This window comes from Xiphophorus maculatus, chromosome 19, assembly GCF_002775205.1.
Source record: "Xiphophorus maculatus strain JP 163 A chromosome 19, X_maculatus-5.0-male, whole genome shotgun sequence".
Taxonomy (NCBI): domain Eukaryota; kingdom Metazoa; phylum Chordata; class Actinopteri; order Cyprinodontiformes; family Poeciliidae; genus Xiphophorus; species Xiphophorus maculatus.
The window spans coordinates 186,771-435,735 of record NC_036461.1 but is presented as its reverse complement, the minus strand read 5'-3'; the positions used below and the strand labels follow the sequence as shown (position 1 = coordinate 435,735).

Here is a 248,965-nt window from a genome sequence, read left to right as displayed (position 1 = left end):
AAAATCAAAACAAGGTGTAGAACCTCTGCATTTACAGCAGGATTTATGATGTTTAACAAGTGTAACACAGTAGAGAAGGGTAGTATATATATATTAGATAAATGGCCCAATAGGTTCGGCTATCGGAGCACAGTGGAGTGTTTAAATGACACACAAAGGCAGTTGGATGTATCTAAAGAACTGGCTTTAGTGACATAAAACATACAATTGACAGTTGCACAAAACACACAATTATGAAAATAAAATTACACACAATAAAATACATAAAATAATGACAATATAACTTGGCCAAGTGCTATCTCTTAGATTCAAATATTTTGGGTCCACCCTAGTAATCTGCACTCTAAATTATATTAGTCAACAGATTAATTAAATTCAATTCCAAATTGAGTTAACTCGACATCGTTCACAGAGGAGAATTTCCACCACAGCAGTTTGTTATAATGTATGAAATAAAATTGGTCCAAAATGTATTGTCCAAAATAAAAAAAAAAACAATAAGAATGGAGAATGTCAGTCGGTGGTCTCACACATAACCAACTGTGTGTGAAGATGTGTGTTACACGCCTACCACACCGCAGGGTGCAGCAGGACTCCAAATGGGACAGACGAAATCTGGTTCTTTCTTTAGGTCCAGGTGGGAAGGCTCGCCATCAAGGTCAAAGGAGGATCCACTTCAGGAACAATCCAGCATAAATAAAAAAACCTGACCTGTCAACAGACAGGACCAGCAGAAATATAGGATTTTTACTAAGCTGTTCTAGCTTTAATCCTTTTTTCCAATACAATAATAAAACATTTCTTAATTACTCAAATAAAGGATATTTTTAACAACAATGTGACAAACAACAAAAACCCAAATGAAAGGCTCAGAATATGCTCACCGATCTCAATGCGACACGCCTCAGACAACTGTATAGCGTCTCTCAGTCCGGCTGCGTGGGGCACTAGACGGTGTAACAAGGCATATTTGACCTAAATAATATAAACTTAATAAAGTAAAAATAGGTTATAGCCTAAATTTTACCTTTAACTGAACGGAGAACAAGATGAACCAACTGCCAGAAAGAGCTAACGGTTCCTAACGGCTCTAACAGCAGAAAACTGAAGTTTAGTCTTTATACTTAATAAATCATTTCCAGCCCAGAAGCTGGACGATCAACAGAAAATCTATTTACAAAAGGGTTAGTTTATAATACAGTTTGTAAATAATACAGTTCGTACGAAATACTTTAACTGTCACAATATATACGCTGGCGCTGCACAGCTCAGCTGTCTCATTACGTCGGAACTCTAGGGCAAACCAACAGTACTGCAGACCCGGGGGAGAAGGGCGGGACCCACAACGGCAGTCTGCATTCTGATTGGTTCAGACGCTCTGGAAACTAAACTTCCTATTGGCCAGGTAGACCACCCAGCCTCCTTAACCTCTGTCTCTTAAAGAGGCATACCCACTTTATGTGGGTTACACAAGCAAGAAGACAATATTTTCCATGTCAGATATTTGACTATCAAGGCCATCAACATAGTATAATATGTGGGTGATGGTTATCTCTGGGATGGCTTCAGTTTTAAGGGACAACCAGTTTTTAATGTCTCTCCATAGTTTAAAAGAAAAAGGACAGAAAAAAAGAGATGATTAATGATTAATGATTCTTCTGGACATTCACTAAAGGCACAACATGTTGAATCAAATTTAAATCTTTTGTGCAAAAATTCAGCCACTGGGTAAAAATTGTGAGATTTTGAAGTGAGTTTCTTTAACCGTTGGTGAAATCGGCCATTTTACATACTGGGAGAACAAATTCTTTATAATAGACAGATTGGTTGTTATCAAGATATTATTATTGTAATCATTAAATAATTTACATTTGAAGGCCGTCACAAGCAGAACATTATTGCACTTTCTGTCAGTCTCACTATATTCTCCAGTTTTCAGTTTGGGTAAAGATGAAATAACATTTGAATATCTGAAGGTGTTTTGGATGAGATGGATCAGAGCTACAGGAATAGATTTACATACTTTTACATATTCATTACAAGAACAGCTCAGATCAAATTTATTGGTAAAATCTCTATAATTGAACAAAACACCATTAAGTACTATCCATACTATCCAATAAGTCAGTTAGAAATAAAATACCTTTTTCATACCAGTCAGTTTTAAAAATAGATTTTCTATGTATTAATATTGATCTGTTATTCCACACTATGGATCCTTGTGGGGCAAAATTGTGGGTAAATATCATTTTCCTAAAATGTTTGTGAAAATTAGACAGTGCAATATTAATCCTGGTGAATTCAAAATCACATTTAAGCAAGAAATCCAAGCCACCGAGTTTATTAAATATAGATTTAGGGATATGAAACCACACTGAGTTGGAATGAGACAAATAGTTTTTCAGCCAATTTATTCTAAATGAACCAATCAGAGCCTCAAAATTCCTCCTTTATCATAATCTTTTTCAATCTGGAGAGACTCACACAGAGAAGAAAATAGCAGTTAAAAAGATTTAATGGTACAATTTCTTTGGCGCTCGGACCCGGCAGAAGACCGTGAGCCGAGGATCGCCGTGAGCAGGCGTTCTGCTCGGCGAGCTCGGGATAGTCTTCCCCCCAAAAGAGGGAGCCGGGCCGAGGCCTGGCTGGCCTGCAGTAGGATGACTGATAGGCGCACCACGTCGGTCGGGCCTGCAATCTGACGAGACTGATAGGCGATGGGGCCTGCACGCTGGCGGGACTGATGGCGAAGCAGCGTGATGGACTTCGAGGCCAAGCCGGCAGGGCTGAGGGCCTGTTGGGCCCTGCTAGCTTCCCTAGGTGTGAAATAAATTTTAGAGGTGACTGTAGCAGCCTCTTGGAATGGACAGCCAGACGCAGAGAGTTCCGAATGGGTGCAGTTTAATCTTGACCTTTCTTGTCAGACACCGTGAAAACTGTACCATAAATAAAGGATACATAATGTATAAATAAACATAAATGTTCACAAAACACGATTGCGCGCATTCCTACCTCATTCTGCTTTCCAAGAGCACTATTTTACAAATATTCTTTTCTTTTTCTTCAGGCTCTAACGCTGACTCTGCGTGGTTAGCGAAACAGGAAGTGCCTAACACAAAATACGCAAAGAAGAAATCTACCGCTCTTCAAAATAAAACACAAATCAACCACTAAGTGTCACTGTGGGACCAATGAACAAAAAGAAGAATTTCACCATTTAGTAGCTATTTACGGTGACTAGGGCTCCACCACCAGTTATTTGGAGAGATGCTCACCTGCAGACATTGCATGTGGAGCTTCGAGCACAGCTGAAAGATTTGGTAGGATATAGGATGAGAAGGCCGGGGATGACCAGCGGCCGAGCTGAAGGAGAGAAGCTGAAGGGACGCCTGACGATGGCGATGTGGCAACGCCTATTCTAAAAGAATGGCCCGAGAAGTGGCAAGGGGGAAGATCTCAGCTGAGATCAGTCTGAGGTGGCAGATGAACCAGGCAGCGGTTGTAGTGGTCAGGGAAGAATTTAGTATTGGAGTTAGATAGTCTCTAACAGATTGAATACTTTAGATGCAGATGTGAACTCACTCCGTATCTGAAATCCATAGAAGGCTAGGAGGAAAGCGCATGAGTGGAGCTCTGATGTAGGGGACGAAGGCACCGGATTGGTGTGCAGTGATGACATTCCCAAGTGACGGGAATGAGATGGGTTTCCAGCTATCAGGATTAGAGGAGCTATGCTTAGAAATCCCTTGAGAAGGAATTCACAGCGGGGTTCGACTAGACTAGATGACCAGACTAGACTAGATGATGTGGTAGGTTGCTAAAGCTTAGCGTGAAAGTTGCTTCCAGCGAGCAGACTGCGGATGTAGGAAAGTACTGAAGAAGGGAAGCTGTAGGAATGCTTTGCACGGAGGCAGATGCGGGAGTTATAACTGGACCTGGAGGGGCAGACTGGCTGCCTGTGATCTGCTGAAATATGATTAAGTTGTACGGATATACGAATCCTGCTTAACTAATTAATTAATTAATGCAACTACAGATGAATGCATGGATGTAATTCTCGAAATCCTGGAGTGTTTTTATCTTATGCCGGGGGCAATGAGACGAAGTTGGATCGCTAAATAATAGGGGCCTGTAAATCCCCCAAAAGCTCTTTAGAGAACGCAAGGAAAAGGGTAGAATAAGTCAGGATTCCTACTGCGCGGTAGACTACAGCACGGACACGAGACCGAGAGTCGACGTCGGGCCGGAGTTTAGTTTCCTGCCAATGAGGATCGCCATACGTCCTGCTCCAACGGCTGGTAGCGACCGACAGAAGGGGATTACCGAAACGCTTTTAGGTAATCGGCCACATAACAGGGAAGTTAGATCTTCGTAAGCCGTATTGCCAGCAACGGTCCGGCTTGGTGGTAAGCAGTCGGATTATCGGGGAACGGGAGGCTTGTTTTATACGAGCGAGCTTTGTGGTCGGCTACGACTAGCTCCAGCGGTAATTACTGACCATCCATTTACCAGAAGAACGTTGGCTGGTTTTATCCCGTCGCGTGTATCGAACTGACGGCTGTACAGATGACGCTGACCACCTAGCGCGCATGTCTGCGTACTAACTGTGTGTATGCCTCCTTGATATGGGTCGGAACCAATGGATGACGAGGAAAGAAAGCTGTCAGAGCGAGCGGCGTTGTGAACTATGAATCACTTGAAAAAGGACTCGTGAAGTTCGGATCGCTGTGCAGGTGAAGCTGACTGTTCGAGGGTGGAGGTTAAGATTGACGACTGGAAAGTACGCAGATGAGATCCGGTCTGCTGGCTGCAATGAAGCTGCAAAATTAGAGAGCCTACGAGCGGCTTCTGATGATCAGACTACTCGGGGTGCGACATTGGCCCGACTGAGGGGGAAGGAGAACCATCCTCCCCGCTTTGTGCACCAGGAGCGGCCCCGTGATTGATGGAGCTGCTAAGGTGTGTGTGCGTGACTGTTTCTCCCCGTGAATGTCGGCTGCCTGAGTGGCTTGTGTAGCAGTGTGATGTTATTACACTAGATTGTAAAGTGAGAAGCTATTCCGGAAGGAAATTATATGAGCACCGACAGCTTTTATTTTGAAAAGACGACCAATCCATTTCAAAACAGTGGGTAACTTCCTGTCCCAAAATTATTATCTTTATTCAAATTTAATATGTTGTGAATAAAACTGTGAATTATTACCTTTAATGTTTAACATATTGAGTTCATAGATTGTTGTTTAAAGTATCAGTTTGAAATTTAAAAAGAAAAGTTATCGGGTCATACCATTATAACCTGTGAAAGGTTTTCCCACGCTCTCCGTCGCGCTCTTTCTGTTCGGATCCCGTGGGAGAAGGTATGAAGTTTTGCTTTCTGTGTTTAATAAGTGTATTTTAAGTGTAATAAGTGTTAGTTTTACTACTGTTTTTGTAAAACAATGGGTGTTGAAGCACTTAACCTGCAGTTAGCAGTTATCTAGCTGCTCTTCTGATACATGAAACATTGCTTCATCCATGTGCTGAAAATAGTATTGTTCATGATTAAACAGGCGCTGTGGAACACTGTGAAAAGAAAAGCCTGTTCTTGATCACTATTTTCTGCCATTTGAATGCAGGATCATTAAAAGTGCTTTCCAATCAGCTGTGGTTACTCTTCTACAAGACACAACGCAGGATCAGCTACGCTACACTTGTGTTCCTGATTGCTCAACTGAGATCGTCAAGCCATCTACGGTCAATGGCTGGGATTGCGGTTGTTGTGGATGCTGGACCTACTAATGAAGCCATTCGTGTGTTCCTGCAGCGTTGTTACGCTTCCACCTGGTACACCAGATGATACGCACCGATCTAGGTAGGCTGCGTCTCTGCTCTCGGGTAATCTACCTGCTGGGTCCATAGTTAAGGTATTTTCTCTTTCAGACACCTGATGACTGCACCATTTTTGAGCTGCAGCGCTCGGACGCTCTGCTGTCTGTGTGGATGGGCTGCTTGCATGGATCTGGAGTAGAAGGGGCAGTTGGGTGGGCAGCACGGCTTTTTTTTTTTTTTTACCAGAAAAGAGGAATTGTAAATAAAAGATTGCCCATAACTCCGTTTGTTTTCAGGTGCGTTTTATATGGAACTTTAGGCGGATCCCCTCTACTAGTCATGAAAAGCTTTAAGAAAATGGTGCTGCGATTAGGAGACCAGCGGCAGCTGGGGCGGAGGCCAGAATGAGCTGAAATGCAAACTGGAACTACTGACAGAATTTGGAGCGATCTTAGCAACAGAGGGAAGAGAGGGCTACGGCGGCCTGAGCGGGAACTAACGGAACGAGCTAGTCGCGACCCTGGAAATGCCAAGACTGACCGGCGATAGGAGGCGTGGTAAACGTGAGTTAAAGGCACTGGTGCGCTGACAGAGACGTAAAGCGAAGGGAGAATGAACGAGTCAGGAGCAGGTACGTCTTACCTAGACGACGCCCAATGGGCGCAGATGAAGCTGTGGGTTGATGAGGCTGACAAGCCAGCTGCGAGCCGAGATAGGTGGAGGTGGGCGTAGCGGTCTGATGCGACGTCCTCTCGGAGGTGAACTGGGAGAGACGATCGGGCAACGGATCGAGTCCATGGTGGGACGAGCAGGAAGAGCCGACGTGCGTCGGTGCAGCCACGGCGGATCGTGGAGACAACCAGCGCTTGCTGCGGGGGACAGCGCCAATGAGCCGCAGCAGCCTGTGGTGAGCCGGAGCGGGGAACCGGGCAGATAGCGGAGGACTGCGACGTCAACGAGGGGAGGACGGAAAATTCCGGCTCGTCGTCGCCGATGGAGGCCGAAGGAAGGCGTGATGAGGGCGGTTAGATTGGTGAGGAGTGGCGGGGAGTCGACAGGAGCGCAGCCGGTCGGTGAGGGATACTCCCTGGATCTGGGCGGACGGAAGGCAGCTGAAACTTGTTGACTGAATGTCGGAGAGGTAGGAGAAGCCTTCACGTAGGATGGAAGCACGGCTGACGAGCAGGAAGACCCCAGGGTAGCTTGGACTTTTGAAGGTGTCTTTGGACGATGATTGGCTGGAGCGGCGTGAAGCTCCGGTCCGGATTGGCTGCGGTCGGGCGTAGTGATTAGATGATGTGGTGAAGCTGGTCGAGTCTCCCAGTTTGAATTTTCGCCAAGGCTCCATAATAAGATGAGGTCGTCTTAAATAGTGAGTTTTGTTCCTCCAGATAAATTGAAAGATTATTGAATTGGTTTTCTTAATATTCTTGTCAGAGACAAAAGCAGAAGGGCATGGATACATTAACTTGGACACTCCTTCAGCTTTGGACAGAAGAGTTGGTCCAGAACCAGTCAGATCTCTAGTGAACCAAAGACTCAAGGATCTCTTCATGCCATCCAAGCATCTTCCAATGTTTTCCTCCTCTCTTCTAATAGTATTTTTTGAAATCAGTATTCCCAGATATTTAACTTCAGACTTAACTGTAATGGAGGCAGCAGCCCCTCAGAGCTGGAATGGATCGGCAGAAGTTCACATTTATCAATATTGAGACAAACCAGATTAAAATCGATTTTAGCTCAATGTCTACCTTAGTTTTATCTCTTGAAAAAATTGTTGTATCATCAGCAAATTGACTTATCTTGAATTCCTTATCAAAAATTTTGATACCGTGCAAATTAGAATTGTTCATAATTAGTAAGGTAGCATTTGAGTAGTTAATATAAATAATGTAGGTGAAACTGGGCAGCCCTGCCTGATTCCTCTTCACACTGAGAAACTAGGGGTCAAACTCGTTCCCAGGGAAACTGAGCTACTTATGTCACTATAAAATAATCTGATTATATTACAACATTGTTCCCCAAAGCCAAAATATTTTAGTGTTTTTATTATAAAGCAGTGTTCCAGTGAGTCAAAAGCCTTGAAGAAATCCAGGAATAAAATAAAACTGTCACCATCAATAAAGCTACGATAATCAATCATATCAAAAATCAGTCTAGTGTGATGATGGATATTTCTTCCCTTTAAAAAAGCTGATTGGCATTCATTAATAATCATAATAATCCACTGTTTAAGCGATTGGCATAAACAAGAGCTAAAATTTTATAATCCATACATAACAGAGTGATGGGTCTCCACTTGTCTAGTGATAAAGGATCTTTGTTTTGGGGATCAGAGTAATCAGACCTCGTTTCATGGTGGGAGAGAGATTATTGTTTGAAATGCATCCAGCAGGGCCTCAATAATAGTTTTGGTAAATCTTTCCAAAAGAAAGTATAAATTCAGAGGTTAACCGTCCAGACCTGGAGATTTACTGTTTGTTGCTTCATCAAGTTCTTCCATTCTTTATTCATCTTCCATAAGGTCTTAAAATCAAGATTAATTGTTTCAACAGATTCTTGAGTTTCATCAGAAAAATACTGGCAATTGGATTCTGAATACTTAGAACAATAAAGATTACTATAAAAATGTCTCATGTATTAAATCCAGGTCTTCAGTGATGCTGCCATTAATAATTAGTTTCTGAATCTTTTTGGACTGTCTCTGCTTCTCAAGATTCAATAAATATGAAGATTTCTTTTCACCGTCCTGGAGCCAATGAAAGCCCCGTTTGATTCATCTAGAAAAACTTGATCTAGTTCAGATTTAAAACATTAGGCTGACTGTCATGGAAAAAATACTATTTCCAAGCACTGTTCAGGTAAAATCACTCAATCAGGTTAATTCATGAATTGTGCACAACTCAGAGAGTTTGTAGGACAATCAGTAATGAAGCAGGTCTGAAACGGAAAGCTCCGCCAGGCAGAGACACACATGAGTTTTGTACAAAGGATCCAAAGCCTTAGAATCAGACTGGTTCCCAGGCAGCTGGGAAAAACAACGTCCAACCTTGTGCATGAAACCCAAACAGCTTTAACTTGGTGGGAAAATACAGAACTTAGAATAAACATATAGCGATACAACTAGCAGGTGTGACCTAACTGTAACTTTTCCACATCACTGACTCAGCTTTCAGATGATAAAACTGATTTTAAACAGAGAGAATTAATAAGTTGGGATTGTTCTGTCTCCTCAGCTTTGAAGCAAGTTTGCCTCTTTATTGTTGTCCTAACATTAAATTGAAACGTATTTAAAGGAGACAGATCCGTTCCTGAAATATCTTCACTGAGGTCCAGGACTTCTGGACAGAAAGTTTATTATTCAGCAGATTACTATTAAACTTCCAAGCTACGTTTGAAGGTGGGTTAGATTTATTCAGAGAGAGAAACAAGGTAACTGAACAATGATCTGTTAGAGGAGCTGCTGAGATTTCACAGCTTGAAATATTATTGACCAGATTATGAGGGATTAACCAGTAATCCAGCCCAGAGCTCTGGCCGTTTACAGAAGGGTTGAACCAGGAGTATTATCTGATATTAGGATTTATAATTCTCCAGCAGTTTGTCAAATTTGTAGTAGAGATTAAATTTACAAAAATACCATGATAAATATGGTGCTGCCCCCTAGAGGGCAGGCGATCAATGGATCCATCTGGAGTTACATTAAAATCTCCTAAGATAACCTGATCAGTGAATATTTTATTTTCCATTGTTTTATCTTCACTCCGAGGTCAGTAAAAAATATATTATTCATGGCTTTATTATTATATCCATATAAACCAAAATGATCTTATTTCCATCAATCTCCACTATTCGTTACCCAGCAGCCATTGGATTCACTGATTTGCTCCAACAAAGAACCTGGGAATTTATAAAACATAATCATAACCCAGCTGAATGCGACGAACCATGACTAAAATTAATCTGATCACCCATTGAAGTTTCCAGAATTTGGCCTCCTCACTTGAGTGAGTTTCCTGCAGAAAAAACTATTAGCCTTTTGCTCCTTGCAATAAAGAAAAGTAGCCTTACGTTTGACAATATTTTTTAAACCCCTAGTATTAAGTGAAAGTAAAGATAACATGAAATAAACACAGTAGTTGTGCAAAAACTAAACTCAGGACCGATGAGCAGGAAGGAGAGAACGTAGCCAGTAACAGTTATATGAAATATTAAACAAATAAAACAATAATACACCATCAGTGGGACTAAAGGAACATGGCGTGTAATTAGTCAGGGTCCACTCTTCGATTATCGATCAGGGCAAAACCTTCCTTCAGGTCTGCTGTTTGCCTCTCTCTGCTCCTGGCTCCCTGAACCAGGGGCCACAGTTTGGCCCTGGGATCCTGGCTCCCTGAACCAGGGGCCACAGTTTGGCCCTGGGATCCTGGCTCCCTGAACCAGGGGCCACAGTTTGGCCCTGGGAGCCTGGCTCCCTGAACCAGGGGCCACAGTTTGGCCCTGGGATCCTGGCTCCCTGAACCAGGGGCCACAGTTTGGCCCTGGGAGCCTGTCCTCCCTAGAAAAGTCCTCCTTGAAGCTGATGTGCATTTCTTTACAGCCTTTAGCCTCCTTGGGTTTCCTCCAGACCTCATCCTGCAGGGTTCGCATCCCGAACTGAATGATGAGGCTCTGGGTCGGTTGTTGGCCGAAGCGGCTCCAGCTTTGTTCCCCAATCTATGAACGGCGTGGACCGAGTCACGAAGCCGATCCACAGAGACAGGAATGATCCCAGTGAGGATCCCAATGGATCCCAGAAGGGTTAGTCCATCTTTCTCGGGCGGTCCGGTCCGGTCCGGTCTCCCTCCGGGTCCAGCGTCTCTGGTAACGAGCCTGGACCAACTCAGTGTCTTCAATAATATCTTCGTCTCAAGCCTCTTGAAGGGCTGACCGTTTGTAGTCTGACATGCTGACCTCTGTAGATAAACTCCTAGACGGCAAAAAAGGATAAGAAGGCTGCAATGGTTTCAAAAAGTTGTTCAACTAAGAACAAAAAACCTAAGACGTTTTAAAACAGGGGCTAAAACACAAAATTTGGATGAAATCCAGGCTAAACAATAACTGTATACTAGAGCCTGCAAAAACAACAGCTCTCACTCCGCCATCTTGGGACTTCTCCATCCGCCTGGTTGTGCAGTGAGACTCACAGTAGGTCCTTTCCGCCCCTTTCTGTTTGCTGCAGCGAGGAGGACTTGAAAACTTTAACCAGAACTGAGGTGAAGCATTTCCCATCCAGCAGGGGGCGCTATAAATTTTCTTATCTTTATGACAGTGAAGTGTGGGATTGAAAAAATTGAAAAAAACTTGTGGATTATGTAGAGCTGTGAATACTTTTGTAAGGAACTACTCATTGTTCATTAAAGGTCCATAAAATCTACCAAAAAAGACCCTAAAATGCATCAATTACAAAACTTAAACAGATTCATACAGAAACTCATCCTGACGATTATTGGACTGTACAGTGTTAGAAGCATGAGAGAAAACTGGAACACATGTTCTCATCATTCTATTTATTTATTCTGCCAAAAGATAAAAACATTGATAATGTACCAGCAGGATCCTGGAGAAACCCAGAGGAACCAACATGATCCTTCAGGAACCAGGTGGCTCCAACAGGGACCTGGAGGAACTTGGATGTGAGGGTTAAGGTTAGATGATGATTGGTTGGGCGATCAGGGTCTGAGTAGAGTCGGCCATTCGCTGAAGGACTTCCAGAGGAACGGAAGAGGAACTTCTACATCCAGCTTCTCCTTCCCCACCCGGATGTACGGCGCAGCGCTCTGAGACGCCGTCTTCATCACGTTCAGACTCTCACTAACTGTCTGAGAGAGATTAGACTGCAACGTGCTGATGAAACCCTTGGTGGCGCTGTTCACGTTCTCCATGCTGAAGTCACTGTAAGCCTCATGGACCTTGAGTTGGACAAGGTCTTTGTACGCAGAGACAAATGTCTGTGCTTGGTCCGTCTGCTGTCTAGAGAAGGTTCTGATGTTCCTGTGAACTAATTGGACCAGTGGGGAAACCTTCAGGTTCTGATCTTCTACGTAAACACGGAGATGCTCTGCTTTCTCAGCCAGGAGCTGCAACACATCTTTAAGGGTCCTCTGAAGAAACTCCATGGCATGATGGAGCATAGCTGCTACGTCTCTCTTCACAGTCTCCATGATCTTGTTTCCATCAAGAACAATGTCAGTCCCAGGAACAGCGAATGCCATCCTCCTGATCTGCTCAGAAATCCCCTTCATGACACTGGAAAACATCTCCATGATGGACATCTTCTCCCCTGATCCAGGAACAGAGAAGTTTTTATTTTCGAGGAAGTCTCTGACCGGGCATAGCAGAACTTCTGTGCTGTGCCAGGTGTGCTTGAGGCCACCTCTGACCTCATCCATCAGGATGTCTGTAAGGTTCACCATATCAGTGAACCTTAGGATGTCAGAAGCTTCCAAATAGGCGTTCTTTCCTCGATCAGCAGCGGTTTGGACTGAGTCCTGCATCATGCTGACGAAAGCCTGAAGCTCCCGGTGAATCTTCTCTACCAGATTCAGCACAGCATTTCTCAGCTTCACAGAACCTCGGTTCAGGTCGAAGCCAAAGTGTAAGGTGTGGTACTTGTTGAGGAACTTGATCAAAGCATTGGTCATTAGAGGGATCCGGTCCTTGAAAACCCTGATCATATTGTTGACAGAGTCCCAACTCCACGACGTCTGCAGGACCAGCTTGTCTGAGTTCCTCAGCGATGCTTTGGCAGTGAGAATGTTGGTGTCCTGCTCAGGAGTGGACTGAAGACGAGAGGAGAAACAGCCTCAGCAACGTCAAAGTGTGGTTGGAAAGGAAGTGTGAGCATCAGAGAGGCTTACCAGATATCTGCTGAACACTTTTCCCTGCAGCTGTGACGAAGACCTTCGCTGAAGGTGAATACCCAGGAACCCGGCAGACGGAGACCACACGGATGCTGTGATGCTGTCCTTACGGGAGGCACAACGGACACTTGCATCTGTGAACATCTGGCTGGTGATGTCGACATCTAGGGTGTGACGAGACTCCCTGTGAAACAACCACAGTTAGAGCGGGTCCAGCAGGGAGAATAACCGCTGCTCAGGTGAGTCATCTGTAATTATAGACTGTTGACCTGAGGTTCCCTACACACGTCAGGAACCACAGAGCCATCAATGAGGTCACAGAGCTGCCCCACGCTGCCTGGACCTCATTAAATGATGCTCACCAATAGCAGTGCTTTAATTAGTCACATGACCTCCAGGAAGTAATACAACTGTTACATTATTTCCTGCTCTTTTTTATCTGTGAGCAATACATTCTCAGCAACATGTGAGCAAAGCTAAGGTTTGATCATTTATTCATGAAACGGTGGAAACATTTTAAAATGCAGCTCTTGCTGTGAGTGGGGTCTTCACAGAGGGGATTAGAAATCAGATTGAACCTGAAGATAACAGTGTGTCAGACTGATGAGGGTGAGAATGAAGCTGCAGGCATCTGCAGAACATAACAGTCTCGATGTGCAGAGTTCTCCTTCCTTAAAGGGTCAGAACCAGGCAGGCTTTATTCTGTGAATGGAGTAAAACGTGTAGAATGAAACACAATCAGGATTGTAATGCTTAATTCCTCGTCTACACAGATCAGGGCGGTTTGGTAAGGGGGAATGCAGTTCAAGTACAGGTTGATGCGACTTGGTTAGGGGTCGGTGCGGTCAGTAGCTCCACCCTAAACAGACTGTAACATTGTCCTATGGACCTATGAATGAAGGGGGCCCAGGAATGGTGTGGTATGAGTCTTTTGCAAAAGTCGTCTTTACAATGGAAACAGACAAAATAGCATTCTGAACCACTCAGTGGAAATAAGGCGTAAGAGAAAAACAGGGAATCCTTTATCCAAACAGGTGGATTCTTGTCTCATCTGATCAGACTAGGAGCAGTTGGAACACTGTTGCCTTGATCTGGGTTCAAATCCTGACCTGTCTCTGCATGCAGTCATTCTCCCTGTGTATGAGTGGGTTTTCTCTGGGTACTCTTGCTTCCTCCCACAGGCCATGAACACAACTGCCTGGCTCTCCAAATTGCCCTTAGCTCCGAGTGTGTCCATAGTTGTTAGTCCTTTGTGTCTCCGTGTTGCCCTGTGATGCACCGAGATGATCTGAAATCCTACTGGGAGCAACTGGTCATGGCCAGATTATGGTACAGAGGTGTGCACTCCTCTTTTGGACAGTGGAACACAACGATGCTAACAGTATCCTTCAGCAGCTTACCAGTTCTCCTCCCATCAGCTTGTTGGTTTGTCATAATATGCTCCCTGAGTGACCTCGTGTTAGGTAAATTGTATATATTATTATCAAATATTTGTTGGTTCATGCGCCTTTATAATGTTCTTGTCTTATATGCCTTTATTTGTTTCATCTTAGCATAAAGAAAGTTTCTGTGTTGTTGAATTACTTAGATTCCTTTCTCAGAAGGCCTCTGAGGAAGAGCAGAGAACCGTTTCCAACAGGTTATCGCTCAGCAGAAACTCTGCATCCTGACCTGCTAGATATAAAACCGTCGCTGTGAAGACGTACAACTTGCTCTGTGTTATCCTGTGTCTGGAACAGAATAATCTAGTGTGTAGATACCATGTGTTTTGTTAGTGACTAGCATTTGCGTTGCAATCGTGTGACTGAAGTGTTTTCCCCGCCCCTGTGAGACGCTCTCTGTAACAGGGATCCTAACAGCAATAGAAAGGGAGAACGGACACAGATGTTTTCAGAACGAAGAGATGTGAGACTGAAAACATCTCTGGCTGTTCTCCTCGCGAGGACAAAAGAATCTAACTCTCTTGTCTTTCTTCTGTTTGTTTAATCTGTCTCAATAGGTGTTTAAACCTGACACCTCGCTATAGTCTGTCATTTGGATCAGAACCAGTTACTTCCCACCAAGTGTCAGGATCGCTTCTTAGTTACTGATCGACCTCAAGTAGTGTGGTGATTTTACAAGCCTTTACTTTATGTGTTCAATCCTTTTTCCCTTCCATTTGATCATATATTAGTTAATTTATGGACATCTATGGTTGGGTGGCCTGCAAGGGTTCTTACTACTAGGTGAGGTGATGACCTCTGACCTGACCCCTGGGTTCCACAGTGGGCCTTCTAGCAGCTGCAGAACATTTCCAGAACCAGAGACTAAAGTCTCGGATCAGAGAAACTCATCCAGGCTTTAGTTTCTCTTTAGTGGCTTTGATTCCTGCAGCAGCGTCTTCACAGGTCTGATTGACAACCCAGCGGTCCAGAACGCTGCTGCTGGAGTTTTGACTGGAACCAGGAAGATAGAGACACCATCCGGTTCTACATGTGATGTGGAAAAACGGCCCTTAACAAAATGTAATGTTTCAGTTGACTGTGTTTCTATGACTTTGTATTTTTGTTGCTGAAATGTGTTGTACAAAGTCTACAAATAAACTTGACCTGACTGAGATATTCATACCAATTCCACTTTTGTCATGTACTTCATGTGTGATGTGTTAAATACTTATTTCCCCAGCAGTTCAATGTGAAATCCAGAGCTGCTCTTTTTGGAGACTCACCGGTTCACAGAATCTCCTCGAGAGAGTTCACGTTTTATCCTGAAAGATCAAAGAGTGCAGGAATTTAACTCTTTAGTTAGCATCTACAAAAGTGATTTAGTGGGTTTTTTTTAAATATCAAATGTTAATATAAACTTAGAACAAGAGGAAAAAAATGAAATGTGTGACTGATTGCAATAATCCTTCCTGGAAGTAAATCTGATGGCACTGAGAAGCTTGTCTCCCTCCACATCTGTAGGGAAACGAACATCAGGCACGTACAGAGGGGGGCGAAGGGGGCTTGAGCCCCTGCCCCTCCAGAGGTCTCTGCACGGCCCTGACGAACATGTTGGTTTAGCAGGTTTTTAGTAGCTTTTGGTGGAGGAATTATGATGCTGTGGGACTGCCTCTCTCACTGCAAAAACAGACTTGGGGGTGATTTCAGTGCAGAGAGATTTTGAGAGGAAATTCAGCAACCAGAGCGGCTTGAATCGCCACAGGGACCAAACTATCGATAGCATCAGTAAGGCAAGGCAAGCCAAGTTTATTTATATAGCACTTTAAAACAGTACCACTGACCAAAGTGCTGTACAATCACAAGATTAAACAAATAAAAATCAAAATTAAAACACATAAAAACCAACAATGCAGTGACATAAAACACTCTATATAATACATAAACATACGCAGATAAATACAGAAAAGCAGCATCTCAAACTGAATCAAAGGCCAACTGAAAAAGGTAAGTCTTAAGAGCAGATTTAAAAATTGCTAAAGAGGGGCAGTAGGGCAGACCTTCACAATAAAAGCTTCATTAAGATATACAGAGCACTGAAATCTAATTAACATAAATGTAATTAACTGGGTCAGTAATTCATCCATGGCAGAGATGATTTAGTGAGAGAGACCTGAGCTGCTGCTGCATCAACATTAATGATGGCAACACTGAGGCTCCTTCATCAACCAATTTGTTCTCTGCTGTATTTTTATGACGTTGCCTGAGTGTTGTTTATTTTGAAGCTTGGGGTTGGATGGACACTTTGAGACTCATTTTATGTTTTAAAACTGGGAAAATATCTCCTACACACCCATTCTTTATTAGCTCCACTTTATGTGAGGAAACTGATCAAATCTGGAACTACAACAAACAACCGAGATGGAAAACTAAAGGAAGTTTAGCCAAGTTTCACTGAAAATGTAGAGCCAACATTTATAACATCAACCAATTAGTTAAAGGGAGTCTGAAGTTAGCCAATTACAAGGCTTCTTTCTATGTGACATCAGAGCAGATCGGCATCGTTCGACTAGATGAAGGACATTAGTCGTAATGAGGATAGTCTGAATTATTCTCCTCAAAGAGATACAGAATATGTTGGGTAAAAATTATTATTGTTAGGAGAGATTATCCCAATTCGTTCCTCTGCAGCTAACAGCAGAGCAGGGAGTCATGATGCCAAACACCAACCTGAGTGGACGGTCCAACACATACTGCCAGTTCATGTTTCCGTCCCTGTGGATCAACCTGCCGTTCCCATTCAGCCGAAGCATCTCATCGTCATATCTAACAACTGCAGAGGCTGAAGAAACAATCAGAGATAAGAACATATGAGAACATGCTTCAAGGACTATGGAGGAATCATGTCTGTCCTACCAGTGAGATCATACTCCATGAAGACCAAGGTGGACGTGCAGCTGGAGCTGACCGAACCTTCGAGGTCGGGGTCCTTGTTGCTCACAGAGACAGTAGTTGACACTTTGTAGATAGGAGAGGAAATATTTAAAGTGGCACTTAGGGCACCAAGGGATGGGATGAAGATGCTGGAAGGCAGATATAAGACAACTTCTGGGATCACCACTCTTTGTTCTGGAATGACCATCGTAGGCATTTTGAAGTTTGAGATGTGACTTGTGATATCGTCCAGACTGATGGTGAAGTCTCCGATGGTGATGGATTTGGGTAAGGTGAAAGAAGACACTCTGATGTCAAACTGTGGAACCTTGAAGGACAGGAAGGACATCTTGTCCTGGAGATACTCAGTGTTAACATCATAACTGGGCACTGATATGACAGGCAGGCTGGGGAGCTTGATGTCGAAAGCTTTGGTGATGATCAGTTTAGGGATGTTCAGGTTCTTTGGGTCCACTGTGAAGGACTCTATGTCCAAGCTGGTAAACGGGACATTAAAGGCAGGGACGAGGACTGCAGGAGGAAGACTGACCTGATCCGGGACCACCACATCGTCTAATCTCATGTCGATATTCCTGATGGAGTGAGGGATTTCTTTCAGCCAGGAAGGCAGAGTGATGCTAAATGCCGGAAGCTGGAACATGATGCTGTCTTCCAGGAGATGAGCTGGTATTTGGTAGGCATAGCCATCCGTGTTTTTTGTGTAGACAACAGCAGAAGAGAAATTCAAAAACTGATCATCACCGATGTTTGACACTTCATCAAATCCGAGCACATCCCACAGCGTCCTCTGATAAACAGGAAGTCTGATGGACATCAGGAAGGCCAGGTCCCCCCCCACCGACCCAGAAAAAGCCATGCCTGCTTCAGATCCTTTGTTGAAGATATTCCAGTCAGAACCATGACTGACTGATCCCAGACGTTCCTCCACACTCCAGGAGAAGGATTGCTTCTCAGAGCTGATAACGAAGTTTATCTCCTGACTGAGACCGGCATTGGCCAAACTGCTCGACTGATCAGCTTCACACTTCACTTTAGTCTTGAAGGTTTTTAAAGGAACTAAATCCAGCTCTGCCCCAACAACATGTGTTCCACTCATGGATAAATGTCTAATCTGAACATTGTTCTTGCTTTTACACTGAACTGTTGTGAAAACCCGGCGTAGGGAAACATCAGAGGTGACTGCGTTCTCCAAATCAACTAAGAATAGGTTGCTGCTCAGGCTTCGTTTCCTCTTCTCCTGTTGGTTCATCTTTAAGCTCAGGGAAGTCTGGCTGGTGGTACGCAGACCATTAGCACTGATGTAGAAGGTTTTCCCATTTTCCAGATTGCCTGCAATATTAAACATGTTCATTGTCATCATGTCTGACTTTCCTTGAGCAGAAGATTCCAGTAATACATGAGAGGACAGAGCTTCGAAGTTCCAGGTCATGTCAACACTTCCTTTGCCTGCAGATGCAATCTGGGGAACATTAAACATGTAGCTCAGCTTTTTCTTGGACACAAGGCTCAGCTTGGTTCTTGTGTTCCCACTGAGATCCTGACTCATTTCCATTTGGAGGAAGGGAAGTTGAATCTTTACAGAGTTGGCTGCAGAAGCTTCCATGCTCCTCTTGGTGAGACTAACAGAACATTCGTGGTTGGCCTGAACATTGTTGTGCTCTAAGGTAGCAGTAGAAGCCAGTTTTAATCCCCTCATCCTTGTCAGACTGGTGGTCCCATCCAGTTTTCCATTCAGAACATCAAACACAGACACAGACACTGCACCGAAGCGAGCAATGATGTCCGACTCGTTGTAAAGGCCTGCGTTAGCATTCAAGGTGATAACGGTGGATTTAAAGGAGAAGTCGTAGGTTATGTTGCCCATTGCTGGGATCACTACGCTGTCCTGCACAGCTGGCAGGGTGAAACTGGGCAGCCTGATTTCACCCAAAGTTTCTGGAACATAGATAATAGGAAGCCTGAGAGATGGGAGCACAAAGGTGTAGGACGGTACGGAGAATCCCAGAGCAGGGACTCTGAAGCTCGCTGTGCTGACCTCCTTTGGAACAAAGTAACTGAATGCTGGCATCTCTGCTCTGAAAGCAGAAACCTGGATGTCCAGAAAGGGAATTTTGTATCCAGGGACCCTGAAGATCTTTGGAGGAAGACTGGATGTGTTGATTTTGTGTTTGATGTACTGTGCTCTTGCTTCATGGTAGGAATCTTTCAGAAGTGTGACCACTTTGTCTCTGCAAGCTTCAAATCGACCCTGGACGATTTCAAAGTTGTCCTTGATTGCACTGTAGATTGGTTCAAGGTGCAACTCAAAGCAGTGCGAGTCTGGGTTCTTGTAGTACTGGAACTTCAGGTCCAGGTCAAATAACTGTTGAGGGTTGATAAGCCAGGATTTCAAGTCACCATCTTCCCACAGAGAAAAGTCTCTAAGCTCAGGGGTCTGGATTTGGAAATAAGGTAAAGTTATTTCTGGGATAGAGAGAGGAATGGTCAGAAACTCCAAATTAGCCTCTCCCTCTGCTCTGGACTGGATGTGGATGTTCTTCTCATTGTTTTCTGCTGTAAGGTTGTGGCTGTATTTGTACTGATTGAATCTCACTAAAGCAAACCAACATGCGCTCTGCCTCTCGGAGTTTATCACGACACCATAATCATTCTCAAGGTCCACCTTACCGGTGAGTTTTAGGGGGAGCAAAATTTTGGAGTTCACCTTGTTCTTAACATCAACATTAATCTCAAATGGCCGGGCTCTGAATTCCCAGGAGTTGGACATGGTTCCTGCCAGACCTCCAGTGAGTTCAGCCGCATGGGAGACTATCAGTGCAGCATTCAGGTCTGCAACGTCAGCTTCTCCTTTTAAAAACAGAACGCTGTTTTTCACAAACGGGGTTTTGGAATCACATTGAGCTTTTACAGCAATATGGCTTAAGAGGGCCGATTCAACAGTCAGTGTGTGCTTTGACTTGAAAGCCTGGTAGTCTATGTCTCCTACACATGTAAGCTTTGCTGTGTTAAAGTCAACTTTCAATTCTACATTAGTTCTGTGGGTACCTTCATCAAAGAAGTCTTGAATGGACCACTTCCCAGTACCGCTAGTTTCACCAGTCACAGTAACCCCAATGGGGTCCATTTTTGCCATCATGCTTTGCTTCAGGGATGCTTGACTGGAAACTTCTAGTGTTGGGATGTCCAGATTGTGATTGTAAGATGTTTCTATTACTGCAGATACTCCACTCTCCAGTGATAAAGCTACACTACCAAGCAGGTCAGCTGTGTAAAACTGAGTGGTGACTTTTGTGGTAGACTTGGCCAGACTATCTGCAGGAGAACCAGGAAGTGCCAGAGAGCCTTCATGGTCAACTGAGAAGGCAACGTGTGTAGCCTTCAAGGACTGTGTGAATTGGAGGCTCTCCATTCTTGGAGCCTCCAGCTGAGTCTCGGCTTCAAAGGTGTGCTCCAAGACTTTGACTGGTGATTTAGCATGAGAAGTAAATATGGCTGTAAACTTTGGGTTTGACAAATCTGTAGTAGAATTCTCAATTTTGAATTTGTTAATAAGAACATACTTTGGAAAAGAAAGACTAAATTCTCCATGGAGTTTTCCAAACACTGGGAAGCAAATGTCAGTGGGAATCTCTGGAAATGTCACATCAGGAATTGTAAGCCTTTGCATCCCTGAGTCCTGCAGATTTAGTTTGGGAATGCTAATAGCTGGAAATTTTATTTCAGTAAGAACGATGTCTGGGAAGGTCATGTCTGGCAGCTCAGACAGGTAAAGAACTTTTAAGTTGCCAAAGATGTCTTCCAGGTTAGGCATTTGGATCTGAAACCTCCGGATGTCATCAATGATTGCCACTATCTTGGTTTTGATCTCATTGAAGTCTATGATGAAAGCAGGGATGGTACATGAACTGAGGATGGTGAATTCAGGTACTGATATGTGGGCTGGAATTGTGATTTCCTGCAGTTTATTGAGGTTGATGGTGAATCCTGGTATTTCCAGGTCTGTAAGAGGGATGGTAAAAGTGGAGACTTCAATGTCAGCTCTTTTGATTTGATCCAGAACTCCTTCTACCACCTGCTTCATCTGGTCAACAACCTTATCACTAGCCAGTGTCTTCATCCACTCCACGAGTTCATCAAAGTGGTCAGAAAAGAAGGTAACTATGTTTCTGTAGGATTCACTAGCTCTCTGGAGGTAGACCTGAATTTCATCTCTAATGTCCATGTCTAGAATCCGTTGCCTCATGTCCTCCAGAATGTCCTGAACTTTCAGTTTGACGTCATTGTAAAACGCAGTGTCAATCATATCCTTCAGCTTCTTCAAGGCATCGGCCACTTTGGTGTTTTTCAGTTCATCCAGATAGGTATAGACAGAATTTTGAATTTCTCTAAAAAACTTCCTAACAGCCTCAGTCTTCTTAACAATCTCATACTTATTGATTTCATTGTTCAGGTAATCTGTCAGCTCAACAATCTTAATATTTGACTCATCAACAAATGAGCTGTAGTCAAAATCCTTCATTGATTTAACTGTTGAGGATATGCATTCATTAAGGTTATCAATGCTGTTTTTAAAGTCAATTTCTCTAATCTTGTGTATTATACTGTGTAGACAGTCCAACATTATATTGTAAATCATCTCAAGTTTGATGGATTTTAGAGCTGTAACGATTGACTGCACAGTTTCTTCAATCTTCCATTCTCTAATAAGAACCACTGCTTGATCCATTAGGTCCTTGAAAATATCATCAATTTCATATTTTAAAAGAATATCTTTGCCGTAGGAGTACACTGTATTTAGCTTGTTGGGGACTTCATATTCATCTATCCAGTTGATGATTACCTCATTCATCGATTCCATCACTCTTGCTATCTCTGACGCTGGGATTTGATAGGAAAGCAGCTCCACATACGAAGCCCAGTCAAATGCCAACAGGAAGTTCTTCACAACTTCCACAAACTGGGAAAGGTTGAAATCCTCCAGGTTATTTTTCAGCTCAGACAGCTTTTCCCTGATTGTCTCCAGGATGTCGTATTTTGTATCAAGATCATGCAGGAATGCTGCACTGCGTTCCCTGAGCTTCTGTAAGTCCATTTGTCTGATGACATCCTCCATGAAATCAAGTGTTCTCACAAGCCACAGCTTAATTTGGTATTTTGCATCAAAGGCCTGAAGCTGATCTTCAATATATGAAAATACAGTTGTTATTTTATCAGTCAGATGCCCAGCATTGATGTACTCTTCAGATGCAGAGATGAAGTCATGTACCTTTGTAACTATGTCCACAATGTTTTTTTCTAAGATCTGTCTTATATTGCTAACACCAAGCTCCAAGTCATCCATTGTTACAGTGAACTCATTGATCAAGTAATCAAGTCTTTCTTTTATTTGATCAACTTTGTTCTCCAAGTCAAGATTTCTCATGAATCTCTTCACTCGTACTGGCAGCTGATCTAAGTTGGCTCTGAAGTCGGTGATGATCTGATTGATGTTTACATTTTCTATTAACTGTCGGAGGGATTCTAAAGCTCGGATGAACGTCATCTTAAAGTGCTCAAAAGCAGCAGGAAAGCTCTCAATGAACGGGATCTCAATGATATGACAGTCACTGTTTTTGTCATACTTTAGGAAGCCAGCCGTACTAAATGTTTGCGGTTCTGGTTTAGACTTCTCGTATCTGCTGAGAAGGTCTGTTAGGGCCACTCCTGATAACTCAAGTCCAACCTTCTCAGGATTATTATAAGCACTGATGCTCTGCTCATAGGCATGGTTGTTCACTTTGGAATTCACTTTCCAGTCCAAAGATTGGTCTTTTGGAGTTAACAGACCTTCAAACTTGTTGCTGAAGCTAGTTGAAGACTCTCTAGCAGGAAGTCTGTGAGTGGTCGATACCCGGCAGTCATGTGACCATCCAAGAGCTAGTGGGGTGGTTTTAACCAACAACATGCTGAAAAGCTGTCCGCTGTGCTTCCCATGGAGATTTAGTTCTCCAGCACTGTCCACAGATGAATCAATAGCCAGACTAAAAGGCAATGCCTGGATGTGAAGGTGTCCACTGAAACGTAAAGGTTCAGAACTTAACTTCGCTTCACACTTTGAGTTGGAGGAAAGTCCAGCAAATTCAAGTTCACAGCTATGACTTAAATGTGCATCCATTATGTTTCCAGATGTACTGTACTTCATTGAACCTGACCAATCTTTGTAGGTGAGTTCATAGGTATGTTTGATATTTTCTTCTTCTCTGAAAGCTCCATTCAGTGTTCCCCTGAGATCTGCCTTAAGGGGCTCAAGCTTCATGTGGCCTTCCTTGTCCAAATTGAGGTCGTAAAATCTGAGTCTGTTGTTGATGTCAACTCCCAGAATGAATGGTTTCACATCAACCTTGAGGTTTTGCCTGTAGTAAAGATCTTCACAGATGAAGTTATCCATCTTGGAGCGCAGGGATAAAGTCCAGAGTGTGAGGGTCAATTTATGGCTGTTTTCTGTCGACATCTGCCCCAGGGTTCCCTTCGTGTTACCAGAGAAAGTCAGGGCCCTTCTGTTCAGCACAACATTCATGCTGTTCGCTGTGGCTGCATCGTAAGCATGACCCTTAAGGTCACCATACAAAGAAGCCTCTGAAGGAGTGATTTTACCTCCAAATCCAAGTTCTCCTCTGCCTTCCTCAGCCATCACTTTGGTAGTTGAGGAACAGGATGCTCCATTGACATCAATTGCACCATCAAAGATGTTCTCCATTGTGACAGGGCTGCACTGAATGTTGTTGATTCCACTGAAGCTTAGACCATCTCTTCCAGCTCTTACAGATGCTTTATGCAAAGCCCGACCGACTTCAAAGGTGAGGGAGCCTTCAGAGTTAACCTCCACCCCGTTTGAACCCAGGGATCCAGTTATGAGTGAGTATACCCGACTGTTGTCATCGTCTGCCTGAGACTCAATTCTGATGATCAACATCCGGCTTGATACACCAAGCTCAACGATGTTATTTAGGGATTTCCCCAATGCCAACCCAACAGCCTTGCACTTCAGGGACAGTTGTGCATCTTTGTACTTGAGCTCTGCAATATGCTTAAAGACATCTCCATGGGTACTGGTTTTGGATACAACATTCAACTCAGAGTTTTCATAAAGTCCTTGGATCACATTTTGAAACTGGATGAAGGGGGAGTCAAAACGGAAGATGGACTCTCCTCTTCCTTCCCGAGCCAGAGGACGCAGATTGTAGCTGTGGCTATAAGAGGTGTTAGTGTGGAAAGAAGCTATTTTGAGTAGTCCAGTAAGATCACCATCTCCTGAAACTTCATCTGAATTGAGAGTAGACGTGGACTGAGCAGAGTAGTGGAGAGAGGTTTCAAGGCCTAACGGACTGGAGGCCTCTAACTTGTAATTGGCTCGAGCGTTCAGTTTCTCCGTCACTCTTAAGGTTTCCGTGATGCTGACGCTGCTGTCAAGGAAGATGTGGCTGAAAGAACAGTTGAGAAGATACTTGAGATTGTCTTCAGCTCTTCCTGATATCATCCCGACCCCTGGAAGCAGGCAGAGAGAAAATATACAGAAACCTGGTATTTAATATTCTCAGGAAAACACCTCAACAACACAGGACACTGTTTCAAAAAGAGAGTTTACCTTCAAGTTCATACGAAAGTAAGCGTATTGGGGACTGAGCCATGGCCTTGTACTGTGCTATGTAGCTAGGAATATCTACAGTGCTGTTGCCTCCAGAGATCGATCCTTCCCAGCTGTACAAGTTACTGTGGATCTTGGTCGATGCTTCAGCCAGTCCGAGAAGAGGAATGGGGAGATCCAAAGAGGTTGGTACACTGAATGATGGGAGTACAAACGTTTTAGCTGGTATATGTAACCCAATCAGTGGTAACTCTATGACTGGAAAGGACAAAGTCTTTGGAAGATTCAGCTCCTCTGACGTTTTGCCCCCAAGTGGAAGAGGGAGACTGATGATTGCCTTTTCTTTGTTGAACTGGTATCGAAACAAACTGTCACTGTTCAAATCAAATCAGGTACAAATTATGAGATGGAATGAAAGTCTTATTGATATTTAAGACACTTCAAATTTCTGTTTGAAATACTTACGACTGCAGAAACAGTTTCTCAGGCAGGGGTGGCAACATGAGGTCTGAGATGCTCCTCTTACTTCGAAGATTTGCAAGAGAAGGGAACTGAGCCGTCAGTTTGTCCAGCCAGTTGTTGCCTGCCTTCAGAGACAAATGAATGATAATTTATGATATGAAAGAAAGCAATCAACTCTATAATTTTATTGAACTTTTCCTGTGTAAAGAGAGCAGGATGGAGTTTGTCTATAAATAAACATTCAGAAACTGAGTGTGATATGCTTTATTTTTATTTCTTTTACCACTGTAGGCTGTAGTGTAGATGTTTGGAGTTGCCCTAACTGGATTTCTTGTTTTAATAACTACAGTATTCACTCAATTATTAGTAGGCTAACTGATAAATACTGCTGCATAAATGATGTAGCGCTTTCACGCGCTCCCCCAGTGTCTCATAAACATCCTGCTGCAGTATAATGGAAAACATTTGAAAATATATCATAAAGAAATGTCCATAATAAGGTCTTAGCTGTGGACACAGCGCCGTGAGGGTCCGTGCCGTCACTCAGGTCCGTTTAGAGCTGGACGCTTGAAACCCGATAACCTGATGCTGAACAGACTTGTAATATCAGAACTTGTTATATTGAGGTTTTTGTTCACTATAGTATTGGTGGCTTGTATAATTGGAACATTATAGATGTGGATTAAACCAGTAAACCCACTGAAGGACCAGGTACCAAATGCATGGCCCGCCACACTTGAGAGTTTTCTGGACTAAAAACAACAAAATATTTGCTGACGTGAATAAACATTTGCACCTCAATCCCTTTGGTGACTATATGACGCAACTTCATGTCAGTCTTTGCCACTTTCTGCTCCAACATATCATCGATGAGCTTCTGGAGCTGCATGTGACGATCTTCCGCATGTGGAATCATCTTTTTTATCTCTGCAGTCAGGTCTGTTTTCAGTTCCAGCTGGACTTTATCTTCATCTGAGGAAGGAAAAACCAAAGAATAGTCCACTATGCAGATAATTTAAGGTTTTAAAACCAGAATAATTCAGACACCAGCAAAAAATACCATATTTTAGAGAAGCTTTCTGTTGGTATGAAGCTGCAGGGAGGTGAAGGACTGATTCCAAGTCCATCAGCACATTCTCCTCATTTTTCAGGGTTGCAGTGATGGATGCAGCCGTTTCCAGAGATGGGATGTCCATCTGGAGCTGCATCATGACCTCCTTCATCATTTCATGTCTGCATTTAAAATAAGAGCATGGACTCTTGCAGCAGGGCACCGTGAACTGCTGAGCATTGATTTCCTCCAGAGTTTTCAGGGACTGACCTGGCACGTCCTGCTAGAGAGAACTGTGTGACGTTCCTGTTGGTCACGTCGATGCTGAAGCCTCTTGTCTTCCGTCCGTCTCCATCCGTCCGGGTTACAGCCAGGCTGACGGTCGCCTCCACGTCACAGTCAGGAATGAGCAGCTCAGCGGAAAAGGTGTTTTTATTCTGGTTGTACTTGACAGATGCGGTAGCCTCTGTTGGCTCTTCACCTAAATGCAGAACAACTTTAACTCATCACTTGGGTTTCATCAGAACTATAGAAACAAGCAGTTTCAAAATAAAATGCATCGACTCCGAGATGTCTGTCAGAAAACAGCTCCGAGCTTTCTGCTAGGTTTTAGGCCACAGCTTCACTGCTGTGGATATTTATAAATTGAGAGTCCATGTGGTTTGTAGACTCTGACTCCAGTTAAATGTGACAGGAGACTCAATGTTAATATTCAGAAATGACCTCAGCGCAGCCTGAAGGAGTTCCTCCCATCCAGTTAAAGAACAACTGCTGTAATACCAGTGTAGCACCAGCAGGTGGCGATCATGATGACATAACCCAGTGACTCCCATCCCTGGTCCTCCACACATTGCCCTTCACGTTTCAGGTGTTCCTTTGCTTCAGCCAGGTGATTTCAGTTGACAGGCGTTTGTTGAACTGCAATCAGCTGAATCAGGCAAATTACAGCAGGGAAACATTTAGAACATGCAGAGCAGACCAGGGATAGAAAACACTGCCCTAAGGGACCACAGAGTCCAGACCAATGTCCTCATACTTATTATTATTATTATTGCAACTGGGACTAATGGATAGTCTTCTAACTGGACTGTTGTGCAGTTGCAGCAACGGCCCATTAACTCCATCAGAACCCAGAGGATGGCCCGCATTGCAGCCGTCAGTCCTGGAAGTTTCAAATCCTGGATCCAGGATGTAATGAGCCCGTCTGAACGGTTTCATCGGTGGGTGGACCGGTACCTTCTGCCCTCAGGGTGAGCTTTAGGGATTGAGCTTTGTGTCGGCCCTTTCTGCCCTCCTTCAGGGTCTCGTCGCTGATGGAGGCCGTGTATTCAGAAACTTTTCTTGTGGGCTGGAGTTCAACTGCAAACCTTCAACGAGTGACAACAGTTTGACGTTCTTAGTTTATCTGGGTAAAATTTAATAGAAGGTAAAATGAAATAAATCGGTGTCTCTTGAAGCCATTGTGACTGGAGCAGACGTTCATCTTACGTAGCGTCTCCAGTCAAAGGGAAGGAAGGCGCCTCTTCCACAGAGGAAGCATTGGTGTAGCTGACCACTGTGCAGAGGTTGAGTCCTTTAAGCAGAAGCTGGCAGTCGGTGTGGTCAACCCGGTCCTCCACCAGAGATGGCACCGGCTTAGTTTGTCCGGATGAGATGGACAGCAGCTTGTTGCTTCATCCAGACACCAAGAGAAGAGAGAATGAACACCAGAACAGCAACCAGAGGAAGAGCTTCATTTGCTTCATCAGAGATGCTGCTGACCTGATGCTGAGCAGCGGACGGTTGGACTTTGGAGCTGGGATGGACACTTCAACCTGGTTCTTCTTCACAGTCACTTTGGCCTGAAATGAGCTCTCGTGGTAGAAATTAGTGAGCATCTCAGTTCCTGCATCCACGTAGTCTGGAAGGTGAACGCCCATATGGGTAATGAACTCCAGCCCTCCTGAAGGCATAAAGGACACGCCAGTCTGCAGAAAGGAAAAAAGGGAGCAGGTGAAGAATGTAGAGGCAGGAAATCCTGATGATGATGAAGAAAAAGGGATCTACCACTGTGGAGGGGGTCAGGCCTCCTCTGGCGCCGGCAGCAAACACTCCAGACAAGGAGAACTTGAGAGGAAAACCAGAGGCAGTGGGGAGAGAGAAGGAAGTCTCCATGAAGACATAGTGGAGAAACATCTCATTTTCGGTGCTGGAGGTCAGCTTGGAGAATACCTGACGGTGACGTAACACAAAGTGGATGAAAGGCAGAGAAACGTTCTAGTTTCATTCTGGTCTCTGAAAGGGGTAAGTACTTTCAAAAGTTCTGTAAATCATGTAACTATGACCATCAACATTCAGAAATGTAGCCTGACTATTTTCATCCTGGACTGATAAATTAAGACAGTCCCTAAAATAGAAGCATATCATCCCAATAAATACTGAAGTATTTCTACAACTTTCTGGAAGTCTGTCTCGGAGGAGGAAAGTGTAAGGTCATCCAGGTGAGTAAAGAGTGGCATCATCTGCATAAAGGTGCACTTCAGCTGTAAGGAGTCTTAAAATCTTATGAAAATTAAATATTTATCTTCAAAAACACACTGTCAGGCCCCATCAACCAAACCAGCTGCTTCGTATCCAAACCATGACAAATTAACGTCATGGAATAAAAGATCAAAGCATGAAACATCGCATAGTTAATCACAGCAGAAGTTATGGATTGAGGTCAAGAACGCGTCGAAGGCATGTCCGCCTTTCAACCATCGGAGAAGAAAGGCGGCATTTCAGTCAGGTTTTCCCACCTAGTGTGGAACCGCAGCGATCCTTTCTGGCATTACTCAGCTTTAACGAGACGTTTGTACATGCAGGTGATCTGTGTGAGAATAGTCGGTTTGTTGAGACAATCGGTTGCCTGGATCATTTTGGCAAAGAGTCAGCAAAGCCAGTCTGACCTGTGCAGGTAGTTCTCTGATGAAGACATGGAAGTACATGAACAGAGTCTCAAACATTTTTCTCATTTCACTCGTCTTCATATATCCGATTTCATCGCCCAGCAGCCGGAGGAAGGCAGTAGCTTCAGGAGCTGCAGAGACCTGAACGTCATGAAGGAGCTGCTGGAAGCCGTCTTTGATTGCCTTCAGATGAATGTCTGGAACCTGAGGAGACATCAGCAACACTCATTTCATTGAAACCCTCCTGTAGAAGCCTTAAAGAGGTCATGATCCCAACAGTTGCTGCCACCTGTCTCCTCTTTCTGCCTGGACCAGGGGAAATCCGGTCCAGAACTCCTTGGAGCATCGGAGCTCTGTCGCCTACAAACCTCATCAGCCTGGAGAAAGATTCGAGTAGGAAACCCTTCTCTCCAAAAAGAGCCTCGACTGTCGGCTCAAATCCTGCTCCTTCAAGCCCAACCTGGAAGGACACTTCCTGGTGAACCATCTTTCTCTTTCTGGGTTTTTTCATCATGAAGAACTGATCTGCTGTCACCAACCTGAAACATATCAAAGCTGCGATCGTAGGCCTTCAGAGACGCCTCCAGCTTCATCTCCTTGGGCAGCGTGTTCCCGCTGTCAAAGATGACGTTGCTCTGGACTGAGCCCAGCGGGGAGCTGAGCACGTAGTTCTTGGACAAACCATTAAACACGGAGTCGGTGGATGACGGTTTGTCCTGCAGAACTGCCCCAATAAGCTGTCTGAGTCTGGAGACGGAGACAGCATGTTCAGAAACCATCCCACCGCCTGGACCATCAGTTCCTCCCAGTTAAAAACACACATTACAATTTATTTAGCGTAAAAAAAGAAAAACAGAACTGGACTCAAAGGATTGGAAGAAGCAGCAGAAGTGATTGTTGCCCTCAATGATTCAATTCAATTATAATCTGCCTGTTTACTGCCAAGTCTGAACAGGTTCTAAAAGACTCGGAGGTCCCACCAACATCCTGGGTTCAAAGCAGAACAACCGGACCTGCAGAGAATCAACCGGACCGCTGACGATCAACCGGGTTAAATTTAAAAAATTTAAACATTCATTTAGTGAAGATTGGAGGAATATCTAGAGCAGGAAAAGAGCAGGGTTGTTCTGGTTAAATCTAAGGTCCAGCATTTTGAAGGGAAGCAGTTAGAGTAGGTCAAAGGTCATATTTCAGGTGTTCTGTGCTCTACTCCAGACAGTCTAGCTTTAGCATTTATTGATGATCTCCTACCAAAACCAGAAGATCCTCAGACAGGATCCTGATAAATATGAATCCGGCCATGTTTGGAGATGTAATCTGATTACTCACTCAGGTTTCTCATCATCAGAGTTCTGGATGTTTTTTAGGTGGGAGAGCACGAAGCTCTTTAGCTGCTCATCCTTCTCGCCCAGCAGGCCGCTGCAGATCTCCCTGATGAGGGCGGAGTCTGGGTCCTTCATCAGCACCAGGTACGCTACCAGGCGTTTGTCAGCGGGACTCCGGGGGTCCTGGTACGCTTCCAGCAGGGAGCGCCGAATCTGTGCCCGACCAAATATTCAGAGCTCTTGTAACAACAGCAACATTTTCTGCTAAAAAGCCAAATAACCCAGAACGTGTTTGATTCATGAGGAGTCCCACCTCAGCAGTAATGTCCATCAGCCTGAAGGCCTGGATAGCTGCCTTCTGATTGGATAAGGCAACATCTGGTTTCTTCATGCATCGCAAAATCGAGGAGATGAGTGATGGGCTGACGTCTTGCATGGCCCGACCCATAACACCAACAACCTGCAGGAGAGGAAGAATCACACTCCACCAGCTGGTGCGGCACTGCTTCAAATGCTAGTGGAACCTCACTCACCCTGAGGACCAGGAAGGCCTCCTCTGTGGGATCTGGAGCGGGGTCCCGGTCAGGGTCCCGTACTTCCTCTGAGCAGTTGTTTAGGATTGTCTCCATGAACTTTGACACCTCAGTGATCTCTGGAGTAACCTGTCCCTGATAGAACCTGTAAGCAAACATTTACAGCTTTCAAATCCCCAGCTCCGTGTTACAGCTGGGGCGTTAGCATTAGCATCAAACGTTAATGTTGCTTTCGTAGCATTTTGATAAAAATGTCCTCTAAAGTTATTCAACTCAAACTGACAACCTAGGACCATCAGAGTGAATGTTAACATGAACATAAACATTAGCATGTGCGTTAGCTTTAACATTAGCATGAACCTATTTGAATTAATGGTTGACACTACCAAGACAACCTTACTTGATGCTACCAGGACAACTTAACCCACTTTACTCAGTGGGTTAAGTTGTCCTGGTAACTGGAGGCCCTTAGATCATCATCCATCCATCCAACATCCAACCATCATCCATCCATCATCCAACCATCAATCATCCATCCATCATCATCCATCTGTCATCCATCCAATCTATCCGTCATCCATCCATCATCCATCCATCCAACATCCAACCATCATCCATCCGTCATCCATCAATCAATCATCCAGCATCATCATTCATCTGTCATCCATCTGTCATCCATCCATCTTTGGCCCGTCTCTATTTTAGTTTCTATTGTTCTTTAACTCCATCCGCTTTACTTAGTCAAGTTTAGTTTATTTAAGGGTTCCTCTTTGTCTCATCATGGGAATCTTAACAACAAGTATTTCTCTGTCCAATCCTGACCCTGACTGCTCACACAAACACATTAGCGAAGACCTCACTGTCCCTGTAAGACATTTGGACTCCCTGTTGCTGAAGCCCTGACTCACTTTCTCACAGTTTTTGCCAGAGCGAACATGATGGCCTTGCTTTGTTTGTGCTGAGCCATGCTGAGCATGTCTCTCACACGTGCTGCATCCGGATTGGCCTGCAGAGCTAGCGCGTACACCAGAGCATCCACCTCCAGGGAGACCCTGTCAATGGTCCAGATGACCTGCATGATGGCACTAGTGCACTCTGAGGTTCCACACTGGAACAAGGCCTGGAAGGTCAGCCAGTTGGACACTTGGACCATCTCAGCAACCGTCTGGCTGAGGGTCTCGTTCCTCAGGACTCTCAGGTTGGAAACCAGCTTGTGGAAAAGGCTGGTCCGTTTCTGACCCTGATCTGTGCTTGTTAGCACCACCAGTTCCTGCAGGGTGTCCAGAACGGCATCCTTCATCTGGACTGGAGTTTTGTCTTCTGGTTTATCAAAGTGGAGAGGCTTTGCCTGCAGGGGGTCTGCATCTGTGAGCAACAAGTTGGTGTTTTAGGTACCAAGTTTTAAAAAAGAAAATCCACAGCATTTTTAGAAATAACAGCTCACCAAATCTTCTGCTACTGGTTCTTTTTACACTTTGAAGGCTCAGATCCTGGGTCACCGCCGATGAGATCCCGTTCTTGCTGAGATGCAGACGACAGTGTGGATAAAAACCTTCAATACTCTCCAGAAATGCAGCTCAGCTCTGAGTCAAACTCACCCGCTGGAGAACGGCAGGTATATGTGCTTTTCGGTGCATTTGGCTGTGGTGATGTGTGTTCCTCTGTTATCAAACTGGTATCTGCAGCTCTGAGTGCTGCTGATGAGTTTTGAGATGGGGTTGTGCTGAAAACCAATCAGTGAGCAGTTATTTCTGCTCAGTAGAACCAAAAGCAGCAGGAGGAGGAGCTTCTCCCAGCTGTTACATGCTAGCATGGTGAAGTGGTTTAAGTTGGTCCTGGCAAGTTTATCTAGTCTAGACTGGATAAACTTGAGGACAGTTTCTCTCCAGGTTATCCATGATGTGAGGCTGGAGGGTCAGAAAGTTCCTGAGACTTTGAATGTTCCTTTACAGCCTCTGTGCTGCGGGTGAAGCTGCACCCTGCAGGCAGGTTACACTTTCCAGAAGTCAACAATCTGCGACATAAAGCAAAGAGTGTTTTCTCACCAGCTGCTGCAGCAGAGCAACTGGGCTGCTGGTGACAGTCCTGCCGTAGAACTGGTCACACTGGGACAGATCTCTGGAAACACTGGCGTCTGTGGCAACATCCTGCCTGGAATGAACCGTGACTGTGGTGAGACAGCGACCGTGGACCGTACTCTGAGGGAAAACACAAACACCAGCTCAGAGACCAGAGATCACTGTTATTCTTGAAGCGTGTGAAGATGGTCCTGCTGTCTCCGACCAGTTGGACACTAACCAATAGACCAGTCCGTCCATCCTCCATGATGGGAACCAGGAATGCAGAAATGATGCCTCTCTTGACGTTGAGGATGTTGATGGACTCGTCCGCCTTGGGGTAAACCTCCACACGGCCGTTTGAGTGGACGCTGACCTTCAGTGGACTCCTGGAATAAGACACTTGTGTTTCAGCACAAAGTAACATTAATTAGGAGAGAAATACAATTTTCTGAAACGAGTAATTAACACAGATTTAGCAGAGATTTCGCTGATGCTCTTCAGGAGATAATTTGGTGTCAGACCAGGAATCCGTCTCATCTCTGTTCTTCTCTTTAGTATCTTTTGATTGTCACCGGATCTCAGAAATGTCACTGCTTGTGATGCCTGGATCACAAAAGGCAGGTATAGTAAGAACTTCTCCACACAGTTCTTCATAACGAACAAGGAATGACTTTTATCATCTTAGGAACTTCACTAAAATTACACATCCATTTCTCTGTTGACCAGTCCGCTTATATTTGAACCAAAACAAGGAAACATGAGCACATTGCTTCAGTACTGGCGCCTGTTCACTGACCAGGTTGAAGCTCTAATGGACTGCTGCCTTCCTATCTGTGTGTCTGCAGCTGAAACCTCAGGTTCTCCGATCTCAGGGTCTGCGGCTTAAAGCCAGAAAAGACCTGTTGGAGCGGGCTTTTTCCTTTCTGGACCAGTTTCTCTGCAGACTGCAGCTCGACACATTCTGTTTAGGTTTTAAAAGCCTCTCAGGTTTATGCATCTTAGTTTTATTGCTTTTCTTGACGTCATTTTGGTTTGATCAGTTTTTTATCCATACTGTTATGGTTTTTATTCCAACAGAGCGCTGTGCAGGCTGTTGTGTCATTGGTCAGAGGTTTATGGGATTGTTTAATGCACTCAGACAGAAATGTTCATCTGGTTTATGTATCTGCAAGAAACATGAATACTTTTGAGAAATGTTTAGTGAGGAATTATCTACATTTTGTATGATTCTTCACTAAATTACTCCAACGCCTCTCAGATGGCTAAAAACTCCTGAGTGGAAGTTGCAACATTGTCGTCCACAGAGGAGTCTGTCTGCAGAAAGGTGGCGCTCTTTCTGTGATGCTTGGTTAAAAGAAACTGGAGGTTGCAGAGAAGGAGGGGAAGCCTGGCGGTTGAAGCAGGAAGTGAGTCCCCAAGCGGTCTGCGTCGCCGTGTGTGAATACGAGCGTCCCGAAACTCGGCGCGCAGTCACCTCATGTGACATCAGAAGTGGAAACTTTCCTCAAAAACCAATCGAGTGAAGCTGTTAAAGTTTGCAGCTTGAAGTGTCCTGCTGTTTTTCTGGGATGGATCTAAACTCATCCAGGCCTAAAAATGCTGAAGTCAGTTCGCTCTGCTCAGGTTTTACCGATATGCGCTCTGACCTCTCCATGACGGCTTTGAAGGTGTCGGAGTCGGGTGCCGGGCCGTAGGCCGCCTCAGCCCGAGTGTCCGTGGCGAACGCTTCGCTGACGGTGCAGTCTCTGGTGTGCATGATGAACCTGCACATCTGGGGGACTTCAATCTCTACCTGCAGACGTGGGACGAGTCAGTGAGGGGACCTCAGATAAGAGCTGTTATCAGTTCAACTGTTTTTACCTCACAAGTGACTTTAGGTCCATTTTGGAGGCTAGCAGAACCCGGCACTACGTTCCGGCCCTCTGCGCTGTACCGGTACACATACTTCCTCTGGACCTTAAATCTGGAAGCCACTGAAAAGAAGCATCTGCATCTTTATGCTGAAGGCATCACTTCAGTCAATGTCATATTTCTACATCCTCCTGTACGTCAGACAACCCCTCCAATACTGGACCAGCTGACCTTTGAACCCTTTCTGGCAGAGCTCCTGCTGCTATTTCCAACAAACAGGCCATAAGCTCAGAGAGCAGCATTGATCCATCAGCAGCTCTGTGTCTGTTTGCTCTGGATCGACCCCTGACCCCACATGTGTTTGTGTTAGATAACTTACTCTGACATGAAGCTGGTTCCTCCACATCCTCTGGAAAACAAACAGCAGAGTTAGAACGAAGCAGCTGATGATCATCAACAGAAGATCCTAATTAAACCCAGATCAGATATTCTAAAGGTAGAAATCTGGAGAAGGATCCAGAAACATTTCTGCTGTTCCAAAAGAGTTCAGTGACCACCGTCATTGATCAGTAGAAGAAGAAAAGAACCAGCAGGAGACCAACGATCAGGATGGATGGATGATGGATGAATGATGGTTGGATGGATGGATGATGGATGGATGGATGAATGATGGTTGGATGGATGGATGATGGATGGATGATGGTTAGATGGATGGATGATGGTTGGATGATGGATGGATGATGGTTGGATGGATGAATGATGGTTGGATGGATGGATGATGGTTGGATGATGGTTGGATGATGGATGGATGATGGTTGGATGATGGATGGATGATGGTTGGATGGATGAATGATGGTTGGATGGATGGATGATGGTTGGATGATGGTTGATGATGATGGATGATGGTTGGATGGATGGATGATGGATGGATGGATGAATGATGGTTGGATGGATGGATGATGGATGGATGATGGTTAGATGGATGGATGATGGTTGGATGATGGTTGGATGGTTGGCTGATGGATGGATGATGTTGGATGGATGAATGGTTGGATGGATGGATGATGGTTGGATGATGGATGGATGATGGTTGGATGGATGGATGATGGTTGGATGGATGGATGATGGTTGGATGGATGATGATGTGTTGGATGTCATCATAGATTAAGAATCATTGCAGAGATGTGAGCTGTCTTGGTGGTTGCTATGGTGATTCCCAGTGTTTCTGGAGCCCACAGCACCACAGACAGATCAGGCCTCCGCTGTGTATTAAAGGGTTAGTCGCGTCATCAGCAGAGTTTCCTCCATCAATCAGCTTTTTATAAAGTATTAAAGTATTGATCTGGGAAAAGTTAATAATCATTAATCAATAATATCATATAATAATTAATGACCTGAAAATATTTAGCTCTACAAACTCTGGAGCCGCTGGACGCTGCCAGAGTCACCATGGCAACCTTTACTGGTTGATTCTGAATAGCAGAACCAGAACCAAGACGTTACCGCTACAGATACGAATCAGCAGATCCTGCAGCCAGCTCACAGAACCGGGTCGGTGATTACAGGTCCAGATGTTCTGAAGTTCTACAGGAAGGTCCAGACTTACGTGCCAGAGCGACGCTCAGCAGCAGGAGCAGACACAGCGGGCCAGAACCCATTCTGGGCCCAATAACCGGGTTGATCTCTTGGGTTTTGCAACCGGGCCAAACAGACGAGTTCTGCTGGTGTACCTGGAGTGTCCAGCATCGACTGTAGCGGCTCCAGTCCGATCGGATCTTTTATCTGCTGCGGTATCAGCCGGGTCAAAGTCCAGACTGTGACCCGGTCAGCTGGTTCTGATTCCAGTTCCCTGCAGCTCCTCCTAAAATCTTCTGGACATAGTTCTGGTTCTGGTCCGGTGGTCGAATTCAAGGTCTTCCCAGACTCCAGCAGGACGGATCCGCTGGACCTCAGAACCAGAACGATTTAGAATGGGTCCAGAAATATTCACACCCTGCTAGAGTTCAGGAGCCAGCTCCCATCCATCCAGCGCTGTAGCAGTTCTGCTTGGGTCCACCAGGAGGCGCTTTTCATAAAGAACCAGGCTTTTATGTGAACCAGGAGCTGAAATCATTTTTAGAGGAAATAATTTTCAGAGATCTGACCTTGAGACGGACTCGACTGTTTGAGAGTAGTTTTATTTTGAAAGCTGACCTACAGCGACGGTATTAAGGAGCAAATGAAGGAAATACTTTAGTATTTTATCTTAGTAGTTGTTTTCGTCCTGGTGACTTCCTATCAATACTTCAGTCCAGTAGGTGGCGGTAGCGCTCCTTCATGGTTGATCCGCCAACCGCCATAAAACACGAGAAGAAGAAGGACGCGGAAGTTGATGCGGAAGGTAAGAAACGGAAACGGCGATGATCCAGAACGACTTGCTGATATCAGAAAATAACCTGATTTTTAACTATTTGAACATGTTTACTCTAAAATGTGGCTTCCGGTTCTGGACGATTCTTCTTTTTTAATAAACTTGATTATTTGAAATTTGATCCCGACAGACAGAATGAGCTGCTGTTTTTATTTCCTCTTTGGTTCTGATTTAAAGGTTCTTTTGGACCAGGAGCCTCATAGCTGGAGGAAAATATTCAAACCCTTTCAGCTGTTTCGGTCCGAGTCCAGCCTCAAGTCTGCAGACCGAACCGAGTCTCCATCGCCTGAACCCCAGCTCTGCAAACCCGAGTTACCGCATGAAATTTAATAGTTATCCTAAATGTAGTTGTTTTTCAATCATTTAGGCATAAGCTGATTTATACTATTCTAAAAATTTATCAAACGTAATTTAAATAGAATAACTAAATGTTGCTGTTTTAACTCCGTCAAGCCGAAGGGCAATAAAACAACCAGAATGAAGTTAATTAACAATATTTATTGTTAGATAAAAGGGTTTCCCGCTAACTTTATCCATTCGGTGTCAACCAGATAATGTTCAACCCGAATTTAAAAACCACTTCAACCCGCATAAACCACTGAAAACGGAAGATTCACTGCAGAATGACCACATGCAATCAAACTCAAGATCTCAGATAATTCAGATCAACAGCCACATGAAACCTGAGTATTCAGGAAGTGACGCATGTTAGGTTGTCAGTCTGACGTCACAAACACTGAGGAGACAAACAACCTAAACTGGACGCACTAACAAGAACATCAAACTCTAGAAGGAAGCAGTGATAAAACAAAAAGACAAAAATTACTAAATGCTTATTAAATCATTTTAATCAAGTCGATCTAAAACATTAAAACACTGAATACCTGCATCGCATTAACCAGACCTCTAAAGTTAAACTAGATGTAATAAATCTGCTGCAGCCCTACCAAAAAAAAACACTATATAAAAACAAAACCATCCAATTCATTCTGGTTAATAGAGACTAATGTATCAACGCGGCGTCATTAATAAAGCAGCTTTGAATAAAAACACACATCAGCACAAAGTCATTAAGAGAATCGATTTAAAACAGTTTTCCTCCAAACACACAGCCAGCAAACAGCGTGGGCCCGACACACACCTGGTCTCACACACAGGAAATGAACACCTGGCCTCCAGCTTCCAGCTTCCCTTTTATGGAGGCTCAGGCTGCGGAGGGAGCGCCACCTGGTGGTGCCGCCTGCTACGTTCCTTTTCTCAGTGGCGACGAGCAGCTGGTCCTTTTGGCTCTAAGATGTTGGAAAATTATTCCTAATTAAGCCTTTAATCTCTTTCACACATGTTCAGATTTAAGGAATAGTGGAGGAGAAAGTTAACATTGACCAGTCTGGCTGGCCGGTCGTCCACCGGACTGAGTCCAGAACCAGGGAAACATGGTGGTGGCAGCATCAGGCTGTGGGAGAACAGATGGAGATAAATCCAGGAATAAAACCTGAAACTGGATTAGACCAGACGTTCTGCGCATGCTCATAATGTCCCCCCATGTCTCCATGGCAACTGCCCCGGAGGTGGACATGATCTCTGGTTTCTCTGGTTTCCCTGCAGGCCAGACATGCTGTCTGCCATGAGGACAGGCTGCCGCCGGACCTGGAGCGGTCTCAGGAGACACTCATCTTCATCTCAAGGTGACGACCTCCATGACCTTGGGAACCTGGAGCTTCCTCTGCAGGGTTAGGGTTCTGGTCTGGAGAGACAGAACGGCTCTGAGATGGATCAGAACCAGATCCTGGAACCACAAAATGAAACGAGCTGAAAGTTCTGGAGGAAGAGCTGAGACTGGAAAGACTGGTTTATACTGGAAATGTCGGAGATCAGAGCTGCAGGCTGAGCGAACCAGAACCTCTACTGGTTCTGGATGCATGTTGGATGGATGGATGTTCAGACAGTGTTGGGTGGCGGTGGTAGTGCAGGTCCTGTCAGGACGGCGCCCCCTGCCTGTTAATGTTTGCAGGGCTTTGCTGCTCATTAACGGAGCGCTTCCTGCTGTCCGGTTCTTCAGCCGGCAGGCTCCAGGAATCGCTGCAGATTATAATCCGTATCTGAATATGCATCAGATCCAGAATGTAAGCCGTCTTGGTCCAGGAGAACTCAGGCTGTTAATCAGACAGAACCATCCCAAAATAAGAACCACGACTGGCCTGGCTCACGGTAAGATGGCTTTATGACCTGCGGCGTTTGGACTTTACTCCTGCAGGAGCTGGGACCAGATACAGGGAGTAAATGTGTTACATGAACGAAGCCTGAAAACTAGAGCTAGAGCAGGGTAACTAGAACCGCTCCTGTAGATGTCTAGAAAGTAAACGGGTCATCTGCCTCGGTCTAAAGTTCTGTGTCTGCAGGCTGTTGGATTCTTCAGGGTTTATGAACAGAAATAGCTGAGTATCATCAGCATGCTCTGAGTTCTGTGGAACTCCACCAGTAACTCTGGAGTGTGAAGATTTGTGGCCCTGTGGACCCCGGCCCGGCCCGGCCCTGTGGACCAGAACCAGAGAGGCTGCAGCGTTAACCATAATGATTCTGATCGGGTCCGTTCAGCATCTTTCTGACCGCAGTGTGTCTTCACCAGGATACCAGCAGGCCAACGTGGTGGTCCTGCCGCGCCGCATGGCCGACGACTTTGAGGACTTCTGTCGCAGTAACCCCGCCCCCCTTCCTCTGCTGTACCGCAGCCAATCAGGAGAGACTTCCTGTGAACCTCTGGCTAAACATGCTGACATCAGGTTGGTGAGAATGAAAGATCCGCTGCTGCTGCTTTACATCCAGCAGAGGTTCTAGAACCTCCCGGGAGGTTCTGGGCTCCTGGGCCATGGCGGCACCACCAGAACCCGGTTCCCTCATGGTGTCCTGTCTTCAGGACGGATGTCTCCGAGTTCTGCGTCTATCAGGACGGCCGTCTGGTCAAGACCGTCTCCAGCCTGCAGAGCTACAGCGATCCGGCCAGGTGGGTCAGAACCGGGCTAGCCCATCTAGGGTCTCCTGCTGCTAACTGCTGGTTCTGTCTGTCTAGAACCGGGTTGCCACTGGCAGACATGGTGACCTTCTACCTGGGCTGCAGTTTCGGCTTCGAGGGCCGGCTGGAGGAGGCCGGGGTTCCAGTCCGGAACGTGGAGGAGGGCCGGAACGTCAGCATGTTCCGGGTAGGACCAGGATTATTCTGGACAGCAGCGGTTCTGTTCAGTTCTGAACTCGACCAGAACCTGACTGGAACAGTCTGGTAAAGCCAGACAGAACTACCGCTGAGGGTTCTGCAGGTACCGTACGGTGTCCTTCCTCTGCTGACCCCTAGTGGCGGTGTCTTGCAGACGGCGGTGCGCTGCGTTCACAAAGGGGAGTTCCGCTGCCCCCTGGTGGTCACCATGCGCCCGGTGCCGGCCGGGCTGCTGGACGCAGCGGTGGAGGTGACCCATCAGAACCCGCGGGCCCATGGCGCTCCGGTTCACGTCGGAGACCCAGGTGCTGAGCGGTCCGGACCGGCTGGGAGCCAGAACCACCTGCTGAGGCTCATCGGTGTTGCTTTCTCTGCAGCTCTGCTGGGCATTCTGGACCTGACCCGACCGGACTATGGCGACCCGGTGGAGCTCCGACCCGGTGACGTTCCCGTCTTCTGGGCCTGCGGAGTGACGTCTATAGAAGCCATCCTCAGCAGCAGTGAGGGACCGGAACTGAGCGGAACCGACCGGATCCGACCAGCAGTTATGTTCACATGACCATCACTGCTGTCTGTTTGGACCTTTCAGAACCGCCTCTGGCGTTCAGCCACTCTCCGGGCTGCATGTTCCTGACCGACGTCCCGGACGCCCCGTCAACCGGCACCGACCCACAGCTGGCCCCGCTCTGCTTCCTGGTTTCCCACAATCCCCTGCTCTACAGCCTGGTCTCCAAGGCGACGGCCGGGAAGATCCGGCAGCTGGAGCGGATCATCGGGGACGACCCGGGTAAAGGTCCAATTCTGATGAGAGGGACCACCACCTCAGAAGGTTCTGGTCGGGTTCTAAAGGTTCCGGTTCTGGTTCTGTGGTTCTGCAGGCCAGCGGGGAATCGCAGCCCTGTTTGTCCAGGATGAACTCCTCCGCTGCTGCCTGGCGCTGTCCCACTCCTCCTCTGTTGCCATAGTAACCGGTTTCCCCACACATCACCAGCACAGGTAAGCTGCACACCTAGTTCTTCCCGAACAGAACCCACAACAGAACCGGTCCGATGTGTCCTGACTTCTTAGATGAAGCTTTAGATTATTATGCAGAGAGATTCCTATTACTGCAACCTGGAACAGGAGTTAAACCAGAGGAAACTAACTTACTGACTAACTAACCAACAGGAGCATCTAGTTTATTTACTTTGGATCAACATTCTATTATTTTCCTTCTTCTGCTCTTTCCTTTGTTTGTATTTCTTTTATTTCCTGTAAAGCTCTTTGTATTGCCTTGTTGCTGAACATGTGCTATAGAAATAAAATGACCTTTACCTGACTCCTGGGTGTACTTACTTCCTAACTGACCTCGGGTATCTTGCTGTTTCTTGCTAGTCCTCCGGATGAGACGGACGGTCCGCCCGGAGCTATCGCCATGGCAACCATGTTGCTGTCTCTAGGGAAACGGGTGACGCTGCTGACGGACCGCAGGGCAGCGGACATGAACCGAGCTCTGGTGGACGAAGCGGTGAGGACAGGTGAGGCTTTGGGCGGAGCGCTCATCGGATTTAAAGAGACAGACCCTGATTGGACGTCTCCTCCATTAGGAGTCCTCAAAGCTGCCATCCCATTGGTCACCTTCGAGGATCGCGGTCCTGACTCTGCAATGCACTTCCTGTGTCACCATGGAGACCCCACCAAGCCCAGGTCAGATGACCTGAACACTGTCGGTCGTCACTCAGGTCCCTCTAAGTAGAGCAGGTCCAGGAGCTCCAGCCCACACCATCACCCTCCACCACCGTGCTTCTCAGTATGATGTGTTGGGTCTGCAGGCCTCAAACCTCCTGGTCAAAGAATGATTGGTGACGAAGACCAGCAGTGGACCCACTAGCTAAGACGCTAACTGTGTTAACCAGAGGGCGCTACTTATGAACATTAGGTCCCCTAAGTACCAAAATAGTACTTAGCAGAAGCTAATACTAAGGCTTGATACCAGGCTAGTGTTTAGCAGAAGCTAATGCTAAGGCTCGATACCAGGCTAGTGTTTAGCAGAAGCTAATACTAAGGCTCGATACCAGGCTAGTGTTTAACAGAAGCTAATGCTAAGGCTCGATACCAGGCTAGTGTTTAGCAGAAGCTAATGCTAAGGCTCGATACCAGGCTAGTGTTTAGCATAAGCTAATACTAAGGCTCGATACCAGGCTAGTGTTTAACAGAAGCTAATGCTAAGGCTCGATACCAGGCTAGTGTTTAGCAGAAGCTAATACTAAGGCTCGATACCAGGCTAGTGTTTAACAGAAGCTAATGCTAAGGCTCGATACCAGGCTAGTGTTTAGCAGAAGCTAATGCTAAGGCTCGATACCAGGCTAGTGTTTAGCATAAGCTAATGCTAAGGCTCGATACCAGGCTAGTGTTTAACAGAAGCTAATGCTAAGGCTCGATACCAGGCTAGTGTTTGGCAGAAGCTAATACTAAGGCTCGATACCAGGCTAGTGTTTAGCAGAAGCTAATGCTAAGGCTCGATACCAGGCTAGTGTTTAGCAGAAGTTAATACTAAGGCTCGATACCAGGCTAGTGTTTAGCAGAAGCTAATGCTAAGGCTCGATACCAGGCTAGTGTTTAACAGAAGCTAATGCTAAGGCTCGATACCAGGCTAGTGTTTAGCAGAAGCTAATGCTAAGGCTCGATACCAGGCTAGTGTTTAGCATAAGCTAATACTAAGGCTCGATACCAGGCTAGTGTTTAGCAGAAGCTAATGCTAAGGCTCGATACCAGGCTAGTGTTTAGCAGAAGCTAATGCTAAGGCTCGATACCAGGCTAGTGTTTAGCAGAAGCTAATGCTAAGGCTCGATACCAGGCTAGTGTTTAGCAGAAGCTAATGCTAAGGCGCCCACAGCAGGGTTTACAACATAGCATGGTCTTTGTGGTTGTGCCGCCTCTGACCAGGTTCGACCACCTGGTGGCGATAGAGCGCAGCGGCCGGGCTCAGGACGGCAACTATTACAACATGAGAGGACAAAACGTCAAACACCTGGTGGATCCCATAGACGACCTGTTCCTCACCGCTCAGAACATTCCTGGAGTCATGACCACAGGTGAGTCCGGCTCCGTCCCGGCCGGCGCAGGAAGCCCGACGCTGTGGAGCCGGCCCGGTTTCTCGGAGTGACCGGTCAGGTGACCCGTGTTCCCACAGGGATCGGAGACGGAGGCAACGAGTTGGGGATGGGCAAGGTGAAGGAGAAGGTGAAGCAGCTGATGCCCAAAGGAGACCTGGTGGCCTGCGACGTGGCGGCCGACTGCGCCGTGACTGCAGGTAGCATCCAACCGTTCATCCAATCGCTCATTTCATCCATCGATTGTGCGACATGCTGATGGTTCTGGTTCTGACCCGCTGCAGGCGTCTCTAACTGGGCCGGCTACGCCGTGGCCTGTGGGCTCTACCTGCTCCACACCTGTCCTGCTCACCAGCGCTACCTGAGGAGAGGACTGGGACTGGAGCCGGTGACCTCTGACCTGCAGCTGCAGGACTGGAGGAGGAACCTGCCGTCGGTCCAGAAGGTACCGTAAGGTTCTGATGGTACCAGAACCATAAAGCGACGTCCTAACGGTGGCTCTGCGTCCACCAGGAGGAGCTGTTCCTGGGAACGCTGGTGCGTTTCGGAATACGAAGTGGGAAAACTGGGAACCTGGCCATGGAGGTGGACGGCTTGACCTTTCACCCCACACACTCCCAGATGATCAGCCGACTCCTGGAGGTCACGCTAGGCTCCCCGGGTCAGAACCGACCCGTCGGCCACGATTAGGTCCTCGCCACGGAGCGGCAGCCAGTTGCCATGGTTACCGCTCTGAGAGGAGGCGCCGGCTCAGGAGCGATATCATCAATCCTTTATGATTTCGCTGTAATAAAGATGTAAATCATGACTAATTCAGTTCACCAGAACCGGGTCCAGAACTCTCCTGGCAGAATTCTGGACCCGGTTCTGGATCCGTTTAAATTCAAGAATTTTCACTTTTCAGGAAAACAAATGAAGTTTTTCAGCTGAAACCATCAGGACATTTCTAAACGGATCAGAACCTCCTGTGGTTTCTCGGTTCAGAAAATATTATTTCTATATTCATAATTAATGTGAGAGAAATTTAACGCTGAACCGATTTGGATCAGTATCAATGTTTCTGTCCTTTACGAACCTTCGATTCATCTTGAAATGAGTTTTATTTTATTTTATCTGCCGTTTATATTTAATGATTGTTTCCAATTTGCTGTGATGCAAATAAAGTCAAAAGCATCTTTCTATAAATATTCAATAAATTATAAAACTGTCAGAATGAAAACAACCTTTAAGCAGGTTTTAAATATTTCTTTGCATTTTGACAGAATTGTGAGAGAAGATAGACAAAGGGCAAAGGTCAACAGGCCGGACTCTTACAGAGGCCTTCGTTTGTTTTAAAAATATTGTTTTTATTGGTCTGATGTGACATTTGAAAAGTTTTCCTTCAATCATCATGATTAAGAGAAGAAATGTTCAAACAAACGGAGCCAGAAAAAGTGTTTGAGGAGCTGCAGATCAGGCGACCGCTTCCTGGTTCCGGACGTTGGGTTCCTGGTTCCGGACGTTGGGTTCCTGGTTCTGGACGTTGGGTTCCTGGTTCTGGGTTCCGGATGGTTCCTGGTTCCGGACGGTGGGTTCCTGGCAGTCTGACCGGCTGCGGCCGTCATGTTTCAGCTGCACTTCCTGTCCCCGGTCCTTCCTCCCATGTCCCCGCTGTCCTCTGCCCGGGACTTGTCTGGGACAGTCGAGGGGTCAGAGGTCGCATTTCCGCTGCCTGTCGTGTAGCTGTGGGTCAGCAGCGTCACACTCCGCCCGCCGTTCCCGTCCGTCGCCACCTCGTGGGAGTCGCCGGCTGGACCGACAGGGCTCGCGTTGCCTCGGCGACGGCAGCAGCAGACGACCCTGGCGACGGGCCTGACGACGGCGCGGTGCAGCCCGCGGCGGGCGCTCTCGCTGACGAAGCAGTAGAGCGCCGGGTCGGCGACGCAGTTCAGGCTGGTGAGCAGCAGCGACACGTGGTAGTAGTTAAAGATTCCTGCAAGAATGAGAAACGGAGGTGAAAACAGTGCAGGGGTCACCTGTTCCCGACAGGAAAGTCACCTGATCTCACAAGAAACTCACCTGCGATGAAGCTGCAGTCACGCTCGAACAGCGTCCGCAGCAGCAGGAAGACGTGATACGGAGAGAAGCAGACCAGGAAGATGAGGATGGTGCTGCTGACCAGCTGCCGGATCCGGGTCTTCTGGTCCGGTTGGGTCCCCGCGCTGCGGCCAACAGCGCGAAGAACGCTCAGGTAGCTCACCTGCATCAGGGGCCATAGGCATAATAAAGACCGGTCCCGCTTCGGCTGCTCAAGCGGAGGAAATACGGCGGCCATCTTGGAGCGGTCGTCGCTCCTACTTCGCTAAGCTAACAGCAGAAGATACCTGAGCACTGTGGGATATTTTTGTTCAAATCGACGGACTATTGACGTGATGGCTCGTGGGATAACGTAAGTAAGATATTGTTTATATTTTGTCGATAGAATATTGCTATACTGTATTTATGTCCACCAGCTAAGATTAGCCACAGAGCCCGAGGTGTAACCGGTGTTACAGCCCCGCTAGGAAGGCCCACCCAGAGTAAATCTTTTAAAGTTTTCATTGTTCCCCAACACTGACTTAGATTATCTGACACAAGAGCCTACCTTAGAAATAAAACAACGTTATTGTTATAAATATAATATTTTATAACATTCACCAGTTTACACGGGTGGAAAAGACCATTATTTATGGCATCTCATTTCACTCAGTCAAAAGTAAAATAGCTCCCAAAACTCCCGATTTTGTTCTGAATGTTAGAAGTGAGAAACGGATTCACTGCACACGATGAATCTGCTGAATCACTCTGAAGCTAAAACTCCTCGGCTGGGTGTATATATATATATATTTATATATATATACACCGTCTGATTACTGGCAGGGCATAGCTGTTCATCGCACGGACTAAACACCAGAGCAATAGAGGCCCAGATATACCACACCAGACAAGACCCAAGGTGTAGGTTGTGCAAGGAGGCCCCTGAGACAGTCCAGCACATAACAGCAGGGTGCAAGATACTGGCAGGGAAAGCGTACATGGAACGAAATAACCAAGTTGCAGGCATAGTGTACAGAAACATCTGTGCAGAATATGGACTGGAAACCCCGAGATCAAAGTGGGAAACACCCCCAAAGGTGGCGGAGAACGCCAGAGCTAAGATCCTGTGGGACTTCCAGATCCAGACAGACAAAATGGTAATGGCGAACCAACCAGACATTGTCGTAGTGGATAAACAACAGAGGAAAGCCGTTGTGGTAGATGTAGCAATACCAAGCGACTGCAACATCAGGAAAAAGGAGCACGAGAAACTAGAGAAATACCAGGGCCTCAGGGAGGAACTGGAGAGGGCCTGGAAGGTGAAGACCACAGTGGTGCCTGTGGTCATCGGGGCCCTCGGGGCAGTCACCCCCAAACTGGACCAATGGCTACAACAGATCCCAGGAACAACATCAGACATCTCAGTCCAGAAATGTGCAGTCCTTGGCACAGCCAAGATACTGCGCAGAACCCTCAAGCTCCCAGGCCTCTGGTAGAGGACCCGAGCTCAGAGGATAAGAACCACCCGCGGTGGGTGATGTTAAGGAAAAATGATTAATTTTAGTGCTTAATACAGTTAATCTACGACATGTGTAACAGTTATATTCAATACTCTTATTTGGAACAGGTCTCGTCTGAGATGCGGTAAGCAGACAGAGCAGGGCCCTTTGCCTCCCCCACACCAGAGCAATAAATTTGCATTCCAATGGGAGTGGGGACTACGGAGGTGTCTGTGAAATCTCATCTTAGGACGTTTGGCGCCAGGGATCTTCCGTATCAGGCAGCGATGGGCACGAAGTGGTCCGCCCTCTTACTTAGATAAAAAACAGACACCTTTGCCACAATGAGGGGAGTTTTTTCAAGTTCTCTGAGGGCTGAGGGAGTTTCTAATTGGTCAAAGAACGGAGCGCCTTGACTGCATATATTAAATTGAAGGAACACCCACTGACTATAAAATTTGGGTCAATGCTGAGATAGAGAGAGAGAGCAGCCGCTATTTTTTGCCTTCTTGTATTTGTTTTGTGTTTGTCTGTCTTCCCCCTTGTGTGTTTTTTATTTTCATGAGAAAATGCATATCTCTGTTCCTCTGCAGCTTTGTTGTTCATTGCTTTGTATGAGATTAAACTCTGTGATCTGTGACGTCAACACGCTTTGTTGTTGTTTCGTTTTAGCAGCACGCGGTCGCTGCAGGTCGCTCACGGAGAACGTCACTCACCGATCCCGGGCAAGATTAAAGAGGAAAAGAGCCAAACGTTTTGTCCAAAGCTAGCATTAAATGATCCTCTTTTTTAATAATTGGGGGCTTCGTCCGGTTCTGGAATCTTGGCGGGTGGCGGTCTCTCCCCGATCGATCCGTCCGGCTCGTGCGGTAAGACGTTTTTTAATTACTCTTTTGTTGTGTGCGGCCACGCAGAGTTTCGAAGCTGCAGGGGAGGATAGATTTGTTTTTTAAAAGAGTCTGTTGTTTAGAAATTGGATTAAAAGGCTGGAATGTTTGTCTGTGGTAGACTTTGACGAATAGTGTGTGGGACACTTTATGGAAATACGCAGGACAGGGGACCGTGGCGGGTTCAGACAGAGGATTTTGCGCTCCCTCTGCCGTAAAAAGGCTGGGTTTATTAATTATGTTCTTTGCCCTGGGAATCAATGACTGGGTCCCTAAAAAATGAATTTTCGTGCGTACAATAGTCTGGGGTAGACTTTGGAAATAGCCTGGGGTAGGCTTTAGATTTTGAGGAATAATCTGAGGTAGATTTTGAAAATAGTCTGGGGTAGACTTTAATATGGTGTATCTTTTATTTTTTTAGCCGGCATTTTATTTTTATTTTTTCCCCGTCTGTCTTTTACGTTCGTCTGAAACCGTGTTTGTGTTCCCTGTATTTCTTTGTGCGTGGTGATGTGTGAGCCGGCTGCTGTGGAAACGTGAAGTGTGAATTTGCAGAGCTGTGAAGCTGCGGAGCCGTGTGTGTCTGTGCGTGTGTATGCGTTAATTGCTTTGTGCGGAACGCTGTGTTGTCAAAGCGCTGTTTGCGTGAATGTGCGTTACTTTTGCTGCGTTTTATTGTAAAGTTATTATGGACACTGAGTTGCGACACGTGCTATACGCTATTTTATGGTCGGGGTTCGTCTTAACGGGGACAGTAGAACGATGGCGAAAACGTGGTCGTTTAGTTTAAAAAATAAATAAATAAAATAGGAGTTAAGTACATAAAACTGGTACCAGAAAACTAAATTATTGGTTGTGGTTTGATTTTAACATAACTTTGAGATCTCTCTTTTTAAACGTGCACGGGGAATTAAAAGGTTCCTGACGATTGGAGTTTAAAATTAATTAAATTGACACATGAAAATATGTTAATAAAACATTGGACAATTCCTGAAGCTTCAGTAAATTTGATATAAATTACAGAAAATTTGATAAAAATTACAGTTAAATTTGATAGAATAATGACCACAGACTGACACTTGGGGACTGATGAAATTTTGACTGACTATAAAACTTGGCCAGGTGTGTTGTGTTTTGTGTTTTTGTAATGTGCTCTGTGTTTTTGTGTTGTGTTGCAATTCATTTTGGTGTGAGAGAGTGTGTGATTGGAGATAAAATATCACTGGGTATTTCATGTCTTATAAATACAGAGAAATTTTTTAGTGCGGTTACGTGGTGCAAAATTTCCAGTTTTTACAAACATCCTCTGTGTTAAATTGAACTAAATTATAAAAATTAAGCAATAACAGCAGTAAGTGTGACCTGCAGTGTAAAGTTTGGAAGGTGATTAAAGGATAGAATCTTGATTAAATAAATCATCTGAACCACTTGAAAATAAATTATGGGTTCTAAGGTTTAATAAATAAATAAAGTAAGAAAGAATAAGCCAAGAAAATTAGGTCACAGAGGATTGTGGAAATGATGTATTGGCAAATCAATAGATAAATACATGAATAACGTGAATGAATAAATAGCTCAATACATGACTGGATGAAAATAAAGTAACTCACTGAATAGATAAATACATAACTGATTAGGTACAGCAATGAAATAAATTAAATAAAAATTTATATAGACTTGAGAACTAAATAGTGGATATAATGTTAATTATTCCTTCTAAGGCTGTGAAGGTAGTAGGAAAATGGAATAACATACAATGAGTTACAATAGGACCTTTTTAAATGGGTGGAGGATACTGAAAAAACGAAGATTTTTGGGAAACAGGCTCTAACTCTAAGAGGAATTGCTCAGATAACAAACTATAGCATGCAACCGATTTTAGATAGTTTCACAATCAGTCTTTTTAAAACTGACCAAAACTTTAAGATAGATAAAATATTGTTAAAAATAAATACATAGAACAAAACAAGAAAAAGCGACGAGTATGTTTATTTAGATATGAGAATAATGTAGCCCAAGGAGGAGTTTCAACCCCCACTTACAGACGTTCAGCACGGGAAAACAAGCAACAGCTGTGCTGTAACTTCTACCCCCACTAGATTCAACTAATTAACATGTGAAGCCTCTTTGCTATCCACTATTTTTTTTTTTAAGTACAAAGCAACCCCATTCACAGAAGTTCAGCAAGGGAGCACCAGCAGCTGTAAGGCAAATTATTTTCTCTCCCATCATTTAAAGTACCTCCTTACGAAATATCGGTATATAAGTTACAATTTTAGTAGTGGAACGACAAAAAGGTTTTTAAGTTCAAATTTTAAAATTAGAAGTAACTAAAACATATCTGATGATTCCAGTGCCAAAGCCTAATAAAGAATTAGGAGTTCCTCCTGAAATCCCTATCGGCTCTCTTCCTGCCATAAAATCAGCCCCTCCAAGAGGTGAGGGAGGGGTTTTATGGTGGGGTTATAGATTTGCTTTGTGCTCTGGCAGAAGACGTTGCTCGGATAAGTGTAGTGACTTTAAAAATACAACTTGTAAAATTTAAAAATACAAAAGGATTTAATTTTTCTTTTTTCCTAAGGAACATAGAGATTGGCTGTTTAAATTTTAGGGTATTGTTTCACATTATAGATTATAGGAAGTTGTAGAGAGTCTTTTCTCATCACATAAGACAGGATTTTGATGCAGTTTGGTTTCCTAGCTTTAGTGAAACATTTTCTCTTTAAAGTAGATAGTTTAAACAAGCAAATACATAGTGAGCAAGGAATAATGTGGAAAATGTTAAATATAAGTTTTTAGCATCACAACACTGAGTCTGTGACGGCTGTCCTGACTGTCACACGCAGATACTCTTGGTAATGATTTTCTGTTTTCCTCTCATATTACTTTATATATTGAGTAGTGAGTGGTTTAGATTTTATCTTTAAATTTGTTTTCATTAGTCTGACTTTTTATTTAGCTATTTGTGTCAGTTCTTTGTCTATTTGTTAAATATTACAAATTACTTTCTTTCTTTTGAGTCACCAGTTTCCTCTTGACCCGTTCGAAAGGGGGAGGGGGAAATTTGGTCTTTAGTTTAATTTCTTTCATTTGTAGATTTAGTGATATACTGACCAGTATTTGTTAGGGTTTTGTGTGTTTAATTGCCCCTTAGTGTGTGTTAATGGTCTGATCAGCCGTTATCTAAGTTCCCCTCATGTCTTGTTAGGTCAGTTTGTGCTTACGTCGTTCTGTTACTACCTGTGTTGTTTTTTTTTGTTTTTTGTTATGTTGATTTCAGCATGGGCCCAATTTGTTATTTTTGGATTATTTTTTCTTTTTCAACGTCTCTCTGGCTAGTTTATGCATAACCTTCACTGAGTTTTTAATTGGTAAACACGTTTTGTCAAACACTGCTGAAAATTTTTGAGAAGTTTCTACAACGAATTATTTGATAATCATGAGAGTAAAATTGAATACTGAGTTTTAAAACTGTAATGTGAAATGTTTTTTGAAAATAGTAATCTTGAAGGTTTACAGCATGCTATAATAAATTGTTCTGTTTGTTTTGACAGTTTGCCTGTTAGGACGGGGCAGTATTGGGTAGAATTTCTCAGTAAAATAATGACCCTGTTTCATCAACATCGTTACTTAACATATTAGGTAATGATGATACATTTGCCAGTAATGTATCATACAGAGGGAGAATATGTTATGGGTTATTTTTATATTACTTGATTACATTACTGTAACACTTATATTACTTAAACAAAACTTTTGAAGAATATGTCTGATATGTGCTTATTTTGAATGGATTTGAGTTGTTCTCCATTAAAAGATGTTCTGATAATGGGCTAACACATTTTGAGAAAATAGATAAATTTATAGTGATAATGAAGCATATTTTGGTTAATTAACTTGGGAAAATAATTATAGAAATTAAAAATATTATTGTGTTAGCCATTTTCAGAGCATTAATTTAATGGAGCATGAATGTTTTAAGTAATGTTTTGAAGAATCTGTCATTGATAAAGTTATCACTAATCAGTAAAAGTACACAGGCGGGATTATAATGATTTTTCTAAACTTGATTTTTGTTTTGATTTACATCCATTTAAAACGATTTTGAATAAAACTTTAAATTCGACGACGAGTAGAAGCCGAGGTAAAAATTGGTATATTTTGAAAATGTTTGGATTTGTTAAGGCATACATTGACATTATAATTTGTCCAGGTCTAACTCTTTTGAATTTTGTTTAAGGAACGCATGTAAAATGATTTAGACAAATAACCAGTAGGATCTAGTTTGTTCTATAAAAGTAATTTAAACTGGACAGTTTAATTCACAGTGATTTTCATTTTTTGATGGTAAATGTAAGCTTTACAACTACAATTTTAAGTTTTTGTGTTTGTTTTGTTTCGTTTGTTTGATCCTATTTTTACAAGATTGGTTTAAGAAAAGATCTGCATTTGTTTGATATTCTGGCAAAACGTTACTTTGGAAACATGTCTTTTGAGGCAAATGATTACAGGGTTTTGGGGTTTTCCATCGGTTAGGAGCTATAGTATATTATAATAGAAACGTACATTGAAGGGATCACATCCACCACTTGATGAGCAGAACTGGACAAAGTAGGAGATAAGGCTTCACGGGATGAGTTGCTCATGGTTTTACACACAGACTGGCCTGGAGTTCCGAGCTCCAGGTGGGACTCTGGACTCTGCCACACGAGCTGTTGTCATTCGAGGCGGGGTGGGGCTGCTTGGAGCAGCGGCTTCACACGTATTTCGAGGATAGCAGTCACAGAGCCACGAGCGTTGCTGGATTCACTCGAACACACAGTGAATTGAAGATGTTTGTGATGATTACACGAATGAATGATGCCTTTGGACAAATCTGATCTCTGTTTTGTCTTTCAGTTTTCCTGGTGCCCTGTGGATGTGGTCTCATTCAAAATCTGCGTTCTTTGATAAAAGGATTAAAATAATTTCCCGGATGGAAAATAACAAAGCAAATTTATTTTTTAGGTGAAACCATCGTTTGATTATACTGACATTAATGAAGATGATAATAAAGAATGTTGTAATTGTGTTTCTGATGCTAATGAAATTCATGTTGAAAACAAAATGTCTGTTTAATAACCTGTGACAGGTCGTTTCCTAAAGATCTAATTTCCTCACGAGGAGATTTCACTTTCTTTTTGAAACTCACGGTTATATTGGCATAATAATCCAATTTTCAGTGAGCAACAGACGCTAAGGTGGAAACTTGAGGTTTCCAACCGAGGAGTTCAGGCTGCAAGAGGATCGACATTAATTTTTATTGCGTGTTTTTTCGTTCGTTGTGAACTCTGGCAAGGACTGTCGTTTTGTTTTTTGCGCGCATTTTTTGAACATTTCCTGACGAAGACTTCATATTTTTTTGAGAGACTGTCGATGGACATTTAAAAAAAAAAAAAAAAAAAAAAACAGAAAAAGACGAGCAACAGATTGTAATTTTGTGTCTTTCTCATTTGACAGACTGTAATTTTGCGGTGAATGTTGTCTTTCTGTTGCAGAGCATTTCTTACTAATTTTTCTATGTATGTCCCTGTCTTATTTTTCGTTTTATACTTTGGGTTTTGGTTTGTCCTGTGTTTTGGTTGTATTGTGATAATTTTGTTTTATGATTTTATTTTTGTCAGGATAAGTTTTTCTACACCTTGGGTTTTGTTTAAAAAGGGGGACTGTATATAATTAGGGTACGTCACTCTTTTGTTTTCTATTTTTTCGTTTTTTTTATTAGTTTAATACATAGTTTTGGTTCTGTATTAGAAGGCTTAATCAATTTTTTGTGAGATCTTTGGTGAAGATCTCAAAAGGGGGACTGTTAAGGAAAAATGATTAATTTTAGTGCTTAATACAGTTAATCTACGACATGTGTAACAGTTATATTCAATACTCTTATTTGGAACAGGTCTCGTCTGAGATGCGGTAAGCAGACAGAGCAGGGCCCTTTGCCTCCCCCACACCAGAGCAATAAATTTGCATTCCAATGGGAGTGGGGACTACGGAGGTGTCTGTGAAATCTCATCTTAGGACGTTTGGCGCCAGGGATCTTCCGTATCAGGCAGCGATGGGCACGAAGTGGTCCGCCCTCTTACTTAGATAAAAAACAGACACCTTTGCCACAATGAGGGGAGTTTTTTCAAGTTCTCTGAGGGCTGAGGGAGTTTCTAATTGGTCAAAGAACGGAGCGCCTTGACTGCATATATTAAATTGAAGGAACACCCACTGACTATAAAATTTGGGTCAATGCTGAGATAGAGAGAGAGAGCGGCCGCTATTTTTTGCCTTTTTGTATTTGTTTTGTGTTTGTCTGTCTTCCCCCTTGTGTGTTTTTTATTTTCATGAGAAAATGCATATCTCTGTTCCTCTGCAGCTTTGTTGTTCATTGCTTTGTATGAGATTAAACTCTGTGATCTGTGACGTCAACATGCTTTGTTGTTGTTTCGTTTTAGCAGCACGCGGTCGCTGCAGGTCGCTCACGGAGAACGTCACTCACCGATCCCGGGCAAGATTAAAGAGGAAAAGAGCCAAACGTTTTGTCCAAAGCTAGCATTAAATGATCCTCTTTTTTAATAGTGAGAAGGGATTTTTAATTTTAATTATATATATATATATGTATGTACTTGTATAAGTCTTGTGACAATGTATATATTTCACACCAAAATGTATGCTTTTATTGTGAAGGGGAGAAGGTGAGGTGAGAAGACACCAACGGTTTTACTTCATTCTACTTTTGGTTTGGATTGGAAGACATTGAGAATAAAACAAGACTCAAATTTTATTTTCGTCTTTTTCTGCTGACTTCCACACTGGTGACCTCGAACATCTGCAAACATCTGAACATGTTTTTTAACCAGAACTCACCAGATGCTGCTGCCGCTTCTCCTCCAGCTGTGGTTTGGACCCAGTTTCTTGCCAGGCGGCCATTACTCCAACCACGGCTTCAGTTTTTGCTGCCGTTATCAAGCTTCCAGAGTTCTGGCAGCACGATCCAGAACCATGGTTCCAGTATGTGGAAACCCAGTTCCGTCTCCATGGGATAACCACAGAGGAGACCAAGTACTTCCATGTAGTTGCTGAGTTGGATTCCGTCTCCACCCGCCGTCTGATGGTCTGCTGAGGAACCCACCAAGCGCTAACAAGTACAACCGCTCAAGGAGAATCTGCTTTGGCTCTACCAACTGTCAGACATGGAACATGGATCGCTTGCTCTCTCTGAATGGCTTGGAGGATCGCGAGCCCTCCGAGCTGGTGGAGAACATGCTGGCATTACTTGGCTCTGGAGATGTTTTCTTCCTTTATACGCATCTGTTACTGCGCCAGCTTCCTCCACCTGTTTGCACCGCGCTGGCCAGCTCTCCGCTGATCCAGATAAACGATTATTGCTCGTGCCTATCAATAGGCACTACAGTGTGAATGCACTTCTACCAGGTGTGACTCAAGGAGAGTCGGGCCTGTTGGCGACGGAAGGATGACCTTCTCTGCTGAGTCTTGTTTTATTCTTAATGTCTTCCAATAGAAACCAAAAGTAGAATGAAGTAAAACCGTTGGTGTCTTCTAACCTTACCTTCTCCCCTTCACAATAAAAGTATACATTCGGGGGTGTGCCGTGGTGGCGTAGCGGTTAGCGCGACCCATATTTGGAGGCCTTGAGTCCTCGACACAGCCGTCGCGGGTTCGACTCCCAGACCCGACGACATTTGCTGCATGTCTTCCCCCGTTTCCTGTCAGCCTGCTGTCATATAAGGGGCACTAGAGCCACAAAAGACCCTAGAGGGGTAAAAAAAAAAAAGTATACATTCGGGTGTGAAATATATACATTTATTGCACCATAAGACCTCCTGCTTGTTATTGTTCACATATGGAAATTTGGCGCATGCGAAAAAGACTAAACTTTCACATGCCATCCATAGCCGCGCTGCCAGGTACAATTATTCCGTTAACTCAATGAAACATGGAAATATAGATATTATTATTTAGTGCTATGCTGCACAGCAAAGGGGAAGTACAACTCAAACCACCTTTTTCTCTCTGTATCGGCCAGGCTACACGTAGACTTGTTGCATGTAGCTTCACTTATTTACTGTATGCTAGCTCCATAGACATGAATACGGCTAGCTCGCTGTTTGTGTCTCTTGCTCTGCAGTTGTGGAGTCTCAATGTCTGGATCATGAGCGCCCCCTGCCATGAGGCCAGAGAACTGCCTGCCTCACCTCCAGTCTGTTCTCTGGTTTCTGATCGCTGCTCAGCACAGAAACACGTTACACACAAAAACACTGAACGTTATATACATAAGCTAAATGATGGAAAATCAGTTCATACATTAAATGTTTTTAACCATTTTATTGGTGACGTACAGACAGAAGGAGCAGGATCCCATAGAATAGCAGCCAGTGCAGTTAGTGAGAGGTTGATCAGTCCAGGTGAGGCTCAGCTGCTGCTGCCTCACCTGCTGCACTTCTGAGCATTTGAATGGGAAAATGTGAAACTTCTGCGATTTTGAAGAAAAAATAATCAAAATTGGTAAAGCTAAATAAAAAATAAATAATTTATAGTACAAACCACAGGGTGAAAAAAGCAATATATATTATTGCCATTAATAATATATAATTATTAATATATATTAATAATTAGATATCATATTAATAATTATATATCATTGATATTTTATAATGATAAAATATCATTATAAAATATAATGATATTTTATCATATTTTTCCATTATGGCAGGTGAAGGCTCTGCCTCATTTGCCTCCCCTGATATCACTGATATGTATATCCATCCATTTTCTAACACCCTGGTCCCCAGTGGGGTCAGGAGGAGCTGCTGCCTCTCCAGCTAAGCTTCCGGCCGAGAGGCGGGGTCACCTGGACAGGTCGCCAGTCTGTCGCAGGGCAATGCAGAGACATACAGGACAAACAACCATGCAACTCACACCTAGGGAGAATTTAGAGAGACCAATTAACCCGACAGTCATGTTTCTGGACTGTGGGAGGAAGCCGGAGTACCCGGAGAGAACCCACCATGCACAGGGAAAACATGCAAACTCCATGCAGAAAGACCCCGTGCCGGGAATCGAACCCAGGACCTTCTTGCTGCAAGGAAACAGTGCTACCAACTGCACCATTGTGCAGCCCTGATATGTATATACATCGCCTAATATATATTATTTGGTAATAATTATTTAATTATCTTTGTTTCTCTATAATATATTTGATTATTTTGCTTGCATATTTATATAAACATGTATATTCCTAAATAATTTATATAAAACAATTATGAATGGCTGTGTGCTTTGTAAAATGCTCATCATACATTGAATCAGAATATTCTATTCTATTCTCTTTCCCCCACTAACAATATTCAGATATGCTGTGTAAATACTAAATGGTCAAATTCTCCTTCTTGTTCATTGGTCCAACAGTGACACCTAGTGGTTAATTTATGCCCTTATTTTGAAGAACGGTAGATTTCTTCTTCGTGTGTTTTGTGATATGCGGCACTTCCTGTTCTTACTAAGTACGATGAGTCAGCAGTAGATCCAGAAGGAAACCAAAGAAAATCATTAAAATGCCCTTTGAAAGCAGAATGAGGTATGAATATTGTGTTTATTATTATTATTATTATTATTATGTTTATTTAAGAAGCAACAGAACTTTATTGTTTAAAACCGAAACCGTGTATGCTGACGAGCTAAAGACACAACGTATTCTTTTTTGTATATGTGAACATTAATATGTTAATTTTATACAAGAGTTAAGCATGTCCAACAATTCTGTATCCTTTTATTTCATGCTACAGTTTTCACGGTGTCTATGACCAGAAAAGTCCAGATTAAACGGTTTGGAACTTCCTGCCTCTGGCTGTTTATTCCAAGTGGCCGCTACATGCTGAGTCATGTATCAATCCAGTTCAAAAAGACTTCAAATAAATGTCCTTGTACATGAAGCTATGATAGCTGTTTGATTTAAGTCTACAGCAAAAACGCGTGAAAATCGGATTAGTATTTAGTGAGTTATTATTAATCAAAAAAGCATATAACGCTCAAGGGAGCCGTCGACCTGTCCAAGATGGCGGCCAGTCAGCAACAATAGACAAGAGCGATCTGTGAGCGGTCTATTCTTTATGTCTATGGGTGGAGGTGCGATTGGCGCCCTCTAGTGGTGGAGCCAATCGCACTGGCTACGACCCAAATCCAGACTTTTCAGCTGAAAGACCCAATTCTGATCTTTTGTGCAAATAAAAGTCCAATCGGTTCCACTTCCATATATGGGACTAAATGACAGCCGTCAGTCTGAACGTCGCATTTATCCTATGTTGATGTGAGACATGCGCCATAATTCAGCAGAAGAAGAAGACGGACGGTAAATCTAAACAATGTCTAAAATGATAATGAAGCGATGAAATCAGCCTGAGTCCAATCCGACTCCAAACAGAACCGGGTCAGAACCGAAGGCCGTTGCTGTTAGCTGTTAGTTTTTTATCAGCTTCCTGACCGTGTCGCTCTGCAACATTACAATCCATCAGAGACGGCGGCCATCTTTACCGCCATTAACAGACCGCGTTAGGGTAACGCTGTTCACTTTGAGGTCTGACTGCTCGCATTAATTTAGATCCATAATCGAAATAATCCATAATGCGGAAAAATTCAGATTTCATGAAAAAGTTGGAGTTGAGCATCGAGACGTGCTGTGACGACGCAGCTAACGGCTAGTTAGCGCACAGCCATGAACCTGGCTGGAGGTCAACTGTGACGACCTTACGGCGCTGTGAGGCTCCTGGTCCGGGGTCAATCGGTACCTGGAGCCTTCCTGAAGACATTGATCTGGATCGGAGCAGATCAGTTTGTCACAGCGGACGGCGGCGGTTTCTTACGGACAGGATGGCCAGCGGGAACAGGAAGCCGACGCTGAAGCGGTAGTAGTTGATGGAGTATTCCCACGGCATCATGGGGTAATGTTCGAAGCACACCGACTGGTTGGTCTGGTCTCTGCTCACCTCCTTATGGCGAAAGAAAACCACACCCACTGCTACCTCTTTAAGCCAGACGGTGGCGCTGGCGATCCATGCTGCAGTCATAGAGCGGAAAGAGGTAAACCTGGAGACGGGAAGGCAGAAACGTTTTCCGTGTGGCTTGAAGCTGCCGGTGTGAAACGGTTCCAGCGGATCTACCTGAGAGGATGGACCACGGCCAGGTAGCGGTCCACGCTGATGCAGCACAGGAAGCCGATGCTGATGTAGATGTTTTCATAGAGCAGGAAACCACAAAGCTGACACAACCACTCTCTGTGCTGCCAGTCGTCATTCTGAAAGAAGACAAACAAAAACAACCAGGCTGTCATAAAACTTTATCAATCCTTCAGAGGTCTTCTCTTCAGCAGAACCCGTTACCCGAAAGATGTACTGCAGCCAGAGGGGCAGAGACGCCTGGTAGAGCAGGTCGGACACGGTCAGGTTGAGCAGGTAGACCCCCAGCTCGTTCCTCTGCCTCAGCTGGACCGCAGCGTGGTACAGGGAGTACAGGTTGGAGGGAACGCCCACCTGCAATCAACCACCAATGTTTGACTTCATGTGTTGGGATTATATCGGACTGCCGGTGTTTGGTACCAGCTTCCTGTCACTCACTGACTGTGAGCCTGGATATGCTAATGCTAACAGTTTCTTAATTTCTTTAAAATCTGTCCATGTCTACTGATGTTTGGGGAAATCAATTAAGTTTGGACCACAGGTAGAAATCACAAATACTTCAGAACTTTGCTTGTTTTGATAGTTCAGATACTGAATATGCCTCAATATGCATGAAGACAGTTTTAGCACTACAGCACATCTACTGTCTTCCTAATTGCTGCTTTTGGGGCTCAGCCAATCAGCACTTTTTATTTTCCTTGGCGCTGATTGGCTGAGCCCCAAATACAGTTGCAAACACCAGCTAATCATGTATCACATAACACTGAGGCTAAGCTAGGTTGCTGCGTTTTCTTCCAATAATATAGAAAACGTCAACAAAAAACTCAGCGAATGGTTTGGAGTGACGTTAACGCTGAGAGGTCGGCGAGACGTCGCTGTGCTACGATTGGGCAACAGGACAGAATACTGTGGTGTTAGCATGCTAGCATTAGCAGGCTAACGTTAGCTGAAGAACTTCATGGTCTATTGCTGTGGTGCTGAAGCTTTGAGCCATCAGAGGTTTCTGGTCGGTTGAAGGGTTCAGTTCTTCTCCAGAACATCTGGGTCCATTTTCTGAAGACTTTGTTCAGACATAAAGTTAAAAGCCTAACAGTTTTACACCCCATAATAATCTTTATAGTTTTCTAGAAGTCTTTAAATGGTGTGAGCCAGACTGGACCAGAACCAGGCAGAAGCAGCTTCAACAACAGATCTAACAGAACATCTAGAGCAGTGGAGCCCAAAGTGGGTCCTGGAGGCCCGGCATCCTGCATGTTCTAGTTCCCTCCCTGCTGGTACCAACAACCTTTTCAGGAAGTCAATGTTCTTCTTAGGCCTCTAATGATCATCATTGGATGCAGCTGTGTGAAACCATGAAGAGACTAAAACACGCAGGATGCCGGGCCTCAGGGACCCGCTTTGTGCTCCCCTGGTCTAGAGGCTTCAAATCAATATCAAGGAACTCTCCAAACCGACCGCATTGATATAGCAACCATCTGCTGATTGGTCACTGCAGCAGCACTTCCTCTATACCGCAGCAACCGCTTCAGGCAGGAAGCTGCATTTCCGCCGCCCTCTCAGTCTGAAGCGTTGCTCGGCGGGTGGAGAGCCTCTCACCAGCAGCACCAGGATGTAGACGCAGGAGAAGACGTACTGGTGGACTTCATGGCTGATGGTGCAGTTGATCACGCTCTCTTCAGACATGGCCGACTCACCCTCGCGTCCCAGCCAGAACAGAACCGCTCTGCTGATGCAGGACGGAGACGTGCAGCTGGTCCTGGTCTCTGTGGAGAACATGAGAGTCTGGCTCAGAGCAGATCCACAGTTTCTTAGCTGGTGATCCACAGATCCCTCCTAGCAACAGCAAGCTAGCTAACACTGGTTAAAGCTAGCTAACACTGGTCACAGCTAGCTAACACTGGTCACAGCTAGCTAACACTGGTCACAGCTAGCTAACACTGGTCACAGCTAGCTAACGCTGGTCACAACGAGCTAACGCTGGTCACAGCGAGCTAACGCTGGTCACAGCGAGCTAACAGTGGTCACAGCGAGCTAACAGTGGTCACAGCTAGCTAACGCTGGTCACAGCTAGCTAACACTGGTCACAGCTAGCTAACACTGGTCACAGCTAGCTAACGCTGGTCACAACGAGCTAACACTGGTCACAACGAGCTAACACTGGTCACAACGAGCTAACACTGGTCACAGCGAGCTAACAGTGGTCACAGCTAGCTAACACTGGTGAAAGCTAGCTAACACTGGTCACAGCTAGCTAACACTGGTCACAGCGAGCTAACACTGGTCACAACGAGCTAACGCTGGTCACAGCGAGCTAACGCTGGTCACAGCTAGCTAACAGTGGTCACAGCTAGCTAACACTGGTGAAAGCTAGCTAACACTGGTCACACCTAGCTAACACTGGTCACAGCGAGCTAACACTGGTCACAACGAGCTAACGCTGGTCACAGCGAGCTAACGCTGGTCACAGCGAGCTAACGCTGGTCACAGCTAGCTAAGAGTGGTCACAGCTAGCTAACACTGGTGAAAGCTAGCTAACACTGGTCACAGCTAGCTAACGCTGGTCACAGCGAGCTAACGCTGGTCACAACGAGCTAACACTGGTCACAACGAGCTAACGCTGGTCACAGCGAGCTAACGGTGGTCTCAGCGAGCTAACGCTGGTCTCAGCTAACGCTGGTCACAGCTAGCTAACACTGGTCACAGCGAGCTAACACTGGTCACAGCTAGCTAACACTGGTCTCAGCCACAGTGAGCTAACAGTGGTCACAGCTAGCTAACACTGGTCACAGCTAGCTAACACTTGTGAAAGCTAGCTAACACTGGTCACAGCGAGCTAACACTGGTCACAGCGAGCTAACACTGGTCACAGCTAGCTAACACAGGTCTCAGCCACAGTGAGCTAACAGTGGTCACAGCTAGCTAACACTGGTCACAGCTAGCTAAGACTGGTCACAGTGAGCTAACAATGGTCACAGCTAGCTAACACTGGTCACAGCTAGCTAACACAGGTCTCAGCCACAGTGAGCTAACAGTGGTCACAGCTAGCTAACACTGGTCTCAGCCACAGTGAGCTAACAGTGGTCACAGCTAGCTAACACTGGTCTCAGCCACAGTGAGCTAACACTGGTCACAGCTAGCTAACACTGGTCACAGCAAGCTAACACTGGTCACAGCGAGCTAACACTGGTCACAACGAGCTAACACTGGTCACAGCTAGCTAACACTGGTCACAGCGAGCTAACACTGGTCACAACGAGCTAACGCTGATCACAGCGAGCTAACGCTGGTCACAGCTAGCTAACAGTGGTCACAGCTAGCTAACACTGGTGAAAGCTAGCTAACACTGGTCACACCTAGCTAACACTGGTCACAGCGAGCTAACACTGGTCACAACGAGCTAACGCTGGTCACAGCGAGCTAACGCTGGTCACAGCGAGCTAACGCTGGTCACAGCTAGCTAACAGTGGTCACAGCTAGCTAACACTGGTGAAAGCTAGCTAACACTGGTCACAGCTAGCTAACGCTGGTCACAGCGAGCTAACGCTGGTCTCAGCGAGCTAACACTGGTCACAACGAGCTAACACTGGTCACAGCAAGCTAACACTGGTCACAGCTAGCTAACACTGGTCACAGCGAGCTAACACTGGTCACAGCTAGCTAACACTGGTCTCAGCCACAGTGAGCTAACAGTGGTCACAGCTAGCTAACACTGGTCACAGCTAGCTAACACTTGTGAAAGCTAGCTAACACTGGTCACAGCGAGCTAACACTGGTCACAGCGAGCTAACACTGGTCACAGCTAGCTAACACAGGTCTCAGCCACAGTGAGCTAACAGTGGTCACAGCTAGCTAACACTGGTCACAGTGAGCTAACAATGGTCACAGCTAGCTAACACTGGTCACAGCTAGCTAACACAGGTCTCAGCCACAGTGAGCTAACAGTGGTCACAGCTAGCTAACACTGGTCTCAGCCACAGTGAGCTAACAGTGGTCACAGCTAGCTAACACTGGTCTCAGCCACAGTGAGCTAACACTGGTCACAGCTAGCTAACACTGGTCACAGCAAGCTAACACTGGTCACAGCGAGCTAACACTGGTCACAACGAGCTAACACTGGTCACAGCGAGCTAACACTGGTCACAGCTAGCTAACACTGGTCACAGCTAGCTAACACTGGTCACAGCGAGCTAACACTGGTCACAGCGAGCTAACACTGGTCACAGCTAGCTAACACTGGTCACAGCATTATCATTAATCAACAGTGATGTGTTACGATGTCACTTGACAAAATGTTTCCATTGACTGTGTGTTTTTGTGGTTTTGGTTTTATGATGTAAAGCTCTTTGAAATGTTTTGCTGCTGAATTATGTTACTAATAAACTGGACAGATTGATCAGAACCTCCAGACCCGGTCCTGCTTGGTCCAGACTGAATCAGGTCAGTTTGCATAAAGAGCCTCTCCACCGGACCGACCCAAGGTGCCCCAGAGCAGAATTAAGATGGCTGCCAGGACACCAAACAGATACATTTTCTCTCTTCTGTCCCATATGGGGCCCACCTGGCCTGCTGGGTCATCACGGCAGAAATTTTGAAAAGATAATCCAGTGCTCACGTTCCCGATCTGAAACAGCGCAGCTGCTGGCCCCGCCCATAAATATGTAAATCAGTGTCAATACCCGAAGGCTGCCGTCACTTGTCCCAGTTACCATGGCAACGTCCCCTCTTGGCGAGGATGGGCGGTTTTAATGATAAGGCGCCTTTCAGGAATGATGTAATGATTATTGACGTTAATCACAGATTCTCAATAATTTCCAAGAAGAGATGTTTGATCAGCTTATTCCAAATAGAGGAAACACATGGGTCCCTCTGCCAGGCTGGGACCAGTTCAGATCAACCGGGATCATCAGGCTGCTAATCTAAACCACGGAACCAGAACTTTTAGCATCTCCTTGATCACCTGGAGGATCCATCCTGTCTGTTCGAGTGAATCTGATGATCCGTTTCAATCCAGCGAGATTAAAATTACAGAGAGACAGACAGACAAAGAGAGAGAGACGGACAGAGAGAGAGATGGACAGACAGTTTGTATAAATAATGTCCAGTTTTCCTTTTTCTCTCTTATTTTCATGAATCCCTGATTTGTGTGTAAAATTTGATGTCACAGTTTCTCTGCGAAAGCCTCATACACCAGAACCAGAACCAGAACCAGAACAGATCAGATCCTGGATGATTCTGCTTAAAGAAGTTCTGCTCTGCTTCTGTTCAGAACCAAAGTTCTGCTGGATCCAGCTGCTGATTGGACCTTCTGGACCAGAAGAACTCAGAACCACCATGACAGGTTCTGGTCGGTTTGATTCATGTAGGAGGTTCTGTCCGTGATGGACCGGGATGAACAGAACCAGAACCAGAACCTGAAGCGGGATGTTTGGAACTGGATACCTCAGTGAAGCACGGTGACGGAGGAGTGATGGTCCGAAACCAGAACCTCCATCTGTTCAGCAGCTGAAGCTCAGTCAGAACCGGGTCATCAACAGAACCAGGGTCCCAACGCAGCAGAGCGTCCTAGTCAAATTCCAACCCGCCATCTGACTGAAGGAGAAGGTCCTGGATCGGTAACTCACAGAACCAGCTGGACCCATCAGAATCAACTGAACCCATCAGAACCAACTGGACCTTCGGAGCTGAAATGTTTCTTTCGTCTCAGGCCAAAAAAATTAGGAACTTTAGTTTCAGAGTTTTTATATCCGGTTCTGGATTTCTAACTGGACTTTGCTCTTGGCGGAACCGGGAGATCAGGACCCAACGAACCGTGCCAGAACCCCCTACCCCCACCACCCCTCATCTCCATGGCAACATTCCCGCGCGTTCCTACCATCAGCTGCAGGTCCAGCGGGAGAACCGTCCTGGTTCCGGAGAGGCTCCGCTTCTTTTCAGGGAGAGCTGCGCCGCGGATCCGAACTTCTGCCAGAAGTTCGGTTTCGAAAGGGCCGGAGAGCAGGAAAGGCTTCTTACCGGCTGCTTCCGCTCCGACGGTCTGCGGCAAACTGCGCCGCACCGCGCCGCGCCGCGCCGCACCGCGCCGCGCGCTCACGCTTTAAAACACACGCGGCTCCTCTGCTGAGCGCGCATGCGCATCTGGAGTCAGGACGGCAGGAAGCTGCGGGAAGTTTTAGTCCCTCCGATCAGGACCAGAACCTCCAATAGGTCCAACTGGATCAGCAGAACTATCAGTCCAGGCCATGTGGAGAAATTCTGACCAGAACCAAGGTCCAGAACCTTCTTTATGGTACCAGCAGAACTCTGGAAGGAGTGAATATTGTTCTACAGGTTCAAGTTCTGTTGGGTTTTGACCCAGCCCAGGAACCAGGAGGTTGTCCTGGTGCATTCTGGGAAATAAAACCTTAAAGTTTGAATCATTTCAGTGAAACCTGATCAGCAGATCAATAATCCTAATAATTTAATTCAGTCAATATTTAACATTCATCAAAACATGAACTCAGTTCCATCAGCGCTGCATCATCATCATATTATTGATAATAATGATCACTATTAGTCATATTATCAATAATTATTATTTAATGTGTTTGGAGGAACCGGACGTTTTTAGCAGCAGCCTGAAGGTTGTGGGTTCAATTCCCGTCTCACTCCGGAAACACGATCAGAACCTTCTGGTTGGTCGTTTGTCTTTCTGTGGTGACCTCCAGGTGACCCTGCCTCTCACCTGTTGACCTCTGGAGCCCCTCATGACCCCTCGAGGGATCAGCATGTTGGAGTCTAATCTGTTTATCTGATGAATTCAATTTATAGAAAATCAGTGACCCACCATTAAAATACCTAAACGCTAGTAACTAGTTAATTACTACTTTATTACTAGTAGTTACTAGTTAATTACTAGTAAATAGTTAATTACTAGTAGTTACTAGTTAATTACTAGTAAATAGTTAATTACTAGTAGTTACTAGTTAATTACTAGTTTAGTGGGATAATAAACAGTTTACATAAACTTTTGCTTTTTGTGTTGAAATATTTCTGCAGGTTCTAAACATTCGGTTCGATAACCTGGTTTGGTTCAGGAGGTTCTGTAGGGATTCTGACGGTTCTGGTGATCCAGAGGACATGGTTCTGCTGCGACCCGCCAGAACCGCCCAGAGAATCCAAACCCAGTTTGGAAATGAGCAGCACACGCCGTTTCGGTTTAGGAATCTTTATTCTACCGAGTCCAGCAGAACCAGAACCACAGGTCCGTTTTCAGCAGTCATCACGTCACAGCAGACAGCGACACAACAAAGTGCAGCCAGAACCGGACCGGTTCTACCAGAACCACAGCATAACTTCTGGACCCGGCCAGGTTCTGGCTCCAATAGTTACAACTAAAAATGTACAAAAGTTACAGAACAATTTACATAAAACGATCCAGAACCGGCAGAACCGGTCCGATTCAGTGTTTCTTCATCATCATCATCATCATCATCTGTTAAAGGAAAACCAGCTGGTCAGAACCAGAACATTTCTGGTTCTGGACTTTCCTCCAGAAACAATGAACTTCAAAATACAGAAGTTCTGTTCAGGAGACCTGGAGAGAAAATATGGACCAGAACCGGAACCAGACTTACTGGATCCTGGGCTCAACAAGTTCACCACATTGACTCTGAGCTGGTTCTGTTGGGTTCTGTACCGGATCTTTAAGACGTATTTCTCTGTATTCCTGGTCCAGACGCTGGACCGGGTCAGAACCACTCTGAATGGAACCTTCTGGGGTTAGGCCGACTGGTGGTTCTGGAGGTTCTGATATGGAGTGGATTTCTTGCTGCTGTCCATGTGGAAACTGTTCTGTTTCTCTGGGTTCTAATGGAATCAGAACCAGAGGTCCAGTTCCTGACCGAACTGGTTCTGAGGTTCTGTTAACTCAGGTCAGGTTTCTGCAGCCGGGCCTAGAGGCCCAGCAGAACCGCAGCCGTCTGGGCCGGGCCTCAGCCCACACTCAGTGGTTTTGGGTCGGGCCCAGAGGTTCTGCTTCCCGGAACGTACCAGAGTGATGCATTCTGGGACGGCGGCTAAACATGGAGGAAGGCTGTAATTACTGGGCGGTTCTGTTTACCCGGGCCGGAATGTTCTGGGCCGCTTCCCAGCATTCAACCTGCTGGCTGCTCAGAACCAGCAGAACCCAGCAGAACCAGTTTTGTTCCAGGATGTGTTCTGACCCGGTCTGGTTCAGACGCAGCCGTACTCGTACCAGACGGTCTGCGGATCGTTGTTGGGGTCTGGAGACGCCGGCGTGCTTTTGGGTCGCTCCGAGGAGCCGCTGAGGACGCCATCTTTGTTGGGGTGGGCGGAGTCAGAGGGCCGTCCCTCCGTCGGGGCGCCGCCTCCCTCGGGGTCAGGGTCAGGCTGCGCAGCCCTGACGGGGGTCACCATGGCGACCTCTCCGCGGTGGCTCCGCCCCCGCTCCGTCTGCAGGTTGAGGGACGGCGAATGGCGGACGGCGGGACTCTGGAGGTCCGTGGTGGCAAAGCGAGCCGACAGGGGTCGCTCGCGCTGGGCCCCGCCTCCGCCTTGGCGCCGCGGCGCACCGTCTGCCTCGTTTCCACGGTAACCGTCAGGTCCCTGGGAGCGCAACAGGTCGGCGGAGGCCAGGCTGAAGGTCCTGCTCAGCGATTGGCCGGCCGGCTGTCGAGGGGAGGGCTTCACGCTCTGACCCGGCCTCTGATTGGCCGAGTGGACGGTGGGAGAGACGTAGCTGGTGGGCGTGGCCTGATCCCTGGCAGACGCAGCGGAGGGGGCGGGGCTTCGGCTGAAGTAGTCCGCCATCAACTCATCAGCGCCTCCGGTGGACAGCTGGAGAACAACAAGCCAATCAGGAAGGAAACTGATAATCGCTGCATTGCTCTATTGACCTATGATTGCCTGGGGGCGGGGCTTCTCACCATGGGCGGAGACAACAGGTTGCTCTCCTCCAGGAACTCCTCCAGTGTCACCATCTCACTTCCTGGAGAACCGGGGCGGGGCTTAGTCCGGGCCCCGCCTCCTCGCTGCGGTTGGGCCCTCTGGGGGGCGTGGTCATAAGGGAGGGTGGAACTCCGCGACAGGCTGTGCTGTGATTGGCTGAGGAACATGACATCATCACTGGACAGGCTGGTTGAGTGCCGAGGGCGATCGAAGGCTTCTGAGACCAGGAGAGAGATTTGGTTCTGTTACAGACCCGGTTCAGGTTCTGGACCATGTCTCGGCTGGCGGTTCTGGTTCTGGGTCAGCATACCTCTACAGGTGACGGGGGAACTGGACCCGGACGTGTTGTGGCTGAAGTCTCCAGAACCGGGTCGACCCCCAAAGACCAGGTCTTCGTCAAAGAATCCTGGAACGACGCTTTCCGGGTCAGGAACGCAGCGTGTTCTGGTTCTGCGGGTCGCTGCCGTGTCGGTTCCAGAGGCCCGGTTCGGAGTGGAACTCGGGTGGCTCCTGTGAATCGGACCTGAGGGGAGAACCCGCAGCAGTTAGCTTCCGGAGCCGACCGAGAGTGTTCCCATGGAAACAAAAATGTTCTGCCGCGCCGCCTAGAGGAGTTCTTGGTGCTGAACCAGACCAACCGGTCCAGAACCGATTCCGGTCTACAGCGCAGGGCGCAGCGCTGCTCACTCCCTGGTCACATCGCATGCAGCACTGCAACCTCCACCTGCATGTCTGCAGCCTGAAGTGACGAAGCCTTAGAGTCTAAGGCTTCGTCACAATGCAGCCTGAAGTGACCCAATTCTGATCTTTTTGATGTAATGCGACCCGTTTCCGATCTTTTCATGACAGTCTGAGCAGCACAGGTCGAATTCTTTTCAAATGCGACCCGGGCCACTTGGGTATCTGATACGTATCCAATTCAAACGCGACCGAACGTCCAGGTCGCATTTATCCGACCTGAACGTCACTGATACTCAACAAACGTCACCATTCTGCATCCTGATACGCGCAAGCAGGAAAATTAACAAAAACCATGGCGGACTATATGAGGATTAAGTTGTTAATATGCTGCTCTGATCAGACAACCACTTCAACTGTGTAAGCTATGCTCCACTGTTAGCATCCATGTTTACTTCCCCAAACACTGAGCACTTCTTCTTTTCATAGCGGTTGGCAGAAGACTGAGAACACTGACGTTATTGCGCCCTCTAGTGCGCATGCTGGACACTTCCAGGTCGTTTGCCCGTTCAGACTGCAGAACACATACAGGTCGCATTTATTCTGTCTGTTTATTGCATTTATTGTGTTTATTGTATCAGAATTGGGTCACTTCAGGCTGCAGTGTGAACGCAGCCCAATAGTGACAGGTTCAGGTCGGGTCCGGTTGGTGATGTCATGGCAATGCGGCGGCTGCTCACCGTTAGCTTCGTCTCCGTTGATGCTGTCGCTGCTGCTGCGATGGCCGCCGCGCTCGGCCGGGCCTGTGGGCCAATCAGAGAGCATTAAAAATGGCCCGCACCAATCGGGCCAAAGCGGCCGTCGTCCTTCTGGCCCACGGTGGACAGTGGACCCGACCAGGACCGTGTAAACAGTTCAGGCAACATGTCCTGCTGAGGTTCTGCTCAGGTCCAATTCCAGGAACCGGACCAGAACCCCTGCAGACGGAGCAGCAGCCAAACAGCGCTGAGCGTGGCGGGAAGAGGCGGAGCTTGGGCAGGAAGGAGGCGGAGCAACAGGTGAACACAGAACTACTCACTATTAACTCGTCCATCAGCATGCAGAGAGAGAGAGCGAGAGAGAGAGAGGGGGGAGATGATGATGATGATGATGATGAAGAAGGGGGGAGGGGCCTAGAAAACTCCTGTGGCTGGGGTTGGAGGACTACTGATGATGTCATCTGTGATGTCAGAGGACGACCAAAACCGCAGGCGTCTGGAGAGAGAGAGGGCGGGGCGAGACGAGGAAGAGGAGGAAGAGGAAGAGGGGGGGAGGAGCTTGTCCTGACTTCTGCTGCGCAGGAAATGGAAACATCTGGGGGGAGGGGCTAATAGGAGGAAGATGAATAAAAGAAAAGTCATTGATCAGATATTGATGATTGTTTCCCAGCAGAACTAGGGATGCACCAATCTGATATCAATATCTGTATCGGTTTGATATTGAAGGAAATTGTAGATCAGGTGTCCAGAGTTTCCTCCAGCCAGGCTCAGTTTACCAAATGGACCTGTAGTTTACTAAGATTAAACTGAGAGCAGCAGATTGTTGCTATGGTAACAAAACTTTTACAAAGTAAACTTGCCAGCGCATTAAAATCTTCCATTTAAATATTCAATATTTTAAAATCTTTTAATTTATCTAGGGGAAACCCAAGGTGTCAGTGACAACAAGGTGGATCTATTCAGTCTAACTCTATGCTGGCGCACCGCCACAATAAAAGCCCCACAACTTAAGAATTAAGGTTTTTAACTTCATGTTAAAACTATGTAAAGCGTATGGTGTATGTATATATATGTGACCCATATTTGTTCTAACCCTACTCAGAGTTTGAAATGAATTTAGGTATCAATAAACGTAAAATTTTACTTTATTTTGAAAAACCAACACCGCCAATGCATTTTCCTTCAGAGCTTCCTGCTGCGTAACGGCGCCGTTTCTGGGTCCGAAACGAAAACCAGCCAATCAGACTGGACCGACCTCAGCTTGTTTTGGTTCTGCTCATGAAGCTGAAAGTTAGCATGGCTATCCTGATAGCTCATTAGCATCAGCATGTCGCTCAGTGGAAGGCCTCTGGAAACAGGAAGTTTTAGCGGAAGAATGTTTTTCAGTTTGTTGGGAGTTTCAGAGCCTGTACTGTCTTAGACGACGTAGCATCGCTAACACCTAAAATAAAATACTTATTTGTGTCTGGCTTAAGGAAAACATCTTTTAACTTGTTTATTTTTCTGTTGATGTGATGATTTACGCTTCGGTTCATTCAGGTTCAGGATGCAGACGATTCATAAACTCAGCGGCTGCAAAGCGACTTAACCTGATTGTTTTTTTCTTTACAATTATTTTATTAGCAATTAATACATTTAATAGAAATAATATTTGATGATGAAGATAAGGATTTGCATTTCGCAGCGTTTGAACAAATATTAAATCTTTCTATTATGTAATTTACATTACAAACACAAATATGTTAAATCGATACATAAATGGTGAATTTCTTTTTTTTTTTTTTTTTAAACTTTATTTTTATTCAATTTTTAAACATACAATTACATACCATCGAACATGAGGGCAAGGGCAGGTGGTATGTATTCACACTGATGGGCATTACAATGTTACAGACATTTCACTGTTTAAAATCACAAATGGAAAGTAACAAGGAAAACTCCCAGGTGTCTGTCCGAGTGATGTGGAGTCACAGACATCATCTGTTACACACCTTTGGCAATAAAATGATCCCATTTTTCCCAGAGTTTCTCTCCTTTCTCCTTCTTGAGCCATATTGTAAAAGTCAACATTTCCATATCGTGGATCAGGTTTATAATATTCACAAGAAGCTTCAGAGTTGGAGGTCTGGGTTGGAGCCAACATTTAGTAATCGCTTTCTTGCTCGCAATCAAAAGTATCTTCAGCGAGTATGCTTCCCCATTACTGAGTCCCTCAGGAAGTATTCCGAGGTACATAACGGAAAACGAAAAGGCTAAAGTTATACCCAGGATTTCATAGATTACTCGATTAACATCCTTCCAGAAAGTCTTCAACAGAGGACAGTCCCAAAAAATATGAAAGCAGCCCGCAGAAACCACACCGCACTCCCTCCAGCAACAGAGCTGTGAACCACCCAGCTTTGATCTCTGCTTTGGTGTAATAAAAAATCTGATTAGGTTCTTCCAGCCGAAATCGCGCCATGTTAAGGAATTTGTGGTAGACAGAGTGTTTCTCCAAATATGCATCCAAGCCTCAGGTAAAATTATTACGTCTGCTTCCTTTTCCCATCGTTGTCTAATATAATTAGTTGAGTTCTTATTCATAGATGTTAAGTTTCTGTAACATTTGCCGATGGTGCCTTTTGTATTTTTGCCAGCATATGAATCTATAAATCTTTGTAATATTCCTGGCTCTGTATCCAGGTCAGGGGTTTTGATTTCCTTCCTAAAGAAACTTCGGACCTGCAAATAACGGTAGAAATCTTCTCTGGCCATCTCATAAGTCCGGCACAAATCCTCAAATTTTACCAACTCCCCATTTTTAATTATCTTACATAATGCAGTGACTCCCTGTTTCGCCCATCTTCTATATTTGTGGTCTATCGATGCTGGGAGGAAACGCAGGTGGTACGCAGGCCAACTCAATACTCCTATCTGTTTGTGGAGATTAAACTTTTTAACCACCTCTGCCCACTTTTTCAACGAGACATTCAAACATAAATTTTGTAGTTGGTATACCTGGGGCAGCCCATCCAGGCATCCCAGAACAGACTGTATGGGAAAGTTCAACAAAGAAAGCTCAATGTCTTTCCATTTAGCCTCATAGGCTGGATTACACCAGTACACCAGAGGTTTAATCTGGGCAGACATGTAATAATCCACCAGGCAAGGCAGGCCCATCCCGCCCTGATCCCCAGGCAGCTGCAGTGTCGAGTATCTTACTCTTGGCCTTTTATTGCTCCATATAAACCTTGAAAAATGTTTATCCCACTCCCTAAATTGTTTTGCTGGAACCTCTACTGGAAGTGCTGCAAATATGTACAATAGTCTCGGAAGAACATTTATCTTTATTGTTCGGATTCTGCTGCCGAAGTCAAGGGGAAGCAGGCTCCACCTGTCCAGGTCCTCATATATTTTCTTATTTATTCGTTTATAATTAATTTCATATAATTGAGCCAAATTTTTTGTTAGTATAACACCCAAATACTCTATTTGTAGTTGATGCCAATTGAATTGATAACTATTTATTAACTGTTTTGATGGGACAAAATGGAAGGTCAAAATTTGAGTCTTTTGTATGTTGAGTTTATAACCTGAGAGTTTATAACCTGAGAGTTTATAACCTGCCATATGTTTCCAGAATGTTCATAAGTGATGGAATACCAGATTCAGGGTTTTTAATTACTACTAGAACATCATCCGCATACAAGCATATTTTGTTTTTCCACATTCCCTATTGTCACCCCCTCCAACCCAGACTCCTCTCTAATAACCTGAGCCAGTGGTTCGATAAAAAGATTAAAGAGTAGTGGGCTTAATGGGCAGCCCTGCCTACATCCTCGTTGTAATGTTATTTGATTCGAAAGGCTTCCATTAATTTTAATTCTTGCTTTTGGCGAAGTATACATATTTTTTATACATTGAATAAATTTATCACAAAACCCAAATCTTTTCATTACTTCAAACAAAAACTCCCACCCTACCGTATCATATGCCTTCTCGGCGTCTAAGCTGAGAAGGACTGCACTTGATTTTTCTTTAACTATATGATCAATAACATGAACGGCTCTTCTTATACTGTCATGCGTTTGTCTATTACCAATGAAGCCCGTCTGATCCTCATCTATCAGGAAAGGCATCAGGATTCTTAATCTCTTAGCTAATATTGCAGCATATAGTTTGTAGTCTATATTTAAAACACTAATTGGTCTATACCCTTTAGGATCCGTTTTGTCTTTCCCCGCCTTTGGTATGACCGATATAAACGCTTCTCGCCATGATGGCGGGAGAGCGCCCCCTGCCAGGGTGTAATTGAAGGAAGCCTTTAATAGTGGGAGAACAGATTCCTTCATGGCCTTATACCAGTCAGGAGGGAACCCATCACAGCCCGGTGATTTGCTGGCCTTAAGATTTGATGTCCCACGGTCAACTTCCTCAGCTGATATTTCTGCCATTAACTTGTCATTCTGGTTTTTTCCCAGAGATGGAAGATCCAAGGAGTTAAGAAATATTTGAATTGTTTGATTATCCATTTTGTCCGGCTGTGTGTACAGAGCTGCATAATACCCTTCGAATGATCTGTGAATTTCGTCAAGTTTATTAGTTATTTTGTTAGTTTTTGGGTTCCGAACTTTATAAATTGTGTTTTCCAACTGTTGTTTCCTAAGCCTCCACTAGAGCACCTTCGCAGCTTTAGGCCCTGCCTCATAGTACCTTTGCCTCATATATTTAAGTTTTTTTTCAATATCCTCACTTAAAATTTTGTGAATCTCCTGCTTAATAGGCCTCATTTGTTCTAGTAAGGAGGAGCATTTGTTAATCGAATGCAGTTGCTCCAGTCTTTTTAAATTTTCCTGCAAGTCTGTTAGTTTTTTCTCTCTAATCTTCTTCAAATTAGCACATTTTGCAATTATTTTACCCCTAATATAGGCTTTAGCTGCATCCCACAGAATTGTAGGGCTAACTGTCCCATTATCATTAAATTCTAAGTAACTTTTAAGCTCCTCTTTCATTTCTGTTTTGAATGCAGTACTATTTAATAAACTTGTGTTGAGCCTCCATAAAGTGTTTTTAGGATTTCTAGTTAAATTAATTTTCATATTTAACCCAGAGTGATCAGAAATGTCTCTTTGGCCTATTATACAATCTTTCACTCTGTGAAGGTCCCTATTAAACATAAAAAAATAATCAATTCTAGTATGTACTGTATGTTATGCCTATTAGAGTAAAAAGTAAATCCACGGTCATGTTTATGGAAGTATCTCCATATATCTGTGAGTCCCAATTCCTGAAGGATTTTATTGAGTTGTTTTTCTAAGTGAGTCTTTCTTCTCTCTCTGCTAGTTGTATCCATTTTTGGGTTTAGGAGTAAATTAAAATCGCCTGAACATATACATGTGCCGTCTGCTTCTGCGGCCACAAGACTAAATACCTCCTTAAAGAAATCTATACTACTACCGGGGGGAGCATATATATTACACAGGGTGATCTTTTCCTGTTCCAACTTCCCCTTTAACAACACAAATCTGCCTTCTTTATCTTTATGTTCTGAAATAAAATCAAATCTGATGTTGTTTGATATAAGAATGGCTACCCCTCTTTTTTTCCCCAATCTGTGAGAAGCAAAATATGTTTTTCTATACCCCATTTTCTTTATTTTCTCATGTTCTTCATTTGACAAATGTGTTTCCTGTAAGAAACCAATGCCAACCTGCTCTCGTTTAAGCTTTGAAATGATCTTGCTTCTTTTAATGGGATTTTTTATACCATTCACATTCAGCGTCTGTATATTATAACACTGCATATTCTCTAGACACCAATATGTTTTTTTCCACCTGCATGACAACACTCCTAGCCCTCAGAACACACAAAGAACAGAAATACATAATAACAGAACTTGTCATAACAATGAACAGGTCTTCCAAATAGGAGGGTCCCTTATTCCTCTTAATGTAGGGGGAAGTGCCACTAAGTGGGGCCCCTGCCTAGTTGCCTACTTAAAGGAAGGAAACTGAAAAAACTAATTTAAGAGTCACCTGCATCGGTTCTTCATTACTCCAATTATGAAGGGGGGGGGTCACAGTCCTCACCATACTCCTGCGCAGAGACAGCCACCCCGTGACACACTGGTACTAATCAGATGGTCTGCTTCTCTCGCTGCAAGATGATCGATTGTTTCTTCGGTGGGGGTAAGGAAGATTATTCCACCATAGCAACGTCCTCTCCGCCTGGCCGCTGAAACACCTTCAGCTTTTCACGCGCTCTCTCGCAGGCCAGGCGCGCTCCCAACGCGTCGCGGTCCCACTATATCCGTTGACAGAAGATTGTTGATCGCCTCCGCTGTGATGACTTTGGACCTGTTTGCAGACACCGGTCCCACTGTGAATCCACATCTTCTTAGGTCCAGCGCAGCCTCCTCCGCGCTGCTGTAGATGACCATGCCGGAGTCAAAGTGCACACGCATTTTAGCCATCGGGGTTTGGAACCGGATAGCGTTTTCTTTGAGTGCTTTCTTAACCGGAGCATACTCTCTCCTCTTCAGTTGTATGTTTTCAGCATAATCGTGGTCGAAGAATATGCGTTTTTCTTGTATATATATAGGCTTCTTCCACGCCGCGCGGAGAATTTGTTCTTTAATGTTAAATTTCAGGAAGCGCACCACCGTGGACCGAGGTGGAGCCCCCGCTGGAGGCTGCGCACCCAGCGCTCTGTGGGCTCTCTCTATCCCCAGATTCTTCTCACTGCCTAGATCCAAACTGTCCCCGAGTTCAGTTCGAAGCATGTTTTCCACGAACCTCTGCATTGAGGTACCTTCTGCATTTTCAGGGATGCCATATACCCGCAAATTATTCCGGCGTGAGCGTCCTTCCAAATCCGTGATCTTCTCCCGAAGTAATTTCTGGTCATTTAGCAGCTGGACGATAGCATCTCTCACTCCAATGTCCCATCTCTCTTTCTCTGCCATGCTCTTCTCCATTTCTCCAAGACGCTTACCCATCTCCTCGGTCTTGTTGATAGCGGCGCTAACCCGTTGATTTATTTCGTTTGTCAGTTCGTTCAATAGGACTTTAATTTCCTCCTTTAAGCTCGTTCTCACTTGCGCTAACTCCTTCTTCATTTCTGATTTGAGGTCCCGCATGCCCTCCGCCATTACTTCACTCACCACCTTTCTTAGTGAACTAATTGTAGCAGGCAAGGCCTCATCCGCCATCTTATCTCCTTCCTCGACCGCGTGTGCTCCGCAGGCTTTGCTTTCGTGTCGCATTTCAGAGTTCCGAGACTGGACTCGTCCCTTCTTGTTTTTATCCCCACTCATTCTTCTTGAGAGAGAGTAACTTTTAACACGCTAAACCTTGGATTAGGGGGGTTTTTATATCTAGCGACGCAGGACCTCTTTTCTATGCTGCCACACTGTTCGCCATGACACCGGAAGCCATAAATGGTGAATTTCTGAACCATTGAAAGGTTTGTTGCAGTTTGACTTTACCACAGTTAGACTTATCGATCAGTTTCTTCATTATTGATTCTCTATTGGCTATCAGACTGTTTCTGCATGTCTGACCAGCTGGAGGCGCTGCTGCGTCAGAGCTGCTCAGTCACTCAACAAAAGCACTGTTTAATAGCAGGGCTGGAAGAGAAAAACTGGATTGGTGCATCCCTCCCCAGAACTAACAGAACCCAACAGAACCACCAGAACCCAGGGTTTCCCCCAGTGTATTATAAGCCTGGCAGCCCGCCATGCTTTTTTTAGCATCAATGCTAAGCTTAGCTAAATAGTAGTCAATAGCCTGTGGAGAGTCACAAGCATGTTGACTAACATGTACTTGCACCATTCAGTATGTTAAAATTAGTGTATAAGCTGAAATTAGCCAAATGCTAATGTAAGTCTAAATGCTGTCAGTAGCATGTGGGGCATCATTAGAATGTAGTCGTACATTCTGTGTCCTAAAAGATGGCTAATAAGTAAGATAAATAGCTAAAAGCTTATTTTAGGGAAAAGGCTAATAAATGCAATGCCTTGTTCAGCAAGGCAGTGCATTGCCCCCAGAAATTTTCAGTAAGCTCCATATTAAATGGCCAAACTAATCCCATGTGTAGCAGTGATGGGGTTAAATCAGTTATATAATGCCCAAAACATCCCGCCATGTCTGAGGTTCTAACATTCTGCTCAGCCTTGTAGTATCTCAGAAATCCACCATCATTGTAGTTCTAAAGGCCAGCTCAGTCCTCCTGTTTTAACTGAGTCTTCCGCCATAGTCAGAACTACAGTGATGCGTATTTGTAGTCCTAAGCAGCAGCTCTCCCTGATCTGTGTTCCGTTGCTATGGTAATTAACCCTCTGCCAGCTGTGTGAGAGACAGAGAGGTGGAGAAAGAATTCTATCTTTGTGAGACACGAAGTCAGTTTGACTAAAAAAAGCAGTCCGAACAACTCCTTCCCGTTCGGGAATCGTAATATTCGGTATTCGAAAACCGTGTGAAGCGTATGAGAGGGCTATTTGTCGTCTCCGATAGTACCGCGATTCATATCTGCAGCTCTCTCACAGTAATGGCAGTGATGAGAGAAAGATGGTGTACGCGGAGCTCTGAAAGTTTTCAGAAATATATGGAAGTCAATGGGTGAGAGCGTGAGCTTGTCCTGTCGCATCACTTTGCTCTGAAGCACCTTGACAGAAAACCGGAAGCAATAGGTAAATTTCGAAAACATTTTATGGGAGCATGACCAACTTTCATACCAATAGAGCAATTTTTGTAGGCATGAAGTTGATTTCAGGTTAGGGTTATCTGCAAGCAAACAGCAGAAATCCTGTTATCTTGAATAAATCCAGGGTGAATCCCGCTGGGTGTGTCCCCGCAGGACAAGAGGGATCTCCTGTGCCCAGTCTTCTCGTCGAGAAAATTTGATCAATCGCATTAAGAGACCGGTTGACCAGATCCATAATTTGTAGATTTGGAGGATGTGCAAAGAAAGGCTCCAAAGATATAGAAAAAGACCAAAACAGAGCAAGCAGGGCAGGGAGGGAGCAGAGGAAAAAACTCTGTCTGCCCTGTAAAGTTCATGTCTGTGTTCCGGTTGGTCGGAGCGTTAGCAGTTAACGAACCAGCGCTAACCTCATCATGCACGTCTCGTAGTCACGCATCACGCTGGTTTTATTTTATTTTATCATTATTTTTCCAGTTACATGATGCATCAAATCATATCAAATGCTTTGTCCACTTAGAGTTAATGAGCGCTGAGATCTGAGAAACTGGAGCAACCAAAACAGTTTCTGTCTCTTATTAAAACTCAGAAATGTTAGAGCTGCTAAAGCCACATTAGCAGCACTGAATTAAATCTCAGCTTGTTGCTCATCTCTGCTCAGTGCAGCAGATTGAACTCATCCTGCAGGGCCGGTCCAAGGCTGCATGAGGCCTGGGGCAGAATCTGACCTAGGGGCCCCTCTTGCTGCTAAAACCATCAGCACCTCTAACAGCTTCTGGGTTGGATTTAATCTGGGAGAGAGAGAGTAGATTAACTGGCCAACATAAAAAACAATAAGTTATTAATTGTATTTGTGAACAAACAACTCAAACTCACAGCATCAGATTGTTGCTATGGTAACAAAATAATCTGAGTATGAAGATTGGTCTTTGAACTTTTACAAAGTAAACTTGCCAGCTCTTTAAAATCTGACATTTAAATGTTAAACAATTTAAAATCTTTTAATTTATGCTGAAACAAATTAAATCAAATTTAGCAGCATTGATAATCTCAATAAATAAATGTTACATTTATATATCTGTGTTAAAATATCAGCCTTTATGGCCCCTGAAGCCCTGGGGGCCCGATGGAGCCGCTGACTTCATTTGGATTAAACAGAAGTGCAAATAATTGAGGTGACACTTTATGACGGGGTCTGCTTAAGGCTGTCATAAACATGACATAACACCTGTTATGAACATGAAGGAGTTTTTATGAATGTCTATGACTGCTGTCACTAAGTGTCACTTGGTAAATAAAGTTGCATTAAAAGTGTCATTAAGGCTGTTTGGTTTCCAACAGACTGCAGATCCTCCTCATCCTCGTCTGACCGCTCAGCACCAGACGGCCACGTCGGCTCGTCCGTCTGAGGATCGGCTCAGACCAGCGACACTCAGCTGATGAGACTATTGGTCTGAACAACAGACGCATCAAACCTCAGACTGTCTGTAACCGCCTACAGGAAGCCAACTGGGTCAGAACCAGATTCCTCATCCTGACCCCGATCAGGACTGTAGGTCCACTACCAACGTCCGAACCACGATGTCGTCGATGGCGACGTGAAGATCAGTAATTACTGAAATATAGTTTGAGTTTCTCTATATATTGCGTAACCCAAACTGGGTCTTTATATTTTTGTTTCCTGTCAACTTAACATCTGGTTCTGTTGGGTTCAGAACCACCAGAACCCAACAGAAACCCATAACCATTTCCAAGGCAACAATAACCTGCTGTTTGGACCAGCAGGGGGCAGACTGCAGGTTCCGGTTCTGGTGGAGCGGGCTCACCTCGGCTGGGGGGGGCGGTCCGGCCCGGGCTGCTGCTACGGTTGCTATGGTTACTGAGCGAGTCGCTTCCTGTGCGGCGGGGTACGGGTGGCTGGGCCTCCGGAGGGAGCGGGGGGGGCGTGGCCGGCAGGGGGATGTCCGGAGCGCTCCTGGCCCGCTCCCGGTTCTGGTTCTGGTCCCGGCCATTCTCCTTCCTGGGTTTGATGAGCTTAACCAGAGCTCTGGCTCCGGACCACTGGCTCCTCCTGAAACACACAGACCCGACATCAGAACCAGGCTGGACCAGAACCCTCCAGAACCAGCAGCGCCGCTACTTTTTGGGTGTCGGGTCGTAGAACTTGTACTGGTCCATGATCTTCTCCTCCAGCTTCTCTTTCTGCCGCCGCAGCGCGTTCAGCTTGTCTCTAAGGACACAGAGGTCAGACAGAGGTCAGACAGAGGACCCGGTTCCGGGCCGTGCCGGTCCCGGTCCGACTCACATGTAGAGCTTGTGCTCCTGGTGGAACTGCTCTTTGCTCTCCAGGCTGCGCTCCAGCAGCGTCTGGTTCTGCTGACCCAGCAGGTGGATCTGGCTCAGCAGGTGGTGGTTCTCCTCCTCCAGGTTCCCCTTCAGGCGGCTCAGCAGCTGCACAACCAGAACCAGAACCAGGACCAGGACCACCGTTACTGTCTGTAGTTCCTCTGCAGATTAACCCTGGGTGGGTTCTGGTCCGGGTTCTGACCCGACCCAGCTCGTAACTGGTACCTCACCTCACAGTGGTTGTCCAGTTTGGTCATGGAGAGGTCCAGGTTCTGGTTCTGGTCCACCAGCGAGTCGTACCGGGCCGTCCACTGACTCACTTCCTGCTGAGCCGAGCTTAACGAGTTCTTCAGCTCGTTAAGCCGCTGCTGGAGGTTCTGGTTCTGCTCGGCATGCTGGGTCTGGTTCTGGGTCAGTCTGGGCAGACGGGGAGAAACACTTGAAGAGAAACGACCCGGATCAGAACCAGGCTGGCTCTGATGCTGGTCAGCAGATAAAACCATGAATCGTTTTCCTTCCTCCTCTCGGTTCTGACCCGGTTCTGACCCTACTCACTAAAACCTCTGGTTGTTCAGCTCCTTGTTTCACCTGTCTGTGCCTGTCCTCTGTCGCCCCCTGCTGGTGCAGTTCCTCTTTCCTCATCTAGAAACTTTTTAAGCTAACTGGAAAAATGACAGCCTCTGTGTTCTGGACCGGTCCAGAACCGGGCGGCGAGGCCCGGCTTCTGGCAGATTCAGCACAGCGTCCAGAACCAGCAGGTTCTGTTCTGGTTCTCTTACCGGTCCACTTCAGACTTCAGCTGCAGGTTCTCCTGCTGGAGGAGTCGGTTCTTCTGGACCTCCTGCTTCAGCTGCTGCGCCTCCTGCTGCTCCTCCCACCGGTCCTTCAGCTGCAGCAGAGCCTGGTACCTGCAGAAACACCTGGATCAGTGAAGCGGGTCGGGTCAGGTTCTGTTCACAAGAACCAGCCCCCATGCTGTAGCTGCGGATGGCCCTACAGACCAACTCCGGCCACCAGGGGGCGACAAGCTGCCCCTGGTGGGAAGAAGTAAAATCTAAGATTGAAATATTTTATCATCTGCTGACGGAGAGGCGTCCGGTCCTGGATTGGACCGGTGGCCGAGACGGGAAAGATCGACTTCCTTCCTGTTGGACTCGAAGCTGACGGATCGTTTCCTCTTCTAGTCGTCAGAAATAATCAGAAAAAACATCGACAAGCAGCCCAGCTCTTCCTCCTGCGCAATTTGGAGGCGTGTGACGCCAGGAGGACTCACTTGCAGTGCAGAGCGCGGTGCTCGCCCTCCAGCGCCCTCTGCTGGCCCTTCAGCACTGCGTGCTGGCCGATCAGCTGCTCGTACTCGCGCGCCTGCCTCTCGTGCACGCTCAGCAGGCGCTCATGGTCGGCGAGCGCGCTTTCGCGGGCGCGCCATGCCTCATCGCGCTGCCGCTGCCACGACTCGGCCTCGGCCTCCAGGGCGCCCACCTGGCCCTGCAGCACAGCATTCTGGGCCATGAGGGAGGCGCTCTGAGAGGACACGGCTGAAATGTCCACCTGAGACACAGGAGGACAGAGGGTGAGACGGGGCGGCGCCCCCTGGGGGACGTGCGGCGGCGCAGCAGCACCTGCAGCTTGGCGGTCTGGGTGTGCAGGCCGGCGTTGTGCTCCTGCAGGGTGGAGGCGTGGCGTTGCAGCGCCGCCATCTGGCTGTTGAGGGAACTGTTCTGGCCCTCCAGCTGCTTCAGCTGCTCCTTCAGCAAGCTGCTCTCCGTCTGCAGGGAGGCGTTCTGCAGGAAACCACCAATCAGAACCGGCACCAGAACCAGAACCGGCAGATGGAGGAATCAGGAGGCTTACGCTCTTCTCCACGGCGATCAGATGATCCTGGAAGCGCAGCAGCTCAGGAGCGGCGCCACGCACCGAGGCATGCTGGGAGCTGTCCTTCTGCTGCTGAAACACAGGAACCGGCAGGACCGGGTCAGAACCATCTGATCCGGGTCAGAACCATCTGATCCGGGTCAGAACTTTGTGTGGGCCTACGGCAGTCAGTTGGCGTCGCAGGGACTCGTTCAGGGCGTTGCTCTCCTCCAGCTTCCTCTCCAGGCCGCCGATTTCCTCCTTCAGGGTCCGACGGACGTTCAGGTCCGGCGACCTGTTGGAAGATAGCAACAGAGAGGGAACGCTGACGGATCGCTGCGGTAACAACAGGGAACAGTGTAGACTGACAAAGTGAAAGTTGAGGGAACCTTGAGAAAAGGAGAGGGAACGTCAGAGTAAAGATGCTGGTCAGAATTACAGTCAGCCTTCAGCACACAGATGCTGCTGCAGCAGGTTGCTGGGTTGATGGTCCAGACCCATCAACCCAGCAACCTGCTGTCCTCTTCCTGTCCTCCCCGTTCTCCTCGTTCTACCTGTCCTCCTCGTCCTCCAATGTCTGCTCCTGCTGCAGCAGCTTCTCCTGGCTCAGTTCAATCCTCTCCAGCTCCTTGTCGAGTCTCTCCAGCTCCAGGTTCTGCTGCTGGGCCTTCAGCTTCTCAGACACCAGCTCCTGCAGAGAGAAGGTCAGAGGTCAGAGCGCCTCCTCCTGGCCGCTGCTTCCAGAGGAATCCTGCGTCTCCTCCTGACCTCCCTCAGGGTGTCCAGGGTCTTCTTGTCGATGGTAGCCTCCTTCTGCAGCTCCTTGTTCTCCCGCTCTAGCTCCTTGGCTTTAGCCGACGCCTCCTCCAGCCTCTCCAGCTCCCTCTTCAGGGTGGCGGCCTCCTTCAGAGAGGCGGAGGCCAGGCTGGCTGTCTCCTCCAGCTCCAGCTCCTTGGCCTCCTGCAGCGTTCGGACCCTCAGGTTCTCTTTCTCCAGCTGCTTGCGGCTCCTCTCTGCCTGTTCCAGATCTAACTGAAGCTTCCTCCTCTCCTCTTCGGCCTCCTCTCTCCTTCTGCGCTCCTGCTTCAGGTCCTCCACCTCCCGGCTCAGTTCCTCCTCCCTTCGCCGGTTCTCCCTGGCCCTCCCGTCCGCCTCCAGCTTCTCCTCCCTGCTCCTCTCCAGCTGCTCCTGCAGTTGTTGTTTCTCCTGGTTCAGAGCCAACAGGTTCAGCTCCAGCCTTTCCGCCCTTTTCCTCTCTCCCTGCGCCTTCTCCCTGGCCTCCTCCACACTCCTCTGGGCCTCCTGGGTCTCCCTCTGTGCCTCCTGCAGCTCTTCCTGCAGTGTGGGCAGGCGGGCAGAGGAGGAGCGCAGGTTCTCCATGGAGCGGCGGAGCTCCAGGTTCTCCATGGACAGCAGGCTGTTCTGCGCCTCCTGCTGGGCCAGTCGCTGCAGCTCCTTCTGGGCCTCCTCGGCCTCCCGCCTCAGGCGGAGCGCCTCCTGCTGCAGGGAGGTCACCTGCCTCTCCAGGGCCTCGGCGTGCTGGCTGCAGGAGCGCAGCGTCGCCACCTGGAGGCAGAGCGGGGATGAGCCGATTGTATCCGGACCAGGAACCAGCACAGATCCTGGTGCCTACCTCTCGGGTCAGAGCCTCCCTGCTCCGCTCCAGACGGGCCGCCTCCCTCTGCACCTCCTCGCAGCGCCCCGCCCGCTCCCTCAGACACTCCGCCTCCTCGCTCACCACCTTCAGCTGCGCCTCCAGGCTGGCCAGCCGTGAGCCGGCGTCCGTGACGCTCTGGTGCAGCAAGCGGTTCTTGGCCTCCGCCTCCCGGACTCGGGCCTCGCTGCTGGACTGAGCGCGCTCCTGGAGGGCCTTCACCGCCTCCGACAGGTGCTGCTGCTCGCTCTGCAGCTCTGAGATCTGATTGGACGAGACGGTGAGGGGGTTGGGGGGGTTAAATGATGGGACAAAGCGGAGAGGCAGACGTACCTGGCGGTCCTTGTCGGCCCGCAGAGCGTGCATCTCTCGCTCCAGATTCTGCTTCTCCTTCAGGAGCTCCTCCCCCAGAGACTCCATGTCCTGATTGGTCAGTTTCTCCTGGTCCAGCAGAACCTGGAGACGGTTCAGCTGGGAAAAACACGTCAGGGTTAACCAGCAGGAATCTGTCCATGGTGGCGTACGGAAAAAAACACTGCGAAGATTTACACACGATGGACGATGTATGAAAGTTTGCAAAATATACGCAAACATTTCTATGGTGACTCGTCTGATGTACGGAGACTTTTCCATCTGAACTGCTGCAGATTTTCGCTGCAGTGCAAACTTTCAGTATGAAAGCCGAGGCCTCTTCCTGGGCGAGGCCGCTGCCGTTTCTCCTGAGGAAACCAGTCAGGAGTCTGGCTCCTGATCCCAAACCGGAGGATCCACCTGAGGATCCGGAGGACTGGGATCCTCCGGATCCTCTGCTCCTGGTTCCTGACCTCAGCAGGAGAGCTCCTGCGGTTGTCCTCCACTTGCCAGTCCAGCTCCTGCTCACCTTGTTGCTCAGGCTTTGGTTCTCCCGGTCCAGCTCCTGCGTGTGCAGCTGCTGCTCCTGCAGGAGCTGGTTCTCCTCCTTCAGTCTCTCTACGGAGGCCTGCAGCTCCCGGTTCTCCTTCTCCAGCTTCAGAACCCGGCTGGAGACGCCCTCGTTGAGCTCGTGGACCAGAGACTTGCGACCTGGGGAGCAGAGAGGTCAGAGAGGTCAGCCGGTTCAGGGAGCTGACCCGGTAGCGGCCGATCAGAACCGTACTCTCTGAGGCGGGGCCGTCGTGGTTCTTGGAGAGCTGCTCCAGCTCCCAGCCCAGATGGGCCGACTCGTTCATGCTCTGCTTCTGGCCCAGCTCCAGCAGCAGGTTCTCCTCCAGCAGCTCCTCCAGCCGCCGCCGCTCGCCCTCGCGCTCCTGCAGGACAACCGGGACCGTCAGGTTCTGGTTCTGGAGGGAACCCAGGCCCAGAGAGGACTATCAGGTTCTGGTAGCGTACCATCTCCAGGTCGTGGATCTTGGCACGCAGCAGCAGGTTGTCCTTCTCCAGTGTGTGCAGCTTGTCGCAGCGCCCCCTGGCGGCCGCCAGCTGTTCCTCCAGCAGCACCTTGGTCTCCAGCAGCGTCGTGTTGTCGTCTCGCAGCTCCTGTGGGAATGAAGCGCAGTCAGGAGGCCGGACCCGACCGACGCCACACAGAACCTGTGCTCAAAGTATTGAGGCCCACCTCCATCCGGGTCTTATAGAAGTGAACGTCGTTGAGCCGCTCCTTGCAGCGGCTAAGCTCCGCCTCCAGCCTGTCCACCCGCGCTGCTCGCTCCCTCAGGGCGTCCACCTCGTCGCGGTACGCTCGGACCGAACGGGCCTCGCAGGACAGCGACTGGTTCTGATCCACAAACACATGATAAGTGTAACCGGGCCGGACGAAGGTTCTGGCTCTGAACGGAGCGAGATCGGACCTCTTGCTTGAGTTTCTGCAGCTCCTGATCCAGACGCTCCGCCTCGTGTTTTGAATCCATCAGCTGTTCTGTTTTCTCTTCCCTGCAAACAGAACCAAAACCATCGGACCCGAACTGTCACAGAACCAGTTCGGCAGCTTACATTTTTCCCATCAGCCTTTTAAAGCAGTTATTGCCATAAAATGTTGCCCATTTTTATAACTTTATGTCTCATCAGATGTTTCCCACTGTGGTCAACCTGTTCATGCAACTTCAGAGTAAAAAACTGACCACGCTTCTGCTAATGCGTCTTCATGGTTAGCTTTAGCGTCTGCTAATCTTTTATGAGTTTAGCAGTTTAGCATTAGCTTAGTGCAGCTACCCGCACACCGACAGTCGGTTCTGATGGAAAGGTTCTATTGCTGTTACCATGGAGATGCCGAGCCACAGCGACACACTGAGCAGCTTTCAGCAGCAGAAGGTCAGATATCTTGGGCAGAGCGGCTATGGATGGCATGTAGAAGAAAATCTTTTTGCCCTCCAGCGTGGAAACAACCACATGCAGGGCGTCGATATTTATAAATCTGGCCACGATTAAACGGTCGGGGTGAGTAGCGCTATGGCGGCGGAGGACTCACAGCTCCTGCCGGTAGCGGCGCAGCTTGGCCTTGGCGTCGGCCAGCTCCACAGCCAGGTGCTGCTTCTCCTCCTGTGTCGGCTCGGTTCCGGCCGGCCCGCCGTTCTTCGGGGCTCGGCCCGGCTTCCCGCCTCCCTCCGGGGGCCGCTGGTCAGACAGGTAGTCCCTCTCCAGGGTGAGGTCCAGGATGGCCTGGGGGACGGGGCAGAGGTTCTTTTGGACCCGCGGCTCAGATAGAACCCGGCCGGACGGGTCGGGCAAATCCGTACCTCCGTGGCTTTGTCTCGCTGGTCGATGAGTTGCTGTAGCGACGCAGCCATGTTGCGGGACAGCGGCTCCAGCTCCCCGGGGACCAGCTCAGCTCCTTCCTCCATCCAGGACAGATCCAGGACGTTCAGCGGGTTCTGAGTGACCTGAAGCAAAAACAGTTTCACTCCCTGGTGGAGCTAAGCCCCGCCCTCTATAAGCCCCTCCCCCTCTGAGAACCTCCAGAACCCAGGCCCGGTTCTGACCTCCTGGATGTGAGAGACGATGGCGGCCTGCGTCTGGATGTCCAGCAGCTTGATCTTGTCGATCATCTCCTCCTTACGCTCGCTCTGAGGACAGACAGGAAACATCAGCAGGTTCTGGCGCCGTGCTGGCGCCTCATGGCGGTTGCTATGGTGATTCAGGGAGGAGGGGACGTTTAAACCTCAAACAGCATGACGGCTCAGAACCGCCTGCTGGTCCCACACGGAAATTCACTGGGTCTGCAGTGGTTCTGATGGATTCATCAGAACCTGCAGGTCCAATCAGAGCTGGGAGTCAGTGGCACTGCTCTGGGCTGTGATTGGACAAGATGGTTCTAATGGAGGTCCAAACAGGCCCGGTTCATTTCTTAGCTGAAGTTCTGAGCTTTTCTGGCCAGTGTTTCCAGTGTTCCCAGCTGGGCTCTTCCTGTTCCGGGCAGGAAACGTTTCACAGGTTTGTTTAACAAATTCCTGCCGGTCCAAACAAAGACCGATTCACACGTGTTGCCATGGTAACCATCCACTTCCTGGAACAAGTCGGAACAGCATGGGAAACAAAGAAAGAAACAGGAAACTCCCACCTGATGCTCAGGTTACAGCCAGAACGCTCACACCACACCTCCACTGGAGCCCCGCCCACACGGCCAAACTCACCTGCACGGCACAGCCCAGCAGCAGGAGCAGCAGGCGCTTCAGCTCCTCCATGCTCCCCACTGAGGAGACAAAGCAGACAGTTAGTGGGAGCAGCAGGAGGAGCAGCAGGAGGAGCAACAGGAGCTCTGCCTGGTGCTTCAGACGGCACTGGGAAGACTGGGAGCAGATCTCCATGTGTTACCTGACATGGGGTCGTTGGCGATGAGCAGGATGTTGGGAGGAGGCATCACTACCAGCTGCTGCAGCGTTTCCTGCAGGAGAACCAGGAGGAGGGTCAGCCATCATCATCACCTTCATCATCATCGTCACTTTCATCATCATCATCACCTTCATCATCATCATCACATTCATCATCATCATCACCTTCACCATCATCATCACCTTCATCATCATTGTCACCTTCATCATCATCATCACCTTCATCATCATTGTCACCTTCATCATCATCATCACCTTCATCATCATCGTCACCTTCATCATCATTGTCACATTCATCACCACCTTCATCATCATCATCGTCACCTTCATCATCATCATTGTCACCTTCATCATCATCACCTTTATCATCATTGTCACCTTCATCATCATCATCACCTTCATACTCCTCCAAGTGCCATGATTAATTTTATTTAAGGGTAACTGAAAACAATTGATGGCTCAGGGGGTCAAAGGTCAGTGGGGCTTCAACAAACCGTTGGATCCGACCGGTTCTGGACCAGTTCATACCGGACCACCTTCCTTATTTACTCTTATTCTGTCCAGGAGGCACATGAAGAAAGTGATCTACAGACTGCAGAACCAGAACCGGGTCTGGACTCGGAACCAAACAGTGACAGAGTGGAACCAAGCAAACCGGTTCTGACCCGGCCAGCAGGAAACAGCTGCAGTCTGGGTCAGGAAGTAGCAGGGAGGGAACGCTCCCCATTCCTCAACATCCGGCCCCGGTACCAACACCTGCACGCCTGGAGCCGGAGGGAGGGCCGGGTCACAGGTTCTGTTCAGAACCAGCGCTGTGCGGTCATGGAGGATCAGTTGACTGCAGGCGGTCCGGTTTCACCAGAACCACCCAGACTGAATAAAACATGGCAGCTGGCGGCCAGGCGGCCCACATTGAGGCCCCGCCCACATCGAGGCCCCGCCCACCAGGCCAGCTGGTGAAAGCAGCAGAGGCTCTGGGAGTCCAGCTCACTGAGGTATCAGGTTCCTCTGCTGGTGGTTGCCCTCCGTTACTGGGGAGACTGGGAGACAACCAGTCAGAGCATCTGCTGGGACTTCATCTAATTAGGAGCAAACCAACACCCTGCATGAGGGGGGAGGGGCGTGTGTGAGAGTGTGTGTGTGAGAGTGTGTGTGTGAGCTGATCTGCACCCTGACAGCCTCTACAACTCATTAACTGCTGGTTAAAAAACGAGACAGAGATTAACAGCAACCTGACCCACTTCACACAACACACACTAACACCCCAACACACACACACTAACACACACACTAACACCCCAACACACACACACTAACACACACACTAACACAGAAGTGAATCTCTCCAGTATGAAACCAGCCCCTTTGATCTTCTGGTTAAAATGACCTTAATGTTCGGAACCAGAACCTCCTGACCCAGCCAGAACCAGAACCAGAACCAAGCCACTGTGAAGCTTTATTCAAATGTTTTCACATGACTGGTCCGATCGGTCCGGTTCTGCTGCAATGAGTGCGGTTCTGTACCTGGTAGTAGGTTCTGATGTGCCGGGTCAAAACCGTGAGGTTGTAGAGGCGCAGCGACACGTCGTTGTTCACATTCTTGTTCAGCCTCTGATTGGTGGGGTTGGGGTCGCTATGGAAACAGAGACAGAGAGATCAGACACCACCCAGACTACGCCCCGGAGAACAATGGCCTGACTGTCCTCATGCTGCCAGCAGGGGGAGCTGCAGCAGCAACCTGACTCAGATCAACATGCTAACACTGCCATTGCCATGCTAACTGTAATGTTAGCATGCTCGTGCTGACTCTAGCATGCTAATACTTAATGCATAGTGCCAATTGTGGCTTTAGCATGCTAATGCTTACACTATTGTTCTGATTCCGATGCCTGTCAGAGTTAAATGTTTGCAAACATGGGAATATAACCGACCCGGCTTGTTAGCGTCCCTGTATTGCTGCTAACGGCTCCGGTTCTGATTTGTGTTGCTTCATGATGAACATCTGAAGAACCGGATCGGTACCTGGCGCAGGTCATTCAACTTGCTCTGCCTCTTTTAGAAAAACTGTGTGCTCCTAACTTTTTTACTTTCAGATAGTTGTTATGGTGCGTAACCATGGCAACAACAACCTGCTTTACAACAGAGCGGCTAGTTAGCATCTCATCCGAACTCTGACCCCAAATCCAAAAGGAGCTGTAAAGGAGGAACCATGGATGCAGAGAGGAGGAGGACGTTCTGACTGTTCTGCTCCCCTACAGAGAGCAAAAGCAAAGGACCTGGATTAGCAGAGCTAGCTAACAGCTGATAGAGCCATCCTGGACATGTTGCTGTTAGTGTTAGCATGAGACTGCCATTCAGTCAGAGGCCTCATCAGATTTGTTGTGAGACTGACTGTTGCTGGAGATCCTGGCAGCCCACAGCATCACCTCCCACAACTGATTGGAGAAACGTGGATGATCTCAGTTACAACGTTAATTTGATCAATTAAAGATTTCTAAATTGAACTGAAAACCAAAGTCCAATTCTTTGTGGCCAAACAGACCAATGCCATTTCTGGTTCTGATGGTGGATTCTCAGATTAGAGGTGATAATCCAGCTTCATCTCAACCTCAGATTGATGATTATTATTAGCAGGAAAACAATGAGCAGAGAAACATCTGGTGCGACGCCTGAGGCAGGATGTGGTCGCTCTGTCACGCTCTCTCACACACACACATACACACACACACACAGAGAGAGAGAGAGACACTTACCTGTCAAGCACAGGAAATCCTGAACTGTCTGATGAACTCAGAGCAATGAGACCAGGCTCCACCCCTATTGGCTCCACCCCTTTATCCTCCCTCCCATTTAGGCTCCACCCATTCCCATGAGGTACTCACATGTGGGTCATGACCTTATGCAGGAAGACGCCGTCCACCAGCTCCATGAACATGGCGACCCGCTCCTCGGAGCCCAGGGGACCCAGCATGCGCACCTGGAGACACACAGGATAGATGAAGGTTGGCTCCTCCCCTTCCTGTCCGCCTTCAGCCTGACAGCAAACCTGGTGGGTAGACTGGACCCAATCGGCCGCCCCAGAACTTCATCTGAACGTGCAGAAAAACTGCTGGAGCGCTGCCTTCAAACCCAGCAAGGGGCCCCTCTTGCTGCTAAGAACATCAGCTCAGTTTACCTGGCTGAGCAGCAAATGGAACTGCAGTTTACTAAGATGCATTAATGAACAGCTAAAACTCAAAGATTAAACTGAGAGCATCAGATTGTTGCTATGGTAACAAAACAGTCTAACTATGAATATTGTTCTTTGAACTTTTACAAAGTAAACTTGCCAGCTCATTAAAATCTTACATTGAAATATTAAATATTTTAAAATCTTTTATCTATGCTGAAACCATTAAATCAAATTTGACTGCATTGATAATCTCCTAGTTTGTTTATGCCTTGGGCCGGCTCTAAATGTGATCACCATCGCATGGTGTTTTTACATCCACTGACTGAGGACTTAATTTGGATTTGAGACAAGTGCAAATAATTGATATTTATTTGAATTGTATTGTTTTTGAGATTCTATAATTGTGGGTTTAAGTCGCAATGTCTTCCAGTAACATAATTACCCAGCAATGTTTCCTGTCAACTTATCAAACCCGGCCGAAGGCCTGAGCCAGTTTTCTGGGGCAAACCGTGACAGACATGACGGTTCTGGTCCAGAAGGAGCAAATTGAGCCCAGATCAGAGACCTGGGTCCTGAACGGCCACTCGGTAACAGAACTCCAGCTGTGAAGGGAACCGGTGCTGGTTCTGGGTCGGGCCAGATTAAAGTGCTGGAGATCAGGACGAATATTTACTGGCTGGACTAGTTAACCCAGACTAGTTAGTAAGTAGTTAATCAGTATTATTTAGCAAATGGTTAACTCGGACTAGTTAGTGGCAGGTTAACCTTCACTAGTTGGTTCCTGGTTAACCCAGGCACCTGACGCAGCAGGTAGACTCACCCACAGCACCAGCGGAGACTCCATGAAGGAGGCCAGCAGCTCGGACAGGGTCACGTCCATGCTTGGTCATCAATAACTCATCAATCCACCGATCGATCCGGATCAAAGCATCGGCCCCCCTTCTCCCTCCTCTACCCCCTCCCCTGCGCACGAGCTCCGCAGTAGCTACTATTGTCTGTCCGGGTTCCCACGGTAAGTCCGAAAAGTGGAGGAAAGGCGGGTAAAAACCAGCTGGACCGGGTCGGAACCTCCCTCGCGGAGGTTTTTCTAAAGTTCTGGAGTCGGTTCCGTTAGTTTCGCCGCTAAATTAAAGCGGATTGTAAGCAAACACTTGATCCAAACTTCGCTCAGATAGTTGATTGTGTTGCCAAGGAAACACAAGTCGGACCGTAAAGAGAGAAAAAGCGCTAGAAAGTTAGAAAATACAAAAAATCCAATGAGAAAAGAGTGAAAGTCTTCAGCAGAACCGGGTCAAAGTACTTTCCCCCGTCGTCTCCATCCGGACCAACTCCTCACCGCTCCAACTGTCTCCATCAACCTGTGAGACCCGAGAACACAGGGAAGGCAGACCGACGGTACGAACAGCCAACCAGCGGCCGGCCGCCGCGCCAACTCCCGCCTTTTCTCTGAACCCACCAATGAAGAAGAGGGTGTTCACGCTGAGGCTGACGTCACCATCGGGCAGAGTGACGCCAAAGAGCTCGGAGGGAGCAAGATGGTGACCAGCCCGCGCAGGAAGCGGCGCTTATTTTAACCTCCCATCGGTTTTACTGATGGTTCTTATATTTCCTGTTTTTATGATTCTTTTAATGTTTTTTGTGAATTTTTACACTTCCTCCTTTTAGTCTACATTTTGTGATTTTTTAAAATAGTATGTATCAAATATGCACACCGAAAAACAAACAGTCAGACTGATATGTTTTAGTTATTTTATATGCATTAATATTTTCTGTGTATATATTTTTATATCTCAAGTGTATTTGTGCACGTTGTCAGCACATTCATTCGACTCAATGCACACCTGCAAGTTAGCCATTGAGGGACGAGAACATCCCATAATGACAGATCAGGTGAGGAACAAAGTGTTTTCCAGGGTTTTTCCTCCAGACAGAACATAAATCAACTCTGTCCAGTCCGTCGGCTCACCACAGTGGCAGGTACTTCTCTTGTTCTTCACTCTGATTCGTCTGAACGGTTTGAAAAGGAAACCAAAGATCAGCTCAGATCAAAGGTCAGATGCAAATGTGCAGAAATGAAGGCCGGCAGTGAGAGCAGCAGGGTGTGTGCGACAAGCACTGGGTCTACTTTCTCTCCCAGACTCCGACCCGGAATTGTAGAACCGATTCCCGGCTCCGGAGCCGGAATCTGGTTCAGTCTGAATGAGTTTGATCAGCAGACAGGAAGCCTACATCACTGACATCCTGTGACACAAACTCAACTCAAAGTTCATTGATGCAGCGAGGAAAACCACTGATCACACGTGGCGCCAGTAAATGGGATGACAGCGCCACCCCCTGGTGAATGTGGAGTATTACAAAATCAACTCTTGAAGCGGCATAAAATCTACTGTAGTTTGTTCCAGACAGACCCGACATTCAGCGAGTCTGTGGAGACTCCTGGTCCGACGGTACCGCTGGTCCAGTACCGCTGCCGGTCCACCTGGGACAAATGTTCTGGACTCAGAAATCAGAGGATGGCAGTAGCAGGTCCAAAACGGCGTCTCCATAACAATAAGCTTTCAGCACTCTGGGGCGAACACTATCTGGACCTGCAGCCTGGTTCCGGTCCAGTCTGTCCAGACGCCTCTTCACCTGTGAACTGAACTGGTTCAGTGAACTGGTTCCTGTACCTCCCGTTTCTAATCTGGACTACAAGATGCTTCTGTAAACTCAATAAAAATAAACTGCGTTTCATTGTTAATGAATTTTGTTCAGGCATTGATGAGGTCATCTGAGGGGTTAAGTCATCAGGACCCCAGGAAATGTTGGAGTAGGGGATTCAGATCGGTTGACCCCTGGTTGGAGCAAAGCCATCTCGTTGCTACGGTTATCTAGAGTAACTGCCATCCATAGGGAAGGTGAACAGGATGATAATCTGCCAGATTTAATCCCTGATGTCACTCAGGTCAGGTCCTTCAGGTGTAGAAGTTGCTCAGGTGAGGTCATGTGACCTGCAAAGGACTCACATGACCCACTGAGGTAAAAACAGAAACCAGCAGCCAATCAGATTCTAGCAATTCTCTATTTATTCCTTCATTGTGAATATCAAAACAGGAAACAGTTTAAGAGGTGATTTCAGAAGAAAACGATTTACATTCAATGTGCTCCACTTAGCCCCGCCCCCACAGTCCTCCTGGACCAATAGCGGAGCAGGTCATGGTGGAAACCTTCCATCTTATTGGTGCTTTGTGAACTTCATAAGTCTATAACAACATTACAAATATATAAAGACTCTAGAGCGCAGCAGACACAGTTACTGCAGTCAGGTTCTACTGTAGTCAGGATAATACTGCACTGTCCACACACACACACACACGCACGCACACACACACACACACACACACACCTGTGGCTTTCCTTCAAGCCTCAGTGGGACCAGGAAGACCCAGAGGAAGAACCAGTCCGTCTCCAGTCTGGCCAGTATGAAGTCGGCCTCTCTGTGTCACAAAGTAACTACCGACTGGATGAAACCAGGACCTCCCAGTTCAGCGGTTCTGGTTCTGGATGTTAAGCCTCAAAGACAGAACCTGAAGCTCCGTCCACTGGGACCTGCAGTACCTGGAATAGCCAGCAGGGGCTTAGAAACCCCCTGGCGGCCATGTTTGTTTTCTAGAGGTGAAACCGACTGGACTCGGACCGGTTCTGGTCCAGCTTCTGATGGGAGGTCCATGGCGTGGCCACAGCTTTGCCTCTGCGTGAACTGTTCACAGGTTGCTATGGGACCATCAGAAGAGTAGGGAATCACCATAGCAACCGGTGACTCAGAAGTTTCCCTGACCAATAGAATCAGTTCGTGATTACATGGTGGGGGCGCTAGAGAGCAGAGAAGCTGAGGAAGTGATGTTTACACAGAACAGTAGGGGGCGCTGCTGAGAAGGTTCCAGAGTTCAAACAGGAAATAGAACTGGGTCTCAGACCGGGTCGGCTGCATGAAGGAAAATATCAACTTCCTGTTACAGTAGAGTCAGGTTCGCAGGAAGTGGGAAAGATATTTAAATAAACTTAAATACATTTATGACAAATCAAGGATGGGTCTGAGAAGAATTTACACAAAAAAATAAAAAGGTTTTTGAAAGAAAAATCATTTTCTAGAACAATTTCTCAGGAAATTTGGGTTTAGAGAGTTTTGTTTACATTTTCCTTTGTTGATTGAGTTGTGTTTTCTGTGCTTTCTGGTTTTGAATAAAGAGCTTTGGGTCGTTCAGGAAAACCTGGAGAAAACATTTCCTGCTCTGAACGTCAAATTTCACAACTTTCAGCTTCAAAAATTTGCTCAGATTTTTCTGTGATTTTGTGTAGAAATATAATTGCTAATGCTGTGAAGGTTCGATTTCAGGACCGGGTGGTGCAGCGTTTACTGTGTGACCTGTGATATTATCAGCGCAGCCAGGAGCAGGGCACCCACTGCGGCTCCGTGTCCAGCTTGTTGATGAGACGCAGCAGCTCGCCGTACGCCCGGTCCGGGTCCGTGTTCACGATGACCGCGTCGAAAAGATGGCCGCAGCTCTGCTCCATCTCACGCGCCTTCTCGATGATGTCACGCAGCTCCTCAGGCTGCAAACACACAAGGGTCAGGGTTCAGGGAGCGGGACCAGAACCAAAACCGGAACCGGAACCAGAACCAGAATAACCTTGGGGCTCTTGCCGTCCTTCAGCAGCAGCGCTCTCAGTCGCTCCTGGGACGGTGGGGCGATAAAGATGATGTAGGGCTTCAGGTCGGAGCTGCGCAGCACCTTCAGGGCCTGAGGGTGGGGGCAGAGGGTCAGAGGTCACCTGGGCACGGAGCGGCGGCAGAGCACCACCTACCTGTGTGTGCAGACACAGCAGGCAGATCTTCCCGGCGTTGATGACCTGCCGCACAGAGTCGCTGCTCGTCCCGTACAGGTTTCTCTCAAACTCGCCCGACTCGATCAGCTTCCCTGGAGAGAGAGAGAGACCCAAGGACCCGTTAGAGGTCCTTGTGCTGGACCCAGCGTTGTGCTGGGTGCGTTTGTTTCCTTCTAGCTGGTCAGCCTGTGTGGCTGCTATGGATTGTAGCAGAAACCTCGGCACCGCCGGATATTTTTATTCATATCAACAGCCTATTGACATGAGATCTCGGGGGATAACATTTCACAAGTAAGATGGACATATTACCATTTATATTTTATGAATAGAATATTACTAAACTGTATTTATGTCCACCGGCAAAAGCCAGCTAATATTAGCTATAGTGCTAATTGTGCAAAGTCGAGTTTAACCCCAGCTATGAAGGCTAACTGAGATTTTGTAAATCTTAAGTTTTAATTATTCCCTGACATTGATTTAGATCATGCGACACAAAGTGGCAAAGACTGTTATTAATGTGTAATTCTTTCACTTTGTCTAAAGTAAGGTAGCTCCTGTTTTAGTTTTGAAGGTTTTATAAAGACGATGTGAGGAAGAAGAGAGAAATGTGTTTAAGGAGAGACGGATTCACTGCTGATGAATCTCTGAAGCTGCAACTCCTCCACTGGAAAACATGAATAAAACCTATATAGATATTATGTATATAAGCATGTTCATCATTATTTAATCATCTTTGTTTCTCTATGATTGTATTATTTTGTTTGTATATTTATATACATATGTATTAATATTACTAAATAATATATTTTTAAAATTATGACTGGTTGTGTGCTTTGTAAAATTCTATTCATGCATCAGATATTATATTCCAAATCTATTCTGTTTCCCCAATAAGAATATTTAAATATGCTGAACCATGCATCAGTAAAATTAAAAAATACTTAAAATAAATATTTTCCTTGTAAATGTAGCTATGACAGCTGTTTAAGGTTAACGACAAAATAAACTGAAAATCTGGGGCGTGCTGCGGTGGCGCAGCGGGTTAGCACGCCCCACGTTTGGAGGCCTTAGTCCTCAACGCGGACGTCGCGGGTTCGATTTCCGGTCCCGACGACCTTTACCGCATGTCTCCCCCCCTCCTCACCCTCCTTCCTGTCTGCCTACTGTCAAAAAAATACGAGCCGCTATTGCCGCAAAAACTCTTCGGAGAAAAAGAATGGACAAAAACCCTGAAAATCTGTTCGGTATTTAGCGAGTTATGATCGATTAAATGCGCCGATGCGTCATTGCGCCAGTCAGCCTTTTTTTTTTTTTTACTTTATTTCAAACAAATAACATTAACATACATAGAGGATCTTCAACACAAATATAAATATCACAAAATAAACAGACATTGACTGTGTTGTTTTTAAGGTTTTTCAATCTTCAACGTAGAATGAATAAAGTAAAAAAACAACAGTTACATAAATATATACACAAAATCCTGCTTTAGACTGAACATGTGTGCTCTTGGATTTGGCAGGAAAGTTCCCCCATAGAAGTTTCAGGGCGCTGGAGATGGAAATATTTTCACTTTAAATAAGTCTTCAGTATCGTCTGTTGTAGCCTAGCAGCTGGCTACTTCTTCTGCTTATTAGAGCTTGTTAAACAACTAACTTTTTTTTTTTGCCAGTTGTTTGTTGATTCTTACATGATGTGTGAATTGTGAGACAGTTATTTTTTGTTTTTGGGCATGTGCACCAACTGATGGCTACGGTGGCCGACAGGTGCAAATGCGCAGCAAAAGAGAAAACATGCAAACAAAAAAGAAGACACCCCCGAATGAAATGCAGCAAACAAAAAGAGAGACGCAAACACCCCCGAATGAAATGCAGCAAACAAAAAGAGAGACGCAAACACCCCCGAATGAAATGCAGCAAATAAAAAGAGAGACGCAAACACCCCCGAATGAAATGCAGCAAATAAAAAGTGTTGAAAACGGAAGTGCTCCAGACCACTAGGGGGAGTCAAAGAAAATAGTATTCATTTTTATGGGACCAGATGCAAGATTCAGAGAAAGAAATTTGAAAGAAAGTAAAGGTATCTCTCTGAATCTTGCATCTGGAAAGTGTGATTATTGTGAGAAGTCTGAAACAATAGAGCATGTTATTTTAGAGTGTTGTAAGTATGAAGAAGAGAGAAGATGCATGCTGAGAGAGTGTGTAGGTATTAAAGAAAGGTTTAATTTAATAGAATTTTTGAGGAGAGATTTCGGGAGTAGACATATTCAAATAATTATTCGGTATCTTAAAAAAACAAAGCTATTTCATAGGATATGAGTAGAGCAAGTTGGGTGTGAATGTGTAAAGAATATCAAAGAGGGGTATATAAAGTTATAAGCAAGTTGGATAATATAAGCAGGTGTGTATGTGTGGGGGTATGTTTAATCAGGAGTTAATGGAGGGAAAAGGTAGAAAGTGAAAGTTTATAGACCATCTCGAACCACACTCCATACTGGTAAGTGGCGGTAATGCTACTGTAAGTTTGTTGCCAACCGCCAATAAATACCAAGAAGAAGAAGAAGAAGAATCTTGCATCTGGTCCCATAGAAATGAATACTATTTTCTTTGACTCCCCCTAGTGGTCTGGAGCACTTCCGTTTTCAACACTTTTTATTTGCTGCATTTCATTCGGGGGTGTCTTCTTTTTTGTTTGCATGTTTTCTCTTTTGCTGCGCATTTGCACCTGTCGGCCACCGTAGATGGCACCCCTTGAATTTCGTTGTCCTTGTGACAATGACAATAAAGATTTATCTTATCTTATCTAACTGGCGCATCACTGCCACCAAGTGGTGGCAACATGTATTGCAACTGAGCCCCTGAACATCTCCAGTTTCTGGAAACTTTGCTACACTGCATGCAGTTTCTTGAGGACCTCTAGGTGGCGCTGGAGGCCCAAATGTGTGCCGCAGCCCTATGGTTAAAGACTGGCTGTGTTAGAGGAATCCTCCCCCTTCCCCCACAGGAAATAAATGAGCTAGAACAGGAAGTAGAAAGAGGTACAGGAAGTCTCACCAGCCGCCAGCTCTGCTTCAAACGCCTGTCGGGACACAAAGTGGTAATCTCTACCGCTGACCTCCGCTTCCCGACGGCTGCGCGTGGTGTCTGCTCACAACACACACACACACACACACACACACACACACACACACACACACACACACACACACACACACACACACACACACACACACACACACACACAGGCAGATGAGCGAGACGAACAGTAAGGCAGAACAATACCTGCATTAATAGATAAATTATTTCATAATAAAGCTACAGAAATTATTAATATCGTACATGAATAAAAAATTTTAATAAAAAATATTAGAAATTTTTAAATGTTATTGAAAATATTAACAGAAATAAAATAAATGAAAAGAATTATATGAAATTAAAATGTAAAAATTGGAAAAGTATTTTTTTAAAAACTACTGAAAAATTTTCAAGAAAACAAAAGAAAAAACATAGAAACTAAAAAAACAAGCCTATATTTTAATAAACAAATAAGTTTATTAAGCAATGATCAGATCCAAACTAAACATCCATTAGACATAAATAAATGTTTATTCTTGATCCGGACCATTTGGGTCCAACAGAACCACAGAGCCTTACGAGGCACGGCGCCAGCGAAGCGTTCCGGTTGGCTGCTGAGGAGCCTCTGCCTTAGCTCCGCCTGCCCACAGCTGTTTGGACCAATCAGAGCAATCGGACGCTTCCTATTGGATGGCTGGTGGTACAGCGCCATCTCCTCATAGGTCAGAATCTCCTCATCGAGATCTGGACCAGAGCAGAGATACAATTATTATCATTATTATTCAGATGAGAGAGAAGGAACAGATGATCTGCAGAACCAGACTCCTGGTTAGAACCTTTATTCAGTGAGTGCAGCTCAAAATAAAACTATTTTTTAAAATAAGAGCCCCTCCGTCAGTTTAAGGCTGGTAGGTCCAAGTTCTGCTGGTTTTGGAACTTTGATCTCGAACAGAACCGTGACAGGGTCGGGTCGGGCCGTACCGTCGTTCCTGTGGGAGTACAGCAGCTTCTTCCTTTTCCTCTTGTTCTTCTTGGCGCACCAAAGCTTCCCTGTAAACAAACAACAAGCTATTAGTCGGTTCTGGAGTCACTACATGTCATCGGGTCGCACCGCACCAAGACAGAGAAGAAAAAAGGAACAGGGAGAGAAAAATGTCGGATTTCTGGACTCTACTAAATGTTACATTGGTTAGCTCATCTCATCGTCTCTAGCTTACTGCAGCTCTGTTAGCCTTAGCCAAGGGTCTTCTTTAAGCAGTTTGAGTTCATTGTAGCTTCAGTGACTCACCAGGTTTCTCAGACTCCTTGTCTTCTTCTATGGTTTGCTTCATGGCCTCCCGTTGTTGCTGGAAGCTCTTCCCTGTGATGTAAACAAAGCTAGCTGAACACCAGGCGTACCGTATCCAAAGCGGACAGAACCGGCGGCTCGGCAGCGCACCTGGGACGAGTCCGGCCAGCGGCTGGTTGTCCTCGTCGCCGTCTCTGTACGCCTGCCACCAGTTGGGGTCGGCCTGGCTGATGATGTGGAGGATGTCTCCTTTCTGGAAGGACAGGCCCAACTCTCGGCACGGCACGTACGGGTCATCGGACGGGTCGTAGTCAAAGTGGGCCTTCACGTGGACCTGGAACGATGAAGATCAGGAGGCAGATGAGGGTCTGGAAGCTGTGAGGGGGAGCCTCGCAGGGCGGAACCTACCACGCTCTCCTTGACCGGCGGCGGTTTGGTCTGAGTGCTGGGGATCAACACGAAGGTCAGGAGGCCATGCATGTCGGCCTGGTGGACACAGAGCAGCAGAAGGTCAGAGAGCAACGTGTCTTCAGAGGACCAGGTGAGGCCAAACACCTGGCTGACGAGCGAAGAACTCACCAGGATGTCAAACACCTGGTTGACGTCCTTCCCCCTGATCTCCACGCCGTTGATCTCCAGGATCTCGTCTCCCTCAGACAGGAGGCCGCTGCGTTCGGCTGCTCCTCCCCGGACGATGCGACTGATGATCACGCTGTCCATCTCATTTCGAACAGTCGCCCCCTGCGGGACAGAGCGAGAAACGCGTGAGGCAGTGAGCGGGAGTCCGGCCAAGCGTAGATGTTCCTCGGCCTCACCAGGGGAACGTCTCGAGCCTTCTCGATGCGGACGATCTTCACGGTCTCTCCGCCCCACTGCGTCACAGTTTCTCCTTCCAGCGGGTCGGACTCCGGCTCCATCTCTCTTTCTGCCACGCCGTCATGAGCCTGCAGCAGCGCCTGCAGAGGAAGCATCGTGCTGAGGACCGCCGGGAGTCGGCAGGCGACGCCCCCCGCCGGTCGGGGCCTTACCTGCAGCTGGGTGTCGGACAGCAGGCCGAGCAGCTCCAGGCCGTCTTTGCTCTGGCTGGCCTGCACCAGGCTCCTCACCTGGAAACACAGAGAGGCGAGGTGGAACTGGAGCAGCGATCGGGGAACGGTCAGCGGTCAGAGGTCGTCCAGCAGAGTTACCTCCAGGGCCAGCGGCAGCGCCTGCTGGGTCAGCGGGAACGGTGGAGTCGGCTGCTGCATGCTGGACGCCACGGCGTTGTGGATCCTCAGCGCCGACTGGAAGTCCGACTGCAGGGAACCAGAACACAACAATTAAGCCCAGCAAGGCCTGATCCGGTTTGGCCCGGTCCAGACAGGTTGAACAGAAGCGTCTCAGGTCCTGAACTATCTAGACCAGTTAGCTCTACTGGAGAACATCCATCCTGGTCCGCACAGCCAGAACCCGGACAGCAAAGACGTTCCATCCAGTAATTACCTTGCTGAGCAGAGCCAGAACCAGCTCCACGTCGTTCTGGCTCTGCTGGTCGGACAGGCAGCTCCGGACCTGCTTCAGGGACAGCAGCAGCTCCTCCAGCTCTGAGGGACAAGAGGACAAGACACTCAGGGGGCAGAATGGGGCAGAGGGAGGCAGAATGGGGCAGAGGGATACAACATGGGGCAGAATGGGGCAGAGGGAGGCAGAATGGGGCAGAGGGAGGCAGCATAGGGCAGAGAGAGGCAGAGTGGGGGAGAATGGGGCAGAGGTACTCAGCGTGGGGCAGCATAGGGCAGAGGGAGGCAGAATGGGGTAGAGGGAAGCAGAATGGGGCAGAGGGAGGCAGAGAGTGGCAGCGTGGGGCAGAGGGAGTCAGCGTGGGGCAGAAGGAGGCAGAGTGGGGCAGAGAGAGGCAGTAGGGACTGATTTGACCCTTCATTTCTTCACCTTCCCAGTGTTCCTGATGGTGGGACTACGTCTAACTTTTATGGTCACTTAGAAAAGAAGCTCAAAGAAAGGTAAGCTCTGTGAGGTGATGCTATCAAAGCTACAGACATCAGATATGTTCAATTTGTGATGAAAAACGCCATCATTCACTGCGCTGCATTATAGTGAGAAGGTGTTGACTGACATGTCGCATGTACGGGACAACGCTGTGACCAAAAGTCTGCAATACAGTGATGTTACATTCATGAACGATCTGATTTTACTAAACGGGTCTTTACTAAGAACGATGGGACTGGAGCCTCACCGAGAGCCGCTCTTTGTTCTTGTGATGCTCTGGTATTCTGCAGTAGCTATGATCATTTTATTTAATTATATACATTGATATTTATTAGTAAATAAATAAAACCCAAGAACTTAAGAGCAGCAGAGCATGCTCATTGCTCTCTGACTGTTTCCGTCTCCTGTCAGATGTTACAGCTCTGAGCTGCTGGGCTTCATGCAGCAGGAGAGAAAGTCGGTCGCCTTGTGCTTGGTTCCTTCTGGCTTGTTGCGCCTTGCACGGTGTTCATAGATGAACGCCATTTACCGTCGGGGAACGGCGTTCATCCTCCGTTTAATGTGCAGACAGTGGTGGTTTCTGACATGGGCCATATGGGCAACCGCCCAGGGCGCCGTCTTTTTGGGACGGCAAAGGAACAGAGATGGAAGCAAGGCAGAATGAAGAAGAGTTTTTATTGATAATGATACAGGTTAAATTTATTTCAGCTCTAAGTATTTAATATCTAGGTGTTTTTATGGGAATGTGAATCTTTCAGATCAATTGGAGAAGCAATTTTGATCATATTTCACATTTCATTGGGTCGTGTAGCGCGGGGCGCTGGTCTTGGTCTCGGGTCAGGTGGTCCTGACTACAACACTGCCCACATCTAAGTGCACGTTGGTCTGTGTGTGTTTGTAATACCTTGTGGGGACCATTTTCCTGACATATACTACACTGTGGGGACCCGCTGCTTTTGGGTCAGGGGTCAGATTTAGGACTAAGGTGTGAATTGAGTTTTGGTTAGAGTTAGGCTGTAGAAATGAATGGAAGTCAATGGAAAGTCCCCACAAAGACAGCCACGCAAACATATGTGTGTGTGTGAACAAACAAAGCTTTAATTAAGTCGGTGTCTCTTGTGCCGCTCTCCCTCCCTGAGGAATTCCCTCCCAGACAGGAACACGTTCCCTCCTCCTCCTCCTGTTCTCAGCACCCCCAGCCCCCTCCTCTTACCCAGCAGCGCCTGGCTCTGGGCGCCGCAGAGCGCCTGTGGCTGCGGCGCGTCCTGCAGGAAGGTGGGGTTGTCGATGCCGACGGCGTGCGGGTTCTGGGCCAGTTTCCTGAGTCGCAGCGAGGCGTTCAGGTCCAGCTGCCGGCCCTCCTCCTCTCGCCGCCGCCGAAGATCCTCCTGGAAGACGAGCAGGATGAAGCTGGGTCACCACCAGCCAGGTGTTGGCTGTGGATCCTGTTCATGTCCGCCTTATGAGCTGCAGTCCAGAGGCTACACTAAGCTGTGCCAGGTTACGCTAGGCTAGGCCAGCGTGATAAACGCCGCGGACGCAGTCCCGATCCCCGTCTAACAGGCTGAAGCAGAAGCTGCTCTTCGTTCTTTCAGAAATCTGCTAATTCTGTGAAATTCCACGTTTCATCCCGGATTCTGTTTTATTCTGTTTTCTGCGTTACCCTAACAACGCTCCAACACGCAGAACTTTCTTCCTGTCAAAGACGAGTAAAGTTTGATTTGATACACAACTTTAAATACTGAAAGACATTTTAAATATTCAAAATAAAACGCGACTAAAAACAATAAATAAATAGGAAATATGAATAAAATTACTTTCTGTTCCTGCAAAAAAACGGAAATTATGGTGATTAATTAACAAATTAACAGGCTGAGCTCCAGTTCCGAGCTAGACAAGGCTCTCCGGACCAGACCGGGCCCGGTACGGGTGGTACCTGGTGCTGCCGGATCCTCTCCAGCTGGGCGGAGCTGCGCAGCGGCAGCGTGCGGGCCCCCAGCTCTGAGGGACAGTCCACGGCCATCTCCCGGGGCGGCTGGCCTCCCCGCAGCTCTTCGTCCGCTCCCCGCCCTCCTCCGCCCTCCCCAACATGGCCGTTCAGCTGGGAGGTCGTCATGCCGCGCTCTCTGGGCTTTATGAGTGGATTGGGTCACGGGTCGGGTCGGGAAGCAGGCGGGGTCTAGGAGGGAAGCTCAGCAAGCACAGCAGCCATGATACCTGAGGACAGAAGAAGAAGATCATCAGCACTGGGAACACTGGGAACACTGGGAATCTATGGTTCTGGAGGTCAGTCCAGTCAAAGGTCCTGGTTCAGGCTCAATAAAAACATTCTGCTTCTCAGTAACAATAATAATAATAAATCAATAAATGTGGTAAAACACAACCGGACCTCCAGGTTCTGGTCAGGACCGGGTCAGAACCCGTCCTCATCAGCCAGGCGTTCTCACACTTCTTCCTTCCACCTAACTTTCCAGGATGTGAACCCTGGACGGTTCCTGACCGTCTGCTGGACTGGACCGCCTCCAGAACCTCACTCAAGTTCTGGTTGAGTCCAGTTTGACAGCAGTATGGGTCCCAGTACCGAGGGACAACATTTACATGCACAGACTGGACCCAGATTTAATCAGGTCAGCGCCAGGTCCTGCGCTGTCCTCAGAACCTCGCCTCTGACCCCGTTGTCATGGTAACTCAGTCTTGCCCACATAAACTGGGCCTGGTCCCGTTCAGGTTGGTTCTGAGTGCAGTTCCAGCACCAAGGCGAACCTGCAAAACCGCGTCAGAGGGAAAACGCTGAAGTCAGCACTGCAATCTGAAACCCAAACATAGCCGGCACCGCTCAGAACCAGAACCTTCCCTTCACCCAGTCGGGCTGCGGCGAGGCGTTCACGTCCGGCTCCGAAAGGCCACGCTGGACGTTCTGCAGCTGGTTCTGGTTCATGTTGAGGACGGGTCGGCCCGAGGTTCTGCCAGGCCCCGCCCCCTGACGCCAGGCTCAGCAGGGGGCGGGGCCTGGTTCCCAGTAGCACTATTGGAAAGATAAAACCAGTAGTTCAACTGGGAACCAGTAACTAAACTAAAAACCAGCAGCTAAGCTGGGAACCAGTAGCAATTTCAGGGCGGAGGGACTGACACCGAGCTAACCTGAAGCTAACTGAAACTAGTTCCGTTTAAACCAGTTTTAGTAGAAACCGGCGGAACTGTTGGGATAATTCAGTCTGCTTCAGTCAGACTGAGCTGCGATTCTCCAGTTGGAAAAAAAACCCAAACCTCACCTGAACGACCGGAACCGAACTTTTCTGGGTTTTATTGGGCTAAAGGTAGAAGCTAGCTGCTAGCAGCGCCTTCCTGGGGCACCTGTTGATAACAAAGCCGCTCGCAAACACTCACCTCCGGGTCAGAGCGGTCCACAAACTCCGTCAGTCCCGCTACATTCAGCTCCGAAAGTCCAGATTAAATATTCCCAAACGTCCACTTTTTTTTGCTTTACAATCCCAGTTTCACTCCGACACACTTGTTGCTGCTTCATCGGTGAAGCAGAGTCCTCCTCCTCTCCGTCTGTCACTTCCAAATCCACTCAGGGCGGGCTCCGCTGATAAAACACGGGTGCTGATTGGACGTCACGGTCAAAGGAATCCAGTCTGAGCCAATCAGAAGCGCTGCTTTGGGGAATGCAGAATGTAGCAAAGTGGAGCTATGCTGCGTTAGATGACACCCAGAAACTGGAATGTTCATCTATAAGGAACGGAAATAATGCCAGAAACATAGAAATTAACTGAATGGAAATCTGTTCTTTGTGTTGAGCAGGATTCTCCTGAATATTATACGAGTCAATCGGATAGCTAGGCTACACAGTCTCCACGCTCAAAACCATTCACAAATAAAGGTAAAATTAACAATATTTAAATAAAGGAGATTATTATTATGCCTGTGTGAATTTTAACAATTGATCCAAATTACAAGATATCCAACGTTCTTAGATAGATGCACTTTTTAATGTTTTATTCATACTGGAAAAACTTGCTTTCGTTTCTTTCTTTTTACCCACTTAGACTTATTAAAGATTAATAAAGGTTCTTTAATTTTCAGTCAGTAAAAATCAGGAGAGCTATCTGGACAATACATGACAAAATAACTAAGGAAACAACAATGAAACACTAATTATATATTTCAGATATTGACTTCACTGATTGTGATCTAAGCACTAAAAAATAATCTCTCAATAAAGAAGAAATAGCATTAAATAAATAAAATGAGCATAATGAGAAGGTAAACATTTATTTACAGATACAAATAAAACACTTTCAGCTTTATTACCTGCCTGAATATTGAAACATAACCCTAATATCTAATGTCAGAAGAATGTTACCAACTTATATTAATCCAAGGAACATTAAACAATAAAACAAAAGTTGGAATTTCTGATGATAAAAATTACCCACAACTGGGAGATGTAAATAAAAAATACATATATATGAAAATAAGTCAAACAAAAAACTGATAGTCTCGGTGTTTTGGTGGTTCTGATGGACAGGAGATATGGCGGTCCACACAGAACCTGGTCGTCTCAAGGGTGGTGTTGGATTTTTTTCCTAGCTTGTTCTTTCTGACCGAAACGCTGGTTTTAGAGTTGAAACTGGTCCTATACCAGTTTCAACTGGTCCTAAACCAGTGGGATTCTCTGATCTTATGATTTGGGGAAAGAATCAGGAAACCTGGATGTTTCTGGGCCGTTTCCTTCCCGTCTGTTCGGATCCAACATGGCGGATCGTTGTTTCTGTAAATGAAGGAAACTCAGCAGGTAGAGAATAATCAGGATTATCTTTAATTCAGTTTCAGTAATGTTACAGAAAATCATCCTGTAGTATTTTACAGTAGAATGCTGTCATTGCTTCAGGAAGTGCTGGTCATGTTGATCGTGTGCAGACACTGACTCCAGTGTTTCCAATCTCTCGGTACAAAGGCAGTTTCACAACAACCGCTGCTGCTGCTTCCTGATTGGTCCTCTCAGGCAGACGCCAGGCGGCCCCGATGCTGCGTTCAAGTCACCATGGAATTTCCACACCCATGAGCTGCCCAATGTGGGAAAACTAAAGTGAAAGTGTTTCGTTTTATTGACATTTAATTTAAATATCCTTCCCAGAATTAGTGAGGCGTCCTCCGGTCTGCTGTGACTTGAACGCAGCACGAGCAGCAGAAATCACTGCGGTGCATTTGAGGTAACTGGGAAGTTTCTGAATCAGAAATGATGGGGAGCATTGCCCAGGTGCTGCACCGGACCTGGAACCGCACCTGCCCATCTAGAAAGAATCGCCCCTCCGTACGGCATGCAGGGTCCATGATGAGAGGGAGGGGTCAAAGGTCAGACACTCTGCAGGGCAAAAGATCCTCAGGATCTATCAGAACATTTCAGCAAAACCACGAAAAACGATGGAAAGAAAAATAATATGGAAAAAATTACAGTAGTTCAGGAACCTGAATGCAGCGCAGAGCAGCTGACCTTTGACCGGGTTTGGCACTGAGGGGAAGAGTGAGAGGAAGAGGAAGGTTTAGTAAATGTTGGGATTTTAATGTTTATCTGCATCTAATCTGGAAATGATTTTAGTCCGTATCAAACTCTCCAGAGCTCCGTATGGAACACCTGAGATGCCACAAAAATAAAATTATCATGAAATTTGAAGCAAAAAAAAGATGCTTAAATTATCTCAATATTTTAGTGAGAATTTTTTGAATTGTTGAATTTGCTAATAGTTCAGGACACTTATTTAAAAAAAAAGAAAAAAAAAAGATATTTATAATAAAATATAAAGAAGAAAAATGTCAAAATAAAGAAAAAAAATCATTCTTTGTTCTTGGTTTTTAAATAAGGTACGTTTTCTAACGTTTTGGGCATTTTTCTGTTTTATTTCCATTATTTCTGTATGGCAAACCTGAAGTGTCGAAATTCAAACTTAATAAAATTACATTTAATTTTTCAGATTACTGTGAAGGATGCAGTCAGAGAGTTTCTTCAAATCTTAAAAAGGTTCTGACTCGTTTTTCTAGACAAAGCACCATCAGGTAGAAACACACAGTGTAGTCCTGAACCGGAGCAGCGGAGTTCTACGGTTCTGTTGGGTTGCTGGTAGCCTGGACAGCAACCATAAAACGTCACAAGGAAAAGCTTTCCTGTTTTATGGATTTAACCGATGTTTTGGATGTTTGGAAGCTGCTGACTGGCTGAACTGAAGCTAGGCGTGTACGGAGAGCCGGTGGTGCCACAGAAAACTCCACTTCTGTAAAAATGACCAAAAGATCAGGCAGGAAAAGTAAAGAGAGAAATCAGTTAGAGGAGAAGTCATGCAAAAACTGAAGCCATTTTAGATTTCCTTCTTTTTAAACAGAATTTAAGTTTTTAAATATTATCATCATAAATAATGAGCAGAAGCAATTAAGGATCCGGTAAATAAGTTAGACACATTAGATAAATAAATTTTGACAAATGGACAGAAAGCAATAAAATAAAAATATGGGTTTCTTTTATTTCTCTTCATCGATTATTATTCCTGCTTTTTTTGCCTCTATATTCTTCCATACATGGCGTTTCCTGTGGCATCAAGCTCTAGGCAGATGTTTGACGGAGAGCAGCTGCTGCTCCAACAGGCCGGTTCTGACAACGGCCCGACCCGGGCCAGGAACCCGGGCTCCGGTTCCGGGCCGGTTCTGCTCTGCTCATGGCTTCCACTGTTTGGTGTTTCTGAACATCAGTCTTGATGTTTTTATTTCGTGGCAAACTGTGGAGCTCCAGCAGGAAGTGGACGGTTCCCACTCATCATCATCATCATCATCATCATGGACAATGGTTTCTATGTGATGAAGGAGCCGAGCGATGAAGGAGGGAGCAGAAACAGAAGAGAAGGAGGAAGAAGAGGAGGAGTCTCTAGAGTTTACCTGCCAGGTAAAACGCACAAAGCAAATGAAGAGATGAAGACTACTGAGGTGAGAATATTCAACCAGAACCATGGCAATAATAATAAATAGAATATTAATTAAGAATATTAATTGTTATTAGGATAATAATATTACAGAATAAATCTTCTTTTATATATTTTTTCACATTTTTTTCTCTGTTGAAGTACAGCGAGCTCCTCAGAGAGGATTCAGCCTGCACTGGCTCCGATTGGCTGTTGCATATGACATCACAGCTAATGGCCACCAGATAGACATGCATCACTTCCTGCCCCACCAACCCCGCCCTTCCTGTCCGGGTGAGACATCTCCTGGCGTTGCCACGGTGATCGGTAGCAGGTGACGCGAAGGTCTGCAGGAGAAACAGAGAAACATGGCAGACAGATTGTTAGTCCCCCGGCCAGCGGGGGGCGACAACAGGCGGGACGACGCCCCGCGTGGCCAGCCGGGGGCGACGGGCGGCTCACCTGCATCATAGCCGGCCGATCACCATGACGTCCACCACCTCGCCCTTGTGCAGTTCCACGTACTGCTCGGTCTTGGGTGGCAGCATCAGCAGCCCGTTGGCGCTCCGCATGGACATGAGGCGGCTGGACACCTGGTTCCCTGCAGGACAACAGCATCAGTACCGACCCGGTTCTGGCTCTGACGGTTGTCTGGGTCACTACAGGTCACCAGCTGGAACTAAAGCATCTGCTGCCAGGATCAGCCCCCTGGCCTCTGGGAGGATTCTGGCCTTTTAGCAGGAAGAAAGCTCCAGCAGAACCAGAACCAGACTCGGTACCAGCAGCCATGATTTAACAAAATGTACATTTAAATATTTTCAGGCCTGATTCTACTGCAGAAACAAACTTCTTGGTTGAATAAAGATTTTGCTTCAGATGTACCAGGCGTATGCAGACTTAGGAGCCAACTGTACATTTCTTGTCACCCTGAAGGTCAAAGGTCAAAGGTTAAAGCATGAGCTGACCTGTGCTCTGGGCCCAGGGCAGCGGCTCCTGGTGGTGCCAGGTCAGGATGCAGCGGTGGTATTCAGGTCGGGGGTCCAGCTTCACGTCACAGGACAGCTGGACAAAAAGCAACCGGCGTTGGCCAATCCATGAAACACTTAGCTTAAAGGACTCCACACAAACGGCCTAATTCAAGTCTGAACCTTTGCATATTTATTGTTTGAATTCTAGAAAGCTCCATGTAACATGCACAGCATATTTAAATCAGCTAAAACCATCCATCCAGGTGGCTAGCTAGCACTGATAGCTTTTATGAATGCTAGCTTTATGATGCTATCTAGCAGCTAGCAACTGTTCAACAAATGCAAAAACATTAAATGCATCACTATCAAACCATCAGTACCAATAAAGCTGCTACCTGAGAATATCTGGAGAGCGCTAACCCTTAACTTTAATTCACAGGAGGCGCTAAGTAGAGCTAACAGCAGCTATTTGAGGCTAGCCGCTATTCACTTGGACAGCTAGCATTAGATCATCCTAAATTCAGTAATTCAGTAAAAGAAGACTGGACTTCTTCTCTTGTTTCATGAAGACACCTGCAGTTCTGACTGGTTGGAAGTGATAGGATTACAAATCATAGTCAAAGCAATCAAACCAATGGCTGTACTGCTACCAGATGCTACTATCCCATAACTAAAATTAGTTTGCTAGCATTGCCTAGTGTTAGATAACTGGCTTATATCTAGCATTAGCTTGCTAGTACTATACCTGGCATTAGCAGGCTAGTAAATGATAGCTGGAGTTTATCTTTCCTACGTAGCATTGGCTGTAAATCTACTATAAATGCGATGATTAATAGCAGACACGCCACCTCTGATGCTGTGGCCAATCTGCTGACCAGACACCAGCTAGCTATGTGACGCTCGCTATCTGAAGGTCAAAGGTCCTTTAGCACACTGTAGCTCAGCAGCTACAAACTGTTCACTTCTATTATTATTATGAGCCACAGCAGGATGAATATGAATCCCCATCGCTGTTAGTACTGGAAGTGGACCAGGATATCAATAGCAGACTGTAGCGCCCCCTTCAGGACTGGAGCTTACAACTTGAACATAAAGACGTGAAGCTTCTCTAGTGACAACAACAAATATCCATTTCTAACTTTAAAACCCAAAGTGAGGCGCTGCAGAGGCCCTTACCCGAGCTTTGATGATGGTGGGCCGGGGGTCCAGAACGCCCTGCATCTTCCTCAGAGCCGGGATCACAAACAGGTTGCAGGTGACCACCGCCGACACCGGGTTACCTGGAGGCAGCGTGACAGGGTGAAAACACACACTGGAAACACACAATGGACACACACACATCCATAGCTCCTGCAGGAAGCATTCTGGTGTTTTCAAAGTAAAAGCCTGTGCTGCGGTACCTGGCAGAGCAAAGATGAGCTTCCTGGTTCCATCGATGTCGACGGTGGCGAAGGTGGTGGGCAGACTGCGGGACAGAAACAGTAGCTGACCGAACCGCAGCAGGAAGTTCGCTTCGGGGTCAGATGGTTTCGACAGGAACTGCCGCACCTATAGGGAGAACAAGCCCCGCCCCCACGCCTCAAACACTCACCCCGGCTTCATGAAGACGCGTCCGAAGTGGATCTGAGCGTGCAGGTCGATGTCCAGCACCTGCTTCAGGTAATCCTGAGGAAACGACAGGTTAGAGTGCTGCCGGCCGAAACCACACCCACCGCTGCCGCCACCTACCTTCTCCCCCATGGACACGCCCCCTGAGGTGATGATGACGTCAGCACGGCTGATCCCCTCGTGCAGCGCCGACAGCAGGTCGTCAGGGCTGCAAACACAAGCACAGGTGAGAGTCCAGCAGGGGGCGCCGCCGCGCGCTTTATGCCTCCCTACTTGTCTCCGACGATGCCCAGGTTGATGGTGGGGTAGCCGTGCTCCTGGATGGTGGCCAGCAGGGTGGAGCGGTTCGAGTCCCGGATCTTCCCAGGGTGGAGGTCGTCCTCTGGGTTCAGCAGCTATGGGGAGAGAAGCCGGTGAGTCGGGTCTGGGTCCGGGTCCGGTGGACCTCTCGGCAACTGTACCTCGTTTCCGGTGGACATGACGGCCACCACGGGGAACTTGTGCACGCTGACCTCGGTGACCCCCACGGTGGCTAGCAAGCCGATCTCTGAGGGGCCCATATGGGTCCCTTTGGCCAGAACACACTCCCCCCTCCTGATGTCATGGCCGATCGGCCTGGACGGACACACGGACACACACACACTCAGTCAGCTTTCACTCAATGATTTCATCACAATGAGATCAGAAATAATAAAACAATTATAATATAGTAAAACAATCATTACTGATATATTTAAAGTGTGTGATCAACTAGTCATATAATATTCCTGGATTTGTTTTCTTTTCAGTGACAGTTTTAATCCAATTTTCCATCATTACTTTGAACTCAATTCTTTCCTAAGCTAGCTGACGCCACGGCAAATAAACGGCGGTTTACTTGCAGTACCTGGCGGACCACTAGGGGGCGCTCACGGACTGCCAGTGGTCCGGGGACCAGAGATGGAGAAAGACTGGCGTAGAGCTCAGAGCGCTCCAGCTGTTAGCATTAGCCTCATCTAGAAGTCTGCTAGCTTCTGTTTAGAGATATTTTTTAGCAAACCTGTTTTTATTGTAGAAACAGGTAAATGTTGGGAGTTCACCAAAGTCACGTTATCAGGTAAGTGAAAACTGCTTGTTTAGTTTGACTGAAAGTCACGTTCATGGACGGAGCATGTATGTGTGGATGGGTCAATCATTGGACCGATGAATAGATTAATTTTTATATCCTTTACATTAAATAAAGAGAAAATTCCCTTAAATAATCCGCCATATCCTCTTTTCCTTTTCTACACTGCTGTTCCTGTGGCAACCTGGAGAACCCAGTGCCCTGGGAGTTCGTGGTGTTCACATGGCGTTACCATGGTGACCAGACCTTAGGGTTACGGTTCTGGGCTCACCTGATGTCCTGTCCGGGCCGGGCCTGGACCATAATCCTCACCTCCAGCTCCTCTGTGCCCTGCGACCCACAAAGGCACCAAAATCAGAACCAGAACCATCAGGCCCAAACCCAGGACGGGTCGGCCAGAACCAGGACAGAACCCGGCAGCGGTCCTTACGTCCTCCGACTCCCTCAGCAGCTCCGTGTCCTCAACCTGGACCACGGCGTCGGCGCCACACGGGATCGGAGCGCCGGTCGTCACCCTCATCACCTGACCCGGCATCACGGTGTGGGTGGGCTACACAAACACACACACACACACACACACAAACACACACACACACACACACACACACACACACACACACACGCGCTGTGAGAGTCTGGCCTGCAGTGGCGCCTCCGGCCAGCAGGTGGAGCCATCAGACTGAAGGTTCTCTGACCTGCTGTCCGGCCTGCGACTCCCCCAAGATGAAACGGTCTCCAGGTCCGTCAGCGGCTGCACACAGAGACACGAAACCGCTCCTCAGTCAACCGGACCTCATCCAGAACCGGCAGAGTTCTGCAGAGAGGACTCACCCCGCACGGCGTAGCCGTCCTTCACCGAGGCCGGGAACGGAGGCAGGTTGTCTTTGGCGTAGATGTCCTGAGCGAGAACCCGGCCCAAACCGTCTGCACAGAACCAGAACCGTTCACCCGGACGTTACCGCACTGCCTGCCATCAGGCCGCGGTTTTGACCCGAATGGCGACCCACCTCTGTAGTTGATGACCTCGATGCCCAGGATGGGCGTCATCTCCAGCACCGTGATGAAGGCCTTGTCCATGGAGGTCAGCGGGAACGGCGACATGCGGTGGCGCCGCGCCACCTTGCTGATGTCCACGGCGCTGTGGCCTGGAGACAGAACCAGACAGGCTTCAGGTCCGACCCGACCGGACCGGATCGGCGGGTCGGACTGAACTTACTGGCTCTCAGGATGTTCTCGTTGCTGCCGCATCGGGACTGGACCTGCAGAACAGAACCGAACAGAACCAGTCACTGAGACAGAACCCGATTAAATTGCCTCATGACGACCTGGAGCCCGAGTGGGACCAGAACAGAGTTCTGGACTCTGGATTATTGTGAGGACGCGTTTCTGATGGGTTTACCCGACCCGTTTCTGGTTACCTGTAACAGCAGGTTTACTTTAACTAGGACTCTCTTCAGCACAACTGAAGATGTTCAGGAATCAGCTGAAAGCTCCATCCAGGAACAAAACACGTCCGGCCCAGGGGAACCAGCAGCAGAACCTGGGTCCAGGTTCTGCACCGGTTCCTGAGCCCCCTCGTCTCAACTTTTAAGTTTGGGATCAACAATATGAAAATATAGTAAAAATGCAGCAGAAGAAAAGAGGAGCATGCAGGAGAACTCCCAGAACCAGAACCAGAGGGAAACCGGATCCAACACGAAGCAGACTGTCCGGCCCGGGGTTCTGGAGGTTCTGGTTCTGGTCTGTTAGTGAGGGTGTGTACCTTGGGCGTCGGGCAGGAGGCGGTGGACAGGCGCGACGTCGCCTGCGTCGCCCGTGGCGACTCAGATGGGGTGGAGCTTAAAGACGCTGAGTCTCGAGGAAGCACCTGAACGCCTCGGGAAATGATCGAGTCTGGGATCTGCACACACACACACACACACACACACACACACACACACACACGGTGTTCAGTTCAGAGTCGCCTCTGGATCAGATGAATGACATTAATGGGAAACGATGATTGAGAGGAAATCAGCCTGAAGGTCAGTACAGGATGTCCCAAAGCATGACACTGCCACCACCGTGTTTAACCACTCCACTGATCTTAAAAGGAACCACGACAAGTTATAAATATTTATCTTAGATGTAAAAATAATACAGTAATAATACTGTAGGTTATTTAGTTTTTATAAACTTTAATCAAATATTTTCACAGGATTGTCGGCATGTTGTTCACACTGCAATGCATTCTGGGTAAATGAATGCATTGCATTCATTTACATTCATTGTAAGAACCTCAGTAACTGTTAAGTAACTTATCACTGTAAGTAACGTTAAGTCTTTTTAATTTGAACCAGAGCGCATTGAAACCGATCAGAACTAGAAATAACAAGTAATGATGAAGATGAGGCGGAGCAAACAGAGGAAGAGGAAGAGTTGGCAGGTCCAAGTCCACCTGGCTGCAGCAAACAGGAAGGGCGGGACGGACCGCTGTCAGTCTCTTACCTTATTTGGAAATGGGGCCATTGCACTCCAGAAGTGAGGGGGGCGCTATTTCCTATATTATCCGCGGTCTCTCGTTTTTATTTTCTTTTGAAATCTGTGATATGTTTTTATCTTTAGGAAGGATTTTCACTCTCAGCATGAATTTGAACTTCTCTCTTTTATTTACTTCAGCGCAGCTCACAGTTTCTGTAGCTTTCTTTTTTTTTTTTTTTTATTAAACATTTTGAACAAGTGTACAAGATCACGTGGCATGTACATACATGACGAAAACAAGTCTTACAGGCTTAAGGCACATGTATAATTATGACAATAAAAAAAATTAAAAAATTCAAACAGGTAAAATAAAATTATAAATAAATAAAATTTATCAGACATCAAACAGAGGGATAGCATAATGAAAAAAACAAACCGAAAAAACAGAGACAAAGGGGCTTTAGTTTTCAAATAAATTCAGACCATTATAGGCGTCCAAAAGCTGTATTTATTCCTGCTTGTTTTTCATCAGTTTTAAGGTTCTGAAGTGATTTTTGTCCATTAAAAGGTTTTTAAAAGCTGAAAAGTCAGGATTTCTATTTCCCCATTTACAGGAGTGGATGAAGAATTTGGTGAGGATCAGCAGGTTGTGAAGAATGAGGTTCTTCTGTCTCTGTGGGTTTTTCCAAATATTAGATCCTCTCTTTTTAAGGGATGATGGAGGAAAGTTTTGATGAGATCCAGTCCTGAAAGTTCCTCCAAAATGTTCCAGTTTGCACACAATAGAAAAAGAGACGATCTGTTGTTTCAGAGTCGTTGTCACAAAAGGTCCAGCTGTTGGTATCAAAGTTGAATCTTTGTCTTAATAATTCCCTGGATGGAAAAAAGTTATTGAGAATTTTAAAATGAACTTCTTTAGCTTGAGGACTTAGAGCAGGGGTGGGCAACTCCAGGCCTCGAGGGCCGGTCTCCTGCAACTTTTAGATGCATCTCTACTTCAACACACCTGAGTCAAATAATGAGGTCATTAGCAGGACTCTGGAGAACTTGACTGCACTTAGGAGGTGATTGAGTTATTGGATTCAAGTGTGTTGGACCAGGGAGACATCTAAGATTCGCAGGACACCGGCCCTCGAGGACCAGGATTGCCCACCCCTGACTTAGAGGGTTCTGTAGTTTCCTGTGAACTTCTGAATCTGCTCCTTAGTCGCATCTTTTCGGGCCTGATACTGCCTCTAGTGGTGTGGGGTGGTAACACGGCTAATATAATTACATTACTAAATCAGAATACCACAAGTCTTTATTGTTTACTATTAATGTCTGCATTACTGGAACCGTAAAAGATAAAGTCCCTCACTAAAGAACATACATTTTCATTTCCTCAAGGAAGTAGAGCTAATTAAATGACTAAACAAAACCTGAAAGTGATTCCAGTTTCACTCGATGGCCAACATGTTGAAACTGGCTAATTTTAAATTCCTTGTCATTCCTGGACAGTCAGCTCAATTTTGCTGAAAATACTGGCTATCTCTTTAAGAACTGTTCTCAGAGACTCTGTCTTTTAAGACTTAGTGATCTCTAGTTAGAGGTTGATGAGTTAAAATGTTAAAACTTAACATTCTAACTAGAGTTTTAACTCAACTCAAGTTAAAACAACATTTTAACTCAAGTTTTAACTTTTTTCATCTCCTCAGCTGGTTTGCTCACATGAGCTGCAGACTAACAGACAATCTTTTAAGAAAACTTTGGATGGCAGGTATAACAACAGGTAAATAGTGGTGAAACCAAAACCAACTCTGTCTCAACTGTTTGCTGAAAGAACATGAGAGACAGCAAGAAATATTTCAGCAGAGAGCATCCATCCTCTTTATTCATCAGTTTGAGCCTCTGAGCTCATGAAGGCGTTACTCTGGTAACTAAGAACATCGATTAGAAATCATTTATTGACAGTGCAATAATTATTCTTAGCCAAACTAAATGATAACATTTACCTGTAGCCTGCTAAGAGTTTTACTCTATGCATAAATTGCTGATATTGTGATTCTATGAATATGATTTATTTATTTTATCGTTTTGGAGTTGAAGGAAAATTTCCACCTTGGAAGACTAAATAGTTTAACCATATTTTTTCCTATATTTAAGACTCTACCAACAAAAAGTCTCTCAGAATAATATACATGGCACCGTAAAAAGAAAAATGTGAATTTTTGCTTGTATCTGTTTAACAACTCTGGTTGTAACGACCTGGGTTATTATTCTTCTGTACCTAATTAATTTGTTTGTTATTGACTTTTGCTCAATTAAATTTCTTATGTATACATTGCAGATGGAATTTTTATTATAGTTGATCGTGTTGTTTTTCATGTCTCCTTATTTATTTTGTACCTCCTATAATTGATGGAGATATAACGATATTATTTATAATATAAAAGTATTGTTTGTCATTTAATTAGCTCTACATCCATAAGAAAATGAAAAAATTGTGTTTTATTAGATAATTTATCTTTTACGTTACCAGTAATGCAGACAATAATAATAAATAATAAAGACGTTGTGGTATTCTGATTTAGTAATGTAATTATACTAGTTGTGTTACCACCCCACGCCACTAGAGGCAGTATCAGGCCCGAAAAGATGCGACTAAGAAAGTCACAGAATCTGTTAAAAACTGTGAGCTGCGCTGAAGTAAATAAAAGAGAGAAGTTCAAATACACGCTGAGAGTGAAAATCCTTCCTAAAGATGGAAATATATCACAGATTTAAAAAGAAAATGAAAACGGGAGACCGCGGATAATATAGGAAATGGCGCCCCCCTCACTTCTGGAGGGGACGCTATTTCCAAATAAGGTACGAGACTGACAATGGTCCGTCCCGCCCTTCCTGTTTGCTGCAGCGAGGTGAACTTGGGTTCATAATGAAACAATGAATGACACTCACCTCTGGTTGGACTGCGTGATCCGGTAAGTACTTCTATAGCTCTGAGTCCGGTTTGGCAACAGCGGTTTAGACTCCGAACTGTGTCCGGTGGTTTCACATTCAGTACCGGTGATCTAGCTCCGTTAGCATTTCCAGTAGTAAAGGCTCCGTTAGCGTTGCTTGTCTTTGACGTCTCTCCCAGCGTCTTTAGCGCTGTGTCCGGTTCGGCATCAGCTGTGCTGTTCAGAGTCCTGTGTGGTGGTAACCGCCACACCGACACCGAACCCCCGTGGATCCGGTTGGATCGGTGACGTCAGTACCCAGGCAGTATAGCTCCTGTTAGCATCTCAAAGAGCATCCAGCTCTGCCCGTCTCAGCACGGCATTTATTTTTATCTCGTTAAGGTAACGATCACCTGTCAGAGCCTTTGTTGGTTCTGCTGGTATAAATGGCTCAGTGTTGCGGAGAAATGTCCAGGGTCCAGATCAGGACCTTCATTGTGTTCCACTCCGGCTCTGGCACTGCACTCTCCTCTCTTTCATAAATTATCCAGATTCTGTCTCAATTTTTATTTTTTTAATTACAGCCAATAGTGCCACAGTGTGGCATTATCTAAAATGACACCAGTCAAACGCAATATGATAAACAACTACTTGGGTAAAGTTAGCCTTGACGTCATCAACCCATCTGTGAAAAATGGCGACCTCCATGGGTGACAAATGTAACAAAAGATGTAAATTTTTGAATTATGAGTTTTGGCGTAATACAAACAGCAATTTTCTAGGTAATAGGAAAATTGCAACATATTTAGGAAACATGTTCAACTAGTCCTGGATCCTTAGAACCACCCGGTTCTGGATGGCTGTGGCAGCATGTTTGCTTCTGCACCGTATGAGATACATGGATGAAGAACTGAGAGCTTGTGATTGGTTAGGAACCAGAACCTCCGGTACTGATGTGATAATAATGACTTCCTGTTTGAGTAAATAATCAGATTTTCTGTATTTTATCAGTCAAAATCTGGCCCAGCTGCACTGTCCATCCATTTTAGAGATGATACCATCATGAGATAATTATATGCCAACCGTCCATCTTCTTCCTCTTTGTCGGGTCGCGGGGCCTAGACTTCCCTCTGCCAGCCTCCTGCTCCAGCTCCTCTGGGGGAATTCCAAGGTGTTCCCAGCAGAGGACCATCATCCCTCCAGCGTGTCCTGGGTCTCCCTCTGCGCCTCCCACCACCAGGGAGACATCCATCCTAACCAGATGCCCGCTCCATTTTCCCTCATTCATGAACCTAGAAATACTTAAACTCCGCCACTTGGGACAGGACATCCTCCCCCCCCCAACCTCCCGACCTGGAGAAGGCACTCTACCCTTTGGAGGCACTGATCCTCATCCCGGCTGCTTCACACTCAGCTGTGAACCGCTCCGGCAAGAACTGTAGATCACAACCCGATGAAACCAACAGGACCACTTTATCCGCCTAAAGCAGATATAGGATCCTAAGGCCGCCAAAACAAAGTCCCTCAACACCTTGGCTGCGCCTAGAAATTTTGTCCATGAAACTATTGAACAGAATCGGTAACAAAGGGCAGCCCTGGCGGAGTCCAACTCTCACCGGAAACGATGTGGACCAGACTCTGACACCGGTCGTACAGGGACCTGACAGCCCGTATCAAAGGGCCCGGTACCCCATACTCCCGGAGAACCCCCCACAGGGCTCCCCGAGGGACACGGTAGAACGCCTTCTCCAAGTCCACAAAACACATGTAGACCGGTTGGGCGAACTCCCAGAACCCTCCAGGACCCTGCTGAGGGTGTAGAGCTGGTCCAGTGTTCCACAACCAGGACAAAAACCACACTGCTCTTCCTGAATCCAAGGTTTGACTATCCGACGGACCCTCCTCTCCAGGACCCCTGAATAAACCTTGCCAGGGAGGCTTAAGAGTGTGACCCCTCTGTAATTGGAGCACACCCTCCGGTCCCCCTTTTTGAACAGGGGGACCACCACCCCAGTCTGCCAATCCAGGGGAACTGCCCCCGATGTCCATGCGATATTGCAGAGTCGCGTCAGCCAACACAACCCTACAGCATCCAGAGCCTTAAGGAACTCCGGGCGGATCTCATCCACCCCCGGAGCCTTGCCACCGAGGAGCTTCTCAACCACCTCGGCGACCTCGTCCCCAGAGAGTGGAGAGCCCAACCCAGAGTCCCCAGGCTCAGCTTCCTCAATGGAAGGCATGTTGGTGGGATTGAGGAGGTCTTCGAAGTATTCTGCCCACCGGCCCACAACGTCCCGAGTAGAGGTCAGCAGCACACCATCCCCACTATAAACAGTGTTGGTGCTGTGCTGCTTCCCCCTCCTGAGATGCCAGATGTTGGACCAGAATCACCTCGAAGCCGTGCAGAAGTCTTTCTCCATGGCCTCTCCAAACTCCTCCCAGCCTGAGCTTATGAGCTAATTGTGAGCTAATTACTCAGTGCAGATAATTATAGCTTACTGTAAAAATATTCAGTTACAATGCTACCATTTTAGAATTTTGCATTAAATTTGGTTTCTAACAACAAATCTCTTCATAGCTGCCTTGAATAACTGGTGGAGATCAGCAGGTTCATTTATCAGCAGTGTTTGTTGCAGCCTTGTAACTCAGGAACCCAAACAGAGAAGTGCATTGTGGGAGAATCGTCCTGCTGCTTTGATTCAGGTGATCAGGCAGGTGTGTTCTCATCAACCAATCAGGTTCAGCGTTTCCCTGACGACTGAAGGTGAGTAGTGAAACCGTAACGGGTCAGGACGGAAGAGGAGGAGGAAGATGGCTGCAGCTCACCTGACGGGAACAGGTGAAATGAGAGGGAGGGGCAGGTGTGCTTCCAGGTAGGTAGGGGGCGCCCTTAGCCATGACCGCCACATGACTCGTCTGACCAGCACACACACACACACACACACACACATGAATGAGAAGTGAAACACATGAATGAACACGGAATGAAGTTGTGAAAAACATGATTATATAGTTGCTATGGCAACCAGCGGCTTGTTGCAAACCTGGACCTTCAACCTTCCTGCAGCAACTGGTTAGTTTCCAGTTTAATTCTGATGGACCCCAACGCCGATGGCGCCCAGCGGCAGCCAGCTCACCTTTGCGGCGATGGCGGCCACAGTGATGTGGGACGAGCCGTGCTGGTGGTGCTGGTGGTGGTTGTGCCGTCCTCTCCTCCTGTCCTCTTCGTCTTCGTCCTCTTCCTCGCACTGGGTGCCGCGCTCCATGGTGTGCGTATTGGCGTGCGTATTGGTCAGCAGGGAGGGCATCGGCTCCAGGGCGGCGTGCGTGGATTTAACGCGAACGGCGGCTTCGCGCAGCAGGTCGATGGCATGAGGCAGAGCCGGGAGGATGAACTGGAAACACTCCTGCAGGAACACGGACATGTTTAGTCCCATCACTCCCAGAACGCTTCTCCCAGTTCAAATAGCAGCAGGAAGTTCTCTGAGGGGTTAGGGGCTAGTCCACTGACATGCTCAGTGCCTTCAAATGGCCGCCTGCATTTGGTTTGGCTTCAAATTGCTGAAAATGGCGTCATTTGATCTGGATCTCTGCAGTAAAACCACTTTTGAGTCCATGAGATGCGGCAGAACCCGACAAGAACCGTGAGGAGTCACTACTGCACCTGGGAGCCTTTCTTGCTGCCTGGAAGGTTGATGATCAGCGTTTTACCACGAATACCACAAACTGGCCTGGAATGAGTACAGAGGAGCCAACATTAGATCAAGCAGGTACATCACACAACACACACACAGAAGGCTGCTGTAGACTTCATGAACCTCACCTGGAGAGCATTCCCAGAGGAGTAACGTTCAGGGATCCCATCAGCATGGCCAGAGCCATCCCTGGGGCCTCTCGCTCGATCACCTCCCTGGTCGCCTGCAACATCCGTGGGATGACTTCATTCATAGGACGAACATTTCAGAAACATTCCTGCTTACCGAGCCGACAGACGGGTCACAAGAAAAAAGATGCAAATTAGCCGCCAAGGATTTGAGAAAAATCAAGTATGAAGCTACCAGGAACCCTTTATCTTCCAGTTTTGTCAAATATGGCTGCCTTCATGAGGTGGAAAACACGTTAGCAGCCTGGCTAACATTATATGCTAGCAGCCTGGCTCACTCTACATGCTAGCAGCCTGGCTCACGCGCTACATGCTAGCAGCCTGGCTAATGCAACATGCTAGGAGCCTGGCTCACTCTACATGCTACTAGGATCGTTTCTGCCACTGTAATGTTTGGTTGGTGCTGCAGCCTGTGGACTTGCTGGGTGAGTGGTACTGGGAACCGTCATAGTGGGTTCATCTGAAGCAGGGAGTGTCAGCCTGTACTGGTACCTCTGGTGTAACATCTCGTGGTGCGAAACCAGTTCCTCCGGTGGTCAGAATGAGATTCAGCTCCTGCTCATCACACCACTCCAGAAGAGTTTCCTGCATGGAAGGAAACACAAGAACCAAGTCAGGAACATCTCCGCTTCCTGAACCAGCATCTGAAAGACACCAACGAGCCCGTACCTTGATTTCCTCGATCTCATCTGGAACTATTTTGTAGGCTGCGATGACTCCTCCCAGCCTGCAGGGGGAGACGACAGTGAGGGTCAGAATGTGAAGGCGCGCGGCGCCGGCGTTCATGAGAGGACTCACAGTGACGGGTCGTGGACCAGGTCCTTCAGGTTCACTCCACTCCTGTCTTCTGCCAGGTTCTTGAAGCAGCTGTCACTGACTGCAGGGGAGAGAAGGCCGGGTCAGAACCAGAACCGTTCTGCATTCTAGACCCTTTATCCTTTAGCAGCGCGTCTCAATTCAGGTTCTGGTCTTCTGGTCCTTTGGATCATTTCTGACAATTCTGGTTCTGTCCTGAACCTCATCTGGATCTCTTCCTGGGGAAACGGATCACTTGATTGGACCGGCACCGGCACTGTTAGAACCAGCTGGGAACATCTTCAGTCACACCGAGCAACGAGTTCATGAACCTTCCTGGAGTTTCAGCTCACAGTTCATTTCCTTTGGGTCCAGTTGGGTCCACCACGTTTTAATGTCAGATGAATCATTTATGCAGCAGGATCCAGAATAAAATCTAGAAATATGAATATTTACTATAGAAATCTTAGATCCTGAACTTTTCCAGACTTTTTTCAGAACCTTTTAGGCCCTCTTCCGGTTCCGTCAGAATCTTTTGGTCCCGGTTCCATCAGCAGTGATCCAGAGTTGAGTAAGGAGAGACAGGCCGACTGATACCAGAACCAGAACCAGAGCAAACACAGGGGAAGCTCCCACCTGGTCTATTGGGGCGGTTCTGAACTGGGTAGGGTCCAGTCCAGTTCTGGATCTGTGCGTTGCTGCGATTACGGTTTCCATGTTGGCTGATTATTATTCAATGCTGTAATTAACAAACCACCGCCTTGTTTGGAGTGGCCTAGTCAAAGTCTGGACTTAAATTCCCCACCATCTGAAATGAATCAGTTCAACAAAGTAGGTCAAAGGTCATCTCAGTGACGTCAGAGACTCGGCTGTTAGTGGGTGTGAATACTTTTTCGGTCAGGATGGAGAGATTCATTCAGAAATTAAATAATCGGTAATAATTTCAGTTACTGCTGCCTATTGGACCCTACCGGGCCCAGTTCCCGGCTCTGGTTCCGAAGCAGCTGGGTCGAGCCTCAGTTTTGCCCTCACATGTTTTAATCAACTGAGTCGTGGTTAATGATGCTGGCGGACCATTTCCGCTTTAACCGGGCCGGCTGGTTCCGAAGGTTCGGTTTGTGTGTGCGTGAGCAGAACCGCGGCAGCGGTCGGAACCAGCACATCTGCAAAGGGACATGAATAATGCAGCTCATGTAGGAGCAGGGCGCTCCAACGCGAGGAAACATGATGTTCAACCCAAACCAAGCTGGACCCGTTCAGCACAGTGGGACGTTTCAAAATAAAAGCCTGCCAGGGATTTCTAACAGCCCCAACCAGCAGGAAGAGGCGCTCGCCTTTTGTTTTGAAAGTCCAAACCGGGGTTTCTTCTCCCGTTTGTCTGCCTAAATGAAATATCCCAATCCTCTCACATTTCTGCTCCAAACACACATTTCCCTCAATAACTAACGTTTCCATGCAGATATTAGCCCAATCCCAGACGAACCGAGTCAGCATGTGTCCGAACCGAACCCAGAGCTCAGCCCAAACCGCCGGTTAGCTCGCTGCTAGCCGAGCCGCTCCGCAGAGCTCGTAGCCCGGATTGTGACAGCCGTCATAAAACAGCTCCGGTCCGCAGCGAACCGGGGCGCTACGGGTCGGAACTGCGAACCTACCAGTCAGGATTCCCACTCGGGTCTGATGGTCGTGGTTGGTGAGCACCATCCCATCCGCCGCCATGTTTCCAACCTCTGTCTGCACCGTGACGGCTCATACGTAGCGGCGGGGGAGGGGGGAGGTTCCGCTGCACCTCTGGAGGAAAGGCCGAACCGAACCGAGACCAGCTGGATGGGTCCAGATGGACCAGAACCAGCTGCTGGTTCCGTGATTGTTAAGAAGTTCCGAAGTCGGGCCAGAGCCGGCTCTAGCAGAGGCTCTAGTTGGATCTTAAACCACAGAACCGGGTCGGTTCTGGACCAGAAGTTTATGAGTTGTTGACACATTTGCTCATTTTTGTTTTATTCTGATTAATTTCACATGAAAGGAAATGTTGACACGTTTGATGTTTTGCTCATTTCAGTTGAATTTGATTTCTGCAGCCGATCCACAGCGAGTCCCAACTAAAGGTTTTCTAAAATCAGTTCAGTTCATTCCAGTCGATCCAGGATGAGTCAGAGCCCTCGGCCCACAGCATCACTCCCCCCAGCGGAGCCCAGCAACAGCCGGACTTTTTTCCAGAACAAACCGTCCAAAAATACCAGAATCCATCATAATTCTGATATATCCTCCTTTGGAGGAGAAAACAGCTGCAGACGGTTCTAATTTAGTTCCTCAAAATGCTTCCTGCTGCTTTTACAACAGAGTTTTAGAGCCAAAACGGTTTAAATTAGAGAATAAAATCGTGTCATAAAAGTCATAATAACTAGAAAAAAATCACATGATGTTAGGAGAGAGAAGTAGGAATCTTTAGAGAATTGTATCATTAAAATGAGAAATGCTTGTGACGTTTGGAGTAAAGAAATAATTCATCGGTATTTCCTCAGAAATTATTCATAAATCATTCTGACAGCAGGATTTGAAATGATTCTGATGAAGCTGACAGATGAATCGTCCAGGGTTTCCTCACTGAAACGATTCATCTACACAGTTTTTTCTGCCTTGTAGCGTTTTTATACTCATAACATTTTGACTCTGTTGTCGCCATAAATGATTCTCATTCTGCCTGTAAGCTGGACCGGAGGCGGAACCGCTCTGGGCCGGTACCTGCAGTATAATCCAGCTGCCACCTGCCTGGTACCAGGACGCTGCTGGTTGTTCTGTCAGCAACAGAACCAACAGAACCAGGGATGGGCCCAGTGGGCTGCATCAGGCAGTTACCAGAGCACTCTACAGTCTGAGGAAGGCGGTGCATACAAACGCCTAAGGCCTGACCTTTGACCTCGGGCCTGACCATGACCTCTCGCTGTTTGTTGTTTCTAACTAAGTCAGCTTTTTCTGTAGCTACAGACATGACATGCATACACCTGGGTCTAGAAGCGACCCGGATTTGCTCCGGCCCAGAACCTTTGGTATAGAAACTCTTGTGGAGTAAATGTGATGTTTTAACATGAAGTTAGGTTGACATTTGTCACTGTGAGGACGGTAACCCTGGGTTGTCATGAAGTCGTTACATCATGTGACTTCTTTGGTCTCATTGGATGAATAAATAAAAAGATGCACCAGATGTAGTTTTCTGATAAACAGTCATTAAGCAAAGCTAGCTGCAAGCAGAGTTGAGAGTTTTGTTCTGGTACTGAAATGTCCATCCAGCCCCTGTCTGGAGAAGCAGCAGTTCCTCCTGAAGGGGAACCCTTAAAGTTCTTGTTCCCTTGATCCCAGGGCCTTCGGTCTTCCCGTTTTCCACCGGTCTCTGTGCTACAGCAGGGTCGTTTTCTGTCGACCCTCAGTCTTCTCCCGCTTGCTTAAACTCAGCTGGCTCTCTGCTAGCGTAGGGTCCACACTCCGGTACTGGGACCTGGGAGGTGCGATGGCAGTGAGTTCATGCTGGTCGGCGAACACAACCCTCTCGTTCTCGTTTCGGATGTTTATCACTTTCAAGATGCGCTTGCCGATGAGGTAAATCATCTCAAGGATGCACATTAAGATGCAGATGGCGCTGGACACGACCATGAAGAGCATGAAGATCTTCTTCTCTGTTGGACGACTGATGAAGCAGTCCACGGTGTTGGGACAAGGTGCCAGGGAACACTTGGAGAGTCTGCAGAGAAAGTAAAGCAGATTGAAGCAACGGAAGAACACCACTGTTGTCTTTGCCAACGAGTAAAGTCCAAAGCTTACTTGGGGAGGTCGTATCCATGGTAGATCCGATACAGAATATAGAGAAACGATGTGTCAAACCCGGCTTTAAAGACCAAGCTCACTAGATACGTCCACCACAGACCTCCTCTCTTCTTGCCGGGGTTGGCGTAAAGGTGAGAGCCTTGGTGCACCGCCATGTACTTCCTGTCCTTCCCCTCACGGTATTTAACATGAGCCATGACCATCAGAGACGGGCAGGTGACGAAGATCAGCTGCAGCGCCCACAGACGGATGTGGGAGATGGGGAAGATATGGTCATAGCAGACGTTGTTACAGCCAGGCTGAAAACAGGTCAAACATGTTGAGTTCTGGACCGCACCAGAAGGAGAGCAACCAACTAGAGCAGAAGCACATCATGACAACAGAAAACCTTTGGAAGACCAGAGAGAACCGCCTGCAACACCACCATGGACAGAAACCACGGTAGCCTCTGAGACCCGAACATAAACTAGGTCAGCATGACTGGTTAGACAGCCAGACAGCCAGCTGTGGTGTGAGGGATGAATCAGCCTGATGCTGTTCCATCTGAAGACCAGCAGGGGGAGACTCATGTACAGCATCTAGCAGGAAATAAATTATGACTTTGACCAGAGTAAAATATCTTTAAACAAGCATGTTTCTAGAGCTGGATGCCGTCTTGAGGAGGATGGAGTTCTAAGCTGTTTAGCCAAAGGTCTTGATGAAGAGCAGGAAGGTCTGAACAAGGTTTTATCGGGTCAACTAAAGGTTGCTATTTAGAGTCACCCACTGTTCGATCAGGAACCTGTTGGTCCGCCACTCTGACTCACATGTTAAGGTGCATTAGTGTGGAGCTCACCTGTTTAGTGTTGCACACAAAGTCCTTGTTCTCGTCTCCCCACACCCTCTGGGCCGCCACTACAAACACCATGACCCGGAAGACAAACACCATGGACAGCCAGATCCTCCCGAAGGCCGTGGAGTACTTATTGACCCCGCTCAGCAGATTCTCCAGTCCGGACCAGTTCATCCTGCCGGGTTAGGGTTCTGGGACACACCCGGGCTCTGGCGAGGGACAGGAGACATCAGGAAGACATCATGAGACATTGTGAGACATCATGAGACACCCGCCACTCCGGTTCAACAGGTCCGGTTCTAGAGCATCTGAGCGAGTCACGTTAATTCCTTCGTCTCCATCGCTGCTCTGACCAATCCCTCAGAACATGGTTCTGTTTGGACCTCCAGTCCATCAGAACCACCGTTCAGAGTCTAACTGGGTCAGAACTTCACTCGCCCCAGCCAACCGGTCCATCAGAACCTTGTACCCAGTTTGGCAAAGTGTGGTTCTGATTGAAGTTCTGAAGAGGAACAGAACCCTGGTATTTCTTCTGGACTGGAGAGCAAAACAGGAAGACCAGATGAGCTCTGATGTTGGATCACTAGGTTCTGACCTGGTTCTGACTTGGATCATGGTGTTGTTCTAAAGGAACTTGGAAATGTTTCTGTATTCTCTGACCTCCAGATGGCAGCTGGCCGCTCAGAGTGAGCCCGGTTCTGGTTCTGGTTCTGGGAGAATCCTTTAACAGGTTTCTTCTTGTTAAGGGGAGTTGTTTCTCTCCGCTGTCGCCACATGCATGCTCGGCCTGAGGTACTGCTGCAAAGTGCAGTCTGCTGGGTTTCCCCAGAAACTTTCCCAGCTAATTTGAATGAACTGAACTTGATTCTCTGACTGATAACTGGGATGAACTGGAAAGACTGGACGATTGAAGTGAAGCCATTCCTTTTGGAAAGAGCATCAGTATGATGTGTTGTGAATTGGTGCTATAGAAATAAACTGCATTGAATGGAAAATCAATTTCTATGAATGTGTTTGTTTATTGGTAATATCAACATTTTTATGGTCCAAATGGCTGAGTTTATGCATTTCCTGTTAAAATAAGGCAGTGCAGTGCTTCGCCTCTGGGGGCGCTGTTTCAGGCCGCGTTAACATTAACAGCCGCCTCGTTTAGCTCAGCGGAGGGCGGTTGTTTACGGTAAGCTTGGGTAATTTCCTGTAAACCGTCTGGAGGAAGCAAAGCGAAGGACAGAAAGCTGGTTGTTTCCAGCTGTACGTACCGTGATATTCAATCAAAAGGAAAAAAAATAGGGGGTTCAGCACAACCCACATAAGGAGGCCTTAGTCCTCGACGCGGCTGTCGCAGGTTCGATTCCTGGCCTGGCGACCTTTGCCGTATATCTTCCCCCTTCTCTCATTACCCACTTTCCTGTCAATTAACTATCAAATAAAGGCCAGTAGAGCCAATAAAACCTTTAGGAAAAAAATGCAGTCATTGGATTTTTCATTATCTAACCTGCTATTAACAAAATTGTGGATAAAAAGGTATTTTGTATCAAAACATTGTGTACACACATCTGTGTCAGTCTGTGGGTGGGAACATGTCCGTTCTAAACCTGGATGTTGTTGGTCAGTTTACTTTTGTTTATTTGGCGGCTTGGCGCTTTTTCTGTGAGCTAACTGACAATGCAGTGAAGCTAGATGGAGATCCACTGGGTCCGGTGCAGTGATAGTATTTTTGTACCCTCTGATAATATCCTCCAGGCGTCCCTGATCGCTAATATACATTATTAAAACACCTGTTGACTATAAACAGTCTAACATGTTTAATGAATGTGTGTGGCATATTTAGCCAGCACCGTGCCTCACAGATAGGGGGCAGCGTTGAGCCCTTTAGGCAGAATGAACAGCAGCTGCTCTTCTTCTACACATCAAAAAGAGAGAAAAATCCGCTCAGAGTAGAGATCGTCTCTGTTAACGCTGCCAGATTCAAAAATGAACAAAGAAAACAAGAAACTCTTACTTCCACAGTCAGAGGCAAATAAAATCAGATTATACACAAAATTTAACTTTAAGCAGAAAAAGAGATGTCAGCCTAAAAAGCATTAACATAAAAAAGTCAAATTTAAACTTATAAGTTTGTTATTTTAAGCTTTTAGTTTTATTTCCAGACTTTCTGTCTGTAAGTAAATGTTATTATTCAATATTTGTTTATTTTTCCTTGCTGTCATTTTACTGAACAGCATGGAATCGGTTAAGGCGTAAATAAAAGCTTCAGGTTAAAACGGAAAAATACGTTTTTATTTATTCTTTTTTCTCTGAAGAGTTTTTGCGGTGCTAGCGGCTCGTATTTTTTCTACAGTAGGCAGACAGGAAGGAGGACATGCGGTAAAGGTCGTCGGGACCGGGAGTCGAACCCGTGACGTCCGCGTCGAGGACTGAGGCCTCCAAGCGTGGGGCGTGCTAACCCGCTGCGCCACCACAGCACGCCCCAAATAGGTTTTTATTTTGGACGGAACATTTGGATGAGACATGAACTGTGGTTCCGTTTGGACCTGATGGAGCTCTGGTACTGAGTGGAGGTCCAACAGAACCTCTGGTTCTGGCTGCTGCTTCATCTCACTGAAGGAGAGGAACCGGTCTGATCCGTTTTGATAAACTATCTGGGACCAACAGGCCAGAACCCAGAGGCTCAGCGGGTCTGAACCCGAGGTTCTGCTCACATCCACAAGGTTCTGAAGGAACTGCTGATCAGCTTGTGGATGTCTCTAACTCACGACCAGAACTGGGCCCGGTTCTGGAGCCGGTGACCCGGCCCAGCATAGGTTTCCTCACTAAGCTGCTGGGAGGGAAGCTTTCTCGTCTCGCTGATGGAAAACTTCCTGTAAAACTCTCCTGGATTTCAGGTTCCTGTGTGGTTCTGACCCAAACCCGGTAAAACAGATAAAACCCAAGTCAACAGAACCTTACCTGGTACCAGACGTCTCAAACAGCCAGCATGTGGAGCAGAGGAAAATCTGGATTGTCTCTCTGCCCTGTGAAAACCAGACAGAGCGGCAGCGACGTCATCAGCCCAAAGGCTGAGCAAGTCCCGCCCTGAGACTCCCCGCCTCCAGCAACCACACTCAGGGCAACTCAGGGCAACTCAGAGCAACTCAGGGCAACTCAGAGCAACTCAGGGCAACTCAGAGCAACTTCAGAAAAACTTCAGAAAACTTCAGACGGAGCTGGAGCAGAGCAGCCATCCTGCTATTTAAAGGGCCAGCGCCTCTTTTAGGGGGGAGGAGAGGGGCCACGCCCTGCAGGGCCTGCTGACAGAGACCAGATGTTCACAGAACCAGAACGTCACTGGACCAGAACCTCTGCAGTCCATCCAGACTCAAAGTTCTCACATAACCAGAGGAAACGGCTCTGAGCTTCATGGCAAATGGGTGTGAATACTTATGGAAGTGTATTTTCTTGGTTTTCTACTTTTAATAAATTTGCGTGAAATTCAAAACCCTCTTCCACATTATCATACTGGAAAAGCTGGAACATTTCAGCATGTGGAGAAAGTGAAGCACTGTGAATACTTTCTGGATGTTTATCTCAGAGCAGAATCAATAAAATATCATTTAGGTTCAATTCTTTGGAATATTTAACGCTTAGTTTCCTCATCCTGGTTGTACTAAAACCTCTTCTGTTTGTTTTGCTCTAGATCTCTGATTTATTTTCTGTTTTAGTGTTAAATACTGTTGAGATCATTTTGGTGGGGGACTTTAACGTTCATGTTGACACTAATGTTACCTCATGGCTTTCCTCCAGTCTTCACCACAACCCTGCGCTGTCTGACCATTTTAATAAGCTTTCAGTTTATTTAACCGACTATTCCAAAGCTGGGAGAAATGTTCACCGTAGCAGACCTTTATCAGGCTGCGCTGATGTTCATATTGTTACTTCCTCATTAAACAATGAAGCCCTTTGAGAAAGAAGCTGCTTACAACAGGAGGTCGACTCCCTGGTTTAATTCAGAACGCTAGAAAACTGGAGGAAGTGCCACTACATTATTACATTAAATTACATTATCACAATGTGTATTAATATTGTAATATTACAAATTACATTGTTATAATTCTTAATAATTAGTATGTGGAAGAGTAAGAACAACAATACGGGAGCTAGGTTCAATCACCTTATTTTACTTAACTTCAGCAGAGATCAACAGAGTTAGAAATGTGATTTTACATCTTTATTAAAAACAAATTAATGCTGTCATCTGGATGTGAGTGGAGTCCCTTGTTGGTCAGACACAAGTAAATTATTACAGTAAAATACAGGGAAAATATGTAATTCACTCTGAATCTGTCTGGATAATTAGATGGAACTTATTACATATTTTTAATGATGTGCCTAGTATGGAATATGTTTGTCTTTTATTTGCCAAAGTGCCTTGAAGCAACATTTGTAAACAAACAGAACAGAGTTGAAATTGAAAGATGAATACATGCTGGTTCATGTGTAAAAACTGCTAGATTTTGATGACTAAAAAACCAAAACCGTTTTAATGACAAAGTTATGGCTGAGCCTATAATGAGTCAGGCTTTTTGTCGGAGCTACATTCCCTGCTGAGAGGCTCTTTTCTCAGTTCTAACCATGTGGTAGCGCCTACAAATTGATCCTCTCCAATATGGCGGTGTTCTATCAGATTATCATACACCGTCAGAATAGCATACATGCAGCGAGTACGCATGCCTGCGCAGGCGCATTTCTGATATTCCTTTATTTAACCAGGTAAACCCCGATGAGATCTAGATCTCATTTTCAAGAGGGACCTGGGCAAAAAATTTGCAATACATAGCAACCTGGTTACATTAAGAAGTCCACCGTCAAAGGAGCTGTCAATTCAGCATACGCGACAAATTATGACGAAAATAAGTGATTAAATTGTTTTCAATGATAACTAGAAAGATATACGTGCATTGTCGTGGTTTCAAAGCGTATTTAAAGCAGAGACTAGCTAAAGCTGCAGTCAACTGAAACACACGCCGGTGTAAAACTCATTAACCTATTTAACCGCTAAGTCAGGATGTCATACAGCTGTTAATAGCAAAGTGTGTGACGATCTACGTCATGATTCTATGTTGCTGATTAAATAAGATCATATGGTGATGACTTGTCTGATAGATATAGCCGTCAGTTCGTGCTAAACGTGACGATCTGACAGCATCTGCTGATCTGACAGAGCAGCGGCCTTGTTGACGTAGGAGTCCGTAAACTGGGGAAAACAGGACGACTTTTATTTTGGAAACTACGTAAGCGGAAGTCGTATTCCTGCTACTCTTATGTCCCTGTCCAACATGTCTCCCTCGCAGAGGAGTCTGTGTCAGTAGTGTGGGTTTTTTCTCCGTGGATCCTCCGCCGTGTGTGAGTATTCCCGTGGGTTTGACGTGTTTTCGGTGTGTCGCAGCGCCGGCAGGTGTTGTGTATCCTCCGGTGCCCGCGGTAACAAGGTCACCGGATCCCGCCCCGAGCTCCGGGCTGGGAACATGGAGGTAGCTGACCTGTTTTCAGAGGAGCTGACCGGCGGCGCGGCAGCGGACCGGGGAGGGAGCTCGGTTCTTGGTGTCGGAGTATGGACCGTGGGCGGTAGAACCGCCGCTGGGTTATTTTACCGGTACCGCAGGTTTCTCTGACCCCACCAACAGAACCAGGGACGGGTTTGATGAACATACCTCAGCGACCTTTGGGGGTCTGACCTACTTTAACGATCCGTTTCTCAGTTCGGCTTTTCACGCGTTTCTTTATTTTTAGTGACAAACCAACTGGGAATTTGACATGAATCCAGTGAAGATTATCATCTGAGTTAGAGATCAGTACATTATAAAAGTCTGAAATAATGCCCTTTATTGAATTATTCCAAATCATTCATTTTTTAAGCGATGTAAGGAGGGGCTTGTTAAGATTACAGTAATTTGCTTTGACAAAACTTCTCAATTGAAGAAATTTGAAATAATGCTTTTTATCTAGCTTTAATTTGGTTTGTAACTCCCCAAATGACAGTAAAAAAATCATAATTTGATGGGTAAAGATCACCAATACTTTTTAAGCTTCGCAATGCCCAGAGCTTAAACTGTCCATCTGCCCCAGCGGGAGCAAACTGCTGATTACTCCATATTGGACTAAACTGGGACATGCTGTTTGGCTCCGCCAGGTATTTTCTAACATCCTGCCAGATTCTAGTCATGTTTTTCAGAATAGGATTTGTAGTATATTTCTGTAACTTCTTTGGAGTTACAGAATAATGGAAGAGCTAAACTTAAATTGTGGGACTCCATTTCTACCCAGTGAGGATTATCTTTATCTGCAAAATAGAACATGATAGTCCTTAATTGTGTGGGCCCATAGTAAAATTTAAAGTTGGGGCGCTTTAACTGCCCTCTGTCAAATGGTAAATAAAGCAAAGAGAGGCGTAGCCTAGACCTGCCATTGTACCATATACAGTACAGACCAAAAGTTTGGACACACCTTTTAATTCAATGAGTTTCCTTTATTTTCATGACTATTGACATTGTAGATTCACACTGAAGGCATCAAAACTATGAATAACATGTGGAAATATGCACTAAACAAAAAAGTGTAAAACAACTGAAAATAGCCCTTATATTCTAGTTTCTTCAAAGTAGCAACCTTTTGCTGTGATTACTGCTTTGCACACACTCTGCATTTTCTGGATGAGCTTCAGGAGGTCGTCACCTGAAATGGTTTTCACTTCATAGGTCAACCTGTCCTGTCAGGTTAATAAGTGGGATTTCTTGCCTTATAAATAGTTATGAAAATAAAGAAAACCCATTGAATTAGAAGGTGTGTCCAAACCTTTGGTCTGTACTGTATGTGTGGAATCAAAACAACCAATCACAGCAGAGGAGAGCGCCCCTAACGCAGAATAGAACTCAAATAATAAGCTTATAAACTGGAATATGGAGCTATCATCAAATATCAGTGAACAGGATTGGGAAAAGGCTTGCAACAAAATCCACACAATGTTCATAAATAGCCGTCTTCGAATCCTACAATTTAAATTACTAATGTGTGTTTATGTTACGCCTGTACATTAAATAAATATAATAATAACATCCCAGATCTTTGCATAAAGTGTAATTCTACATGGACTCTAAAACACTGCATGTGGGAATGCAGACAAATCAATGTGTTTTGGACAGAGGTGAAAGATATAATTGAAAAAATTCTCTTAAAGCAAGTTTCACTGGATCCTAAATTGTTCCTGTTAGCTTTATACCCTGAGAAGCATAACTTTAGTAATTCAGAATGTACTTTTATAGATATAAGCTCATTATCTGCAAAAGAATGCATTGCTTTGGCTTGGAAAAATGTCAACAGACCTAGTGCCATGCAGTCGTTAAAGCAGATGTTGTCTAATTTGCTGCTAGAAAGAATAACATATTAGGAAGTCCAAACAATATCTTTATGAAAGGATTTGGGGCCTTTTCATTAATTTTATTAAGGGCTTAGACTTGTCAGAGGGTTTGTTTGAGTTTTGATTTGCTGGAACCTGCAGAGTGCCATGTGGATATATTATTTCTAACCTGGCTGTAATTTGCTTGAATGTTTTTGTTTTTTTGTTCCGTCTGTCTTTTTTCTTTCTTTCTTTTTTTTTCTTTGTTTTTCATTTCTCTGATATGAGAAAGAATAATTACTGTCATGTAATAACTACCAAGAAAACTTGTTCAGATAGTTACATGATTGTATTTCCAAAGTGGAAAATCTCAATAAAAATATCTTGGTAAAAAAAAAAAAAGTTAAATCAAAATAATTTTTGGCAGAGAATATAAATATATGATCCATAAGTCATGAACACTTAAAGAGGGGGCATTTGTAGTTTGAATTCAGAAATTAAATTTAATTCAATTAAAAAAAAGATGTATTTTCCCCTGAAAGTGAAATGTGTTAGGAAGTCAGACGTCCAAGAGCTGTTGTGGATGTTGATGCTGTAGCTAGGAAGGATCTCCAGTAGCAGTCAGTCATGCAACGAACCTGAAGAGTCCTCTGACTGAAGGCTGTTGCTATAGTCACCACATGCTAACAGCTCAGAGACCATTTCCTGGATGACCTCATCAGTTCGGTCCGCTGCTGCTGTCCATAAATAACGCTGCGCTAATTTAAATGGTTTATTTTAATTCAGTTTTCCAAACCTGAGAGAAAATGTCATCAGAACCAACGTAGCAGAGCTGCTCCACCATGCTGCCACCTCATCAGAACCTCACTCTGCTTTTCTTTACTGGAAATATTTCCCACCTCCACCAGTCGTGAGGACGTAGTAACTGGTACCGCTGCTGATACCAGATTCGAGGCCCGTTCAGCAAGCAGCTATGTTTTCCTGTCTTCCCCATGTTGAGGAATGGCTCAGAGGAACCGGGTTCTATAGAACCCTCCCTGGGTTTGGGTCGCTCTAGCCTAACCGCTCCTGTTCTGTGCGGCAGGTCAGCGCTGGGCCAGCAGGTCGAGTCAGCCAGAACCGCAGCAGCATCATCAATGGTGTGTTTACATCCAAGAGCCGTCACATTCTGCTGTGCCCGCTCAATGACCTCTGACCTAATCAGCTGGCATCACGGTGAGTGTTTGTAGCAGCAGCTAGCAGCAGCTAGTAGCTGCTGCTGATGTTGCTGTCCTGCAGGCTGCACCTGCATGGCGTTTGCGAGGCTGGGAGGAGCGTTCTGCCAAGCTCAGCACCTGCTGCTCATCGTGGACAAGTGAAGAGGACACGCCGTCTCCCCCAGGTCAGTGACTCGGCGCCGCAGCTGCAATGCATCATGGGTGATTACTAATGAGCGAGGTGTGTTCAGGTCCGACCCGCCGTCCTGTCGAAGACATATGAAGACGAGCCAATCGTCAGCTTGTGCCGTGTTCTGGAGGCGGAGCTTCTGCTGCCAGCCAATCCTTGCTGCTCCTTCTTCTCTCTAGAGGAAGAGGCCGATCCAACGGCCAGTCCCTGTTGCCAACCGCTGACCGTCCTGCTGGTTCTGATCTGGTTGCTGGTCTTGATCCGCTGTTAGCAGCTAGTCGGTCCAGACGGTGAAGATGAACCGCCCGGCGCCAGTGGAGATCTCCTACGACTGTATGCGTTTCCTCATCACGCACAACCCCACCGACGCTCAGCTGGGGAAGTTCATCGAGGTACGGCCCCGACCTCTTCTGTTCCTGGTTCTGGTTCTGACCCGCTTTGTCCTCCTGCAGGAGCTGAAGGCGTACGGCGTCACCACCCTGGTGCGGGTCTGCTCTGCCACGTATGACCAGGCGCCGCTGGGCCAGGAGGGCATCCAGGTTCTGGTGAGACCCGACAGATCCTCCCCTCGCGCCGGCCGGGTCGGCCTTCCTCCTCCTGAACCGCTTGTCTTCGCAGGATTGGCCGTTCGATGATGGCTCCGCCCCCCCAGAGCAAGTGGTTGATGATTGGCTGAACCTGCTGCAGGTGAAGTTCAGGGAGGAGCCGGGCGGCTGCGTGGCGGTGCACTGCGTGGCCGGACTGGGCCGGTCAGTAAAGCATGGAAACACACCGTCACCATGGAAACCACCTGCTCATACCGACTGATCTGGCGTTGAGATAATCAGTAGTTGTGAAAAAAATCAAACCTTAAATGAAAATTAATTCTGAACAAAATCAAACTGAAAAGTGAATGTTGAAGAAAAGGAAACGTTACAAAGTAAAACGTTAAAACCTGCAGGCAGAGAAGGAAGAAGGAACGCTGAAACACTGACTGCTACAGCTGCACTGAGTGACAGAATCAGAACGGACTCAGAGAGACGGGTCCGCTAACGCTAACGCTATGAATGAACCAGAACCAGGCCGAGTCCTGCTGCAGGCCAGAGACCCGTTTCGACTGAACCCGGACCTGATGGGGGTTCTGTTAAAGGTTCTGTTAAAGGTTCTGAACTGACCCGGCTGTGTCTCCCCAGCGCTCCGGTTCTGGTGGCTCTGGCGCTGATCGAGTGTGGGATGGAGTACGAAGACGCGGTCCACCTCATCAGACAGTAAGGGTTCTGCTGTTGGTGCCGGTTCTGCTGCTGGTCCGGTTCTGACCGGATCTTCTTCTCTATGTGTAACAGGAAGCGACGCGGCGCGCTGAACGCCAAGCAGCTGCACTTCCTGGAGAACTACCGACCCAAACTCTGCCTGCGCTCCAAGGACGCCAACGGCCAGAGCTGCTGCCTGCAGTAGGCCCAACGGAACCGGGTCGGCAGAACCCTCTTCCTAGAAACCAGTTTCGATTCATTTCTCATGCAGTTCAGACCTGGTTCTGCTGGTTCTGATCCGTTCGTCCTCACAGGTCTCCACCACCCTCTGTCTGCTCCTACAGCCCCCCTGCTGCTCAGTTTGACCTTTGACCCCTCTTCATTCCTCTGGTTCTGATCCAGAAAAGTTGAATAAAGTTGTTTATGATGAAACTTTTCTAGTGATCCGTCCAGAACCTCCAGAACCCGCCCACAGGTCACCACAGCCAGTTGCCACTTTTTCCACAGAAAGTCCAACTTCCTGTGAAAGAATTTAATATTGACCTTCAAAATAAAGTTACAAGCTAAATATTTAGGATTCAGTTTGTGACTAAAAATATGATTAACATTCCAGAAACGGCAGCCACGTTTGACTCGACCCGAACGCCCGTAGAACCCGACCAGCCACAGGAAACAGGCAGAAACACACCAGGTTCTTCTGATCCTGTCGGGTTCTGGATCAGATGAGAAACGGTTAGCATTCAGAACCGTCCCTGAAGTGCTGCAGAACCGATTAAGCAAGTCCAGAAGAACCAGAACATCTTCAGTGGTGGTTAAGGTGAAGGCACCGTGGACTGATGTCCTACATCACTGGCTGGACTGCAGCAGAGTTACTGGACCAGAACCAGAACCAGATCTTACTGGGTTTCAGGTTCAAGCTAAATATTTAGCTAGCTAGCTAAGTTTGTTTATTTGGATTCCCATTATCCATCACTGCTCTTCCTGGAGTCAACATATAAAAAAAAACATTCATTACTGTTACACTTAGCATAATGTTAGCAACATAGCATATTGATTCATAAAAGTAGAATTGTAACAGTTTATCTGTTAAATAATTAAAGAGAATTTTTTAAAAAGCTCCAACATTTCAACATGAATGAGGCAGCTGTTGATGTTAATTCAGTATTTGGAGGCGTGGCCAAAACGAACTGAACTTTCTCTCCCAACATGGATGAAACTACAGACAAGCTTCAATCTAGAACACAGGTCTCAAACTCCAGTCCTCCAGGGACATAGTCCTGCAGTTTTTAGATGTGCCACAGGTACCAAACACAGGAATGAAATGGCTTAATTACCTCCTTGTGTAGAGAAGTTCTCCAGAGCCTTACTGACCTAATTATTCTGTTCAGCTGCGGTGCAGCAGAGGCTCATCTAAAGGTTGCAGGACTGCGGCCCTTGAAGACTGGAGTTTGAGACCCCTGATCTAGAACAACGCAGAAAATTGACGTCATTGTTCACCATAAACAAACAAACAAAAAACCTACCGGAGATGATCCCAGTCAATGGGAGGAAAGCCACACTGAGCTGCAAGCGAGATTTTAATCGAGTGTTGTGACGTAGGAAGGATTTAGTTTGAAGCTAAAGAGTTAGCTTGCTAGGTAAATCCCCCTGGATGCTGGTTGTCGCTGTGCTGGCCTCCAGTGAACACCAGAGGGCGACACAGGACTATAACCAGCTGAACTCAGCCATCATCCCAGAATCAGGTCCAGAACGGTTCTGATGGGTCAGAACCAGCAGGTCACCCTGGTTGGCAGCAGCAGCAGCATCATGCTGAGGGGTGATCTGATGAAGGAACGTCTCTCAGCTAACAGCGCCAACTTCTCCATGTGATCACCAGGATGATACATGAGCAGAACCACCCGGACCGGAACATCAGGTATTAGAACCTCGTGCTGAAAGCCGCTGCCTTTTATACCACAATAAATAAAAACGGAATAATAAATTTCAGCTGCAGCTGCTGGCTCTGCCGGCAGAGGGCGCGCTGATCAGCAGCATCGATCCGCGATCGATACTTCTCTGGGTTTCTGAAGCCTTCCTCTTGGGGAGGAAGAAGAGGCGTGTTCGGAATCCTGACCCATTTAGGCCCAGAAGGTCCTGCGGCTGCTGTGGGTTCGGAACACCGAACTGACCTCCGGTCAGTAAAAGCTGGAGCGGCGGTCCGGGCGGATCGAGAGGGAGCGGCTCCGGAAGGAAGGAAGGGAGGGTTCGGGTATCTGGTTCGGTTCGGGACCCAAACTGGACGCGGGAAAAGGAGTCTGGAAACGGAGAGGAGGAACTGATTCCCACCGCAGCGGCAGAAATGTTACCGGTAAGTTTCCCCTTCGGTTCCGACCGACCCTGACGGAAACTAACGGGAACTAACGGGAGATAACGGAAACTAACGGGAACTAACGGGAGATAACGGAAACTAACGGCTGGGTAGATCCGCCGCTGCTGGACCAGAACCAGAGTCTCTGCATCTGTTAATGCAGTACTGTGGCCCCTAGGGACCCCCGGCCGTCTAGTACCAGCAGGTGTCCGGGTTCTGGGCCCCCGTGTGGCACACCGCCCAGGGTGTCTCAGTCTGTGGGCGGCACCGGCTCTTCATTTAAATAATAATATAGTTTAATGATTAAAGGAGCATTTCTTCCATCTTCATCACCACAGAATGAACTCAAATACGAGCAGAAGGGTCCAAAGTGGGTCTGGGGGCCATTTGTGGCCCCATTATGGCTGACATTTAGACCACCAGCACATAAAGCAGAAAAGCCTTTTCATCATTTTTTAGTATCGCTTTCTTCAAACTTAAATCTTCTTATTAAAAGTTGGAATGTTTTTTGACCAGCTCCACCAGTCCTCCCAGTTAAAGCTGCTTCCTGACTGGGAATGAACCCAGAGCCTTCCAGGAGTTTCCTCCAGGACTCAGGGGACGCTCTCTGCTGTCCTCTGTTTCTGTGTTTGTCCATGGATGTTTGATTGATTCAGAGAGATTTCTCATTGCAGATTATCTTGAATTTATCCGTGGAGCACTGATCCTCTGTGACATCACCACAGTGACATCACCACAGTGACATCACAGGGTCAGCTTCTGTCTCTGAGAGCGTGATGCCAACATGGTTCACATCCGTCCAGCTTCATGACATCCAGATTAAATTAAAACCCAACCAGAACTTTCTGCTTGCAGCTGCCGAGTCACTGAATTTAATGCTGAGTCAGTGGTTGCTATGGCGACGGCAGCAGGGACGTGGGGGGCCAAGGGAGAAACTCTTTACGTTTACTGTAAGAGAGCGGCTTGACTTCCTGTTTCCTGTCTAGTGGCAGAGAGAGGAAACGGTAAAGATCTGTTTTTTAATGGCTAGAATTAGCTTTTTATGCTAACTACTGGTGAACTGCTGCGGGTCCTGATGGCATACCTGGACGTGTCCTCAGAACGTGCTCTGGGGAGCTGGCAGCAGTGCTGACGGACATCTTCAACCTGTCCCTGGCCCACGCTGTGGTACCGACCTGCTTCAAGTCTACCTCCATCGTCCCAATCCCCAAGAATCCCAACCCAACCAGACTCAATGACTACCGCCCGGTAGCCCTTACCCCCATCATTACCAAGTGCTTGGAGCGGCTGGTCCTAGCACACCTCAGATCCTGTCTCCCCCCCACACTAGACCCCCACCAATTTGCATACAGGCAGAACAGGAGCACAGAGGATGCAGTCTCAATAGCGCTGCACTCTGTCCTTTCTCACCTGGACAGTAAGAACACTTACGCCAGACTGCTGTTCTTAGATTTTAGTTCAGCATTCAACACTGTCATCCCATCACAACTCATTACCAAACTCACAGACCTCGGCATCAGTCCACTCATGTGTAACTGGTTACTCGACATGTTGAGGTTGACTGACCAGTCGACCTCAACATGTCCGGCTGGACAACCACTTCTCATCCACCATCATCATAAACACCGGAGTGCCACAAGGCTGTGTGATGAGTCCCTTCCTCTACTCCCTCTTCACCTACGACTGCAGACCTGTCCACGGCTCTAACGCCATCATCAAGTTCGCAGACGACACCACGGTGATCGTCATCAGAGATAATGACGAGGCCGCTTACAGGGAGGAGGTAGACCGTCTGGCTGAGTGGTGCGACAAAAACAACCTGCAGCTGAACACCGAGAAGACCAAGGAGCTTATCGTGGACTTCAGGAGGAACGCTGACCCACATCCACCCATCCACATTAAGGGGACAGTGGTGGAGCGTGTGGACACCTTTAAGTTCCTGGGAGTCCACATCTCCGAGGACCTGACTTGGACGACCAGCTGCTCCAAACTCATTAAGAAGGCACATCAGCGCCTCTTCTTCATGAGGACCCTGAGGAAGAACCACCTGTCCTCAGAGATCCTCACGAACTTCTACCGCTGCACCATTGAGAGCATCCTCACCAACTGTATTACAGCTTGGTACGGGAACTGCTCTGTCTCCGACCGGCAGGCGCTGCAGAGGGTGGTGAAAACTGCCCAGTATATCGCCGGGGCAACGCTCCCTGCCATCAAGGACATCTACAGGAAGCAGTGTTTGAAAAGGGCCGGGAAAATCACAAAGGACTCCACTCACCCAGCACACACACTCTTTTCCCTCCTGCCCTCTGGGAGGCGCTACAGAAGCCTACGGACCAGAACCACCAGGCACCGGAACAGCTTCTTTCCCACAGCTGTCACGCTTTTGAACGCCTCCTGACATAAAACATAAACTATAAGGACTGTACTCCCCTATCCTCTCATACAACAATAACACATGGACTATCCTCACACACACACACATCACGGACTGTTTTCTTCACACACACATACAACCTGTAAATTTTATCTGCCATTATTTATCTATAATCCATTCCCTAACATTCTTATATATTCTGTATAATCTGTATAATCTGTGCATATAGCTCCCATATTTATATTTATACATAATATCTATATCTCTTGCTATAACCCCTTATAGTCCATATACATAGCCTTGTACATCTGTAATATTATATCTCGTAGAGCACTTCTGGATAGATGCAAACTACATCTCGTTGCTTGTACTTGTGACAGTGCAATGACAATAAAGTTGAATTCTATTCTATTCTATTCTATGCTTTTATTTTGGTAGGTTTCTTGTGAACGTAGCTATGGTAACGAACCTCAGATCTACATGAAACATTTAATGGCAGAAAAAAGAATGTAAAGGTTTAATGAGGTTAATAACTGGGACTGAAGGTTAAATGTTTATGGATCTGTGATCAGGAAACAATGAATTGTTATTATTGGTTCCTGTTTACCTCGTTACGTTGGCGGATGATGCACTGAAAAAAGAGAACAGCCGATCCAACGTAAATATATCTCTCTAATTGGTCAGAAGTTATCAAATTAAGTTTATCCAAGTTAATTTATTGGTTTTATGAAGTTGTCAAGTTAAGCAAATGTAAATAAAGTATTTTTGACAATTAAAATTAAACTATGACTTTAAAGTATGAATACTTCTGGACCAGACAGCAGGTTGGATCCTGATTGGTTCCTGGTCTGTGATGATGATTTTTATTATCTGTTACTGATCAGCCAATCAGACCTTGTGTTTCCATGGTTACAGCTGATCCTGACGGTTTACCTCAACGACACCCAGCAGATGCTAACCGAGGTCCCTGTTACCACGGCAACCAGAGTGACAGACGTGGTGGAATTCTGCAAGGAGGCAGGCGAGTCCGAGTGCCACCTCGCCGAGGTCTGGAATGGACACGGTGAGTGGAACCGGGCCAGAACCGGGTCGGAACCAGGACCGGTCCAGAGCTTCAGGCACATGGTGGTCTGTGGGACGTTCCTCTGATTGCGCTGGGATCAGGGGTCCAGGTCCAGGTTCAGGTTCTGGTTCTGCTGCAAATGTTTTGTAACTTTTCAGCAGCCATATTTCTGTCAATAACTTGAATATTAATAAAACTGGAAATTATGTCACTGATAACAGAAAAATATAGTTATATGTGAAATAATCTTCCAGTTTATTTAGCCTGATCGGCAGTGTTGTATAAAGTACTGAAATCTCAGAGTCAAGTAAAAGTATAAGTACCTCTCCAAAATATGACTTTGGTAAAAGTCGAAGTCACTGACTGAAATGTTACTTGAGTAAAAGTCTTAAAGTATCTGAAACTTCTTGTACTTAAGTATGGAAAGTACTGTAAAAATGGATGTACTCAAGTAATGTAATGAAAAGTACAAGTAAAAAGTAAAACAAAGCAAATGCAGTTTGAATGACATTTTTTATATTTTGGTAAACTTGTCAAATACACTTAAAGTAATGTACACAACCAAGTGCAGGCAAATTTAAACCTGCTAATAGATATACCTGCAGGCATCATTTAGTTAAGAAAATTAGGTGCTTTACCTATAGCACAAGGTTAACTTAACCTGCTTTACAACTGAACCAGCTTCTTAGTAAACCCTCCAGGACAGAAAATACAAAGTTTTGTAAGCCTTAAGTTTTCCCTTCAAGTAAGGTCAGTGCTAAAAATGAGAAAAATAAATAGTACAGAAAATGCGGCCAACATGAAGAAAAAGAGCTGTTACGATTACTCTACTTCACAAATCAGTGAATCAGTCAATGCTACAGTCAGTAGGTGGTGCACACAACTGGTCATTATGCAGAAGAAAAAGAGAATTGGGAGGGAAATGCAGCTTATTGGCATCTGAAGAGGGAGACCTTTACTGTAAACCTGGTTTTGAACTTGCATGCCTTTCCTATATTTGTTAAATTGAGTCTAAATTGCTATCGCTATGGCTTCTGTCCCCATTGAACAGAGGAGTCTAGGTAGCCTGCTACAGTCAACATTAGGCCTAAGCTAAATACACCACGTATGGAACTGAAACAATACCAAACACAGTTCATTTATGGTCAACGTTTCACAATACAGTAGTGCCTAGTGACCAAGCTATAGTTACTGAAACAGGAGGATTATAACCATTTCATAAGACGTTACCTCGATGTGTTTCTTCAAGTTGGACGGGGAGTTTTTGTAAGATAGAATTTCCACATCTTCGGGCAGGAATAACATAAACTGCATGCGGTACGACGAATCTTTAACACCCACGAAAGAGTGTATTGTGTTTAAATAAGGCCATGGGCTCTCATCACCAGCTGGTGGTTCCCCTGGAGCCGTGTCCGACGTAGTTGCAGTCGTTGTGGTCTCCGTCTCCTCCTCCATGTGGCTGCTGCTGATTGCGAGACTTGCTTTGTGTTTAATGGGAGAAGCGAAACAGGTGTATCCTATTGGTGGTGATGAACAAGCCCAGGCAAGTAGGCTACGGACTTTGTTCGGTAGCCTACTTGCTACTTGCTAATCAGTAGGTGGGGTCAAAACACTTTGTTTCTCTCTCTCGCTTTTTTGTAACGAGTAACTAAACCACACATTGAAAATGTATCGGAGTAAAAGTACGCGATTAAGTTCGGAAATATAGTGAAGTAAAAGTGAAAGTCATCAAAAATGTTCATACTCCAGGAAAGTATGAAGTACTCCAAAATATACTTAAGTAAAGTAGTGAAGTATTTTTACTTCGTTACTATACAACACTGCTGATCGGGTCCATCAGAACCACATCAAAACCTCAGAGCGTGGATCAGTCTGCTGCCTCCAGGAAGTGACGCCATTTTGTCTTCCTCAGAGCGTCCGCTCCCTCAGGAGCTGCTGCTGCTGGATCTGCTGAACGCCTGGGGGGCCCAGAGGCCCGAGGTCCGCTACTACCTCAGACACCGCCCCCTGTGGCCACCAGGTAGAACTGCAACACTGCCCCCTGTGGCCATCAGGTAGAACTGCAACACTGCCCCCTGTGGCCACCAGGTAGAACTGCAACACTGCCCCCTGTGGCCATCAGGTAGAACTGCAACACTGCCCCCTGTGGCCACCAGGTAGAACTGCAACACTGCCCCCTGTGGCCATCAGGTAGAACTGCAACACTGCCCCCTGTGGCCACCAGGTAGAACTGCAACACTGCCCCCTGTGGCCATCAGGTAGAACTGCAACACCGCCCCCTGTGGCCATCAGGTAGAACTGCAACACTGCCCCCTGTGGCCACCAGGTAGAACTGCAACACTGCCCCCTGTGGCCATCAGGTAGAACTGCAACACCGCCCCCTGTGGCCATCAGGTAGAACTGCAACACCAAACTCACCTGGTAGAAAACTGCAGGTTGAGGTTTTATAGTGAGTTTTGGAAACAGCAGCCCATTCTGGTGCCGGGTGGTCGGGTCGGCACCAGGGTCAGTACTGTCGGGTCACATGACTCATCAGGCCCTAGTCCTTTGAGTGTGAATGACATTTTGTTGTTTGTTCTGCAGGAAGCCCGCCAGCCTCGGATCAGAACCGGACCTCAGAGAGCGATGAGGTAAGTGGGCCGTGTTCTCCGCTCCAGAACCAGCAGCTTAAAGTCTGTCCACCAACAACCAGAACGCTGCAAACACAACGGAACCTCCTGATGGTTCTGGATCTGTTTGCTCTGACACCAGCCTGCAGCTCCATTAGAACCCAGCAGGCTACACCAGAACCAGAACCATCCCAGAACCAGAACTTGTGCAGGTAGAGCCAGAGGGATGATCAGAACCCGATCGTCATGACGGTTTATGTGGACTAGTTAAAGTAAAGCTGTGAGTGAAGGAACCTGCTTTAGTTCTAGAGTTGAATTGGACTCTGTTAGAACCGGTAGAGTCTGGACTGAAGGCGGATCAGAACCTAAAAATAAGTGTGTGAGACAGTCATACGTGTGTGTGTGTGTAATCCTGGATTAGTGACGGTCATCATTATACGGCTCCGGCACTAAGTGGTTGTGATCAAACCGGGTCTGGACTGGACCGGACCGGACTGGACTGCTGAGGACGGTCTGGTCTCTGAGTCACTCAGTAGAAACAGCCAGCTCCTCTTCTTCCTGTTCCTCCTCTTCCTCCCCCATGTTGAACCTCGGCTGCTGCAGTGACCCGGTTCTGATCCGGTCGGGTCGGTCAGTGAAGGCAGGATTATCCTGGACCATGACATAACCGGGCTAAGAGGATTGTCTGAAAGCTCCTCCTCTTCCTCCTCTTCCTCTCACCTTCCAGAGTCTCCGTCTCCCCAGGTACCAGAACCGAGTGTCAGCAACAGAACCGGGCCGCTGCAGCAGAATCGGGCCGCTGCAGGTGAGTTCTGATGGTTTATTGGTTGAACAGAACCAGCATCCTGGAATGAAGAAATTTTGACCTTTGACCTGTAGCCTGAGATCAGGTCAGGACGGGGACAGGTCTGTTGGACATGCAAGACATCTGTCTCCATGGCGACACCATGAGACGCAGCGGCTGTGTGTTTAATGGGATGTTGTCGCTTTAAGAAGACGCCTGCAGCTTTAAATGACATCAGGTGTGAGGGGGCGGGGCCTTACAGGAAGCAGGAGGATGATGTCAGTGTCCGACCCGACCCGCACCAGAACCAGGCCAGCCTGGGCTCAGCAGAACCAGAACCAGACTTTTTATCAACAAAGCAGATTAGCAGTTAGCGGCTAGTGGTTAGCAGTTAGCGGCTAGTGGTTAGCAGTTAGCGGCGAGTGCAGCGGTTAAATGTATTTACATAAAAATGAAAAAGAACTGTTCAGACCAAAAAATTCAGTTCATCTGTAACAACAACCAGATTATTCTGGACCCAGAACCGGGCTAAACTGTTGATCCGGTCCAGATTCCGGTTCCGATCCGGTCCAGAGTATCCTCCACCATTTCTCTGTCAGTTTTTCTGATCTAACCACATCCTGGACCAGCAGAACGAGGGACCGGCTCGTCTGTCCTGCAGCGTGACGCAGCCGGCGGGACGCTCTCTCTGCTCTTCGCTCTGCCAGCATCATCTTCCTCTTCAGGCACATCTGGAGGGGGCGGGGCCAAGCCGGCTCTGCTGCAGTAGAGAGAGAGAGGAGCTGGACGAGAGACGGGGAAGGGGGGGTGTCGCAGCAAAGAGCTGCAGCAGGACGAGGAGAGAAACAGAACATGCTGGTTCTGACCCGGTTCCCACAGCAGAACTAGTCAAGAAGAGTGTATCTGAGGTAGACCTGAGCTCGACACCAGACAAAGTTCTGGTCTGGTCCGGTTTCCCCTGCCGGACCGGACCGGCCGGGACCATGGAGTGGAACGAAGTGGACCTGGTGCAGGAGTTCACGGTGGAAGGACAATGCAGCAAGATCAAAGTCCGTTCCTGCAGGATCACCTGGGACAGCCTGCAGGTACCGCAGCCGGGCCGGGCCGGCGGAACCAGCAGGGTTCTGCTGAACATCACAACACATCGACTACACCGGCCCAACTTCTGCTGGCTCCACCAAGACGAGGAGCTCAGCAGAACCAGACAGGGTTCTGGAGGGCTATGGACATTCTAGAGGTTCTGGAGGCTCTGGAGGGTTCTGGAGGTTCTGAAGGGTTCTAGAGGTTCTGGATATTCTAAAGGTTCTGGAGGTTCTGAAGGGTTCTGGAGATTCTAGAGGTTCTGGATATTCTAAAGGTTCTGGAGATTCTAGAGGTTCTGGAGGTTCTAGAGGTTCTGAAGGGTTCTGGAGGTTCTAGAGCAGGGCTGCTCAAAACGTGGATCGCAGAAGGTTCTGAGTGGATCTCGGCAGCAGGTGACAAACTGAACGGCGCCAGGAGGCTGAGAGCAGAACTTCCTCTTCTGACGCGCTTATCAAAATATTCACTAAGATCCTAAAGCTTCATTAAAGAATAATCATTTTTTTAAAATCAACAAAACGTGTTAAAATTAATCATCTCAGTAATTATTGTTTCAACAAGGTGTTGCGCAATTCAGTGCCTTTTGGTTCAATAAAAAATAATAATAATAATTAAAAAGCGACTCAGAGACCAACTGACAGCAGAGCAGAAGTTTAAATCGGCTGATCAACCATCGCTGTGTTCAGGGATCGATTATTAATAATCGATAAATAAATATCAAGCCTGGAGACTTGATATCATAACGGACTGAATGTTTTGTTTTTAACGTAATCTTTGCTCGTCTTGCGGGGCGCAGGCGGTTGCCACGGTAACAGGTGTGCTTAAACTACAAAAAGAGAGAGAGTAAAAAGGTAGGAGTGGTTCTGAGTTGATCACCTGTTCAGGTTATTTTACCTTTGTTTCCCTTTGCTGTGGCTCATTACAGCTGCTGTAGTTTCTAAACGTTGGACTAATTACCTCGTTAGTTTGTGAGTTTACGTCATTCACAACAAACATCAAATAGAACAAATATATTTCATAACATTTTAACAAACAAATGGCTTCTACCGCGGTAATTATGTGAAATTAAATGAATTATATCCCAACTTCAGAAGATTTGCCTTTACCTTTACAGAGCTCTTTGGTTCCTCCTATCAGGCTGTAGCTTCTCATATTGAGGTCAAAGTTCAGATCTACCATAACTGACTGACACCTGCTGGCCTCAGGTTTGCAACCAGCTTGTGACTGAGAAACCAGTAACCTCCTCCCAGTGGCAGAGTCTCACTGAGGAAGAAACTGCATCAGGTTTTCTATCACTTTAATATTTCTGCTATAACTGATGGATATATAAAATCAGTCAATAGAGTTTAATTTACAATTTTTATGTCTTCGTGTCATGAGGTAGATCTCAGCTGGCTGGTGAGAGAAAAAGTAGATCTTGGTCTCATAAAGTTTGGGTTCCCCTGTTCTGGTTCTAGAGGTTCTGGAAGGTTCTGGAGATTATAGAAGTTCTGGTGTTTCTAACCACTAATGTACTAAACAAAAATCTCCATGACGTTCATGAAGATGGGAAACATCTGGAGGCAAAAAATGTTTTAAGAGGCTCAAATATGTCGGCCATCTTGAAAAATGGCCTTCATCCTAAAATTGTAGTGACTGATGGGAAATCTGAAAAACATCAGAGCTGAGGGGTTAACATGCCTATGCTTTACCAGTAGAGGGAAGTAAAGAGTAGCTCCTCTGGCTAACCGCTAACAGATCTGAGCCGGTTGAAGCTGTAGCAGGAAGGTGAAGTTCAATGGCCAGGTGCTTCACCTGCAGAACCTTTAACCTGTTCATGCTGCCATCGCATGCTGGCCAAAGCGACTGTTTTCATCAGTGCTACTGCTCCCATGAACACCAGGGAATCACTACGGTAACCAGTGACTCAGCATATTTAGAGCCAACTTGTTCTGCAGTTACTGCAGAAAGCCTTCAGTTTTAATGATCAGACAGGAAAAGTTTTCCCAAACCAAACTTTCTTCTGCTCTGGAGACACTGTTACCATGCCCTTTACTGTGTGTGTGTGTGTGTGTGTGTGTGTGTGCGCAGGTCCCGCAGGTGGAGCTGACCCTTTCTGAGCTCCAGGAAATGGCCACCAGGCAGCAGCAGCAGATCGAGGCGCAGCAGCAGATGCTGATGGCAAAGGTAACAGCAGCAGCAGCAGCGAGTGCCAACAGCTCCTCCGGTTTTTGTGGAAATTTACGCAAAATCAAAAGATTCCTGCCATTTTTTTTATGTATAGCTGTGATTTTTATTTTATTTTATGAATTTTCTGAATAAATGTTGAAGATCATCAGCTTGAAGTGATGCTACCTCCCACCTGCAGGTGTCAGTATCTGGCCTGTCCATGTGGCGAGTTACAGAAATCAAGTTATTTAACTTCTATAGAGAAATAAAAATGTTTCTCTTCTGTGTGCAGATTGTTGGAGTTTAACGTGGAAACATTTGATCAGAAATTTGTTTTTATTTTGACTTATCTAAAATAAAAACATAGTGAGATTTAATATCCTGGACAGACTTACAGTAAATACTGTTCAGTGTAGTGTTCTGGAGCTCTGAAAAACCAGAACCAGAACCACAACTGGACCAGCAGTACCTTCATGACTCTCCTCTGTTTCAGGAGCAACAGCTGCGGTTCCTTCAGCAGGGCAGCAGAACCAACACAGGACACTCACAGGTAGGCCCATATGTTCCCCCACATGTTTCCCCACATGTTCCCCCACATGTTTCCCCACATGTTCCCCCACATGTTCCCCCACATGTTCCCCCACATGTTTCCCCACATGTTTCCCCACATGTTCCCCCACATGTTCCCCCACATGTTTCCCCACATGTTTCCCCACATGTTCCCCCACATGTTCCCCCACATGTTTCCCCACATGTTTCCCCACATGTTCCCCCACATGTTTCCCCACATGTTCCCCCACATGTTCCCCCACATGTTCCCCCACATGTTTCCCCACGTTTCCCCACATGTTCCCCCACATGTTTCCCCACATGTTCCCCCACATGTTTCCCCACGTTTCCCCACATGTTCCCCCACATGTTCCCCCACATGTTCCCCCACATGTTTCCCCACATGTTTCCCCACATGTTCCCCCAGATGCTCCTCCAGCTCTTTGTCTCTCTGCAGGCGGAGGCGGAGCAGCTGCAGCGCCTCAAGGAGCGGGTGGAGAGCCAAGAGGCGAAGCTGAAGAAGATCCGCGCCATGAGAGGCCAGGTGGATTACAGCAGGCTGATCAACGGGAACCTCAGTAAGACAAACAGCAACGATCATCAGCCAGACGATCGTCACTCTGAGCTCTACTGCTTCTGTCTGCAGCCGCAGAGATCCACCATGTGAGCAGCTTGTTCCAGGAGAAGCAGGACGAGCTGCAGGCCGCCGTCAGCAGGGTGGAGCAGGTAGGGGGCGCTGCAGCAGGTGGGGGCGCTGTAACAACATGAATTTGTTCCTATTAGAATCAAGCAGCTGCTGCTTTGATGCGTTTTAGCCTTTTCTTGCTCTTCATCATCCTCTCGTCTTCCTCCTGGTGTTCAGCTGACCCAGCAGTTGGAGGACCTGAGGAGGGGCCGCCTCCAGCTGCAGAGCGACGCCCAGAGGCTGGCGGACACCTCTGGGTCCCCAGTGGGACCCGGCGCCCAGAAGGGCTCCTTGTTATCCGGCTCTGCTGGCGTGGAGCTGAGGAAGCTCTACCAGGAGCTGCAGGTGAGCCCAGGTTCTGATGGGTACTAGGAGCCAGTAGGAGGCGCTGCTGGATTAAATCTGTCTAAAATGAATACACAAGCGACACCTGGTGTAGCCAGACAGAAAGGAGTCGCGATGGTTCTTCAGAATAAAATACAGTTGAACATTTCATCCATCCATTTTCTTTCCACCCTTGTCCCCAGTGGGGTCAGGAGGAGCTGCTGCCTCTCCAGCTAACGTTTGGGGTGAGGGGCGGGGTCACCTGGACAGGTTGCCAGTCTGTCGCAGGGCAACACAAAGACAGACAGAACAAACAACCACACACACCTAGGGAGAATTCAGAGAGACCTGACAGTCATGTTTTTGGACTGTGGGAGGAAGCCGGAGATAACCCACCATGCACAGGGAGAAAGACCCAGGAATCGAACTCAAGACTTTCTTGCTGCAAGACAACAGTGCTGTAATGTACAACTGCGCCACCATGCAGCCAGTTGTACATTTCATGATACTGAAATGTGTTTCAAACTGTGATGATGGTTAGCGCAGGTCGGGGTTATGAGCTTTACGTTGTTTTAACAAATATTGACATCGATTGAAGACTATTGGCCTTAATTTTGTCACTCATGTAGAGGAACTGGTAATGGTACTGGTACCGGCTGTGTTTCAGGCCCGGAATCGTCAGAACCTGGAGCAGAGCGGCAGGCTGGCCCAGAACCAGGAGCTGCTGTCCAAGCGGACGGGTCAGGTGGCGGCCATGGACCGCCGGATCGGAGAGCTGAGGGACCGTCTCCACAGGAAGAAAGCAGAGGTACCGATCTCGTCTCGCACCGCTTCCTGTCTCGCCGTCCTCTCTGATGCCTGTCTCCACTCCAGCTGAGCCGGAATGAGGGCCAGTCCTCCCCCCGGACGATCCCGCAACCCGGCACCGCCGTCTCCGGCCGAGTGGCGGCCGTCTGCCCGTACATCCAGACGCCGGCTGATGGGAGGCGCGACCCAGGACGCCCGGCGGACCTTCCGCCCAAAGCTGCACTGCTCAGCCATGTCCGCTCCCTATCAGGTCCTAGTGTCTTCACGGTGGACATGGACTCGCCTCTAGACGGGTCGTCTTCACGATGACTGTCCCTCTGTGTCTCCTGTCTCATCTTTCTGTCCCCTCATCTGTCCTGGTGCTACCTTCTGTTGGGACTCCTGGTCTGGTTGTCCCTGGTTGACTCTGGTTATCCCTGTTGAATTTCCACTCTTTCTTAACACTGTTCTGTTTCTTCTGTTTCCTGTTCAGTCAGCGACGCTCCGTGGCCCAACATCAGCCAGACTGGACCCGACTGGAGGACCTGCAGTCCAGAACTGGTACTGTTTGTTCTTCTGACCCAGACTTGTTCCCTCTGTCTGACTGGAAACCAGACCAGACACACCTGTTTCAGTTCCCTAAGCATTAGGAGAGCATTGTACCTCTGAACCCCGCCCCACTGGTGATGTCATGGCTTTGTCAGCTTCTGATAGGTTAATTCTCACTCTGCTTCAGCGAGGAAGAAGCCGTTCCTCCAGATGTCCAGAGGGACGAAACCTTTGTCACGTCCTGTCTCCTGGACGCTAGGAAGCCTGGCACCTCCATCCCTATTGTAACACACTGTGGTGGTGGCAGCATCATGCTGTGTTGCTAGACAGTCGGGTCCAAATGGGTTTTCTGATTGGCAGAACTGGAAGGTTCTGTGAGGCAGGACGGCTACAGTCCTGACCCGATTCCAGTGGTTCTGTGAGGAAGAATGGACTCAATCCTGGTGCTAAAGGTTAAAGGTCAACTTTCATGAAATGGTTGAAAAGTTCTGATGATCCAGAACTTTTCTGGATCCAGAACCAGCTTGGTGAACTGGACCTTAACCAGGAAGTTCAGTCCGGTTTCATGTCAGACAGGGAGTATGTAAACATCTGGTCTCAGCTGGTTGATGCATGTAGTAGTTGCTATGGAGATGCAGTGAGTCGGGTTCTGGTCCTCCCAGCAGCTGCGACCCTCCGGCTACGGGACGTACCCCAGCGCCGCCCATCAGGCCACCGCCCATCACTGCAGCTCCCTGCCGCGCTCGGCGCCCGGGACGCTGGGCTGGCCCCGCCCCCCCGCCGGCTCCTCCTCCTCGTCTTCATCGCCACAGCACGTCCCCAACCAGAACCCAGGTACCGCCCAGAGACGGAGACGGGAAATACTTTGAAATACTAGATTTCTCATATCTACACTTATGGTCTATGAATAATAATATTTCAGGATGTAATTGTGATTGTTGGTTTCTACTAAATATTTTCATGTTTTCATTGTTTTCTATGGATTTCAGAAAATATAAAATTGCAAAGAAAAATTAACAACAAACAAAATATGAGAAAAACAAATATGTTAAGAAGTTTCTCCTGTAGAGGTCTGTGTTGCAGTGGTTAGGAAGGAAGCCTCTGACTGAAGAAGAGGATTCTTAGGGTTCTATTGCAGAACCCTGGTTCTGATGGGAGGAGGATTTTACTCTCTGGTACCTGCCCAGTCTACCGTTGACATGTTTAGCTAGCAGCTAGCATCTAGCTAACAGCTGGTGTCTAGCTAACTGCTAACCGTTTATCTAACAACTGTACTTTCATTGAGAGAAAGCATTTGCCCAGCAACTAATGTTTAGCTGAGAGCTAGCATCCATCCATCCATCCATCCATCCATCCATCCATCCATCCATCCATCCATCCATCCATCCATCCATCCATCCATCCATTTTCTTCCACTTATCCGGGGTCGCGCCACTGTTCCAGCTCCTCCAGGGGAATCCCGAGGCGTTCCCAGGCCAGCAGAGGAACATCGTCCCTCCAGTGTGTCCTGGGTCTACCCGTCCTCCTGGTGGGACATGAACTACTCACCCATTTCGGCCGCTTGTATCCGCGATCTCGTTCTTTCGGTCATGACCCAAAGCTCATGACCATAGATGAGGGTGGGAACGTAGATCGACCGGTAAATCGAGAGCTTCGCTTTTGGCTCAGCTCTCTCTTCACCACGACGGATCGGTACAGCGCCGCTTGACGGCAGACGTTGCGCCAATCCGCCTGTCGATCTCCCGCTCCCTTCTTCTCCCATTTGTGAACAAGATCCCGAGATACCTGAACTCCTCCACTTGGGGCAGGACACCCCCCTGACCCGGAGAAGGCACTCTACCCTTTTCCGGCTCAAGACCATGGCTTCGGATTTGGAGGCACTGATCCTCACTTAGTATTTCACTAAAAGTTAGCATTTGGCTAACAGACAGTGCTTGGATAACAGGCACTGTTTAGCTAACAGCTAGCTAGTCGTGATGTATTGGCAGCTGGTTCTGGTTCTGTGTCCAGGTTCTGTGCCGTCCTCCCCGCTGTCCCTCCAGTCGGAGCGGACCGACCCCCCTCCTGCGGTGGCGGTGCGTCCCTACGTCCCGGAGCAGCCGTCCAGGCCGCAGTCCCCTAGGAAGGGCCCCGCCACCATGAACAGCAGCTCCATCTACAGCATGTACCTACATCAGCCTCAGGCCAAGAACCCGGGCCCTCTTGGGAACCGGGCCGCCGTCAGGGCAGGTCGGAACCGCCTCGGCGCGGCCGCAGGTCCGATAGGGCTGACCACTCGTCCCACTGTCTGCTCTGTCTCCACAGTCTACGGGAAGCCCGTGGTCCCGTCCCCGTCCCCCGTCCCGCAGGACGAAGCCAGAGACGGCGCGGTCCTTCCTCCGCCCGGCGTGGACGGCTTCCCTCGTCCCCTCAGTCCCACCAAGCTGACGCCAGTTGGTGGGTTCCCCACTCACACAGGACCTAATGGTTGCCATGGTGATAGGCCCGGTCAGAATGACTGGCAGTTCTGTTGGTTAACTGGGCCTTTATCAGGAAACCAGAGCTTATTCTGGTCTGCTGTCTCCTCAGCCCACTCGCAGCTGCGGTACCAGAACGACGCCGACCTGGAGGTTCTGCGACGCCGTCTCAGCAACGCTCCACGGCCCCTGAAGAAGCGGAGCTCCATCACCGAACCTGAGGGCCCCCAAGGGCCCAACATCCAGAAGCTGCTGTATCAGCGGTAAGTCCAGCGTCTCGATGGAAACTGTCATCCAGCGGTGGCCCCACGTCAGCTAATGTGTAATAGAGGACCTAATTGTTAGCTTAGCGTTAATTTACTCGGCTGTTTTGACATCTGTGCCGAAGTTAGGATTAGAATTCTTCACAGAATATTTAGCTTCTACTAAATAACGTGCTCGTATAATGCTGTGGCGTTAGCGGAGCTAGGGTTGCAGAGCTAGCGTTAGCAGAGGTACTTTTGACAGAGCTACTTTTGACAAAGCTAGCGTTAGCGTCTCCAGCATGCGTTTCCCACCTCTGGAATTGGTCCACCTGCTGCAGTTCAGGGCTGATGAAGGTGTTTTGTGGTGCAGGTTCAACACGCTGGCTGGAGGCATGGAGGGCGGTTCTGGTAGGACTCGGTTGAGGTTCTGTTGATGTTCCGGACTTGGTCGTTCCAGGGGCTCAGTCGTTCTCCTCTGTTCCAGCGAACCCTTTCTACCAGCCAGACAGGCTCCTTGGAGACGTGGACGGCGTCCATTCAGCCAACGGGAGCATGGACCAGGGAGACAAGGTCGCGCCCAGAGAGGTCAAAGGTCAGGACCTGAGCTCAGAGTCCTGCCGTTCCTCCCCATCCTCTGTTACTTTGGAAACACCCAAAGAGACAGAAAGCACCACCAACCTGCCTCCCTCAACACAACCCGGCTCGCCTCCAGAACCAGAGATGTCCGAGGCCCAGAACCAGAACCAGGGAGGTGCTGGCTCCGCCCACGGCTCACCTCCAGCACCCCCTGCTCTCCCTTCAGGATCAAAGGTCCATATTGACCCAGACTCCCTCAAGTGCTGCCACCTTGTTACCATGGTCACCAGGTTGCTTGTGTCCGCAGGCGAAGCGGACCAACCTGAAGAAGCCGTCGTCGGAGCGAACGGGTCACAGCCTGAGGGTCAAGTTCAACCCCCTGGCTCTGCTGCTGGACGCCTCGCTGGAGGGAGAGTTTGACCTGGTCCAGAGGGTCATCTACGAGGTACCGCCTGTTTCCACCCAGAGGTTCCTCTGGTTCCTTTGGTTCTGGTCCAAACAATTTGCAGGGACTCAAAGGTTTCTTGTTGTTGGAACCAGAGGCTTCAGGTCTTCTTGCAGGCTGTCCTGACCTCTGACCTCTGACCCTAGTCTCTGGCTCTTGCAGGTGGAGAACCCCAGCATGCCCAACGACGAAGGCATCACTCCTCTTCACAACGCCGTGTGTGCCGGTCATCACCACATCGTCAAGTTTCTGTTGGACTTTGGAGTGAACGTGAACGCGGCCGACAGCGACGGATGGTCAGTTCCTCCTCTGTTCTCCGGACCGCCATCTTGGGGTCATCACATTGTCTCTAGGAGCTGTTAGGTGTCATCAGGGGTCATCTCATGGTCTCCTCCTGTCAGGACTCCGCTGCACTGCGCCGCTTCCTGCAACAGCGTCCACCTCTGTAAGATGCTGGTGGAGTCAGGCGCCGCCATCTTTGCCACCACCATCAGCGACGTGGAGACGGCGGCCGACAAGTGTGAGGAGATGGAGGAGGGCTACAGCCAGTGCTCCCAGTTCCTCTATGGTGGGTGGAGCCGGAGACGTCCAGGTACCGGCGCCGTGCCCGGACTCACCTGTCTGTCCGCTTCGTCCTCCGCAGGCGTCCAGGAGAAGCTGGGCGTCATGAACAAGGGGGTGGCGTACGCGCTGTGGGACTACGTCGCGCGGCGGGACGACGAGCTGTCCTTCGGCGAGGGCGACGCCATCACTGTGCTGAGTCGCCATGACGACACCGAGACGGACTGGTGGTGGGCCAGGCTGGACGACCGCGAGGGATATGTGGCGAGGAACCTGCTGGGGGTGAGACAGCCTTCCTCACTGATGATGAGTCAGAGGTCGGAGTATCTCCTGGCTTTCTCAGGATCATCCTGTAGTGACGTGTTGACCTCTCTGCAGCTGTACCCACGGATCAAACCCAGACAGAGGTCGCTGGCCTGAAGCCCGGCTCCATGAGGAAGAGGAGGGGTGTAGGGTTGGTTCTGAGAGGAAGCAGCAAAGCACATGTTGACCTTCAGCAGCTGAAGGACGGAAACATCTGCCCACTAATGGCTCTTCCTCTCGGACAGCTCTTGACCTCTGAGGTCCTGGTGGGTCAGAGGAAGCGATGAAGGGCAGAGGAAGATGACCCAGTGTGTGTCAGGTCGGTTGGCCTCTGACCTTTGGGCTGCAGATGGATCAGAATCAGAGGAAGGAAACAGGACGTGAAGACGACAATTTAATGAAGCGGTCCTTGTCTCCAAAGTTCCCCTGAACTCCAACTGTTCATAAGAGGTTCCGGGTCACATTCAGACTGGGTCAGAACATTGGGTCCGATTCGTTCTGGGCTTTAGAATATTCTCTGCTGCTTGTTTTCATGCTTTATTCTCCTTAATGTTGCTTTATTTAGCCAAGCTTTGCTTTTCTCATTAGAATCAGTGCAGTCACTGTGGAGACTCTGCTGCCATCTAGTGGACAGTTTTATGTGTGTGCTGGATCAGCGGCTCCACCTGCTGGACTGGATGTGCCTGAATTTTATGTCCACGTTAATATTTTTATTTCACAAGCATTTTGTTTCCAGATGCTGCTTTATGACCGGTTGAGCTGCATTATTAAAGTCAAATGAAAGATTAATAATTGTGTTTAAACCTCTCACTGATTCTCAGACTTTCAGGCTTTGCTTTTCTGGTTCTCCAACCTACGGTGGCCGACAGGTGCAAATGCGCAGCAAAAGAGAAAACATGCAAACAAAAAAAAAAACATGCGCACAAATTAAATGCGGCAAGCAAAAAGCGAATGAAATGCAGCAAACAAAAAGTGTTGAAAACGGAAGTGCTCCAGACCACTAGGGGGAGTCAAAGAAAATAGTATTCATTTCTATGGGACCAGATACAAGATTCAGAGAAAGAAATTTGAAAGAAAGTAAAGGTATCTCTCTGAATCTTGCATCTGGTCCCATAGAAATGAATACTATTTTCTTTGACTCCCCCTAGTGGTCTGGAGCACTTCCGTTTTCAACACTTTTTGTTTGCTGCATTTCATTCGGGGGTGTCTTCTTTTTTGTTTGCGTCTCTCTTTTTGTTTGCTGCATTTTATTCGCTTTTTGCTTGCCGCATTTAATTTGTGCGCGTGTTTTTTTTTGTTTGCATGTTTTTTCTTTTGCTGCGCATTTGCACCTGTCGGCCACCGTACCAACCTCTTTAAGAAACATTCTGAAAAATCATCCAATATTTATGTCAACACAGCGAGAGAGTTAGCCAACTCACACGACGGTTAGAAAATGGTTCAGACGATTACTGGACAAATTTCTTTTTATTGCTCTACATATGAAACGTAAACCAAATTAACATTTCTGTTCATCTGGTTCTGACCACAAAATAGAGAAAAGGATTACACTTCCTATGAAATATTTTGCATTTTGAAGCAAAACTTCCATCCATCCAGATGTTAATTTTTTTCCAGACAACCATTAGCAGAGTGACACACACACACACACACACATTTTTCTCTGTATGAAACCTTAATTTGAGATGTGGCTGTGTGTGCGTGCGTGCGAGAGGAAGAACATGTAATCAACTGCGGACTTTAGACGGTCATAAAAGCTCAGCCATCCGCTCTGGGCTCACCTGTCAGCTGCGCCTCAGCAGGTAAGTTTGGATCATTTAAAACTCACTCATTACTACAGAAATAATTTCTGTAGTAATCTTTGCTCCGGTTCTGAAAGCTAAAATATTCGCTTTTATTCGTTTGAAGCCTTTAAATCCCGAGAAGGTTCCAGTAAGCACATGAAACCTTCAAAATAAAACCACTGTGAATCTGTAAGATTTTAATCTAAACTTATGTCTAGATTTTTACTTTTTTATTATTCGTGGTAATCGTGTATATCAGAAGTTGACAGACATCGGATAAATATACTTTTAAGTAAAATAATATTTGTATAAAGACATTTTCTTTAATTTGGAAGTCCAACGGAAGTGCTATATTAATTCGGCTACATGTTACGTATTTAGCAAGCAGCTGTTTCTATATTCAACTTTTTTAGTCATGTTTCCTTCTGTTAACAGCTTTATTTTCTAAATCATCCTATTACATATTGAACGCTCGTTTATTGCTACTCTTTACCAAACGTAAGTTCACATTTGTTGTATCACTGTTTCATAACAGGAAGCTATTTGCTAGCTGTGTATAAATCGTGCATATAAAGGAACATTTTATGGTGTTGATGAAAAGTTTTAGTGCTCTAACTTACTGTTTACTTGGTCAGTTTTAGATAGAGTTGTTTTTGTCCAAGTCTTAGATGGATGGCCCTTCCAAGATGGCGAACACGTTAACGAGTTCGCCATCTTGGAAGGGGAGATATCACTGCGGCCCACATACGATAGTCACTTGCGCGACAGCTCAACACGTTACGGCCAAGTTCACCTCCCTGCAGCAAACAGGAAGGGCGGGACGAACCGCTGTCAGTCACATTCCTTATTTGGAAATGGGGCCATTGCACTCCAGAAGTGAAGGGGGCGCTATTTCCTATATAATCCGCGGTCTCGTTTTTATTTTCTTTTGAAATCTGTGATATGTTTTTATCTTTAGGAAGGATTTTCACTCTCAGCATGAATTTGAACTTCTCTCTTTTATTTACTTCAGCGCAGCTCACAGTTTTTAACAGATTCTGTAGTTTTCTGTGAACTTCTAAATTTTTTTAAATTTATTTTTTTATTTTTTTATTGCAGATACAAAAATAACAATAACTACCTAAAACAACACGTCAATAACAGACATTATATAATATCACAACTCCTGCTGTTGACAAAACCAATTATATGCAAGGCTAAAACAAGTATTAAAATAATGAATAAAAGAAAAATAAAATAAAATTAGATAAAATAATAATAATATAAAATAATAGTAATAATAAAATAACTTAATCAGAGGGGACTACTAACTTAAATTCTTCCATTAACTCAAACATTTTAATTGCGTTTAAATTCTGCATCTTTCTCAGACATCTTTTAAAAAAGGAAAGATCATTTTTAACTGGAATATTGAAAATTGAAGAATCAGAACAAATATGGATACTCATAATTTCACATTTATTTACATTTATCTGCAGCCCTGAGGCTGAGAGAACAACTTTATTTAGAGCTGGAGGAATTTGTTCTTTGTGTTTTAGGAAGAGGGTTGTATCATCTGCAAATTGGCTAATGATTATTTTCTGGTTATTTATTTCCAGACCTTCAATATTAGAGTTTTTAATTGTTATTGCTGGAAGTTCTGTGATTATAATAAATAAGAGAGGCGAGATACTGCAGCCTGGTCTGATTCCTCTTTCTACTTTGAATCTGGGGCATGTGACAGAGACACACAGCTTAATATTAATATTAATATATATACAAGTGTTAATATTGGTGTTTAACATGGTAATCATATTAAGAAAACTATTTCCAAAACCAAAATGTCTCAACGTGTTAACAATAAATTGATGTTCCACAGAATCAAATGCTTTGTGTAAATCTAATAACAACATAAAACCATCATCTTTTATTAATGACTATAATCAATAAGGTCCAGAACCAGGCAGATGTTGTTATGATGGATCTGCCTTTCAGAAAGCCGGATTGGGTTTGACTAATTATTTTAGGTAAACCTGTTTTTAACCTCATTGCCAAAACTTTAGTTAAGATCTTGTAGTCAGTGATCAACAGCGTGATAGGCCTTAAATTATTTACATTTTTCTTATCTTTACCAGGTTTGGGGATTAGTTTAATTACACCTTGTTTCATAGTTTCCATGAGTTCTTTCCTACTAACACATTCTTCTACAGCCTGAAACAACAAAAGTTTTAAATCCTCCCAGAAATGTTTCTAAAGATTAGCTGTGAGGCCGTCTGGCGGTCAGAAGCCATATTTCTTATAGAAATGTCAAATTCAGAGATTCTTGGCTCTTCATCACAGACTTCTGTGAAGTTTTCATCAATAACAGGAACTAGATTATTTATTTTATCAAAAAAGGATGAAGTAATTTGTTCTGTATGTGAAGATTTATAAAGATTACTATAAAACTTAAATACTTCTTCAGTTATTCTCTTATTCTCAGAACATTCCACTTCATCAATTATAAGACTATTAATTATTATATTCCTGTCTATGTTTTTCTAAGTTACAAAAAAAAGCACTATTTTTTTCTGGCTCTGGACCTTACATAAGCACCTTTTGCCCTATTTATGTAAATCTCATCTAATTTAGATTGCAATTTATTTATTATTTCTTTATCCTCATCAGTCCAACTTAATTTTCTGTAAAGTGACATAAGATCTTTAATCACCATTGTCTCTTCTGCTTTTATTTTTCTATGTAACTCTTGACCAAATTTAATTGAATATTTTCTAATCCTATATTTCAAGTATTCCCATTTAATAATTGGTGTTTCTATAGAATTGTCACTTGATATATTTAGAATAAGTTCCTTAATAAATTGACAAAACTCTAAGTTTATAAGAAGCATTGAATTAAATTTCCAGTAATTATTGAGTTTAGAACTTTTATCCAGTTTTTGTAGTTTTAAATTGATAATGCAGTGATCACTTAAAGGACAGTTTGCTATCTCTGTTTCTTTAATACACTCTAGGACTGCAGCAGATACCAGCCAATAATCAATACCTGATCTACTATAACCATTAGATTTGTGCCAGGTGAACTGATTGACTCCACTGTGTAGCGCTCTGCAGACGTCTATTCATTTTGTGTTACTAACAAATTCTTTAAGAATAGGATTTGGAGTTTCTTTTACCAGCAGTGAAGGCCATCGATCCATCGATCCATCGATCCATCGATCCACCGATCCATCGATCCACCGATCCATCGATCCATTGATCCATTGATCCATCGATCCATTGATCCATCGATCCATCGATCCACCGATCCATCGATCCATTGATCCACCGATCCATTAATCCATCGATCCATCAATCCAAACATTCATCTGGAGTTAAAAGTTAAAATCCCCTCCAACTACGATATGATCAGTAGGAAAATTAGCAGTGAGCTCCACAATAACCCTTGTTATTTGATGTAACAGATTCCTGTTGTATTGATCATTATTATATCCATAAATGTTTAACAAAATTATTGGGACATTATCAACTTTAAAACACAGGAATGTCCATCCTTATCTGCTTTCTCACTCAAAATCTTACTGGACACCTGAGAAAGCAGATGGCGACTCCAGCAGGTCCATTTGTCCCTGAAGAGAATTTTATCTCCCATTGCTGCGACCAGAACTTCACGTCAGAAGCATCAGAATGAGTTTCCTGTAAAAAGCTGCAGTGTGCTTGTTGTCCTTTACAAAACAAAAAACTGCTTTCCGTTTAAGTGAGTCTTTTAGTCCATTTGTGTTAAAAGAAACTAAAGAAAAATCGGTTTTTAACTGAAAAGTAGAGCAGATGAACAGATGAACAGATGAACAAACGGTTTAGCAGAGTGAAGAAAACCTTGAGTGAGACGTCCCATTAACAGGACTGTCCTCTACCTTTCCATATTCATTTCTGCTGCATCTCAGTTCTCAGCTGAAGAAATATCCATGATGCGTTTTCCTTCAATGAACCCAAACGGGCCCTGAAATCTGCAGCTTTGACTTCTTTTCTTGCTTTTTCAATTTTTGGCCACAGTTCTTGTCTTGCTTTCCAATCTTCTGGTGTCAAATCTTCAGAGAAGCGAAGTTTTAGTTCTCTTCCAGATGTCGTCTCTCAAGGCTCGTCTCACAAACAGAATAATAACCTGTCTGTCCCTGTTATGCATCTTTCGACCCACTCTGGACAACATCAACCTCTTCATCCATCTTTGAAGCCAAATCAGGTGTAATTTTGCCCAGAAGCGCCACAACTTCATCTCAGATGTTCTCACCAGACTTTTCCTTTTTCCCTTTATGCCGAGGCTCCACCGTCTTTTATACCTTTCACTGTTCAGGTCTCCTTCATGTTCTCTTTGGAGAGTGTATCCACTTGTTTCTCCAGTTCTATTATTTTCTTTTTGCAATCGTTTAGCTCCTCTGAGTTGAGCTGATTTAGCAATAGCCGCTAGCATAGCACTGTGCTGCTTCATTTACATGCCAACTTCCTCCATGCGGTCATCTAATTTCTGTCCTAAGGAACTTATAGCTCTTAAAATAGCCTCAGTGTTCATTTGATCCTGGGACGAACCTTTGGTTCTTTTTTCCATGTGTGTGTTTTTTTCCGGAGTGCTGGTCGGGGTTCTGGTCGGGGTACTGGTCTGGGTTCTGGTCGGGGTTCTGGTCTGGGTTCTGGTCTGGGTTCTGGTCTGGGTTCTGGTCGGGGTTCTGGTCTGGGTTCTGGTCTGGGTTCTGGTCTGGGTTCTGGCTTCCCTTTCCCGTTTGCCAGCTGCAGCTGATTCCATTGGCCCAGAATAGTCGTGATCACTTTTAGAATGCGAAGTCTTGACTGCAGGTGGCAGAAACTTATTGCTTTTCTTCATACTTCAAGCTGAGAACTGATTTTTACAAATATTTACTAGTAGTTTTACTTCATAACGTAGTTTAGAGTCGGGAGCTCAGAGAAACGTGACTGCCCTGTCCGCCATCTTCTCGGAACTCCCTGTGAACTTCTAAATCTGCTCCTTAGTCGCATCTTTTCGGGCCTGATACTGCCTCTAGTGGCGTGGGGGTGGTAACACAACTAATATAATTACATTACTAAATCAGAATACCACAAAGTCTTTATTATTTACTATTAATTTTGCCATTACTGGCAACGTAAAAGATGAATTGTCTTCTAAAACACCATATTTTTTCATTTTCTTCAGGATGTAGAGCTAATTAGGTGATATAAGCAACACTTTTATACATTATAAATAATATCTATATTTCTCCATTAATTAAGGGAGGAAAAAAAGAAAAAATAAGACATGAAAAACAACATGATCAACTATAATAAAAATACCATTTACAATATATACATAAGAAATTTAATTGAGCAAAAGTCAATAACAAACAAATTAATTAGGTTCACAGAAGAATAACCAGGATTGTTAAACAGATACAAGCAATAATTCACAATTTTATTTTTACTGTGCCATCTTATTCTTTTTGTTGGTAGAGTCTTTTATATAAGAAAAAATATGGTTCAACTATTTAGTCTTCCAAGGTGGAAATTTGTCTTTGACTCTAAAACGATAAAATAAAACTCTTTCATAGAATCACAATATCAACAATTTATGCATAGAGTAAAACTCTTAGCAGGCTACAGGTAAATGTTATCATTTAGTTTGGCTAAGAATAATTATTGCACTGTCAATAAATGATTTCTAATAGATGTTCTTAGTTACCAGAGGAAAACAATAAGGCCTTCATGAGCTCAAACTATTACTTATTATTTTACCTGCCATTGAAAGTTTTCTGAAAATATTGTCTGTTGTTCTGCAGCTCATGTGACCAAAGCAGCTGAAAAGATGAAAAGTTAAAACACTCAACAGTTAAAACTTGAGATGAGTTAAAATGTTAAGTTTTAACATTTTAACTCATCAACCTCTAACTAGAGATCACTAAGTCTTAAAAGACAGAGTCTCTGAGAACAGTTCTTAAAGAGATAGCCAGTATTTTCAGCAAAATTGAGCTGACTGTCCAGGAATGACAAGGAATTTAAAATTAGCCAGTTTCAACATGTTGGCCATCGAGTGAAACTGGAATCACTTTCAGGTTTTGTTTAGTCATTTAATTAGCTCTACTTCCTTGAGGAAATGAAAATGTATGTTCTTTAGTGAGGGACTTTATCTTTTACGGTTCCAGTAATGCAGACATTAATAGTAAACAATAAAGACTTGTGGTATTCTGATTTAGTAATGTAATTATATTAGCCGTGTTACCACCCCACACCACTAGAGGCAGTATCAGGCCCGAAAAGATGCGCCTAAGGAGCAGATTTAGAAGTTCACAGAAAACTGCAAAATTTATTAAGAACTGTGAGCTTCACTGAAGTAAATTTGAGAGAAGTTCAAATTCATGCTGAGAGTGAAAATCCTTCCTAAAGATAAAAATATATCACAGATTTCAAAAGAAAATAAAAACAAGAGACTGCGGATAATATAGGAAATAGCGCCCCCTTCACTCCTGGAGTGCAATGGCCCCATTTCCAAATAAGGTAAGAGACTGACAGCGGTCCGTCCCGCCCTTCCTGTTTGCTGCAGCCAGGTCCTTCTCTTTTTTTTCTTTTGTTTTCTTTTTTTTAGAATAGAATAGAATTAAACTTTATTGTCATTGCACTGTCACAAGTACAAGCAACGAGATGTAGTTTGCATCTATCCAGAAGTGCTCTACGAGATATAATATTACAGATGTACAAGGCTATGTATATGGACTATAAGGGGTTATAGCAAGAGATATAGATATTATGTATAAATATAAATATGGGAGCTATATGCACAGATTATACAGATTATACAGAATATATAAGAATGTTAGGGAATGGATTATAGATAAATAATGGCAGATAAAATTTACAGGTTGTATGTATGTGTGAAGAAAACAGTCCGTGATGTGTGTGTGTGTGAGGATAGTCCATGTGTTATTGTTGTATGAGAGGATAGGGGAGTACAGTCCTTATAGTTTATGTTTTATGTCAGGAGGCGTTCAAAAGCGTGACAGCTGTGGGAAAGAAGCTGTTCTGGTGCCTGGTGGTTCTGGTCCGTAGGCTTCTGTAGCGCCTCCCAGAGGGCAGGAGGGAAAAGAGTGTGTGTGCTGGGTGAGTGGAGTCCTTTGTGATTTTCCCGGCCCTTTTCAAACACTGCTTCCTGTAGATGTCCTTGATGGCAGGGAGCGTTGCCCCGGCGATATACTGGGCAGTTTTCACCACCCTCTGCAGCGCCTGCCGGTCGGAGACAGAGCAGTTCCCGTACCAAGCTGTAATACAGTTGGTGAGGATGCTCTCAATGGTGCAGCGGTAGAAGTTCGTGAGGATCTCTGAGGACAGGTGGTTCTTCCTCAGGGTCCTCATGAAGAAGAGGCGCTAATGCGCCTTCTTAATGAGTTTGGAGCAGCTGGTCGTCCAAGTCAGGTCCTCGGAGATGTGGACTCCCAGGAACTTAAAGGTGTCCACACGCTCCACCACTGTCCCCTTAATGTGGATGGGTGGATGTGGGTCAGCGTTCCTCCTGAAGTCCACGATAAGCTCCTTGGTCTTCTCGGTGTTCAGCTGCAGGTTGTTTTTGTCGCACCACTCAGCCAGACGGTCTACCTCCTCCCTGTAAGCGGCCTCGTCATTATCTCTGATGACGATCACCGTGGTGTCGTCTGCGAACTTGATGATGGCGTTAGAGCCGTGGACAGGTCTGCAGTCGTAGGTGAAGAGGGAGTAGAGGAAGGGACTCATCACACAGCCTTGTGGCACTCCGGTGTTTATGATGATGGTGGATGAGAAGTGGTTGTCCAGCCGGACATGTTGAGGTCGACTGGTCAGTCAACCTCAACATGTCGAGTAACCAGTTACACATGAGTGGACTGATGCCGAGGTCTGTGAGTTTGGTAATGAGTTGTGATGGGATGACAGTGTTGAATGCTGAACTAAAATCTAAGAACAGCAGTCTGGCGTAAGTGTTCTTACTGTCCAGGTGAGAAAGGACAGAGTGCAGCGCTATTGAGACTGCATCCTCTGTGCTCCTGTTCTGCCTGTATGCAAATTGGTGGGGGTCTAGTGTGGGGGGGAGACAGGATCTGAGGTGTGCTAGGACCAGCCGCTCCAAGCACTTGGTAATGATGGGGGTAAGGGCTACCGGGCGGTAGTCATTGAGTCTGGTTGGGTTGGGATTCTTGGGGATTGGGACGATGGAGGTAGACTTGAAGCAGGTCGGTACCACAGCGTGGGCCAGGGACAGGTTGAAGATGTCCGTCAGCACTGCTGCCAGCTCCCCAGAGCTGACAGCAGTAACCCTAACCCTCCCACAAGGGATTAAATCCCTTGTGGGATTTAATCCTGCTCAGAGCCGCTCCTACGTCAGTGGGGAGGAAAGTCAGTGGCTGTTGGCCTGGGGTGGTAGCTGCTTTGGTTGCAGTTGTGGTATTCCCTCTCTCAAAACGAGAATAGAAGTTGTTAAGTTCGTTGAGGAAGGAGACATCACTAGAAGCGAGGGTGGTATTGGGTTCTTGTAGTCTGTGAGAATCTGAAGGCCTTGCCACATACGTCAGGGGTTGGAGTTAGAAAAATGATCCACCTTCCTTTTGTAGTGGTGTTTGGCCTTCTTGATTCCCTTCTTCAGCTCAGCCCTGGCTGCACTGTAAGTCTGTGCATCCCCTGACCTGAAGGCGATGTTGCGGGCCTTCAGCAGGAGACAAACGTCTCTGTTCATCCAGGGTTTCTGGTTGGGGTACATGGTAATGCGTTTGCAGGTGGTGACACGTTCTATGGTGGTGGAAATATGGTTCAGTACAGATGAGGCGTACTGATCCAAGTCTGTATGGTGGAAAATAGTCCAATCTGTATTCCTGAACCGGTCCTGGAGCACAGCGTCTGAGTCCTCTGGCCACACCTTTACTGTCCTCACGGTAGGTTTCACACGTTGGATGAGTGGTAAGTACTGAGGTGTGAGGAACAGGGAGAGATGGTCTGATTGGTCGATGTTGGGGAGGGGTGTCACATTGTAGGCTCCAGCCAGATTGGAGTAGACATGGTCCAGGGTCTTGTCTCTTCTGGTGTGGCAGGAGACAGGTTGGTGGAATCTGGGAAGAACTGTCTTCAAGTTGGAGTGATTGAAATCACCTGCAACAATAAAAGCAGCCTCGGGGTATTTGGTTTGGTGTTTGCTAATAGCCGCATAGAGTTCTTTCATGGCTAGCTTGGCATTAGCATCCGGGGAGATGTACACGGCAGTGAGGATGATCGAGGTGAATTCCCTTGGGAGGTAATCAGGTCTGCATTTGACCATTAAAAACTCCACATTCTGTGAGCAGTGGCTCTCGGTAGTAGCAGAGTCTGTGCACCAAGCTTTGTTAATATAAATGCACAAACCTCCGCCTCTGGTCTTGCCGGAGTCACCTGCTGTCCTGACGGCTCGGTGTGTGTGGTGTCCACTTAGCTGGATAGCATTATCTGGGCAGCTGTTGTTTAGCCATGTTTCAGTGAAAAACATGACATTTGAGTCCATAATCCGTCTGTCACTCGTGATGGATAGTCGTAACTCGTCCATTTTATTAGCCAGAGAACGGACATTGGCGAGGAAAATGCTGGGTAAAGGGAGCTGATGTGGTGTTAGCTTTAGCCTAGCTCGCACCCCTCCACGCTTACCCCGCCTTTGTTTACGTTCTCGTCGCGGCCTACGTACCCTTCCACCCGGCCGGGAGAAGTGAGCAGCCTCCGGTGTTCTGGAGATCTCTGGGATGAGTCGGAGATCTGCGATCACCGAGTCAAAATTGTAGCTCCAAAGGTCCAGATGTTCGTGTCTGCTGTAGCGCAGCAACGCTGTGCAATTCTGAAAAAAAAGTCCAGTCATGAATAGATAAAAACCACTAAAGAGCAGATTCTGGAGAGACGCTGAGCCTTGCGTTGTTCACGCGCCGCCATCTTGGTCAATATTTATTTATTAAACAAACAGTATACAAAAACTCGTTGAGGCACAAAGAACATTACAACATAAGTAGAAAAAAGAAACTAAACAAGGAGCTAAGACTAAAGACAAGCACATAAACAGTAAGGCAAATGAATAACAGTAGAGCAACTAAAGAAAAGTAGACATACTGGCAGTTACTTTTTTTGCAGAAACAGATTTCAAATGTTTCAATGAGGTGTAATACAGTTTAAATTGGTTAAGAAAAAAATCAAAACAAGGTGTAGAACCTCTGCATTTACAGCAGGATTTATGATGTTTAACAAGAACATAACACCAGTTCTAAAGTCCCTCCACTGGCTCCCTGTAGCTCAAAGAATAGACTTTAAAATACTGTTGTTAGTTTATAAATCACTGAACGGCTTAGCACCACAATACATTAAAGATCTGCTGTTGTTGTATCAACCTTCCAGACCTCTCAGGTTCTGGTTCTGGTTCTGCTCTGCATCCCCAGAACCAGAACCAAACGAGGAGAAGCAGCTTTCAGCATCTATGCACCACAAATTTGGAACAAACTTCCAGAAAACTGTAAAACAGCTGAAACACTGACTTCTTTTAAATCTCATCTGAAAACCCACCTGTTTAGGATTGTATTTGAAATGTAATCAATTACAAATTTATTGATGGACCTTGACTTAATGATTGATTCTATGTTGCATTGTGTTTCTGTTTGTTATGATGTAAAGCACTTTGAAATGCCTTGCTGCTGAAATGTGCTACACAAATAAAATTTGATTGATTGATTGATTGAAGCAAGAAGACAATATTTTCCATGTCAGATATTTGACTATCAAGGCCATCAACATAGTATAATATGTGGGTGATGGTTATCTCTGGGATGGCTTCAGTTTTAAGGGACAACCAGTTTTTAATGTCTCTCCATAGTTTAAAAGAAAAAGGACAGAAAAAAAGAGATGATTAATGATTAATGATTCTTCTGGACATTCACTAAAGGCACAACATGTTGAATCAAATTTAAATCTTTTGTGCAAAAATTCAGCCACTGGGTAAAAATTGTGAGATTTTGAAGTGAGTTTCTTTAACCGTTGGTGAAATCGGCCATTTTACATACTGGGAGAACAAATTCTTTATAATAGACAGATTGGTTGTTATCAAGATATTATTATTGTAATCATTAAATAATTTACATTTGAAGGCCGTCACAAGCAGAACATTATTGCACTTTCTGTCAGTCTCACTATATTCTCCAGTTTTCAGTTTGGGTAAAGATGAAATAACATTTGAATATCTGAAGGTGTTTTGGATGAGATGGATCAGAGCTACAGGAATAGATTTACATACTTTTACATATTCATTACAAGAACAGCTCAGATCAAATTTATTGGTAAAATCTCTATAATTGAACAAAACACCATTAAGTACTATCCATACTATCCAATAAGTCAGTTAGAAATAAAATACCTTTTTCATACCAGTCAGTTTTAAAAATAGATTTTCTATGTATTAATATTGATCTGTTATTCCACACTATGGATCCTTGTGGGGCAAAATTGTGGGTAAATATCATTTTCCTAAAATGTTTGTGAAAATTAGACAGTGCAATATTAATCCTGGTGAATTCAAAATCACATTTAAGCAAGAAATCCAAGCCACCGAGTTTATTAAATATAGATTTAGGGATATGAAACCACACTGAGTTGGAATGAGACAAATAGTTTTTCAGCCAATTTATTCTAAATGAACCAATCAGAGCCTTGAGGTCCTTCTCGTTACGGCGCCCCCATTTACGTGCTGTTTTCAAAATAAAAGCGCACATCCAGTTCATGTTTGATCTAATGCAAGTAGATTTCCAGCGGCTTCAAATTTAGACTTTGTATTTCTACAGTTGCAAAAGGAAATGATGTATGTGAAAAAATTGGGGACATTAAGGAATCCTCTGTTTCAAGCGACTTCTCTCACTTCTGGGTGACAGAGGGGTATGGAGCTAAAACTGTCTCATAATTCACAAATGCACAGCACGAGATTCACACTTATATATCTTGATTTACAAGCTGTTTCCGGCCTGTGAGTTTCGCTGCATTCCCCTCAGCGTCTCAATCAACAAATGTCTTTTTTTAAATAAATGGTCTATCTGATTGGATGATCAGCAACCAATGAGATAGCTTCCTTGTTTCACCCAATCATATGAACGAAGACCTATGTTTCAGCCAATCACATTAACCCATTCCAACAGCGCCGTAGCTACTGTATGACGAAGCACCGACACTTTGACCTCAGGCTGGGACAGAGGAGCTGTAAGTGAAATATCTATCTAATGTATTTAGCTATTTATCTCCACGTTATAATCATTAATGTTAATCAATTTAATTGTGCAACTATCATCACAAGCTAGCGATCTAAGTGAATAAGCTGTGCTACCGAGCTATGCTAGCGCTTCTGCATGCTAATAGTGTCAGGCTAGCGTCTTTCTATATAGTTGAATTTATTCAAGATAATAGCCTTTGTATATTATGAATTCTTATAAACCCCTAGTCCTTAATTGATTAATTATCATAGCAATGTAATAATTCACTTAAGTCTTGCTTTTCAGAAACACAAAGTGACGTTTTTATTTTATTCATCCTACAAGGTTGAAGATGTTTTGCCAAAATATGCTACGCCTCGCGCTCTCTGTAAATATTCTCCCCTGGAAATATAATATAAAAAGTTTTGATTGGTAGTTCAGGGGTGGGTACATCCCTGAATATAATAAAAAAAATCTTTTGCATGTATGAATCTCGTCCTGTGCATTTGTGAATTAAGAGACAGTTTTAGCTCCGTAGAGGGAGCTAGAACACAACCAGCAAATGTCATCCACATCTGATGTTTAATTTCAAAATGGAAGCCTATTAAAATTAGAAGTGTAGACTCACCAACCTGGAGGGAGGGGGGCAAAAATAAAAACGTGCTCTTTTAATGGGCTTTTGACATTTGTTGTGTTCTAGAGGTGTCTGTCACCGAGAAATGAGAGAAGTCACTGGAAACTGAGTTTTTCAACAATGTGTATGTCTACTTTTGAAAAATAAAAATCAAATCGTGTTCCTTTGGTCGGCTCTTATTTTGAAATACACATCAGCTCCAGGCCATTTACTGGGTGTCTTCTAGAAGTGTGTTAATGTCAACCTGAAGCGAGAGAAGTCACTGGTAACGCATCTTTAACGTCACTATTTTTATTGAGGTTTCATATATATGGTTTACTTTTTTTTTTTCACAGAATATATTTGAATTTATTTTCAGATACATAATTTCCTTTTGCAACTGCATAAATGAAAAGTCTAAATGTGAAGCTGGTGTTAATTTACTTGCAGTAGATCAAACATGAACTGGATGTGAGCTTTTACTCTGAAAGGAACTGGTACCGTGATCGAGTCCCGTCTGGCTTTACCGCAGTGAGATATCGGAGATTTCTGCTTTTTGGTCAAAATTGTTTTATTCAGAAATGTAGTTTATGTAAAATGTTAGCCATGATGATGGTCTAACATGAAACGGTGACCATCTATGAAATGAGAATTATGCTACGCACAGAAACACATTGTATATTTATCAGTCCAGATATTCCTTTATTTAACCAGGTAAACCCCGTTCAGATCTAGATCTCATTTTCAAGAGGGACCTGAGCAAAAACATTTGCAATATATAGCAACCTGGTTACAAGATAAAACCAATGAATACATGTGCACCAGTATAAAACAATAAAAACAATTTAAAACAACGACACTGTTTCATAGAATCTTGTTGCCTATCTTTAAGAACTGATCGAAATAAGTCCAGTCAAATCATTTCCAACATCTTAAGTTCAGACTGCAGCTGATTCCAGGCTGTGGGGTAAAACACTGAATGCCTGCTTCACTGTTTCAGTTCAAAACGTGGGACATGCAGAACAATAAAGTTATTGGAGCGAAGAGAACCGACAGTTCTATGTAGGAGAGTGGATAAATATGCTGGGGTTGGACCGAGTACAGATTTATACATCAGGATCATTAAATGATTGTTTCTCCGTACACTTAAAGGAGCCAATCAGCTTTTGCGTACAAATCACAATGATGTGTCAGACGTCTACTACTGGTTATAAACCTTAAAGCGCAATGATACACAGTGTATGAATAATGCAGGGAGTGTGGGAATGTGCTCTGCCTCGTACGAGGCCCTGTTGACCGGTGAACCTTTCTAGTTCTGTGGCCTCTTGGTGACCCCTAGAGGGGTCAGGGTCACACCCTGGGGTCTGGAGGAGCCTGTAGGCCCTAACTGGGTTATGAAGGTGAAATCTTCATTCAGAATCTAAACATTATTTCCGTCTCAGACTCATCTTGCGCACCATGCCGGAGCATTTCCACGTGAACACGCCGCTGCTGGAGAGCGTCAGCATGTCCAAGATGGCGGGCACCGCCGTCTACCTGAAGATGGAGAACTGCCAGCCGTCCGGCTCCTTCAAGATCCGCGGCGTAGGACACCTCTGTCAGCAGGTGGGGGCGCCGTCACTCTGTCTGGACCCGCTCTGCTGTCTGCTACTGACGCTCCGTGTGTTGTTGCAGCTCGCCAGCCGCTCCAGGGGAGTCGTGTGTTCTTCAGGTAACCTCTGACCCCGCCTCGTTATGCTAACGGGCATCATGGTAACGGCCGTCTCTACAGGTGGGAACGCCGGGATGGCCGCGGCCTACGTGGCGCGGAAGATGGGGCTGTCGGCGACTGTGGTGGTGCCGTCCTCCACCCCCCCGCTGGTGGTCCGCAGGCTGCAGGAGCAGGGCGCCGCCGTCAAGGTCACCGGGAAGGTCAGAGCCGTCCTGCGCCACGTCCTCTGGGTTCTGACCGAGGACTAGATTCCTTCCGGTTCGTCTCTGCCAGAAGCGCGTCAGGTGGCGCTGTTCAGCTATTCCCCTGACCTCTGACCCCAGGATGCTTGTTGTCTCTGACCGTCAGGTTTGGGACGACGCCAATGCCGAAGCTCTGAGGCTGGCGGAGACGGAGCAGCTGACCTTCGTTCCTCCGTTTGATCACCCTCTGCTGTGGTAGGTACCCCCTGGACCCTGACCTCTGACCCCTGCTCAGACCCAGCATGTCCCCCGTTTCTCCAGGGAGGGCCACGCCTCGGTGGTGGCGGAGGCGGCGGCCGCCCTGGGCCCCGGGGCCCGGCCCGGCGCCGTGCTGCTGTCGGTGGGGGGCGGGGGCCTGCTGTGCGGCGTCGTCCACGGCCTGAAGGACGCCGGCTGGGCGGACGTGCCCATTATCGCCATGGAAACGGTGGGGGCCGACTGCTTCAACGCCGCCATCAAGGCGGGGGAGCTGGTGACTCTGGATGACATCACCAGGTTGGTCCAGCTGTGATCCCATTGGCTGCTTCCGATTGGCCGATCGTGCAGGCCTGGTCGTCGTGGTTGACTCGGTTGCCATGACAATGTACAGAGAAGCTTAAAAGTTTATCTGAAATCTCTGCAAAGATTTTAGTTTTTTCCTGGTCCAACAGAACCAGCCGTCTGAATTATTATTTCCTGCTTCAGGAAAAGAAAAAACAGAACCGTTACTTTAAGAAACACGACTCCTTCACACTCATGTCTCTGTCCCCCCCGGTGTCCCCTCCTGTCTGCCTCCGTCCCCAGCGAGGCCAAGTGTCTGGGTGCGAAGACGGTCTGCCGCAGAGCCTTTGAGCTGAGCCTGAGCGGCGAGGCGACCATCATCTCTGAGCTGGTGACGGACCAGGAGGCGCTGAGGGCCGTCCAGATGTTCCTGGGTCAGTGGCTTCCTGCCACACACATCTGGCTCCGGCTCCGGTTCTGAAGGATGTGTGCTGGTTCTGTGTTCCAGATGAGGAGCGGGTTCTGGTGGAGATGGCGTGTGGAGCAGCGCTGGCCGCCGTCTACAGCGGCCTGATCCCCAGACTGCAGACCCAAGGCATTATTATTATTATTATTTGTTTTTTTTTAATATCCTTTTTAGCTTCTTTTTTTTTTTTTTTAAGGTTTTGTTGGCTCTAGTGGCCTTTATTTGAAAGTAGTGTGACAGGAAACAGGGTAATCAGAGAGGGGGAAGACATGTGGCAAACGTCGCCAGGCCGGGAATCGAACCTACGACCACCGCTACAAGGACTAAAGGCCTCAACGTGGGTCATGCTTTGTGCCTGCGCCACCACAGCACCCCTAGCTTCTGTTTTTGTTCTTTTTTATATTTTATTTCTTTATTTTATAGTTTCTAATATATTTATTTTAAATTTTTGTTCCTGTATTTATTTTTTTCTACGTGTTTTCTTTATTTTGTGTATATTTTATTCTTCAAAAATGTTCTTTGTTTATTTTATAATTTATCTTAATGAATTTTATTTTTTATCTCATATATATCTTGTTTTTAAATTGTTCATGTGTTTTTAGTTTTAATGACGTTTTTATTAGATGTGTTTATTTTTTACATTTATGTTTACGTTTTAATTTAGACTTTTAAATTTTTTGTTCATGTTTTTTATTTTTACGTCTTTATTTGTTTCATTTTTGTTGTTGTGTTAAGATTGAATTATTACTCATTTATCAAAGAAAACACATACAGTATATTTGCACATATTATTAATCTATAGAAGGTCTTTTATTATTCCTGTTTGACTCACAAACGTTTGGCTGTAAAGAAGCTGAGGACCGAACCGGAGCAGAACCTTCATCATGTCTTCAGAACCTCACCTGTGACATTAATCTGGTTTGTTTTCCAGGCCGTCTGCCGACTCCCTTGCGCCCCCTGCTGGTGATCGTGTGCGGCGGCAGCAGCATCAACATGGAGCAACTGATCAGCCTCCGGCAGAAGCTGCAGAGCTAAAGCAGTGCATTCTGGGAAATGTGCCACCAGTCTCGTTGCTGATCATAAAGTTTAATTATTGCTGATTTTCATGAGTGAAGAATCTGAGCCTGCAGTTGACCTTCTCATCACATGGTGGTGCTGTAGAGTCTGGTAGGAAACGAACTGTCTGCAGACGGAGGATCTAATGGGGCCGGTTTCTATGACAACAGGAAGGAGACGCTCTGATGAGGCCGTCAGCGGCTATAAATAGGAAGTCAGCAGGAGAAGCTGTGGCTGAAATGTTCTGGTTCTGGAACATCAGAACCAGAATGTTGACTCCATGTTGTCCCGCGGGACCAGCCTGGAGGGAACGGGTCAAGTTAGGCTAACGGAAATCAGCTTCATCCTGCCTGTGTTTATCAATGAATTTATTAAAAGACAATAAACAGTTCAGCGCTTTTGGCTCATAGAGGTTTATTTTCTACACTCACATCATCAGTTAAAAAGCTAAAGATTTAGTTTAATACCTAGAAATGTAGCTTGAAACTAAAAAGTTAGCTTTGAGCTACATATAGCTATTCATTAGGCACACTAAATATTTAGCTTGCTAACTAAACATGTAGGTTGAAACTGTGATACAAATGAAAGAGTAACAGTGAATATATTTTTCTGGTATAAAAGGCTAATGTTGCTAACAGATCCCATAGAAATGTGTCACATAGAGCTGCAGCTAAGCAGCCTTTAGCTTCGAAACATTATTCTAAAATCAGTTCTCTTTAGCGCCCCCTGTGGTTGGAGCCAGCCAGAACATCATGGCGATTGATGGTAAGTAGGCCAATAACGGCTCTGCTCTCCGCTGTAATTAACTCCGTCTGGGTTACCAGTTATGGTTCTGGTCCGGGCGGGCTGTGTCTCCCATCAGGACGGCGGTACCTGTTCGGTTCGGACAGCTGTCCTGTTAGAGAAAAGCAGTGATTCTCCATGTTTGTACCGGTGGCTCTGATCGGAAACCCCCTTCCTGTTTGAACGCGGCTTTCTTGCTTATTACCCGCTAAAGCGGCGGTTCTGCTGCTCGGTTCGGAGCCCCGAACCTCCGGCTGGTGTTGCCGGAGTCGGAGAGAGGAGCCGCTGGCTGCAGGAAGCGGAGCAAGAAGCTCCGAAACTTGGAGATGGCCGTTTCCCGCGCCGCTTTTCCCTCCGCGTTGACTGGCAGGCTACGACCTACACCGTTCTGGTTCTGATCAGCCCGGTTCTGGTGCTGACCTGCCCGGTTCTGGAGGAATGTGGGTCATATTCAGAGTTTCATGTGGAGGAGGAACTCGGTTCCGGTCCAATAGAACCTCCAGAGAATTTTTATGATGCTGCTGAAATAATCCAACACGTAATCTGGTTTCATGTATTTAGTGTATAGGAAACTGGGACCAGTGGAGGAAACTAGACCTAAACTGGGAATCAGAAAGGATTTCTGATTTTAAGGGGAAGTGACGTCATAGCCAGTTTTCACAGAGAAGCTCCTTAACATTTGGGATAATTTATGATTTTAGGGTCTTCAGATGCTGCTTTCAGAAACCAGAACACAGTTATTTTACTGAGGAAATCTGAAAAGTGTGGCATGCATTTTTATTCAGTCTCCATTGTTCTGATGCCACCAAATAAAATCCCCCAGTCAGAACCAGTGGAGTTAAATTCAGACTGAAAAGCTTCAACAAAACACTGCAAGGTGGAAAAAACTGTCTCCTCTTCCTCCTCTTCCTCTTCCTCCGTCCAGAGAAACGGCGAAAAGCTTCAACAGGAAACCAGACTGTTTTCATGGATTCCATGGTTACTTGATAGAGGCGCTATCTGAACTATAACTGAAAGTTTACAAAAAGGCCGAGTAAATTAAGGCTTTAGCATTTACCTGGAACAATGATTTAGAGGAAGCTAAGTGCGCTAAACGACCAATTAGCTCCACTATGAGCTCAGGAGCCGACAGATGGAATAATCTGCATTCAGCATAGCAGCATTGAGGACAGACTGGGAGACAGACTGGGAGACAGACTGGGAGACATGAGGACGGTCGACCTGAAACCAAAGGTCACAGCTTCGGTGTGAAGGTCAGCAGGCTTTGAAAGAACGAGGCTGTGAAGCAGGAAGTGACATCACTGTTCAGTGAGAGACAGCAGGTCAAGCACTTTGACTTCAATCTGTAGACAATAATCAGCCAATTGATCACATGACCACCTCATCTACTTCCTGTTCAGCCACATTTAACCCTTTAAACCGCTGCTGGTTTTCACGCCGAGTCTCTGATGGGTTGCTGTAAAACGTGGGACGGATCCAGCCTGGGTTGTCGGGTCGGCCCGCGGAGTCGCTCTGCTTGTTTGCTTTAGATGCAGCAGCTTCAGTGTCTGAGGGAATATATCTGGTCTAGTCAAAGTAAAAGTGATTGCTAGTCTGAGGCTGCAGAGAGCAGGAGAGCCTGAGGAGGAAGAGGATGCTGAGCTTCCTCCTACACAAAACTGCTGCTTTTGTTTACTGGTTCTGGTTCTGGTCCTGGTTCTGGTCTCATCCTCCCTCCTTGTCTCTCCAGGTGGAGATCGTCACTGTGGAGTTCATGAACTGATCTGCATCAGAAAAGGTAGAGGAGTCTCCTGCAGCCCATCACATGTCCTCTGTCAACATGTCCTCTCCCTGCTGTCCACATGTCCTCTGTCAACATGTCCTCTCCCTGCTGTCCACATGTCCTCTGTCAACATGTCCTCTCCCTGCTGTCCACATGTCCCCTGTCCACATGTCCTCTCCCTGCTGTCCACATGTCCTCTCCCTGCTGTCCACATGTCCTCTGTCAACATGTCCTCTCCCTGCTGTCCACATGTCCTCTGTCAACATGTCCTCTCCCTGCTGTCCACATGTCCTCTGTCCACATGTCCTCTCCCTGCTGTCCCCATGTCCCCTGTCCACATGTCCTCTCCCTGCTGTCCCCATGTCCTCTGTCAACATGTCCTCTCCCTGCTGTCCACATGTCCTCTGTCCACATGTCCTCTCCCTGCTGTCCACATGTCCTCTCCCTGCTGTCCACATGTCCTCTGTCAACATGTCCTCTCCCTGCTGTCCACATGTCCTCTGTCCACATGTCCTCTCCCTGCTGTCCCCATGTCCCCTGTCCACATGTCCTCTCCCTGCTGTCCCCATGTCCTCTGTCAACATGTCCTCTCCCTGCTGTCCCCATGTCCCCTGTCCACATGTCCTCTCCCTGCTGTCCCCATGTCCTCTGTCAACATGTCCTCTCCCTGCTGTCCACATGTCCTCTGTCCACATGTCCTCTCCCTGCTGTCCACATGTCCTCTCCCTGCTGTCCACATGTCCTCTGTCCACATGTTCTCTCCCTGCTGTCCACATGTCCTCTCCCTGCTGTCCACATGTCCTCTCCCTGCATGTCCCCTGTCCACATGTCCTCTCCCTGCTGTCCACATGTCCTCTCCCTGCTGTCCACATGTCCTCTGTCCACATGTCCTCTCCCTGCTGTCCACATGTCCTCTCCCTGCTGTCCACATGTCCTCTGTCCACATGTCCTCTCCCTGCTGTCCACATGTCCTCTGTCCACATGTCCTCTCCCTGCTGTCCACATGTCCTCTGTCAACATGTCCTCTCCCTGCTGTCCACATGTCCTCTGTCCACATGTCCTCTCCCTGCTGTCCACATGTCCTCTCCCTGCTGTCCACATGTCCTCTGTCCACATGTCCTCTCCCTGCTGTCCCCATGTCCCCTGTCCACATGTCCTCTCCCTGCTGTCCCCATGTCCTCTGTCAACATGTCCTCTCCCTGCTGTCCACATGTCCTCTGTCCACATGTCCTCTCCCTGCTGTCCACATGTCCTCTCCCTGCTGTCCATATGTCCTCTGTCCACATGTTCTCTCCCTGCTGTCCACATGTCCTCTGTCCACATGTCCTCTCCCTGCTGTCCACATGTCCTCTCCCTGCATGTCCCCTGTCCACATGTCCTCTCCCTGCTGTCCACATGTCCTCTCCCTGCTGTCCACATGTCCTCTGTCCACATGTCCTCTCCCTGCTGTCCACATGTCCTCTCCCTGCTGTCCACATGTCCTCTGTCCACATGTCCTCTCCCTGCTGTCCACATGTCCTCTGTCCACATGTCCTCTCCCTGCTGTCCACATGTCCTCTGTCAACATGTCCTCTCCCTGCTGTCCACATGTCCTCTGTCCACATGTCCTCTCCCTGCTGTCCACATGTCCTCTGTCCACATGTCCTCTCCCTGCTGTCCCCATGTCCCCTGTCCACATGTCCTCTCCCTGCTGTCCCCATGTCCTCTGTCAACATGTCCTCTCCCTGCTGTCCACATGTCCTCTGTCCACATGTCCTCTCCCTGCTGTCCACATGTCCTCTCCCTGCTGTCCACATGTCCTCTGTCCACATGTTCTCTCCCTGCTGTCCACATGTCCTCTGTCCACATGTCCTCTCCCTGCTGTCCACATGTCCTCTCCCTGCTGTCCACATGTCCTCTGTCCACATGTCCTCTCCCTGCTGTCCACATGTCCTCTGTCCACATGTCCTCTCCCTGCTGTCCCCATGTCCCCTGTCCACATGTCCTCTCCCTGCTGTCCACATGTCCTCTGTCCACATGTCCTCTCCCTGCTGTCCACATGTCCTCTCCCTGCTGTCCACATGTCCTCTGTCCACATGTCCTCTCCCTGCTGTCCACATGTCCTCTGTCCACATGTCCTCTCCCTGCTGTCCACATGTCCTCTGTCAACATGTCCTCTCCCTGCTGTCCACATGTCCTCTGTCCACATGTCCTCTCCCTGCTGTCCACATGTCCTCTCCCTGCTGTCCACATGTCCTCTGTCCACATGTCCTCTCCCTGCTGTCCCCATGTCCTCTGTCAACATGTCCTCTCCCTGCTGTCCACATGTCCTCTCCCTGCTGCCCACATGTCCTCTGTCCACATGTCCTCTCCCTGCTGTCCCCATGTCCCCTGTCCACATGTCCTCTCCCTGCTGTCCACATGTCCTCTGTCCACATGTTCTCTCCCTGCTGTCCACATGTCCTCTGTCCACATGTCCTCTCCCTGCTGTCCACATGTCCTCTCCCTGCATGTCCTCTGTCCACATGTCCTCTCCCTGCTGTCCACATGTCCTCTCCCTGCTGTCCACATGTCCTCTGTCCACATGTCCTCTCCCTGCTGTCCCCATGTCCCCTGTCCACATGTCCTCTCCCTGCTGTCCACATGTCCTCTCCCTGCTGTCCCCATGTCCCCTGTCCACATGTCCTCTCCCTGCTGTCCACATGTCCTCTGTCCACATGTCCTCTCCCTGCTGTCCACATGTCCTCTCCCTGCTGTCCACATGTCCTCTGTCCACATGTCCTCTCCCTGCTGTCCACATGTCCCCTGTCCACATGTCCTCTCCCTGCTGTCCACATGTCCTCTCCCTGCTGTCCACATGTCCCCTGTCCACATGTCCTCTCCCTGCTGTCCACATGTCCTCTGTCCACATGTCCTCTCCCTGCTGTCCACATGTCCTCTGTCCACATGTCCTCTCCCTGCTGTCGACGCTGTGATCAGCTGGAGAACGGGTTCAGAGTTTAGCTGTGTCCCAATTCCAGGTCTGCATCCTTGGAAGGACCCGGTCTACGTAGACCGGGTCCTTCGCAGACCCTGAATGAACTGAGACCGGAAGAGACAAGCAGTGAACAGGTGTAGCCCCCTCCTACTGCACCGCCCCCCCCTCAGCGTAACTCATGTTGCCTAGCAACCGTGACAGTGTGAAGCAGAACGGCGAAGAAAAACAGCAACGGAGCCGAAGTTTGTCTTTCAGTCATGTGTTACTGATTCTTCACCTTTATAGTAAAGTTTGTTCATAGGAAAAAATGAATCTGTTAGTTTGATTCTAAATGTTCAAACATGTAGAGCACATTTCTACCAGGAATAAATATAAGCAAATGATTCATTTTCAAATATAATCTCAGATAAACCATTAGAGTTAAATAAAACTAGCATGTTTGAAGGCTTAACTTTAATCAATCAAACCGATTTGATCAGGAATAAATTCAATAGTAAACCAAACATTTTACAGCTAAATGTTAAATGTCAGAATAATATCTGTGTTTAACTTCCAGCCACTGGGGAAACTTTTTCTAACCATGTTCTGCTCCAGTAAACCGACCTGGGATTGTTTTGCTATGAGGAATGCAATGCTTAATTAATTTAGAATTATTTTTATATTTATGAATGAAATTGTGGACAGCATTGGCTTTATTTACTTGAAGAGTATTTTGTAGTTCAGTACAAAATGTTGTATATGTGCAAAATATTTGTATAATTAAAGTGTTAGTCTGATCCTGGTCCTGATCCTTAATTACTCTTGTTACTGTTTTTTGAAGTTTGATTAGTGACTGTTGTGTTTTTCATTAATTTCCCAAATTTCTCTGGAGTCACTAAAATAAGGTCAAAGTAAAGAACAGCACAGGATGTTTGGGTCAGGCTGGTTCTGTGAACAGAAAGTTGTTTGGTACTGAAACTATGACAGACTCACTTCATGAACTGAAATATTAAAACCCGACTCATCATGTCCACTTTTCCATAGATGGACATTCATTCTTATTTAAAGACAAAACAGCTGCATAACGTTCAGATAAAAATAAGGGTCATGAAATTTCTACATATGATTTTCAAATAAAGTTCAGATTAATGACTCATTTCCACTAGTCATTAACCTGAACTTGTACCTTCTACCAGATGTTGGCAGCTATGATGTAATCTCCAGATTCTGTTTCAAACTGAGTTTATATACCTAGAAAAAACTAAAAGTTTCTCTGATTTTACTCTTTATAAGTATATGAACATTGTTCTTTTATTCTATGAATTACTGACAACATGTTTCTTAATTTTGTTTGTGAATGTATGTAAATAAGCAGTTAGATTTAGAATATCTTCTCCTGGGTCTTAGCCCAGCTGGGGGCTCAGCCCCCCTAAAGGTCAGATCCTAGAATCGCCCCTGGCAGCTCCTTAAAATCTGACATTTAAATATTAATTTAAAATCTTTTAATTTATGCTGAAACCATTAAATCAAATTTAGCAGCATTGATAATCTCAATAAATAAATGTTACATTTATATATCTGTGTTAAAATATCAGCCTTTATGGCCCCTGAAGCCCTGGGGGCCCGATGGAGCCGCTGACTTCATTTGGATTAAACAGAAGTGCAAATAATTCATATTCATCTTAATTGTATTTTTTGATTAGTTGATTTTCAGACTAGTTCTGGGTTTAAATATCGTTTCACTGCCATGTTTTCCTGTAACATGTAATAACCCAGTAATGTTTTTACTTTTCCTGTCAACTTCACATGTTTTAATATAAAAACCCGGCGGGGTCCTCGGCGCCGCCCGGCGGGCTGAGCAGGTTTACTGGGGGAAACTCTGGAAGCTCAATGTTCCTCTTCAGTCTGATTCTGGTCCGGTCCACTTTAGTTCAGAGTCGAATAGGCAAATCTGCGGCTTCGTTTGAACTGAATGTTTGTTCGGACCGGACTGATCGGGAAGGAGCCGGACTGGTTCTGTTGGACTCAGTGATTATAATTTGAACAGATTGAATCTGATTTTATGAGTAGATTAATTAGACCGTCCCGTTTTGGCTCTGATCCGACTTGAACCTGAATGATGCTGAACCCGTTGCCATGGTAACCATTAGGCAGCGTCCGTCTCTGCTGATGGTCAGGCGTATGTACAGCTGTGGCCCGTGCGTTCCTGAGGTTCTGTTTGTGTTCCGGTCCAGTTTCTCCGGAGGTTCTGGGCTTCCTGACGGCCATCGCGCTCTTCATCATCCTCATGACCTTCCTCTTCTGGTTCCTCAACAACAAGCTGGTTCTGCAGAACCCGGCCAGCCTGCAATGCCTCGACGATTTCAGGAAGAACCAGGAGTTGCAAGGTGAGTCCTGAAGCAGGTCTTCCTTCCACTCAATGTTCCACTGACTGAACCAGTTCTTTACTGAATCAGTTCTTTACTGAACCAGTTCTTTTCTGAACCAGTTCTGTACTGAACCAGTTTTTTACTGAACCAGATCTGTACTGAACCAGTTCTTTTCTGAACCAGTTCTGTACTGAACCAGTTCTTTTCTGAACCAGTTCTGTACTGAACCAGTTCTTTACTGAACCCGTTCTTTTCTGAACCAGTTCTTTACTGAACCAGTTCTGTACTGAACCAGTTCTTTTCTGAACCAGTTCTGTATGGAACCAGTTCTTTTCTGAATTAGTTCTTTACTGAACCAGTTCTGTACTGAACCAGTTCTTTACTGAACCAGTTCTGTACTGAACCAGTTCTGTACTGAACCAGTTCTGTACTGAACCAGTTCTTTTCTGAATTAGTTCTTTACTGAACCAGTTCTGTACTGAACCAGTTCTTTTCTGAATTAGTTCTGTACTGAACCAGTTCTTTACTGAACCAGTTCTTTACTGAACCCGTTCTTTTCTGAATTAGTTCTGTACTGAACCAGTTCTTTACTGAACCAGTTCTGTACTGAACCAGTTCTTTACTGAACCCGTTCTTTTCTGAATTAGTTCTGTACTGAACCAGTTCTTTACTGAACCAGTTCTGTACTGAACCAGTTCTTTACTGAACCCGTTCTTTACTGAACCAGTTCTGTACTGAACCAGTTTTTTTCTGAACCAGTTCTGTACTGAACCAGTTCTTTACTGAACCAGTTCTTTACTGAACCAGTTCTGTACTGAACCAGTTTTTTTCTGAACCAGTTCTGTACTGAACCCGTTCTTTTCTGAATTAGTTCTGTACTGAACCAGTTCTTTACTGAACCAGTTCTTTACTGAACCCGTTCTTTTCTGAATTAGTTCTGTACTGAACCAGTTCTTTACTGAACCAGTTCTGTACTGAACCAGTTCTTTTCTGAACCAGTTCTGTACTGAACCAGTTCTTTACTGAACCCGTTCTTTACTGAACCAGTTCTGTACTGAACCAGTTTTTTTCTGAACCAGTTCTGTACTGAACCAGTTCTTTACTGAATCAGTTCTTTACTGAACCAGTTCTGTACTGAACCAGATCTGTACTGAACCAGTTCTGTACTGAACCAGTTCTTTTCTGAATTAGTTCTTTACTGAACCAGTTCTGTACTGAACCAGTTCTTTTCTGAACCAGTTCTGTACTGAACCAGTTCTTTACTGAACCAGTTATTTTCTGAATTAGTTCTGTACTGAACCAGTTCTGTACTGAACCAGTTCTTTACTGAACCAGATCTGTACTGAACCAGTTCTGTACTGAACCAGTTCTGTACTGAACCAGTTCTTTACTGAACCAGATCTGTACTGAACCAGTTCTGTACTGAACCAGTTCTTTACTGAAGCCGTTCTTTTCTGAACCAGTTCTTTACTGAACCAGTTCTGTACTGAACCAGTTCTTTTCTGAACCAGTTCTGTACTGAACCAGTTCTTTACTGAACCCGTTCTTTTCTGAACCAGTTCTTTACTGAACCAGTTCTGTACTGAACCAGTTCTTTTCTGAACCAGTTCTGTACTGAACCCGTTCTTTTCTGAATTAGTTCTGTACTGAACCAGTTCTTTACTGAACCAGATCTGTACTGAACCAGTTCTGTACTGAACCAGTTCTGTACTGAACCAGTTCTTTACTGAACCAGTTCCTTTCTGAATTAGTTCTTTACTGAACCAGTTCTTTTCTGAACCAGTTCTTTTCTGAACTAGTTCTGTACTGAACCAGTTCCTTTCTGAATTAGTTCTTTACTGAACCAGTTCTTTACTGAACCAGTTCTTTACTGAACCCGTTCTTTTCTGAATTAGTTCTGTACTGAACCAGTTCTTTACTGAACCAGTTCTGTACTGAACCAGTTCTTTTCTGAACCAGTTCTGTACTGAACCAGTTCTTTACTGAACCCGTTCTTTACTGAACCAGTTCTGTACTGAACCAGATCTGTACTGAACCAGTTCTGTACTGAACCAGTTCTTTTCTGAATTAGTTCTTTACTGAACCAATTCTGTACTGAACCAGTTCTTTTCTGAACCAGTTCTGTACTGAACCAGTTCTTTTCTGAACCAGTTCTGTACTGAACCAGTTCTTTACTGAACCAGATCTGTACTGAACCAGTTCTTTTCTGAACCAGTTCTTTGCTGAACCAGTTCTGTACTGAACCAGTTCTTTGCTGAACCAGTTCTGTACTGAACCAGTTCTTTTCTGAACCAGTTCTTTGCTGAACCAGTTCTTTTCTGAACCAGTTCTTTTCTGAACCAGTTCTGTACTGAACCAGTTCTTTACTGAATCAGTTATTTTCTGAATTAGTTCTGTACTGAACCAGTTCTGTACTGAACCAGTTCTTTACTGAACCAGATCTGTACTGAACCAGTTCTGTACTGAACCAGTTCTGTACTGAACCAGTTCTTTACTGAACCAGATCTGTACTGAACCAGTTCTGTACTGAACCAGTTCTTTACTGAACCAGTTCTGTACTGAACCAGTTCTTTTCTGAACCAGTTCTGTACTGAACCAGTTCTTTTCTGAATTAGTTCTTTACTGAACCAGTTCTGTACTGAACCAGTTCTTTACTGAACCAGTTCTGTACTGAACCAGTTCTGTACTGAACCAGTTCTTTTCTGAATTAGTTCTTTACTGAACCAGTTCTGTACTGAACCAGTTCTTTTCTGAACCAGTTCTGTACTGAACCCGTTCTTTTCTGAATTAGTTCTGTACTGAACCAGTTCTTTACTGAACCAGTTCTTTACTGAACCAGTTCTGTACTGAACCAGTTCTTTTGTGAACCAGTTCTGTACTGAACCAGTTCTTTTCTGAATTAGTTCTTTACTGAACCAGTTCTTTACTGAACCAGTTCTGTACTGAACCAGTTCTGTACTGAACCAGTTCTTTTCTGAATTAGTTCTTTTCTGAATTAGTTCTGTACTGAACCAGTTCTTTACTGAACCAGTTCTGTACTGAACCAGTTCTTTACTGAACCCGTTCTTTTCTGAATTAGTTCTGTACTGAACCAGTTCTTTACTGAACCAGTTCTGTACTGAACCAGTTCTTTTCTGAACCAGTTCTGTACTGAACCAGTTCTTTACTCAACCCGTTCTTTACTGAACCAGTTCTGTACTGAACCAGTTTTTTTCTGAACCAGTTCTGTACTGAACCAGTTCTTTACTGAACCAGTTCTTTACTGAACCAGTTCTGTACTGAACCAGTTTTTTTCTGAACCAGTTCTGTACTGAACCCGTTCTTTTCTGAATTAGTTCTGTACTGAACCAGTTCTTTACTGAACCAGTTCTTTACTGAACCCGTTCTTTTCTGAATTAGTTCTGTACTGAACCAGTTCTTTACTGAACCAGTTCTGTACTGAACCAGTTCTTTTCTGAACCAGTTCTGTACTGAACCAGTTCTTTACTGAACCCGTTCTTTACTGAACCAGTTCTGTACTGAACCAGTTTTTTTCTGAACCAGTTCTGTACTGAACCAGTTCTTTACTGAATCAGTTCTTTACTGAACCAGTTCTGTACTGAACCAGATCTGTACTGAACCAGTTCTGTACTGAACCAGTTCTTTTCTGAATTAGTTCTTTACTGAACCAGTTCTGTACTGAACCAGTTCTTTACTGAACCAGTTCTGTACTGAACCAGTTCTGTACTGAACCAGTTCTTTTCTGAATTAGTTCTTTACTGAACCAGTTCTTTACTGAATCAGTTATTTTCTGAATTAGTTCTGTACTGAACCAGTTCTGTACTGAACCAGTTCTTTACTGAACCAGATCTGTACTGAACCAGTTCTGTACTGAACCAGTTCTGTACTGAACCAGTTCTTTACTGAACCAGATCTGTACTGAACCAGTTCTGTACTGAACCAGTTCTTTACTGAACCAGTTCTGTACTGAACCAGTTCTTTTCTGAACCAGTTCTGTACTGAACCAGTTCTTTTCTGAATTAGTTCTTTACTGAACCAGTTCTGTACTGAACCAGTTCTTTACTGAACCAGTTCTGTACTGAACCAGTTCTGTACTGAACCAGTTCTTTTCTGAATTAGTTCTTTACTGAACCAGTTCTGTACTGAACCAGTTCTTTTCTGAACCAGTTCTGTACTGAACCAGTTCTTTTCTGAATTAGTTCTTTACTGAACCAGTTCTGTACTGAACCAGTTCTTTACTGAACCAGTTCTGTACTGAACCAGTTCTTTACTGAACCAGTTCTTTACTGAACCAGTTCTGTACTGAACCAGTTCTTTTCTGAACCAGTTCTGTACTGAACCAGTTCTGTACTGAACCCGTTCTTTACTGAACCAGTTCTTTACTGAACCAGTTCTTTTCTGAACCAGTTCTGTACTGAACCCGTTCTTTTCTGAATTAGTTCTGTACTGAACCAGTTCTTTACTGAACCAGTTCTTTACTGAACCAGTTCTGTACTGAACCAGTTCTTTGCTGAACCAGTTCTTTACTGAACCAGTTCTTTTCTGAACCAGTTCTTTTCTGAACCAGTTCTGTACTGAACCAGTTCTTTTCTGAACCAGTTCTTTTCTGAACCAGTTCTGTACTGAACCAGTTCTTTACTGAACCAGTTATTTTCTGAATTAGTTCTGTACTGAACCAGTTCTGTACTGAACCAGTTCTTTACTGAACCAGATCTGTACTGAACCAGTTCTGTACTGAACCAGTTCTGTACTGAACCAGTTCTTTACTGAACCAGATCTGTACTGAACCAGTTCTGTACTGAACCAGTTCTTTACTGAAGCCGTTCTTTTCTGAACCAGTTCTTTACTGAACCAGTTCTGTACTGAACCAGTTCTTTTCTGAATTAGTTCTGTACTGAACCAGTTCTTTACTCAACCAGTTCTGTACTGAACCAGTTCTTTACTGTACCAGTTCTGTACTGAACCAGTTCTGTACTGAACCAGTTCTTTTCTGAATTAGTTCTGTACTGAACCAGTTCTTTACTCAACCAGTTCTGTACTGAACCAGTTCTTTTCTGAATTAGTTCTGTACTGAACCAGTTCTTTACTCAACCAGTTCTGTACTGAACCAGTTCTTTACTGTACCAGTTCTGTACTGAACCAGTTCTTTACTGAACCCGTTCTTTTCTGAACCAGTTCTGTACTGAACCAGTTCTTTTCTGAACCAGTTCTGTACTGAACCAGTTCTTTACTGAACCAGATCTGTACTGAACCAGTTCTTTTCTGAACCAGTTCTTTGCTGAACCAGTTCTGTACTGAACCAGTTCTTTGCTGAACCAGTTCTGTACTGAACCAGTTCTTTTCTGAACCAGTTCTTTGCTGAACCAGTTCTTTACTGAACCAGTTCTTTTCTGAACCAGTTCTTTTCTGAACCAGTTCTGTACTGAACCAGTTCTTTTCTGAACCAGTTCTTTTCTGAACCAGTTCTGTACTGAACCAGTTCTTTACTGAACCAGTTCTGTACTGAACCAGTTTTTTTCTGAACCAGTTCTGTACTGAACCCGTTCTTTTCTGAATTAGTTCTGTACTGAACCAGTTCTTTACTGAACCAGTTCTTTACTGAACCCGTTCTTTTCTGAATTAGTTCTGTACTGAACCAGTTCTTTACTGAACCAGTTCTGTACTGAACCAGTTCTTTTCTGAACCAGTTCTGTACTGAACCAGTTCTTTACTGAACCCGTTCTTTACTGAACCAGTTCTGTACTGAACCAGTTTTTTCTGAACCAGTTCTGTACTGAACCAGTTCTTTACTGAATCAGTTCTTTACTGAACCAGTTCTGTACTGAACCAGATCTGTACTGAACCAGTTCTGTACTGAACCAGTTCTTTTCTGAATTAGTTCTTTACTGAACCAGTTCTGTACTGAACCAGTTCTTTACTGAACCAGTTCTGTACTGAACCAGTTCTGTACTGAACCAGTTCTTTTCTGAATTAGTTCTTTACTGAACCAGTTCTTTACTGAATCAGTTATTTTCTGAATTAGTTCTGTACTGAACCAGTTCTGTACTGAACCAGTTCTTTACTGAACCAGATCTGTACTGAACCAGTTCTGTACTGAACCAGTTCTGTACTGAACCAGTTCTTTACTGAACCAGATCTGTACTGAACCAGTTCTGTACTGAACCAGTTCTTTACTGAACCAGTTCTGTACTGAACCAGTTCTTTTCTGAACCAGTTCTGTACTGAACCAGTTCTTTTCTGAATTAGTTCTTTACTGAACCAGTTCTGTACTGAACCAGTTCTTTACTGAACCAGTTCTGTACTGAACCAGTTCTGTACTGAACCAGTTCTTTTCTGAATTAGTTCTTTACTGAACCAGTTCTGTACTGAACCAGTTCTTTTCTGAACCAGTTCTGTACTGAACCAGTTCTTTTCTGAATTAGTTCTTTACTGAACCAGTTCTGTACTGAACCAGTTCTTTACTGAACCAGTTCTGTACTGAACCAGTTCTTTACTGAACCAGTTCTTTACTGAACCAGTTCTGTACTGAACCAGTTCTTTTCTGAACCAGTTCTGTACTGAACCAGTTCTGTACTGAACCCGTTCTTTACTGAACCAGTTCTTTACTGAACCAGTTCTTTTCTGAACCAGTTCTGTACTGAACCCGTTCTTTTCTGAATTAGTTCTGTACTGAACCAGTTCTTTACTGAACCAGTTCTTTACTGAACCAGTTCTGTACTGAACCAGTTCTTTGCTGAACCAGTTCTTTACTGAACCAGTTCTTTTCTGAACCAGTTCTTTTCTGAACCAGTTCTGTACTGAACCAGTTCTTTTCTGAACCAGTTCTTTTCTGAACCAGTTCTGTACTGAACCAGTTCTTTACTGAACCAGTTATTTTCTGAATTAGTTCTGTACTGAACCAGTTCTGTACTGAACCAGTTCTTTACTGAACCAGATCTGTACTGAACCAGTTCTGTACTGAACCAGTTCTGTACTGAACCAGTTCTTTACTGAACCAGATCTGCACTGAACCAGTTCTGTACTGAACCAGTTCTTTACTGAAGCCGTTCTTTTCTGAACCAGTTCTTTACTGAACCAGTTCTGTACTGAACCAGTTCTTTTCTGAATTAGTTCTGTACTGAACCAGTTCTTTACTCAACCAGTTCTGTACTGAACCAGTTCTTTACTGTACCAGTTCTGTACTGAACCAGTTCTGTACTGAACCAGTTCTTTTCTGAATTAGTTCTGTACTGAACCAGTTCTTTACTCAACCAGTTCTGTACTGAACCAGTTCTTTTCTGAATTAGTTCTGTACTGAACCAGTTCTTTACTCAACCAGTTCTGTACTGAACCAGTTCTTTACTGTACCAGTTCTGTACTGAACCAGTTCTTTACTGAACCCGTTCTTTTCTGAACCAGTTCTGTACTGAACCAGTTCTTTTCTGAACCAGTTCTGTACTGAACCAGTTCTTTACTGAACCAGATCTGTACTGAACCAGTTCTTTTCTGAACCAGTTCTTTGCTGAACCAGTTCTGTACTGAACCAGTTCTTTGCTGAACCAGTTCTGTACTGAACCAGTTCTTTTCTGAACCAGTTCTTTGCTGAACCAGTTCTTTACTGAACCAGTTCTTTTCTGAACCAGTTCTTTTCTGAACCAGTTCTGTACTGAACCAGTTCTTTTCTGAACCAGTTCTTTTCTGAACCAGTTCTGTACTGAACCAGTTCTTTACTGAACCAGATCTGTACTGAACCAGTTCTTTTCTGAACCAGTTCTTTGCTGAACCAGTTCTGTACTGAACCAGTTCTTTGCTGAACCAGTTCTGTACTGAACCAGTTCTTTTCTGAACCAGTTCTTTGCTGAACCAGTTCTTTACTGAACCAGTTCTTTTCTGAACCAGTTCTTTTCTGAACCAGTTCTGTACTGAACCAGTTCTTTTCTGAACCAGTTCTTTTCTGAACCAGTTCTGTACTGAACCAGTTCTTTACTGAACCAGTTATTTTCTGAATTAGTTCTGTACTGAACCAGTTCTGTACTGAACCAGTTCTTTACTGAACCAGATCTGTACTGAACCAGTTCTGTACTGAACCAGTTCTGTACTGAACCAGTTCTTTACTGAACCAGATCTGTACTGAACCAGTTCTGTACTGAACCAGTTCTTTACTGAAGCCGTTCTTTTCTGAACCAGTTCTTTACTGAACCAGTTCTGTACTGAACCAGTTCTTTTCTGAACCAGTTCTGTACTGAACCAGTTCTTTACTGAACCCGTTCTTTTCTGAACCAGTTCTTTACTGAACCAGTTCTGTACTGAACCAGTTCTGTACTGAACCCGTTCTTTTCTGAATTAGTTCTGTACTGAACCAGTTCTTTACTGAACCAGATCTGTACTGAACCAGTTCTGTACTGAACCAGTTCTGTACTGAACCAGTTCTTTACTGAACCAGTTCCTTTCTGAATTAGTTCTTTACTGAACCAGTTCTTTTCTGAACCAGTTCTTTTCTGAACTAGTTCTGTACTGAACCAGTTCCTTTCTGAATTAGTTCTTTACTGAACCAGTTCTGTACTGAACCAGTTCCTTTCTGAATTAGTTCTTTACTGAACCAGTTCTTTTCTGAACCAGTTCTTTTCTGAACTAGTTCTTTACTGAACCAGTTCTTTCGTGAACCGGTTCGTTGTTCAGATGAATCGGTTCGCTGTCTGGTCTGTTGGATTTCTGGAATCATTTTTAACTTCTGATTTCCTCTGATCCAAACCGGCTCGTATGTTTACATACAGTGAGCTGAGTCCTTGCAGAAGTTTGTCTGTCTGGTTAGTTCTGGTGACCGGGATCTGCCAGGAGGTTCTAGTAGCAGAACTCACTGGTTGGAACAGAACCAGAACCAGAGCCAGCAGGGAGGCTCTTCTGCCCCCTGCTGGTCGGAAGCTGCAACTGCAGCACTTCCTGAAAATGTCAACCTAGTCATGAATCTCTTTTATTTCTCAGTGAGACTACCGGCATCACAGTGGATGAATCAGACCTGCTGGTAACCATGGCGACAGCTTCATGTTTCATGTCCAGCTTGATGGATGTTTCTGTTTTGTGCGTCAGGCTTTACTGACTGCTGCTCTTCCCAGCCAGCCATTGTTCGTGTTTCCATAAATATTCTTCTGTTGTGTAACGCCGTGTTGCATAATGTCGCCCATTATGAGCCCATCGCTATGGCAACGGCTTTATTCCCAGTTATTCCCACAAAATCTCCCAGATCCTCACAAGTAGCAGGTACTGCTACTGGGATACTGCCAGATCCTGCTAAACAGTCCGTTAAACAGTCTGGTTCTGGTTCTGGGTTCCGGTTCCACAGTCCTGAAGCCTCCTGTCTGTCCCCAGCAGAAACGGCGTCCTGCGGTGGCGGCGACTCTTCGGACAGCGACGGCGAGCTGCTGGGTCGGTACCAGGAGGCGGTGGGCCGCTCCCAGGGCCTCAGAGGAGCAGCGGGGGCCGTGGGCGGCGCCAGGCCCCGGGGGGGCTTCAGGTGGGAGAGCCGGCAGAACTACAGAGCCCTGACCGGAGACGGCTACAGCAGCGAGGCCTCGGCAGATGATGGTACCATGTTACCATGGCAACACACTGGATGGATGGATGATGGATGGATGGATGATGGCCTGTTAGAGAAAAAGAAGCTAAACACTTAGCTAGCCCCCGATTGAGGCTCGCTAGGCCTGCTGCAGGGGATCAGTGACTGGATCTGTTTAAACAAACAGGCATCAGAACCGGGTCCAACTCAGGAGGAGCAAGGGAAGCACTGTGTTGAACAAAACATATTTATTACACATTCTGACAATAATACAAACAGAACAAAATAGTTAATGTTTTCTTTTAGTATTCCTAAGTCAAGTCAGTCAAGCTCAAGAGTTTTTCTCCATTTTGAATTGTTTGAGTTCAGTTTTCAGATCCGAGTGTCATGTTGCAGTCCCACCGATCTACTGGAGCAGGAGCAGGTTCTTCTCTGGCATCGTAATGGACACGATGTGAATCCGCTCCTTTGGATCCTGCCTCGCTGTTCTTCATGCGTTGTCTCTCAACACAAAAAACAAGCTGCATGCAGCAGAAACATCTTTCACTGTAGTGTCATAAACGATTCTAAGTCACTTCAGTGAAATTTGATCTCCTCCATGTGGATAAAATTATTAACTTTAGTCTTTTATCACAACGTAATATTCACTAAATGGACATCAGTAGCGTTTTTCAGCACTTTTCAATTCCATACAGTGGAATAAATAACTTACTGTCACTAAATACTTCATCAGTATCAGTATTTCAAAAAGAAAAGTGCAATATTAGCACAACAGCCTTTGTGATAAACATTAGCCGTAATAAGCATCATGTAGAAAACATGCATTCAAGTAGCTCCTGTTTTTTTCTCCTTTTAACATTGAAACTATCAAATTAAATTACAATCTAACTTTTAATGTGTAAGAGCAAAATATTAGTTTGTGGCTAATCGACAGAATTCACCAGAGATTCAAGAAAGAAATTTCATCTCAAAAACAAATTTCTTCTGCCCAAAAATCAAACATAGATGAAAACTAATTCTTGAAGATAAAGTGACCACAAAACGTTTTTTTCTTCTTCTTCATATTCAACTTTGTCTCGGCTCGATTATCGCAGCCTATTGAATGTGACAGGTAGCCAATCAGAAAACGCGGTGATGTAAGAACGGAGGGGATCCCAGACAGTCGACATGGCAACTGAGAGTCTGGTTTAGTGCACAGTGCTAGCTTCAGCATAGCAGAGAACAAAGGGGGGAGTGATTGACAGCACTAAGACCCGCCTCCTGGCCCTGATTGGTTGTTTCTAGTTGACACTGGGAGAAGGCAGAGGAGCAGATTAATTGTCTCAAATATGTAAAAAATAAAAAGTTTTTTTTATAAAAGTTACATACTGCAGCTTTAAGGATATTGAAGTAAAAACTGTTTAAATTAATTTGCCATTGATTACATTTCAAATAAATGTAATCAATTACATTTATTGATTTTTAGATGGGTTTTTAGTGGAGTTTCATCCATAAAGGTTTACCTGTTTCACTCCTACTGTGTTATATGGAACAACATACCTGCTGCTATTTTTACTCCCCCTCACAGTCACACAGTTTAAAACGATGTAAACAGAATTTTAATGGGCTTCTGGTACCAGGTTCTGTTCACCTCTTTCACTGAGCTGGGACTCCGTCGGCCCGCACAGATTTTTGTGCAATTCTATGGTTCCTGTTAGTGTCTAGAATGTACAGGGTTTGTGTTCCTTCAGTCACTCGCTGTTTTTCTTCATTGTGTTTTGTGTTTGTTTTACGACACATGCACCGGTTCAGCCTGAATATTTGAATCTGCAGCGGTCGCATCCGTCGCGGACTGGTTGAAGAATTTATTCCACTCGTATGACCCACCGCTGCATCACATGACCAATCAGCTGGCCGTAGCGGCTATCAAACAGCCACATGTGTAGATCTGAACTTCATGAACCGGTTAATGTCACAATGAACAAACACTGCTAAGGCCTGCAGACGCCTTAAACTCCTCCGTTGTACATAAATCAGACTTTTTGGAGGTTTTATTGCTTTGCTATTTGTCCAGAATGAGGCCTTGCCTCTTTAAGGGCCCCATTTCACTGCTACACATGAGTTTAATCAGGATTTCAGGGAGCCAGCGAGTCTTTATCCTCTCTCCCTGAATGGCTGGGTTTTATCAGCATGGTGTGTTTCCTATTAGGTTGCTTGTCTTTGCGGTTTGAGTTGGGATGCAAAGGTCCAGTTCAGTATGAGAGTTTTACTTACTGGACCAGAGTTTGGCCCAAACTTCCATGGAAAGCAGACGTTGCTATGAAAACTCAACAAAAAGTGAGAGAAGTGTGTCCACAAAACTTCAGAGCATTTGATTTAAATCTAAATAATATGCCTGGCTTTTACAGGAGACCTATTGTACAAAATGAACATTTTGCATGTTTTGGGTTTTTACTGTTTCTAAAAATTCACCAAGCGCTAAAAAAAACAAAAAAACACCCAGCCATTTTTTTGGCAAATTGTTAGTTTGCGTTTGGTCAGCTGGTTTTACCACTGTATGCCATGTACAACGGCTTCTGTTTTGTTGCTGACTTACCATCCAGAAACCACTTGCTGCATTCTGGATGGTTGTGCAGGAGGCACCACATCTGCTTTTCAAAGATGTACAGTTGAATAATTTTGCAGCCATTTAACTGTAAAAAGATCATTCTCCTCCTCCTGCCCCCTGAGCTACGATTTCTGTCAGAAGAAATGCACCAAAAACAACCAAAGAGAGCCAAGAGGTGGGTCTTAACGCTGTCAGTAATCCTCATGAATGAGCTGCTAAATGTGCTAGAGGCAGAGGAACAACTTACCACGACATTGCTGGCCATGCTAACTAGCCTAGCATTCAAGACAGGATCTGCTGTAGAAAGCAAAAGAGGGAGTAAGGATGAGCAGCGCTGCAGGAGATTGTGATTGGCAAGGCTAAGCCCCGCCTCCTGGCTCTGATTGGTTGTTTTTAGTTCTCACTAGAAGAAGGCAGAGGAGCTTAATTTTTTTAAATTATTTTTACAGATTATCTGTCTCATACCTCTCAAATATGTAAAAAAATATTTTTTTCTTAATATTCACAGTGCAGCTTTAAAGTCCGCAGTGTGAACGCAGAATGACTTTGAGCTGAAAATGCAGTGAAGAGGTTTTTGTAGAGCTCAGTTCAAAGAAGCATAGTCGGTCAACTGAAAGACGACTCTGACCTTGGCGTCATCTAAAGTGAAACCAACTTCCCTCTGCCTCGGTTGGCGGCGTCCGCTGTAACAGTAACCTCCCACAGCATCGACGCGTAACGTTTTCACCCCGCCGGACCCCGACGCGGCTTTGACCAGGCGAGGAATGCGGCGGACTCGGGCCTGGTTAGTTTCTGCTCCCACACACTCTCCTACCGGCCTGACATTGAAACTCTGGAGCTGCTCAAACACAATGTGCACAGGCGGGCGTCTGTTCTCCTGGCATCTCTCTGTCTTTGTATCCCTTTATGGAAATGTTTGGCAGGGAGGCCGCCGCTTTGTGGCGTCCGTAAGCACAGAGGGTAGCTGTAAAGCACCATCAAGTGGCACATTCATACTCCGAGCCCGAAGAGCATACATACGGGATGGATGGATGACTTCTGCTCCTTCCCACTTCTTGCAGTGTGGAGGAGGTTCAGGGAGGAAGAAAGGCTGTTCTTCAGTCAGCTTTGGGACTTATTAGCACTTGGATATGCTCAGAAAGCTCTCAGCGCCGCGCCACACACCATGTGCTCGACTGGAGTGCCTATAAGCCGTCAATGGGTCCATTGTACCAAAACCTCCTCAGCTTTCCTACAGCTCACCTTTCAAAATTAAGACGATTGCTTCCTGGGTCCTCCGACCTGAACAACAAGCTTCTTCTTTACCAGCGAAGTGTGAAGTTCAGAAGTTTACATACCCTGGCAGAAAGACAAACCCAATGACTACAATCAGGTTTAAATGTTGTAATTACTAAGTTGTAGTCTGTGACATGAAAAAACTAATATTTACCTCAGAAATTGTATGTCTTTGTTATATTTTTCACCTTGCTGGCCCGATGAAGCAGGTAGATTATAGTGGATTATAATCTATAAACAAAACATAATAAGTCATGGCTAATGTTGCAGGAGTTTCTCAAAACACAAAATGTTTGGTTTCAGCTAAACTCCTCAAACTTTCCATGAACCGTTAGACACAAGATATCTATTGAAACATGCTAACGTGATTAGCTGGTGATCTGCTTGTTCACTAAGCTAACTAGAGCTAATGCCATAAACTGTAGCTAACGCCATTTTCAGGAGGTAACAAATAACAAACACTGAAACATTTCTGCTGATAAAAGTAAAAACGGGAATTAATGGAGAAAAACTATTTATAATAATAACTACATGGTGCCTTTAAAAGCTAACGAAAACAAACTGAAAGTACAGATTACAACTTTATTTGTTTTAACTGACAGCCATCTTGGTAGGCAGTTGCTATGACAACAATAAACAAGCCACAACAATACTAGTACATTACAACTATTACTCATTTACAATTTTTGAGTCTTAAGCCTGATATTAAAAACGAGGTTTAATCAATCCGACCCAACTTTCAACAAGATTTAGAAATCAATAGTTATAGTTTTTATCTTTTACTTTGTCATGTTGTTTACATCTATTTATTATACATTTTCTTTCCGACTCTCTTTTTCCTCTGTACAAAAGAAAATAAATGTTTGACTAAACAAGCAAAATTAACTTCCCAAAGTATAGATATTGAAAACAGTTCTCAGATTATCGTGTGTGAAACTCAAGGCCCGAGGGCCAAATCTGGCCCGCCATACCTTTTTATGTGATAAGATGAGATAAATCTTTATTGTCATTGTCACAAGAACAACGAAATTTAAAAAGTGCCATCAGTCGGTGCATATGCTTAAAAACAAAAAATAACTGTCTCACAATTTACACACAATGTAAGAAATAACAAATAACTGGTAAAAAAAAAAACAAAAACAAAAAACCTAATAAATAAGAACAGCCACATTCTCACATCCATCATTCATGATGATTAATGGTTGTTTCTGATTGCATTTAGTTTTGTTATTGCTGTCGGGTAGAAACTGTCTCTGAGACGTTGGTTCTGGTTCTGGTTGCTCTGTATCTTCTGCCTGAAGGCAGCAGTGTGAACAGAGAAGGTCCGGGGTGAGAAGTGTCCTTTGTGATGTGTTGTGCTTTTCTTAGACAGCGGTCGCTGTGCAGGTCCTCCAGTGAGGGGAGAGGGCAGCCAATGATTTTTTGGGCTGTATTCACAACCCTTTGGAGAGCTTTCCTTTGAGCCGTAGTGCTGCTGTTATACCAGACGCAGATACAGTAGGTCAGTATGCTCTCTATGGAGCACTTGTAGAAGGACACCAGCAGCTTCTCCTTGATGCTGTTCCTCCTGAGAACCCTCAGGAAGTTCAGTCTTTGCTGGGCCTTTTTTATCAGCTCCAAGGTGTTCATGTTCCATGTGAGGCCCTGCTCAATGTGGACCCCCAGGAAACGGAAATCAGCTACCCTCTCCACACATTTTCCCCCAATGGTTAGTGGTGTAATGTCCGTTTTATTCCTCCTGTAATCTATTATGAGTTCTTTTGTCTTTGAGTTGTTGAGGAGCAGATTGTTCTCCCTGCACCACACCACCAGCCGCTCCACCTCTCCCCTGTAGGCGGACTCGTCGCCTCCTGAGATGAGCCCCACCACTGTGGTGTCATCAGCAAACTTGATGATGGTGTTGCTGTGGTGGGCAGAGGTGCAGTCGTATGTGTACAGACAATAGAGCAGGGGGCTCAGCACACAGCCCTGTGGAGAGCCAGTACTAAGGCTGAGGGCAGTGGATGTATGTTTTCCCTCTAGACTCCAAATTACAGCAATAGGCCCCTCCAGTTTTTCACAAATAAAAGCAAAATTCACACAAAAACCAACAAAACCCCACATTTTTTCTGAGTTTATCAACATTTCTTCTCAAAATTGACCAAAAACATTTTGGTTCAAGTGGCCGCTGTCTCAGCCTGACCTGATGTCAAGTTATAGTCCATGACCGATAGAGCGATTAATAAAAGGTCACATTTAACATCATTTATTAGCGCAAATATTGTAAAAATTCCTTACAGATATTTCTAAATTAGCGCCATGAAATCTGTGATGTTGATGGCAGAAAAGCACAAAAACAATCCTGGATGGACTGATTAGTGTGAAAAGATGTTCAATATTATGTTATTTTAAGAAACACTTATTGATGCTGAAACACCTATTTATTGATATTTTAACAATTGAATTGGTTTTTATCAATACGATCCGGCGCAACAGGAACTTTATGAACATTCAGATTTTGGCCCAAAATGGAAATGAGTTTGATGCCCTGATATTTGATTAAAAACCACTGAATCATGGACTATTTTGAATGTAAACAAGAATAAAGAGGAAGATATTTGGTGGTGGGATGATGTCACTCCACCAGCAAAGGAAGATTCTGTGATGTCACTGGCGATTCAGTCTGTGATGTCATCAACTGTAGGATTGTATGTAACACAATTCTGCATAATTTTCATTGCTTGCAATATCACTGACCAGTTCAGACGCAAAGCTCTTTCAGGTAGTTTACCAATCGAGGATTTTACTGATTGTATTTAGGAGAAAATGTCTCATTATACGCCGAGATACCACAGTGGGATGATGGGACCCCACGCGAGAAGGGGAGGCCAGCAAAACCCCCAAGGCAGGTTCCCTCCTGCACACCCGAATGCCTTACACGGGGAAATCCACAGGCTGAGTTACCTTCTGGAAATGGAGAGAGCCGGAAGGTTTGAAGACAACCAGAAACTGTCCCACCTGGAGGCCGAGCTGGAAGAGACCAAACTCCAGTTAAAAAAGCAAAAAGCTCTCAAAGAAACTTTTATCAACCAGGCCAAAGACGCAAAGAGGGAACTTGAGAGACTAGAGAAGTTCAGTGATCCAGCAGTCTGTAACGCTGCGGTCATTGCTTCCAAGGTTCACAACAATGTGAAATACATGAAGAAGAAGAACTTGCAACAAGACTTGGAGGAGTTAAAGGTGGCCCACCTCCTCAGCCAGGAAGCATTTGTGGCTGAAATAGAGGCTGAGAGGAAGAAAAGTCAGGGACTCCAAGAAGATCTGGACCAACTCCAGACTTCCTACGAGGAACTGAGCTCTAAGTATGAAGCAGCCGATGCTCTGCTGAGGCAGGAGGCCGAGACACAGAAGCTTTATGAAGCGAGGCTGAGTGAAGAACAACAACTGCTGGAGAACTTGAGAACTGAGAAGGACGACATGTTTAAAGAAATGTCCCAAAAGATTTCATTCCTGCAAGACGGCGAAAAACTTTTGCAGGAAGAATTAAATCTGATCAAACGTTCATATAATGAACTGACCTGCAAATATGAAAGCGACGTTTCTTTACTAAAACAAGACGTAGAAAGATGTCGGCAGGAGGCGACAGATGAGAAAGACGCCAACATGGAAAGAACGAAGGAAAATCTGCAGCTTATCAACAAGCTGAGAGCTGAGAAGATGGAGCTCTTTCATAAAATGTCCAGAGAAATCACAGTTCTGCAAAAGAGAGAGAAGCAGATGATAAAACTGGACCAGTTTAACTTCTTCTACGAGGAGCTAAAATGTAAATATGAAAGAGGCATTATGGATATACAGCAGCACCGTGAAAAATACCAGCAGAAGATAAACCAGGAGGAAACTGTTCTTTTAAACAGAGAAAAGAAAGAGAAGGTTATGCATGAAAGAAACAATTGTGAGCTGCAACAACAAGTCGAAAACCTTCAGCTGCAGATAAATCAGGAGCGAAAAGATCATCTGGAGAAATCAGAGGAGGACAAGGAGCATCTAGAGAACCTGAGAGCTGAGAAGGAGGAGCTCGTCCAAAACATGTCCAGAGAAATCACAGTTCTGCAAAAGAGAGAGAAGCAGCTGATAAATGAACTGGATCAGGTTCATGTTTCATACGAGGAGCAAAAATGTAAATATGAAAGAGACATTATGGATTTACAGCAGCAGGCTGAAACGTACCAGCAGGAGATAAACCAGGAGAGGAAAATTAATCTGGAGAAATCAGAGGAGGACATGGCGCGTCTAGACAATATGAGAGCTGAGTTTGCCATCCTCCAAGATAAAACAACAACTGAGATTCAATTCATTCAAGACAAGGAAAGGAGTGTCCAGGCTGAGTTAGAGAAGGTTAACAGTTTGTACCTGGAGTTAAACCGTCTGTATGAAACTGATATCACTGCGTTGAAACAGGAAGCAGCAAAATACCAGCAGGAGAAAAGTTGTGTGATAAATGATTTGGACGGAGCAAGAGAGGATGTACTGCTGCCCGACACCCTGAAAGCTGAGGAAGACGATTTCCATCAAAAACACGTCCCAGTTTCCCAAGAGGAGAAGGATGGTAAAAAGAAAAAATCAAAATTTTCAATTTGGAAAAAAGTCCAAAACATTCTGCGATTGAAAAAGCCAAAAAAAACCCAAAAGATTGAAGACGATCAAGAACAAGTTTAATGTTCTTGATTTGGATAATTAGAGGAGAAAGACGTGAGAGGTCTGTGAACGGGGCGCCATGCCACGCTCCGTCAAGAGGAAATTTAAAAACCATGAAGTTTTTCCCCATCCACTAACTAGAAAATAGATCCCTTCCCGACCCGATTGGAAAAAACGTGGGCAGCACGGTGGTGCAGCGGTTAGCGCTGCATCTTCACAGAGACCATCTGTGTGGAGTTTGCATGGTCTCCCCGTGTTTGCGTGGGTTTTCTCCGGGTGCTCCGGTTTCCCCCCACATCTCCTAAAACATGTAGGTCAGGTCAGTTGGTCACTGTAAATTGCCCCCAAAACACTTTAAGAAACTCCAACCATGTCCAGTATTATTGTTAAACCTGTAAAATGAATTGAATTAGCCGAACGTTAGCCCTTTTCCCTTCGCTGGTTTAGTGGCAGGCGGCTCAGTGCCGCAACTAGGCTCAGTATTTATAGCAACGTATCGATTTAAGAATTAAAATTTCTTCTTTTAATAGTAATAATTTCTGTTTATTTTCACTGTACTTGTGCTTTTATGGTTTGTCCCTTAGTTTACCTTTTCTACTCACTTTTTATATTGAATTGCACTGAATTGTAGCTCGTTATTCTGTTTAAATCTGTATTTTAAAGAAGATTAGCAAAAGGATCATGCAGTGGCTTTTTTAGGGCGACTGTGGCTCGGTGGTAGAGTGGTCGTCTTATGACCAGAAGGTTGTAAGTTCGATTTCAGCTTCCTGAGCCACATGTTGAGCTGCCCCGGGGCGGGGCACTTAGCGGCAAGTTGCCCCCCGACCTGCATGTGGGTGTAAATGTGTGTGTGGGTGAATGTGACTGTAGTGTGAAGCGCTTTGAGTGGTCAACATGACTAGCAAGGCACGACACAAGTTCAGTCCATTCACCTTTTTTCTTTGATAAATCCTGTTTTTCTTTTTATACCAAACATAAAAAAGCTGATTTAACAGGTTTGGATTCTTCAGGTTCCAGGATGTTAAATTAAGATTAGAGTTAATCTGAACATAATATTAGATTATAATTGTTATCATAATTTAATACTCCGGACCATGAAGAAGCTCAAACTTGTTATATCTGGTTTGTTTGTTATAAGGAAAAAACAGGTTTTATCATAAATAAAAGTTACTGTGATCTTTCTGTTAGTCTTTATTTAGAAATACAGATTCAAGATAGTTTAACAAACTTAACAAAAAAGTGCAATTTAACATGAAAAACTGTAGAAAATGTAAAAAGAAGAACAATCTATGAAAGTATGAAAACAGAAAACTTAATCAGAAATTATTTCCATCACAGGAAGAAATAAATTCTTAGATGAACATTTTGTAATAAATATAAAGCTTTTGTGTTGTTGAGCTTATGTGTTGTCTGCTTGTATAAAAGAGAAGAAAAGGGGCAGGAAATGCCTAATCCAGTTATTCTTTTAACCAGCTTTATAGTAAAACTGCAAATTATGCTGCTGTGCAGCTGCATGTGAACTGCAGGTATAACATGTAGTTGTGCGTTGAGTGAGCAGTGAGAATGATTTATCTTTGTGAACAAAGAATCATGTTGCCCAGCGTGGCTCTGTGTCTGCGCTGTAAACTTTATGTCTGTGTTCTTAACATCTGTTAATACAAAAACACGATGGTGAGGGAAGAAACGCAGTTTAACCTAATTTGGTTCTAATTACAAAGACAGGAAATCCACCTGCCACACATACGGCTGAGAGAGAGCGAGACGGGGAGGCCGAACAAAACGAACGATTCTTTATGTGGGAGGATGACAAATAACAGAGTCCTGACTGTCCCATCGTGTAATACTTTTAAAAATCATATTTTATAGGAAAGTATATCAATGTGGCAATAAATGGAACAATAATACCAAAGATGTATCTTGATTTTGACCTTGAATTTTGATCCAAACATAAAAAATGTCACATTGACTGTTTGGCCTATGAGAGATTATTTTAAATACTTGACCATTTTCCAATGCATATTCTGCAGCATATGACTGTAAAAATCTTTAACATTTGGATGTAAACATAGAAATGTGCTTATTGAATACAACTTTATTCCTATTTGCATGCATAGACGCATCTAAATACAAGCTGCTATTTAATATTCTATCAATCAATCAGGTTTATTTGTTTTGCACATTTCATCAACAAAATGGTAGATTAAAGTGCTTTAAATAATAAAAACACAAAAAATATGTTTAATGTACAATTCAATTCAAATCTTTACATTTGAATTGAATTGAAACAAAAATTAAGTCATAAAAACAACATAGTCACCAATTGAGAAACCAGAAACAAATATTACATTTTGTCATCATTAAAATCGTCAATACATCCGATAAGTTGGTTTATGGACCTTATAACATGGGCCGCTTTTCATTGGCTGATGCCCATTCTACGTGGTCACGTGGCGGCCGTCTCACAAACACACTTAGCTTCCCGTTAGCTAAGTACAGCATAAAGGCAGAACTGATACAACTTGTACACCTTGAAGCCTGTCTGCTACACAGTCTGACGTTAGCTAAACAGATCAATATGCAATGTGTCTGTATCTGACATACACTAAAGATTTTATTTTAGCAGAAAAGGCTTTGGACTAAACTGTTACTCGTGTTAGCCACGTTAGCACCAAGTACAGCTAGTCAGTCAACCATCGCTGTGTTCAGGGATCGATTATTAATAATCGATAAATAAATATCAAGCCTGGAGACTTGATATCATAACGGACTGAATGTTTTGTTTTTAACGTAATCTTTGCTCGTCTTGCGGGGCGCAGGCGGTTGCCACGGTAACAGGTGTGCTTAAACTACAAAGAGAGAGAGTAAAAAGGTAGGAGTGGTTCTGAGTTGATCACCTGTTCAGGTTATTTTACCTTTGTTTCCCTTTGCTGTGGCTCATTACAGCCGCTGTAGTTTCTAAACGTTGGACTAATTACCTCGTTGTTTGTGAGTTTACGTCATTCACAACACACATCAAATAGAACAAATATATTTCATAAAATTTTAACAAACAAATGGCTTCTACCGTGGTAATTATGTGAAATTAAATGAATTATATCCCAACTTCAGAAGATTTGCCTTTACCTTTACAGAGCTCTTTGGTTCCTCCTATCAGGCTGTAGCTTCTCATATTGAGGTCAAAGTTCAGATCTACCATAACTGACTGACACCTGCTGGCCTCAGGTTTGCAACCAGCTTGTGACTGAGAAACCAGTAACCTCCTCCCAGTGGCAGAGTCTCACTGAGGAAGAAACTGCATCAGGTTTTCTATCACTTTAATATTTCTGCTATAACTGATGGATATATAAAATCAGTCAATAGAGTTTAATTTACAATTTTTATGTCTTCGTGTCATGAGGTAGATCTCAGCCGGCTGGTGAGAGAAAAAGTAGATCTTGGTCTCATAAAGTTTGGGTTCCCTGATGTAGAGGGTGGAGCGTGTTGGAGGCGTCGCGAAGCTCAAACACCTTGATCTCATCCAACAAGGATGACATGAACTTGTTAGTTCCTCTGTCCATTTAGTAGCTGACATATTGTGAAAATCCGGTAGAAATGATGCACTAATCAGTCATGTTTACATAGAAACAAAGCGCCGCCAGGCTTTGTTTGTGAGACTTGCAGTCACGTGGGTCGGGTGTGGGCGGAGCTTGGTAAGGTCCATAGAGCGGCTGCTCCGCCATCTTTTATCAAACGCCTTTTCTTTTTGTTTCGTCTTTTATTGTTTAAAATGAGCCACAAACTATCACTGCTGCTTCTACATCATCATCCTGTTTGATTATTATACATTCATGTTTGGTCTGTTGGGGTTTTACTGGATTTTCTTCTGGAATCGGTTCTGTGGTGTGTTGCTGCTGGACTCACGAACCGACCGAACCTGTTGGACTTTTATCGGCTCTGTGGTCACAGAGGTTTGGAAAATCGGCCCACAATCCTTAAATGGTGTGAACCAGACCTAAAACTCACAAGCTCCTCTCCTCTGTCTCTCCACTGCCCTAACGCTCTCTGACTCTGGTCGCTATGGTAACGTTTACATATCCCTTCAGAATAAGATACAGATGCGCCACAAAAACAAACATTTTACTTTGGTGAAAACTTTAACTCAGGATAACGACTAATGGAGCCCTGAGCTTGTTTCTCTGCAACCAGACGGTCCATCTGGGAGAGATGAGAGACGATGAGACCGGAAGTGTTGCTGATGCTCAGGGTTCTTGGTCTCTAGTGGAGAAGCAGCTTGAAGCTTCACTGCCTCATTAACCCTCTATGGCATGGCGTTGCCCTCAGGCAACAAACCACATAGCTGTACCTCACATTGCTCCTTTATTTTATTTTTTGGGGGGCATGATTTTTGACATATTTTTGTCCAAAAAATAGTTCTTTTATGAATATAGTTTTTGTTTGATTTGTATTTCATTTCTCATAATCAGTGTAGACAATCTTGGTGTTCTAGACCAATGTTACCCTGAGGCAACAAACCCAAATCTGGTTCCAGGAGGTGTCAGAGTCCGATTTTATGATTGACATGTAATTAGGGACCACCAAGCTCCCAAAGAATGCAGGAAAATATTTCTTCCCCACAAAAATAAAAAGTCATGCCATAGAGGGTTAACATCCGGTCACCATATCATGCAGAGCTTGGACTGTGGGAATCACCTGCCGGGATAAATCCATCCTCCTGGCTCTTCTCTGGGCCTTTTCCCTTCACAAAGAAACTTTACAAACAATCTGATCCGTTTCTGACTCATTTTGCTGCTTGTGGCTCCATGTTGGCGGCAAGACGGAACCGAGAGAGTCCGGTTAAAGGATTTCCAAAATAAAAGATCCTCCAGACTCAAGCAATGCATTAAACGGAAATATTTCATTATTTCTTGCGCGACCCAGTACCAATTGGTCCATGGACCGGTACCGGTCCGCGGCCCGGTGGTTGGGGAAAACTGTTCTAGCCCATATTCTTTAGCATATCACTGTAGCTTTAGGCTACTTTGAAGCCATTTACTGCCACCTATCGGCAATACGGTGTATTACAAGCTATAATTCATATTCGCTAAAATAACATGGGTTACATAAATATTTAGCTTCTTTGCGAAAAGTTTAGCAAAGAAGCTAAATATTTAAGAATTAAGTTAGTATCTCTCATATCCGTCACAGAACATTGAAATTTAATTCGCAGGATGTCAGTTGATTATTGACTATTAGGAAAGTAACATACTGAGTCCAGATGCAGCATACAGGATTCAGAAACTGTCTGCTAATGTAAAACATTTAGATGTTGTGATTGCAATTTTGCTATTAAATAAGGAATGCAGTTAAGTTGATGCATGAATAAACTTGTTCAATGACAATAAGTCATTAAGTCGTGAACACTGGTGTTAATTAGGTTCTCAGGTATTTACAGCAAACAGGATGGTGTATCGGTCAGGATACAGGAAGGAGGACATGAGACCGAAACCTTAACTGTAGATGTGAGCTGGTTTATTTGTCTTGATGCTCAGAGTTGCCAACAGTCTGTAATAACAAATAAATTGCCTTTAGGCTAATATATTACAGCAATAGAGGTTCAACTAATACAAACTCAAACAAAAATATCTAATAAGAAATAAACTCAGCCATCCACATGTGCATGTAAATCCACAACATACACAAGTAACTCAGTTCACGTAAAGGTTACATCATTAGGCAGAAAAACCACCAACAGACTAACAGAAGAGGCTCTGTGGCGCCATCATGTGGCAGATAAAATCCCTACACAATGGCAGCAGCTGGCAGCGCCTGCCTTCATCACTGTATCTGCTGCAATAACTCAGCAATGACAGATGCAGGTAAACCTACGGAAGCTGAGCAGGTTCTCTGAGTTCCCGCCCTCCTGCAGTTTACACAAATAACAAACTGAATCTAGGATTTTAAAAAAGCACGCTAAATGCCATAACTTACTTTGTGTCATCAACTTAACACTCAGAGCATCACTTCTCAGGACTGCACCAGGAACGCCGCCTCACCTGCTGAGAAGGCAGCAAACCGACCCAGAAGTGTATTAAAATGCTCTCAGGAGCCGTAGCGCAGCGCCAAAACTTCAAAAACCTTTTATTGAAAAATATGAGGGTTTTTTTACACATTGGCGTGTTTCCATTAAGAATTTATTTTTGTAATTCTTATTTGCTCAATTTGATGATATATGGAAACGCAGTTAGCAGCTGATTTTCCATCAAAAACAATTTTATGCACATTTTGAAGCATTGCATTAGAAATGACTGATGAAAATGGCAAAATTCAAAATAACTTTCTCAATGTCGCAGAAATGTTTTTAAACTCGCTTGAGGCGGTTTTTGGCTTTTCAGAAAAAGTGTTCAAGCACTAAGAAATTCAGAAAGATGTTAACTGAATAAGTTCTGACATGGCGAACTGCCATCATGTGGCGAACATGACCAGTCTGAGCCTGACCAGAGGAACCAAACTCCAGACCTCCAGCTGGGAGGAAGCGGTCTCTCTGCTCCATGCTAGCTGGCAGCCTCTACTTCCTGTTTACCACAGACATGCATAGCGTCAACATCTGATGACATCACACTCTGCGTCGCCTTGTCGAGTCTCTCCAAACCAGCAGATGGAAACACAGAAACGCGCCTAGTTCCCGTTTCCTTTTTGCACCACTCTAATAGTTTGGTTAAAATGTGCAGGGCGGTTGTGTGAAAGGTCCTGGGAGAATGTGCTGTCAGATCTGTTGGTGTTTAGAGGTAAAGCTGTCGTACCTGAGACCACCAAACTCTCCCCAACCAGCCAACTGCATCCAGAGGATGAGGAGAACGCCGCCGCTGGACGAGCTCCAGCCGCCTCCCTACCAGGACGAGAACGGCTCTCCCAGGATGTCCTGCACGCTGTCAGACCTGGGCGATGCCAAGTGCGACTTGTCCCAGACCAGCGGCAGCCCTCACCTGTCCTTTGGCAAGTGCCTGAGCGAGGGCAGCGACGGCCAGGAGAGCGAAGGCTACCTGAACAAAGGCTACGAGGAGGACGCCCCCAGCGACAGCACAGCCGTCCTCAGCCCTGAGGTAAACGCCGGCCTTTGATCCGCTGACAGCCTGATGCTCCTTCTGGACCTGAACCTCTCCTCCTCTAGGACACGTCGGCCCGCGGGTCAGCTGCACGCTTCCCAAAAGGCTACGAACCCGATGCCCTCGCCAAGTACGGCACCCTGGATGTGGTGTTTGACTACGACTCGGAGGAGCAGCAGCTGACCGTGACCATCATGGCGGTGACCGACCTGCCCTCCATAAAACGCACAGGGAACTTCTCCTGGCAGGTGCACCTGGTGCTGCTGCCCACCAAGAAGCAGAGGGCCAAGACGGGCGTCCAGCGAGGGCCCGGCCCCGTCTTCACCGAGACCTTCCGCTTCAGCCATGTGGAGACGGACATGATCGGCAACTATGCCGTCCGCTTCCGCCTCTACAGCATCCGACGCATGAAGAAGGAGAAGGTGTTCGGAGAAAAGGTCTTCTACCTCACCAAGCTCAACCTGCAGGGCAAAATGTCTGTGCCGGTCATCCTGGATCCATGCTGCAGTCTCCCGGTAAGACGCACCACCGCACACCCCCACCCCCACCCCCACCCCCTGCTTTCATTAACTGCTCTTTACTTCACCTGTTGGTTCCACTGATCCAAGATCTCTGGTTCAACAGACTCCAGTTTCAATGAAACAATCCGGTCCGCTGTAGTCCGACTCCGGCCCGTTTCTCTAGAAAGTCTGGTTCGGTTGTTCTCAGAGGCTGGTTCATGTTGGGTTTTGTTGGTTACTATGTAGGAACTCCTGAGTTTTCAGGCTGGTTTAGATCCTGAGGGGGAACGTCACGCAGCGCTAAAAACCGATGATTGATATTTAGTTTCCCATGGTGGATGACTGGGGGGTTTCCTGATGGTCAGCTGTGGTGTTTTCAGGGCGGGGAGTCCCAGGTCAGCCTGTCTGACCTGACGTGCAGCGACAGCGCCTCGTCCTTCCAGTCCGTCAGTCAGACCTCGGCTCCGGAGATCCTGGTGGGCCTGGTGTACAACGCCACCACCGGCCGCCTCTCCGTGGAAATCATCAAAGGCATCCACTTCAAAAACCTGGCCGCCAACAAGCCACCCAGTAAGTTCCCTGCAGCGCTTGCTTCTGAGTTTGTTGACAGTGCAGCGGCGTTCAGGTTCACAGCCTCCATCAGTGGGACGAACTTCTAAGAAAAGAAAAAAACAGCTCATAAAATAAGACTCAGCAGTTTTACACTCAATCCAGCAGTTTGACCAACAAAAATAAAATCTAAAAACAAGTTTTGTTCTTGAACGACTCTACATCAGTGCAACAGTTTGGTCTACAAAATAACTAAAAATCTAACAAGCCTTTAGCTCCTCTCTAATAACTCCGGCTCTTTTTCCAGCTCTGCATTCAGTAACTTACCAAACATGAGCCATAAAAACACTAAATCTTTTTCAGCCACAAACATTAAACTAAAATATCCACTGATTGTGTTTCTGCCTCTGCAGCCTGATGCTCCTGCATGGATTCATGGATTCATGGATTCATGGATTCATGGATTCACAACAAACACTGCAGTGATGAACAGCATCAGAATATGAATTAACTAAAGATAAAATAATATGATTTTATCAAACAGAATGAGAATTTAAACAACTTAACAATATTCAGATGGAAACATTATTATAAATCTCAACTCTATTTACTGTTTAAATAGTTTCTGATAGCAAAACTTTCACTCATTTATTTTTAAACCTCAAACTCTTTTCTTATCGTCTCCTAACCAATAACCTTATAGTGTGGAAATAATGAAAAAATATTGAAACGTTGACAGAAATCAACCTGACATCAGTCTCACCTGTTCTATTATAATTAATATAATTTTATATCCTCACATCCTGAAACTCCACCTGCCTCTAATATTCCTTCTCATAATAAAATAGTTTAGTTTATTTAAAAATTACAACTAGTTAATACATATTTCAATAAACTAAATGAAGATTTCATCAGAGCTTCTTCACCTTCCTTCATCATTCAAGCACTGCATATAATATAATAAAATTATTAATATAGTATAATTAATATAATAAAATATAATATAATAAAATTAATATAATAGAATAGAATTAATATACAATAATACACACGTTAAGTGGTCAGTATGATCAGGTGTTGTGTAGCCGTTGCTCACGTTAAATAATAAAAAGGTTAATTTTTCAGTCTCATTGTGATGAAATAAGATATTGTGGTCAGAATAACCAACGTTTAGACAAAGTTAGCAGTAAAAGTTTGGACATGTGACAATTCCAGAATTAAAACAGCTTAACCAAAAATATTTTTGTTATATATGTGAAAGTAAAGTGACAGGAAGATTTTATAAACAGGCGATATTCATGGTAACTCATTTTCTGGCTCCTGCTGCCTCCTAAACACTCTGAGCCGTTCAGAGGAGGCAGGAAGTGCTGTGCTGAAGACGATGTGGTGCGCCTTCAAAATAAAAGCACGTGACTGGAAGATTTCAAAATTCTTCACAACTGTGGTGAAATTATTGGGTGGGACAATGCCACGATCTCCTCTGCGCCCCGGTTCCTATCCTGCTAGAACATTCTGAGCAGCTGCATCTTGTTCTCCTGGTCTCACAAGATTATTCATCTCATCATTAGCTGAAACATTTCTAACTATAATGGGAATATAAGTTTCTAAAGGGTTTAACACTTTGCATTATATTTGATATTCAAAATATGCAAAACTCACTCAAAGCATGAGTATACTTGATTGTTCCATTTTAATTTTTATTTCGTTTAAAGTCTCACAGCTGTCGTCATCTGGCAGGAGATGAACACGAGAGACTGAGAAATAGTCGTCTTAATGGTTAGCATTAGCTTCCGCTAATTCTTTTAATGGGCTTAGCGGTTTACAGTTAGCGTCAGCTACGTGTTTAGTGACATTAGCAGAGCTAAGATTCTTGTTTAGCTAGTTAGTGGTTGTTAGGTTGGTTAGCTTTGTCCAGTACTGCTGCTGATTTTAGTTCAAACATTTGTTCTCCTTTACAACCGTGGCAGCCATTTTGAAAATGTCCACCAGAAAAAGCACAAAATCAAGAAAAGAAGATTTCTATGGATCAAATATGTAGCTGTGATTTGACACCAACACATTCATCTGACTGGTGGTTTTTGGTGTAAAACTGTCTTTTCTATGACGCGGCCATGTTGAAAAATCACAAGATTATCAGTAAATATGATTTCTATAGGCAAGGCAAGGCAAGGCAAGTTTATTTATATAGCACTTTAAAACAGTACCACTGACCAAAGTGCTGTACAATCACAAGATTAAACAAATAAAAATCAAAATTAAAACACATAAAAACCAACAATGCAGTGACATAAAACACTCTATATAATACATAAACATACCCAGATAAATACAGAAAAGCAGCATCTCAAACTGAATCAAAGGCCAACTGAAAAAGGTAAGTCTTAAGAGCAGATTTAAAAATTGCTAAAGAGGGGGCCTGTTTTACCAACATAGGTAAAGAATTCCAAAGTTTGGGAGCTGCAACAGCAAAGCCCTGTCTCCTCTCTGCCTCCTGGAAGTCCTCGGCACCTCCAGGTTCATTTGGCTCGCTGATCTAAGAGCTCGAGGAGGACAGTGTATATGTAGCAGCTCAGAGAGATAGGAGGGAGCAAGGCCATTTAAAGATTTAAATACAAATAAAAGAATCTTAAAATGCACTCTGAAATGTACCGGCAGCCAGTGCAGAGAATATAAAATCGGGGTAACATGTTCTCTCTTCCGCGATCCAGTTAAGAGCCGAGCAGCTGCATTCTGGACCAGCTGAAGACGGGACAAAGAAGACTGGCTGACACCCACATATAAGGAGTTACAGTAATCCAGTCGTGTTGTGATAAAAGCATGGATTAATATTTCAAAATGATCCACTGGTACAATATTCCTAATCTTAGCAAGCCGCCTCAAATGGAAAAAGCTCGTTTTCACAACGGCACTGATTTGTTTATCCAACTTAAAATTCGAGTCCATTACAAAGCCCAAATTTGTAACAAATGGCTTTACGTAATGTGATAGCGGACCCAAATCCACAGGAGTGGACTTGCAGGTAGTACCAGGGTCAAAAATAATAACTTCCGTCTTTCTTTCATTAAAATTCAAAAAATTCAGAGCCATCCAAGTTTTTATGTCATCAAGGCACTCCAATAAAATTGGTACTGTATTGACTCCCTTACGATTGAGAGGCACATAAATTTGTGTATCATCCGCATAGCAATGAAAAGCAATATTATGTTTCCTAAATATTGACCCAAGGGGAAGCAAATATAAAGAAAACAAAAGAGGTCCAAGTATCGAGCCCTGCGGTACTCCACACAATAAAGGAGCAGACGATGATCTAAAATCATCTATGTCAACACAGAAAGACCTGTCCGTCAAATACGACCTAAGCCACACTAAGACTGTGCCTTTGAGACCTACATAATGCTCTAAACGGGAAAGTAAAACATCAGGGTCCACCATGTCAAAGGCTGCAGTCAGATCTAAAAGAACTAAAATCTAGGACCAATTATGTATGATTAGAAAAGTTTTATCTGTTAAATGTTGTCAAATGTAGTGCAAAAACACTATTTTCTTGACAACCATCTTGAAAATTAGCCACCATCTTGATTTTTCAGTGGATATCATTTGGGGTATATTTGTGAATTTCTGCCAGTTTCGTCTCTTCCAGCCAAAATGAAGGATTTTTATGAAATCCCAAATTATGTAGTGAACCTTGTGCATTGTTCTTGATATTTGACCCGATTTTCTTTCCTTACCTTCCTTCTCTGAATGTCGTCCTGCTCCTGATATTCTGTCCCTACTGGCTTTTGACATCTTGGTCGCTGTTTTTTCTTACTGCTGTCCAACCCCTGTTGTCAGACGGGCTGTTCTGTTGTCTCAAACACTTGGTAGGGGGACAGGTTTATATAATCAGAGGTGAGTCTGCGCCGACCCACTCAGCCTTTCTGTGCCTTCATGGATGCAGTTCAGACATTTCACTGAAATCTTTTCATCATATTTTCACAAAACTGCTTGCAGTTGGATGGGAATTGGCTCTTTGTCTTTCACAAAGAACTAAACTGACTAAAACTAGAAATAGAAATATTAGTTTCTACCTAAAGCTTCAGTTTCAAACATATTAAAGATGAACCAGTGTTGTGTTTTTACGTTTGTTTATTCTGCACCAAAACTCATTTCTATCCTGAGATATTTACATTAATCTATGAAATGACTAAAAATAACAGTTTGATTATGTTCAACAAAATGATTCCTATAGAGCTTTTTGATATTTATTTGACTTGCTTTAAATAAATTATTAGTTAGAACCAAGAAGCAGAAAGGAAGCGCATTATCAATAAAATACAAACTGTTAGCCTACCTTAGCTTAGCTTAACTTGTCTTTAGTTTATCTTAATTTTTATTTCTGTCCTTAATTAAGACAAATTACTTGTCTTAATTTGTCTAATTGTATATTGATAAGAATATTGATAATCCAAAATAAAGGTAAAACCTGAAGTATGTGATTAGAGCTGGAGGCGTCAGGATCTCATCCATGAAGACGTTTTGCTCGTTGTGTTTGTTCGTTCGTTCATGCATGAATATGAATATGAATATGAATATGAATATGAATATGAATCCCTCCCTCTGTTTCTGCCTGATTGTCTTCAACCGTTTCTCACTTTTTCATTCCAGTCAATCCGGTTCCAGGATTCCCACTCAGTCTGGAAATATTGATTTCAGCTTTTTCATAATATACATGAAATAATTAGTTTATTACTTATATCACATTTTTCACTAGATTAATATAAAAAATACCATTTTTAAAAGAACTTGAGTCCATTTTAATGATGTGAAATATTGAAGATTCAGCTTTGAGTTTTTACAGTTCTGTTTGGTTCTGTCTTGAAACTTTCTAGTTATTTTAAACATGAAAAATATTTTCATAAAATACAAACACCTAATTTTCAATATATTTAAAATGAAAAAGCAAATAAATATGTATATATTTTAATACTAGTTTCTGATGAGGATGTTCACTTACCAGAACAAACTGATACTGATGTCCCATCTTTCTGGGCACACACACACACACACACACACACACACACACACACACACACACACACACACACACACACACACACACACACACACACACACACACACACACACTCTCTCTGCCCTCCTGTTTGTGGGTCTTACCAGCTCATAACTGGCTGTCAGGTTTTCTCGTGTCATCCTGAAAAGCTCCTCTGGTCAGAAAAATCCCATCTGGTGCCTGAAACGTTTTGATTCTCTCTGATCTCTGATTGGCTCTGAGTCTCGGAGTGGGGAAGCGAGACGCGGCGCGTTTTCACAGCTCCTTTCTGTGGTGTGAACAGCAGAAAGGAGCCAGCCGCTCTGCTGACCCCCTCAGACGCCAAGCGCATTCAGCTGTTCAGGGACGAGTCGTGGATCTTTTCCTCTCTGCTTTCACGGAAAGAGAGCGAAGTCAGTGTGTGATTGAAAGCTGGAAAGCAGCTGGCAGTCCATGTCTATCAGACAGCAGCACAAAGCGCAGCACAATACGCACTATGCAGCAGGATGTGCCTGGACATGTTACTGCAGCAATACGGCAGGATTACGGCTGGTGCGTAAGGTCAAAGGGCGAGAGGTGGGGTCACTGGACAGGTCGCTGCTTCTGCAGATGTTTTATGAAGTTTTTATTTGTGCTTCCTCAGCTTCTTCTCACATTTATTTCAGTTTAGATCCTCAATATTTTCAGCGGAAAATTATTTTATATGTTGACCGTAAGCTTTGACCTTTGAGTCATAAAGGTATAAAATGGTTCCTAAAGGTCAGTGTCTGAAGTAGTGGTGTGTGTTTCCTTAACTTAGCCTAGCCTAGCCTAGATTGCATTAACTAGCTTATCTGAGACTAGCTGACTGCTTGTAGAGCGTTAGCGCCCCGCCAGGCTGACTGCTTGTAGAGCGTTAGCGCCCCGCCAGGCTGACTGCGTGTATAGCGTTAGCGCCCCGCCAGGCTGACTGCGTGTAGAGCGTTAGCGCCCCGCCAGGCTGACTGCGTGTATAGCGTTAGCGCCCCACCAGGCTGACTGCGTGTAGAGCGTTAGCGCCCCGCCAGGCTGACTGCGTGTATAGCGTTAGCGCCCCGCCAGGCTGACTGCTTGTAGAGCGTTAGCGCCCCGCCAGGCTGACTGCGTGTAGAGCGTTAGCGCCCCGCCAGGCTGACTGCGTGTAGAGCGTTAGCGCCCCGCCAGGCTGACTGCGTGTAGAGCGTTAGCGCCCCGCCAGGCTGACTGCTTGTAGAGTGTTAGCGCCCCGCCAGGCTGACTGTGTGAATGTCAGGGCCCAGCAGCTCCTCAGGCTCTTCCTGCATCAGTTAAAGTCACAGAGCTGCTCGTCTTCTGAGAAAATCGGATGTTTTGATCGTTTACTGTCGTCAGCGTCTCCAGGTTTACGTGCAGCGGTTGCTTAGCAACAGGAAGAATGCAGCGCTACAGCTGTGCTTTGATCAGGAGGAAACGGCGACCTCGAGGTCATAACCTGGTGACAGGATGGAGGGAGCAAAACATTTAGAAAACAGCTTAGTTGACTGGTTCTGGTTCTGGTTCTATCAGAACCTGCCGCTGCGCTCCGTCTCTCCTCCTGTACTTCCTGTAACCTGCTTCCTGCTTCCTGTCTAGACACGCTGGTGAAGCTGTCACTGCTGAACTCCATGGGTCATGAGATGTCCAAGTGTAAGACGTCTGTCTGCCGGGGACAGCCCAACCCCACCTACAAGGAGACCTTCGTGTTCCAGGTGGCGCTGTTCCAGCTGTCCGACGTCACGCTCATCCTGTCCGTCTACAACAAGCGCAGCATGAAGAGGAAGGAGCTGATTGGCTGGATCTCCCTGGGCCTCAACAGCTCCGGGGAAGACGAGCTCAGCCATTGGACGCACATGAAGGAGGCCAAAGGACGGCAGGTCTGCCGCTGGCACAGCCTGCTGGAGTCCTAACGGGGGTCGGGGGTCGTCCTGATGTCTGTTATATCGTCCATCATGTTGTCCATCCTGTCTACTGGTTTGTTGTCATGGTAACGGCAGGGAAGGACCAGAGGCTAGCTGCTGGCCGCTAGCATCAACTAGCTGGATCGGCTCCTCTGGTTCATCATATTAGTGGTATTGATGACATCATGATGGTTCAGTTGGTTCTGATTGACTTTCTACAGTAACTGGAAAACCAGTTTAATGAGCTACTGGAGATACTGGAGCTGACATTTCTCCCAGTCAGGATCCAGGTCAGATCCAAACACATTTAGGATTAATGCTGATTCTGTCTGACCCAGAGGTTCTCTCGGGTTCTGGTTCAGGTTCGGGTTCAGGTTCAGCTCAGGCATCTGGCTAAATACAAATAATATATTGATATATAAATTCAATGCTATATAATCAATAATCCAATGAAATGCCATAGAGGGAATCTGCTTAGCAGCAAAGATTTTAATTTAATAACATATTTATTACATTGTAATAACCTGTTATTACACTGTTTAATGGCAACAATGTAAACAGTTTGGTAATATTATATAATTATTATTATAATGTAACTAGTAGCAACAGCTTCTAATGAGACGTTAACTAGTTTTAGCTTATTTTCTAATTATTCATGTTAATAATCTATCATCACAGAAACACAGTCATATTTACACAATAAGTAATTATTCAAGAGCATTGATTACATATCTGTTATATCTTTCAACAGTTTCTTCTGTTCAACTATTAAGTAAATAATTGTTGTATAATTGTAACTAGGTTATAATAACAGTTTGTAATAACATGTTTATAAAGGGTTAATTCCTCAATAACATGTTCCTGAGTAATTATATAATATTACCAACTTATTAATAACTTACATTTTATCCAGATTTCACATTCAGATAATTAAGGACATAAACACAAAATTTAGGTATGACGAAGATAAATATGAAGCAGATGTTGCTGAGCCGCCAGAGAACAACTCGGTTAAGCCCCGCCCACACCTGTCCTACACCTGCCCAGGTGCTGGAAGCACAGGAGCTACTGCCTTACCTGAGATGGCCCCGCCCCCAGAGCACAGGCCCCGCCCATCAACATGGAGCACAGATAGCAAAACCACACCCATAGTGGGAGGGGCTACTGAAGCCACGCCCAGCCTTAGTGGGAGGAGTTTCAGTCCCACACATGAAGCTGATTGGTTCTGCAGATGGTCTGCAGGTTTTCATTAACAGCCAAGAGAAAAGTCTTTCCTGTGCCTGTGTTGAGTTTACAGAGTGTGTGTGTGTGTGTGTGTGTGTGTGTGTGTGTGTGTGTGTGTGTGTGTGTGTGTGTGTGTGTGTGTGTGTGTGTGTGTGAGAACAGCAGGCTGTGAATACTTCTGACTTATTGCGATGTTTCTGATTGTCTGGCTTCTGCCTCTCAGTGATTGTTTCTAATGTATTTTTGTACTAAACGAGGTGAGCAGAGCAGCAGAGCCTTTCAGACGGGTTGGAGTCCAGCTGGTTGGTTCCTCATGTTTGCTAACTGAAGCTCCCCAGAACTTCCCCTCAGCTGCTTTGCCTCCAAACTGCTGGATGACACAAATATTTACAGTTTTATGCCAAATATAATAAACTCATTGACAAAACATGGAAAGAAAGTACATCCCCGCAAATGTATTCCAACAACAGATGGGGCATTACTCAGAGAAACTCCTGGTAGCTGGTGAAGACTAAAGGTCATAACTCTTTAACCTGTTTGGGTTGAAGGAGAAAGCCTCTTCACTAGAAACAAGATGGCCGCCACAAGCTCCAACATATATATACTTTCTTTATCTTCTGTTAGATTTTTCTGGTGGATTTTGAAAAATATCCTCCAGAAAAATGGAGAATCTGTCAGAACTGAAATCAGCTTCTGATATTGGCAGTGGTGGGCTCAGCTAGCCAAACATTAGCTTCACTGACCCAGTTCTCCAACAAACTAACATCTGCTAACATATCAAAAATGGTCAAAGACTGGTTTAAAAGGCTTGTTAGTGGCAGCCATCTTGAAAGATTTCCAGTGATCAGCTATGCTAGGATCTACAGGCTAATGTGGTTCTGTTTGGGTTTCTCCTTTGATGGTGGTTCTGAATCTGCTGTGAGTTTCTACAAGCTGGTAAAGTTTTTACCAGGAGGGGGTGTACTTCCAGGAGGAACGTTCTGGTTTGGACCCGGTCTGGTTCTGATTCAGGTCAGTGGAGGGTTCTAGCTGGTATCAGGAGCGCCATCGGCCCTGCAGAGGAAACTAGCTGAAGGTTCTGGTTCCGGTTCTGGTGGAGGTCCCACTGGTTCTGGGTCCAGTCTGCGTTCTTAGCTGGTTCTGTCAGTCGGTGGACCTTCTGTCTGAGCAGCGCCTCCTGCTGGTGAACTGCAGCTCTGACTCAGTGGTTTCAGGAAATAGACAGAGACCGGTCGTCAAGGAGACAGTGCCGGTGTTGTGGACCCGTTAGTGATCCGGTTCCTCTGGTTCCGCTGCTTCGTTTAGATCTAATCGCTGCTCTGCCCTCGTTGTTTCTTGTTTCTGTGGGAACGACCTTTGCCCTCGGCGGCATCGGTGCCTTACTGTTTCAACTTCTTGTCTTAATATTCCTGAAAATTAACTTTTCTCCTGTAGTTATGGCTGAGTTTGATTTTAAAAACGTTTTTGAATTTACAAGTAAGAATTTCTATGTGATGTTACTGAATAAAAAGGAAATAAACTTTTCTGATCCTCTTTCTTCTTCCTTATATGGTCATTTCTGTCCGTCCGTTTGGACCGTCAAACATGAACATTTTGGCCTGTCATAAAACAGATGTGATTAATCTTTTAGTCAGATTTTCACCATTTTATTCATTCATTCATACACATCAAACTTTCAGCCTAAATATTTAGTTAGCTTGCAGCCAGCAGTGGTGGAGAAAGTACTCATACAATGTACTTAAGTAAAAGTACAAATACACAGACAAAAATTTACTCAAGTAAAAGTCAAAGTACCACATTATTATTTTACTTAAGTAAAAGTAAGAAAGTACAAGCTTTTAAAACTACTTAAGTATTAAAAGTAAAAGTACTTGCCGACCATAATACCTAACGGCTTATATAATGTCATTAAGTGTACCTATCATATTTAGTTTTAATAAATCAGTAATGTACCATTTTAATGAGCAATGCTGCAGATAACGCATGTTTTTATTGTGTTTACCCCCTGTGACAGTTTAGATTTAGATATTTTATTCTATGCATCAGAATTCCAGGGATGACCTGCAGGGTTACATGTAATTAGGCAAAATGAGAGAAATTATTATACCTTTGAAATGTTTTATTTAATTCAAAATAAACACGTTCAAAAGAAAATTGTTTCCCTGAAAAAAGGGACTTTAAACTGACCTAACAAACATCAAGCGATTTGGAAACATCTAGTCTTTCGTCCTAACAAAACATGAACTTAACTTTTTTGCCAGCTATTTTGAGAGAACTGTTAATGATTCTGCAGGTCCTGCGTACTGTGCTGCTCTTCTTGAGGGAGGGCCTAGTGGTTATTTCCCGCTTTGGATTGGTTCAGCGGACTGATTCTGCTCTCGCCATTGGATACTTTCAAACTAACGAACAAATCAAAAAACTGAAATGCGTCTTGGATGTAACGAGTAACGAAACGCTATATAGAAATGTAGTGAAGTAGAAAGTACAGATACTTACTGTTAAATGTAGTGGAGTAAAAGTAGAAAGTATCCATTATTAAATCTACTTAAGTAAAGTACAGATACACGAAAATTGTACTTAAGTACAGTAACTAAGTACTTGTACTTCGTTACTGTACTTAAGTACTTAATAAAATATCTAAATCTAAACTGTCACAGGGGGTAAACACAATAAAAACATGCGTTATCTGCAGCATTGCTCATTAAAATGGTACATTACTGATTTATTAAAACTAAATATGATAGGTACACTTAATGACATTATATAAGCCGTTAGGTATTATGGTCGGCAAGTACTTTTACTTTTAATACTTAAGTAGTTTTAAAAGCTTGTACTTTCTTACTTTTACTTAAGTAAAATAATAATGTGGTACTTTGACTTTTACTTGAGTAAATTTTTGTCTGTGTATTTGTACTTTTACTTAAGTACATTGTATGAGTACTTTCTCCACCACTGCTTGCAGCTAAGTATTAAATAAATGGCAACCACACTAACTACCTGTAAACTAAATATTTAGCTTTCAAATTAAATATGACTTTGAAAGATGAACTGCGTCTGTTTTATTTGTTTACAGTCTAATAACCAAATTATTATTTAATTTGTGATTAACTTTACAAACAGCAACTTGTCCTGCACTGCTAGAAACCAACCAACAGGTGGCGCAACATTGCAGTTTGCGTCATGGTTTCACTTTTTACAGGCAGCACCTGCATGCTGCAGCACCTCCTCTAGAGGTCAAAGGTCAGCTGTGACCTCAGCATCTTTAAATGGTCGGTGTTTTACAGCGTCCCTCCCCCACCTGCTTCTGCCTCTATACCTGCTTCTGTTCTGGGCACAAGATGACCGGCGATCAGGTTATCGAGGTCAAACTGAGGTCAAACTGCAGATTCAGCTGCTGAACTGTGAACATGAACGAGTTCAGTTGTGAACCGCTGGGAACTGAACTGTGAACTAGTTCCTGTGAACAAGTCCGGTTCCGAATCATTTGTACTCCAGCCAACAACGAGCGGGAACCAGAGAGATGTATGGCAAGCCGTCTGTGTGTTTATTCAGTGTTCTGAAAATACAACTAGTTAGCTAGTAGAACTAGCTACCTTTACCACACAGAAGGGAATAATCACAGCGGTCTAGTTAAAGCCTCAGTGTAACCAGCTTGACTGAATATAATGGAGTGTAGGTAGAACGCCTCACCAGTTAACTACTAGTTAGCAGCACTACACTTGTGGAGTTAAATATTTACTAGTTAACTAAAACTTTTACTTATTGGCTATAGGGGGCGACACTGTTAGGTTTACTAGTTAAACCCTTTTAGTTAACCATTAAGATATAAAACTTAATATAATCTTTTATCTAACCTTAAGCTCCTAATGGTTATTTGGTACAACATTTTTACATTTATAACTAGTAAGGTAATAACTACTTAATAAAAACCCTACTAGTTGGGTAATATGGCTGGAATATCTCGACTAGCTGAAATGGGTAATAGTTAAATATTTCATCAACCACAGCAGTAAACATTGAAGTTCAATAAGATAAAACTTTTATTTATTTATTTTTATTACTGAAGCATATCTACCAGACCCTCTAAAATACTCAATCAGTCCCAAAGTCAGTGAACTGGTTAGTTAGTAAACCTGAATGTAACCAGCAAGGCCAAAATCAACGCTGATGGGAACTGGGCTGATTTTATTTTAATACATGAACTGAACCGAATGACTTTAAGAGAGACCGGATTAAATGCAGCGTTGTCTTGCCATAGCCTGAGTTCTTCCCGCGCGGCCGCAGGGAGCGAGGCGCAGCCGCACATCGGCTCCGACCGGCGGCCCGAACACACCGAGCTGCTCCGGGGAGGAGCCGGACAACCGGGTCCAGATCAGAGCCTGCGCAGCTGCAGGCGACGGAGCTCGGTTCGGTTCGGCGAACTCAGCTGGTGATCAGAACCGAGCGGAGAAAAAGACCCAGTTTTACTCTCTTCCGGTTGGGAAGAACGGTTCGGATGGATCCGGTTCGTTTTCAGCAGAAGAAGCTTTTTAGTATTATTCATGTTAATGGAAAGAACCCAGAAACAGCATCCAACCATCACCCATCCATCCAGCATCCAACCATCATCCATCCATCCAGCATCCAACCAACCATCATCCATCCATCCAGCATCCATCCAACCATCATCCATCCATCCAGCATCCAACCAACCATCATCCATCCAGCATCCAACCAACCATCATTCATCCATCCAGCATCCAACCAACCATCATCCATCCATCCAGCATCCATCCAACCATCATCCATCCATCCAGCATCCAACCATCATCCATCCATCCAGCATCCAACCAACCATCATCCATCCATCCAGCATCCAACCAACCATCATCCATCCAGCATCCAACCAACCATCATTCATCCATCCAGCATCCAACCATCATCCATCCATCCAGCATCCATCCAACCATCATCCATCCATCCAGCATCCAACCATCATCCATCCATCCAGCATCCAACCAACCATCATTCATCCATCCAGCATCCAACCAACCATCATTCATCCATCCAGCATCCATCCAACCATCATCCATCCATCCAGCATCCAACCATCATCCATCCATCCAGCATCCAACCAACCATCATTCATCCATCCAGCATCCAACCAACCATCATCCATCCATCCAGCATCCATCCAACCATCATCCATCCATCCAGCATCCAACCAACCATCATCCATCCATCCATCCAGCATCCATCCAACCATCATCCATCCACCCAGCATCCAACCAACCATCATCCATCCATCCAGCATCCAACCATCATCCATCCATCCAGCATCCAACCATCATCCTCCAGCATCCAACCAACCATCATCCATCCAGCATCCACCAACCATCATCCATCAGCATCAACCATCATCCATCCAGCATCCAACCAACCATCATCCATCCATCCAGCATCCAACCATCACCCATCATCCAGCATCCAACCATCATCCATCCATCCAGCATCCAACCAACCATCATCCATCCATCCAGCATCCATCCAACCATCATCCATCCATCCAGCATCCAACCAACCATCATCCATCCAGCATCCAACCATCATCCATCCATCCATCCAGCATCCATCCAACCATCATTCATCCATCCAGCATCCAACCATCATCCATCCATCCATCATTCATCCATCCAGCATCCATCCAACCATCATCCATCCATCCAGCATCCAACCATCATCCATCCATCCAGCATCCAACCATCATCCATCCATCCAGCATCCAACCAACCATCATCCATCCATCCAGCATCCATCCAACCATCATCCATCCATCCAGCATCCAACCAACCATCATCCATCCAGTCCAGCATCCAACCAACCATCATTCATCCATCCAGCATCCAACCAACCATCCCATCCATCCAGCATCCATCCAACCATCATCCATCCATCCAGCATCCAACCATCATCCATCCATCCAGCATCCAACCAACCATCATCCATCCAGCATCCAACCAACCATCATCCATCCACCAGCATCCAACCAACCATCATTCATCCATCCAGCATCCAACCATCATCCATCCATCCAGCATCCATCCAACCATCATCCATCCATCCAGCATCCAACCATCATCCATCCATCCAGCATCCAACCAACCATCATTCATCCATCCAGCATCCAACCAACCATCATTCATCCATCCAGCATCCAACCATCATCCATCCATCCATCATTCATCCATCCAGCATCCATCCAACCATCATCCATCCATCCAGCATCCAACCATCATCCATCCATCCAGCATCCAACCATCATCCATCCATCCAGCATCCAACCAACCATCATCCATCCATCCAGCATCCATCCAACCATCATCCATCCATCCAGCATCCAACCAACCATCATCCATCCAGCATCCAACCAACCATCATTCATCCATCCAGCATCCAACCAACCATCATCCATCCAGCATCCATCCAACCATCATCCATCCATCCAGCATCCAACCATCATCCATCCATCCAGCATCCAACCAACCATCATCCATCCATCCAGCATCCAACCAACCATCATCCATCCAGCATCCAACCAACCATCATTCATCCATCCAGCATCCAACCATCATCCATCCATCCAGCATCCATCCAACCATCATCCATCCATCCAGCATCCAACCATCATCCATCCATCCAGCATCCAACCAACCATCATTCATCCATCCAGCATCCAACCAACCATCATTCATCCATCCAGCATCCAACCAACCATCATCCATCCATCCAGCATCCATCCAACCATCATCCATCCATCCAGCATCCAACCATCATCCATCCATCCAGCATCCAACCAACCATCATCCATCCATCCAGCATCCATCCAACCATCATCCATCCATCCAGCATCCAACCAACCATCATCATCCAGCATCCAACCAACCATCATTCATCCATCCAGCATCCAACCAACCATCATCCATCCATCCAGCATCCATCCAACCATCATCCATCCATCCAGCATCCAACCATCATCCATCCATCCAGCATCCAACCAACCATCATCCATCCATCCAGCATCCAACCAACCATCATCCATCCAGCATCCAACCAACCATCATTCATCCATCCAGCATCCAACCATCATCCATCCATCCATCCAGCATCCATCCAACCATCATCCATCCATCCAGCATCCAACCATCATCCATCCATCCAGCATCCAACCAACCATCATTCATCCATCCAGCATCCAACCAACCATCATTCATCCATCCAGCATCCATCCAACCATCATCCATCCATCCAGCATCCAACCATCATCCATCCATCCAGCATCCAACCAACCATCATTCATCCATCCAGCATCCAACCAACCATCATCCATCCATCCAGCATCCATCCAACCATCATCCATCCATCCAGCATCCAACCAACCATCATCCATCCATCCATCCAGCATCCATCCAACCATCATCCATCCACCCAGCATCCAACCAACCATCATCCATCCATCCAGCATCCAACCATCATCCATCCATCCAGCATCCAACCAACCATCATCCATCCAGCATCCAACCAACCATCATCCATCCAGCATCCAACCATCATCCATCCATCCAGCATCCAACCAACCATCATCCATCCATCCAGCATCCAACCATCACCCATCCATCCAGCATCCAACCATCATCCATCCATCCAGCATCCAACCAACCATCATCCATCCATCCAGCATCCATCCAACCATCATCCATCCATCCAGCATCCAACCAACCATCATCCATCCAGCATCCAACCATCATCCATCCATCCATCCAGCATCCATCCAACCATCATTCATCCATCCAGCATCCAACCATCATCCATCCATCCATCATTCATCCATCCAGCATCCATCCAACCATCATCCATCCATCCAGCATCCAACCATCATCCATCCATCCAGCATCCAACCATCATCCATCCATCCAGCATCCAACCAACCATCATCCATCCATCCAGCATCCATCCAACCATCATCCATCCATCCAGCATCCAACCAACCATCATCCATCCAGCATCCAACCAACCATCATTCATCCATCCAGCATCCAACCAACCATCATCCATCCATCCAGCATCCATCCAACCATCATCCATCCATCCAGCATCCAACCATCATCCATCCATCCAGCATCCAACCAACCATCATCCATCCATCCAGCATCCAACCAACCATCATCCATCCAGCATCCAACCAACCATCATTCATCCATCCAGCATCCAACCATCATCCATCCATCCAGCATCCATCCAACCATCATCCATCCATCCAGCATCCAACCATCATCCATCCATCCAGCATCCAACCAACCATCATTCATCCATCCAGCATCCAACCAACCATCATTCATCCATCCAGCATCCAACCATCATCCATCCATCCATCATTCATCCATCCAGCATCCATCCAACCATCATCCATCCATCCAGCATCCAACCATCATCCATCCATCCAGCATCCAACCATCATCCATCCATCCAGCATCCAACCAACCATCATCCATCCATCCAGCATCCATCCAACCATCATCCATCCATCCAGCATCCAACCAACCATCATCCATCCAGCATCCAACCAACCATCATTCATCCATCCAGCATCCAACCAACCATCATCCATCCATCCAGCATCCATCCAACCATCATCCATCCATCCAGCATCCAACCATCATCCATCCATCCAGCATCCAACCAACCATCATCCATCCATCCAGCATCCAACCAACCATCATCCATCCAGCATCCAACCAACCATCATTCATCCATCCAGCATCCAACCATCATCCATCCATCCAGCATCCATCCAACCATCATCCATCCATCCAGCATCCAACCATCATCCATCCATCCAGCATCCAACCAACCATCATTCATCCATCCAGCATCCAACCAACCATCATTCATCCATCCAGCATCCAACCAACCATCATCCATCCATCCAGCATCCATCCAACCATCATCCATCCATCCAGCATCCAACCATCATCCATCCATCCAACATCCAACCAACCATCATCCATCCATCCAGCATCCATCCAACCATCATCCATCCATCCAGCATCCAACCAACCATCATCCATCCAGCATCCAACCAACCATCATTCATCCATCCAGCATCCAACCAACCATCATCCATCCATCCAGCATCCATCCAACCATCATCCATCCATCCAGCATCCAACCATCATCCATCCATCCAGCATCCAACCAACCATCATCCATCCATCCAGCATCCAACCAACCATCATCCATCCAGCATCCAACCAACCATCATTCATCCATCCAGCATCCAACCATCATCCATCCATCCAGCATCCATCCAACCATCATCCATCCATCCAGCATCCAACCATCATCCATCCATCCAGCATCCAACCAACCATCATTCATCCATCCAGCATCCAACCAACCATCATCCATCCAGCATCCATCCAACCATCATCCATCCATCCAGCATCCAACCATCATCCATCCATCCAGCATCCAACCAACCATCATTCATCCATCCAGCATCCAACCAACCATCATCCATCCATCCAGCATCCATCCAACCATCATCCATCCATCCAGCATCCAACCAACCATCATCCATCCATCCATCCAGCATCCATCCAACCATCATCCATCCACCCAGCATCCAACCAACCATCATCCATCCATCCAGCATCCAACCATCATCCATCCATCCAGCATCCAACCAACCATCATCCATCCAGCATCCAACCAACCATCATCCATCCAGCATCCAACCATCATCCATCCATCCAGCATCCAACCAACCATCATCCATCCATCCAGCATCCAACCATCACCCATCCATCCAGCATCCAACCATCATCCATCCATCCAGCATCCAACCAACCATCATCCATCCATCCAGCATCCATCCAACCATCATCCATCCATCCAGCATCCAACCAACCATCATCCATCCAGCATCCAACCATCATCCATCCATCCATCCAGCATCCATCCAACCATCATTCATCCATCCAGCATCCAACCATCATCCATCCATCCATCATTCATCCATCCAGCATCCATCCAACCATCATCCATCCATCCAGCATCCAACCATCATCCATCCATCCAGCATCCAACCATCATCCATCCATCCAGCATCCAACCAACCATCATCCATCCATCCAGCATCCATCCAACCATCATCCATCCATCCAGCATCCAACCAACCATCATCCATCCAGCATCCAACCAACCATCATTCATCCATCCAGCATCCAACCAACCATCATCCATCCATCCAGCATCCATCCAACCATCATCCATCCATCCAGCATCCAACCATCATCCATCCATCCAGCATCCAACCAACCATCATCCATCCATCCAGCATCCAACCAACCATCATCCATCCAGCATCCAACCAACCATCATTCATCCATCCAGCATCCAACCATCATCCATCCATCCAGCATCCATCCAACCATCATCCATCCATCCAGCATCCAACCATCATCCATCCATCCAGCATCCAACCAACCATCATCCATCCATCCAGCATCCAACCAACCATCATCCATCCATCCAGCATCCAACCATCATCCATCCACCCAGCATCCAACCAACCATCATCCATCCAACCATCATCCATCCACCCAGCATCCAACCAACCATCATCCATCCAACCATCATCCATCCACCCAGCATCCAACCAACCATCATCCAACCAACCATCATCCATCCATCCAGCATCCAACCAACCATCATCCATCCAACCATCATCCATCCACCCAGCATCCATCCAACCATCACCCATCCATCCAGCATCCATCCATCCAGCATCCAACCAACCATCATCCATCCACCCAGCATCCATCCAACCATCACCCATCCATCCAGCATCCATCCATCCAGCATCCAACCAACCATCATCCATCCACCCAGCATCCAACCAACCATCATCCATCCAACCAACCATCATCCATCCATCCAGCATCCATCCAACCATCATCCATCCAACCAACCATCATCCATCCATCCAGCATCCAACCAACCATCACCCATCCAACAAGCATCCATCCATCCAGCATCCATCCAACCATCATCCATCCAGCATCCAACCAACCATCATCCATCCAACCATCATCCATCCATCCAGCATCCAACCAACCATCATCCATCCATCCAGCATCCATCCAACCAGCATCCATCCACCCAGCATCCATCCAACCATCATCCATCCATCCAGCATCCAACCAACCATCATCCATCCAACCAACCATCATCCATCCATCCAGCATCCAACCAACCATCACCCATCCATCTAGCATCCAACCAACCATCATCCATCCAACAAGCATCCATCCATCCAGCATCCATCCAACCATCATCCAACCAACCATCATCCATCCAACAAGCATCCATCCATCCAGCATCCAACCAAAAAGCATCCATCCAACCAGCATCCATCCACCCAGCATCCATCCAACCATCATCCATCCACCCAGCATCCATCCAACCATCATCCATTCATCCATCCAGCATCCATCCAACAATCATCCATCCAGCATCCAACCAACCAGCATCCATCCAACCAAAAAGCATCCATCCAACCAGCATCCAACCAAACATCATCCATCCAACCATCATCCATCCATCATCCATCCAAACATCCAGCATCCAACCAACCATCTTCCATTCATCCATGCAGCATCCAACCAACCATCACCCATCCATCCAGCATCCATCCAACCAGCATCCATCCATCCAGCATCCAACCAACCATCATCCATCCAGCATCCATCCAACCATCACCCATCCATCCAGCATCCATCCAACCATCATCCATCCATCCAGCATCCATCCAACCATCATCCATCCAACCTTCATCCAACCAACCATCATCCATCCACCCAGCATCCAACCAACCAGCATCCATCCAACCAGCATCCAACCAACCAGCATCCAGCAACAGTGTTGCTAATGAGAGCAGCGTTAGCTTCTGAGTGGCGCTGTAACAAAAACAAACTCTTCCTCCAGTCAACACTTAATATCAACAATTTTTATTTAATTATAAAGCATAAATATTAGGAGTCATTTTAAAGGTTAAGTTACAATTTAAATTAGAAACGACACTTTAAAACTAAATATTTAGTCAACAAGCTAAGCTTTAGCTCCAACCTAAAGAATTAGCTCTGAGCTACTAAATATTTAGCTATTGCTGAGTTTGAAACTGACATTTATAAATGAATGAATAATACGCTGAAAAAATAACTTTAAAAATGAACCCTCAGTTTTGTTTCTTTTATGACAAAATAACCCAAATTATTGGCATTAGGTTTTGACTGAAACAAGAGAGAATATTGAAGCGTCACTCGGAGCAGAACCCGGCCTGCGGGTCGGCCAATCAGAACCCGGTCCCGGTGTTCTGTTGTCTCCTTCACTGGTTATCCAACACACACACACACACACACACGATGGGGTGTGGGGGATTTACCATCATTTGTCAACAAAGAACTGTGGCAGCTCTGCGTTGCCATGGGAACTGTGTTGGCGAGGACTGGCTTTACATCACAATGTCTGGAAATGGCCTCCATTCAGAACCCGAAAAACAGTAAGAACCCAAACCCGACCAGAACCAGAACCCAAACAGAACTGAGCTGCGTCCAGTTTCCACTGGAAGCAGGCATGCGGTGAAATGGCGCCCTCTAGTGTCCTGGATGAGTTTTGAAGTGTTTTCTACTCAACACGGTTTTGCTGCAGAGGTCCAAAAGGTTCTGGAGCATTTACTGATTTATCTTCAGCACCAAAGAGCAGTAACACAATCCGGTCTGGTCCAGTTCAGGTTGGGTTCCGGGTCTGACTGAAACCGCTGGAGGAGATGCTCCAAGGTTGTAGGGTCTCCATGGCGACGGCTGCAGATGAAACGGGTCCAGCTGGGTCCATCCAGAACCACTTTGCCGCCACTGCAGAGCATAAGGCCTTTCAACCATGACTCAGCAAAACACGACAAGCAGCCTCATACTTCAGAGTTTTATTAAAAGATCAACAATCAGAACCACTTCTGGACCGCAGATTAATCAGAACATTGTTTCAGAACCGGCCGGCCGGCCAACAGCAGCTCTTTAAATATCTTTGGCAGATTCATCGTCTTCAGTAATTTCATCACTGCGACGTTTTGGTCGGTGTTGCTTCGGTTCGGACCGCCGGCAGAAAGAGTAAGAGGTCTAAAACATGAGGAAGCAGCTTCCTGTTGGCTCTCAGCAGCTTCAAGGCAGAAAGGAAACCGGTCTCTGCTCAGAGGAGGAATTATTGCCGAGACGCCCGGACCCGGCTCGGCCTAGAAGAACCGGCTTCAGGTTGTTCTCTTGCAGACGTGGATGAAGTAGCAGGGCGGCGGGTCCTGGCCCGGCCGGAAGGCCTTGAAGTCTCCGTAGACGGTGTGCTCCATGTTGGCGCTGAAGGCGTCGCTCAGCAGCTCGCCGAAGCTCTGCAGGCGGTGAGGGTAGTAGGACAGCCGGAACTTACTGCACAGAACCAGAACAGGGATTACTCAGGACGGTTCTCAGAGTCGTTTACTGACATTATTCTGGTTGTCGGGTCAGACTGGAGAAAAACAGCTCAGCGACCGTCTGGACCGACCGCCTGGACCCCGCCTGGCGACAGACCGCCTGGGGACCGACCGCCTGGACCCCGACCACCTGGACCCCGCCTGGCGACAGACCGCCTGGCGACCGACCGCCTGGGGACCGACCGCCTGGACCCCGACCGCCTGGACCCCGCCTGGCGACAGACCGCCTGGGGACCGACCGCCTGGACCCCGACCACCTGGACCCCGCCTGGCGACAGACCGCCTGGCGACCGACCGCCTGGGGACCGACCGCCTGGACCCCGACCACCTGGACCCCGCCTGGCGACAGACCGCCTGGCGACAGACCGCCTGGGGACCGACCGCCTGGGGACCGACCGCCTGGGGACCGACCGCCTGGACCCCGACCACCTGGACCCCGCCTGGCGACAGACCGCCTGGCGACCGACCGCCTGGGGACCGACCGCCTGGGGACCGACCGCCTGGACCCCGACCGCATGGACCCCGCCTGGGGACCGACCGCCTGGGGACCGACCGCCTGGACCCCGCCTGGACCCCGCCTGGCGACCGACCGCCTGGGGACCGACCGCCTGGACCCCGACCACCTGGACCCCGCCTGGCGACAGACCGCCTGGCGACCGACCGCCTGGGGACCGACCGCCTGGACCCCGCCTGGCGACCAACCGCAAGCTCACCTGACTTCAGGAAGCTTCTGCAGCGCCGCCTGAGGCACCTGGATGGTGTAGTCCAAGGTGATCATGTGAGGCTTACTGTTCACCCATAGAACCGAGGTGGTGATGTCCTGGGTCAGGTCGCTCTGCAACAGAACCACAGAACGGGTCAGACACGGTTCTGCTCAAGGCTCTGATTAGACCTGCTTCTGTGGCGTTAACTCTGATGAAACAAGCCAAAGCTAACTAGCTAAAGCTAATGAAACTAGCCAAAGCTAACAAAAGCTAATGAAAGTAGCCAAATTTAATTAAAGTAGGCAGAACTAATGAAATTAGCCACAGCTAATTAAACAGCGAGAAAATCATCTCCAGATTATTTTAATCCGCATTAAAGAAACTAAATCTGCAATATGGGAAATTTATCAAAGTTTAAAATAATATTACATGATATTAATCAGGTGAATTCCCATAAATAAATCAAATATGGCAAAATATAAAAACAGAAAATAAAAATAAACTGAAAACTGAAAATATAAACATGTAACCTGTCTGCAAAGTGTCAATTACAAATTAAATATGAATACTTGGAAAACAAAAATTTATTTAAAAAGTGATAAAAATGAGAATAATAAAACTAAAACAGATATAGTTTAACATCTTAGCTTACACTTAATAATAAATTAAAAATGAAAAAAAATGAAAAATGAAAAAGATTTTTCTAGTTTCATAGATTCACTGATAAAATCGTTCATCCAGAATCAGTTCTGATATTTGGTTCTGTTCGGACCGGTCCTGTTCAGCAGCAGAACCGGTTCTGGTCAGCACCACCAAGCAGGCCCTGGGTTCCAGTTAGCATGCTAACGATAGCATAAAAAGTTAGAATTAGCATGCTAACAGCTAGCATGCTAACACTAGCAAACAGGGTTACTACCACTAGGCAGCATGTGAACAATAACAAGGTTGAAGTTAGCACGATAACACTAGCATAGTTCTGTATGCTAGTGTAGGGTTAGCTCTGTTAGCAGAGCTAGCATCAGCATGCTAGTTAGCTATGACTCTTTAGTTGTTTTGCCTGGATGAGATGAATCCATGTGGAGCTCTGAGCCTCTGAACCAACGTTTAGCTTTTGCTGTCTGGATTTCTGAAGCCGTGAAAAACGCAGAGAGAACCGACTTCCTGTTACCTTGTAGTAAATGTTCTTGCCCTGCGGGGCGCGCCCCGTCTCCAGGATGTAGTCGTAGTTACGGTGATCGATGATGAGGATCCCGCCGGGTCGCACCATGCCGGCGATGTTATGGAGCGCCAGGCGCTGCTCGCTCTGGTCCCCTACGATAAACAGCAACGCATCACTGTCTGAAGGTCAAAGGTCAACACCACACAGTACTGTCCAAACCTTTGAAGTCCGGCAGGTGAGCGAAGGAGTTCCCGAGGCAGATGACGGCGTCGTAGCCGTCCGCGGGTCTGTGGATGTCATCAGGCAACGTCAGCCAGTTGGCCTCTTCGATCACTGGACACACACCGAGAAGCTTCAGGACCGGTTCTGGCCAGTAGAACCGGTTCTGGTTCTGGTCAGTAGAACTGGTACTGTTCGGTAGAACCGGCTCTGATCGGTATAACCGGTTCTGTTTCTGGTCGGGTTCTGGTCCTACCCCACTGGTCGAAGGCGGCCTCCTTGCGGCGCTCCCAGCGCGCCTTCAGGGCGAACTTCAGCATCTTGTCGCTGGCGTCGACGCTCACCATCTGGAAACCTTCCTCCACCAGCATGATGGAGTCCACTCTGCACAGACGGGACAGAACCGGGTCAGAACCGTGTCGGATCTTGCCGTTATTTACACTGGTGTTTTATTGAAGGCTGCCGCTGTTCGTGTGGTTCATAAATCATCTTGTTGCTAAGTGACAGCTGCTAACGTTTCTGGATTTAAAGGCCTGCGTCACCAGCCCAACATTTCCAGTTTGTGTGCCGTTGCATTGCTCCTCTTTGTTGTGTTGTTGCCAGTTTGCTAAAGAAAGCAACCTGGAAGGTAAACATCCTGCCTGAGCTGGTGGCCGCATGGGGCCCTTCTGGCCCCTAAAACATCTGGAGACACACCTGGATTGATCTATTATTCACTCAGCTTCAGGTCGCTCAGAAAATCTCAGAGAACATTCAAAATAAAACATCATCCGGGTCACCTGAAACCCATCAGCTCAGCAACAAGTGGAAAACGTCACTACCGTAACTCATGGAGATGTCGCGCACAGCGAACCGCGGCTGGCCGCTTACCCGGTCCCGCAGGCCACGTCCAGCACCTTCCGCACGCCGTGCCGCTTCAGCAGGGAAACCACCCAGCTCTTGTATTCCTGGGTCCGGCTCTGGATATCTCCGATGTACAACTCCCACACTTTGGCCGCTTTCCCGTCCGCGTACTGATCCGGAAGTCCCTCGGCGGCCACGCCAAGAGAGCGGGTCCTGAAGACGCTGTCGACCGACATGCTGCCCGCCTGTTCCCCGCTGCCAGGGTAGTTCTGTGGGTAGAAGAAGAGCTGGAGGCAGGCTGCCCCTCCGGCGGGTTGCTGCTGTTTATATAAGAACCGCAGCACGACAAACTTTCAGCCAATGGCGCTCTGCTGCGGAAGGACGCCTACTTTCTCATTGGCTGGCTCTCGGACGCTCCGCCCCTTTATTGTTCACGTCAGCGGAAACTCCTCTTCAACTCTGCCCTGAGTTTAGTCTCGCAGGTTCTCCTGAAGCCGAGCTTTCTCATTGATTTTGCGCTAAAATCTGAGCAGATGTTTAGAGTTTTAAAGTGTTTTGCAGGTTTTTAGAGGTTTTGAGCTCACGCTGGATGTTATGAGGATTCTGGGTTCGTTTCCCGTTTCTTACCTGAACTCACCTCTGACCCCGCCTGTCATCTGGAACATTTCGTACCGTTAACTGTGGAACATGAGGCGTGTTTTAGTATTTCAGTGAATTCAGATGACAGATTGTTAAAATAATATTCAGAGGTAATTATTGAAGCAGTCGCAGAGTCCAGGAGCAGAAGTGGAGCTGGACCTATTCAGAACCTGCTCTGATAAAATAAACAAACGGTTTAATTATTAACAAAGATGATAAAAACGGACAGAAAAATATCCAACATTAATACTGAGTGTAGTGACTGCGATCACGGCGGCCGGATGCTGACTTACAGTTCACTCATTCTTCCCTAAAAATGAACCATTTTCAAATGATCATTATATAAACACAAAACCACTGTTTCTTTTCTTCGTCCTTATGATCTATGTTGATTATGAAATGCTAACAATATTCAGAGAAAAATCAGCGTTGACAGCAGAATAATTCAGTTTTTCTTCATTGAGGGATGATAATCTGAGGTCTGTAGGTTTAATGCACAAAAAGCTAAAAAAATACATAAAATTATTTCTGTTATTGGAGTATATAACCAAATTGATAAAAATATATAACCAAATGAAAAACAACCTGATTTTAGGATGGTTAAGTTATATCCTGACATGAATGTAGATAATTTAATAATCTTTATAACCAAACTGATCAAACAGAAAAACTCCAGGTAACAGAAAAAGAGCGTTACCATGGAAACCATTAAACCCCGTCAGCTTGAACACTTCCTGTTTATGCAGAATAATAAACATATTTTCTTTTCAGAAGTAATCTTATTATTTACCACTAAATTATGGAAAAACTAATAATAACAATAATATGTAGTAACAAACAAATTCAAACAAATGATGCTAAACTCAATAATTCAAACTGAAAGTGAATGAAATCAGATTTTAGACAAAAACATTAAATGAACTAAAATATTTTCTAAAGAAAACAGAATGTTATATTGTTGATTAATATGTGGACAACTGAAAAAATGAAACAAGAAAAAATAATTTTAACTGCATCAGATTATTTTCTTCCTACTAATGAAATCTTTCTTACGTTGCATTTTTTACAATGTTATGATTTATGACGACGAATTAAGACAGAAAGTTTATTGGATATTAAAAATAACTTCCTCAGAGGGATTCATGTGTGAAAATATTTCTGAGTCAAAACTGAGTTTTTCCACTCTTTAATAAAATTAAGTAATTTGATAAACTAATACAACAAGGATTGATTATTGATTTAGATTCCTTGGAGGTTTAGAGAAATCTGCAGAAAAGATTTTCCTGTTTTCATTTTAATAATTCTTCAGAAAGTCTTTGTGTTGTTGCGTGGACAGGAAGTTAAATGTTATATTTTTTTAGCATTGTGTGTTTCTGACTTGTGGATATTAAAAAGTAAATCTCTTAAACTGCTGCAGGATGAAGCCTGAGCCGTTTCTGCCCCGCAGGTTCAACATTCAGCAACCGCTGAGCCTCCTCCCGCTCTGATTGGCTGAGCCTCCTCCCGCTCTGATTGGCTGAGCCTCCTCCCGCTCTGATTGGCTGAGCCTCCTCCCGCTCTGATTGGCTGAGCCTCCTCCCGCTCTGATTGGCTGAGTGCAGCTCGGCTCGGCTGCAGCCGGTACCGTCCGGGTTCGGTTGGAGCAGCCAGTCTTATCAGCGCCGAGCCGCAGCTTCAGCCGACCCGGTTCACTCTGAGCAGAACCTAAGCACCGGGTCAGCGGCCGCCCTACTGGGCCGGTTCCGGTCCGGTTCGACCTGAACCGGCAGGCCTGCAGGTGGAGAACTGAAGCAGTTTTCCTCCGCTAGAGGGCGCTTCATTCAGGGGACGAGAGGCTCCAACCAGCAGCAACATTATGGGATGCATCACCATGGAAACATCAAATCTACAGCTGGAGAATTTCTTCAAAATGTTAGTCACTGTTCTGGACCTGAACAGAACTCAGCGGGTCGGTTCTGCTCGGTTCTGTATGGAGCTAAATTAGGGCCATGTAGTTTTTTTTTTCTTTGAAACGGAAACAAATCTGAATTTAAACTGAACTGAAAAAAATAAGATGGGAAACAGAACAAAACGTTTTGAAACGTTTTTTCCCCTCAGATGAGAAAAAGCGATTGAACAAACTAAAGTCCAACTCGGCTCCGTGGGGCAATGAGAAATAAAAGCCGTTGAACAAAAACAGAAATACTTTGTGTAAAAGCTTTAAACATGAGCAATAAAAACAAACAGTTACAGTTTGATTTAAAATCCTAGTAAAAGCAGAAAATATAAAATAACATTTACTTATTGATTACTTTAGGAATCAGATCATTTCATTAGAATGAATGTTCAGTTTGTCTCTATAGCATCAAGATTTGATCATTTCTCATAAACTAAATGTCTGGACATTTCTAAACATTTCCTCTGAAGGATTTTTCTGAAATTGCATTAAAGCTGCAGTTTATAACTTTTCTAAAAATATTTTCTACATATTTGTTTATACTGCCGAGACAATCTGCTCTTCCTTCTCTGAGCGCTAACTCCAAATGACCAATCACAGGCAGGAGGCGGGTCTTAGCGCTAGCGATGCTCCGATTGGTCCGTGCTGATTTGCCTCATTTTACCAACATTTTAGGCAAAAAAAATTGATATTGGCCAAAATCGGAACTGGCAGGTCAGGACTTTTAATAGATCGGTGCAGCCAGACTTAGCGCTGTTAATCACAACCTGCTGTGGCGCTGCTCATCTCCCCCTGCTCTCTGCTACATTCCAGCTAGCACAGGCTGTCATGAATGCTAAGGCTAGTTAGCATAGCCACCGATGACGGCCAAGTTGTTTCTCTGCCATTAGCACATTTAGCGGCAAGTACATGGTGGTGATTAGCAGCACTAAGCTCCGCCTCCTGGCTCTGACTGACTGTTTTCGGAGGAGATTGATGTTTCAGATGATCTGTCTCCTAACAAACTGTTATGGTAACCATGGCAACAGTTTGAAGAAAAGTTACAAACATAATTCTACATGGAGAGAAGGCAGCCATTTTAATGTTTAACTACCACCCTGAATGCCGACTGCCAGCTTCTGTCCTCCACAGCGTAAAGGTTCCAAAGCTGTGGTTCAGAGGTCCGGGGGAGGAGCGGAAGCGGCCGGCTGCTGGCCGGAGCTTCGCTCTCTGCGTTTCTGACGCCGAACAACGTAAAGTCTGAGCAGAAACACGGCTGCCACCAGAACCACGGCGGCCCCCACCCAGACCCAGAGGAAGGGCCCCGGCGGAGCCGAGGCGGCCCTCAGAGTGCTGTCGCGATCCGCCGGGGTCACGACCTCACCTGCTGCCACGGCGACGCACCGCACCTGTCCCGTCAGCAGGAAGCCTCGGCGGCAGGAGCACAGGAAGCTGCCGAAGGTGTTGAGGCAGATCTGGTCGCACTGCCCCATGTGACACTCGTCGATGTCCTCACACCGCCGCTCCTCCAGCAGGAAGCCGTCCGCGCAGCGGCACGCCGCGCCGCCCGCCGCGCACACCGCCGGACAGCTCTGCTGGGCGCAGTGCTGCCGGCACCGCCGCGGGTCCTCGCCGTCCGGGACGTAACCATGGAAACAGGAGCATCTGATCCCGCCCTCGGCGTCCGCACACCGCTGCTGGCAGGGGGCGTCGTCGCACCGGAAGGGGCCGTTGAAGAAGAGCTCCTGCTCCCAGCATGCATTGCTGTCTGCGGTTCCGCACAGAAACCCGTCAGGTCTGTCGGAACACGGCTGCTCCGTCCAGACCCGGTACCGGGCCAGCGCCACGCAACTGGACGAGCAGACCGCGGCGCCGGCCGCCCACCGGACCCAGGACGAGTTGAAGGTGCCGTTGGCGGCGCCGGAGGTCCAGCGATACCCTCTAAGCGGTTCTGCCGGGTCGCTGCAGGACCCGGCCGGCAGCCGCAGTCCCATCCAGAAGCTACCGGACAGAACCGGAGCCAGCCGGGCCAACAGCCGGTGGCTGCTCTCAGCCTGCAGCGTCAGCAGCTCTCCGCCCCGCCTGTGGCACGCCGCCGACGCCGAGTCAAAGTCCAGTCCGGCCCGGTTCACCGTCAGGCAGCGGCCTTCAGAACACAGAGGCAGGCAGGCCTGCTGCCGGCCCGGCCCGGCCTCCAGAACCGGCAGCATCAGAACCCACAGCAGAAGAGCCATTCCAGCAGCCAGTCGCTGAGGTTCTGAGCCTCGACCCGCCTGAGGCATCCGCTCCGGAAACCCGGGCCCCAGCCGGTCCCGGGGGCCCAGAGAGCAGGAAGGAAACCAGAGGCAGAGACCCGGATCGGAACCAGCACGGTTAAAACAAACACTCCCATTCTGTTCAGGGATCTGGTTACAGCTGGGCTGAACAGAACCACCAGAACCAGCAAAACCCAACAAAACCAACAGAACACAATGGGACTGAACAGAACCAGCAGAACTTCTAACCGTGTCTGTTGAGTCTGAGAAGGAAGCAGAACGTTTAGCGTTTTTTTTACCCCTCCACGGGGTATTTTGTGGCTCTAGTACCCCTTATATGACAGCAGGCTGACAGGAAACGGGGAAGACATGCGGCAAATGTCGTCGGGTCCGGGAGTCGAACCCGCGATGGCCGCGTCGAGGACTCAAGGCCTCCAAATACGGGTCGCACTAACCACTACGCCACCATGGCACGCCCCAGAACGTTTAGTTAAAAACTGACAGAACCAGCAGCCCGGCCATGTTCCTCTGTGGGTCAGCACCAGAACTTTAAACCGGCTGGGAGCCGGAGGAGAGACAGGAAGGACTGAGACAGCAGGAGGATTTATCCAGCAGGTCAAAGGTCGTTACAGTAACAGAGCAGGTGAGACTAAAGCAGGAAGGATTTCCTGCAGATCAGCTAGAAAAGTTTCTGTAATCAAACACAAACGGCCTCAACGTGAGTCGCAGCCTGATGACGAGTCAAACGAGTCGCCTGGAGTTTTTCCTTCCATTTCACTAAGAAGGTTTCAGCATCAGGCCGATACTGTGGTGCAGAAAACCAGTTTCTGTCTTACAGCAGTTTAAAACCAGAGAGTTACTGGGGAGACCATCACTGACCAGGAAAACATGAGGACGTAAAAACAGGTCCAACACGTCCAACACGTCCAACAGGTCCAACAGGTTCAACACATCCAACAGGTCCAACACGTCCAAGACGTCCAACAGGTCCAACAGGTTCAACATGTCCAACAGGTCCAACATGTCCAACACGACCAACAGGTCCAACACATCCAACAGGTCCAACACGTCCAAGACGTCCAACAGGTCCAACAGGTTCAACATGTCCAACAGGTCCAACATGTCCAACACGACCAACAGGTCCAACACGTCCAACAGGTTCAACACGACCAAGACATAACATAGCAGGAACATAACAGGAACATAGCAGACCAGGACCGGGGGACCGGGACCAGGAGACCGGGACCGGGAGACCAGGACCGGGACCAGGACCGGTACCAGGAGACCAGGACCGGGAGACCAGGACCGGGACCGGGACCAGGACCGCGACCAGGAGACCGGGACTGGGACCGGGACCCGGACCAGGACCGCGACCAGGAGACCGGGACCAGGAGACCGGGACCAGGAGACCGGGACCGGGACACCAGGACCGGGACCAGGACCGGTACCAGGAGACCAGGACCGGGAGACCAGGACCGGGACCGGGACCGGGACCAGGACCGCAACCAGGAGACTGGGACCAGGAGACTGGGACCAGGAGACCATTGTTGGCTTCATTGTACATTATAAAAAGTTGCTCAGCTGATTTCTTGCAAGGAAACAATGGTAAAGGTCAAAGGTGAATTCCCAGCAGCAGCTCTGTCCTGCATTGTGAGGCGGCACAATAACAGCTTTCTGTTTCCAGCCTCTGGAGTCGGCTGCAGCCGGAGACATCTGGAGGAGCAGTCATAACAGAACCCTGCCTCTCATTGTTTTCTGCTGCAGAACGGAACCGGCCCGGTTTCTGCTGCTGGACAACACTTCCGTCTTCAGTTTGGCTCCCAAACAGGATGCCTGCTGAGAGCACCGACATCTCAGCAGGCTCACATCAGTTCTCCTTCAGCCATGACTGGACCGCTGCAGACCGGTCTCTGTTCTCCCTGAAACTCTGCACAGATCCAGCTTTGTTGCTCTGCACAGCAGCCATGTTGCTGATCTTCCTCCTGCCGCTCATCAGCAGCTTGAAGGGATCAACTGGAGCCAAACAGGAGATGCTGTGCACCTCTAAAGCCTGCTTCGTCCTGAACATGGAGCCCGTTGGCTTTCACAAGGCCCAGAACCTCTGCGAGGACGATGGCGGGTACCTGATGACTCTCAGAGACAGAAAGGAGGAGGAAGATCTGCGCTCACTTCTCTCGCTGGTTGAAAAACAACATCCTGACCAGGTTTTAAAGGTCTGGATCGGATTGAAGCTGAAGAAAAAGGACTGCGTTCTGCCTGACAAGCCTCTCCGAGGATTCAAATGGGTCTCTGGGGACGAAGATTCCCAATATTCCAACTGGGAACAAGAGCCTCTCGTCACATGCACCTTTGAGAGATGTGTGAAGGTGGTTTACACCTTCTCAGTCCAGGATCAGCTGAAATGGACCCAAGGAGTTTGTAGAAAAGAAGCTTCTTATGCTTGTAAGTTTTACTTCCAGGGAATGTGTCCCTCTCTGGTTCTGCAGGGGCCTGGAAAGATCGTCTATGAGTCGATTTTTTTAAAACAGCCTCTAAAAACTGAGCTGAAGCTGCTTCCGTACGGGACGAGGGCCGGAGTCTTTTGCGGTGGCCAGGAGACGACGTCCTCTCAGTGCATAAAGCTGGACGGCGCCTACGTCTGGAGCCCTCCGGGGCCGTTCTGCAAGCCAGAAACCCAGAACTGTCAGAAGAACAACGGAGGCTGTGCACAGGAGTGCCGGCAGGAAGGAGGAGCTGTTCGCTGCTCCTGCAGAGAAGGTTGGGAGCTGGAAGAGGACGGGTTCTCCTGCCGGATAACGGACCTGTGCCAACCCGATACCTGCGAGCACACCTGTGTGACGGGCCAGGCCGGCGTTTCCTGCAGATGTCCCAGTGGCTTCAGACTGAGTGAAGACCAGCGGAACTGCTCCGATGTGGACGAGTGCCTCTCTCAGGCCTGCCACAACGGCGGCTGCGTCAACACGCCCGGCAGCTACAGGTGTGTGTGTGGGGACGGCTTCCGCCTGACGGGCGGCGAATGCAGGCATGTGAACGAGTGCGACGGCGCGGTGTGTGAGCATGGCTGTGTGAACACTGGGGGATCCTTCTCCTGCCTCTGCCAGCAGGGTTTCCGTGTGTCCGGAGACGGACTGTCCTGTGTGGATGTGGACGAATGCGCCGGTGACCCCTGCCCCCGTCTCCTCACATGCATCAATACGGTCGGCAGCTTCAGCTGCTCGAAGCTGGAGACTCGGGAGACCGTGACCTCCGCGTCGTCCCAGTCGCCCGTCACCTCAGCTGCCCCGGCAGAGGACAGGAGGACACACAGGACGGCCGTGGAGCTGCAGCACCGGTCCCCCCACACCGAGGCCCCGCTGCCTGAGCTGGTCAACGTCACAGACCAGATCGGCAACCGGTCGCCGGTGTCGGCTGAGGACGCCTCGGCCAGGAACAGGGTGCTGATCTGCGTCCTGGGCTCGGTCGTCCCGCTGCTCGCCCTCGTCGCTCTGACTCTCTTCATCGCCATCTTCCGCTGCAGTCGCTCCAAAACGGAGGTGAAGAAGAAGAAAAGCACGGCGGACGGCTACTGCTGGGTGTCCTCGGGTCTGGATCCACGGCTGGAGAAGCTGTACGAGTCCATCCTGACTGATGACCTCTGACCCCAGAAAGAGAGCAGGCACTGCATTTCATGTTAATTTATGGAGATCTGTATGGATATCATCAGCATATTTTCATCCAGATTCATTTCTAAATGTTTTGTAAGTAAAGTTTATTACAGATGTAAAAACAATCCAATAAAAATACAGCAGGTTGTTTAGATTTTATACGTTTAAATAAAATAACGTCATCAACTGTGTCGCCATGTTGTTTACGCCACAATGCATCCTGGGTAGTTGATGTGTGCTAGGTGCTAATGCTAACGCAGTAAACAGATTAATGGCTGCCCTGGTCAGCCTCCACCACCCTGACTGTTTTGTTTATGTGTGTGTGTTTGTGATAGTGTGTGTGTGTTGGCGCGTGGGGTGTGTGTGTGTGTCCCCGTGTGTTTGTGCGTGTGTGTGTCAGGAACACCTGCAGGAACTGGAGATGACTGATTTATAGCTGACAGCAGATATTAACTTTAATCCAACAGAAACTCATTTTTCAGAATGAAGCGTCTCTGATGACAGAAACAATTTGACAGATCCACAATCGGTACTGTCTCTTTAAGCAACAGGTAGCTCACCTGGAGGCTCACCTGGTCCAGGAGAGGCATGATGGGAAGGTCTGACCACAGTCAGGAAGGAATCGGTTCCAGTTCCAAATAGCTTCAGGTTGAGGAAATAAAAGTTTCTATTGGGTGTATGTAAACTTGTGGTTTCATCACATGATCAGCTGACCTGGACGGACCTGAAGGTTCAGGAAATCAGTGAAGGTCGAACCTGCTGCCGCCGTTAGATGCCAGGTGAATTCTGGGACATGTTATGGAGGACAACCTCATATGAAGCGTCCCAGTGTGACCCGGTTCTTCTGGTTCTTCTGCTTTGCACACATCAGCCTGGCTGTCAGGTTTGACACCTATTAAAGACAAATTAAAGAAACACAGGAAAGACAAGAGAGTTAGATTCTTTTGTTCTCGCAAGGAGAACGGATAGAGATGTGTTTACAGTCACAAATCTCCAACCGCTCTGAAAACACATTTGTCCGCTCCTCTCTTTTTATTACTTTCGGAGTCCCTATCACAGAGAGCACTGCAGCTCTAAAGGGTGGGGGCAAAACACTTCATCACTTAGTTGCAGTGCTAATGACAATCACTAACTAAACACATGGTATCTTGCATTAGATTATTCGGCTCCAGACACAGGGTAAAACAGAGCAAGTTGTACATCTTCACTGCGACGGTTTTATATCTATCAGGTCAGGATGCAGAGGTTTCTGCTGAACGATAACCTGCTGCCCTGTTCCTCTCTGCTCTTCCTCAGAGAGAAAGGAATCAAAGTAATTCAACAACACAGAAACTTTCTTTATGCTAAGATGAAACAAAACAAATTAAGGCATATAAGACAAGAACATTATAAAGGCACATGAAACAACAAATATGTGATAATAATATATACAATTTACCTAACAGTGGCCTGGAGGAAGGAAGCCAGAGAATCCTGCGAGCCGCGCGGCGCCACCTCAGGATGCTGCTGGGATCCATCAAGCTGCTCCTTCACAGCAACAGGCCTTCGCAGCAACAGGCCTTCGCAGCAATAGGCCTTCGCAGCAACAGGCCTTCACAGCAATAGGCCTTCGCAGCAACAGGCTTTCACAGCAACAGGCCTTCACAGCAACAGGCTTTTACAGCAACAGGCTTTCACAGCAATAGGCCTTCACAGCAACAAGTCTTCACAGCAACAGGCCTTCACAGCAACAGGCTTTCACAGCAACAGGCCTTCACAGCAATAGGCTTTTACAGCAATAGGTCTTCATAGCAATAGGCCTTCACAGCAACAAGTCTTCACAGCAACAGGCCTTCGCAGCAACAAGTCTTCACAGCAACAGGCCTTCGCAGCAACAGGCCTTCACAGCAACAGGCCTTCGCAGCAACAGGCCTTCGCAGTCTTCCTGGTTTGTCCACACTGCGATTCATGCAGCAAAACAAATGAGCGATCAGCAAACCCTAAATTTGCTTCAATGCACTGAATGTCCAACCAGGGAGTTTCGCTGTGAATCAGCTGTTGGTGCAACAAATCCGTTACAGAGTCGTTCTGTTCTGTGTTTGTGTCAATGAACCAATAAATGAACTGATATCAAAAATGTTCAGTCGTGCTTCATGTAGCTCTGCTCAGAGCTTTATGCTTTCAGCTCACGCTGCTTCCCTCCCAGCAGAAACGTGTTCCAGCAAGAACACTGATCCAAATCCCAACCTGGGCCAGTAGAAACACATCCCAACCTTCCTCCTCCTCCTCTGCTTCACTTCTCATAAAACACTTTGGGCAGTGACCGCAGGCTCCCAGCTCCTTCAGCATTAGTGCTGCACAGGGCCGTTTCTCTCCATGCTGTGACCTCTGCAGCACATTGGAGCATGATGTGTTGCATGGCGCCCTCTGGCAGTCGTTTCCTGTCCTGCTGGACGGCTCCAGCACCTGACTCTCCTCCTGGCAGGTCAGCAGCTTCTACAGCAGAGATTCATCTAGAAGCTGCTGACCTGCTGGAGTCTCTCCAACAGGTACAGAACATGTTCACACCTGACGGCGGCTGGCAAGAGGCCAAGCTGTTCCTGTAACATCTACGGTCTTTCTAGAGAAACGAACCTGGGGGAGGAGGAGGAGGAGGAGGAGGAGGAGGAGGCCTTGTTGATTGTAAAAGGACTTACTGACAGATTTCCAGCCCTGAAAGCCAGAACACCTGTTGCTCTGTTCTCCGTCTGATCGGAACGTTTTCTCCAGAACCCGTGAGGTAAAGTCTTCATTTTGTCTTTAATATCACAGTTTTGTGTTTGAAGCCTGATGCATAAATCTCTCTTGTTGACGACTTTCATTGGAAACATCAACTTCCTTATTAAGATTTGCAGGAATAATCAGGTGGACCCAAAGGAAGCAGGAAGCTGGACGAATCCCTCTGTGATGAGGGAACGCTGCTCTGATCCGCATCATAATGTTGATCTTGTTTCCTAATCAGCGTCTTCACAGTGACTGGATCCTGATCGAGTCTGAGGGCCGACACTAACTGGTCCTGTTTGAAAAATAATCAACCCTCCTGTCTGGTACTGTCAGGGTGCAACCCAACAGATTTACTTTCACTAGTGGAGCGTTACGGCTTTCACTGGATTAGAAATGACTTTGGGTTTGTTAAGATGTGAAAGACATGGAGACAGAAAACAGAGGAAGGTGATAGAAAAGGTTTAAAGGGAAAGAAGGAGCTAAGAGGAGATCAAGACTACGAGACAAACAGAAAGAGAGAGAAACCACAGCAGCAAATACATGTAGAACATACAACGCGCCAATTTCCTTCATATTGGGAGATGGGTTACCGGCCCATTTTCACATGTGAAGCTGATCTTATCCACCGGGCAAAGGTCAAAACTCAGCCGCTGTCCTCTGTCTCCGTTAGAGAGGTTTGACTGACTCACCAACCAGGTCATTTGAACCTTTACAGTTATCAACCCAGTGTTACCAACTCAGCAACTTTCTTGCGACATTGAGCAACATTTCACACAAAATAATGGTTCAGGTTCTCCTTGCTTCAGCCCAGGTGACTTCAGTTCAGTTTTTGCTGACTTGCAATCAGCCGAATCAGGGAAACGTGTGAAACATGCAGTACCAACTACAACATCACTGAGAGCAGGCAGTACAAGTTAAACAAGATGCTTTAGAAGGAGCTGCAGCCCAACGAAGAGCGTCTCAGAAACACGGGAATCTATATCAGCCTGACGCACTAACTGGATGCTCCGGGCTTGGACTAGTCAGTCGCTTTCTCCTCCGCTGGATCTCTGGATCAGAGCTTAGAGATTTCTCAGCCTACTTCATGTTGTCAGCCAGGTTCTGTTTCCATGGTTCTACAGGTCTGGGTGTAGCTGGTGGATCGAACCAGAGGAAGAATGATTTAACACACACGCACACACTATATCACCTGTGCTTTCCTTTCTCTGTGATTGTGCTGATAGCATAGCTCGTTGTTAGCTCCTCTCCATACGGACTGACGGAGCTAACAGGAGGGCGATGTGTGTGTGTGCCAGACCCCGAACCAGCAGCCATGCCTCTTCACGGTGTGTGTAAGAACATCATGAGCGCTCGGCAGAAGGAACACGGCTATGGGACATCACAGAACCCGGACCGGTTCCAACAGCAGGACTACCTGCAGCTGAAACGGTTCCTCCTGACCCAAAACAAGCTGTTCAGAGACGAGACGTTCCCTCCGGACCAGCGCTCCATCGGCCAGGGCAAGCTGGAGCCGGCGGAGCTGGCTCAGGTGCAGTGGCTCAGACCAAGAGTAAGCACAGCTGATCTTCCTACTGGATCTACTGGATCTGTTGACTCTGTTGAATGTGAATCTGCTCAGGCTGACTGACCTCTGGACTCGGCCTCGTTGGAGGTTTTTCAGAAAAGTTTACATTTCTTTCCTGCTCCAACATTTAGGAACAACTGAATGATTTTTTGTCGTTTATTTCAGGACATTTTGATGTCCAATCCGTTCTTCATCCTCGATGGCGTCTCCAGGTTTGACTTCGGTCAGGGACAAGTTGGTGAGTTAGGTAAACCAGGTATCTGCAGGCGTGCGATCCGTCGGTCACCAGCTGTCTTTTCTCAGGAAACTGCTGGTTCCTGGCGTCTCTCGGAGCGCTGACCTTCCACAAAGAGATCTTCAAGCTGATTGTTCCTCTGGACCAGACCTGCGTGGGGAAGGACTACTGTGGGCTGTTTCACTTCAGGGTAATGGACAGAAGGGGGCGCCTTCCAGCAGCCTGTTTGCCATGAATCGGCCGAATCTTCTCCAGGTCTTCCAACTGCATCTCCAAACTGATCTGCTCCGGTCCGTCTGCAGCCCAGCTGGCCTCAGATCAGATACACAAAGGAAACGTTCCACATCTGTTGAGATGATAAAATAATGAACTGATAGCGCCTCATATAGGTGGAAAGTCAATAATTCCCAGCAATAATGTTGGTTATTCGGTCTACTATGAGCCTGTCAAGAGAAAAACTAACTGTTTAGTTTTCAAGCTAAACGTTTAGTTAGAATATTTAGCTTCAATATTAGAAAGCTTATATTGAAGCTAAATATTTAGCCTAGTGCTAAATAAATGTAATATTCAGTGTGCAAGCCAACCAAACATTTAGCTTGAAGCTAAATCATTTTCTGCAGACGAGGTATCTTCCTCTCCTCTCTGTCCGCTGAGACAAACGTCTGCCTCTAAATGTTCCTTCCAGTTCTGGAGGTTTGGGAAGTGGGTGGACGTGGTGATTGACGACAAGCTGCCAACAATCAAACGGAAACCCATCTTTGCCCGTTCCAAAGACGAGCGTGAGTTCTGGCCCGCTTTGCTTGAGAAGGCCTACGCCAAGTATGTAAAGACCTCCGGTCTGTTCCTCAGAGATGGGATCAGTGAACTGTCTGACGCCAGACATAACCTCCTACCTGAATACGGCAGGGTTTGCGGATCCTATGCGGATATGACGTCTGGGACTCCGGCAGAGGCCATGAGGGACTTCACCGGCGGCGTCCACATGTGCATCCAGCTGTCAGATCCTTCCCCTGATCTCTGGAAGCTCCTGTGCAGAGCCGGACGCTCCAGGACGTTCATGAGCTGCAGCACCATCCCAAAAACGGTGAGAAAATATACAGACCCGAATGGGGAAC

The 248,965-nt window shown here is 46.0% G+C and overlaps 15 protein-coding genes and 1 long non-coding RNA gene across 42 annotated transcripts in view; 7 read left to right on the top strand and 9 right to left on the bottom strand.

Annotated features, from left to right (window-relative positions):
• Positions 1 to 11,337: 11,337 nt before the first annotated feature.
• On the bottom strand, positions 11,338 to 36,661 carry apob (apolipoprotein B). 2 transcript variants are annotated; one of them, XM_023352859.1, is made up of 29 exons: positions 36,526 to 36,661; positions 35,299 to 35,328; positions 34,929 to 35,041; positions 34,715 to 34,860; positions 33,307 to 33,454; positions 33,054 to 33,206; positions 32,607 to 32,731; positions 32,453 to 32,529; positions 31,917 to 32,373; positions 31,009 to 31,153; positions 30,789 to 30,935; positions 30,480 to 30,688; positions 29,690 to 29,897; positions 29,440 to 29,610; positions 29,151 to 29,354; positions 28,270 to 28,434; positions 27,985 to 28,190; positions 27,712 to 27,894; positions 27,460 to 27,590; positions 26,494 to 26,704; positions 26,233 to 26,405; positions 25,969 to 26,144; positions 25,176 to 25,297; positions 24,711 to 25,084; positions 17,048 to 24,610; positions 16,862 to 16,973; positions 15,418 to 15,456; positions 12,708 to 12,894; positions 11,338 to 12,629 (listed from the first exon to the last, which is right to left on the bottom strand). In XM_023352859.1, the coding sequence occupies exons 1-29, from the start codon at positions 36,575 to 36,577 to the stop codon at positions 11,520 to 11,522; spliced, it is 13,137 nt and encodes a 4,378-aa protein (XP_023208627.1). In that variant the 5' UTR covers positions 36,578 to 36,661; the 3' UTR covers positions 11,338 to 11,519. The 2 variants fall into 2 exon arrangements, with proteins under 2 accessions (XP_023208627.1, XP_023208628.1); XM_023352860.1 differs by lacking the exon at positions 15,418 to 15,456.
• Positions 36,662 to 37,194: 533 nt separating this feature from the next.
• Positions 37,195 to 44,814, top strand: dglucy (D-glutamate cyclase). 4 transcript variants are annotated; one of them, XM_023352875.1, is made up of 15 exons: positions 37,195 to 37,299; positions 37,507 to 37,640; positions 38,935 to 39,014; positions 39,956 to 40,109; positions 40,244 to 40,526; positions 40,692 to 40,842; positions 40,915 to 41,037; positions 41,127 to 41,324; positions 41,416 to 41,533; positions 41,912 to 42,054; positions 42,124 to 42,223; positions 43,463 to 43,611; positions 43,710 to 43,829; positions 43,914 to 44,074; positions 44,143 to 44,814. In XM_023352875.1, the coding sequence occupies exons 1-15, from the start codon at positions 37,291 to 37,293 to the stop codon at positions 44,317 to 44,319; spliced, it is 2,100 nt and encodes a 699-aa protein (XP_023208643.1). In that variant the 5' UTR covers positions 37,195 to 37,290; the 3' UTR covers positions 44,320 to 44,814. The 4 variants fall into 4 exon arrangements, with proteins under 4 accessions (XP_023208643.1, XP_014330573.1, XP_023208642.1 ...); XM_014475087.2 differs by lacking the exon at positions 37,507 to 37,640 and having other exon boundaries at positions 37,217 to 37,299; XM_023352874.1 differs by lacking the exon at positions 37,195 to 37,299 and having other exon boundaries at positions 37,306 to 37,640.
• LOC102218395 (protein Daple-like) lies at positions 44,472 to 92,559 on the bottom strand. 6 transcript variants are annotated; one of them, XM_023352861.1, is made up of 32 exons: positions 91,997 to 92,559; positions 90,887 to 90,981; positions 89,529 to 89,637; positions 87,988 to 88,057; positions 87,807 to 87,865; positions 87,156 to 87,239; positions 86,913 to 87,056; positions 86,645 to 86,835; positions 86,028 to 86,109; positions 85,796 to 85,954; positions 85,570 to 85,716; positions 85,337 to 85,487; positions 85,082 to 85,263; positions 84,535 to 84,672; positions 84,181 to 84,465; positions 83,316 to 84,113; positions 83,102 to 83,238; positions 82,731 to 82,842; positions 82,548 to 82,640; positions 82,316 to 82,477; positions 81,967 to 82,244; positions 81,473 to 81,601; positions 80,924 to 81,110; positions 80,653 to 80,798; positions 80,488 to 80,577; positions 80,174 to 80,418; positions 60,883 to 61,049; positions 59,491 to 59,640; positions 59,272 to 59,405; positions 58,975 to 59,197; positions 45,688 to 45,868; positions 44,472 to 45,601 (listed from the first exon to the last, which is right to left on the bottom strand). In XM_023352861.1, the coding sequence occupies exons 1-32, from the start codon at positions 92,054 to 92,056 to the stop codon at positions 45,237 to 45,239; spliced, it is 5,553 nt and encodes a 1,850-aa protein (XP_023208629.1). In that variant the 5' UTR covers positions 92,057 to 92,559; the 3' UTR covers positions 44,472 to 45,236. The 6 variants fall into 6 exon arrangements, 5 of the variants coding, with proteins under 5 accessions (XP_023208629.1, XP_023208630.1, XP_023208632.1 ...); XM_023352862.1 differs by having other exon boundaries at positions 45,237 to 45,601; positions 82,548 to 82,637; XM_023352864.1 differs by lacking the exons at positions 44,472 to 45,601; positions 45,688 to 45,868 and having other exon boundaries at positions 59,043 to 59,168.
• A 1,659-nt stretch (positions 92,560 to 94,218) lies between these two features.
• Positions 94,219 to 105,956, bottom strand: LOC102216444 (MAGUK p55 subfamily member 5-A-like). Its single transcript, XM_023352878.1, has 17 exons — positions 105,778 to 105,956; positions 104,327 to 104,607; positions 103,604 to 103,778; positions 101,887 to 101,987; positions 101,592 to 101,699; positions 101,433 to 101,510; positions 101,220 to 101,360; positions 100,984 to 101,145; positions 100,813 to 100,890; positions 100,555 to 100,738; positions 100,405 to 100,476; positions 100,098 to 100,166; positions 99,696 to 99,860; positions 99,096 to 99,185; positions 96,022 to 96,134; positions 95,847 to 95,957; positions 94,219 to 95,769 (listed from the first exon to the last, which is right to left on the bottom strand). Exons 2-17 carry the CDS (start codon positions 104,504 to 104,506, stop codon positions 95,593 to 95,595), a joined length of 2,004 nt encoding a protein of 667 aa, XP_023208646.1. The 5' UTR covers positions 104,507 to 104,607; positions 105,778 to 105,956; the 3' UTR covers positions 94,219 to 95,592.
• Positions 105,957 to 107,189: 1,233 nt separating this feature from the next.
• Positions 107,190 to 124,839, bottom strand: LOC102216699 (gephyrin-like). 2 transcript variants are annotated; one of them, XM_023352876.1, is made up of 24 exons: positions 124,730 to 124,839; positions 123,081 to 123,159; positions 122,952 to 123,009; positions 122,775 to 122,867; positions 122,223 to 122,317; positions 122,064 to 122,130; positions 121,537 to 121,806; positions 121,226 to 121,315; positions 114,784 to 114,921; positions 114,238 to 114,280; positions 114,029 to 114,166; positions 113,853 to 113,945; positions 113,717 to 113,772; positions 113,452 to 113,571; positions 113,293 to 113,351; positions 112,378 to 112,531; positions 112,190 to 112,311; positions 112,037 to 112,124; positions 111,900 to 111,973; positions 111,709 to 111,773; positions 111,485 to 111,588; positions 110,306 to 110,402; positions 109,803 to 109,941; positions 107,190 to 109,687 (listed from the first exon to the last, which is right to left on the bottom strand). In XM_023352876.1, the coding sequence occupies exons 1-23, from the start codon at positions 124,791 to 124,793 to the stop codon at positions 109,808 to 109,810; spliced, it is 2,301 nt and encodes a 766-aa protein (XP_023208644.1). In that variant the 5' UTR covers positions 124,794 to 124,839; the 3' UTR covers positions 107,190 to 109,687; positions 109,803 to 109,807. The 2 variants fall into 2 exon arrangements, with proteins under 2 accessions (XP_023208644.1, XP_023208645.1); XM_023352877.1 differs by lacking the exon at positions 121,226 to 121,315 and having other exon boundaries at positions 124,730 to 124,838.
• Positions 115,706 to 120,058, bottom strand: LOC111612255. Its single transcript, XR_002754492.1, has 2 exons — positions 118,419 to 120,058; positions 115,706 to 116,354 (listed from the first exon to the last, which is right to left on the bottom strand). It is a non-coding gene; the product is annotated as an uncharacterized LOC111612255 (long non-coding RNA).
• Positions 124,840 to 124,914: 75 nt separating the features above from the next.
• On the bottom strand, positions 124,915 to 130,881 carry LOC102218643 (gap junction beta-4 protein-like). 2 transcript variants are annotated; one of them, XM_023352888.1, is made up of 4 exons: positions 130,675 to 130,881; positions 127,729 to 127,934; positions 126,891 to 127,123; positions 124,915 to 126,810 (listed from the first exon to the last, which is right to left on the bottom strand). In XM_023352888.1, exons 2-4 carry the CDS (start codon positions 127,897 to 127,899, stop codon positions 126,468 to 126,470), a joined length of 747 nt encoding a protein of 248 aa, XP_023208656.1. In that variant the 5' UTR covers positions 127,900 to 127,934; positions 130,675 to 130,881; the 3' UTR covers positions 124,915 to 126,467. The 2 variants fall into 2 exon arrangements, with proteins under 2 accessions (XP_023208656.1, XP_005812102.1); XM_005812045.3 differs by having other exon boundaries at positions 126,891 to 127,192; positions 130,675 to 130,879.
• A 2,122-nt stretch (positions 130,882 to 133,003) lies between these two features.
• On the top strand, positions 133,004 to 138,282 carry LOC102216962 (protein tyrosine phosphatase type IVA 2-like). Of its 3 annotated transcripts, XM_014473694.2 has the most exons (8): positions 133,004 to 133,107; positions 136,182 to 136,312; positions 136,376 to 136,478; positions 136,545 to 136,875; positions 136,936 to 137,028; positions 137,102 to 137,232; positions 137,656 to 137,730; positions 137,806 to 138,282. In XM_014473694.2, the coding sequence occupies exons 4-8, from the start codon at positions 136,780 to 136,782 to the stop codon at positions 137,915 to 137,917; spliced, it is 507 nt and encodes a 168-aa protein (XP_014329180.1). In that variant the 5' UTR covers positions 133,004 to 133,107; positions 136,182 to 136,312; positions 136,376 to 136,478; positions 136,545 to 136,779; the 3' UTR covers positions 137,918 to 138,282. The 3 variants fall into 3 exon arrangements, with proteins under 3 accessions (XP_014329180.1, XP_005812095.1, XP_014329179.1); XM_005812038.3 differs by having other exon boundaries at positions 136,663 to 137,028; XM_014473693.2 differs by having other exon boundaries at positions 136,545 to 137,028.
• Positions 138,283 to 139,122: 840 nt separating this feature from the next.
• LOC102236462 (apoptosis-stimulating of p53 protein 1-like) lies at positions 139,123 to 158,385 on the top strand. 7 transcript variants are annotated; one of them, XM_023352867.1, is made up of 24 exons: positions 139,124 to 139,627; positions 139,700 to 140,059; positions 143,349 to 143,496; positions 145,409 to 145,516; positions 146,080 to 146,126; positions 150,040 to 150,135; positions 150,611 to 150,667; positions 151,124 to 151,244; positions 151,313 to 151,392; positions 151,529 to 151,696; positions 152,343 to 152,483; positions 152,549 to 152,732; positions 152,955 to 153,022; positions 153,673 to 153,844; positions 155,021 to 155,239; positions 155,315 to 155,446; positions 155,579 to 155,729; positions 156,082 to 156,119; positions 156,196 to 156,521; positions 156,595 to 156,732; positions 156,895 to 157,028; positions 157,134 to 157,300; positions 157,376 to 157,575; positions 157,672 to 158,385. In XM_023352867.1, the coding sequence occupies exons 2-24, from the start codon at positions 140,051 to 140,053 to the stop codon at positions 157,711 to 157,713; spliced, it is 2,946 nt and encodes a 981-aa protein (XP_023208635.1). In that variant the 5' UTR covers positions 139,124 to 139,627; positions 139,700 to 140,050; the 3' UTR covers positions 157,714 to 158,385. The 7 variants fall into 7 exon arrangements, with proteins under 7 accessions (XP_023208638.1, XP_023208637.1, XP_023208635.1 ...); XM_023352868.1 differs by having other exon boundaries at positions 139,124 to 140,059; positions 153,676 to 153,844; XM_023352866.1 differs by having other exon boundaries at positions 139,124 to 140,059.
• Positions 158,386 to 159,299: 914 nt separating this feature from the next.
• LOC102236210 (serine dehydratase-like) lies at positions 159,300 to 176,553 on the top strand. Of its 2 annotated transcripts, none has more exons than XM_023352886.1 (9): positions 159,300 to 159,398; positions 173,650 to 173,812; positions 173,882 to 173,918; positions 173,979 to 174,118; positions 174,267 to 174,355; positions 174,422 to 174,655; positions 174,944 to 175,074; positions 175,149 to 175,235; positions 176,038 to 176,553. In XM_023352886.1, the coding sequence occupies exons 2-9, from the start codon at positions 173,666 to 173,668 to the stop codon at positions 176,139 to 176,141; spliced, it is 969 nt and encodes a 322-aa protein (XP_023208654.1). In that variant the 5' UTR covers positions 159,300 to 159,398; positions 173,650 to 173,665; the 3' UTR covers positions 176,142 to 176,553. The 2 variants fall into 2 exon arrangements, with proteins under 2 accessions (XP_023208654.1, XP_023208655.1); XM_023352887.1 differs by lacking the exon at positions 159,300 to 159,398 and adding an exon at positions 159,776 to 159,878.
• A 95-nt stretch (positions 176,554 to 176,648) lies between these two features.
• syt14 (synaptotagmin 14) lies at positions 176,649 to 219,909 on the top strand. Of its 7 annotated transcripts, none has more exons than XM_023352880.1 (9): positions 176,649 to 176,927; positions 178,675 to 178,722; positions 183,877 to 184,029; positions 193,360 to 193,572; positions 208,887 to 209,158; positions 209,227 to 209,676; positions 210,042 to 210,231; positions 214,021 to 214,098; positions 216,848 to 219,909. In XM_023352880.1, exons 1-9 carry the CDS (start codon positions 176,915 to 176,917, stop codon positions 217,159 to 217,161), a joined length of 1,731 nt encoding a protein of 576 aa, XP_023208648.1. In that variant the 5' UTR covers positions 176,649 to 176,914; the 3' UTR covers positions 217,162 to 219,909. The 7 variants fall into 7 exon arrangements, with proteins under 7 accessions (XP_023208648.1, XP_023208650.1, XP_023208649.1 ...); XM_023352882.1 differs by having other exon boundaries at positions 193,357 to 193,572; positions 214,042 to 214,098; XM_023352881.1 differs by having other exon boundaries at positions 193,357 to 193,572; positions 214,024 to 214,098.
• Positions 219,910 to 231,379: 11,470 nt separating this feature from the next.
• gnmt (glycine N-methyltransferase) lies at positions 231,380 to 235,174 on the bottom strand. Its single transcript, XM_005813375.3, has 6 exons — positions 234,884 to 235,174; positions 234,270 to 234,397; positions 234,014 to 234,127; positions 233,804 to 233,946; positions 232,645 to 232,766; positions 231,380 to 231,887 (listed from the first exon to the last, which is right to left on the bottom strand). The coding sequence occupies exons 1-6, from the start codon at positions 235,090 to 235,092 to the stop codon at positions 231,716 to 231,718; spliced, it is 888 nt and encodes a 295-aa protein (XP_005813432.1). The 5' UTR covers positions 235,093 to 235,174; the 3' UTR covers positions 231,380 to 231,715.
• Positions 231,895 to 232,463, bottom strand: LOC111612258 (spidroin-2-like). Its single transcript, XM_023352916.1, has 2 exons — positions 232,361 to 232,463; positions 231,895 to 232,244 (listed from the first exon to the last, which is right to left on the bottom strand). The coding sequence occupies exons 1-2, from the start codon at positions 232,446 to 232,448 to the stop codon at positions 231,982 to 231,984; spliced, it is 351 nt and encodes a 116-aa protein (XP_023208684.1). The 5' UTR covers positions 232,449 to 232,463; the 3' UTR covers positions 231,895 to 231,981.
• A 2,503-nt stretch (positions 235,175 to 237,677) lies between the features above and the next one.
• On the bottom strand, positions 237,678 to 240,015 carry LOC111612257 (thrombomodulin-like). The gene has a single exon (XM_023352915.1). It carries the CDS (start codon positions 239,690 to 239,692, stop codon positions 238,586 to 238,588), a length of 1,107 nt encoding a protein of 368 aa, XP_023208683.1. The 5' UTR covers positions 239,693 to 240,015; the 3' UTR covers positions 237,678 to 238,585.
• A 1,163-nt stretch (positions 240,016 to 241,178) lies between these two features.
• Positions 241,179 to 244,509, top strand: LOC102228180 (complement component C1q receptor-like). The gene has a single exon (XM_005817278.2). It carries the CDS (start codon positions 241,495 to 241,497, stop codon positions 243,301 to 243,303), a length of 1,809 nt encoding a protein of 602 aa, XP_005817335.2. The 5' UTR covers positions 241,179 to 241,494; the 3' UTR covers positions 243,304 to 244,509.
• Positions 244,510 to 245,964: 1,455 nt separating this feature from the next.
• Positions 245,965 to 248,965, top strand: part of LOC102220118 (calpain-1 catalytic subunit-like) — a 7,992-nt gene continuing 4,991 nt past the window's right edge. The window contains exons 1-6 of the mRNA XM_014474245.2: positions 245,965 to 246,067; positions 247,347 to 247,600; positions 247,781 to 247,853; positions 247,919 to 248,040; positions 248,536 to 248,669; positions 248,757 to 248,934. Coding sequence (XP_014329731.1) covers positions 247,364 to 247,600; positions 247,781 to 247,853; positions 247,919 to 248,040; positions 248,536 to 248,669; positions 248,757 to 248,934 — 744 coding nt within the window. The 5' untranslated portion in view covers positions 245,965 to 246,067; positions 247,347 to 247,363. The remainder of the gene's footprint in view (positions 246,068 to 247,346; positions 247,601 to 247,780; positions 247,854 to 247,918; positions 248,041 to 248,535; positions 248,670 to 248,756; positions 248,935 to 248,965) is intronic.

What these genes read in the sequence shown, in the direction of transcription:
- LOC102216699 (XM_023352876.1), bottom strand. Translation starts at nt 124,793, where the DNA reads ATGGCGGCGGATGGGATGGTGCTCACCAACCACGACCATCAGACCCGA. An exon ending in TGCTGAGGGAGTCGGAGGAC is followed by an intron (nt 113,352 to 113,451) that starts GTAAGGACCGCT and finishes TGTGGGTCGCAG; the next exon opens with GGCACAGAGGAGCTGGAGGT. An exon ending in CTGGGCATCGTCGGAGACAA is followed by an intron (nt 112,125 to 112,189) that starts GTAGGGAGGCAT and finishes TTGTGTTTGCAG; the next exon opens with CCCTGACGACCTGCTGTCGG.
- LOC102216444 (XM_023352878.1), bottom strand. Translation starts at nt 104,506, where the DNA reads ATGACGACCTCCCAGCTGAACGGCCATGTTGGGGAGGGCGGAGGAGGG. An exon ending in CGCTGCCGCTGGCCCTGGAG is followed by an intron (nt 101,511 to 101,591) that starts GTAACTCTGCTG and finishes CTGTGTTTCCAG; the next exon opens with GTGAGGAGCCTGGTGCAGGC. An exon ending in AGGACGGCAAGAGCCCCAAG is followed by an intron (nt 95,770 to 95,846) that starts GTTATTCTGGTT and finishes GTGTGTTTGCAG; the next exon opens with CCTGAGGAGCTGCGTGACAT.
- syt14 (XM_023352879.1), top strand. An exon ending in GAAGAACCAGGAGTTGCAAG is followed by an intron (nt 184,030 to 193,356) that starts GTGAGTCCTGAA and finishes GTCTGTCCCCAG; the next exon opens with CAGAAACGGCGTCCTGCGGT. An exon ending in CGAGGCCTCGGCAGATGATG is followed by an intron (nt 193,573 to 208,886) that starts GTACCATGTTAC and finishes CTCCCCAACCAG; the next exon opens with CCAACTGCATCCAGAGGATG.
- LOC111612258 (XM_023352916.1), bottom strand. Translation starts at nt 232,448, where the DNA reads ATGCGGTCGGGGTCCAGGCGGTCGGTCCCCAGGCGGTCGGTCCCCAGG. An exon ending in TGTCGCCAGGCGGGGTCCAG is followed by an intron (nt 232,245 to 232,360) that starts GTGGTCGGGGTC and finishes GTCGGGGTCCAG; the next exon opens with GCGGTCGGTCCCCAGGCGGT.
- gnmt (XM_005813375.3), bottom strand. Translation starts at nt 235,092, where the DNA reads ATGTCGGTCGACAGCGTCTTCAGGACCCGCTCTCTTGGCGTGGCCGCC. An exon ending in GACGTGGCCTGCGGGACCGG is followed by an intron (nt 234,398 to 234,883) that starts GTAAGCGGCCAG and finishes CCGTCTGTGCAG; the next exon opens with AGTGGACTCCATCATGCTGG. An exon ending in CAGAAGCTTCCTGAAGTCAG is followed by an intron (nt 231,888 to 232,644) that starts GTGAGCTTGCGG and finishes GGTTCTGTGCAG; the next exon opens with TAAGTTCCGGCTGTCCTACT.
- LOC102218643 (XM_005812045.3), bottom strand. Translation starts at nt 127,899, where the DNA reads ATGAACTGGTCCGGACTGGAGAATCTGCTGAGCGGGGTCAATAAGTAC. An exon ending in TTGTGTGCAACACTAAACAG is followed by an intron (nt 127,193 to 127,728) that starts GTGAGCTCCACA and finishes ACCTGTTTTCAG; the next exon opens with CCTGGCTGTAACAACGTCTG. An exon ending in CATGGATACGACCTCCCCAA is followed by an intron (nt 126,811 to 126,890) that starts GTAAGCTTTGGA and finishes CTTTCTCTGCAG; the next exon opens with ACTCTCCAAGTGTTCCCTGG.
- LOC102218395 (XM_023352861.1), bottom strand. Translation starts at nt 92,056, where the DNA reads ATGGACGTGACCCTGTCCGAGCTGCTGGCCTCCTTCATGGAGTCTCCG. An exon ending in TCTATAAGACCCGGATGGAG is followed by an intron (nt 85,717 to 85,795) that starts GTGGGCCTCAAT and finishes TCATTCCCACAG; the next exon opens with GAGCTGCGAGACGACAACAC. An exon ending in AACTGGACAACCACTGTGAG is followed by an intron (nt 80,799 to 80,923) that starts GTGAGGTACCAG and finishes CTGGTTGTGCAG; the next exon opens with CTGCTGAGCCGCCTGAAGGG.
- LOC102236210 (XM_023352886.1), top strand. Translation starts at nt 173,666, where the DNA reads ATGCCGGAGCATTTCCACGTGAACACGCCGCTGCTGGAGAGCGTCAGC. An exon ending in GGGAGTCGTGTGTTCTTCAG is followed by an intron (nt 173,919 to 173,978) that starts GTAACCTCTGAC and finishes CCGTCTCTACAG; the next exon opens with GTGGGAACGCCGGGATGGCC. An exon ending in CCGTCAAGGTCACCGGGAAG is followed by an intron (nt 174,119 to 174,266) that starts GTCAGAGCCGTC and finishes TCTGACCGTCAG; the next exon opens with GTTTGGGACGACGCCAATGC.
- LOC102228180 (XM_005817278.2), top strand. Translation starts at nt 241,495, where the DNA reads ATGCCTGCTGAGAGCACCGACATCTCAGCAGGCTCACATCAGTTCTCC.
- LOC111612257 (XM_023352915.1), bottom strand. Translation starts at nt 239,692, where the DNA reads ATGCCTCAGGCGGGTCGAGGCTCAGAACCTCAGCGACTGGCTGCTGGA.
- dglucy (XM_023352873.1), top strand. Translation starts at nt 39,129, where the DNA reads ATGAAACGAGCTGAAAGTTCTGGAGGAAGAGCTGAGACTGGAAAGACT. An exon ending in CCCACACATCACCAGCACAG is followed by an intron (nt 41,534 to 41,911) that starts GTAAGCTGCACA and finishes GTTTCTTGCTAG; the next exon opens with TCCTCCGGATGAGACGGACG. An exon ending in CGACTGCGCCGTGACTGCAG is followed by an intron (nt 43,830 to 43,913) that starts GTAGCATCCAAC and finishes GACCCGCTGCAG; the next exon opens with GCGTCTCTAACTGGGCCGGC.
- LOC102236462 (XM_023352867.1), top strand. An exon ending in AGCTCTACCAGGAGCTGCAG is followed by an intron (nt 151,697 to 152,342) that starts GTGAGCCCAGGT and finishes GCTGTGTTTCAG; the next exon opens with GCCCGGAATCGTCAGAACCT. An exon ending in GCGGCCGACAGCGACGGATG is followed by an intron (nt 157,029 to 157,133) that starts GTCAGTTCCTCC and finishes TCCTCCTGTCAG; the next exon opens with GACTCCGCTGCACTGCGCCG.
- LOC102216962 (XM_005812038.3), top strand. Translation starts at nt 136,780, where the DNA reads ATGAACCGCCCGGCGCCAGTGGAGATCTCCTACGACTGTATGCGTTTC. An exon ending in AGGAGGGCATCCAGGTTCTG is followed by an intron (nt 137,029 to 137,101) that starts GTGAGACCCGAC and finishes TTGTCTTCGCAG; the next exon opens with GATTGGCCGTTCGATGATGG. An exon ending in TGCGTGGCCGGACTGGGCCG is followed by an intron (nt 137,233 to 137,655) that starts GTCAGTAAAGCA and finishes GTGTCTCCCCAG; the next exon opens with CGCTCCGGTTCTGGTGGCTC.
- apob (XM_023352859.1), bottom strand. Translation starts at nt 36,577, where the DNA reads ATGGGTTCTGGCCCGCTGTGTCTGCTCCTGCTGCTGAGCGTCGCTCTG. An exon ending in GCAGCTTTGATATGTTTCAG is followed by an intron (nt 29,611 to 29,689) that starts GTTGGTGACAGC and finishes GTGTCCTTCCAG; the next exon opens with GTTGGGCTTGAAGGAGCAGG. An exon ending in GTGTTGGACCGTCCACTCAG is followed by an intron (nt 15,457 to 16,861) that starts GTTGGTGTTTGG and finishes TTGATCTTTCAG; the next exon opens with GATAAAACGTGAACTCTCTC.